This window comes from Furipterus horrens, unplaced genomic scaffold, assembly GCF_987537825.1.
Source record: "Furipterus horrens unplaced genomic scaffold, mFurHor1.1.pri manual_scaffold_8, whole genome shotgun sequence".
Lineage (NCBI taxonomy): Eukaryota > Metazoa > Chordata > Mammalia > Chiroptera > Furipteridae > Furipterus > Furipterus horrens.
In genome coordinates this window covers 100,271,763-100,545,776 of record NW_028327178.1, presented here as the reverse complement: position 1 = coordinate 100,545,776, position 274,014 = coordinate 100,271,763, and the positions used below count along the sequence as shown (strand labels likewise).

Genomic DNA, 274,014 nt, shown 5'->3' with positions numbered 1-274,014 from the left:
TTACACGCCCGGAGCCCCTAACCACCCATCACAGCACCCCTCGCCCCTCTGACTCCTCTCCTCCCTCAGTCCCTCCCCACCCCCACTCCCGCACTCACCCACGGTACTCGATGTACTTGTAGATGAGGCCCGCAATGAGCATGGCCACCAGGGCATAGTACCAGGAGCAGATGAACATGAGAGCCAGGCAAAGGCTCATGCCCAGGAAGGAGAGTGTCCTAGACAGCGGGAGGGAGAGCCCACCTCTGAGCCCTGGGTGGCGGTGGGGGGCTGTCACTGGTGCCAGGGCTCAGATAGCAAGACTTAGACAGATCGGGGCCTGGGAATGCCCAGGAGACTCTGAGCAGGTCCAGGGGAACTCACACCATCACCCCCATGAACACATGGGGACATGGGACCTTCTGAATGAATGGGGAGCCCCATGCCCCACCCAGCTCCTGAGTCATCACCCCTCCTCATCCCAGAGCCTTAGACTCTGCCAGACCATCTTGCCAGATGGGCTCTGAGGCAGGGTTCTCTGGGGGAGAATTGGAGACAGGGACTCCCAGGAAGAGTGTGGCCCCCAGGGACAGGCCACTGGCAAGGCAGCAGCATGGAGACAGGAGTCAGGCAGCCTGGGCTCTAGTCCAGGTAGACGGTAGTCTTGCTGAGAGGCCTTGGGCCTGTCCTTTCCCCCAGTTAAGCCTCTGTTTCCTTTTGGTAGAACAGGCAGGGTCACTCCTGCCCTGACTGTGTCATGGGCCTGTTCTGAGCATGAAGAGCCTTAAAATAAAATGATCAGAAGAACCCAGCCTTCACGTAACGAGCATGTTCGGGGCACCAGGTCTGGTAACGCTCACAAGGGAACTGTGAGGTGAGAACAGTGGTCCCCCCACTTCACAGCTAAGGAAGCTGAGGTTTCCTCATCCCAACAGCAAGCTGGGGAGCATTATACACAGAGAGGGATGATGGCTGAGACCACTTATATTATTATTTGTGTTACATTATTACTTGTGATTATAAGGAAACCCTGTCTAAGACCTTGCTCATGCTAGTTGGGCTGCAGAAGCAGGAACTCGGGATCCTTGAACCTGGAGGGGATGGGCTAGGGGGCGGTGCGCTTTGGGGTGGCGATGAGGGAAGGGTTGGTGCAGTGCAGAGCGGGAACGGGGCACCCACCAGTGGTAATAGCGAAAGCGTGGCCTCCAGTTGGGCGTCCTCAGCAGTGTCTGTACCGCACAGGCCAGGTTCACAAACATGTAACACATCAGGAAGAACCTGAACACAGAGGACCCAGGAGAGACAAAGATGCAAGGAGAAGCAGAAACAGAACGAAGCATAAGGGAGGAAATAGAGAAGGGGGAAAAGAAATTGGGGAGGTGGTTGAATCATGCTCTGGAGCTTAGGAAGGGGTTCAAAGGCCAAATCCCCTTACAACACAGCCTGACACACATGGGGAGAAAGCTGTTTATAATAAAGAACGGGTGTCTATGACAGCGGGGAACCCCCTGGGGTTGTTCAAGTGTCTGGGTGGGCTGCCCAGGGTCACAGCAGCAGGATCCAGGTAGAGGGACCCAGAGCTGGTGGGGAAGACAAGCGGCCAGCACGCACATAGAGAGGATGGGGGCGACCTCATCGAGGGACGCAATGAGGATGCCAATCTCGCAGATGCAGGCGGTCAGGAGCAAGGCCCAGGTCGGCTCTCCGTTGGCTTTGCCGTGGCCAAAGACCTGAGGACGAGCAACCGTCATGGGAGCCTGAGACCTTAAGGACTTCCTGTGTCTCCTCCAGTCTTGGGGTCCAGTGCAGTAGAGGCAGGGACCCCCTAACTAATGAGGAGGTAGGGAGAGGACGCTGCATGTCTCATCTTTTAGCAGTGCCCAAGGGGATACCATGCTTTTGCTGTATCTCACCCACACTGACATTGGTACGCAAGTGCAATGAAGTTCAAATGCTCCCTTAAGGGAAAAAATAGGGACAGATGGGAGAGGAACTACAGGAGGCCAGCAAGCAGCCATGACTGTGTGCCATAAATCCTTATTTCTTTTTAGCATCATGGAGAGAGCTGCCCCTTTCTTGCCCTTTGGCTGCCTCCTTGAGTCCCTGTCTGATCACTAGGCCAAAGGAGGGCCATTTATTTTTCCCCTAAGAGCAGACAACTCCATCCAAAAAGATGGCTTTGACCGTGGGCCAAATCCCAAATAAGGCACAACCATTCTTCTTAGTAGTACAGAGCAGAAGGGCCCCAGAAGGCAGGTCAGGGCTTGCTGTGGCCCTGGCTCACCATGTAGCCTCTTTGGGCAGGGGTCTGGCTGGGTGGTATAGGGGGCAAACTGTTCTCCCCACACTTGTCCCCCACTGACCTGCAGAAAGGGCACTATGCCATCCCGGGAGATGGCCTGCAGCAGGCGGGGCGCCCCTGTGAGGCTCTGCAGCCCAGCCCCACAGGTGGAGAAGAAGGATCCAATGACAATAACCCAGGGAGATGGCCAGGCCAGTGTGCCCACCACCAGGTTGCCATTCACAGCTTCGCCAAACCTGAAATGAAGCAGCAAAGAGACACAAGATGCTGGGGAAAAATGCCCCCTGGATTTCCAGGGCAGGTCCCCCACACCACCTTCAGGACCAACTGCGTGCCCACCACAGAGCCAGGTCTGTAGGGATGAAGAGAGAGACAAAGCCCCTAATGTCCTGGGCACTTCCTGGCTGTGTGACCCTGGGCAAGTCATTTAACCTGTCCTCACCTCACTTTCCTCACCTGTGAGACAAGAATCATTAGAAACCCATCTCATACAACAGGTGAGAGGATAAAAAGAAATAACACGTGTAAAATGATTAGCACGGTACCTGGAAAATGGCAGTGACGGGAGTTCTACTAAATGGTCAGGTGTGTAACCTTATGTTGCCCTGGGCAACTCTCTTAACCTGTTAGAGCCTCAGTGTCTCCATCGGAAAAATTGGAGTTCTGGCCTCATTTCGTGATGGTACGTGATGTGAGGGTCAAAGAAAAGCATTTTCTAACAATGACGCTGACTTAAAATGAAAGATGCCACCTCAGGAGGTAGAGGGAGCCCTGTCCCTGAGCGAGCAAGCAGAAGCAAGCTCAGAGGGGCCGCTGCTGAAGGACTTCAAGGATAGATGATGGGTTATACTGGATGACCTGCTGAGTCCCTTGCAATCCCGTGGGAGGTCTCTGATTGAACAAAATGAGGTAAGTGGAGATGAAGTTGCCCTAAAAGCTAATTGGTGTAATATATGCAAATTGTCCATTTGGCCGGGTCACTCCTCTGCTTAAAACCCTTCAGAACTTCTCCCATTTTTTCATATAATAAAGCTCCAATTTCCTGGTACCAAAAACCAGGACTGGCTCCAGCCTAGGTCTCCAGCCTCAGGCCCCACCCCCATTCCCCACCTTACAGACACCAGGATGGGAACGAAGAAACCAGCTTCTGGGATAAGACCTCCTACCTTCCCCTCCTGGTGTGTAGGCACACGCCCTGCAGAAGGGAGCGCTCCAGAAGCCCTGACTGCTTATAACGACAGGCACCCACGTATGCACACACACACGCACACACATGCAGATGGCTCTCCTCCACCTTTACTCATGCAGTTCCCACTGCCTGGAATGCCTCTCCCCCTCCTAGCCACCTAAGTTACCTCTACTCAACATTTAAAGTGGGAAGGATAAATGAGAAAACGTGTATAAGGCATTTCTGGCATCACCCCCTCCTCCCCACCCTCTGAGGGCTGGATCGAAGCCTCCACAGCCCATGTGCCTTGTTTCCTCACCGCCCCCTACCGCTCTGCATCCCAAGGCTGTTGAAAAGGGGTGATTACCATCCCCAAAGAACTCCCTCAGGGCAAAAATCATGAGTTATTTATCTTTGTTCTTTCCAGAACCCTGGACAGTGACCAACATCCAGGAAACACTAAATGATTTCATAGATTTTAAAGAAAAAGAAAAGTGTCATTATCCTAAAGGAAATGAGACATCATTCAAGCTTCCTGATCTGGAGTGACATGAAAGAGGTGAAATATAAGAAGCTGAGTTGACAAGCATTGCCCCTTGACCTCCCTCCCACAGGGCCCCTTGCACAGGTTCAGCACCCCTGTTGGGGCTATTTCCCAGAGTTTGGCCCCCTGTGCCCACCCCGCCCCCAGAACAGGATCGGCCCTGATTCCCTCACTTACTTGTCCCGCAGGACGACCCCCTCAATGCAGGCTCCAAACAGAACCACAGAGCTGATGTCTGCAGCAGAAGGTGAAGGAGAGTTCCCAAAGTGTGTCCCCCTTCATGACCACCCCTCCTGAGCCAGCAGGTGAGGCGGCAGCAGCCCACTCTCTAGCCTTCCCCATCCATGGTGGTCCCAACCTAGCAGTGCAGGATACAGACAGCGGAGGTGGTGGCAATGGCCAGGATGGTGCCTGTTGGAATGGACTTCTGGGCATCCCGCAGGTCCCCGGAGCGATTGGAACCAGCCATGATCCCTGTGAACAGAGCAGCTAGGACAGGAGCCACAGGAGACCAGACAGACTGGGAAGAGAAGACCCCAGCCTCGGAGTCAGGAAGCCTGGGATCTGATTTGGGCCTAGAGATTTGTGTGAGAACTTGGGCAATAAACTTGGTTTTTCCTGGCCTTAATTCCCTCATCTGTCCAATGGGCACTGAATTGGTGGCTTCTGCCTCTGTGATGGGCTTTTTGGACTAAGAAATTCCTCCATGTTATCAATGAGTGCCTGCTACCCATCCACTCCCAGGCACAGTCCCCCCTCTCTGAGCTCCCCTTCACCTGTGACTGAGGGGAAGTAGATGCCAACCAGCAGAGTGAAGTAGGAGGTCATATCACTGAAGACATAGGGGTGGTCTATGTCAATAGGGAGGCCATCAGCTAGATCCACTGAGGACATCCCGCGCCTCTCCACAATCACCCCCTTGGTCAGATAGGAGCTCCAGAGGTTCTCTGTGGGGTAGACAGAACAAGATACTCAGGAAACACCAGAAGTCAGAGTGCCACAGTCCTGGGGCCAGATGGGGTGGGCAAAAAGGATGAGCAAGGTCAACCACCTCTCACTCCCTGTGGGCCTTGGCTCTGTTTTCTCTCTCCTAACATTTCCTAAGCTCCTGCTTTGGGCCAGATTTTGTCCTTGCTCTCAGCTAGCCCAGTCTACTGGGGCAAAAAGACACACTTATATCTCAGACTGATTCAGTATCCCAAACTGACTCACACCCACCCACCCCAAACCACCTCCTTTCCTGGATCCCTTAGCTCGGTAAATGGCACTAGCATCAACTCAGACACCTTATCACTGCCCTCAACTGCTCTCTCTCCCCATCTCCATTTCAAATCCATCTCCAACTGCTGTCCATTATTCCTCCTAAATATTGCTCAAATATATCCCTTCTCTCCTTTTAAAGGTCCCTCCACTTTGGCACTATTGATATTTGGGTCCAGATAATTTTTGGTTGTGGAGGGCTATCCTATAACATTGTAGGATGTTTAGCAACATTCTGGGTTCTATGTCCTAGATGCCAGTAACAAGCCTCCAGTTGTGACATCCAGAACTGTCTTCAGACATTGCCACATGTCTCCTAAGTGGGCAGAACAGCCTTAGTGGAGGACCACTGCTCCATTTCACTGACATCATTCCATCACTCTAGGTCAGAAAATCATCATCTCTTGCCTGGACCTAGTGTAGCCTCCTCCTGGACTCCCTTCCTCTGTCATCTCCCCATTTCAGCCCATCCACATTAGCAGCCACAGAAAACCTTCAGAAATGACAAGCTGGTCATGTCCCTCACTTACTCAAGACCTTTTGGTGGCTTTTCAGAGCCCTCAGGACACAGTCCAAACTCTTCAACATGGCTTCAAAGACCCACCACAGTCTGGCTCATGCTGGCCTCTCCAATATCACTTCTCGCCCTCCTTCTTTTCCACTTTATGCCCCAGTCATTCCAAATTACTCGTGGTTGGAAGGACACAATATGCTCTTCTGTGTCTGCATGCTTTTAGGCAAGCTGTTCTTCTGCCTGTGATTCCTTTATTCCCTTAGTATCACTGAAAATCTCTTATTTGTCCTTCAAAAGCTTTCTCAGATGAGTCCAGGAAACCTTGTTTCACCACCTTATATACATGACCGCTCCCTCTCCTGGGAAGTGTCTCTGTTCACTGAATGCACATCTATGCGTATTTGCTAATACATCTGTGTCTGCTGTTAGACTCTTGAGGCCAAGGCCTATGACTGCTTTATGTTGCATTCCTGGGTTTTAGCACAGTGCTAGGCACTTAGTAGGTGCTTGTTAAACTGATGGCTTTCTTTTATATTAGATGATGAGATACTCAAAGGCTCCATTTCATCCCTACCCCTCCATGACCCCAAGAACAGAACATGGCCCAGAGTAGGAGATCAATTAAAACTGATTGAATTTAACTGAATCCCAAATAGAGTCCCTTAATCCTAACTGTTTAACCCACAATCCCTGCAGTGTTCCCTGGACACCAGCCCTCTTCCCTCCCCCAGACCTTTGATGAGGCCACTGGCAGCGCCAGGGATGCCCTGGATCTCCGTGACATTGTTTCGGGTGAAGTACTCATCACAGGTGGCATTGAGAAAGCGAGAGGAACAGAAAAGGCCCCAGAGCTGTGTGGTCACCGTCTCATTTCCTTCCCAAGCCAGCTTGGCACAGACATCAAAGCCGTGGCGAGACAGAGTGCGGTTTCCCAGGAGGCAGATCCTAGGGAGAGAAACAAGGGAGGAAGATGGGGAGAGACATCACCTTGCTCTGACTTCACAGTAGAACCAGCAGGCGAGCTCTAAAAAACACGGACGCCAGGGCCTCATCTCCAAAGATTCTTATTTAATTGGGATGGAGCCCAGAATGGAAGGTTGTTTTCTTTCTTTTCTTTTCTTTTTTCCAAAGCACCCCACCCCACCCCGCCGCCAAAGTGATTCCAATATGCCACCTTGGCGAACCACCGCTTCATCGCAATGCTAGGTTTCAGCACCACGGTCAGCGGTCTGTGTGCCGCCCTTCTGGGCCGTGAGTGGGATGTAGGGGGATCGTCTGTCCTAGGGAGAGAGGCAGGACCAGCAGAGATCTGAGCTCCTAGACCTTCTCTTCTGTGTGCTTCCCTGTGATCAAAAAGGTGTTTAACACTAAGTGGCTGTCCTGTTCCAGGAGGTTGTCCCCACCCACCAAATGTTTCTCCAACACAGTGTTTATCCTTCCAGAAATCATGCCACTTGGTTCTTCCTCAGTTCATCCCCACCAGCAAGAATTTGACTCTCACAAGGAAAACTGTGACCCCCTCCAGAAACATCATCCCATCCTGAATAGACTGCCCCAAAACTAGAAGAGATTTTTGTCTCCCCAGGGAGGTTGCTCTGACTCTACAACCACTCGGATTCCAAGAGCTAGGAATGAGTTCTCGGATACTAGTGTGCAGACCCTGAAACTGGGCCAGGGAACAGGAGGACAATGCCTTGGGCTCAGAGCAGCAGCACTTACGGGAAGTTGGGTGGGTCAAAGGCAGATTTGATGACCCCAGCATAGATGGCCAGGATGGAGAGGATGACACAACCCAGGAAGACAAGGGCAAATTTGTTGACATACTTGACGCCCACAAATACCACAGTGGCCATGCAGGTGAGCACACAGGTGCCATACACACGCATATTGTTCAACATGGCGGTTGCTTCCCCGCTGGCATCTTCTGCCTTAAAAATGGCCATAGCTGGGAAGAGGTAAGCCTGTGGGGAAGGGACAAGGAGGTTGGGCAAGTAACCCACTAAGAACCAACTGAGAATCACCCCAAGAAAATAACCTGAACTGCAGGCAGGGCTTTGGAGAAGCAAATTTACAGTAGTACAAGACTAAAAATGATGTCCAATGCTAGAGGAATGGTTAAGAAAATCAAGGGCTAGCATGCAAGGACTATTACACAGTCATTAAATATGATATTGCAGATATGTTGTGAGCAATTTTAACTTCTATTATTTTTGTTAGCACATATAATTCTTAATGATTATTTATTGTTTTTATTATTTCTAATAGAAACAGAAATAAATTAAATAATCATCATTAGAAAATCGGGTGAATAAATTATGATATTCCTATATAGACAATGGAGCTCTTCAGAAGGATAAATAGATTTATATGAACTGACTTGAAAAGCTATCCATGTTATATTAGGTAAAAACAATCAAGTTTTTAAAATGTGTTTATGATCTCAGTTTTGTAAATATTTATCTGTACTTATATGTAAACATATACACGTATATGCATAATGATGTTTCTGTGTGTAAATACATCAAAATATTAACAGTGGTTTTTCCTGAATGGTGAAAATGTGGAGAATCTTTGTGGTTTTTTTGCACATCTGTATTTTCTATATAATTTCTCTACTAAATATTAGTACATATACATTTTTACAGAAGTTATTTTCATTTGGAAATTATATTTCCAAAGAGAATTTTGAGTTATTTAAGGAAGTCTGTACAATTATATTTTACAAAAACAAAATACAATATCACAGAAAAAACTAGAAGGAAATACACCCAAATGTTAATGATTTTCTTTGAGCAACTGTTATTTCCTTTTTTACATTCTTTGATGTGTTTCCAATTTTATGCAAGGGGCAGAATTGCTTTTATAATAATTTTTAAATTATTTAGCTTTGTAAAAGTCATAAAGGCCTATTATTATTCTCTCATAATGTGGCTCCATGGGTCTTTTATTCCCCATCCATTGTATTCCTCTATTCTGCCCCCAAACCAGAAGCTGCAACATCTTTTTGTCATATTTCTCCAGGGCAGTGTGGTAGAGTGGACAAGCACTGGCTTTGGGCTCAGAAAGACACAGGTTCACAGCCCTTCCACACACTCATTTCCCTTTCTTAAATCCTCTGAGCCTTGCTTTCTTCATCTGTAAAATGGGGGTGTTTTCTAACTCATGGGAGAGTTGGGGATCAAATAAAATGATACATTGCAGGCCCTACAGCCTGGATAAAGTAGAGACTTGGGAAATGTCAGCCCCACTTGCTATTTAACAAGGAACCCTCTTCAGCTCCCATTTCCTCCTGGAGGGGCAGGAAGAATGGAGACGGAAGTCAGCAGCCACCTCCTTCAAACAGCGCCCAGCGACCTGATGTCTCCTTGTCACTACTTCTGACAGATCTCTTTACTTGGCTCCCTCGTAGCCTTCTTGCCTTTGGCAATCCACTAACCGTCAGCCATCTACAATGGACATTCACAGAGAACGTACATAGTCCCTGGCACACGGTCAGCAGCCACAAGATGGTTGCTATCATGTGACATGGCTATGATTAGTTCTGCCATGCTTTTACTCTCATCAACCCACCGCTGCCCCTTGGTAGCTGAGTGACCTTGAACAAGTCATTTCACCTCTCTGAGCTTCTCATTTGTAAAATGGGCATAATAATACTTAAACTTCATGAGGATTCAGGATAATGACTGTGAAGCACTTGGAACTCTGCTGAGAGCACAGTGGGTGCGTGATCAACGGCAGCTGTTCATGTTACATAATTATTGCATCTTGTCTCGCCAACTAGACTGTGAACTCTAAAGACAGAACCACGTCTGACTCCCCTTTGGCCTCGCTGACTGGCCTATAGGAGGTGTCCAGGGAGCACCGGTTAACTGACTGACAGCCTGGGGCCCCACACCTCCACCTCGGCCCCTCTCACCAGCAGGATTTCGATGGTGCCCAGGATGTACATGGCCCCAGCAAAGGTAGTGCCCAGGTAGAAGCAGAGGCCCACGGCACCCCCAAACTCTGGGCCCAGAGACCTGGAGATCATGTAGTAGGAGCCGCCAGCTGCAGAAAGAACCTAGTATCAGTGAGTGGTTCGAGGGGCACTGAGCTGCTGTTGGGGGTCAGAGGGGCTCAGGGATAGAGGCAAGAAGGGGATTGCTCAGGGCTTCATGCACCTCCCAGGCTGCAGCCTTTGTGCTGGTGGGAGGACCACCTAGCCACTCTGAGTGGATTTTGCAGCACTAATTACCATGTTTCTAATCACCCCTCTGAAGAGGTCATGGTTCAGAAAACGGGATGATGGGGAGAGCCTGCATTGCCCTGTCCAGCACCATCAGCTGCCTCCTTCATCTCCCCTTTAATATAACTGTCCCCACCTACCCCAGAAACATCATAGCCCAGTTTCCAGTTCTGCTATACAGCCTCTTGTGGGTCCTGTTGGCTCCCAAAGCCCAGGACACTATCCCTCCTTCCAATGACCCTCTCCCAACCATTCAGGCCCCTTCCCCTCCAAGAAGCCCCTGTCACATACCAGGTACAACACCGTTGGTTGCTATTGCACTCATGGAGATGGCCGTGAGCATCGTCTGTGAGGACAGAAGTCATCAGAGTGGTTGCTGGAGTGGGGGCCACAGTGGCCTGGGTGGGGGCCAAGCCTTATGGCCCATAAACACCCGCCAAACCCACAAGTCCTCTTCCACTGAGCTTCTCCCTGGTCCTGTTCCAACTTCTACTGCTGCCAAGTCCTTCTTGTCAAGAAAAGCTCTTATTCACCATTCAACGGACCTAGCACAAGCTACAGCATCAGAGAGCTCTGGAAATCCCAGCCTGGCCTCTGACCAGCTGTCTGACCTGAGACAAGTCACTTTGCTCTCTAAGCCTCAGTTTCTTCATCTGAAGAATAGGATAGCAGTTTCAGCACTGGCTACCTCACACGCAGAGGTGGCTCAGGGTCATGTGTCAAGAAACGGAATTGTGATGACAAGTAGGGGTCCAGTGAATTCTTGATGTTTTAGAGAGGAGAGGAAGAATTCTGTTGCAAAGCAGTTTGTGACACATAATCCCATTTTTTGTGAGTCTGGACCTACTAAAATGTTAACTGTTGTGGGATTATGGGTGAATTTTATTTCTTTCTGTACACCTATCTTTTTCATCAATGAATCTGCATTACTTGTGTAATTACACACACACACACACACACGTAGAACCTGGTTACTAGCCATCAGGGACCAGCCTGTGAGAGACCAGCCTGTGAGAGGCAGGAAGGACCAGTCAGACCTCATTTACTCTCAAAGATCATACGCAGTGGTTCCTATAAAAAGCTCAGGTCTCATTGCTTCCCCGCCCTCACCCACCCCCAGGTCTCTGCTCAGCCCAGCTGTCAGAGGGTGGGAGAGGGGAGGTTGTCACTCACACAGGAGCAGCAGATGAACACCATACAGAAGGACTCCATGATGCCTGCAATGCCCACTACCCAAGTGAGTCGCAGGAAGAGGATGACACCAAAGATGTTCTGCAGGCACGGTAGGTACACGCCCATGAAGGTGCCCATGCGTGGGGCCTGCTAGGGAGGCCAGTGTCAGTTTCTGCAGCCCCTGATCACTACCAAACCCCCAGGCCCACTCCTTCTCACCCATTCCTTCATCTCCCACTTTCTTATTCTCTGCATCCCCGTCCCTTCATCCCTCTTCCCTCTGATTCTTATCTCCTGCCCCTCCTCGCATCTTCCAGCCTTATACCTCCATCACCCTCCTTCACAGCAACCCCTCCCTCCCTCCCTTCCACCTCTATCCCTTATCTCCCATCCCTTCTGCTCCCTCTGCCCCCAGCTCCTATCCCTCTGCCTCCATCGCCCATCCCTTCATCTGAACCTACTTTCTCTCCCCAGTCCTTCCTCCCCTCCAACCAGCTTTCCTCCCTTACCCCTTCTTCCCCAAGGCCCTCACCTGCACCGGCTTCTTTCTTCCACCCTCATTGTTTTCTGCCTCCTCGTGCTCCCTACTTCCCTGGGGCAGGTTGGTGTAGTTGGCCAGGCCGCTGAGCAGGGAGGACACCATGGGGCTGGTGTCCATCTCCTCCTGTGGAGGGAGGGTGGCAGTGTTAGAATGCTGGGACCGAGGGGAAGGGGGGGGGGTGAGCTAGATGGTAGGAGGAAGACAGATGTGGGGACAAGGAAGGCAAACAATTGAGGTTGGGATGAGATGAGGAAGGAGGATGGATGGACAAGAGAGCAGGGAAAGAGAACGGTAGGATGGGAAGAGAGGGTGGCAGGGGTGAAGGGAAGGAGTGGGAATGGGGGAGGCTCAAGAAAGAGTGTGGACCTGACCAAGAGATGGGAGGAGGGAGCACACTGTTCCCTGGAGAGGCAGGGAGGGCCTGATGCTTGGGAAGGTGAACTGTGGACGGGGGCCAGAACCCCTGGCAACCCACCTCAAACAAGGCCATGTTCTTGCCATCATACTCCTTCCCCTTCTCTGTGTCAGTGCTATTGATGAAGGGACTGCTCTCCTTGGGGTTGCCGTCACCTGAAAAGGCAGAGGGGTCAGGGTCCTGGCACCAAGTGGTTGTCATCCATCTGCCCGGGCCAGGGCAGCTGGGTGGCCACTTAACTCTCTGACCCTCAGTCGGAACATCGAAAACATGGAGCTCATACTACGTCCCTTGCAGAGTTTTTGTTAACAGCATGGATATAGAGCCCAGTGCACTCCTTGGCATGTACCGGGTACTTAATAAACATGTGAGTGCTTCCTTATTCTTGGGGGGTCCTACCTCATTCATCAGGGAAGCCTAGGCGCTCCAGGATCCCCACTTTGACCATAATTGGGCCCATCCTGGTGTTTTGGAATGGAAGGATGCTCTTTCCTGGGGTGGAGGAGGGGGAGCAGAGAACACTACAGCCTGAGGTCTCAAGGGTACTCCACCTCTTAGAAATGTGACCCCCTTTGCCACCTCCTATGCCCCTCATTCGTCTTCAATCAACAGGTATTTGCTGGATGTCTGCCCTGTGCCAATGTGAGCCCAGGGATGGAGGGAGAGGGAACAGCAGAATGAGACACCATTCCTGCCCTCAGGGAACCCAAGGGCAAGGTAGATGAACCAGTAACCAGGAATTTCCAACCCAGAGTCGTAAGTTCTGTGATAGAAGATGAATAAGGGACCATAGGAACACAGGAGAGGCATTCATCCCAGCCCAGGAGGTCAGGGAAGGCTTCCCAGAGGAAGTGACGTGTCAGCTGAGAACTGAAGGATGAGTAAGAGCTAGACTGGGAGGGAGGCCGGAGGGTGTTCCAGGCAGAGAAGAGTAGAACAGTACGTTCGGTGGCCCAGAGGTGAGAATGAACAGAGTGGGCTAGAGGAGCTGAAAGAAGTTTGATCTGCCTGGAGTATGAGGAAGGAGCATAGGGGTGGGTGGACCTGAGGATGGGGAGTGGCATATGGAAAAATGAGCCTGGTACAGTGAATGTGGGCCGGGTCCTTACACAGTTAGGAGGCCATGTTAAAGATTTTGGACCTCATCCAGAGGACAATGGGAAGACATTGAAGAGTTTCAGGCAAAGAAGTGCCATGAACAGACTTGTGTTTCAGAATAATCACTCTGGCGTTTAGATAAAGAACACAGATGCTAGTTAGGGAGCTACAGTAATCCAGGCAAGAGCTCATGGCCCAGGCCTGAGCAATGCAGGACAATGGACGGACTCAAGAATTATTGGCACATATCTCTATGCCAGATGTTTGGGGATGGAGAGAAGAAGAATCTAGAATAATGCCTGGGATTTCTACATGGATAAGTGGGTGGGTCATGGTGCTATTTAATAAATGAAAAAGGGGGAGATTGGGGGTGGAGAAGATGCTGAATTTGATTGAGAATGAGACACTGTAGGACACTCAACTGGGTAAGTCTAGAAGCCACTTGGGTAGATGGATCAGTCTGAGACCCAGGAGAGAGGTGGACAGGAGACAGAGATGGGGGTAACCCTTTTTATAAACATGTGTAGGAAGGGTGTGAAACCGTGTGCCTGGATGAGGTCACCCCAGGAGACCTCAAGGAGAAAATGTTTTCAAGAGATTTAAGGAACCTCCAAAGACACATTCCCTTAGCTCCAGCCATCCCTCTTCCTCAGTGCCAGGGCTGAATCCCAGTAGTAGATATTTCTCTGGACGCTGCAGAAACTCCCCAGTGACCAAAGTCCAAGTGAAGCTGAGGTCCTCCATATTCTGAATTACCTGTCCCATCATCTCCTGAAATCTGTCTCCCTCTCTCTCTCTCTCTCTCTCTTTCCAAATCCCCTCCTACCTTCCCTACCTCCTGGAAACTTTCCTTAGTCTCCCAGCCACAGTCCATCTCCAGAGGATGACGTGTTATAAGGCCAATCTCATACTGACTCAAAATTGTAAAAGGGAGAGGACATGATGCCTTACCTGCTCAAAGGAAACCCACCACCCACTGTCTCCTGCCACCACCTCCACCTCATCCATCAAGCCAAGTACCCCTGGTCCCCAAAGAGGGGGCCACCACCTGCTCTTTCTTCTCTTGCATATTTGTGTTCCTGGGGATGGCAGACCCATCCTCCCAGTGGAAGCCTGATGCTCAGGGAAAAGGCTTTGGAAATAAATTTCCCCAGACTCCATTCCTGACCCCGGGATCTCAGAAGAGCTGTCTGGGGCCAGAGAACAGGAGAAATAAAAGTGAGATGGGTTTCTCCTCCTTTTAAAATGCTGACAAGATGCCTCATGTTCTCACCTCACTAAGATAAGAACTAGTGGGGCTGAGGAGGGATGAGATGCAAACAAACTTTTAGTGGTTAAAAAAAATAAAAATAAAACGCTGGAGTCAAATTTTAGGTTTCAGTCCTAGCTTCACTGGCTGTGTCGACCGATTGGCCAAGTCACTTAAACTCCAAACCTCAGTTTTCTCCTTTGCAAAAGGATAATAATCGTGCTTAACTGGGAGGACTGTTGGGAGGAAGTGAAATATTGCCTATGGTGCATTCCTGGCACATAGTGGAGGTATTGCTGCAGCAATTACAATCACGATTATCATTAGTATACGTGCTGCCCCACCCAGCCTGAGCTCCCCATTCCACACCTTCCGCAGCCGAAAGATTCAGGGGCCTTGTCTCCGGTGGGACTGGGTCCCTCTCCCCGCAGCGCCTCCTCCCTGGGCCAGGACAACCAGACATGAGAGCCCCTCCTCTCAACCCTTCACGCTCCCTCCCAAACCCCTCTTCCTTTGTGGGGTTCCGGGGCGCGTACAGGACAGAAAGGGGGACATCCTGGCTGGAGACTCCGCAACTAGGTAGCCTCGTACTGGTTTCCAAGGCGACCACGCGGGTCGAGAGCGCAGCGCAGGGCGGGCCACGCGCCCGCAACCGCTTATGTAACGCTTCGCGCAGCGCGGAGCTAGACTCCAGGCAGGGTCGTGGCCAGGAGCTGAGGACAGAGGAGGGGGCGGCTTGGTAGGCTAGTTCTGGGTCCTGCATTTCCACTAGCTGACTGGACGGGACTCCAGTCTACCGAGCTCCTCTGCCAAGGCTGATTTTGTCCTCTCTCTGGAACGCCCGGCGCACTGGTTGGGGGAGATAAGGGGGGGGGGGGGGGGAGCGAGCATCAGGAGTTCTCAAAAGGGCAGGACTGCGAAGGGGGAACTCGCCCTGATTCCCCAGAGCCAACAGTCAGGACAGTGGGGGAGCGCCGAGTGGCGCGCGCAAGAGAGGCAGGGCCAGACTGAGGCTGAGCCCTCTCCGCCCCCGCCCCCGCCCCCTGGGAGCTCTCAGCCCGAATCGGCTTTCAATTAAGCTGCCGCGGCCAGAGCTCCCAGGGAGGAAACAGGCGAGCGGCGCTGGCTAAAGAGCCTCCTCCCAGGGGACCTGGGCCCAGGCCTGGGGGAATCCCCAAGCCAGATTAGGGTAGTGGGGGAGGGCGTCAGACCCCAAAGAGAAAGGAGACCTGGAGGCCAGAGATAACATTCTTGGGTTCTTCTTTAGTTCAGAGAAGGGCCCCATTACTCTGGCCATGCCCATCTCCGAGGTCAACACTCAGGTTCCCCACACCCACAGCCCCAAGAACTTAGAATCAGAGATGAAAGAGGCTCTAGTCTGATCGTCCCTCTTCCCTCAAGCTCAGCAGGTCCTTAAAGCCCCCAACCACCATCTCCAGTTGCTGCAGGGAGGCCTTCTCTCTCTGGGACCCAAAACTCCTGGCCCAGGTTCGGACCACTCTCGTTCCAGGTCCTGGACACTATATATAGAGAGAAGGTCTCCAGATGGGCCCATGACATCCAGTCTAGAAACTGATGGGGAGGGTGTAGAACTGAAAGGACTTCCTAGTTCGACTTCTGCTCCGCACACATAGGCGCCTCTTTTCTAGGCCTCCTGAGACCCCATGGAAACCCCAAGGCCAAGTGAGGTATCAGCGCCTTATCAGGTTGAGCCCCAGTCCTCAAAGTAGAGACATCTGAAGGGGGCCTCAGATGGAAATGACACCCCCCCCCCTTCGTTCCCTGGGAACCGCGTTAGGATGCCTGGTATTGTCGCAGACTCCACTTAACCAAACCCCTCCCCCCACAGCCTAAGCCTGCTGGAGAGGGGGGCGGCTTCTGGACGAGGCAACCCCAGTGTCACTGGATAGGCTGATGAGCCGGCCAGTCAGCAGTGAAGACCTCTGTATACCACTCCGACCCAGGGAGGAAGAGTGGTTCTCAGACGAAGGACCCGGAACCCTAGTGTCCACAGCCTTCCCAAACGGCCACTGGGCTCCGACTGCGATTGAGGATACGGAGGACTTCAAGTCAAGACTGCCAGTCCCTGGAAGACCCGCTCTTTCGGCCCCTGGGCCCTTTCGGCTCTCCCCTGGAGAGGTCTGCAAGAGTCTCGGCCCAGAGGGTCAAGCAATGCCCAAGGGAGCGTTTGAAGGCGCTGAGCGCAGACAGCCGGAGCGGGAGGCGCGCTAGTGCGCTAGGGATGCAACGCCGGGGAGGGTGGGAGGGGGGTGGGGGCGGCTGGCAGCAGTGATGGATGGCTGAGACCACTTGGGGGCGGCGGGGGGCCTGGGAGCCCGAGCGGGTGGCTGGCCCCTAAGACCTCAGAGCAGGGAAACCGCGGAGGAAGGCGGGGGAGAGCCGGAGCAACGAAAGGACTTGCTCCAAGCCCATCGGCTCCTAGCGAGTCTCCGCACCCACCGCAGCGCGTCCGCAGTGCCCGCGCCGCGGCGCCGGGAATTCAGTAGCTGGAACCCCATTCCTGAGGCCTTACTGAGGAAGCCAGCAGAACTGACTAGAAAGACTCCCCCCCTGCCCCGCCCTGGAAATCTCACTGCCACCCCAGGGTACTGAGAGGAAGGGGAAAGAGGGAAGAAAGGAGGTTGATTTTGCTTCCCGTCCTGAATAGGAACCCACGGAGACGCGCGCGAGAGAGGCAGATTCCGCAAAGTAGAGCTGAAAATCTCCGGGGGAGGCATGCTTCATTCTGAGGTCGGACCTCAAGCAGCTTTGGGGGAGGGGGCCCGGATTGCACCAAGTGTCCTCTTACGGATATACCGCAGCCCGGACAGGGCCGTCCTATGGCTCCAAACCCCTCGTAGGTACCGTCCCCCCACCTTTCAGCTGGAAGTCTCAGAGCGAGGGACTGCAGCAGACTGCGCCCCCCACCCCCCAATCCACCAATCAACACTCTGCGCCAGGACACTGGGGTCCCTTATCGGGGAAAGGAGCCCTCCTTCCGCCCGTCGAGCTCCACGTCAGCCCATTCTAGCTCTTCCATACCCTTCCCACCTCCTCCCCCGCTCGGTTAACCCACTCTGCTCCCCGGGCAGTGGGCAATGGCAACCTCTCAGCCCCCAGCCCTGCCCCAGGCGCGGCGCATTCCAGAACCTCGGACAGCGCCTGGCGCATTCCAATGGAGCAAGGCTCCAGGCCGCCGCGGCGCCCACCGCCCCGGTCTTTCCCAGCCTCTTCTCTGAAGGAGGCGGCCCCTGCTCTGCCTCTAACCCCAGAGCTGCCTCCTCTCCCCGCCACCCCCTCCCTCACCGCCCCCGGACCTCTGCTTACCGGGGTTGGCTCCCCCATCGCCGTCCTCGCAGTCAGTCAGGTTGTTTAGCATGGTGGCAGCGCCGCGCCGGGCCGGGGATGGCCGCGCCGCCTCGCCCGCGCCCCTCTGCCCGCCTTCTCTCGCTCGCTGGCTCTCTCTCGCCCTCCGCTCCACAGAGGAAGAAGCTGCAGTGCCCGCCTGCCCGGCGCACACACACTCGCACACGGACACACGCTCACACCCGCGCGCGCCCCCTCTCAGCGGCGGCGCTGCTCACCTCATCCCGTATGCAGGAGGCGTGAGCCACTGGCGGGGTTTGGGAGGGGGGAGCGCGGAGGGAGGAAGCAGAGAGGACGAGGGGCGGGCAGAGCTCGCCTGGCGGCCCCCTCGCACTAAAACTGAGGGCTTGCACGAGTGGGATAGAGAGGGTGCTGTAGAAGACAGGGGCCTTGCCTCCTTTGAGCAGACAGAGCTCCGCCCGCCCCCCACTCTCTGGGGCAGGCGGGGCCGGCACGTGGGCAGGTGCCATCCCGCGCCCTAAAAATAACGGCAGGGAACTAGGTCGCGGCCGCGGGGAGTCAGCCCCGCAGCGGCTGCATGGCTGGGGGGTCTGGGTGACCCCCTAGGGGGAAGAGGAGAGGGCGAGGGTGGGGCACCATGGAATATGGGTCCCTAGAGAGCCTGTCTGCAAAGCAGGGGAGGCCAGCTCTGAAGAGGGAAGGAGAACCAGACCCTCTCCCATATCGCTGTTCAAGAGGTTGGAGCTGGGAGTATGGAGAGGCCAGAGCCCTTAACTGAAGCACTGTGCTGCCCCCACGGCGGGAGCGGGTGGGGGGGATGTGGGGGGGGGGGCGCTTTAGCGTCACTGGGCCGAACTGTCTGGCTCATCCAGTCTTAAAACTAGAGGAGTGGAGCCTGAGGAGTTGCAATAAACCCTCTTGTTGTGCTTATATTGACAAGAATCCTAGCATCTCACTCCGAGGACAGGTCCTTGAAGTCCATAGACAGGGACCCTCTGTCTGTGGAATGAGCCTGGGAAGGAGACATGAAGAGGAGAGAAAGCAGCAATGAGGTTCCAGGGAGTGCTGACTCCCTACCAGAGACAGTGAAGGCTCTAGAGAAGATAGACCAGTTAGAGGCAAGCCAGGGACAGAGTGGGGGAGGGGGCAATGAGGCCGCCTGTCAGTTTGGGACCAGATTTTCTCCTGGGGCAGGAGTGTCTAATCTCCTAATCCAGGATTGCTTTCTGAGGATTCCAGAGCTGACATGCTGTCTGTGTTCTTCTCCCTCCCCTGACACATGCCCTCCAGAAGTCTGACTGCTCTGTACCCCTAGATCTAGGCTGGAGCCCATGGTGAAGACATCTCAGAAAGGAGCATCACAGGTTTGGACCCTCTGAGTCTCTGGAAGATCAGAACATCAAAGGGTGAGAACAGATTAAGGGGGAATGATTTTCCGACTCACCCTAGCTAGCCACCAACACTAGCCCTCTAAGCTCCAGAAGAGCTCCAGGGCTGGAAGGGGAGGGACGGCATCAAGCATCTTATCTCATGCACAGCTTTCGTTTTACAGATGAGGAAGTTAAGGCCTGAGAGGAGAAATAAATGACCTCGTGTGGACACAATGCCAGTGAATGGCAGGACTTGGTCTAGGATCCCGGTCGCTTTATTCCAGTTTAGGGCTGTGCTCCTCAACAAAACCTCTTTTTAAAGTGGTCCTGCCTCCAATAGAAAGGACTGCTGATCCTTGACTACTAAAAAAGGAACAGGGACTGGGTCTAAAATGAGCTTTCTCCCTTTTCTCGCGCGTAGGTTTCAGAGTTACCAGAATGGAGGGGCCTCTTCGCTTGCAAGTAAATGTGGGCCCAGAAAACCTTCAGGAGTCCTAAGAAGTCATCCATCTGACTAGAGACCCTGTTCTAAAAATGTGAGTTTTCAGTACCATGGAAAGGGCCCGCTGCTCAGATTCCTCTGTACACATTTGTCAGTCAGTGGCTTCAGACTGAGTCAACCACAGTCTTTGGCAACTGACTGAAAGGAGCCTCTGAGAAATCCACAAACAACGTATCATTGCCAGTGGGTTCTGTGAATGCTGAACAGACTAGAGAACAAAGAGCTAGCTATTCAGACAGGTGTGAAAATTGGTCTTGGTTTTCCCAGAGGGGAATTTTTTTTTTTTTTTAATGAAATAAGTTTGGACTGGTGACAGGGGTTAACAGGGGAGAAGGTGGGTAGACCAGTGTCCAAGAACTTCTAAGCACTTTGTTACCCACACCACCCCCAGCAGCTGCATGTGGTTTTTCACTGTTCTGTAGAGATAGGTAACATAGTAAGGCAGGTGACATCGTAAAACAGGTAGTATGCTTGCCCAGGATATGTTGGGAAATAAATGCTGAGTCTTGTTTTTCAGCAATTCCAAGTCTAGGGTGCTCTCCTTGGGGTATTCCCCTTCATGGCCCAGAGTCTTGGCCACACAAGGACTGAGCCCGTCCATGGGGGAAACGCAGATTCCACAGGAGTGAAGGTAGGAGGGACTCCTCTTCCCCTGGCTGTCCCATCAGTCCACCTGCACCAGAGCTCCTAACTCTTGAGGCAGCTGGCATTCAGGAAACAATGCTGCCATCCTGTCCTCTGCCCCCAAAACTCTGCAGATCCCCAGGCAGGACTGAGGTCCTCTATCAGGAATTCAGTATCTCTATCTTTAAAATGAAAGGGTGAAATTGCATAATCTATGGGACTTCTTCCTCTTAGTGCTCTCTCTATTTACTTCAGACTAATGCCATGGAGCCCATCTTAAGGAGCCCAGGCGAAGTCAGGTCACAGTACCAAGGCCAGACCCCAGCCCTGCGACTCACACTACCCACCTTTCAAAGAGACTAGTCCCTATTCAGGCCTCAGGCCAATGCTCTGCAGTGAGGCTTTGAGAAAACACACTGCAGGAGTCTCGGACACTGCCAGCTTGGCCTTGGTCAGTAAAGTCATCAGCAAGGTGTCCCTCATCTCTGAGCGCCAGAAGCATGGCTGCCAGCTTAGCACCCCATCCCCACCCAAAGCCCTGGGAAGATCTAGGGAGAGGGGAGCCCTCTCATGAAAGCAACACAGGAGGCAGGGTTGAGCAGGGTCCTATTTCTGAACTCTACCGAGTCTCTAAAATTGATCCCCCTCTCCCCCATTATGCTTCTCAAAGAGAAAAAATAGTTCAGAGAAGCTGCCTCCTAAGTACCAGGATTTGGGAACTGGAAGAGATTTTTATAAATTATTTTTATCACTCCCCATTTGTGGAAAAGTTGGTCTAGAAATGGAAAGGCGCAACTTTCCTTCATGGGGTGAACTTGTGGCAGACTGGCAACTAGAGTCCAGCTCCCTGACCCCTAGCCCGGGGCTCCATTCACTGAACCAGAATGAGGAGCTGTTTGGAAGAAGCAAGAGCCACCTGACTGGGTCCTCCTTCCATAGGAGGCAGGCAATGTTCTCCTAGTGACTCAGTCCCTATCCATCCTTATCTCCATATCATTACCCCACCACTTCACCCACCCACCCCCAGCTCTGACCTCATGGAGCCAAGTCCTTGAACACCTTCCTTCACTCTTCTCTCCCCCCCTCCACCGCATGCCCCGTCCTCCAGACCCAAAATCCTCACAGTGAATTGATGAGCGAGTCCAGCACACAGCACACCCCACACACAGGGCTCACGTAAGAGCACGTCAACCACCATCGTCTCCGTGGCAACCAGCGGCTTAATTAACAGGCTGCAGCCCTGTCACCATGACAATGGCACCCCAACAGCCCCCTATTCCCCTACAGATTCAGCCCAACTTCCTTCTTTCTCAATCTGGACCCCCTTCTCACGGCACCCACCCCTCACCCTCACCCCACCTGGAGAGCTGAGGCCCGCAGATTGCTCTGGTTCATTGAGAAGAGGGGAGGGGAGTTAAGGATGATAGAGAGAGAGAGAGAGAGAGAGAGAGAGAGAGAGAGACCTGTCACCATGGCAACTGCAGCCCCGTTCATAACCAGTTTGTTGCCATGGAGATTCCCAGGGCTCACCTTGGACTGAGGTACTGGGCAGCGAAGTTCTGAGCCCCAGCTTGAGGAGGGGATGACTGGAAAACTCCTTGGAGGGGTTGGAGATCTCTAGATCAGATATTTACACCAATAACCCAGTGTCATTCTTCCCAATTTACAGACAGACAGACTTAAACTTGAGGTTTGGGTACGGGGTGGCAGAGAACTTCACTCTTCTAGGTCATCAGAGAATCTTAGCCTGTTTATAGCTAGGAAGACCCTCATGTAGTTTCTTAGTCAACTCCTTTATACTATAGATGAGGCAATTGAGGCCTAGAGAGGGGAAGCCATGTGCCCAAGGCCACACACAGAGCCTGAGCCAGAGCACAGGTGGGCTGTATTGTGATCTTGCTCCATTCCCTCCAGCATAAGTTGGCTCCCTCTCACTCCATGAGGACACATCCCAACTCCTGTTAGTCTTAACCTAGGCCTAGGGCTCTTTCTAGTACCCAGCCTCCCTCCATGAGAAGCTAAGGCACAGCAGAGGGTGGTTTAAAGGAACAGGGGAGCAGCTCAGAGTTGTAACAACCAGTCAGGTCTACTCCTATCCAACCAAGTTACCATCAGTCTCCCCATGGTACAGATGAGGCAACTGAGGCATGGGGGCTGCAGTGCAGGCTTAGTGGTAGTTTCAAGGCTCAGCCTCTGACTTGCCTCTTTCACCCCTGTAAGTTGTGTTCCCACCTATAGCTGATCCCTTGGTAACAGGAAGCACCCCCAGGGACAAACTCCACTCCCTTGGTCCAGAATGAAAGGCAATGCTCATTTACAAGTGACTTGCAAAACCTCTCCGAAGCCTTCCCTCACCTTCCACATGCTGCCACCTCTCCCTGTGGGCCAGAGGGCTGATACAAGAACAGGTGTGGGAAAGATACATCAGGTGTTTGGTTCCCCGGGGAGCCCTTGTCCATTTTCCCATGCGGTAACCTCTCTAGGTGGAGGTACCAGAGGCTGTTTCAGGGCTATAAGAGGTTGAAAGTCACCCAAATGATTCTCCAGATAGAACTTCCAATAAACTCAGCACAAAGGTACCCACCCCACAGATAGACACAGAAATACACACATCAACATGCCCATCAACACACTGGCATACAGTGACACACATAAGCACTGACTCATTGACCACCCCAGAGGTCACCAGAGCTATCATGGGATGCCCCTCCCTCAAGAAACACAAAGACATACACACACTGCCTCTGCCACAGACATGCAGCTTTCCAAATGCATATACAGTTTGCCCTGACACCTGCACACCCAGAACTGAAAGCTGAGATGAGAGGGATGAGCGTCTTATTCTCAGACTACAGGGTGAGGAATGGGAGCAGAGAAGGCGGGGTAGGAGAAGCAGGAGCCTACACCCACTCCCCTCTAGTCTGATGAGCATTGAGACCCTGCTAAGTGCCAGGATGTAGGCTTGGAACTTGGAACACAGAGATAAAAGAATATGATCCCTGCTCAACCATTAAAAAGAATGAAATCTTGCCACTTGCGACAACATGGATGGACCTAGTGAAATAAGTCAGAGAAAGATAAATACCGTATGATTTCACTTATATGTAAAATCTAAAGAAATAAAACAAGCAAAGTAAGACAGAAGCAGACTCATAAATACAGAGAACAAACTAATGGTTACCAGAGGAGAAGAGGGTGGGAGATTGCTGAACAAAGTGAATAAGATTAAGAGGTTCAAACTTCCAGTTACAAAATAAATAAGTAGCAGGGATACATTGCACAGCAAAGGGAATATAGTCAATAATATTATCATAACTTTGGATGGTGACAGGTGGTTACTAGATTTATCATGGAGATCACTTTGTAAGGTACATTATGTTGTACACCTGAAATTAACATAATATTGTATGTCAAGTATAAATAAAAGTAAATAAGTAAATACATTTTTAGAAAAGGGCATGGTCCCTGCTCTTGAGACGCAGGAAACACACAAGTAAGTAACTTTCATCCACTGCACATGGTGCAGTGGGTGGGCAGAAGAGGAATGACTGCCCCTGTGTGGGAGCAAGGGAAAGTAAAAAAGTTTTCCAGAAGAGGTTAAATGAGCTGTAACTTACAGAGTGAATAGGAGCTCCCCTGGCTATGTCATGTATACCAGGAGACCAGGAGGAAAATGTTTGAATGACAGTTTGGCCTTTATCCAAAGCAATGGAGAGTTTGTATGAAGTGCAGTTAGGATAGGATTGGAGTCAGGCAGACCAGTGAGGAGGCTGCGGTGGTGGCCGTGTGATAGTTGATGGAGTCTGGACCAGAGTAATGTTGACAGGAAGAGAGATGTGGCCAGATTCAGGAGTTTTAGAGGTGGAGTGGTCAAGACATGAGCACCCCCTCACTAGAGAGAAAAAGCTCCTGAAGTCCTGACTTTTAAATCAGGAGGGTTAAGGACATTTATGAAAACGAGAAAGAGGGCAGACAGAATATGGAAAAATGAAGAGTGGAAGGAGCCCAGGAAATTCCAATTGCCACATCAGGAAGCAGTTGGTTCACGGGCTGGAGCCCTGTGAAAATCTAGGTTTCAGTTTGGTCATCTGTGCAATGAGAGAATTCATCCAAGAAACCCCTGAAGGGCTCCTCTAGGGTTTGGGGTGCTCAGTTTTGCTGGTCAGGGTGAGCTCACCTGCAGCTCAGCAGCGACCCCTGGCGGCCCGAGGAGGCTCTTCTTCCTCCCGGAGCTTCGCCAAGTTCCTTCCAGACCTGATGAGCCCAGAGCCAGGGAGAGGACCCCTCCCTGACAAGGGAGATCTATATATCTAGGATGTGTTCGGGATGTGTGTGTGTATCCAGAATGTATATTCTTCACCGAAGGCTAGAAGGATCCTGCTCTTCCTCTCTCTTCTGTACTCTACCTGTAACTTCCATTACAAGACCACTGCACTGGGCCCTCGAAGAATCCCCCAATCCCTCCTTGAACTGGCTCCACCCAACCCTTCTGGCAGTGGAGCAGAGGGAGCTAAGTGGGTCCCTGAGGGTCGAGACTGCAGTCCCCACGGATCCTCTCTGGATCTAGATTCCTGGGGTCTAAACCAACTTCTCTTTCTTCTGTCTCCTTTCTATCCGGCGCTGCCCACGATGCCTCCAGGGAGGCCTAAGATTGGAGATCAGCCAGGCATCAACAACCGATGGACCCAGCACCTGCCTCAAAGACCCGGACTCATTTTTTTCTCCCGCCCCCAACCTCACACCCACCCTGACCCTACCCTTACCTTCTTGGCCCAACCCCTTTCTCTCTAGTCCGGCCCTTGTGGGCCCCCAAACCTAGCTAGTCCTACTTTCTCCCATTGGCTCCTGTACACAACGCCCTCCGTGTTCCCTGGTCCCACCTTATCCTCTCTGGTCCCACCTCCTACCCGAAATGACCCTGCCCCTTGAGTGCCCTGCCGCCCGCCCATACCCACCCCAACCTTGACACTATCCTCTCCATCACAAGGTCCTCTGCTTTGCCTCTGGCCCCAATCTCTTCCTGTGGCCCCGCCCACCTCGACTCTAGCCCTGCTGTTCACAATTTCGCATCCCTCTTCTCTCCTGCCTCCCCTCTCTGGCCTACAACTGGAACCCCAGCCCCTTCCAACAGAAGACCCGCCCACTGTGGCCCCTCCCCTCCTCTTGCTCCGCCCCACTCCTGCAGGCCCCGCCCCCTGCGGCCTCTACCTTTGGCGTCTTCAGCTGAGAGGTGACGGATATCAGCGGCAGAATGTCTGTGGGACTGTCGGTCAGGGGTCCCGGCGGGTCTCGAGGCGGGCAGCGAGGTGACCGTGAACCTGCGGCTCATGGTGCGGAAAGGAGCCGGGCGGCCGAGATGAGGCCGGGATCGCACAAGTGGCCGCAGCCTGGCTCTAGGAGACAGAAAGAGTAGATTCCCCCCCACCCCCCTCTCGCCGCCCCCCGCCGGACGCAGCGCCGCACAGGGTCCTAGTGCCCGCTTACTGACAATGTTCGGACATTTTTGGTTGTCACAACGGGAGAGTGAGTGGTACTGGCATCTAGTGGTACAGGCAACTTGCATCATCTAGGCTTGTACCACGGCTGCCTGACCATGAGCCACAGGTTTACCCTCAGCTCCCTGCACTCCCCCACCCCCACCCCTCGGCCCATTGAGGCCTGTGGTACCAAGAGGAAGACTGACCCTGAAAGGGTCTGACATCTCTCCGTAGATCCTGCTACCTCCTAGGCGTGGACACCAACGTTTTACAGTCCCCCCTCAAAGAACCAACTGGCCTGAAAAAGTGTGGACGTTGAGAAACTCTGTTCCTACAGTGGTGATAACTAATGGAGAAGTATATTTGGAAGGTGGAGCCCAAGAGTTCAGGTGGACCTGCTAGGTTGAGATGCCTACTAGTCACGTAAGGATCATGCACAGTCAGCTGTTGAACATAAGAGTCTGGAGTTTGGAGGAGAGGCTAAGCCTGGAGATAAAACCTTGGGGATTCTACTTAAAGCTTGTGCGGCTAGACAAGATCACAGGCAATGACTGTACACAGAGGAAAAGTCAAGGATTGCGTGCAAGGGCACACTATCACTTAGAGGGTGGAAAGAGGAAGAGCCAGTCATGAGGCAAGTAGAGAAACGGGAATAAGAGGTGTCCCAGAGACGAAGTGAAGAAAAATTTCAGGAAGAAGGGCATGATGAACTGTGTCACAGGACCTGAGAGATGGTCTAAGGTGAGCACAGAGGAGTACCCACTGTGCTTCTTGTAGCATCTGACCACAGGAAGACCATAGGTGACTTTGAAGAGAGTGATTTCAGTGGTGTCATGGGGTGGGAGCCAGGCTGGAAGTGGTTGACAGAATTGGGAATTAAGGACTTGGAGACAGTGAGGAGAAACCCATACATTAAGGAAATTCTGCTATGGATGTGGATGGAGAATTGAGAAATGGAACAGTATCTAGAGAGTCAGGGATCCAGAGGAATTTTAAACAAGGCATAATAAGGAATATTTGTATGCGAATGCAAGTGGGTCATTCCTGAGCAAGAAATGGATGAATTAGGAGAGAGGAGATCCGCCCAGAGGATGCTTGGGAGGAAGCTCTCTGAAGCCCTCCGTAAACTCCCCCTTTCTCAAGCTCATTACCTCCACTCACCTGCCCCACCCTTCATTCAAGTCCCTCTGTCATCCTTTGAGGTCAAGTGCATACTCCTCAGCCTAGCATTCAGACCTTCTCTCATCTGGTTCAGACCACCATCCCTAACACAATCATTCCAGAATCTTCTCTGCTCCCTTCCCATCCACCTAAAACCACACACTAGAGTTCTGAGTCATCTGACTGCTTTTTCTCTTCTCCCAGCATTTTCACGAAGAGCACACATTCAAATCCCACTGCCACCATTCACCGGCTGAGACTTCAGGTGCACTGTGCCTACGTTTCCTCGTTTGTAAAACAGCGGGGGAGTGGTGACAATATTAACAGTACCTATAAGGTAAGGGTAGTGCCTGTCCCATAGGGTTGACTTAAGGATTTGCTGTGTTAACACACAGAAAGCATATGGAACAGTGCCTGGCATATAGTCAGTGCTATAATAGGGGTAGCTACTATTGTTATCAAAAGGAAGAGGATCCACCCACCTAACATGCAGCAGAGCCAAATACTGAGTGCCCAGTTTTGCAGTGAAAAAATTAAAGCTATTCATTGGCTGGGTGCCAAGCCAGGAGAACAGCAAGCTAGCGCTCAGAATCCAGACTCTTTAATGGCTTTAGATCAAAGGTTTTTAAAGGCAAAGATTGAGGGTTAGGGGTTATGAGTCGAGGAGGAAGCTGATTGGCTAGTTCTCATGCAAGCCTCAGCAGTTTTTCTTATTCTAATTAATTTAGTTTTGGACGTCATCTTTTCTGGTGTCTTCGTCACTGTGGTCAGGTGATATAACCAGGTTGTAGAACCAAGATTCTGCAAAACATCTCCTAACGGTGCATCAGTGGTGTTATCTTTAAAGCAAAAGGCAGAAACTAAGTGTCTTGTGACCTCTGTTATTGTTTAAGCTGCCAGTGTTTGTTTTGTGCTTGACTAGCTACATTCATCTGTTATCTCAAGCAAAGTGTCCTTTTAAACATTTTTCCTGGAACATGCTTTCCAGTCAGGCCCCTAGGACATAATTAACATATTTTCCATGTCTTTGACTATAAGCTACATGACAACAAAAGCGATGGAAACATTTAGTTAAAGCCTGTGCCTGTATCTCTAGACCCTACGACCTAATACCTAAACATGTTTGCTGTTAACTATCAGGTGCACTATCATCGTGCACATAGTCCATATTTTATTTTCCCACTGTCTTACCCCTGAGCACTTAGGTTGTTTCCAGTTTCTCACTGTACAAACAATGGCACAGTCAACATCCTTCTATGTGTTGTTCTGTACACGTGTGTGAGGGTTAGAGAGTAAGCACCTTTAGGTTCTTGGTACATAACTCTCCTAGAAGACAGTCCTACTTCTGCAAGAAGAAACCCTTGCTCATGCTCCCAAATTCAGCACAAGTTCAGCTGTCATCCTGACTGGAAAATCTTCCCTGACTGCAAGCACAACACACAGAATCACACACACACACACACACACACACACATCTTTAGGATAAAGGGTCACATACTGAATACTCTCCAACTGTGATCCCATCCCCACCAGTCACAGAATCAGTCTTGTAACTGAGTTAGACTCTCTGGGGGCACAGCCTGGAGTCTGCATCTTAAGCAAGTTCTAAGGGTACTTCTGTGCACCCTAAAGTCTGAGGACCACTGACAGAGGTCCTTGAGGACAGAAATATAGTTCAATTCATCCCTCTCTATCCCCAGTGCCCAGCACAGCGCCTGGCTCCATGTAGGTGCTCAATAAATGTTTGATGAATAACTGGCCACTGCCTCATCTATGAAACAGGAATAATCACATTATACTTTCCCAATAGGAAGAATCGCATATGTTAATATTTATGAAGTACCTAGAAACTGCCCGGCACATAGTAAGCACTCTATTTGTTAAATACATACATACATACATATGTGCATACAAATATAAATAAATCTCAAGGTTAGAGAATCCAAGTTTATTGAACACATTCCAACAAAAAAGGAAGGTGGGATGAGAGGGCCCAGCCCACCCCCACTCATCCTTTGTCCTTCAGAACAGACCCACCAGTTTGTATCCGGCAAACTGGCCCCTTCTCCATCAGCATAGTCCCCATGGGGACCCACACTGTACTGCTGAAGCAGGATGGGGAGCTTAGGTCTCAGGGCACTGCAGGATATCGAAGGTCACATAGCCCACTTCGTCCACCTGGTTCACCTCACTCTGGGAACTCACACGCCAATAGAAGCGGTCCTGGCAGAAGTAAGCTTTCTCTGCAGGGGAGAGGCAGGTATAAGTGGGGTGATTCCAAACCTCCCACATATACATACAGAACACAGGAGCCCTTTCTAGATCTTTCCAAGGTTTTTATATGACACTTTCATTTCCCCCAGAGATGCTAGAGGGCACAGACACCAATGCGCAAAGTGTGGCACAGAGCCTGGCACACAGTAGGTGCTCTTGACAATTCATTCAACATTTATTCATTCAACAAACCCATTCATTCATGTATTCATTCAACAAATCTTTATCATGCCAAGCACTGTTAGAAACCCTGGGGATACAGGGGGAAAAAATTGCAGGCATGATCTCAGTTCTTTTGGTGCTTTCACTCTAGTGGGGTCAGACAGATGATTAACAAGCAAACATGTAAATAAATGAATGAGATTGGTTTTGACAGTGAAGAGGAAACAAAAGCAAGGGAATAGATAATGAGGGTCAGAGAAGGCCTCTTTGAAAAGGTGACTTTAGTACTGAGACCTGAAGGATGAGAGGGAGGCAGCCAGGCAACAATCTGGGGGGGAAAAGCCTTCCAGGCAGAGAGAACAACTGGCACACAAGCCCCAAGCGAGGACCGACCTTGATGTGTTGAAAGAGCAGCCAGAAGGCCAGTGTGGGTGGAGCAAGCAGAGGGAGTAATGGGGGCAGGAGGAAGGGTCAGCTCCTGGGAGTTTCTTTGACCTTGGAATATGTCTGGAGTCACCCCCAAGACTATTGCCTTCCACTCCTAACCCCTCCCTACTCCCAGAGAATACATTAACAATATGGGACGACCAGGATGGCCTGGACTAGGGTGTTTGCAAAGGAGATAGTGAAAGTAAATATCTCGGCAGTAGAATCAACAGAACTTGTCAACTGATTGGATGTGAGCAGTGAAAAAGAGAAAGTAAGTATGACTCCAGCTATCTCGATTTTCCAGGTGAGGGAGCAGGCTCCGTGAGTAGCAGTGACTTGCCCAAAGACACACAGCGACGAATCGCCTTATTTATCACTATATCCCCAGTGGCAGCACAGTGCCTGGCAAATATTGTGTAATAAAGCAATGAGCCTTCCTGCAAACTATGTGTCCTGTATTGTAAGGGGAAAGAGCTTTCAGCTGGGAAGGCAGAGTATCTGGATCCTAATTCTGGTTGTTCCCCTGTGTCCCCTGGGTGATCTGGGAAAGGTCCCTGCCTCTGTAACTGTGCTGCGATATTGGCCTCAATCACCGGGGGCTTTTTCTTTCTCGCTCGGAATTTGACCAATCTCTAAGGCAGGGGAGCCTAGCATGGGAAGAGGCGTCTCGGAGAAAAACCCTGCCGTAAGCCCCGTCTGCGGCCATCACCTTGGAACTGGAAGATGTCGTGCGTGTTTAAGGGCACCCCGGGGAACATCTGGTCCACAGGGGTGGCGCTCTTGGGATCCACGGTCTGCGTCTTCACGTCGAACCTGCAGGAAGGCGGCGAGGAGACAGGTGCTGAGCCGGCGGGCAGGAGCATGGCGCTGGGGCTCCCCCTGCCGACGGTCCCCGTGGCTCTCACCTCCAGAACGTCTCTCTGCTGAACAGCAGCACCTTACCCGCGCCGTGCGGGAGAGCCCCAGTGACTTGGGTCACCTCTCGGCCCAAGCCCAGCTTGTCCAGGCGCCTCGGGCCTAGCACCGACGCGCCTGTGTAGACCCACACTTGGCGCCCTGCAGGGGAGAAGGTTCACATCGGCCTGGGGGCAGGGAGAAGGTACACATTCTCCAGGGCTGTCAAAAGGGAAAATCCAGCAAGCTCTTTCGGAACCTGGTGTGCCCGCAGCCTCTGTTCGCGGGAACAGAGACGCTCGGTACGATTGTGCAAGGGTTGGATGACTAAGGGAGCTGAAATTCAGCCCCCGCTAAACTTGCTGAACTCGCTAAATTGCACCGGCCAGGAGGGGGCGCATTTTTTAAAATCCGCACCTTAAAGTTTTCTGGACTATCCTCGGTCTCTCGGTCCTCCTGGATTGATGTGGTGAGGAGGGGAAGGGGAAAAGGAGGGAACTAACCAGAGAAAAAGAAAATCTTCTTGGTGAGCGGCTCCTCAAAGGCAGAATCCAGCTTGGAGGGTAGCGCAGGCCACGTGTTCCTGATAAGGAAGGGGCCCTGCACCTGGCGTCGCTGAGCCTTAGGGAATCGCCAGTACTTCCTGGGAATGTGAAAAGGAACAGCAGCGCACTGAACCCTGAACCAAAGGCCAGTGGGGGGGGGGGGGACAGGGTGGTCCTCCCTCCAAACCCCCTCCTCGCCACACACCCCTGCCCCTCACCCATCCTTGAATAAATGCAGATAATTCCCGATCTCTGCAATGGCATCGAAGATGTTCACATTGCAGACATTATCTGCTGGATCCAAAGATGCTGTAGGGGCTGCAGAAGGGCCAGCAGTGGGGGGACCCGTGGGGACCGCAGTGGGGGCATCTGTGGGGCCAGCTGAAGGGGGGCCAGTGGGGCCAGCGGTGGGGGTCTCTGAGGGGCGGGCAGTGGGAGGACCAGTGGTGCAGACCGTAGGGGGAGCGGTGGGCTGGGTTTCAGGCGTAGTGGTTGGAGGCTGTGGTTCAGGTTTAGGGCCAGAACCTAAAAAGAAACACTGGATGAGACACCCCTATTCCTGCATACCTCTGTGCCTGTGGACTATCTACTCCCCAAAGCCTATCAGATGTCCCCCCTGGCACTCACTGTCCTCACTTTAGGTGCTGGAGCTTGCTTTTCCCTGCCCCCAACCCAAAGCACAGGGCGGCCTCATCATTTCCTACACTCACCTTTCATTCACACCATAGTTATCTGATCCCTGGGTCAGGCCCCAGCCCTATAAACATAAGACAGGCAGGGACACCCCCACCCACCCCCCATCCTGCAGATGGGAGAGAAGTAGTTTTTGAACATTCAAACTGAGTGCCAAACATAGTGCTAAAAGCTTTATGAACTCACATTTAGCTTGTGTTATCGTCAAAAAAAAAAAAAAACCTGTGAAGTAGATTTCTTAAAATCCCCGTTTTTTAAAATGAAGAAATAATACTAACGATGAGTGATAGTAACAGTAAAAATATCAAACACTTGTATGGTGCTTACTATATGCCAGGCATTATTCTAACTCATTTAAACCTCTTAATAACCCTGTGAAGCAGGTGCTATTATTAGCCCCACTTTACAGATGAGGAAATTGCCAGCAAACTAATGTATCCCAGGCCACCTGGCCAGGAAGTGGCTGAACTGGCTTTTGAACCCACATCTGTCTCATTCGGAGTCTGGGCTATTGACCACCATCTCTGAGCACTGACCCTGCAGCAGTTACACCCACTAGACCCAGGCTCCTTCACAGGGAGATGCTGAGGTCCCAATGCCTCCCACCCCATTCTACACCCTTCCTTCTCCTCCTTCTGTCCATGCCATGAAACCTTACCATACAGACTCTGGATGCCCTTCACGTCGTCCTCATGCAGCGGGGGCTTCTCAGTGTAGCTGTACATGGGGTACATGAGCGCCTCTGGCACAGTTGAGTGATCTAAGCCCAGGGCGTGGCCAAACTCATGAGCAGCCACAAGGAACAGGCTGTATCCTGGAGGAAGGACAGAGCTGGAGACTGAGCCCTGGATCGTGCTCCCATCCCTGGCTGTCCACAAGCCACCAGCACCACCACCCACCCACTGCCCACAGCCCCAGAGCCTTGGAAGCCTGCCCACCTTGGTCTGGGCAGAAACCCCACTTCTTGTCTCTGTCGAAGTTCGAGGTGGTGGCGCACCAGAGGCGCCCATCCCTGCGGCCCTCCCTGGTACAGGTCGAGTACTCCTTGTCCAGGAAGGTGAAGGGGAACACGCACAGCTCCCCCGCCGAGTTGCCGCCGGTCACTGTGGAGTCGACTGAAGAGACCAAGGGCCTCCAGTGAGCCAAGTGGGAGGGTCCCATTAGGAGCCAGGGGTGGGCCAAAGGAGGAGCTAGAACATCTGGGTACCACTTTTAAAGCCTAGGGGGCGATGCAGGGTATGGCTGAGCCCAGGTTAGGCCGGGGGACTGGGAGAGGCAGCAGGCTAGGCTAAAAGGCTGAGTCCTGTGAATGAGGCAGCGGCTGTTGGAAGTCAGAGGGAGGGGCTGCGGTGAGAGTGGGCAGAGTCTGGTGGGCCCTGAGGACCAACAACAAGTGAAGAGACAAACTGATGGGTGGAGGAGAAACGTTTTAAAGATCAATGCTGAATGCGGCAGGTGGGGCAGAGGTACCTCGGGTTGGGCAGAAGCCATAAAGCTTGTCCTGGTCGTAGTTGGCTGTGGTGGCGCACCAGCGGTAGCCGTCGGAGCGGCCGTCGGTGGTGCAGGCGGAGTAGGAGTGGCCGTCGAAGGTGAACGGAAACACGCAGGGCTTGCCGTCCGAATTGCCGTGCTCCGTATAGAGTCCTGGGGAGGCCCACGCATTAGCCCAAGTTTATTGACCCACAGGTCACCCCTGTACTGCACCCCTCCCCTCATTTCACAGGTGGGGAAACTGGGCCCAGAGAACAAGAGAGTGACTTGTAGCTCGCACAGCACTAGTGAAAGGGCTGGGATTAAAACCCAGAGTTCTGGACCTCGAGTTGTAGTCCCCGCCCTTCTCCCCCCCCATCCCACCACCCCCGCCATCCCCTTCAAAATCCCGAACTCACTCTCGCTGGGGCAGAAGCCGAACCGACGGTCAGTGTCAAAGTCCGCGGTGGTGCTGCACCAGAGCAAGTCGTCGGTGCGGCCGTCTGTGGTGCAGGCGGTGTAGGATTGGCCATCGAAGGTGAAGGGGAAGTGGCAGGGCGCTCCATCCCCGTTCCCAAAGTAGGTCGGAACCACTGCAGGAGGAGGGGGACCAGGGTCAGAGAGGATGGTGATGGGTGTGAGAAGAAAGGGAAATGGGGTTCGAGGTGGCTCAGGATCTCACCAACGCCCTTGCCCAGAGACCACAACTCTTCATCGTCGAAGTGGGCGTCTCCCTGAATGCCCTGGCCGGGAGGAAAGGCGTGTGCCAGGAGCCCGTCTTTCCCATCGAAGGGATACCCGTCTCCGTGCTCTGAACAGGCAGATGGGAAGAAGAGAGTTAGCTGGGTACGGGTGTGCAGACTGTCGGCTAGCCAAGGACCCTGGACTGAGTGGGGGGCTGAAATCCCGCCTTGTGTCCCGCGCTGTGCCGGGTCGCGCAGGACGCGGTGGCCAGGGCCGGGAGCACAGGCACAAGAAATCTGGGTCCAGTACCCCCTCTGCTCTCTCCATGGTGCTCCCTCTCCTGTCCCCGCCCAGACCCTCTTGGCTTTTCCCTTCTCGCTTTCTCACCCTTTACACCAAACTGGATGACGATGTCGGCTTCCAGGCCGTACACGCGAGTGAAGGTGAGCGGTGTCACCGCGCTCCAGACCGCGAAGGCGCGCGCAAAGGCGTCGTCGATCACGTCGCGCGGCAGGTCTTCTGAGTAGTTCTGGATCCTGCAGGAGAAAGGCAGGACAGAGTCCAGCCAGAAGTAAGAGGCCGGAGCCGGGGCGGCAGCAACAGCCCGTGTTTCAGCGACTTGGGCTCCAGGCTTTCATCCACAAAGCACTGTCAGACGGACTTTTCCTTCGCCAGCTCACAATGGCCCTGGCAGGAGGACTCAGATTGCGAGGCCCATTTTCCCAGAGGGGAAACGGAGGCTCAGAGGTGGAGCCGCTTGCCCCAGGCTGCACGTTTAGCGGGTCTGAGACAGGAGGTGTTCATCTGCCGCCTGAGAGTGCGGAGACCAGCCTCCGCAGCCCACCCCTCCCGCCCCCGCGGGACGCCACCGCGCACCAGTACGTGATGTTTTGGTGTTTCCACTTGAGGTCGCCCTCAAAGGTCCGGAATCTGCCTATGTCTGGGACTCCACAGCGTGGGGCACGGATAGCCTCCAGGGTGGCGGCGTCCAGCTCCCCAGTCTGCGGCAGAGCCAGGCGCCTCTGCAAACGTCGCAGCGCCCCGCTCAAGGACGGCTCTCTGTCGCTTATCTCAGCAATGTGGATGTAGCCATAGTGGGACAGATACGCCTGTGGATAGAGGGGCAGAGACATCCCAAAGCGCTCACTCCCTTTCTCTTCCCTGCTGGGCGGGAGCTCCGTTCCCCTAGGAGCTCAGGGACTCTCAACAAGGCATTGTACCCTCGACATCACTGCTTGTGCGCACCCAAGCATCTGCCCTCCCTGTAGACATGCTTAGTGCCTCCCAGCCCTGGATGCTCCCGGCCACGCTGACCTCAAGGCCCCCTGGGGTTTATCCCTGTTCACTGCCAGCCCATACCTACTCTAGAACCCAACGCTCCCCCAACACCACTTCCCACTGCCCACCTAGGAAACGCGCATTAACCCATTCTTGGCCATCAATACCCAGAGCCTCCACAGGACACCGCTCTTTCCCAGTGCCTGATCCTAAACACCTCTGCTCTCTAGGCATGCCCATTACCCCGTGTGGCCCAAAGTATCCCCTGAGATCACTTGCCCTCCCTAGGATCCCCACTCTAGACTGAGGTGTTTGTTTACCTCTGCCAGCTGTCTGTCAGTGAGATTGGTTTGCAGTTCTCCTGGGAAGACCACAGTGATGGGCTGGTGTGGTCTGGGGGCAGCAGAGCAGCAGCCCAGCACCAGGAGCGCCAGGACCAGGGACAGCCAGGGGCTCATGGTGAGGGTAGCAGTGTCTGGCTGCAGCTGCCCTCGTGGGGGCTTTAAGGAGGAGCAGTTAACTGAATCAGTGACCCCGCCCCTCCCAGACAGACCAAGCAGCGGCTGACTCAGGGGATGGTGTGTGTGTGTGTGTGTGTGTGTGTTGGCTGCCCCAGCGTGAGAAGGCAAAGAAAGGGCTTACACCACCTCCTCTCTCCCTGTGGCCTGCAGTCCCCATTGCTGAATCAGGCAGGACCCCAGACCTACGGAGACCCACAGGAAACCACAGGCCCATAGGGGAAGGTTCGGTTTTGCAAACTGCACAGCGTGTGGGAACTTTATGAAAGAGAGGGAGGGAGCCACGCTAGAAGACTCCCTGCACCCTCCACCTGAAGGCCCCAAGTGGGCAGCCTAAGGGGAAGAGGATGGAAGATTCTCTGAGGTCTTTTTCTGAACCTAGTGATCCCCTTCCTGGTCAGACCCCACCTTGGGCCCCTTCCCACACACTCAGGCTCGCTCTGCCCACGTTTCTCCTCCCTGGATGCCTGCCTTGACTCAGCTTCCTCTCCCTGCTCCACCTGGCTCAAAATGAGTGGACTCTGCTAGATAGGAATTGGGGAATTCCACTAGAGCAACCCCCAATCCTCAGGGGCTGACTCCTTCAGGGTAGTAGTGGGGGGAGTTTATTTGTGGCATCTGCAAGCCAGTAGACATGGCTTTACTCTTCCTTTAGTACCTGGGACAAAGGTCCTCACCACTCTGAATTTCTTTCCTCAGCTGTATAAAGGGGCTCTTTGTCCCTAAATTGGTGTGAGGATAAAATGCGATCATAAGATACTTAATACAGTGTATGCTTCAAGTCCTCACAGAACAGGCTATGATTGCTTTTAATTATGTGGGCCAAAATCATGATTCCAACTTGGAATCAGGAGACTGGGGTCTTGGGCTTGAAACTGCTGTGTGATCTAGAGTAAATGCCTTCCCCTCTCTGGGCTTTGGATTCTTCAACTGTAAAATGATGGTGGAGGGATGGGAGACAAGGGGAGGATAATCTCCAGGAGCCCTTTCAGTTCTCCCATCTTGCTTCATCCCCACCAGCTCCAGCTCCAATTATCCCTACTTGTGCCCAGAAACCTGCAGCCTCCCTCCCTTTCTTCTTCCCAGCCAGCCACTGTGGGGCAGGATCCACCTTTGCCCTCTTGGAGGCATTATTTGAGAAGGACAACAATAAAAATTCAACAAGCTTTGTTTAAAGGTCTTTCTCTGTGCCAGACATTTTATATGCTTATCTAATAAATGAATCTGTGAGGTGGAGACAATTAGCTTTTCTTAAAGGAAATTGGAAACTTTAGAGTTCACTAATTAATGAGTCACACAGTCCTGGTTTTCAGTCCCAGCTCTGCCATTCCCCAGCTATGTGACCTTGGGCAAGTTGCTTCACCTCTGAGCCATAATAATAATGCACTTGTTGGAGATTTACTGTGGGGTACTGTGATAAGTTCTCTAAAAGCATCTCATCCCAGCTTCACCACCATCTGGGAGGCAGATTTAATAAGTACCCCTCCCACTTCCAGGGGAGGAAACTGAGACTCAGAGCAGTTAAGGAACTTGCCTTAATCACCCAGTGATTTAATCACAAAACCAGGATTCAAGCCCAGGGCTCCCTAGTTCTGAAGCTTTTCGTGTTTATGGCCTTTTACAGGGAACTGAGATAACTAAGAGTTATCGCCAAAGGGAGCAGGGGGATGGGATATGGGAGGGGAGACTTAAAACCTGGACCCTTCTCCCCTGCACCCACTGAAGACCAGAGAGGAGGCTTAGGCCTTTATGAATCAAAGGTTGGGACAAGGGACCCAGGGAGACTATATTCCATACTTGAGAGTGTGGGTCAGAGCAATATGACTTTAGAGATGGAAACAAAGGGATCCTTTAATCCAGAGGGTCTTCATCTGCAAGCATACATGGGCTTTAGAAGAATTCATGAACCATCCCCAACTTTCCATCAATTGCACAAAATATGGCAGATCTATGAATATATGTCACATTTCTCAAATTTAGCACTATTAATGTTTGGGCCGGGTAATTCTTTGTTGTGGAGGCCATCCTGTTTGCTTCGGGATGTGCAGTACAATCTCCAGCCTCCACCCACCAGATGCCAGTAGCACCTCCCCCCTGCCAGTTGTGACAACCAGAAATGTTGCCAAACATTGCCAAATGTTCCCTGGTTGAGTGGGAGAGGCAAAGTCACCCCCACTGATGTCTGTTGATTTTTCTATGTAAAGGGTCCAAGACTTTCATCATTTACTCAAATGACTGATGATGACCCTCACACCTTTAAAGACCACTTACTCAACAAATATTGGCTGAGTTTTTACAGGCCAGGTATTGTGTTAAGAATTGAGAAAACACTAGTGGCCAAGATAGCTGTTGTCCTGAGCCCATGGAGCTTAAAGAGTCCAGGAGGGGAGAAATCAAATGAGTAATTCATTACCAGAGAGACAAACATCGCAAAAGACAGTTTTACTTACCTACTCCAATTGCCCCCGTCATGCAGAGGAGGAACCTGAGGCAGATGCAGAGTGGCAAATTTGCCTCTCCTAGGTCACAAAGCAAGCCAAGGGACTGGGGTGGGGGTGGAGGGCAATAAGGAATGGTAGCTACGAGTCTGCACTCTAGAGACAAGCTGCTTAAGTTCAAAATCTCAGCTCTGACATGGACCTGCTGTGTGATCTGAGGAGTCAACATAACTGGTCAGTGTCAGTTTCCCCATCTGTAAGGGTAGTAATAGTGCTTACTTACCTCGTTGGGTTATAAGGGTCAAGTGAGTTAACAGATATAAAGTGTCTGACACATGGTAATAAGTGCTTGGGGCTACTCTAATTATAAATAATTGCCTCTGGGCCAGCTGGCTGTTTTCACCAATTTGAGAGCAGCGAAAGAACATCCCACCAGGAACTTCAAAACTTGACTTCTGGAGTCAATCCAAGCGAGAAGCCTCCTTTTCTCACTCCCTCGCAACTTCTTCCTTCACCACCACCCCCAGCTCCTCAACCCCCATCAAGGGGAACTTGGGGAGAGCCTGGCTTTCAACAGAGCAATGTCAGGAAGTGGTTCTGGTTACCACATCCCCTTCCCCACTTCCCCAGCCCCTCCTTCCAATACCACAACACAGCTTAGCCAAGGCCCTGGGAGAGGAGGCAGGAAGCAGGATACACCCCCAGGTGGGCACCCTCTAAGCCTGACCAGGGTCATAGCTTGAACTCTAAAGGCCCTCACCCAGGTGGAAGCCCCTTCCAGATGGGGAGGGGTCTGATTCTGGAGCCCTGAGTCACCAGCTGGATGACACAGCCCTGCAGGCTGCTATTAGTAACTCCAGGCCCCCACACCGGGGTCAGCCTCACGAGATGAGGAATCTCTCCCCCTGTGTAGGATGGGGGAACTCCAAGCCTGTTTCTCCCAAACTTGCCAGAGGGGAGGGGCAGCCAGGCCTGAGAGGCCCTGGCAGGATGTTGAGAAGACACTTGTGTCTAGGATGAAGCAGAAAGGTGTGTATATTGCAAGGTATTTCCCCAGGGGAGAGCATCACTCATGTACCCATCCCCACCCACAAACACACCTGCCATCCCTAGCCCCAGGGTGGTGCCAACTCCCAGGCTGACTCTTAGAGGCCCTAATAATATTGTCATACCTCCCACTTATCTGTACCGAGGTCCTTCAACAGGAAGCCAGAGTATAGACTTTGGAATCAGACCTCACCTCCTGGGTTCAAATTCCAGCTCCTATTCCTTCTGACTGTGTGACCTTTGGCAAGTCACTTCGTCTCTCTGTGCCTCCATTTCCTCATCTGTAAAATGAGGAGGGAACAGTCCTCACTCAAAGGGTTGGGGCGGGATTAAATGAGATTATATGCTGCAAAGTTTTTAATGCATAGTAAGTATGCAGAAAAAAAGTTGGCTATGATGATTCTGTTACTCTAGTGCTCTCACCTTTAAAAATCAGGACTCATGCCCTGGCTGGTGTGGCTCAGTGGATTGAGCGCCAGCCTGTGAACTGAAGTGTCGCGGGTTCAATTCCCAGTCAGGGCACATGCCTGGGTTGTGGGCCAGGTCCCCAGCTGGGGGCGTGCGAGAGGCAACCACACATTGATGTTTCTCTCCCTCTCTCTAAAAATAAATAAATAAAATCTTTTTTAAAAAAATCAGGACTTGTGATCTTAGTTAACTTTACAAATTCAGATTCATAAACCCGTTTTATGGGTGAGGAACCTGTGAGGCTTAAGCAGTTGCCCAAGTCCACACAGCTAGCAAGGGACAGACCTGGGACTTAACCCAGACCTGATACCAGCACCCTGTTCTTCCTACCACATTCTGCATGTGCATCCAGCAACCTCAGTCTGTGATCATTCTAATAGTCAATGCATGGGGGTGGGGGGTATTTGACATCCAGCAATGTCATGTACCTTATCACGTCTAATTTGCACCTAATGGCCGACCTTCTTAATGTTTTCGAATCTGAGCTTTTAGAACTCCTTGGCATTCATGGGAGGCAGAGATTGTAAACCATTTTCAAGGTGATGGACCCAAGGCCCAGAGAAGGGCTTCAGTTTACTGTCACACAGTTGGTGAGTGACAGAGCTGCCACCCAGGCCTTCTGACTCTGAATCCCGTGCTAATATCAGGTCATTGGATCTGGCAAGAAGGAAGTCAATGGGGGAAGCAGCCTGGGGGGGGGGGGGTTGCCTGGAAGTCAGGTTAAAGGGGGAGCCAGGATAAAAGAGAGAAAATTAAAGATTAGGGTGGCTGGAAGGGGCAGAGAACAGTCAAGGGCAGTTTCCTTTAAGGTGAGAAGTTCTTGTCCACAAGAAGGGATGGTGCTTGGAGGGAGACATATGCCAGTTGAGGGGAAGGGGAATGAGCCTGGGACTAGTTCCTTTGGCATCAGGTTGCCCACTGGCAGGTAAGGCTATGCGTGGGGTCCCAGCAAAGCAGATGCAGCCCCAAAACACACATTTAAAAGATCATTTAGTCGGCTAAAAAAATTTTTCTGTTTATTTTTCTTAGAGAAGTTTTAGATTCACAGCAGAATTAAGAGGAAAGTACAGATTTCCCATATGGCCCCTACCCCCCACACATGCTCAGACTACCCCATTATCAGCATCCCTCACCAGAGTGGTATATTTGTTACACTTGATTAAACTTCAATGACATATCATACTCACCCATAGTCCGTAGTTTAGGGCTCACCCTCGGTGTTGTACATGCTGTGGGTTTGGACAAATGCATAATGACGTGTAACCATCATTATGTGATCATACAGAATAATTTCACTGTCCTGAAAATCCTCTATGCTCCTCCTATTCATCCCTTGCCACCACAAAGATTGTTTCTGATATTTGGGAAAAAATCAAAGTAGCCAGCATGGGAAAAATCAGATTCCTTCTGGACTTCCTTTTATGGTCATTGCAGGGTTTAGTGCTGTTTTACTTTAGATGACATATGGGGAAGGGGACCATATTCTCAGTGGTCACAGCCCCTGGAAGTCAGAATCTGGTCCTGTTCACAATGGGGAGAGCTGAGGGAGGCCCTAATCCTTAGAAATCACAGGTTAACTATTTAGTGGTCATTCAGTCTGTGCTGGTGGGAGCAGCAGGGAGATATCCACACTGCACACATGGCAACTGATGACTTCTTTGCCCCTTTTACAAACCTGGGTTGTACCCCTGTTCTTGGCCAGCATGTTTTCTCAGGCATCTACTAGTTCTGGTGGTTCTTGAAATGTAGTTCCGGGGCCAGGTCCTCGCCTGCCCTCACCCCAGAACTATTGACTCCGCACCTCTGGATGGGGCCCAGCCATCTTTGTTTTTGTTTTAAGATTTATTTAATTTTAGAGAGAGGGGAAGGGAGGGAGAAAAAGAGGGAGAGAAACATTCATGTGTGGTTGCCTCTCGCACACCCCAAAATGGGGATGTGTCCCTCAAACCAGGTGTGGGCCCTGATTGGGAATCGAACCGGTGACCCTTTGGTTTGCAGGCCGGCGCTCAATCCATTGAGTCACACCAGCCAGGGCCAGCCATCTTTTTTTTTTACCAAGCCTGCCAAGTGATTCTGGTGCATGCTCAAGTTTGAGACCTCAGCTTTAGTCAAGCTTCATCCCAACCCTAAGGCGGGGGGGGGGGGGGGGGGAGATGCCTCTGATGCCATTTCCAGATGAAGAAACTGAGGCTCAAAGAGATTAAGCCACTTGCCCAAGGTCACACAACTAATATCAAAATCTAGGCCTTTCTGACTGGAAAGCTGTGTCCCTCACCACTTTACAGCCAGGGCTGACCATCAAATATTTAACGACCAGGATTTCAGAGACCCTGACCAATCAGAACTGAGTCAGTCCAAAGAGCTAGGGGTGGTGGAGTGTAGGGGGAGGGGGATCATTAATCCCTCCTGTCCTGGATCTGCAACCCTAAGGGCCTGGGCGCAGAAGCTAGGGCTCTGGGGCACTAAGAAGGTTTAAAGCAACACCTGTTACCAAAGGGTAGGGAAACATTTCGGTATTTGACAACCAGCGCTTCTGTACTAGTGCACACAAGCTGAACATCAGCCCTGACAACAGTCCCCTCCCTAGAAAGAAAGGCACCTGAAACTCACACCATGGGGTGGAGGGCCTGGAGCTAAATACAGCCTCAAAGAGAACACAGGCATAACGAATGTCTATGAGGATACTGAGGATTTTCTTTTGAATAGTGATGCCTGGGTTTCACCCCCTCCCCCAGAGATTCTGACTCCACTGGTCTGGGGTACAGCCTGGGGCTTTTTCTAAAGCTCCCGTGATTCCTCTGCAGCCTGATTGAAAACACTGCCCTTCAGGGCCCCTGAAACCTGTAAGAGACTCCAGATTAAGAACTGGTTTGCATCAGTATTTCCCAAGGCTGAGGACTTTAAAATATATATATATATATATACATACAGATTCTCAAGAGATTCTGATTCAGTGATCAGTGGGGCCCAGAATTGGATGTTAGCAAGCTCCCCTGGGGTAGAAATCAGTGACAGAGACAGCCTCTGAGGTCCGAGGGGCACTGCGATTCTACCCCCTCCCCCCAACTCACCCCAAAATAGTTGAAGCAATTGAGAACATTTTGCCAGGAAATCTCCAGAACCAATTTCCGCAGCTCTTCCTTCCCCTGTGCTGCAGAGAGACATTGCTTCAAAGAACATGGTCTGAAACACAGCGCAAGACACCCTCCCGAGAGAGCCGTTTTCAAGGCGAAATGCTGCAGCGCCCCTGGCCTGCTCTGATTGCCTTTTCTTCCCATTAATCCTGGGACACCCTCATTTAGGTGCGATCTGCATAGATTTGCATATTGAGTTCCAGCGCCCGCTCCTGCCGCCTCTCCACCCCTGTGGCATGTTAGGCAACAATAAAACTAATGTATTCACAAAGCCTGCTGAGATGTGTTGAAACCTCACGCAGCGCGGAGTCTGATCTACCTGAAGCCAGGCGCTGGGATTAAAGGAAAGATGGCCCAGGCCCGGCGGAAGCTTCGGGAAGGCTGCGGAGGGGACGCATTCGAAGCCTCCAGAGCTCTGGAACCAGCAGTGTTAGCCCTGTTCCTGATGAGAGGCAATTTGGGGATTCTCCAGTGGGAAAAGCTGGGGAGCACCAGTAGACAGGGTGAGGGAGCCCTGCTTTCAGGGGACAGGTGAGATTCCTTCCCAGCCTGACAAGGGGCCTGGCTTGGAGACCACTTAGAAGGCTCTCCCAGGTTCAGCCTTGGGCTCCATGAAGCGCCTACCAGGTGACAGCTGGTGCAGTGGAAGGGGCTGGGTGCTGGAATCCAACAGACCTGGTTTGAACCGTATGACCTCGGTTTAATGCCTTTTTCCCCCTCGGTCTCCTTATTGTTACAATGGGAATAATCAGTTCCTTCATTACCTGGTGATGGGAGCCATGTCTTTGTTTGGTTTCCCAGTAATGGAATATCTTTCCTAGGCCCCTTCCCAGGCTGGGAAGGAATCCACTAACGGGTGCAAGTGGGAGGTGGCCCTGGGAGTCCAGCAGCCTCGAGAGTGTACACAGGTGTCCCTGCTGCATGGTTCTGGCCATGCTCACAGCTGACCAGCTTCCTTGCCTGAAGCTCACTTTCCTAGTCTGACATCAAGGCCTCCCATCTCTATTGGGAGCCTCCAGGAACCTAGTCAATGTCTTTCTTTTTGCTTAAGTTAGCCCAAACCAGTTCTGACTGCTTGCCACCATGGGCCACAACTGACACAAGGACCATTCTGTTCCTTTGCCTCAACTGCCTAAGGGTCTGACTTTGACGCAAGCCTCCTGAAGGTCCTAGGGCACTTCCCAGGCAACCTGGTCCAAATCTGCTCCTCTCCAGCCCTGCTCTTCCCTCTAAGCGCCCCCTCCAGCTTCCCTTCAAGGCACTCTCTCCTCCCTGGTCTTTCTAACTTCCAAACCGTATGTATTAATCCTAGAGTGTGTCCTCTCCCCTCCATGTCATCCAAACAGTTGACAACCTGGTTCATCTCCTTAAATCCATCCTCTCTGTATTAGTCTGCTAGGGCTGCCGTAACAAAGTACCACACACTGGGGAGGGGGATGGGAGGCTTAAACAGCAGAGCTTTATTCCCTCACATTTCTGGAGGCTGGACATTTAAGATCAATGTGTCAATCAGGTTGGTTTCTCGGGAGGCCCATGTCCCTGGTGTGTAGATGGCCATCTTCTCCCCTTGTCTTTACGTGGTCGTCCCTCTGTGCATGTCTGTGTCCTCATTTCTTCTTATAAAGACACCAGTCCTACTGGATTAAGATCTGCTCCAATGACCTTGTTTTAATGTACTCACCTCTCCAAAGACCCTATCTCCAAACACAGTCACATTCTGAGCTTTGGGAGCGCTTAGGACTTCAACATATGAATGGGGGGAGGGGCACAATTCAGTCCATAACCCCATTATTCCTCTGCAGTCCCACCCCTCACTGCGCGAGCTCCAGCCCTGCCACTTCTTGCCTGGTAGTAAATAGTGCAGCCCTCCAGGACCCGGCTCCTGGCCCCAGATGCATCTCCTTGGCCAGCAACCCCTGACTGCGCTCAGAGAGCCTCCATAGCTCCCTAGTGTCTCCAGAGTGAAGACCGAACTCCTTAGCCTGGCATCCAGGGCCCTTCAGAGCCTGGTTCCCACCTGCTTTCACCGTCACCATTGCAATGAGGGCAAGGAAAAACTGTGGTGTTGCCTAGCACCTTACTCTTCAAAGTGTGATTCATGTCACAGTGTGTGATTCAGGGACCTGTAGCATCTGCACCACCTGGGAGCTTGTTAGAAATGCAGACTCTCCGGTGGGCTGGGCCCCAGACCCCCTGAATCAGGATATGTATTACCTACACAGACCCCAGGCAATCCATATGGGCCCTGCAGTTTGAAAGTTTATCCACAGGAGCGGGACCTGTGGTCACCTTGTTGGCTCAGAAACTTGACTTTGTCCCGACAGAACCATTCAACTCACAGGACTGCAGGATGCAGCGCAGATGACAATTCTGAACTAACAACTGAACTTGACTTCCCAAGGTATTAAGAATGCCTCACTGACAGGTGTAAACAAATGAAAAGGTCGCTGGAGACCACACTCTGGAGAGAAAGGCCACTTTTCTCCTCTCTCGGTTCCCTTCAGCAAACAGGTGCGGAGGCTCCGCTGAGCGTCAGGCTGGCTGCTCCGTGTGGGGCATCCAGAAGGGAAGGAGGCGTGGGCTTCGACCTGTAAAAGCTCACAAAGCAGGAAGGGGGACAGACCACAGAGACATGCGTTCATCAACTGTTGTCTGGGCTAAGCCGTCCTCCCACTCTGTTCCTTCATTCCTCCAGCCTCTCACGTCTGGGAACATGCCCTGCTCTGGCCTCCGACCTTTTGTGCTCTCGGTTCCCCCTGCCTCAACACCCCCCCAACCCACGCTGCCCCTCTCCGCCCTCCCCCTGGCTATATCATAGTCAGATTTCAGATTTCAGCTGAGGCGCCATTTCTTCCAGACAAATGCTGCTGACCACCCCAACCTGAGAAAGAGGCTCTTCCGTGCTCCCATGGCCCCCCTGGACCAACCACTTCCCTCATTGTGGCCTTTTTCCTAATCAGAGTGGACTTCCTGCCTCGTCATATATCTCTCCCTGCAGACTGAGGTCGGGCTGAGAGCACGATCCTTATCTGCTGTGTTCACTGCGTTTGTAGGTATTTCTTAACCATAGAAAAATAATAGTAATACTAGTCGGCCTCTTTTTTTTAAGCTCATAATATATGCCAGGCACTGACGTAAGTATTTATATGTATTAACTCATTTAATCCTCACAACTACCCAGTGAGGTGGGCGCTATCTTTCCCATTTCACAGATGAAGAAAGAGAGGCACAGAGATGTTAAGTAACTTGCCCAAAGTAACACAGCTATTATTAAGGGGCAGTATAGGGATTCAAACCCAGGCAGTCCGGCTCCAGAGTCTGCATACTGGAAGAGGGGGTGATGAACTCTATAGGGGAGAGGTAAGAGGTCAGGGGAGGCTTTAGCAGGAACAACGCCTGAACCAGGTTCTGAAGAGTGAAGAGGAGTTTGCCACTTGGACAAGGAGCAGGGCTTTGCAGGCTTGACAACCCCCAATCCCCACCTTTCAGGCAAAAGCATTTTCCTGAAGGGCAAATTGGGAAATGACAGCACTGGCCGATGAGGCTTAGAAAGGGTAAATGCCTTAGACACATCCAGTTTCAACCTGAGTCACCCATGCGTGGGGCGAAGCAGGTTCCACACTCCCTGGAGCTCTGCTCCTTCTGTCCCTGCATGGGTGAGAAGGACACTCCCCTGTCTTCCCCTCTGCCCCAGGATTTGAGGCTAAACCGCACCCGTTCCTTGCAGGGATTTGCCCTCCACCTGGGAAGGAAAGTCCCAGCAAGCATGTCTTTAGGCAGGTGCAGGCCCAGAGCAGACCTGTAACCTCTGAGGACAGGGGGAATTTCCCCAAAACTCTACTCGGTCTGTCTTCAGCCTGGCTCAGGAACTTTTAAAGCTCCAGAACCCTTTTAAGACAGTGAATCTCAAGGGAACCCCAGTATGTAAGTACAGGAGGAGAGGAGGTGCTGTGCAGATCTCCACTGACCCTGTCCCTGGGCCGGCCCTGGGCCCTGATCTAGCACCGCCACCTCTTTTTACTGTTGGGATAACTGAGGCCTGGAGAAGGAAAGAGACTTGCCAGGGGCTAGGTGGGAACTCGGGTCTCCTTGAGTCCATCAGCTCTCTTCTTGCTAAATAGCACTCTCTCTCTCCTGTCCTCTCTGTCCTGGCCCCTCAAAGTTGACCTGGAAGACTCTACTTGGAACCTTCATGCACACCATTCATTCATTCATTCATTCATTCAGCAAAACTTTACTAAGCTCCTTCTAGGCACTGGGCTGGGCGCCTGACCTCAGGGGGTGACAAACTGATGTGTAGAACAAGCACATTCACAGACTTTTACAATCCACTCTGATGAAGCCACAGCGGAGACTGTTCATCACCTTATTCTCGGGGTAGGTGCTCAAAATATACGTATGAATCCGTGACATGGGGCCAGTGGGCTGCCAGGGTGGGACAGCCACATTAGACTTCAGAGCTCCTCCCTCTACCTCTCTGTCCTCCCGTCACTCAGCACCTCCTCAGTGACAACGGGCTGAGGACAAGAGATCTCAGACCCAGGCTCTGCCTCAGCTACCAGCTTGGTGCACTGGTTGGTCTAGGCTGGAGCCTTCTGACCTGTGTGCTTGTTTCCACTGAAATTAATTAAAATTAGGTAACAATTGAGATTCAGTTCCCCAGTCTCATTAGCCACATTTCAAGTGCTCAAAGGCCACATGTGGCAACATACTGAACAGCGCAAGTTCTAGAGCATTGGCGTCGTCCCAGAAAGTTCTTCTGAGCCATGAGGCTAGTCCACAGCAGCAACTCCCAGGTTTTGAATTCCAATGACCAGCACATGTTCAAAAGTATTTGAGAATTGCCACAAGATTGCCATGTCTTCATTTTGACAGAGAAGTTCTAAAGCAGGAATCATGACTTAAAACAAACAAACAAACAAAAAAAAAACCATGAACGCTAAAAGTAATATGAACGTTTGTATTGGGTCCTGGGTTTAAAAAAAACCCACATTAAGGGATATCTGTGGAGCAATTAGAGAAATTTGAATGTTGGTGATGTGTTGGGGTAATAGTGCTGTGGTAATGGAGAAGACCGCCCTTGTTCTTTGGAAATGAGGGGTGGAGGATTTAGGGGTGAAATGTGAGGATGTCTGCAGCTAGCTAAAGAATAGTATATAAGTAAATATAAATATATAGAGATAGATCTATATATGGAGGGAACAAATGTGTCCATATAGTGAAAGTAGGTGAATCTTGTACTATTCCTGCAACTTTTCTGAAAGTTTGAGAATTTTTCAAAATAAAAGTTGGAGGAAAAATTAGAAGTCAAGACAAGGGGCTCTTGTGGGGCTGTGCTGGATGTTGGTTACATGATGTTGCAGTGGGTTGAATTGTACCTCTCCTGCCCAGAAGGGATATACCCGCCAGGAATCTGTGACTGTGACCTTATTTAGCAAAAGGGTCTTTGCAGCTATAATTAAGTTAGGGTCCTGAGATGAGATGAGATCATTCTGGATCGGGTGGGGCCTACATCCAATGACTGGTGTCCTTACAAGAGAAGGCATGGGAAGACTTGAAACCTGGAGACACAGAGAAGAAGGCTGTGTGAAGATGGGGGCAGAGGTATTAGGGTGATGCAGCCACAAGCCAAGGAATGCCTGGGGCCCCCAGCAGTTGGAAGTCAAGGAAAGATTCTCCCCTAGAGCCTTCAGGGGGTGCGTGGACCTGCTGACACCTTGATTTTGGACTTCTCTCCTCCAAAACAATGAAGAGAATAAATTTATGTTGTTTTAGGCCACTAGGGTTGTGATCTTTGTTATGACAGCCCTAGGGTCTTCCTGGGTATTCACTTAGTGGCAATTCATCAAGTTATACACTTATGATTTGCGTGCATTACTCTATGTTATATGCCTTTAAAAATGTACTTAAAAATAAATGAACCAGAACAATTATCTACTATCAGCATTAATTTTAAAAATGTAAAAGGAAAGGCCTAGCAAGGACATAATGTCAAAACAAAAAATAAGCCCTTGAAATGAAATTTCACTTTATGATACCCTTTTCCTTCCTTTGGTAAGAATCCGCAAACATATCCCATCCTAACTCAGCACCAGCTGCAGATCAGCTGCATCAGAATCACCTGGGGAATCTTCAAAAATACAGAATCCCAGACAGAGAGGTCACCGGGACAAGATAGGGAGTCCAGAAATAGACCCGAATACCTGTGGGAATTTAGTATATGCTAAAGGTGGCATTTCAGATTTGTGGGGGAAGGCAGATTATTCAGTATGGTTCAAGTGGCTAGCCATTTGGGAAAAAATAAAGCTGCATCTCTACCTCATTTTATTCACCAAAATAAATTCCAGATGGATGAAACTTTTAATTAAGGAGGAGGAAAGCCACCCTAAGAGAACGTAAGGTGTTTTCTTCCTGTAATCCTGAGGTAGGAATTGCCTTTAACAAACATTTACCAAGTATTTGTTCTCCGACTTTGCACTTGGTGCTGGCGATGGGGACAAGCAGAGGTACTTACCTTCCAGAACTCAGACTAGTGAGGGTGGCCTCAAGCGGCAGCTCCCATGTTTTAAGATTTCATTAACCACTAAGAATAATTTAAAATTTTGTGCTTTTTAATAATCTCACAGTGGGGAAAGCACATCTACACACACGATACAAAATTGCAAAGCAGTTATGAGAAAAGATTAATACATTTTACTATACAAAAATAAGTGGCCAAAAACATTCTTTTTTAATGGCCCTGATGGGAAGGGTGGGGATGAAGATAGACGGCTCAATGAGCTTAAGGTTTCCTTTTGGGGTAATAAGTATGTTTTGGAACTAGTTGGAGCTGGTGGTTATACAACATTATGAATGTACTAAATACTAGTGAATTGTGGCCTTAAAAAGAAAAACTTTACAGTGATCACTTTTATGTTATATGAAATTCACTGCAATAAAAAAATAAATAGGAATACAAAATTTTTAAAGGATTTTATTTATTAACTTTTAGAGAGAGGGGAAGGGAGGGAGAAAGAGAGGGAGAGAAAGAGCAACATGCAAGATACATAGATTGGTTGCCTCTCATGTGCCCACAATTGGGGACCTGACCCACAATCCAGGCATGTGCCTTGACCAGGAATTGAACCAGCAACCTTTCAGTTCTCAGGCCAGCACTCAATACACTGTGCTATACCAGCCAGGGCAGGAATACAAAATTTAATGGCAATTAAAAAAAAAAACCTAGGACTTCTGGCCAAGATGGAGGCCTAGATAGACACGCTGCATCTCCCTCCACAACTAAGAAGGAATACAACTACCTCAAAACTAGAGACAACCAGAAGTTCCAGAAAATTGAGCTGCATAGAAGTCCAACAAAGATATAAAGAAAAAATACTTATTCAGACAGGTATGAGGGGCAGAGCCAGGGCAGAGAGGATGCGGTGGCAGTGGCAGGCCAGTGAAAAGCGCAGTCAAACATTTAAAAAAGTCAAGAGGGACACCTGAGGAGTGCTCCCAGCATCAGACCAGATCCTGCAGCTCATGGTTCCAGTGCTGGGGAAAATAAAGCCTCATTGCTTCTGACTGTGCAGACCAGTGGAGGTTGGGGCAGAGGAAGAAACTGCCAGTCTCTCAGCAGAGTCCTCTTGTTTAAAGGGTCCCCATGGTCCCAGAACGTCCACAGACCCACCCACTCTGGGAACGATGGCCAGGGCAACAACTAGAGAGGCACCAGTCCCATATGGAAGTGGGAGAAGTGCCTGGAAAAGGGGTGAGTGCTGAGCAAGCGGCATTGTTCCCTCTCAGACCCCTCACCCAAACAACACCACAACATGGTGAAACAGGTCGCCCTGTACTGACGAATACCTAAGGCTCTGCCCCTTAAAATGTAACAGGTGTGCAGCTTTACCTAAGACACAGAGGCAAACAAACACAGGAGCCTTTCAAGATGAGGAGACAGAGAAGTATGGCCCAAAAGAGGGGACGGGTCAAGGTTCCAATGGGAGAACTAAGTGACGAGGAGATGGCCAACCTAACAGATGCAGAGTTCAAAACACTGGTGATGAAGATGCTCACAGGCTTGACAGATATGCGCAAGTAGGACAAACGCATAAGGGAAGAAGTGAAGGCTATGCTAAATGAAACGAAGGAAAATTCACACAAAACCAATGGTGAAAGGAATGAAACAGGGGTTCAAATCAATGATTTGGAACATAAGGAAGAAATAAAGAGTCAACCAGTACAGAATGAGGAAACAAGAATTGAAAAAAAATGAGTAGAGGCTTAGGAACCTCTTGGACAACTTTAAACGTGCCAACATCCAAACCTTAGGGGTGCCAGAAGGAGAAGAGGAAAAGCAAGAAATTGAAAACTTATGTGAGAAAATAATGAAGGAAAACTCCCCATATTTGGTGAAGGAAATAGACATGCAGTACAAGTCCAGGAAGCACAGAGAGTCCCAAACAAGCTAGATCCAAAAAGGACCACACCAAGACACATCATAATTAAAATGCCAAAGGTTAAAAAGAGAGAATCTTAAAAGTAGCAAGGGAAAAGCAGAGAGCTAGCTACAAAGGGGTGCCTATAAGATTATCAGCTGATTTCTCAAAAGAAACTTTGCAGGCAAGAAGGGATTGACAAGAAGTAGTCAATGCGGTGAAAAGCAAGGACCTACAATCAAGATTACTCTATCCAGCAAAGCTATCATTTAGAATAGAAGGGCAGATAAAGTGCTTCCCAGACAAGGTAAAGCTAAAAGAGTTCATCATCACCAAGCCATTATTATATAAAATGTTAAAGGAACTTATTTAAGAAAAAGAAGATCAACACTATGAGCATTAAAATGACAACGAACTCACAACTATAAAAAACTGAATCAAAAAGTAAAAACAAAAACAAACTAAGCAAACAACCAGAACAGGAACAGAATCATAGGTATGGGGACCATTTGGAGGGTTATCAGCTGGGAAGGGGAAGGGGGAGAAATGGGGAAATAGTGCAGGGACTAAGAAGCATAATTTGTTGGTACAAAATAGACAGGGGGAAGTCAAGAATAATATAGGAAATGATAAAGCCAAAGAACTTATATGCATGACCCATGGACATGAACTAAGGGAGGTGGGATTGCTGGAGGGAAGCGGGGTATTGGGAAGAGGGGAGCAAAGGGAAAAGAAATTTGGAAAACTGTAACAACATAATAAAATAAACTTACAAGGAAAAAAACCTAAATGCCTCACTGGGAAACAGAAGACAAATTTATTTCCCTAATATACAAAGAGTTCTGACAAACCAATAAGACAAAGATAAGGAATCTGGTGTTGGTAAAGACATGGAGCAACAGACAACCTCATATATCATTGGTAAGAATGTAAATTGTTATGCACTTTTGGAATGTAGATTGGATATAATTTAAATAGGCATAACTTTTGACCCAGAAATTTCACTGCTGAGACTCTTCTCTTACAAATATATTTACACAAGTGTTTACTGTACTATTCTGGCAACTCAAGCAAGCATATAAGTTCAAAGGGGTTTTTTGCCCCACTATTTATAATAGTAAACAAACAACGTAAATGCTCATCAGTGGGGAACCGGTTAAATATGGTACATCCTCTGGGTAGTGGATCCTACCCAGTCATTAAAAAGAACAAGATACATCTATACGTACTTATGGAAAGCTATTCAAGACAAGAATTATGAAGGATTTTTTGGGGGGGGAGGGTATGTCCACAACACTTAGTATTATATATCCAGTGTGTACAGGCCCTTAAAACATTTCTGGACGGTAATAAGAAGCCGATAACAATGGTTACTTCTAGAAGGTCGCACTGAGATTGATGGACAGGGAGAGAGATATTTTGCCTAAACTTTATACCTTTTCGTATTTCTTGAATCTTTTTTAAACTATGAACATATATTACTTTTTTAAATACTACTTTTTCAGGTTAATTTTTAAATTATGAAATAGCTTAGGCATAGGAAAAGTGTAGATAATAATGAAACAAACTCAGGTTCCAACGCCCATATTAAATGTTAACATGACAGATACAGTTTGAAGACCCCTGTGGACCTTTCTGTGACCTCACTCCCCTTCCCCTCCCTAGAGGTAACACCATTCTGAATTTGCTATTATCAGACATGCATTTTTGTTTGTTGGTTGGTTGTTGTTGCTGCAGAGGTCAGGATGCTAGTGTGGTCAGAATGTAGTGAGGGCTCTCTTTCTGGCCTACGAACACCCTCCTTCTTGCTGTGCTTTCACATGACAGAGAGCCAGATGTGCATGTTTTTATTCCCATGCATTAAAAAAATCTTTCATAGCCCTGACTGGTGTAGTGCAGTTGGTTGAGCATTGTTCAGTGAGGGGAAGGACCTCCTGCTTGACAACTCAGGGCACATGCCTGGGTTGTTGGCTTGGTCCCCAGTTGGGCCCATAAGAGAAGCAGCGCATCGATATTTCTGTCACATCAATGTGTCTCTCCCTCCCTTTCTCCCTCCCTTCTCCTCTATCCAAAAATAAATGAATAATATCATTTAAAAAATTGTTTATATCTTCTATATCAATAAACCACATATTGTTTTTGCATGTTTTATTCTTTATGCAAATCGTGTTCATCTATACAGTATACTTCTTAGACCCAGGTAAGTAGGGTCTTGGACCCTGAGTTTTAGAGGGGTCTCCTGGCCTTTCTCTGTCGGTGGCCCTCTCCATGGAGCGAAGAATCCAAGGAAAATGCACCCATGGTGTCTGTGAGCCTCTTGAAGACCACGGTCAGGGTACCCGGGCCCCAGGACTCCAGGCCCAAACAGCCTCCCGCGCTATGTAGTGCCTAAGCAGGGCTCTTTCCTGAGTCATTCCTCCCGAAGGTCAGCCATCTACCTAAGTGTGCACTGCTAGGCCAAGGAATGGCCAAAAGGTGACTTTGGGGAGGGACTAAGTGGAGCTGAACCTTCGCTGGAGTGCCCACACGAAAGGGGGATGAGGGCGCGATGCAGACGAGGGGTAATGCTCGGTGTGTATTCTTGCCTTGGACTCTCCTCCCCCCTCCCCCATCCCATTAAACTCTGCCTTTTAGCAACTTGCTTTTCCCCTCAACATTACATTTTTGAGCATTATCTATGTTAATATATGTAGCTCCAGTTTACTGATCTTCACTGGCACACAGCATGCCTTCAACGTTTTAAAAGCGTCAGCCCCGGGCCCCTCATCCGGAAGACTGATGTGGGAGGAGGAACCAGATGGGCCGAGGCATCTGCGTCTTTTAGAAGCTCTACGCGATGCAGCTCGGCAGCTCGGTTTGAGAACCACGGGGAGATAAACGCCTCTTGGAGTGCCACTGGCTTTGCACAGGCTAACATTGTCACCATGTGCTGCCCTTCCTGGTGTCCCCAAGGTCTGCCTGAACGGGATTTGCCCAGGCCACCAGCCCAGCAGCCTGGTTCAGGTCTGGGAGAGCTGGCGGAGGCAACGGGCGCCCCCTGCTGGACGCAAACGCGAGCTGAGCGGATCAGTCCGTCCTCCACGGGCCTCTGGCCACTCCCACCCAGCCTTTCCACTATACCCTCCCCCAGCTTTCAGTAGCTCATTTAAGGCCCACTCCACTTAGACGCAAATAATTGTCATCTATTCTACTTTCAAAAAGCGTTCTCACGTAACAGACTTTCTATGGAGCCTTTATTAGGGATAAAAGGCTGCGTGGTTGAGAAACCACATGGCTCAAATCCGGGTTGATTCTCTTGTTCATTGTATGACCTCAGACAAGTCATGGGACTGCTGAATAACTCAGTTCCTCATGAATAAAATGGGACCCTAATGTCACCTACCTCACAGGACTGCTTTAAGGATTAGAGTTTAAAGTGGTGCCTGGCATGGAACTAGGACTAGTTACTATTAGATGCCAGCCCCGGGGCTAATGATTTCTCACAGTGATGGAGAGCTTGTGCCAGGTGCTGTTCTCAGTGTGCCTATATTCACCCCCATTTTACAGAGGAGGAAACTGAAGCACAGAGAGATCAAGCTACTTGCCCGAAGGCTCACAGCTTGTCAGTCATAGTGTGTAATTTGAACTCAGGCCAGTTGTACTCCACAGCCCATACTTGTGATCACTACATCCTCGTGGCAATTTGGGGGCATGTACCATGCCCATTATATAGCTGGGGACACTGAGGCTCAGAGAGGTGAAGTGACTTGCCTCAGAGCACATAACTAATTAGTATTGGAGCCCCAGCCCGTTCTTGCTCCAGTTCTGTCTCTGTGCATTATCTTATGTAATTCCATGACAACCAAGCAAGCAGACGTGGTAAACCTGTGTGACAAGTTGGGACACTGAATTGAGATGATTAATGACTTGCTCAAGGTCACAGAGCCAGTTAGTAGGGAGCTTTTTCTGTTGGGGGCAGGGCCCAAGGACATTCTGTTTGGGGCCTGGCACCTCAGCGGCGCCCGGCTGCAGCCCCTGGCTATCTCTTGTCTTTATGATCACAGCTCCTGCACCCAGGCATCCCAGTTTAGCACCACTTGCTTCTGGGCCGGCCTCAGCACAGCTGTCAAAGTTGAGCTCTCAAGCTGTCACTCAGCTGAAGTTTGGCCTCAGCACTGGTTCCTGGAGCTTCCTCAATGGCATGCGACTCAGATTCCATTCCCCTGCCCTCCGGGAAACAGCTGGTACCCTGGAAGGAGCAGGAGGTTGGAGCCAGACAATCCAGGGTTCAGGTCCAGCTGGGCAAGTGTCTTCACCTCCTTGAATTCTCATTTCATCACCTCTAATATGGGGATAATGATCTGTGCTTTGCAGGCTCCTGTGAGGATAAGACGCAATCGAGTGTATACAGCATCTCGTACATAGTAGATGCTGAGTAAATGTTAGGTCCCTTTGCTAGTTCTGTGCTACAGCCCCTCGTCACCTGCTGTGCATGCCCCCTCTTCACAGGCCCAGAAGTCCCCACCTTTCCTTCCCAGATGGCTCCTTGAGCTGTAGGAGAGGTCTCTGAGCCAGGGTTGGGCGGTGTAGAACACACACCTCCGTGGTGCCTGGGGCACAGGGGAAGGGCATATAGCCCTGGGTTCACAGGCAGAATAGCAGTACCATATATTACTCAGTCATTGTTCAAAGGCCCAACCGAGATTAACTGAGCACCTACTATGGGCCAGTAACTGTTCTTGGTAACAGAGCTACAGCGTTAAATAAGATCCCTGTTTCACATACAGCAGGTCCTTGAATAATGTCATTTTATTCAACTTCATTTCGTTATAATGTTGATGAGATGCATAGGAACTTAATTTAACTGTCGTTCCTATCAATTAAGCTATTATAAATCGGCTTCATTATACCTCATTTCGAGGATGGGGGGGTGGCTTCAGCAGCTACAGTCTCCTCTGTGGTGGCAGTTCCTGCTAGTAAGGCACATTGCGGCCCCAGGTCCTCTCTGGGTGGCCCCAGTTCCTGGTCTAGGTAATGCCATCTCCTCCCTTTATAGTTTCTGTCCCAGGGTATGTTGTGGCTTCCTGAGTTACTAATCTCAGGTTTTCCTCAACTTGCCCCGGTTGTCCTTTCTGCCCATCAAACAACTTTGTAACTAATTTTCCATATTAGATTCCCTCTTTACAGAATCATCTAGCATAGGTTTTGTTTTCCCGGTATTCTGTGTCTGCTTCCTTGTCTATAAAATGAGAGTTCATTCATTCAACAAATAAGTGTCTAGTAGCTTCCTTGTGACCACAAAGCTGTGTTAAGTGTTAGGAACATAGGAAACGAGACAGATTAAAAGACATGAAAATCCAGGTGCTGCTTATTCCTCATGCCTCTGTAATGATCAGATGAGGTGTTTGCATAAATGTTGGACTATGGAGTATTTTCTGACTCCAACTGTTCTGGTCCTAGGGCCTTTCCCCAGCACCTCCTAGCCCCTCCAATACTGAAAGAGAGATTTAGGACAAATAAAAGGAAGCCTTAATTTACACCATGGGGAGTCAACGTAAGGGGCTCGTTATTCCAAATAGTGGTACAGTTTTAAGCTATAAATAGGTTTTCAAAAACAGGTTTAGCTAACCCCATAGATGGCAGTGGCAGGGAGAGGGAAGGTAGAGATGAGTCCCAGAGCACCCACCTGCTGACTGCCTACCTTCAGCTCTGCTGCCCTCCCTGGGGCATCTAACGCAATGGAAGGAACACTGGACTGGGAGTCAGGAAACCAGGGTTTGACTCCCAGGTCTGCTGACCATCAGATGCATGACCTTGGACAAGTCGTTTCATTGCTCTTGAGCCTCTGTTTCCTCATTCGTAATATGGGAATCTTGAGAGTACTAGGAGGATTTCTGGTTGTTATGATTAGTTTAGAAATGCATGTAGAGCACTTAATGCAGCTCCTGATACTTGGTAAGAGCACGATAAACATTCACTAGTATGTTTATTATCTGCTACAGGACATCTGGCTGGAATCGCACCCCTCTGCATTAGCTAGCCTAGGAAACTTGCTGTGGGATCTTGAGCCAGCCACCTTTTCTCTCTGGGCTTCAGTTTCCTCATCTGCAAAATGGAAAAATAGTCACCACCCTGCCTGATTCAGGAAGGTTAAAGTATCATCTAAGAACCAGGTATTACTATATGAGCAATAGCACTGTAACCTAAGTGTGGAGTATGGAGCCAATTGCTTGGTTTTCAATCCCAGCTCCACCCCTTTACTTACATTCCTTTACTGACCTGTGCCTGTTTCTTCATACAGAAAATGGAGATAATAATGGCAAGTACCCCATAAGGTGTTTGTGAAGATTAATTAATGTAGATAAAGTGCTTAAAACAGTGACTAGCACAGAGTATTTTAAGTATTACAATTACTAAGCATACTTCACATGGTAACTCAACTGTTTGGGACTTTGGAATCAGACAGACTTGCCTTCATATTCCAGCTCTACCCTCTTGCTGTGTAACCTTAGATAAGTCACTTTGCCTCTCTGAGCCTCAGCTTTCTCCTCTCGACAATGGAAGGTGACAACAACCCCTGCTTCCTTTAGATACCAGGATGCAGCAAAGCACACGTACACTGCCTGGCATGCATTAGGTGCTCGTTGATGGTGTTTTCCCTCCTCTTTCCCTCTTGGCCCCTCTCCTCAGCATTTTCCTCAAAGGTATACTTTAATGTCCTTCTGACTGAGAGACCCTTCACTGCTTCTAGAAGTTTCCCCATCAGTGCTGAGGCCAAAACTACAAACTGTGTGTTCTGATGGGAAGAACTCTGAATTAACAGTCAGAAAACCAGTGTTGGCTTGTCTTTGCGATGAAAGGATTCTGATATGTTGTTTCCAGGGAGCCATGACCTTGGGCCAAGAGCTTTCCTTCTCAGGACCTTGGGCTCTTCTGTTCCATGATGAAGCCGTACTTTCTGTATAACATTTTGCAATCTTGTGATTTGGTGGCAAAGGCCAAGGTTAGGGTCTGGCTGTAGTTGGCCTGGGAATAGGAATGGGTACTGTGGGACTACTACTGAGTACCATGACATCCTCGAGGGAGGATGCATCCTTCCGGCATGGGGTGAGGGGTGGAGGGGGGCTCTGTAGAAACGAGGAATCAGGCTGACGTTAGAAAACTACTGGTCAAGTGCAAAACCAACCTGTCGTTATGCCATTGTTGACCCAGCTTTCCAGGGGCTGCTTGGGGGGGCCCTAGTCCTGCCAGACTGGGAAAGGAGGAGATAAGGGGGACTACCCAACCCAGAAACCTCATGCTCTATCCCACCAAAACCTGCTCCTAGGAAAGACCAGGGAACCCCTTCATGCTCAGGTACAGACAAATTATAACAGCTCAAAGCACCTTTTGTCTTTTTAAATAGGCTTTCTTTAAAGGAATTTTTTAAGATTCTCCCCTCACCCCCCCAAAATTTGTATTTTTCAACTGAGCAAAATAAGTTATGCAACAGAGACTTAGGGATAAACCAGGGCACCAGGCTCCTCCGCAAAATGTTAAAGTCTTAAAGAGAGGGTAGTGCCAAAGATGACATCTGCAGCATCAAGAGGAGGGGCATACCTTTCTGAAGGGCTGCAGACCTTTAAATACATCTACACCATCTACACTGAGCGGAGGGCTGTGGAGGATGTCCTGACTTCCAGCTCTATTAATGTAACAAATACAGTAGGCCCTCCCTTAGCTGTGGAGGGTAGTTTCAAGACTCTCCCCTCCCCCCACCAGCGGATGCCTGAAACCTTGGACAGCCAAACCCTATATATACTATGTTTTACCTATACATGCATACCTATGATAAAGGTGATTTAGTTTACAAATTAGGCACAGCAAGAGATTAACAATAATAACAAAATGGCAACAATTATATAAAAACATATTGTAATAAGTTATGTGAACATGGTCTCTCTCTCTCTCTCTTTCTCATAACTTACCTAATAATTGAGAGGGCACTGACTAAAAGGTGGGTATCATATACACAAGGAATGATCCCCATCCTGGGCGAGGAGCTGAACAGCACAAGATTCCATTACATTACTCAGAACAGCATGCAGCCCTGACTGGTGTGGCTCAGTGGATTGAGCGCTGGCCTGCGAGCCAAAGGGTCGCTGGTTCAATTCCCAGTCAGGGCACACACCTGGATTGTGGGCCAGGTCCCCAGTTGGGGGCACGCAAGAGGCAACCACACATTGTTTCTCTCCCTCCCTTCCCCTCTCTCTAAAAATAAATAAAACCTTAAAAAAAAAAAAAAAAAAGAACAGCATGCAATTTAAAACTTGTGAGCTTTTTATTTCTGGAATTTTCCACTTAATATTTTCAGACCACAGTTGTCCCTGGGTAACTGAAACTGCAGAAAGCAAGAAACTGGGATAAAGGGAGACTACTGTATGTATGCAAATCTCAGCCAAGCATTACATCCTCTCCATTTTCCCAACTCCAGACATCGGGACTTGCCTTCGGAGTCCCTTCACTGGATGTCACCTTGGACCAGCCACATCCCATCTCCGGACCTCAGCTTCCCCACCCATACAAGGATATAAGCTTCCCATCTGCCAAGGGACATCAAACCTAGTCGAGGATTCAATTAGTAGTTCGGTAATCGCATTATATGCCCTGGCTGGTTTAGCTCAGTGGATTGAGCGTCGGCCTGCGAGCTAAGTGTCGCTGGTTCGATCTTCCAGTCAGGGTACATCAGAGAAGGAAAACTCTGACTCCAAAAAACCTCCGCTGCCTTGCGGCATACCTCTTCAGGGGAAAGGCTAAGGGAGTAAACCCCGACAGAAAATCCGGAGCCGGAGTCCCTAAGGCGGTTCGACGTTGTAGTCAACACCGGCAACTCCTGCGGCGCACCTGAACTCAAGCTGTATTGACTCCGTCTTTCCCTTGGATCCTTCAGCTGCGAAGAGAGGGGGGGTCTGCTGCATGGGCAACAGCAGACCCTCCATATTACCCTGCCCAGGCTCTGTAGCTTCAGCGTCATCGCAAGATGTCGATTCAACACGGGAGGAGACAGATACTACCATGTCACTCCCGAGTCGGACTGCACAGCCATTCTCGGCGGTGCAGATAGACTCTTAAGAAGCTACACCATCGTCTCTCGAGATGGACGGCTGCCGACGACGACGAATCGCATTAAGCAATTGGTTAAGAGCCGGTAGAAATAACTGGTAACACTTATTTCTCCACCTCCAAGTCAAAACCTCCCGGTAGCGGCAAGAGTTTTGAGCTCTTCCGGGAAGGGCGTGGTCACTGGGAGCCACACCCCCAAACCAGGGCAGTCTTCGCCGAGCCCAACCCTGTAGCCCAAGGTTGGGACCCTCCGGTGGACGCATCACTCCCTATATAACCCTCCGCCAGACAGAAAGCAGTTCCCGACACATCGCGGACTCCGTCACCCATACTAGGCGGCATATGAAATCCTAACTTCTCTCCAGACTCAGCTATGGTTCTGAGGCCTCGCAGTCATCTTCCGGCACACTGGAAACCTGTCTTTCACCATGTCGTCTTAGAAAGTAGTTCCGGCCTACGATAGGCTGATGGGTCCCTCCGCAGCAAGGAAAAGAAGATGGCGACCTCGTCGATGCCGGAGTCGGAGAAGAACGCGGCCACGAAAGCGTCAGGTGAGCGTCAGGTAGAGTCAGATCATCCCAATGCACCCTGCTGTGAAGTGGGTCCACACTGCGGGGGGTACCCGGAGGCAAGGTCCCGGCCGGCGGGGCTGTCCGAACAGGGCCCCGGGGTCCCAGGCCCTTTAGTCGCTCTCGCACTTGCCTGAGCGGAAACCTGGCGCCGCCACAAGATGGCGTCGGGCCTGGAGCGCAGGCAGCGCCGGGGACAGCCCCAAGTCACCAGGCCCCGGGACCGTAGCTGTCAGCCCCCTCCGCATGGGAACTCGGGGAAGGGGGAGCGAGCCACTGACCAAGGGTACCCGTGGGCTGTACCACCTACTCTGTGCCCGGGGGAACCCGGAGGCCGAAGGGCTGAACCACTGAGGCCGGATGGGACCCTTAGAATGAACCACACTGCAGGAATCGTGGAGGGGAGCAGGGAAGGGTCATACCGGCCATTGACCACCCTCCCGGGGATGGGGATGGGGATGGGGAAGGGCTCTGGACTGGGAGGCGAGGCGTCTCGGTCCTGTTTTTCCGAAGCTCTCCTCTGTACGCACGAGAAAGCCCCATCCCGTCGAAGACTCAGTCTTTTCGCCTGCGAAATGGGCACAGGGGTGCAGCTGGGTGGGCCGTGGTTGCCGGAGCCCACCTGGATCAGCCCCCGCCACCTCTTCTCTCAGAGTGAAGGCCCCAGCCCCTGCGCCCCCTTGGCAGGCGGTGCCCTGAGCCCATGGAGGAGAACGAGGTGGAGAGCAGTAGTGACGCGGCCCCCGGGCCTGTCCTGTCCGAGGAGCCCTCTGAGAGCGGCTTGGGTGTGGGCACCTCGGAAGCCGTGTCCGCCGACAGCAGTGACGCCGCGGCCGCCCCAGGGCCGGCGGAGGCCGACGACAGCGGAGTGGGGCAAAGCTCGGACCTTGGCAGCAGCTCTCTGGTATGGACCGTGCTGGCCGGCATGGGTGGAGGCAGGGACCACACGCGGCAGGGCCTTGTTGCTCAGGGGAAGCTGCCAGCAAAGCTGGCTTATAACTGATATTTGTTTTTGCTTTTCTGTGAGTCAGGCACCATGCCAAGTCCCTAACATGGATCTTCTCACTTAAGCCTCAAACCTTGTAAGGCACATACCACGCTTTCCCACATCTTACAGAAAGGGAAACTGGGGTACAGAGCCCAGACAGAGCCAGGATTCAAATCTAGGCTGTGGTCTTACCCACTGTCCTCACGATCCGGGATATAGGAGTCCTGGTTCAAGTCTTGCCTCTGCCTCTGAGTCACAGAGTACCTCTTTGAGCCTCAGTCTTCTCGTCTGTAAAATGGAGCAGGAATATCTACATCTGAGGACGCTATGCTGTCAGTTCCCACAGGGCATTTTCTTGGAAATGCTCTGTACTATTGTTATTATCTGCAAGACAGTGATCGTTTTCAAGACATCACATTATAGAGGTGCACAACAGTGGCCCTCACTTTGGGGTTCAGGGTTTCGTTAATTCAGCAGAAATGAGCCTACCATGTGCCCAGCTTATGCTGGATCATGGAGAAACAGCAAGAGGACAAGACAGATGTGGTCCCAGCCCTTATGGGGGGTACAGCTGGACCTGGGAGATGCTGCACTACACAGTACATAGTGTGTGATTGAGGGCACAGGCGACTACAGCACTGAGGAGAGAGAGGCCCTAACTTGGCCTCCAGGGTCAGGCTCACCTTCCGAGAAGAGGTCCTAGCTAAATGGCGGGAGGAAGGTGGGCAGGTTTTAACCATGGTGTAATGCTGGGAAGTGTTTCAGGCAGAGGGAATAGCTTATTCCAAAGGGCAATGGAAATAGCAACCCCTGGCTGTTGTGTAGGGGATGCAGGGCCCTTTTCCTGACCAGAGCCAGGGACCATGAGACGTGTTCTTGGGGAGCTGTGCGATTAGAGGACTTTCTCACTAGTACTCAATGGGGCTGAGGGTGTGCGTGACTGCACTCCCCATGTCCTCGGGCCTAGGAGCCCTATCTAGTGGGTGGCAGCCTGCCTTGCCCTACCCTGGCTCCTGAAGGCCCTCTCTCCCTGTTTCCTGTCCCCCAGGAGGAGGTATCTGAGAGCAGCTCAAGCACGGACCCCCTGCCCCATGGCTACCTCCCTGATTCATCTTCTGTGTCCCATGGGTCCGTGGCACGGGTGACAGGTGGCCCCCCAGCCCTCGTGCACTCCAGCGCACTCCCAGACCCCAACATGCTGGTGTCCGACTGCACAGCTTCTTCCTCAGACCTGGGCACGTCCATCGACAAGATCATTGAGTCCACCATTGGGCCCGACCTCATCCAGAGTAAGTCAGGCAGAGGTGGCAAGGGTCAGCCCAGCCCATGGGGTTTCCCTGCAGAGTCCAGCAGAAGCAGCTATGCACACCCCAGCTGTGCAACTCAGGAAAATAACTCTCCCACTCTGACTGTGTGACATGGGAACAATAACCCCTGCCTCGGAGCACTAAATGGTGTGAGGATTTAACGAGGCAGCACAGTAAAGCTCTTAGCATAGTGCTCGGCAGGGGAGAAGAGCTCAGTAAATACAGAAACAGTAACACCTAACTTCATACTGTGGTCTGTTCTAAACTTTACATCCAGTAGCGCATTAATCCTCCCAGGAACCCCAAAAGGTGGGTGCTGTCATTATCCTCACAGTGCAGATGACAAATCTGAGGCACAGAGGGTGTAAAATAATTGACCTGCTGTTGCTAGCAAGAGTTGGGCCATGAGCTCAGACAGTCTGAGGCCAGAACTCATGGTTTCCCACACTGTATCTCCAATGAACGATGCATGTAAAGGCCACTGTGCCTGGAAAAGCCCTGGGATAGTCTGGAAAGCCAGCCCTCAGAAAGCGGTGCAGAAGCTGGGCCTTACCTTTGGGGAAGTTTGGAGAGGAAGGAGGGCGACTCCCCAGGTTCAGAGGTCACAGGCAGGGCCGCTGGGGTAGCTGTGGCATCTGTGTGACGCTGGGTGATCATGGCACACAAACTGACTTCTCAGTAGCCCTGTCCTGGAGAGGGGCGGCATCAGAGGCTCAGAGGGGCGGTCCAGCTGGTTTGTAATCACACAGGTGAGCTGGAACTAGTGTGGGCATTGACTCTTGTCATTGTCACCTGGGAATCCCCTCCCCACATCTCTATCCAGGCTGCATCACCGTGACCAGTGCTGAAGATGGTGGGGCAGAGACCACACGGTACCTGATCCTGCAAGGACCAGATGATGGTAAGACCCCAGGCCCAAGACCCGGGGAGCCCTGCAGTGAACATGCGAGTAGGAGAGGGAGGCTCTGCCACAGACTCACTGTGTGATCTGGATGGGTTATGTACTGCCCTGGGCCTCAGTTCCCCCACTGTTACTCTGGTAGAGAGTTGGGTTCTAGAGTCCTCGGGCCTTCCTAAGAGGGACAGCTATAGCTCATGGCCAGCCTCCCCCTCCACTTCCCTTCTCTCTGATTCCCTCCCCAACCCCCAGGTGCCCCCATGGCATCACCAATGTCCAGTTCCACCCTGGCCCACAACCTGGTAGCCATCGAGACCCTGGCCGACGGCCCCACATCCACATCCACATGCCTGGAGCCGCCTGAGGAGGCACGGGGTGGGCCCAGCTCCCCAGCACAGCCTCCCCCGGCTTCTGGCACTGAGGAGCCAGACCTACAGAGCCTGGAGGCCATGATGGAGGTGGTGGTAGTGCAGCAGTTCAAGTGCAAGATGTGCCAATACCGGAGCAGCACCAAGGCCACATTGTTGCGCCATATGCGGGAGCGGCACTTCCGCCCTGGTGTGTTGATAGTGGCCTACCTGGCACAGGTGGGGATGGGGTGCCAAGAATCAGACCTGAAAACTTGTCATACCCCCCAGCAGCAGCTGCAGCTGGTAAGAAGGGACGTCCACGGAAGTGGGGCACCTCGACCAAGATCAAGGAGGAAGAGGCACCAGAGGAGGAAGACGACGATGACATCGTAGACGCTGGTGCCATTGACGACCTAGAGGGTAGGCCACCATGGTTCCCAGCCTGCTCCCTCCACCCCCATCAACAAGTACTGAACTCCTTCTGCTCCTTCTGGCCCCATGGAGAGCCAGAAAGGAACTGGCACCAAAGCAGCCCTGGGTGCCTTCAGTATGAGACAGAGGAGGTGGGGTGCCCATGGGATCAGGACCTCTTGTGTGCAGTTGTGCAGTTGTACTGAACAAGAGCACCAACCACATCTAAGGGGGCTGCATTCACATGTGTCCTACAGAAATAGAATGTAGGCAGCATAGGTGCTTTTCTTTGTGTGGCCACATTTTTTTCAAGTAAAAATAGATGGAATTAAGTTTTATTTTATTTACCCAATATAGGTAAACTGTTGTTTCAACATGCAATCGTTATAAAATATTTTAATTATCTTTCTTTTTTTCATACTAATTTCTGGAGTCCATTGAGTATTTTACAATTATTATGTCTCAGTTCAGGCTAGGCACATTTCAAGGGCTCAGTAGCTACATTTAGCTAGTGGCTTCTGCATTGTCATAGACTGTGTCCTGCATAGTCATAGAGTTTGTAGACTTGAATGTTTGTTTTAACTGTTTTCTAACAGGGACTGTAAAGTGTCTTGAGGAAGGGGGGCCTTTTTCTAATCCACATAAAGGTGCTGTATAAGCCAGTGGTAGGTATCAGGAAAGGTGCAGAGAAAGAACTGCAGGAGTCTGGAAAGGGATGCTCACGGTTAGCCAGGGTGACGCATGGCGGAAGAGTGGGCAGGGATGGGGATGTAGGCCTCTTCCCAGGGTAGCAGGGAGAGGATCAGGGCTGAAAGGCTGGATTTAGCACTGATACCTACCTTTTCTCACTGTCCCCACAGAGGACAGCGACTATAATCCGGCTGAGGATGAGCCCCGGAGCCGACAGCTGCGGCCCCAACGCCCAACTCCCAGTACCCTGAGACCCCGAAGGAGACCTGGCCGGCCCCGGAAGCTGCCTTCCCTGGAGACCTTGGACCTCCCTGATGGTGAGGCTTGGTTGTGGGGGTCGGGGGTGGGGGGCTGGCCTCCTTCCCTGCTTGCTTCTGTGGGGGCCTGGGAACTTGAGTGTGTCGTGCAGAGCAGCATGTCTCAAACCACGTGCTAGCCTCCTTGTAAAGGGGAGATCCCACCCAGACAAGGCTTGAAAAACCCTGAGTTAGGAAATGATATATCAGCTTTATGGAAAGGCTCCACGGGAAGTTGTCACAGTGCAGGAAAAGGTTGAGTCTTTATAGCTGAACTAGTGAAATAAGTTTTAAATATTATTGAAATAAGGACAGAGATGAGGCCTAAGACTGTCTACAGAGCACAGACTTGGGGCATTACAGGCTGGGTCAGGAATGACTCATTCATGCCAGCTCTGCCATTCGCTTGCTGTGCATGTGACCTGGACCATGTTACTTTGCCTCTTGAATCCCCTTTTTATGAATGCAGGTGATAGTGCCTGCCTTTTAGGATTGCTTTAAGGCATAAATATATACAGAAAAGCACATGGTAGCTCTCTTTGTGCAAGCAATTTGGAGGGAATTGTTATATTTTTTTAGCCTCCTTTTTAAAATAACTTTTTACTGAGATATATGTATGGAAAAGCCCACCTATCTTAAGTGCACAGCTCAGCGAATTTTCGCAAGGTGAACACGCCTATATCATCTAGCACCGCAATCAAGAAACAGGCTGTTGCCCTGACTGGTGTTGCTCAGTGGGTTGGGCGTCATCCCACAAACAGAAAATGTCACCAATCCAATTCCCGGTCAGGGCACATGCCTGGGTTGCAGGTTTGATCCCCAGTTGGAGCATGTACGAGTGACAACTGATCGACGTTTCTCTCGCATACTGTTGTTTCTCTCACCCTGCCCCTTCTAAAAATAAGTAAAGTCTTTAAAAAAAAAAAAGAAAGAAAGAAACAGGATGTTACCAACACTGTCTGGATCACTTTTAATTTCTAAAATGTTATATTGAAATACTGTCAATGTATTTAAATAGGTAATACTCCTCTCAGCCCTTCAACCACCCAGCCTCCCTAGGGAAACCAGTGTTAAAGTGCTGCTATTGCTCCTCAGACTAGAATGTCCCTGTGAGGTCACTAGAGCAGCAATTATCATTTCCATTTGCCAAGTGGGGAAAAATGAGACGCCGACAGGAAATAACTTTGCCTGAAGACATGCAGCAAGTCATTGACGAAGCTGAACCTAGCACACAGGTCTCCTGACTGAGAGGTCCCCAGCTTTCGGACTGCTGCTCCAGACTGTCACATTTAAGTCATCCTGCGCTCTGGGGGCAGGGGTGGGAGCATATGTCTACTCTAACTATGGGCTGTCTGCGTCTGTGATGTGACGTGATGGGTCCAGCAGTGATTGGACTGTGACCGTGTATGGGGGAGATATTTTGATTAGCTTCTGTCACACCTGTCCACATATGTCCTGGTGTGTTGTGGCTGATTTGTGACCTGGCATGTTTGTGGCAGGTGTGGAAGGAGAGCCTCTAGTGAGTTCCCAGAGTGGACAGAGCTCTCTGGAGCCACAGGACACCGAGGCACCCAGCTCCTCAGGCCCAGGACGCCTGGTGGCCCTGGGCAAGGCCAGTAGGTTCCCCGTGGACCCCAATGTGAGCCAGTCGGATGCAGAGAACACAGCACCCACCTGCCAGGAGGAGCCCGACACCCCACCCCGGCGCCGTGGCCGACCCTCCAGGCGCTTCCTAGGCAAGAAATACCGCAAGTGAGTGGAACAGAGATGAGGGTCAGGGAGGCAGCCGGGCAGCCCCAGCCCAGCCAGACCTCTCCCCAACACCTTCCTGGCAGGTATTATTACAAGTCACCCAAACCGCTTCTGCGGCCCTTCCTGTGCCGCATCTGTGGCTCCCGCTTCCTGTCCCATGAGGACCTGCGCTTCCATGTAAACTCCCATGAGGCCGGAGACCCCCAGCTCTTCAAGTGCCTGCAGTGCAGCTACCGCTCCCGCCGCTGGTCCTCGCTCAAAGTATGAGATGCAGTTAGAAAGGAGAGCACCTGGGAAGGGGGAAAGGGAGGGGCGCGGGAAAAAAGGAGGCTGGTGGCGCTGAGAGGGAATAGCGGTAACGGCCTGCCCCGGCGCCCTCTCCTGCTGCTTTGGGGGCACGTGTCTGGGCTGCCGTGGCAGTTCTGGAGGTCACACACTGCATAGCATTGTGGCATCTTCAGGGGTGCCGTTTGCCTCGTGGACATCATAGACCGGCTTATTCAGCACCATCGCCAGCAGGTGGCAGTAAAGCCGGCCTCTAGCTAATGCAGTGTGTTAGAAAGTTTGCCACCAGCTAGCGGTAATGCGTCTGGAATGGGGCCCAGTACCCAGGCCTTGCGGGCCACTCTCTTTTCATCTTCACACCGCCCAAGGAGGTCCCTCGTAAGTGTCGGTAGGTCCGTTTTACTGACCAAGGAAACTGCAGCTTGGCTGGACCAAAGTGAAGCAGCGAGCCAACCATCATTGGAGGTGCTCCTCAGGGAGAAGTGGCCAGAGCCCCTGCGCTTTCTGCACACAGTGCTTCTTCAGATGGGCCCGTGACCTGGGAGTTGTTCTCTGGAACCCCAAGGGTGGGGGGCAGGGGTGGCTGTCCCATCCTGCAGAGGGGAGGGCGTGGGCTGTGCAGCTCCTCTGCGTGGGTTCAGCTGCGAGTTCACAAGGTCACTGTGGGACCTCAGCAAGTCACTTAACCCTGAGCCTCAGGTCCCTCCTCTGTCAAATGGTCAGCAGGACAGGGCACGGTGCAGAGCAGGCACTGTCATTGGAGCAAGTCCCTAGCCCTCAGGCCCCGGCGCTGGCAACCCTCCCTCGTTCTGCCAACCTGCTCCCACAGCAGCTCCAGGGTGTGGGCACAGGTGAGGTGCGGCCAGAGGGGAGTCCATTGTCCCTTTGCCTCTCTTGCAGGAGCACATGTTCAACCATGTGGGCAGTAAGCCCTACAAGTGTGACGAATGCAACTACACCAGCGTCTACCGGAAAGACGTCATCCGGCACGCGGCCGTGCACAGCAAGGACCGGTCAGTGGGTGTGGGTGGGCTGGGGCCGGGGTGGGGAAGCGGGAGCCCAGGACAGCCACGGTTCTTAGGTGTCACCTGCTCAGGGCCAGGCCCCTTTATATATAGCACATTACAGACCTCAGAAAGGTAAGGCGATTCATCCCAGATCCCGTGGCTCAGAACAGGGCAGTAACAGGCCCTAAAGACCCTCATTCAGTCTCCTCCCTGCTGCAGGCTTTAGTTTCCCATCTGTAAAGTGGGACAGCCACTGCTGAGGGGGTTAAAGGAAATTGTGTGCCTAAAGGGGCTCAGTAAATGATCGAAAGATCTTCCAGACTCCTGTTCCACACTCACCTTTCACGGCACTGAGAGAGCAGACTCAAGACAAGTACATGGGGGCCTCGTGATTGTTCGCTGAATTATGATTGGATCTGCAGCTTCAAGAAGGAGTTAGCTTCACAGGAAGGAGAAGCAGTGAGCAGAGGTTGGATACAGGGATCCACCAGGTGGATCTGTTAATAAAAATTTCAAAAGAAACTAAAGGAGAATTTTATTCAGATATGATTTGCAAATCAGCAAATAGAGTCCTCGGTATGAACTGAAGACTCACTGATAGGGAGTGGCAAGGTTTTAAAAAGGAGAAGGGTTGCTAGGGACACAAGGTTATACACTTAGATTATTGGCTTTCTTTTTTCATATTGCAATATATGAATCTATCAACACGTTGCACTCCTTAGCATCATTTGTTTTCTGATTGGAGGTGGCAATTGGTTTTTTCAATGATGGGCTGACTGAGTGGTCAGCAGGGGGTGCTGTGATACAAGAACAGTGGGAACATATGTTTAGGCATCTGTCAGGGCCCTAGTTCCAGTTTCAGGCTTGTAAAACAAAAGCTTTGTGGTAACTTAGCAACAAATCAAACAGCACAGTGAGACTCTTCATTCTGCAGGCATTTTTTAAGTCGGGAGCAGAGTCGTGCCCTGTAACCAGCCTCAGAGTTCAAACTGCAAAATTCCAGCTGTTGGGCCACAAATTATGATGTAAAAGTTCTTAGAAGTTCTCAGATCTCAAACCGTGTTTGTGGGAAAACCAGCTCTCCAAGGTGCTTGCAGCTTTTCTTAAAGTAAAAAGGAAGGGGAGTTGCGTCCAAGTAAGATCGGAGATACCAGGTTGAACCAGTGGTACAATAGCATTCTTTCCTGTGGGACTTCTCAGAACCTTTAAAATGCAAATGTGTTTAGTGACTGAAAGAATGCACCTATTCCTAAATGTAAGGAAGTGCAGAACTTATTGACAGTACCCTCTTAGCATTTTCCCCAGCAAACTCTAAGAGAAAGGGGCTTGAGAGGGGAGTAGGGGCACTCAGGGCTAAGACTGGGTCTGGGGGTCGCAGGTGGGCTTGGAGAAGTGACGGTCTAACTCCTGTACCTTTCTCCCCCAGGAAGAAGAGACCAGATCCTGTAAGTCTGGGACCCTGGCCTGGGAAGGGAGCCCACTTGAGGGTTGCTTGTGGGGGTGGGGGTAAGAAGTGAGGTCTCTCCATCGGCCCCCTCTCATCCCTTCCCAGACCCCTAAGCTGAGCTCCTTCCCCTGTCCCGTGTGTGGCCGTGTCTACCCCATGCAGAAGAGACTCACACAGCACATGAAGACACACAGCACTGAGAAGCCCCATATGTGTGACAAAGTGAGTGGGCCAAGGACTAGGCAGGGGTAGGGGTAGAGGGCCTCCCTGGCTGACCCGCCAGACAACTCAGCTCACCCCTTACAGTGTGGAAAGTCTTTTAAGAAGCGCTACACCTTCAAGATGCACCTACTCACGCACATCCAGGCTGTCGCGAACCGCAGGTACGTCCCTCGGGGGACTGGTGGGGCTGGAGCAACCCCCACCCCCACCCCACCGCTGAGCTGCCCTTCCTCTGGCCACCCCCAGATTCAAATGCGAGTTCTGTGAGTTTGTCTGTGAGGACAAGAAGGCCCTGCTGAACCACCAGCTGTCTCACGTCAGCGACAAGCCCTTCAAGTGCAGCTTTTGCCCCTACCGCACTTTCCGAGAGGACTTCCTGCTGTCCCACGTGGCCGTCAAGCACACAGGTGAGGCTACCCCTCCGTTCCCTGTCAGCCCTCAGTCAGCCGCAGGAGCAGCTGAACCCCTTCTTTCAGAAAGGGAGCCCCCTCTGTGGGGTCAGTCTCTGACCCCAGCTCCCGTTCCAGCTCAGCGCCCTGCTGTCAGGGTGGCCCTGGGCCAGTCCCTCTCCCCCCACCGTGTGGTGGTCACAGAAGTGAGCTCCAGTCATCCCCTGAGCCCTGTCTGCCGGGCGCGGGGCTGGAGATGGGTCTTAGGGAGGCCCTGCCCTCCACGGATGAGGCAGCAGAAGCAGCGTCCGTCTGTGCTTGCCCCGTGGGAGGTGCACAGCAGCAGCTGGTTTTTCTTCTCCTTGGTACCCAGCCCTCTGGCCGGCACACTTGGGGGAGACTGGAGAGAGGGAGCCAGGGCCCCCCTTCACCAGGTTCCTGGCGGGCGACTCACAGGAGGAGCGTGTGCTCATGCGCCCTTGGTAGGGGCGCTGGCAGGCAGGCCGTGAGCACAGAGGGCAGGCCCGTTTCCTGTCGGCCCGGCCCACCACCGCGGACGGCGCACGTGTCTGCCCAAGCTCGGGAGGAGCCCCAGCAGGGAATGAGTTGGAGGGCTCCTTGGGGTCATGGAAGGCTTCTCTGAGAGGGCAGGTCGGGGCTGGGCAGGTGCAAGCGTCCCCTCCGTGTGTCTACAGGCGCCAAGCCCTTTGCCTGCGAGTACTGCCACTTCAGCACGCGGCACAAGAAGAACCTGCGCCTGCACGTGCGGTGCCGACATGCAAGCAGCTTCGAGGAATGGGGGCAGCGCCACCCTGAGGAGCCCCCCTCCCGCCGTCGCCCCTTCTTCTCTCTGCAGCAGATTGAGGAGCTGAAGCAGCAGCACAGTGCAGCCCCCGGACAGCCCCCCAGCTCCCCAGGACCTCCCGAGGTAAGCTCAGCCATGCAGGCAGCAGGCAGGAGGCACCTGGGGACATGGCCGGGATGACAATGGATGTCACCTCTCCCAACATCCTTACTTGCACCTTGGGCACAACAAAGCGGTCCCTGCCTCTCTGGATTGTGTTAAGGAGCAGCTGAGGTCACAGACAGGCCAGCCCTAAGCTCAGAGTAGGGGTGGCTTTCCAGTGTTAGTAATAGAGCGTGGAAATCTCAGGAACTTAATGTGGTAACAGGTTATTCTTTTCTCATATAAAGGAAGTCCAGAGGTCAGCAGTTCAGGGCTGGTGTGGCAGCTCCATGATCAGGCAGGGACCAAGCTCTGTTTTTTCCCAGCCCTCCTAGGGAAACCACTTCTGCCTTCGTGGTTGCCTCATGGTTCAGTATAGCTGCAGGAGCTCTGGCCTTCCTAGCCACATCCTAGGCAAGAAGCAGGAGGAAGGGATGGGGGAAGAGCAGAAAGGATGTCTGCCATCTGTCTATCCACCTGTCTTCCTTGTGACCTTTACCAGAAGCTCCTGCTCAGCCACATGGCCACACTTTCCCCAACTGCAAGGGGCGGAGGGGTGGGGGGGCAGGTAACAAGCATAGTCCTGTAGCTGCATATGTTGCCGGTCCACTTTTCCACCAAGAGATGTACCATCACCATGTGCGGATGAAACAGCCTCTGGAATGAGTCTTGTGTTCAAGTCCCAGTTCTGCCGCTTACTAGCTGGGAGACTTTAAGTCAGATACTTCAGTTCTCTGAGCCTCAGCCAGTTCCCTGTAGCACTGAGCTGGTAAATACCTTTAAACGTGGTTGTAAAGATGAAACAAGCCACCATATATAAAATGCCCAACACACAGGAGGCACTCAGTAGACAGCACTTGAATCTGAGATGCTCTCTCAGGGTTGGCCATGTCCCCACCCTGCAGGTCCCTTCAGAGACAGCACCTCTCCAGTCGCCCGAGAACCCCCCACTGCTCTGTTCTGACACCCTGGGTGGCGCCACTATCATCTACCAGCAAGGTGAGCTCTGAGGAAGGGTGGGAGCCGGGGCATGGGGTCGGGGCAGGGCTTGTGCTGGAGGATGGGAAGGGCATTGGGTGCCCGTCTCCAAGCCCTTTACTAAGTCTCAGGTCCCCCCCACCCCAGGGGCTGAGGAGTCGACCGCTATGGCCACGCAGACAGCTTTGGATTTGCTGCTGAACATGAGCGCCCAGCGGGAGCTGGGGGGCGCAGCGCTGCAGGTGAGCCACTTGGGGACCCCCGCTGCGCTGGACACCGGGAAGAGAGGAGGGCGATGAAGCAGACATGCCCCTCCCCCATGGGCAGCTCCCAGTTAGTGGGTGAGACAGATCCACTGACAACCACTGGGCACACGCGCAGCAGGCGCTGCACTGGGAGCGCGGTTCTCTATGCTCCTGGCGACTCTGCCATCGTCAGTCTGGATACATTTATAATTTATAGTTTCATGATCATAAATGAGATTGAACTCCTTTTTGTATGTTCATAGATTTATTTTATTTCTTCCCTAACTTACCTGTGTGTCCTGTGTCAATTTTTTAATTGTTAATCTTTTTTATTATCACTATGCAAAAGCTCTTTATTTATAAAGAAAATCCATCTTTTAGCTCTCCTGAGTTGTTAAATCCCACTCGCCCTCCAATTTATTTTCTGATCTCATTTTATGGTTTGTTTTCATGTAGGTTGTAGCATATTTTTCTGTCTTCATTAGAAAAATCTTCCTACCCCAGAATTATAAAAATACTTATTCATATTTTTCCTTCATATATATTTAGAGTCTTATTATTACATTTTAGTCTTTAATCCATTTGAAGCAGACTTTGGAGTAAGAACTGAGGTTATGCTCTTTTTTTTTTTCTTAGTTTGCCACTTGTCTGTCTACCCCAAGATTCCTCCTCACCGTTGGCACTTTGGGCCAGATAACTCTTTGTTATCTGGAATGTTTAGCAGCATCCCTGATCTTTACTCCCTAGATGCCCATTGCACTCCCTCTCCAATTTTGACAAGGAAAAAAATGTCTCCAGACATTGCCCAGTGCCCCTGGGGGGGCAGTGTTGTTCTGCCATGTTCTTGTTAAGTCTGTTTCCAGTAGCTTGGTGGGCTTTGGAAAGGCAAGTTGTGTTTCAGAGAGAACACAGAGGTGGGGTTACACGGATGAATGCTGGCAGCACTGGGTCTTGCCAAAGCCTGGGTGACCTTGGAGGCCCTGAAGTCAAGGAGGGCCTTGAACATCAGGTCTCACAGACCCTGCTCAGAGTGTCCCCAGTTCCATCACAGGTGGCCGTGGTGAAGTCGGAGGATGCGGAAGCACAGTTAACATCCCCTGGTGGGCAGCCCTCCCCAGCGAGTGCTGCTCCACAAGTGGTAACCCTCCACGTGGCAGAGCCAGGGGCCAGTGTGGCAGCCGAGGGCCAGCTGGGGCCCCCTGACCTGCAGCAGATCACCCTGGCACCCGGTCCTTTTGCTGGGGCTGGCTACAGCGTCATCACAGCACCCCCTATGGAAGAGGGGACATCAGCTCCTGGCACACCCTATAGGTAAGGCCTGCCACCTGCAAGGCCGCTTTAGCCAGTTGGAGGCATGCTGGGGGGTCAGAGAAGGATCCTGCCCATTTAAGCCTAGTTGGCAGGAGGTAAAAACCCTAATACACATAAAGCGACTGGACTGTGGGGGAGTTGTATCCTTCTCAGGAGGCCAGAAGCTACTGTCTTCGCCACTTAGCTGTTCCTAAACATTCTGGCAAGACCCACGTTTCCCTCGTTTTACAAATGAGGAAACAGGCCAGTGAGGGTCAGACATACAGTGGGTGAGGGTTTTAGCCCTGCTCTCTTTGGTTCCTGAGGTGTTCTCCAGTCTGACCCCTGGAACAAACGTGGGCTCCTCGCTGGCATCGAAGGGGGGCCTGGTGTCTTCTCAGCTTTCTCCGCACCGAGCAAATTTAGGACAGAACCCCGGGCAGTCTGAGGAGGCCCTGAATTTGAGTACCAGCTGTACGGCTGGGGTGGAGTTGGGACTGCAGGGCCGGTGCCTGGGCGGCTCAGTCTCGGCATCGCGCCCTCTGCTCTTGGGCTGCGGGTTCCTGTCGGCCCTGCCACCTACACTTGGCCAGACTTGGGCTGGACCCCTCAAGTTCCCTGCCATGCCCATCAACGGGGTGGGATCGCCACTCCTGAGCAGGACAGTACTCTGGACACAGCAGCACTGACAGAAGAGACAGGGAGGGTTCAGCTGGCAGAGCGTAGAGCCAGGATTTCACCCAGGGGTCTGCCCGTGGTGCAGTCACCCGTCAGTTGATGGCTTTCTTGGGGAAGGGGACTCCTGTGACTGCTCCCCCCCCCACCCTGTTTCCTCTTAGAGCCTTGATTCACCTCTTCCCCTCTGTGCCCACAGCGAGGAGCCTGCTGGGGAGGCAGCCCAGACTGTGGTGATGAGCAACACCCTGAAAGAAGCTGGCACACACTACATCATGGCAGCTGACGGGACCCAGCTGCATCACATCGAGGTGAGGCTGGGTAGCCCACCCGGCCCCGTTTCACACCCCGTCCCCCTGCTCAGCGTCTCATGCTCCCATCTGTCCTCAGCTGACCGCCGATGGCTCCATCTCCTTCCCAAGTTCCGACGCCCTGGCCTCTGGAGCCAAGTGGCCTCTGCTGCAATGTGGGGGGCCGCCAAGAGACGGCCCTGAGCCGCCGTCTCCAGCCAGAGCCCACCTGGTAGGGAACCCCCAGGGCACTGGCTCCCCACCTCCTGCAACCAGCAAAGCCCTGGGCCTAGGAGTGCCCCCCTCACCGCCATCTGCAGCCACTGCGTTGTCCAAGAAGTTCTCCTGCAAGATCTGCGCCGAGGCCTTCTTTGGCCGCGCAGAGATGGAGAGTCACAAGCGGGCCCATGCCGGGCCGAGTGCCTTCAAGTGCCCTGACTGCCCCTTCAGTGCCCGCCAGTGGCCCGAGGTCCGGGTAAGTGCTGCCCCCTGTGCCTCTGCCAGCACTGGCTTGTGTGACAGACCCTGACAGAGCACCCTCTCAAGCCAGCCCGCTGTCGCCCTCCAGTCAGAGATGACTCAGCAAGGCTCTCAGGTGGCTCATTCTGGGGGCAGGGAGACCAGACAACATGACTGGTGCCCGACAGTGTCCCCAGAATGAAAAAGACATATGGCAGGGCAGAGACAGGGAACAAGTCACGTGGCCCTGGGGTGCAGGGAGGTGTCACAGAGGAGGTGTGGCAGCACGCAGCATGCTTAGAGAAATTCGAGTCATTTAGAATTCAGAATGCGCGGAGTTCAAGGTTCCAGGAAAAGTTCATGGTCCAGTGTAGGGGGCTCCCTCCCTTTACCCAAGGATTTCCAGATTCAATCATACACTGAATTCTCACAGCAGCTCAAAGAGGGAGCTGGGCCCAGGGCCCTAGAATGTCAGGGCTGAGAGAGACCGTCAGAGGTTCCTCCATCCAAACATATATGTTACTTAGGGGTAAACAGTCCAAGAGCAGGGACAGGGTTTTCCAAGCAACGTAATGACAGAGCCTGTGGCTTTTCCTTCTCTTGAACACACAGCACCAAGTCCTGGTCTGGTTTGTACTTTCTACCAGCTCCTCTCAGATCCACTTGAGAAGACGGGCTCCCTGGCAGCTGTCTGGGAGCTGCCTGTCTGGGCCCAGCTGACGCCCCAACCCTGCCCCTTCCGCAGGCCCACATGGTGCAGCACTCCAGCCTGCGGCCGCACCAGTGCAGCCAGTGCAGCTTTGCCTCCAAGAACAAGAAGGACCTGCGGCGGCACGTGCTGACCCACACCAACGAGAAGCCTTTTTCGTGCCACCTCTGTGGGCAGCGGTGAGGCTGGGTGCGGTGGGCTGGGGCTGCTGGGCATACACGGTAGGGCTGCCTCTGAGCCTCTGTCCCTTCCCCACAGCTTCAACCGGAACGGGCACCTCAAGTTCCACATCCAGCGGCTACATAGTCCTGATGGGAGAAAGGCAGGGACCCCTACAGCCCGGGCCCCAGCCCAGCCCCCAACCCAGACCATCATCCTGAACAGTGATGACGAGACCCTGGCCACACTGCACAGTGAGCTGCCCCGGGGACCCAGGGTAGACCAGGGACTTGAACCACTGCCCCGGAGAGCACCCTTGGGCTATGGCGGGGGCCATTTCACATTCTCCTGGAGCCCCCTAGTGAGCATCCTCCCCTCTCTGCCCAGCCGCACTCCAGTCCAGTCACGGGGTCCTGGGCCCAGAGCAGCTACAGCAGGCCCTGGGCCAGGAACACATCATCGTGGCCCAGGACCAGACAATGACCAATCAGGTAAGAGCCTGCGCGGGGGCCCCTGCTGGCAGGTCAAGGGCAGGGTTGGGGCACATGGAGAGTTCAGGCTAGCGCTGGCTTGGCTGTGGCAGGAGGAAGCCACCTACATCCAAGAGATCACCACAGCAGATGGCCAAACGGTGCAGCATCTGGTGACCTCTGACAACCAGGTGAGCTGCTGCTGAACACCTCAGCGTGAGTGCCCCCACCCCAGGCCCCACTCTGGGGACAAGCAATACTTTCCAAACCACCCCTCCCAGGGTATGTGCTTGCAGCTGCCAGTGGTGTCCCCAGTCCGTTCCGCTGTTCTTGCTGAGCCCCTGGTGAGCAGGGCCCCAGCACCTCCCTCCTCTCCACCCTCCTTCAGGTACAGTACATCATCTCTCAGGACGGAGTTCAGCACCTACTCCCCCAGGAATACGTCGTGGTCCCGGAGGGCCATCACATCCAGGTAGGACAGCCTGGGGCGAGGGTGAGGGCGGGGTGGGAGAGGAGGGATGCACAGCCTCCTTCTGAAGTCACCAGGCTGGCTTTCTCCCTCCAGGTACAGGAGGGCCAGATCACACACATCCAGTATGAACAAGGGGCCCCGTTCCTTCAGGAGTCCCAGGTAGAGCCCACAGGGACCCAGATGGAACTGGGGCAGGGGCAGGGCTCTTCCAAGGCACCTCATGGGCTTTTTCCCTCCAGATCCAGTATGTGCCTGTGTCCCCAGGCCAGCAGCTTGTCACACAGGCCCAGCTTGAGGCTGCAGCACACTCGGCTGTCACAGGTATGGTGCTAGCCCCCCCAAGGACCATGGGACCCAGGCCTAGCTTCTGGGGTCTCAGGCTCACCACCCTTTCCCCTCCTCTGGCAGCGGTGGCTGATGCTGCCATGGCCCAAGCCCAGGGCCTGTTTGGCACAGAGGAGACGGTGCCTGAACACATCCAGCAACTGCAACACCAGGGCATCGAGTACGACGTCATCACCCTGACCGATGACTGAGCCCCAGGGGCACAACGCAGACTGTGGATATTGGGGCCAGCCCTGCTGGGGGTGGGGGCACCCACCAGGACTCACATCCTTGCTTCACCTGGGGTCTCTGGATACTGGGCAACCAGCATCCTGTCACTCCAAGGGAGCCAGAGGTGTACTGTGGGGTTGGGGGACAGCCACGGGCACCAGCCAGGACATGCTGGGTGCCCCAGCCTGCGGGCAGGCTTTGGGAGAGTTTATTTTTGTTTGGATGGACCCACTGGCCTCTCAGTCTAAATAAAGGGACCAGAGTCCAGCCCTGGCCAGGTCAATTTGTCCACTTGCTGCTACAACGTGAAACAGGCAAGGACTTGGGAAGCGGAAGAAAGGTGAAGCCTCTTACAGCCACAAGGGGGGAGTGAAGTGGAGGTGGCCTAGCTTGCAGTGCATCTAGCCTTGCCCCTGTAAGTACAGTGGCCTGACATACCACGCAGGAGACCCCAGCCTCCTCCCCTGGCTGGGGAGGAGCATCTGTTCCATGCATAGGGGTGCAGGGCAGCTTGGTGCCTACTTGCAGAGGCTGTGGTAAGGCCTGTGATGGCTCTGAGCTCAATCTCCTCCTGACCCGACTGGAAGACACCTGGCTGCCCACTCACTGTGCTGGTTCCAGTGCCAGCAGGTGTCTGGCTTTCTTCTGGGCACAGGGAGCAGCCCTCTGCTCCCCAGAGGGATTAGCACACGCTCAGCTGTGGGAGTTTGGGGCTTACCAGATAGATGGTGCAGGGCTCTGGACTCCAGACCTGCTAAGCACAGGCTGAGGCCACCAGGGTCCCAGCTGTGGGGACAGCAGGGCGAGAAGTTAAACACTGGAGCCTTGGGATAGGGCGTAAAGGCCCAGGGGTCATGGGGTGAGCCTGGGTGTACAGAAGTGTAGTCCCAGAAGCAGCCCCAGGTTCCTCAGCCTTTTCTGCCCTCAAGATCCTCACTCATTCTTGGGAGAGGATTTTTGTATTTCCTTTTACAAATGAAACAAGGTAGCACAGGTTGGGGGAGGGTGGGAACTATTTACAGGGAACTTGGGAGTCTGAGGTGGGAAGTTGGGGTGGGACAGGGAGGGGGAGCCTTGGCAGAGCCGTAATCTTCCTATGTCATTGGCAGCCCAAGAGCCCCGAGTCCCAGCAGTCCACACCACACCCTGGGGCTCCTCCTCCCCACAGGCTGTGTTAAGTGGGGTGAGGCTCTCGGCTAGGGCCCTGCTCTCGGCCTGAGTCCCGGTCCTTGGCCTCCGAGGAGGATGATGAGGAGGAGCTGGAGCCGTGGCTGCGGCCTGACTGCCGGTAGGCGGTGATCAGCTCCTGCAGCCGCTCGGCTGTCGGCCCCCACTTGGCAAAGCCAGGGTCGTTCTGCAGGAAGAGGACGGCTGTGTTGTGGACGGCCTTGTAGTGCATTTCCTCCCTACAGGCAGAGGCAGTGGCTCAGGGTAGGGCTCGGCTGACCCAGTTAGCCCAGCTCTCCCACCCCTGCCCTCCCTGAGCACCCACTTCTTGCAGATGTGCTGGGACCCACTGCGGTACTCATGCTCAAAGGCGGGCAGGACCAGTTGGTGACGTTTGAAGCGACTCTGCTCCATGCGGGTGAGCGCTGGTGTTGGGGGTTCCCGCCACTCGGGGATGAACACGATAAAGGACAGGGGCTCTGGGGAGCTCTCGAGCAGTTTCTATGGGAGGTGGCAGAGAAGGGATGTCAGGGGCTGCTCTGGGTGGCTGGCAATCTTGCTTGCCACCCCCCACCCCAGCAGCAGCATACCCACCTCAAAGTGAGAGACCATGGCATCCATGAGCTCCTCGCAGAAAGGAGGGTTGGCCTCAAAGGAACCACTCAGCGGGGAGAAGTCCAAGCAGGGCCTGGGGACAGAGGTGAGTGTTCTAAGTTACAGTCCCTCAGCCAAAAACAGGTGTTGCCCCTGCCCTTAAGCAGCCATGTTAAAGAGATGGCCGTGATCAGGCCAGAGGCCAGCATTCACCCTTAATTCACCCTGGGACAACATGTGACCACCTCCATTGAATAGATGAGGACAGAGGCTCAGGTTTGACGACCCAAGCCCACTAAGCTGATCAGTGGAGGAGCTGGAGTTCAAGTCCAGCTCTTACCTGGCTGCCACCGTAGAACAAGCCACTCCCAGGAACCCCCTAGCTGCTGAGCTTTCCCTGTCGCTGGCCTGGCCCTGTCTTCCTACTAGAGATACATCATCTTCTGTCCGTGTTCACTGCCCCCACTATTCCCCCATCCCCATGTTAGTCCATAAGGTCTGTGAGGTCTGTACCACCATTTCTCTTTACTCCCAGTACTCCAAATATGGGCTAATTCACTGAGAAACCCACAGGCTGGATGGGGGTGGGGTGGTGGCAGGCTCCCAGAGGCTCAGGGATATGTGCAAGGTCACACAGCTGGTGGGGTGAAGGCAGAGATTGCGCTGGAGACTGCCCAACTCCAAAGCCCTACAGCTTTAGAAAGCAGCTGGCCAAGGTGGGGATTCCTGCTCTGGATGACAGCTTCCCAGGCCTGGGCAGGAAAGGCCCAGCAGCCCCTGGCTCTCACCCGCGGGAGCCAAAGTAGCCATCTGTGTCGGGGAAGGCAGAGCAGTACTGGCGGAAGTAGCAGTTGAGGGGCGAGGCGAAGCACTCAAAAGTGACACCAAAGAGTCGGTGGAGGGCCTCGAAGATGTGCACTGGCAGCGATCCCTGCAGGCCTGTCCCCTCGTAGAGGCCCACGCCAAACATCATCTGCAGAGTGGCCACAGTCAGCATGTGGGGCTCAGCCTCCCCTTCCAGAGGAGCCCTCCCCTGCTGCCCCAGGCCTGTACCTGGTACCGTCGGAGAAGACACCAGACGCGGGGCAGGAACCTCTCAAAGGCAGAATCATCAATGCAGCTGTAGCGGTAAAGGAGCCACTGTGGGACAGAAAGCAGTGGGCTTCAGCACGGGCCCCTCCCTCCTCACTGGCCTTCAGCTGAGGACTCGGGCTCAATAAAGATCCAGTTCTTGCTTCTCCCACCTCTGAAGACTCACCCCCCCCCCCATCCCCTAGCTCTTACCAGCTTACTGAAGTAGTTGCGGCTGACCTTGACCATCTCTCCTTTATACCGGATGCAAACCACATTATTCTCCATGTGCATCTCCACGCTGGGCATGGGGGGCGCAGACACAGCCAGCCGTACGGGGTAGCAATACACCAGACGGGGCTCCACCTCTGTGGCCTCCACCTCCTCTGTGGACAGGGACAGCAGTGAGGGGCCACCCTGCTCCCACTTGGCCAGTTCTCACCCTAGACAGCCTCAGTGCCCACTGTGTGCCAGGAGCTTCCCACTTTGTCCCAGTAACCAAAGGAGGTACATCCCATCCCATGGAGAAGTGTGTGCAGCTCTGAGAGAGAAGTCAGGGATTAGTCGGGGCAAGAACTGGTGGCCTGTGTCAGTGTGCTCTGTACTGACCCAGGTCCCCAGTGTGCCATGTCTCAGAGCCTGGCAGGCAAGCAGGCTCAGATGTCATGCAGAAGTAAAGCCGCATCACCTTCATAATAGTTACAATATCTCACTTAGGGATCCTTTGGGGCCAAACACTAAGTTACCACTGAATCCTCATGTGATCCTATTGGCCAAATACCAAACTGAGGCTTATAAGAGAATGGCTCTAACCCTGGCTGGTGTGGTTCAGTGGATTGAGTGCTGGCCTGCAAACCAAAGGGTCACCAGTTCGATTCCCACTCAGGGCACACGCCTGGGTTATGAGCCAGGCCCCCAGTTGGGGGCATGCAAGAAGCAACCACAAATTGATATTTCTCTCCCTCTTTCTCCATCCTTTCCCCTTTCTCTGAAAACAAAATATTTTTAAAAGAGATCTAAATGCAGGTCCAACTAACTACTACCCCCTACCTGTCTCTCACCCACCTTCTTGCGTCACTTTCCCCCGTTTCCTGGAGGAGTGCTGAGACCCGTGGCCAAAGGACAGAGCAAGTTGAGTCCCAGACACTGCTGGGAGGAATGGTCCTCCCCAAACCAGCCTGTGGCCTTGAGACGGTCTCACCTGGCCCTTCACTCAGGGCCGAGGATACAGAATTGATGGCATCCCAGTTGGCCCCCTACCTGCGATGTTGTTTTCCTTTAGGATGGCAAGGTGCTTCTCTCGGATCCGTTTGACGTACTCCAGGGAGATGTGGTAGATCTTGCTGCAGATGCCCTCCACGGAGTCCTTGGCTGCAGCCGAGACGTGGGGGCCGCACTGCTTCCGCAGGTGCTCCAGGCGATCCTGGAGGAGACTGGGCTCTAGTGGCTGGCGGGCAGGCGAGGGCTGCTGGCCTGCAGCAGTCCTCGTCTTCTCACAGGCTCTGCTGCTTACTAGCTGTGTCACTTGCACAAATTCCTCTGTCTCTGAATCATAACCAGCTGTTAAGGGTCCTGAAATACTTACCTAACAAGACAGCTGGAATATTAAATGTGATCATTCCTGTTTAGGGCTTAAAAAGCCCTAGCATACAGGAAGTATCCAATAAATGCCAGGGCTACATAGTGCCAGATCCCATGATACCTGGCTGGGGAAACAGACAACCAGGCATTGTCCCCACTGATAAAGCACTTCAGTCTACTAGGGGGAGAGAGATCATTACAATATGGGGTCCTTCCTTGGTTGGTGCAAATTTGAAATTTGAGCTCTTAGTAACTTGCAAGGATAAGGTGGGCATTTGTAATTTTGCTGAATCACACATGTGAAAGTGATGACTGAAAATGAGTCACTCTGGCTAGTGAGCACACACCTACCTTTGTCAATCTCTACGTGTCAAGTACACAGTTACTATCGTGAAGTAGGAAACCTTGTCTCTTGTGAAAAATGGTCCTGAAAAGAAAGCCCATTGCTAGTGCTGGTGGAGAATTACGGAAGTGATGGGTTTGGGCCAGAAAAAAGAATTGTTTTGGACACATTAAAGTAGGGAATTGAATTGAATCTTGTGGTAGCTCTTAAATATATGAACACACACCCCTTCCCCAAGAAAAGACAGTTTGTCAATCTGTTTCCAAAAATCACTCGAGATGTTGACTGTTCATTAAGTTGAAAAGGCAGCTACTCGTGGTGTGTGGCCACGCACAGGATTTCATGAAGAACCTTAATGGTGATGTTCTTTGGGAGAAAGCCAGGAGCCTAGACAAATATCTCTGCTTACATGAGTCTGGGGACTGATGAGTGTCAAAAAAGTCTGCTGTTTTGTACAAGAACAGGCTGCTGTGGGGCCCTGCCCAGCCTGGACAGGCAGAGTGGGCTGCTGGGAGGAAGTGGCTAGAGCCTTCCCACTGACCTTATTCAGGCCCACTCACCATGTAGTCCTCTTTGGAGGCTGAGTGGTCCTTCCGCAGCCAACTGAAGGTGTCCTCCACATTCCACTTGACCACCTTCCTGCTGTCAGGGGAAGCACTCCTGACAGGGGGCACACAGCGGGGGCAGAGGTTAAGTGTCTGCTCCACCCTCTCCTTCTCCCACCCCACTTCCAGGCATCAACCCTTAGACTAATATCGCAGCTTTTGTTCTGCCTTTGGGAGTTTAGCCTCATTTCTGCCACCAAGAGCAATGACAGAGCCCTGTGAGTGAGCCAACGGCCTATGGCCTTCCCGTCCCCATCACCGACCCCTCCTGGAGGCAGGAGAGACAGCCAAACCTGGACTCGATGAGCCGCCTGGCGGCCTCTGCGTATTTAAAAAGCAGGCGCTTGGCTTCCTCCCGAAACTTGATCCGGGATAACCTAGGTTCAAGAGTGGGCAGAGTTAGAGCCCTCCTATACAGAGCCGGAACTAAGTGCCCTGGGTCAGCCTCAGCGGTGGGACTGTACCTGATAGGAATGTCATTCATGATTTCACGGAACATGGATGGCGACACTACTGGTTCACAGTTGCTTGGCAACAGGGGGTCAGAGCCTTTGTCCACGACCTTGCGTTCCAGCATCCAGCGGTTGAAGGATTCCCGAGGGGGATCAATGCCTGCAGAACAGGAGAGCAGATGACAGCCTGGCCTTCGTCAGCAGACTCCGAGCAGCCGGCACACGGGAGGCATCGCGTGGGCACTGGAGGTGCGACCGGAAACAAGGCAGCTCCTGCTGTCAGGAGCTTCCATTCTAGGCAACACTTCCCAAAGTACGTTCTGAGAATGACGAGTTCTATGAAGTATGTTAATAAGTGTTACACAGGGTAAGAAGGGGGGCTTCTACATTTCGGCGAAGACAAGCATGTTTATTTACTAATTAATTGAAGCTGCCGTTTCTTGAGCACTTTCTACCCCACCCGCCCCTGGCAGCAAGCCTGAGAGGTGCAGGTGCTTTTTTGTTCATGCCCTTTTTCAGACACACAAGAAGGCTTCAAACAGTGCCTGGCAAGTAGTAAGCACTCTGAAAGTGTTAATAATTGGTTTGGTTTTGTCACCCTTTATGTGGGCACTGTTGTTGTCCCTATCTTACAGGTGACAAAACCCACGTGCAGAGAGACTTAGTGATGAGCCCAAGGTCACAAAGCCAGTGCTCAGTGGAGCTGGGACTGCAAAAGGCCTGTCCCCTCTGTGGCGCATGCTCACCCGCTGGGCCCAGCTGGCAGACCCTCCCTCACTCCTGCTAAAGGTGGATAAAAACAAAGGAGGCCGAGCCCCCAGGAGACAGTTACCCTCTCGCTGCTGGCACAGCTCGCGGTAGTGCTGCCGCAGCTTCAGGATGAGCTGGGAGCGGAGCAGCTCCACCTCGGGATGTGGGGGCAGCACCTCCGAAGGCCCCCGGTGCTTGATGACAGCGTTGGTCTGGATATCCAGATCCCAGTACACCCTTGGGGCATGGACCGGAGCAATGAGGGAGGCAGAGAAACGGGGACTGGGGGCACCCTGCCCTCCACCACACACTCTCAGTCCCAGGCAGGCTGGCCACCAATGATGGATGCCCCCAAACCAATCGGCAGGGACTCACTCAGTGGGTCGGAGGAGAGCTGCCTGCTGTTTATCTTCAGGGGACGTCCCCCAAATCTTCAGTGTTGGGGTTCCTGGGACGTTAGGGGAGCTGGGCACCGATGGACCTGTGGGCGTCACAGGGATTTCGATCTGGAGCAAAAGAGTCAAAGGCATCAAGTTAGGAGAGTTGGCCAATGGCTCCAGTGCTGTGTGCACTTGGGGAGCTGTGCACTGGGCTCTCCCCAACCCCCCAACCCCGTCACCTCCCCACAACAAACCTGCCAGAGCCCAGCCCTTACAGGGAGCCTGAGAACCTGGGAAACCTCTTGAATGCCTACCAGGGAGCCATACTCACCTTGGGCTTCTTCACACCATTGCCACTTGGCTGCTCTTCCGAGAGCTGCCGCTTCCGTGGCTTGTTCTTCGCTGGGGGGGTTTCCACCAAGCTTGAGTCTTGGGGCAGTGGGGTCGCATTCAGTCCCAAAGGGTCCGACTGGAGGAGGGAGACCAGCAGAGTTACAACCAGGGCCAGCAGCCTAGGAGTGCCAGTACTGCAGAGTCCTGATGCCCCTGCCCCCTGCTCCTACTCCTCAGAGAAGAACAGAGGGGGCTGGGATGCAGAAAGAACACTGGGTCCCACTCCTGATTCTACTGGGTTGGCCAAAAAGTCCATAACATTTTTTCCATAAGAGGGCTCTAGTAGTGCTTAGTTGTCTTGAATGTCAGTCAAAACAATTCTGTTAGATTGTATTGTGATAGCTGCCAAAACAGCATGCATTTAAAAAAAAAAATCAGTGAATTTTTGTGCAGCCATTTTAATACTGAAGATGGAAGAAAATACACATTTTTGGCATATTATGTTTTCTTATTTCAAGAAAGCTAAAACTGCAACTGAAACACAAAAATATATTTGTTAAGTGTATGGAGAAGGTGCTGTGACCAAATGTGTCAAAAGTGGTTTGCAAAGTTTCTTGGTAGTACAGTAGTCCCTCTCTATATTGCAGCTCATTTATCGCGGCCTCACTGTATCATGGGATTTTTTAAAATATTATATTTAATTATTTATCGCGGATTTTTCGCTATATCGCGGGATTTTTGCGGTACTATATACATTTGTTGTTAAAGTTACGTAGGTTTAAGAGTGTAGAATATGTTTAAGAACATAAGTAGTGTTTATAAAAGTGTGGAAAAGGTTAATAAGGGAGTGGGAAAGGTTAATATGGGAGTGGGAACAGTTTATAAGTGTGTGGAAAGGGTTTATAAAGCCTTAAAATATATATAAATACTAAAATAAATGTAAGGTTCCTACTTGGTGGATTTTCACCTATCGCGGGGGGGGTCTAGAACATAATACCTGCGATAAGTGAGGGAATACTGTATTGACATTTTGATCAAATAATTTTTGCACTGGAAAATGTTTAGCAGCACCCCTGACCTCTACCCACTAGAAGCTGGAGATAGCCAATATACTCAAAATATCCAAATCAAAGTTATCGGTGAGAATGAAAAATATTTCTTTCATGAAAAAAACTAAACGAACGGACTTTTTGGTCAACCCAATACTTGCAACTGTGTGACCTTGGGGTTACTTCCCTTCCTAATTCCTTCACCTTTAAAATGGCCCTGATACCTCGCCACTGCAGTGATGATTATACAAGTCAATGAACATGACCAGCTTAACATGACATCTGGTATGAGGTCAGCACTCAATACATGTTAGTTTCTTTTCCTTAAGAACCAGAATGAAAGTAAGGAATGAAGGAAAAACTCAAGAAATGCTTGTTTTTTAAAAAGCAAGTTCCTGTGAATGGGTCACCTTTGGTGACACCAAGAGTATAAATGTGCTGATGGGCAGTAGGGCTCTGCTCTGCTTCTTACTGGCTGTGAGGCCTTGGGCCAGTCATTTCCCCTCTCTGAGCTTCAGTGTCTTCATCTGCAAAATGGGGGTGCCAACTGGCTTGACTGTTGCAAGAAAGTCTGCCCCAAGTGACAGGGATCCAGAAGCCCACGCTCCCACCAGAGAGCCCACATCTCCCCTACCACACTGACATTGGAATTCCTAGAATGTACTTGTCCTCCCCTTACCACCTACCCTTAGCCAACCTTCTTATCTTAATCACTAATTAATTCACAGAAGCTCACAGAGACCCCAACCCCCGGTCAGGATCCCTGATGTACTCTAACCCCATCCTTCACTCAAGTGCCACATTGTAACCCTATTGGCACTGCCCCTCCAGTAGATGGCTGCCCTGAGAGTGCAAGGGCAGGACCATGTCTCTCTTCTTCACCCTGCCTCCAACCACAGTACCCAACATGCAGTACAAGTTCATTATCACACACTTTTAATCATCTGTTTACATGCCAGTTTCCCTGTGAGTCTAGGTTCCTTGAGGGCAGGGACTGTGTCTGTCTTGCTGTTACGGTACCCGCAGAACTAGGCACATAATAGCTGTTCAGTGTACACGTGGGGAAGACCCAGGTGCCTGAGGCTGGCACTTACAATCACATCATGCTGGCCCAGCACAGGCATCTCCCACAGGGACTGATTGGTGAATCTGTTGAAGTAGTAGGGACGGTTCTCCCTCCTGCTCCAGCACTTCTCCCAGCCCGCGTGCACCAGCTCCTCTGCAAACAAGCATGGAACCCAGCTTGGATCAGGGATGTCCCTGGGCACCCTTTGGACCCTGCCACCCTGCCATTGCCCCTTGCCAGTACCTGGGAGGTCCTGCACCAGGCGGATGGGCTTTGGAGAACAGGGCTGGCTCTGATTGGAGGTGCCCGGGGAGTGACTCAGCAAGGACGCTTCCTCCCGGGGGCTGCCGTGATTCTCATTGGCCATCTCAGCACCCACACCGGACCTGCCACAGAGGACCAAAGGGTGTCAGGGCCAGCAGGGCATGGAGGTCAGCTCTACCCTCACCCACCATCTACAACCCAGAGGTCTCCAGTGACCACCTGCAGATGTGGAGAAATCAGTCGCAACCTGTCCTGGAGGGCCAGCACGATACCACTGAAGGTGCCCTGGAATCTAGGTTGCAGTTCTCTCAACTGTAAAATGGGCGCACTCCTGTTGTTCCTCCTGCCTGAAATGCTCTTTCCCCAATTCTCTGCCTGGCTTGCCACTAGGTTCCCACCCTCCAGGAAGCCTTCCTTGACTCTCCCCTCCCCAACCAAGCAAGGTGGTCAGAACCCCTCCTCAGGGCCATGAACATCTACATTATAGCACTCAGAAAGTCTGTGGTCTATCAACTGCGTTTTTCTCCCCATTAGAATGTCAGAACTCCCAGGACTAGGAACTGGGTCCAGTGTAGCGCTCTCCAGAGTGCTTGGCAGGGTACTTGGACCCAACAGGAGCTCTATTTATTCTGTACACATTTACAAAGCACCGGTGACAAACAAGGCAGAACAGGGTCTGCTCTTGAGAAGCTATTCCCACAAGAAGGAATTGTAACTCCTCTTCCCTGCTCCCGTCCAGTAAAATCTCACTGGCGATAGCACAGCTGGGGAGGGACATGGCATCTAACTGGACACCTCATTGCACACTACAGGGCAGGAAGCAACCTGTTGCTAAAAGAACTAGTGGCACTGAGAAGGAATATCTAATTCAGTCCTTCATAATCCCAAGATGAAATTTTATTTCAATACTGGGAAGGGGATCAGCTCCTTCAGATGTGTATTACCTACTATCCCCACCCAAAACACACCCAGCACGAGTCTCAATGGACAAAGTCGTTCCCAACCTGTTAAGCCTCCTAGTTGGCCAACTGCGACCAGACTGGTGATCCTAAAAGTGTTCCCAATATGTCACAATACCCAAAAGAAATCAAACATTTACCCCCCAAAAGGCCACAAAGGCACATTTAAACATCAGTTATTTTTGCCTGCTGAAATTTTATCAACTCATTGTGGTCATATTGATTATCTCATGCTGCTCAGAAGCTCTGATTGGCTGTTGACAACATCAGAGGAATCATTGGGACATTGATTTTATTGTACACCCAGTCGTAAACATTGTTGTTAATTTGGAAAGGAAAAGGTGAATGGTTTCTTCATCAGTACACTTCAGCGGATGAAAATGCAGGGAGCAAGAGGACATACATACAACAAAAAGGGGCCTGACAACAAAAAAGGTTTGGGGCCACTGACCAAGGGGAGAAAAAGCTGCAGCTGCCTCGGTTCTCTGAGGAAGAGGGATTCCTGGTGCCTTAGGGCTGAGCCCACGGGTCTCAAGGCTGAACGAGGTCCCCCTTTTTCTCACCCTCTGGGGTCTGCAATGCTAGCATGAGAGGGTTTTCTTCTCTGGCCGATGGACCCCACAGCACAGGGTCCCACAGAGGAAGGAGGGAGGCCTCCAAAAAGGCTCAGCACAGGCAGGTGGGCTGGTCAGCAGTGGAGTGAGCGGGGGCCCAGGGAACTCCGTGCATCAGCAACTGCAGAGCAAATAGAAGAAAAGAGTCACAGACCTGTGAAATGTTGCAGAGCAGGGACAACAGCAAGGGGGGCAATGACACAGAGCAAACTGGAAGCCTGCAGGACACAATGTGGGAGAGCTGGGGATTCTGGGGATGAAAATGGAACTTCTCAAGGTTTCCAACCAACAGGTTCACCCTCGTGGACTTGCAGCCTGAAGTCACACAGAGCTCCACAGAGAGCTCCATGCTCAGAAGGGCCTTGAGCCTAATTTAATGTTCTGCAGTCACTGTCTTGAAATCTTTAATAAATTTTTAATAAGGTGCCCACATTTTCATTTTACACTCGGGACCCCTGCAAACTGTGTAGCTCATCCTGCCAACCAAAGTATCCCTAAGATAAGGGAAAAGTAAACCACCATACATATCACCAATTGGGGGCAAGTCCCAAGCCACCCACAGTTGGGAGAAAAACACACTTCTTTGAATGAGGTCTTTTTAAAAAAAAAGAAAACTCACACACACACATGCAAATGCATTATGTAACACAGCATGTTCATCTTTATTGAAACTCGTTTTCCCCAAGAAGTACTTTGTGATATTGATGCACCAGGAAAATTCACTAAGCAGAGCAGGCATAGCAGCACAGCTTAATGAGGCCAAAAGGGGACACTGCAGGGTTTCCAAAACCAGCTTTGCTTCAGAACCATCAAGGGGCTTGTTAAAAAAAAAAACCATCAGATTCCTGTCCCTCATTCCCCATCTTGGGAGTCAGAAATGGGGAGGGGTAAGTACACAAGAATTTCTATTTTTCAAATGAACCTCAGGAATGGGATTGAGAGATGCGATGACCAACCTTTCACTTTATACCATTTCAAATCTTTATCAATATTTTAAAGTTAAAATATTTGTTAATTTCCCAGCTGATTTGGATACAACAGGTCGTTGACCAAAGTACCAGCTGGGTTTGCACAGACCTAGGTTCTGACACTTTCCGATTAATAAACTGCACCCAACCTTTACCGCCTATATACGTAGAGTCTAGCGTATTGTATACTCTCGGTAATAGATAACTGCTGATTAAAATGACGTTTTTATTTATCCTGTAGCTCGCTGGCCCCCGGCACACCGAAATTTGACAGCCAGGCAGTTTATGCATAAAAAACTCTTATCTGCGCAACCAAAGGAACCCACCAGAATGCAGACTGTCAGATTCCGGGATTGGAGAATGATGGGGCGGGATCATCACACTAATATACCAATCAGAACCCTCCAGCCCAGTAGGGCGGAGTCAAAGAACTTGCAAAGTGCGCAGGTGCGGGGGACACGCGAAGGCGGGGCGACCCCCAGCGCGCGCTCACCTTCCCCTCTCCCCCACCCCAGCGGGGGCGGACTGTTTGGCGCGCGCGCGCCGGCCCTTCTCCCGGACTCCGCCCCCCGCCCCGCCGCGCGCTCCCGCCCCCGGGCTGAAGCGACTCAGAGTCGGAGCCCGACACAAAGGCAGTGGCGGCGGCAGCAGCGGAGGGGCTCTAGAGGCCGCTCCGCCCGCGCTCTCCGGGCCCACCTCCTTCACCCAGGCTACCGGCCCGGCCGCCCACCCGCAGGCCTAAGATGGCGGCGGCGGCAGAAACTAAGCAAGTGGTGGCCCCGAGTGGAAAGCGTCGAGGAGGCCACCACCGCCCAGCTTCGGACTCCCGGATCCTGGCACGGCTCGCGGCGGGACCATGGCTTCCTGGGGTTCTTACCTGCCCGAAGCGGACTCGAGGGGGTGCGGCTACACGTTCTGCTCGGCCGCCCGTTTTGCCGCCTCCGCCTCGCCCTCCCCAGCGCCGCTCCCGCCATCTTGTGTCCCGGGCCGGGACTCCGCACTACGCATGCGCTGGTACCGCCTCTGAGGGACCTCGCCGCTGCCGGCCGCCATCTTGAGTGTGGCGAACGGGCCGGGTCTTCAGATCCTGTTAGCTTTCGACCCCCTCCCCTTCGTTTCATCTTTCCTGTTCTTCCACGCAGGACTGAGGAGGGGCAGGAAGCTTTGTGGGCCCCGAGGTGTGAACTGAGTAGGGAACGAACTCGCGAACACACCCTGCCTCAGTTTCCCGTGCCTGCACACCTGCTGGGGCCGAGGGACCCGGGTGGGCGGTGCGCAGTCAGGGTCGGATTGAGTGTGCGCGCCAGGGGGCGCGGGGAGGGTTTGTAACCTGCAGGGGATCACTCGGATGCCGACCAGAGGGCGGAGTCCTGATGACGTAGCTGTGAACGGAGCGTAGATCCGGGTCGCAGCCCCGGCGCATCTCTATCGCTTTCAGCTGGTCGCTTGCCCTCTCTGGGACAGTCCAGGGTTTTTCACAGCCATTTCCTGTATTGAGGCTGCATGCAAATCTAATCTTTTACCGTAATGAGGCTGCACAGGTTGCTAGTGCTCTTGATTAGAAGAACAGCTGTGGGAAACATAATAAAGATGGCTTTGTCGCGTCCACCTGGCTAATTTTAAATATAAACATTACACTTGAATCAAGGAACTAGTATAAATGACCCATGGATATGGACAACAGTGTGGGAGTTGACTGGGAGTGGCAGGAGGGGGCAGTGAGGAGCAGCGGGGGGAAATTAGGACAACTAATAGAACAACAATAAATAAAAACATGTACTTTAAGGAAAAAAGAGATGGCTTTGGGCAAAAGTTGGGAAGTTGTAAACTAAATACATCTGAGGGGTTTTCCAACATTGACATCTCTGGACACTAGTTGCAGTGCAAATCCTCTGAAACCTCAAACGAACTACAAAAGTGAGTCCAGCAGACTGGCAGTTGCTAGGTTCTCCGTTCCCGGCTCCGTGCAAGATTCTGTGGTAGCGGCCCGGAGACACTTAACTCCACTTTCCTCTGGCCTCGCAAGTGAGCCCACTTGCCAGGGATAGCTTGAGAGGAAGACAAAATTGCCATCTGTTCTTCCACTTGAGCTTCCCGTGTGGACCAGAGGCTGCAGGTAACCCACCCACATGGAGCTTGGTGGGGCTGGGAGTGTCAAAATTGGAGGCAGTAGTATGAATAGTAAGAACTAGGGTTCTCGATTTTGTTTTTAGAGAGGGGAAGGTAGGGAAAAGGGAGAGAACCGTCAATGTGTGGTTGTCTCTAGTGCGCCCCCAACTGGGGACCTGGCCTGCAATCCAGGCGTGTGCCCTGACTGGGAATCAGTGAGTCACCCTTTGGTTCACAGACCGGCGCTGGATCCACTGAGCCACACCAATCAGGGCTCAATTTTAAGAATAACTAGGTTTCACCCTGGCCAGCTAGCTCAGTTGGTTAGACCGTCATCTCTGTACGCCAAATTTGCATGTTCCATCCACCGTCGGCACATATGAGAAACAACCAATAAATACAGAAGAGGAATAACAAAGTGATGTCTCCCCCCCCCATCCTCCTTTCTTTCTTGAATCAATTTTTAAAAACTAGGTTTCTCATCAGACTGGGTTCAAACCTTCATCTCCTCACTTTTCACGTACAGTTGAAATTAACCTCTCCATCCTTGTTTCCACTACCTTAGAGCAAGCCCCATTATTTTTAAACTTTTTGTTAAGAACAGCATACACACAACTGTGCAAAAAACAGGAATGTGAAACAATGTATCGCAAAGTGAACACCTGAATAAAACACTGAACTCATGGTATTGTCAAGCAGAATTCCCCAGTGGGGTAATCATTCTTGCCACTACTTCTGTGATAATCACTTCCTTGCTTTTTATAGTTTTACCACCTCAGGATACATCCCTAAACACTACAGTTTTGTTTTGCCTCTTTCTTGAACGTGATATAAATGGAATTATAGTCGTGTTTTTCTGTTTTCTTTTGCATAACATTGCACTTACAAGGCCTATCCATGTTGTTGCATGTAGCTCTACTTCATTTCCATTGCTATGTTCTGTTTTCCAACGTGTATCTACCCTGTGGTTGGGAGGTATTTGAGGGCCTCTACCCCACACGTCTTTTCTGAATTACTATAGTAGTCTCCAAACTGGTCTGGTCCTCCCACCTTGCTTCTCTCCGGGTGTATAATGCACCCTGCAGTCACAGGGCTCTCTTTAAGTCTAGTATTGCAAAGCTGATCAAGCCACCCTGGACTGAAAACCCTTGAATGTCTTACCATTAACTGCAGGATAAAGTCCGAAATCCTTAACTTGGTTCACAAGACCCTAATTACAATGAAGGGTACCATGGCAGAGCATTTGCAATGGGCTGTGCCAAGCATTCGACATATATTCATCTTATTCACAGCCTAGAGCTTCAAACTCTCTCCATTCAGTCCCAGCCATCTTGAACTCCCTAAGTGTACCAGGTTGTCTCTTGACCTTGGGCCTTTGCATATGCTATTTACTCTCACTCTTCCCTCTTTGCCTAATTCAGCTTCAAGTCTTAGCTTAAATGTCACCTCTACCAGGCAGCCTTCCCTGAGTTCACCTCCCCCCAGGCTAGGTCAGGTCCCCTCTTCTGTATATCCATGTAGGCCTGTGCTCAGTGTCTATTCACTTCATCCACTAGGCCATGACTGCTTAAGTGCAGGGCCAGCACTGTTCTCCCCGGTGGCCCTATGCTCAGCGCTGTGCCTGACACTCTAAACACTGTATTTGTTGATTGTGGGCAGAGCACCCTGATTGAAGTCTGGGTGACTTTTCCAGGTATTCCCATTTCTATTTCAGACTCTGGTTTCTGTGATGGAAACATGAAGGCAGCGCCCTTTGGGAAGCCAAGAAAAGCACAAGCTGCCCACTGGGGCCAAGTCCCTGCCAGCAGCCCAGTGTCCTCTACTCTGGCGATGAGCAAAGATCCTGGGGCTTTTAAGCTCTCTGTTGACTTTTGTGGACTAAGAAGCCTCTCTGGGCAGCAGGGCTGGCAGGGAGAGATGGTTAGGACAAGCGAGGCTTCTCCAGCAGTAACCTGGCTGGGAGCCTGCTATCTGGACTTCTGAGGATCCAGCCTCAATGCAGGACAAAGCAGAAACGTAAACATACAGGCTGAGATTGCCATGTACCTTAACCTACTTATTCTTTGCCACTATAGGGAGAAGCAGCTGGGAGGGAACTCATTTCAACTGTTGAGGTCCTGACAGTTCAGGAAGGGAGGCTCCAGCAGGACCCTGTTCCAGGCTGTCCCCGCCCAGGCTGAGTCTGAACTACCTACCACCCATAGGCCCTGTTCTGCAGTTTAAATAACACTAAGGCGGTTTCCGAGGCGAGTGGGCTTGGCCCCAGGAAGGCCGTGGAAGGGAGGCTTCACCCCAAACTGTGGTTTCCGCAGGGAGTGGCTCTCTGGCCATTCTGGGGCCACATAAGAGAAGCCATTTAGGCCAGGAATAGATGAGAGGAGTGGAGCGTCTGGTCTTCCCGTCCCTGCTGTCCGTGTCTGATGTGGTGTCACGCTCCCTTTCATTGCCTCCTGCGAACCAGCGAACCAGCGAACCAGCGCTAAATAAGGCAGGCTCGTTGCCCTTAGGGAGCCCGCAGAGGAGTGGGAGAGGCAGCCACATAAATAAGCCGACAGCTGCAGGGAGATAAGGGCTCTTTTGGGGTGTCCAGGGGGTGGGCATGCAAACCAAAAGGCTTCAGAAGAGATGGCCGTGAGCTGAATCTTGCTGGAAGAATAGGACTTTCCAGGTGGGCAAGGAAGGGGAAGGCTACAACCTGCACCCAAGCCTGGAGCTGTGGAAAGGTACCGTGTGCTGGGAGGATGAGGCAGCCTGAGCACCACCAGGGACCGGGCGAGGTGCAGGTGGAACCAGGGCTTTGGAACCCAAATTCAGTTTCTGTTCTGGGTTAGCGCTCAACCTCCCTAGCAGGTGTCTGGGACAGCTCAGAACAGGGGGGTGGGGGCCTCTGGTGGTTCCCTCCATCATCCCACCCATTCCCTCTGTTGCCCGTTTCTCTATTTTGGGCAGAGTTGTCCAAGAGCCAGGATGTTTACACCCATATGAGCTGAGGCAGCAGAATTAAATCCCAAACTTCTCCAAAAAAGAAGCCAGGGCGACAGCTGGCAGCTTCCTGAAATTCTAAAATCAGAGGAAATTTTGACCTAGAGCCATAGCGGGAGTGGGGAAGGGGATACCAACCGAGCCTGGGTCCTGGCTAAGGGGTTCCTAGGACACTTGGCTTCTAACCCAGAGAAGGCAACCCTGGCTAGGAAAAACCTTTTTAACAGCTTTATTGGGGTATAATTTTCATACCACTAGATTCACTGGTTTCAAATAGACAGCTCAGTGATTTTGAGTAAATTTACACAGTTGTGCAACCATCACCACAGTTGATATTTAGAACATTTCCATCACCCCAAAAGAGCTCTTGTGACTTATTTGCAGTCAACCCCCCTCTGCATACCTCTGTCTCAAGTTAACCACTTATCTGCTTTCCATCTTTATAGAGTTGCCTTTTTCGGACCTTTCATATGAATGAAATCATACAAAATGTAGTCTCTATGTCTTGCTTCTTTTATTTTGCATGAAGTATTTGAGATTCACACATGTTGTACATAGTAGGCATCAAGAGTTCATTCTTTTCCATTGTTGGACAGTATTCCATTGTATAGATAGACAGCATTTTGTTTATCTGTTTACCAGCTGATGGACATTTGGGTTGTTTGCATTTTTGAGCTATTATCCATAAAACTGATATGAACATTCCAGTTCAAGTGTCTGTGTGAACATAAATTTTCCTTTTTGTTGGGTGAACGATAGATACATGGCACCTTATAAGGACCTGGGAGTGGAATTGTTGTAAAATAAATATGTTTATAAGGAATTGCCAAATATTTTCCAAAGTTACCACCATTTTAACATTCCTAGCAGTAAAGTATGAGGGTCTTTGCCAACACTTGTTATTGTAGGTCTTTTTTATGACATTATGCCAAGAAACATTTTAAAAATACCTATTGATGTCCAGGCTCCATCCCAAACCAATTAAACCAGAATCTTGGCGTTTGGGGCCCAGGCATAGGTATTTAATACATAAAAGCCAAAACCTTTGTACCTAAAACCTGCTCGTGTGCAGAAGGGTTGAGAACCCGAATTTTAGGTCTGATTTCTGTCCTACTGGGCACTAAGAGGGAGCTCAGGCTGGCCAGCGGCCTCGCCCACACTGGGAAGCATGTGGGCTTGGAGGCTGGGAAACACGATGCCTCCCAAGAGGCATGTACAGTCCCAGGGCAGATGGGCCTGTTGGAAGCGAGTTGGAAAGGGCCTGGGATTGCAGCAAGGAGGCCTGGCTTCTGCACAGCCTACTGAGATCTGGAGGGGGTGGGGTACCTCCCACTCCCACGACTTCAGGACTGTTCAGGCTTCTGAAGAAATTAGGAAAGTATAGCACTCCTGGCTGCAGGCCAGCTGCAGATCAGCTGCCGATAGCCCCAGAGAAATGCAAGGGGATGCGTGGTGCCAGCAGGAGCCACAGGGAGCTTAGAGGCTCAGGGGGATAAGCAGGCCAGGGCCACATAGTCTGGGATAGAATCTCTTCCTTTCAAAGGGTCTGCAGATAATAATAACTACCCAGGTCCCATGGACCAGGCCCTATGCTGGGCACGGGGGACCCAGCCATGACTCCGTGTCAGGCTCCCACCCCCATGAAGCTTGCAGTCTCCTGGAAGAAACAGAGAATGCAGAATTAAACAGAATGATGGGTAATGATGGGGCCTCTCAGTGGGGGTGACATTTGAGTGGAGATCTGAGTGAATGAAGGAAGCGAACTACGCAAAGATCTCTGTGCAAAGATATATCTGGTAGAGGAAAGAGTTCATAGAGAGCTCGAGGCTGAGTGAGTTTGGTGTTTTTCAAATACTGGTAGAAGGCAGAGTAGTAAAGAGGAAAGAGCTAGACTCTTTTGGGGGTCATGGCCAGAGTCCAGATTTTCTTTCATGTGCAATGGGGAGGTGGCAGGTGGAGGGTTTTGAGCAGGGTAGTAAAATGCTATGATGTTTATTTTTATTCTTTTAAAGATTTTATTTATTTTTAGAGAGAGGGGAAGGGAGGGAGAAAGAGAGGGAGAGAAACATCGATGTGACAGATGCATTGATCAGTTGCCTCTCGCACGCCCCCAACTGGGGACCCGGCCTGCAACCCAGGCATGTGTCCTGACTGGGAATCAAACCAGCAACCCCTCGGTTCCCAAGCTGGCACTCAATCTGCTGAGCCGCACCAGCCAGAGCTGACTCCTATGTTTTTCATTGAGTGCCTGGATGAAGGATGGTGCCCTGATCTGAGATGGAGAAGACAAGATGAGCAGAATTTAGTATGGGGGTGGCATGGGGGTTGATAAATCATGGGTCTAGCTGGGTGAAGAGAGAGGGGAAGCTGGAGGGCTCTGAAGTCTTCATGGGTCCTGGCTGAGGGGTGTCGGCAATCCTTGTCAGATCAAAGCCTGTTTATGTCAGTATTTATGTAGTATTAGAGCATCTCGGAAAAAGAAATTCAAGATGCTGGAATGTGTTGGGTGCTTCTTTCAACCTTTAGGAAGTCCCTGCAAAGTACAAGACAAGCTTAGACTAAAGATGGTGGCCCCTCCTTATCATCAAAAGGAAAAGTTACTACCTCTTGTTGCCTCCTCCCTTCTCATTACTTTGAAATTTTAGTACTGGCTTATGAACATCTAGATAGCGCTGCTACAGATCTTCCAGCCCTTCCCCATGCTGAGGGACTGACTCATAAAAACAAGGACACGAGGCTTAGAGGGCCAACAGGAAAGAGGCCCCCTGCCCTGGCTGGCATGGCTCAGTGGATTGAGTGTAGGCCTCAATTCCCCGTCAGGGCACATGCCTGCGTTTCGAATCGGGTCCCTTGTGAAAGGCAACCCACACAATAATGTTTCTCTCCCTCTGTCTCCCTCCCTTCCCCACTGTCTAAAAATAAATAAATAAAATCTTTTTTAAAAGGAAAGAAAGAAAGGGGCCCCATGAGTCAGAGTCTGCTAGCAGGCAGCAAGAGGCTTGGAGATGGGGAAAGCGGGTGGAGCAAGAAGAAAACAAAAGAGAAAGAAATCAGAGAGATGAATGAGCTGCTGGAGGTACAGGTGCCAGGGATGGCTTGGAAAGAACCCCGGAGAAGGGGGCGCAAGGCCCTGCCAGAAGCATTTGAAGTCTGGAGTTTCAGACCTGCAAGGGCCTTTGGGGACCAGGTAGCTGCCCCTTTCAACAGAAAAGGGAACTGGTCTGCAAGGAGGAAACGGGAAAGAAAAAGAGAAACAAAATGACCAAGTCTCCGAAGTTTAGAAGCCACAGAAAGCAATCGACAGCTCTGTGCTGAACTCAGAAAGCCCCAGCCATTTATTTCCCAGCTCTCCGTTTGGTAAATGTCTGGGCGCTCCATCCAGCTGCTTTCTGGAAACAGGTGGTCATTCCCCCTGCTTGGGAGATATAATCAAGGTCTCCTGGTCTGACATCTACCACCCCCCACACTTCTCCCCTCATTCCTACTGGGCCCCCTATCACGTGTTCCCAGGCTCCACCATGCTGACCAACACAGGCCCATGCATTGCAGTGCACGGTCTCAGGCAGAGTGAGGGGTAGCTGGGGTGGGCACTGGGGGTGGGGGAATGGTCAGGAGGGGAAATGGGCTGACGCAGCTTCTCCAAGCCATGCAGAGATCCAAAGAAAACACAGCTGGAGGCGGGGAGAGGGAGTAGGGAGCCAGGCTATGCAGCATGTTGACATCTTGGGCAGAAATCCAACTTGGAATCCTGTGGTCAGTGGAGCCTGTGTTTACTTACTTAGGCCAGTTACTTCCTTTCGCTGTATCTCAGTTTCCCAATCTTCAAAACAAGGGCCCTAATAGCTATCTCAAAGGATTGCAGTGAGGATTAATGGCGTCATTGAAGAAGAAAGACAGTTGAGTGGAGTGGTTAAGAGCGTGGGCTCTGGAGCGAGACTGACTTGATTTAATCGTAATGGCTTAACATGAGTCACATACAAATGTGCAGCTAGTCATGACCTTGAACCTGTGCACACCATATATGTAACAATATTTAAGAAAAGAGTTTGTTTGTATCTCTCAGATCAGCCGTGACCTCCGCAGGGTTAATTAACCTCTCTGGGCCTCAGTTTTTTGGTCTGTAAAATGGGATGATGAGACCTATCTTATAGGATGTTGTGAGGTTTAACTGCATAATACTTGTAAAGTTTTTAAAATATTTTATTTATTACTTATTCTCAGAGAGAGGGGAAGGGAGGGAGAGAGACACCTATAGGTGAGAAACTGATCAGTTGCCTCTCACACATGCCCCTCCCAGGGACTGGCCTGCAACCCAGACATGTGGCACATGCCCTGACTGGGTATCAAACCAGTGACCCTTTGGTTTGTAGGTCAGCACTCAATCCACTGAGCCACACCAGCCAGGGCTAAATACTGTTTTTATGGCTCCTTCCATGATACAATGGCAGAGTATAACAGCTGTGATAGACACTGCAGGGCCTGTAAAACCTAAAAGAGGTGCTATCTGGCCCTTTGCAGAAAGAGCTTGTTGACTTCTGCTCTAGGAAGTGGCAGAAGCAGGACTAGAACCAGGGCTTTCTGATTCCAAAGCACCTAGCCAGTTTGCCATCCTGTTTTTTTGTCTGTGGTTGTTTTTTGTTTTTGTTTTGTTTTTGTTTTTTTGCAATATTTTTGTGTTGGCTGCACAACAGAGAGTTGAAAAGCCTTTCTTTCCAGTCCCTTTGACTGTGGAAAGTCTCCTTTCCCTTTTCAAAGCCAAGAGTAAAAGTGGAAAGGGATTTGGGGATTCTGATCTCTCCATCCCGCAAGCCAAGTTTTGGAAGAAAGAAGAAACCCATGTGAGGGAAAGAGGCAGCCTGAGTAGGGAAGACCCTGGAATCAAGGCCAGCGACTGTCATTGTTTCCTAGCCCAGGCCAGGCCTGTGTTTAGAAGCAACTGGACTGAGCCTGACGAGGTGCAGAAGTTGAAAAAGAATCCCAGTCTGGGGTAGGTATCTCTGCTCCCAGGGACATTTCAGGGCTCCAAATCAGTTCAGTCACTCAGCAATTATTTATTCAGTACCTACTCTGTGCCTAGACACTGGAAATAAGTGGCGAATCAGATCCCAGCTCTCTATGTCCCTATTAACAGGTAACCTAATAAACCAATATTAAGTCTGAATAAGATCTATGAAGAAAATAAACCAAGCTGATGTGATTGAGAGTAACTGCTAGGCAGGCAAGGAAGGCCTCCCTGAAGTGCCATTTAAGCTGAGACCAAAAGGACAAGGAACCAGCTGTGGCTTGATGAGGCGGAGAAGCATTCTCAGCAGTAGGAACAGCAGGTGCAAAGGCCCTGAGCCAAAATGCCAGTGTGGCTGGAGCAGAATGAAAAGGGTGGTAGTAGTGCAAGACAAGACAGACGCAGGCCTTATCACAGGCTGGGAAGTCAGGGCAGGGAAGCAGGAGTTTATTCACATGTGATGGAAAGCTGCTGGTTGGATGATGGCTAATGATGCTGATGATTGTAGCTAACATTTTTTTGAGCTTACTACATGCTAGTTGTTTATTAAGCCCCTTAAATTCAGTAACTCATTTTAATCCTCACAAGCAATCCAGATGAGGAAACAGGGGTCGGAGGAGGTTAAACCACTGGCCCAAGGTTATGTAGCTACATTGAAAGCTCAGTGGGGTTTCCGTGGGGGCAGCAGACTGCAAGGGACAAGACCCTGTAGGGGGTAACAATGACACAAAGACAAGCCTGCATGGCAGTGAATGAGAGGAAAGAACCCTAACATCCACCAGATTTCCTGTTTGTGCCCTGCTCCAGGAAGAGGAAGGGTTACTCAAGTTCAAACGTATGTTCCCGTACTTCCTCCTCTGGATATTGTTAGCACATTTTCTTGCACCCTTTCTGCCTTGTTTGCTTGTGCTTTGTGCCCCTAATCATAACCGCTAGCCTTTATCTGATGCTAATGGTGTGCCGTGTACCGTGCCCAGCACATGCACTGTGGTCACTTAGTTTATTCTTGCAATAAGCTTATTGTTTCCTGTTAGAGTGAGGATATTGAGGCTCAGAGATGCTTAAGTAAGGGATCCAAGAACTGGTACTAAGAATTGACAGCCTAGGATTTGAACCCTGGTCTGTCAGACAGAGGAGTCTAAACACTTAGCTACTGGGCTATAACCACCCACCTCCCACCTTTCCATGAAGACTCAGTTCATGGGTTCCCCCATAGTGGCCACAGCAGACCTCACAGGTAAGAACGCTACATTAGTTTATCTAGATCTAGGGTGACCAGCCATCCTGGTTTGCCTGGGACTGAGGGGTTCCCAGGAAGGAAGACATGCAGTTATCAAAGCCAGGAAAGTCCTGGGTAAATCAGGACAAGTTGGTCATGAGTGCTTGTTGCTGAATACGTATTCAATGGACATTAGTCATTATTGCTTCTGCTTTTCTCTTCCATCAGTTTGACAATAAGAAAGTAGCAAGCACCTATCTGTGCCCTGGCCTAGAAGCTGGGAACTCTGTAGGCGGTAGATCTCATGGGGGTTGTTGGTGGTGGTGGGGTGTGCCATGCAGAGAACCTAGTTCCAAAGGTTTACACAAAAAAAATCCACAGTTCCTGGGGAAATGCCAAACCTCCCTCTAGAGTGATTCCAGTAGCCTGTGTGGACTTGTTTGGACCCCTGTGGGAGAGGTTCCAGGACCCTTTTTCCCCAGGCAATGACACAGAGACAGTTGGGGATTTCATAGTGATGTCTGACAAGGAGAGGCCTTGAGAAGACTGTGGGTGGAAGGGAAGGAAAATATGTGCCTTTGGCATTGACTTTGTGGCTTGCCCTGGTCTGCAATCAAGGCCTATAAGGTAGTTCCTTTCATCACACACATTTTGCTAGATGAGGAAACTGGAACTCAATGACCCCAGTGAAGTGATTGACCCAAGATCACGCAGGAGGAGACTAGTAATTGGAATCTGAACCGAGGTTCCGAGGAAGCAGGGCTTGTTGGGGCCGGGCGGGCGACTCCTGCACTTCCCTCCCTCCAGCACGGCTTGGGTCTGCCACGGTCTTGACAGCGTCCGGGCATGTCACGGGGCTCTGTACAGCCCTCTCCACCACCCAGGCTGCCAGCGTCCCGCCCCATCCCCTCCCAGCTCCTGAGGGAGGAGGGGAGAGTGAGAAGAGGAGGGGGGTGGGTCAGAGAGGCCCGGCTTTATAAACCCCGCTAGAACAGCGCGGCCCGCCAGACTCTGCCGCCCGGATCTCCTGCTCTGCCCGCCACCCCACGTGACCGCGGACGCCCCCTCCCAGCTCCACCGCAGTGAGTTGGGGTGCGTCCCCTCCCACCCCAGCCCTTCGCTTAGCCGCGTGGTCTACTAAACCCAGGGTGAGGAGGTGACCCCATGAGGAAGGGCCCTGAGATGGGGGTCGACAGTCAAAATCCCAATGGCAGGGATTTAGGACCCGGGGAAGCTGGGAAACCCTCTCTCCTCCCCAACTCGGGGCCTGGGAAACTGCAAGCCAGCCCCCAGGAATGCGCGTGCAGCCGTTCCCATGGTAACGTGCAAGCCGCGTCCGCCCTCCGCCAAAGGAAGAGGTTGTTGGGGAGGTCCAAATTCGTCCATCATGCAGCTGTTGCACTAGGGAACCGAAGATGTCCCCTCCCCCTTCCCCGTGCCCCAAATCCTCTGGGAGCCAGAGCGCAAGTCACATTGCTTCCCTCAGGCTCAGTTTCTGCATCTGTCAAATGGAGCCAATATTATTGGTCCAAATTCCTCGAAGAGCTGTCTCGAGGGTAACGATCCAGGCCAGCCCATCTCCTGGTTGGACACCCGAGCAGTGGGTTTCAGCGGCCGGGTGACTCCCACGACCCCACCCTACCCACAGGCTCGGTCGTCATGGCCCTCTTCTGGGCCCTCTTCTTAGCCCTGCTGGCAGGAGCTCACGCCGAGATCCCCGGCTGCAAGATCCGCATCACCTCTAAGGCGCTGGAGCTGGGTAAGGGGAGGGCGCAGGCGGGGGCGGTTGAGGGTGGGGTCACCCCAGCAGTGGGCGCAGGAGTTAAGGGTCTTGCTCCTGCCTCAGTGAAGCAGGAGGGGCTACGCTTTCTGGAGCAAGAGCTGGAAACTATCACTATTCCGGACCTGGGAGGCGGAGAGGGCCGCTTCTACTACAATATCTCTGAGTAAGCTGGGGGCCTCGGGGCGGGGCTTAGAAGATGGGGCGTGGCCAAATCGATGAGGCAGGACTTAAGGAATAGGATGGGGCCCGGAGATGAAGGCCAAATTTGCGAACATAGGTGGGATCAAGCAGATGGGCGTGGCCTAGGAAATGTAGGCGGGACCAAGGGCAGCTGAGTGAAATTGAGGCGTGGCAAACAGCACCAGAGAAGAGGGGTCAAGAAGCTTGCCAAAGGGCGACAGTAAGATCTAGGGCACCCGGGTGTAGCTAATGGGAGAGGTCCGGGGAACAGATAAAGCCTCGTGGTTTAGGACGGTGGGGACAGGGGGATCGGATTTTAGATGATGGAGACAAAATCAAAGGGCTTGGTTAAAAGACCGGGTCTAGCAACCCCAGGGTGTGGAAGGGAAGGGAGTGCAAGCAACAAGACTTCTAAGAGAAGGGGTGAAGCTCACTTTTTTTTCCTATTACAGTTATCCCATTTTTTCCCTCGTTGCTCTCCCCTACCCACCCCCTCCACACGCACAGTCAGTCCCCATGAAGCTCACTTTTAACACCTGAGTCAGGAGAAGCTCATTTCCAAGCCACTCTAGCCCAAGTTGAGCCACCCAAGCCCATGGGTGGGCACTTGAGGAGCAATGGAATAATTCATCCCAACCACCCCAGTTTCCTCAGGAGGGACTGAATTTCCTGTCGTTGGGATCCCCTCTTGGCCTTGAATCTGACCCTGAGGCCTCTTGCAGCGTGAAGGTCACGGAGCTGCAGCTGACATCCTCCAAGCTCCATTTCCAGCCGGAGCAGGAGCTGGTGCTACAAATCAGCAACGCCTCCTTGGGGCTGAGCTTTCGGAGACAGCTTCTCTACTGGTTCTTGTGAGGACCTGGCACCCTCAGGGGAGTGGCAAGTGGGTCGGGAGGGCTGAGGATGATGTGGAGCGGTGGACAATCCCTTAGCCTTCCTGAGTCTCAGTTTCTTCATCTTTACAATGGGGACGGTCATACCCACTTCACAGGGGTTGATAGGATTTGGTAGAATATCTGATAAACTGTGCCAAAGTGAAGCATTCTTAAGCGGTATAATGCTGCCTGTATGTGGGTGGGGAGCAGGCAGTGAAGCTCGGTTAAGCTCCGAGCTTGGGTGAACGCTAATCCCGCCCCCCACTCCCTGCAGCTATGACAGCGGCTACATCAATGCCTCCGCCGAGGGGGTAAACATCCGCACCGCTCTGCAGCTCTCCGGAGATCCCGCTGGCCGGATCAAGGTGTCCAACGTTTCTTGCCAGGCTTCTGTCTCCAGAATGCACGCAGCCTTCGAGGGAACCTTCAAGTGAGCCCTATCCCCAGTCCCGGGGCACCTGCTTAGAGGGTCCAAATCTCAGCGTCACTGTGTCCTGGCTCTGTGACCTCGGGCAAGTCGCTGAAGCTCTGTGCCTCAATTTCCTCATTGATAATATGAGGATGATAACAGACTCCATTCTATAAGATGTTGAGATGCCTATTTGTGTTAATATATGTAAAACTATTTAGAACAGTACCTGGCGTATAAGTGGGTAGCCCCTTAGATAAGAGTAACTGTGAGGATTTAAGCGCACAGTTGGGCATGAACTGGTTTCTCAAAACTTGGTGGCTCTTACTAGTTATAACAAAAATAATAACATAGGCCCAGGTTTGGGACTGAGAAGGAGACTTTGTGCTGGTTCCAGAAGAGGGTTGGTGGGAGGAGATGGTAGATTTGTCATCTGGTGTTGGTACACTGTCAATTTTTTACTTATTCAACAACGCGTATGCCACTCTGGTGAGTGTGGCTTAGTTGGTGGAAAGTCATCCCATACATGAAAAAGTTGAGGGTTCGATTCCCAGTCAGGGCACATACCTAGGTTGTGGGTTCAATCCCCCATCTGGTCACTTACAGAAAGTAATCAATATTTCTCTCTCACATCAATGTTTCTCTCTCTGTCTCTCTCTCTCTGTGTCTCTCCCTTTCCTCTCTCTAAAATAAATTTAAAAATATCCTTGGGTGAAGTTTTTTTTTTTAAGTACATGCCAGTCCCTGAGGTCTCAGAAAGAATCTCAGAGCCTAATTGGAGGGGAAAAAACATTTGTCATCAGGGCCTTGAGAGTGGGACTAAGAAAATACTCTGGGGACTAAGAAAGTAGTCTGGGAAGACTGCCTGAAACAGGAAGCGTCTGAGCCTAGGCAGGGAAATATAGAATGTAGGCATTGAGGGTGGAATTGAGGGTGTGAGTAACTACATGGGAGTGGGGTGCTCAGAGCAGTTTTGAGGAACTGTGGCTAGATTTATTTGGCTCGTGGGCGTTGAGGCAGGAGAGCTCTTGTGACAAAGGCTGGTTGGGGGTTTGGGCCCCAGTCATGGAAAACCTCTATTAAAGAGCTGGTAATTCAGGTCAAAGTTGATGCATCCAACCCCCTGCTGCCATCTCCAATCATTGTGATTTCTTTTGGACCTGGATTTGGGTGGGGCAGGGTCTGGGCTCACCAGTCTGTCCTCTGCTCACAGGAGGGTGTATGACTTTCTCTCCACGTTCATCACCTCAGGGATGCGCTTCCTCCTCAACCAGCAGGTGAGGGCAGTGGCAGGTCTAGGGGACAGTGGGGGTGCCCTCTCTTTCAAAAGCCCTGACTTTGGCGCCCACCTCCCAGATCTGCCCAGTGCTCCACCACGCAGGGATGGTGCTCCTCAACGCCCTTCTGGACACTGTACCTGGTGAGTGGTGCCGGCAGGGTGGGGAGCTCTGGGCCAGGCCCTGGGGCTGGAAGCGGGGTGAGGAGGAGGCTGGGGGCACAGCTGTCAGAGTAAGCTCCTTCCACGCCATGCTGTGGGATGGACCTGGATTCAAATCGGCCTCTGTTGCTTTGCTGTGTGACCCAAGGTGAGTGTTCACTTTTTCTCTGGGCCTTGGCTTCCTCATTTGGCTGGTGAGCCCTCTCCCTGGCATCGCTGTGAGGATTAACTGAGGGCTGGTTGTCAAGGTCCTCGATATGTGCTTGTTCATCACTGGGGCCCTATTTGTGTTCATCACCTGGCACTTACAAGGTGCTTAGTTAACATGAATTCTCTTTTCCTAAGCTGTGACTTCCATCTGCTGTGGGAAATGGCAGGGAAGGAGGAGGCAGGGGAAACCAGAAGGGAAGGGAATCCCTTGTCATCTTGTTTGATGATCTGATGAAACTTTTTACCAGTAATAATAATAATAATTAATAATAGCTTCCATTGTTGAACACATATTGCACATCAGGCACTAAGTGCTTTCCACATAAAACTAATTTGACCCTCGTAACAACCCTACAAGGGAAGTATTATAACGACCACGTTATGGGTGAGATGCTGGGGCCCAGAGAGCTAAGCACCTTGCCCAGCCTCACACAGCATGGAGTGACCTGAGCCCCTCCCCACAGTACGCAGTTCTGTGGACAACCTCGTTGGCATTGACTACTCCCTCCTAAAGGACCCTGTGGTCTCCGCCAGCAAACTGGACATGGACTTCCGGGTGAGCTGCTCTGCTGCTGTGTCTGTCACCAGATTCCCTCCATCTCCCCAGAGTCACTGGTTTTATCTTCCTAAAGCTCTGGCGAGGCCTCTCCATTGCTGGGATTGCTGTTGCTCCCTGCTGCCTACAGAATGAGGCCCACCTCCAGAGTCTAGCATTGGAGCCTTGCTTCCAACGCCTGGTTCCACCCTTCCGACTTCACTCTGTTCCTTCGCAGCTACCCCTCAGATATGCCCCTTGCTTCCCACCTTAGGGCCTTTGCTCACGCACTGCCTTTCCCCATGTCCCTTGAAGGAGTTGGACCTAGAGCTCTGTGCACATAATCTCATGTCATCCTCTCATAACCCTGAGAGTCAGGTACTAACGTTACAGCCATTTTAGGAATGTGGAGACTCGCTCAGAGAGATGATGTCCCTTGCCCAAGGCCGCACAGCACCTGTGCTCCTCCTGGTGGAGTACAGCAGAGTTTCAGAGCACAGACTCCGGAGCTAGAAGGCCTGAAGTTCAGATCCTGGCTCTGCCACTTACTAGCTGTGTGACCTTAAGCAAGTGACTTTACCTTTCTGTGCCTGCTTCCTAATATGTAAGTGGAAATAACACAGTAAGAAAACATACCTCAGAGGGTTGAAGGCACTGGTCTCTGTAAAGGGCACAGAAGAATTACTACGTATATGTAAGCAGCAGCTGTTATCTTTACTGTTCCTAGTTTTCAAGGCCCACTCAAATGCCCTCTCCTCCTCCTTGAACAGCGTCCTGAGCCTCCCTTCCCAGGTCTGATGGCATTGCTTCCTCGCTGCACTCCCGCTGCCCTCCGTCTGATGCTTTTTAACATATGTGCTTATGGGTCTCCCAAGGACAGCAACTGGGTCCAACTCCCCACCACTCCTCAGTCCTCACAGAGCCTCGCACTGGGCCTGGAGACAACCTTGTGCCAGGCCAGTTGGCCTTGGCCCTGATCCTGATCCTCCTACCCCAGGGGGCCTTCTTTCCCCTGGCAGAGGGGAACCGGAGCTTTCCCAACCGGGCAGTGGAGCCCCAGCTGCAAGAGGAGGAACGGATGGTGTACGTGGCCTTCTCTGAGTTTTTCTTCGATTCAGCTTTAGAGAGCTACTTCCGGGCGGGGGCCCTGCAGTTGTCGCTGGTGGGGGACAAGGTATGCCAGGGCCTGTTTGTGGGATGGGCTAGAGGGGGCTTGTGATGGAGCTCCTGATGACACTGCCTCACCCCCATTCCCCTGGCCAGGTGCCCCACGACCTGGACGTGCTGCTGAGGGCCTCCTACTTTGGGAGCATCCTGCTGGTGAGTGTGGACGGGAGGTAAGGACATGGCCAGGGTGGGTGGGCACACCACCTGCAGGGGACCAGTGAGGTATGGAGGTGGAGACCCCAAGTGGCAGCCGTGGAGTAGACAGAAGGTCTGGCCTCTGGCCAAGTCCGTTCACCTAGATGAGCCCGTAGCTAAGTCTGTGAAGAGGGCTTGCTAGTTCCTGTTTTGTCTGTCCTTCGTGAGGCCGTGACAAGGATGGGCTGAGAACCCAGATTCTGCAAGTAAGTGTAGGGGCTTTAATGACTGATATGCTATACCTTTTGCTTATTTTCCCTTGTTTAGTGGGGAGAGAAGCCCTGGCTGGTTTGGCTCAGTGGATTGAGCGTCGGCCTGCGAGCTAAGTGTCACTGGTTCGATCTTCCAGTCAGGGCACATCAGAGAAGGAAAACTCTGACTCCAAAAAACCTCCGCTGCCTTGCGGCATACCTCTTCAGGGGAAAGGCTAAGGGAGTAAACCCCGACAGAAAATCCGGAGCCGGAGTCCCTAAGGCGGTTTGACGTTGTAGTCAACACCGGCAACTCCTGCGGCGCACCTGAAGCCAAGCTGTATTGACTCCGTCTTTCCCTTGGACCCTTCAGCTGCGAAGAGAGGGGGGGTCTGCTGCATGGGCAACAGCAGACCCTCCATATCACCCTGCCCAGGCTCTGTAGCTTCAGCTTCACTGGAGAGGACACTCCAGCGTCATCGCAAGATGTCGATTCAACACGAGAGGAGACAGATACCGTGTCACTCCCGAGTCGGACTGCACAGCCATTCTCGGCGGTGCAGATAGACTCTTAAGAAGCTACACCATCGTCTCTCGAGACGGACGGCTGCCGACGAGTGGGGAGAGGGGCGGGAGTTTAAAATTTAACAAATATTTCAGTGTCCTTGGTTCAGTTTTGTAAATGGTCAAGCTGGGATTTGAACCTGGCAGTCTCCACCACACTGTACAACCTCATAGGGTTGTCTTGAGGATTAAGAGAATTAATACATGTAAAGCAAGTAGAATAGTACCTGGAGCAGAGTAAGTGCTCAATAAACACTAGCTGCTGTTATTATTGCTGTTGTCATCATCGCCAGCATCAAACTTGTGGTCCAGCATTGCTTTTAAGAGCATGGACTGTGTGGCCAGACGGCCTGGGTTTGAACCCCAGTTCTACAACTGAGTAACTGTCTAATTTTGGACAAGTTACTTAACCTCTCTGTGCCTCAATTTCCTCATCTCAGAAAAGGAGAATACCTGCCTTGCCTGGTTATTGTGAGGTGTAAATGAAGTGTTTGGTTAAAAGTAAGTACTCGGTCAGTGTGGGAATCTAACGGTATTCCTACACCGCCTCCAGAAGAAAGAGCACAGCTGTTTAGAGCAAGGAGATATGGCAATGAACTGGGATATGTGATGTAAAAACACTGTCCCCGAGGAGTCTGGATGGGAGATGGATCATGAATCCTGAGAACGGAGGACAGCAGAAAGAGAAGGAAGGAAACATTGCCACTCCTCTTTTGAGCTGCCTGCTCCTCTGGGTGGGCTCACCTGGGAACAGACCTAGGACTTGACCCTCACCCCCTGCTCTGTCCCCAGAGCCCAGCAGTGCTTGACTCCCCGTTGAAGCTGGAGCTGCGGGTCACGGCTCCGCCGCACTGTACCATCAAGCCCTCGGGCACCACTGTCACTGTCACTGCCAGTGTCACCATTGCCCTGGCCCCACCCAACCAGCCAGAGGTCCAGCTGTCCAGCATGATCATGGTGCGGGCACCAGAGTGAGGGCAGTGAGGGCTGGAGAGAAGGGGGCTGGGTACCTGCCCGGTCAGTAACACATCGCCCCTCCGCACGTCCCTGCAGGACGCCCGTCTCAGCGCCAAGATGGCCCTCCGGGGGAAGGCGCTGCGCATCCAGCTGGACCTGCGCAAGTATGCGGATGTCTGAAAATCGCGGGCAAGCTCTTAACCTCTCTGAGGCTCCGTGTCTTCGGGATCATCACACCTGCCTAACAGAACTGGGGAGCTAAAACTCAGCCATACCAATAAGCCACTGGGGTGGAAGTGCTTGACAAATAAGTAGTCAGCGTGAAGGAAAGGAGACCTAGAGGGAGAGATGGCTCTCCAAGGACACACAGGGGAGAGTGGCAGAACCGCCTGGGAAGGTGTATAGGTGTGGCACATCAAGCTGACACTCAGGCTTCTGCTGGCGAGGCTTGGGGGCCCGATGGAGGGAAGCTTCTTGGGCTCATGTCCACCAGGCATTTCTTTCCCTTCCCCAGGTTCCGAATCTACTCGAACCAGTCTGCCTTTGAGTCGCTGGCGGTGAGTTGGGAATGGCAGGGGGGCGGAGGCTGGGGTCAGGGGGAGCAATGAGGCATGCCCACCCCACGCCCTCCTTGGCCCTGACTGCGCTCCTCCTCCCTCCCAGCTGATCCCGCTGCAGGCCCCTCTGAAGACCATGCTGCAGTTTGGGGTGATGCCCCTGATCAATGGTAGGGGTGGGGGTTATGAGGAGGGAGGGGGTAAGGAGGGGGGACCTGGGTAGGCCCAAACTGAGTCAGCTGTCCCCACCCACAGAGCGGACCCGGCGTGGGGTGCAGATCCCACTACCTGAGGGGATGGACTTCGTGCGAGAGGTGGTGACGAACCACGCGGTGAGTGGGGGCGCAACAGAGTAAGAGGGCAGAGCCTTCCTCCTGTGCAGGTTGGGAGTGCAGTCCACCCTTGACACACACCCTCTCCCCCGCTTAATCTTACAGACTCCTCCAGCCCTTTGCACAGGCTCTGCCCTTACCTTGGAACACTTCCCTGATTCCACTTCCAATGCCTATTAATCTTTCAGGTCTTAGCTAAGAGATCACCTCCTCTAGGAAGCCCTCCTTGAGCCCCACAGGCTATATACGTGCAGCCTCTATTTCAGCACCCATCACAGAGGGTTAGAAGTGCTTTGCTGTTCCGTCTGTCCCACTAGACTGTGAACCTCCTCAAGACCAAGGTCTCTCTTTATCCCTAAACTCTGCCCTCAGTAATGGAATGAATGGACTCCCTTCTCTGCCCCGCTGCACAGGGCTTCCTCACCATCGGGGCTGACCTCCATTTTGCCAAGGGGCTGCGAGAGGTGATTGAGAAGAACCGGCCTGCAGACACCACGGTGTCCCAGACATCCCGTGCCCCGCCGCCCTCCACGGCAGCTGTCTAAACCCTCGGCCCCCACCCCTGGCAGCTGCACCCAGGACTCCAGTGCCTCACATCCCCTTCCTCACAGCTTATAGTGTCCTCTCTAACCCCCCGTGCCCCAGAGAAGAGGGAGATTTAAGCTGTACCCAATTTAATTCCATAATCACAGTAAGTCCATCAATTACATCCATCCAGCCTCCCAGTGGGCTGTCCTGAGCTCTGTTGTGTTCCTGGGGTGGCATCAGTGCATTAAGGGCATTCTTCCAGCAGGGAGGGGCCTGGGCCCTCCCCAGAGAGGAATAAAGTGCGAAACCCCCCCACTGCCCTGCAGAGGCATTTTGCATCAAGGAGGACCCCACTTCTAGCAGAGGGGCTGGGGAGGGTGCTGGATCAGGCAGTAGGGGCTGGCCCCATGGTCAGTATGGCTGCTTATTCAGGAAGCGGGAGAACATGGTGAAGGCAGCCCGAGGCATGTCGGTCGGGACCATGTGTCCAGCGCCCTGAGGAGCAAAGCTCTGTGAGATTCCCTCCCTGTACAGCCTCTGCCCCTGGGGGATTCCTTCCTCTGTCCTACTAGATTCTCCTAGCCAATGGCCGTCCTCCTCCCCTGACCGTGCCCCAAACCTTCCATTCTCCCTCCCTATGTCCTCCCCCCGACTGAAAACCTGCCCTTACGGGACCAGATGGTAACCTGGCTTAAAAAGAAATGGGTAGGAAAGGACGGGTGGGTCCCGCCCTGTCTCCTCTCACCCCAGCTAGCCCTCGCCAGGCCCAGGCCTACCTTGATGGTGAGAAAGGTGATGTGGGAGAACTCCTTCACGAAGCCAGCAACCTGCTCCCCACTGTCCGGGTAGTCCACTAGCCAGGGCCGGCGCTGTACCTCCATCTGCCCCCCCAGGAGAGACTTAGCAGCCTGCGGCTGCCCATCATCCCTGTTCAGACACTGAGCCTCAAGACCTCAGGGGCCGGGAGCCCCTCCAGGTTGGCCCTGCCTGCCAGGCATGCTCACCCACCCCTGCACCAGCCTCCCCCGGGGCCATGACCCCTGCCTTACCTTCTGGTTGAGGGAATCCACAAACCACTCATCTCCCATGAAATTGCAAGCCATGTCCACGTCCCCATTGTAGAGCAGGATCCGGTACTTCTGGAGCAGAGCAGGGGAAAGTGGCAGGTGTACGACAAGTCCAGGCCTTGGCCCTCTCCAGGTTCAAGCCCCCCTGCCCCAAGAACTCAAGGGGCCCAGCTAAACAGCATGGACCGGGAAATGCTTTTGTTTTCCGACTGCTTTCCTATGTGCCCAGTGCTCTATGAAATGCTTTACTTATGAGGACAGACATCATTATTAATCCCATGTTACAGGTGGGGGAACCAAATCTTAAGATATGTGAGAAACGTGCTCAGGGCCACACAGACTAGTAAAGAAACTTGCACCCCGGCTATCTGACCCCAGAGCCCATGCTCGAACGACTGGACTACAGACCTAGTCCTAGGTGACCTTGGAAAAGACCCCCTCCCATCCTGGACATCCATTTCCCTATTTGTAACACGATCTGACAAACTCCTCGCCCTAAAGGCTCTCTGGCTAATGCAGACCCCTCAGCCTCCAACAGCAGCGTGGGGTGGGGCCAAAGCCAGGTTCACATCCCAACCCTGACAACTACAGGACCTCAGGCAAGTGACTTCACTTCTTGGAGTTTCAGCTTCCCCTGCTCCCCTGCCTTGCCACACTGTTCCAGGGTCCTGAGGCTGCTGGTGGGCCTGGCTACACTGCCCCTACTCACCTGTGGGGCAAGCAGCTTAAGGTACTGGGAATTCATGCTTTGGTAGAGACGGCGATACTGTATATTCACAAGGAAGCTGCAGAAGCACATGGGCAGGCCCCAGGAAGAACAGGTAGGGGGAGAAAAAGACATCAGATCAGACCTCCTCTCCTATCCCCAAGCACCAGCCTAGGGGACAGATAGCTAGGACTCACTCAGTCCCCTCCTCGGGCACGCTACCTCTCTAGGACTTACCTGGATGGGGGGGCGGGGGGCTGGAATCCAGAGGTCCTTGACCATTTCCATTTAGAAATGCACAGGGACACTTTGGTTGTTTCAGTGACTGGGATGCAACTGGTGTTTAGAGCACAGTGGGGCGTAGGCGTGCGAAGCACAGCGTGTAACACTAAGGCACGGGCACCGACCAATCCAAAAGGGACCTGAATGAGCCTGCTGTGCCAGGTCGTCACCTTTTATGTGTGGGGTCAAAGGAGAGCTGAGCCACTGGAGATGATATTGGAGTGGGGGTGGGCACTTGGGAGTGTGTCTATTTATTAAATGCCATGGAAGTAATTAGTATTTTCAACAACCATGTGGCCATTTAAGAATGAATTGGCTGACTATCAATCAACTTAGGGGTTAAACATCCTGCAAAAAACTCAGCATGGCCCGAGTGCCTCCGTGAGATCCCTGGGGACCTTTCTGATGCCCATGAGCACCCAGAGCCTGGCACCGCCCCCACCCCCGGCCATGAGCAGCCACAGGAACTCACTTGCACAAGTTCCAGGAGGGCAGCTGCTCAGGGATGTGGAGGGCCTTCCGCACAAAAGGGTTGTTGAGGTAGGTGGAGGGGGCTGTGGTGTTGGTACAGGGGGGGTCCATGTGCACCCTGTCCCCGGAACGCAGCAGTGCCTGAGGGGCACAGACACAGTTAGGTCTTTGCTTCTCTGCCCCGCCCCTCCCCACCCCGGGAGGAAGTCCAGGCCCTTGCGCACCTGATGCCACATCCGCTTGACTGGCAGGCGAGTGAAGATGTTGCCCAAATCGTTGATCACGACTGTATCCTTGTCATACCTGCAAGCGAAGTGGGGGTGGGGGTGGGAATGGGTGCTTGAGCCTCCAGATGGGGCTGGGGTTGGTCCAATGGGCACCCAGCAGCACCTACCTTAAATGGCCAGGCACCCCGCCAGCACATGGGGCGTAGAGATTGTAGATGTTGAGGCCAGAGCTACCCACGATGCGGTTCACTTCCAGGAGCTGCAATGACACACCGAGCCACCATGCCTCCCCATGACATTACCAACTTGTCCCAAAATGTAGTGCTTTCCTACCTCCCCTTGTCATTACCCTCCCACTACTTTTTTCACAGGTAGGGAAACAGGTTCAGTGGAAGGACTCTACCAGACCTGGGTCCAAATCCTAGTGCTTCCACTTCCCAGCCCTGTGACTTCAACATTCTTGACCTCCTCTGGGAAATGTGGATAATATGCTCTCCCTTGAAGGAGAAACTGGAAGATCAAATAACCTGCACTGACACCATTTAGCAGTCCTGACATGGGGCAGATGTTCGATAAGAAAACGTCTGTCCCCTCCCTGGGGTTACAGGATTTGCCCAGAAAGTCACAGGAAATGGTGGGGGGATAGCATCCATTTCCATATGTCCCAGAGAACAGCCAATTACTGAAGGGTGCAGGGCAGGACAACAATGGAGGATGGGGGACATGGAGTCCCCAAGGAGATGTGGTTCTGTTCCCGGGACTGGAGGTATCAGGGGTGACACACAGTGGGGGCAGAACCTTACACTGGTTACGCATTCTTGGTCTTTGTTGTCGTAGAAGTTACACTTGTTTCCTGAGCAGCAGTGGGTCTGGAGAGAAGACCAGAGTCTGGAGAAGATGAGAGTGAAAGTGCTTAGAGACCCACGGCGGGCAAAGGAGAGAATCCCACCTTCTCCCTCCAACCTCCCATCGTGAACTGACCCCAGGGAACAAGGAAACATATCACAGAGTGTGGTATGTAGGCTCCCAAGCTAGCTGCCCTGGGCCATAATGCCAGGTCTCCTTGGTCCCTTTAAATTCTAATCTCAGTCTTTGGCCTTTTAGCACCAAACCCTTCTAAGCAACCCCAGCCCCCACCATGTGCTGATAAACCAGGGTAGGACCTGGGATATTATGTGCCTAAAGGACAGACCTGAGATCTTGTGACCTGTTCCACCCTGAAGATTGCCTGGCGGCCCCGCGCCCATACCTGTTCCCCAGAAGGCCATGGTAGTAGGCGAAATAGACGAGAGAGTTGTCATTCTGCTCATAGGAGGAGAGCCCATTGCCCACGGCCAGTCCCTGTGAAACAGCCAGGGTGTGCAGCTCAGCAGGAGGGTCAGGAGGAGCCGCCACCCTTGAACTACACCCAGGGTGGTTTGTGGGGGTGTGTGGGTGGGGGAGACAACACAACAGAGAGAAGAGAGCTGGTGGCTTGACAGGTGAGTTTCCTGTCATGGGAGGCACATGAGCAGAGAGAGGCCAGTTGGTGGCAAGGGTGTTATGAAGGAGTCCGGGTTGGATGGGGAGTTCACCTGCAGGACCTCGCTAACCAGGAAGCTAGGGCCCAAGGTGCCCCCCTTGCCCCCTGCAGCTGTCCCGCACCTGGAGGTTCATGCTTGGGTCCTGCATGACCAACACAGCCAGGGTGGGGATGTAGATGCCAGCATAGCTCTCTCCTGTCAGGAAAAGCTCGTTGTCCTTGTACTCCGGGAAGAGGCGGAAGAAATCTTGAAGGGCCTCAAAATTACTCTCGGCGACCTGGGGAGGGCAGGGTGGGGGGGATCCAGAGACTTTGGTATTTGAGCCAGAAAGAATCTCCAGATAATGACACCAATGCACTGTTTGTGCAAGAGGAAGTGGCTTGACAGTGATAAGACCACAGCGCACCACATGTAACAGTAAAAAATGGATTCCAAATCCATGGTCTTTCTCTCCCCGTATCATGCCACCTTTAGAGAATCAGGCAGGCTGGGGCACACGGGCAGGTGCAGGACTTACCTCAGTGTCATTGGTCGCGTAAGACTTGTCATTGGAGTAGGAGAAGCCCACCCCGGCTGGGGACTCGAGGTACAACACATTGGCAATCTAGAGGGGAAGGGGACAGCAGCTGCAGAGGGCTCCACCCACCCAAGTGCCCGACATCCCCACCGGACCCACAGCAACGCCCATACCAGGTTCCAAGAATAGGGGTTGTACTCCAGGGTGACACCATCTGGCTGGATCTGAGGAGGAAAGACATGGCCGATTAAGTCCCAAGAGCCAACTGGGTGGAGGGAAAGGGCCAGCGTGCGGAGTCAGTGATGCAGGTACAGAAACTAAGGCTCAGAAAAAAGACAAAAAAGTCCTGCGCCCCCCCCCCCTTCCCCGGCCTTTTCCTTTGAGAGGTGCCCCTTCCCCCTCCTTTTCCGGGGTCACGGAGGAGAGGGCTGCTTTCCACTCACCAGGAAGGGGCCGTGCTCGGTGAGGAAGCCATCGAGGGAGCTGCAGCCCGGCCCTCCGTTGAGCCAAAGCACCACAGGGCTGCTCTTGGGATCCTTCTGGGACTCCACAAACCTGGGAGGGGTGTCAGGCCCGGGTGGGTGCGGGCGGAGGGGCCTCTTCCAGCCCGCCCTGCTCCCCAGCTCCCTCAGGGGTCTTCAGGACTCCCCCACCCCCCCGCACACCTCCACCCTGCACTCCTGTCCCCTGATGGGTATCAGGGTGCGCCAGCCCCGCCCTGGGAGGGAGAGCCGCGGACCAGTAGTGCAGGTGCTTGGAGCCGGAGCCTCTGAGGTAGCCGGAGTACTGGCGGAAAGAGGGCTGCTTGGCCAGCCCGGGCAGGCACTGGACCTCGTCCTGATCGGGGGCTGCCTCGCCTCGGGGCGGCGACAGCAGCAGCAGCAGCAGCAGCAGGAAGCACGGAGGCGACCGCGCAGCTCGGACCATCTGCAGAGGAAGCGGGCGCCGGCTGTTTACTGGCTCCCTGGCTGCGCACAGCCGTCCCCGGGGAGGAGCTGGCGGCGCTCCGGCAAGGAAATCCCTAGTCTGGGGCCCGGCTCGCACCGTCGAGGCTCCGCCGCCTGCCCCGCCCGGGATCCCTTCCAGGTTCGGACGTCCTCTCACCTCCGCTGCCCCGCGTCCCGGCGCTCCCGGAGAAGCCTGGCGACTGCAAGTCATGTGTCCGCCGAGTCACGTGTGCTTCTGCATCACGTGACAGACGGCCTCCGCCTCTCTCCTGTCTGCCAACCCGGGGCTGGAGGTGGGGTGGAGAGGGGCGGAGAGGGGCGGGCCACGCCGGGTCAGGGCCCACGGCCTCGCAGGTCACATCCCGGGCGCCCGCGGTCAGATGACTCCGGTGTGGACGGCCAGGATCCCCCATCCTCCAGGGGATCTTCTTTTGGGCGGGATGGCTGAGCCAGCGGCGCTAGGACACCCCGCACAGAGCCGCGGGGAAGGGAGTAGGTGGGAAATGCCTTACATGGTGCCCCCGCGGTCATCTTCTCAGCCAGCCGCCCAAAATAGCCTCAGGCACCCGCGGGCCGGCTCCTGGCGGGGAAATGGCTGCCGTCCCCGACCCCGTGAAATTGGGCACGTCCTGGGGACCCACGCACCCCGAGTCCCCTCCCACCCGCTTCCACCGGGTGCACGGTGCCAACATCCGCGTGGACCCCTCTGGGACGCGAGCCACACGCGTGGAGAGCTTCGCCCACGGCGTGTGCTTCAGTCACGAGCCACTGGCCCCGGGCCAGGTATTCCTGGTCGAGATCGAGGAGAAAGAGCTGGGGTGGTGTGGCCACCTGCGCCTTGGCCTGACTGCGCTAGACCCCGCCAGCTTGGCCCCGGTGCCCGAGTTCTCGCTGCCTGACTTGGTCAGCCTTGGCCACACCTGGGTCTTTGCCATCACGCGCCATCACAACCGCGTGCCCCGGGAGGGCCGCCCGGAGGCAGAGGCAACGGCCCCCAGCCGCCCCCCAGCCCTCCTGGTGGAACCGTATCTGTGCATTGAGCAGTTTCGCATTCCCCGCGACCGCTTGGTGGGCCGCAGTCGGCCCGGGCTCTACAGCCACCTCTTGGACCAGCTCTATGAGCTGAACGTGCTGCCTCCGACCGCGCGCCGTAGCCGCCTGGGCGTTCTCTTCTGCCCACGCCCGGATGGCACGGCTGACATGCACATCATCATCAACGGCGAGGACATGGGTCCCAGCGCCCGGGGGCTGCCAGCCGCCCAGCCCCTCTATGCAGTGGTGGACGTGTTTGCCTCCACCAAGAGCGTGCGCCTGGTCCAGCTTGAGTATGGCTGTAGGTATCCCACCCCCTGGGTATCAACCCCTCCTGGCCCAGTGTGGGGACCCAAACTTGCTAGGCTTCCAAATCAGCTAGCAAGGCCTTGGTCTGTCTAGCATTTAGAAGTTAGAGGATCTCACCTCAAATTCTGCCTCTGCTTGTGATCTTGGGTTAAGTCGCTCCCTGGCTCCGGTCCTCAGTTACCCATCTTGGCTGTAATTGATTAGGATGCCCTCCCAATTCCCTTCTAGCTTTGACAGTATTTTCTGTATTAACCTCGGCAGGGTTTCTAAGCTGATTTTAGATTCTGGGTTTCTTTGAGAATTGTGTGCTCTTCTATTAAACGCTCCTAGATTTGGGCATACCAGTTTAAAGTCATCACAGACCCCAGACTGAGAGCTTCTTTACTCTGAGTCTGGTTCATTACAGGCCTGGTAGACCCTTTATTTGGACCTCTGATCACATTTTATGTGTTCAACAAACTGGAACCCACTTTGTGCCGGGCCTGTGCTGGAGGCTGGAGTTGCACAGCTAAATAAGACACTCGCCACCCTGCCCTCAGCAGCTGCTAAGTGCAGGGGGAGGGAGGGTGCTGAGTGTTATAATAGAAATGGGGCCACAGCATTGTGAAAGCATTGTGAAAGAGGTGTTTTTTTCAACCACACGTACAGCCCCATGAGTCACAGGGGCCTAGAGAGCAGAAAGGAATTGCTCAAGTTAACGACAAAGCGGGAAGCAAGATCTAGATCTTCTGGGACTCAGCCTTAGACCCACCCTGCAGTTCAGTTCGCCTTTGTCTGTCTTCTCTCTGCAGTGCCATCCTTGCAGACCCTGTGCCGCCTAGTGATCCAGAGGAGCGTGGTGCACCGGTTGGCCATTGATGGGCTCCACCTGCCCAAAGGACTTAAGGATTTCTGCAAGTATGAGTGAAGACCTGCAGCCACCTTGGATGAGAGTCCTGGAGCACGTCCTGGCCCCAGAGCTATGGCTGACCTGAAGCCTGCCGTACTGCTGTCAGCCAGGATCAGAAATAAACACAGCAGATGCTCACCCTGATCATTAGAGGGTCTCCTTGCCCCTGAAGCCTATGAGGAGCACTTCTTTTAGAATCACTGTGGGTTAGCAGGTCAGAGCAAGAGAGATCATTATAGACATCATCTAGACCCGTGGTTCCTAGCCTGGGTACTTATCAGAGTCATAGACTCCATCTCCATAGACCCTTACTAGATTTGTTCGAAGTTTAGGCCTAGGCATTGTTTTTTGTAAAAGCTCCCCTGGAAGGTCTAATGTACAGCCAGGGTTGAGAAGCCTTTCCCTAGAACAGAGGTCTCAACTTTGGCACATATTATAACCACTTGAGGAACTTTGAAAAATACTGGTAACTGGGTCTGACCCTGGAGTTCTGATTTAATTGGTCTGGGATGAGGTTGGGCGTAAGGATTTCTAAAAGTTCCCAAGGGAGAGACTAACGTGAAACCCGGTGTGAGAACCAGTGCCCTAGACCAACTATTTCATTTTGTAGATCGAAAACTGAAGCCCAGAGATGGGAATATAGTTGTCCAAATCACACAGCAAATGAATGGATGCAGAGTATTCCTTTTTTCACACTACAGGCACAAAGCACTAGACTCCATTATTTGTATCTGATCATTTGCTCCCATACAAATGGTCTCATTTAATCCTCACAACTTCTGGTGAGGTAGTGGGCATTCATTACCCTCACTTTTCAAATCAGGGTATCAAGGAACAAAACTGTCTAGGTGAGTCCCCCCAGGGAAAGGCAAGGACCTAGAATGCCCAGATCCTGGTCCAATGCTCTTTTAACTCCACCCATTGTCTTGTAGAGGTTCTAGAATGAATAGGTCAATGCTGTGGGGTGGGTTCCAGGTGTAGGGGGGAGGGATTATGAGGTGACATTCTAAAAGGGTGGAGAGGGTAGGAGAGAAGGCAGATAACTATCCCCAAACAGGGGCTTTGGGGCAGCCATGTCCTATTTCATATCTCCACAAACTCATCTGGGTCTTCTGCCTTTTGGCCAAGGTGAGAGGGGCTCCTGGAACTGGAGTGGGTTCCACGACTTTCTCTAAGAACTTGCTTCCTGGTTCTGGGGAGGTGGAGGTTCTTCTGGGCATTGGGGAGCTGGCCCTCAAATCAGTTCCTTTCAAAGAAAAGCCATTCCCAGAGTGTTTGCCAATAGCTACCCACTTGCTCTCACTCATTCAGCAAACAGTTCTTCACTTAGGGCTGAGGACTGGGGGTGTGCATATGAGTAGAACCTAGTTCCCAGCCACTAGACAACCCTCTTTCGTAATTGCTCCTGTTCCCAGTGCTCTGTTCCTGTGCCCTGCCCCTCAGGGCCTCCTCCTCAAAGAGACCAAGAATAACATGCCATCTCATTCCTGTTTCTGCAGGTGAGACTGCTACTCCAGGCTCATCTCTTGGCCCCTATAGCCCTGTAGAGCCGGTGGTGGTGGCCACTGGTGGACGAGGCCCACTGAACCAGAAAGCTGAGCAGGCAGTACCTGCTGCCCAGGCCTGGGGCCCGGCCCTGGCAGTGCCAGAAACAAGGGGCTGTCTTGGGGGGCCTAGCTGGGAGACACTACAGCAGGAGTATGGCCGATACTGCCACAAGTTCCCCCACATGAAGCAGCCAGAGAGCTTAGGCCGGGCGGATGGCTGCTCCAGAAGCAGAGCTCCCCACCTGGGTGGCTCCAGGCCTGGGTCCCTGCTACTGAGTGGGCTGCCACCAGGGGCTGTGCCAATGCCCGCTGAGGCAGGGGGGAAGGAGGCCAACTCCCAACAGGACATCTGCATCCTTACTCTGGCCATGATGATCGCTGGCATCCCCACTGTGCCCGTCCCAGGCCTGTGGGAAGAGGACCTGATCCGGGCAGCTCGAGCTTTCATCATGGCCCATCCGGAGCCAGAGGGGGCGCAGTGGGGGCAGGCACATGCCCATGTAGCCTCCGGGCAGATGCCCCCAGTGAGATCCAGGAGGAGCCAGCCTCCTGGCTCCTGCTTGCAGCTTATGAAATAGCATCAGACACATAGGGTGGTTTCTGTGTACGTTTTTTGGGCAGATGGTTGGGAGTGCCCACGGCAGGGACAGGGACAGGGTGGTTGAGCCACTGACGAATACCAGTCTTTCATCAGAACCGAGACCCCAGGAAGTTTCTCCAGATAACACTAAGCTAGGAGACGGGTCTTGTCAGAAGAACTATTTAATACAATGATAATTAGGTAGGGACGCTGCTTGGAGAGTGGAGGCTCCTTTTGTGGTTTTGGAACTCGATCAGAATGTCTTGTCCAAAGACCTAGGCAATGTGAATTTCCTCTTGCCTTTCATTTCCCAGCCTTGTGAGGGCAGGGGATGGGACCACAGGCAAAGAAGGAAAATGAACACTTATTTGAGCACCCACTGGGCATCAAGCCCCATTATATATGCCCACTCCTTTAATATTACCAGTGCTGTGAGGATCTCCATTTTTTCTAGAAGAACAAATTAGGGCTTAGAAGGGTGACCTGTCCCAAGTCCCACAGCTAGTAGAAGGCAGGTAAGGAACCAGGATTTGCATGTAGTGCTGAACTCCAAAGTATTCTTTCCATATTTCCTAAAGTGCCTTCCACAAGATAAAAAAGCAGACCAGTGTAAAGTAGGCAACATTCAACTTTAATGACGTCCAGACGGGGTAGGGAAGGTGGGGGTAGTAAAAAGGCTGAAAACCTGTCTGAAACACCTCCTCTGAGGGGCCCCTCCCTCTGTGGGTCAGGTGAGCTATCTCATGACTGGGGAAACTGTTATCCCAGACCTTAAGCTCATCCACTCTATATCTCTTATCTCAGACCAGAGGTCACCTGTTTTTGTAAGGCCCTTGTACTAAGAATGGTTTATACCTTTTAAAAAGACTAAAACAACAACAACAACAATATGCAACATACTGTATATGGCCAGCAAAACCTAAAATATTTACTGTTGGGTCCTTTACAGGAAGGGTTTGCTGACTCCTGTCTTAGGGAATTAGACATATTGTAGGTAGCAGGCTGTGGTAGACTAGAAGACCCTGTCCTCTCCTGGAGGAAGGGTCCATGGAAGTATAATTGTGTGTGTGTGTGTGTGTGTGTGTGTGTCTGTGTATGTGTGTACCTGTGTCTGAGCATCTCTCGGAACTGAGGGTAATCACAGTTGCACCTGCTCATAAGGGCCGATCCAGCTGTCAGCCAGTTCCCGAAGGGTGCTGTACCGCCGTTCAAACTCCTCCTGGCTGCAGTGTTGCAAGAGCTGACCCACCTCCTCAGTGAGGAGAGCCACAGCCAAGTGCTTATCCAGGGTCTCACTCCACCTACTGCCCAGGATGTTACCTAGCTTGGCAGCACAGCCTGCCGTCCACTGAGGCGGCAGCATGTTGGGCTGGAGCACCTGATGGCGGGCACTGAGCATGGCTAGGATGTGGCGGCAGGGCAGGTGGAAGGCCTGGTTAAAGTAGCAGCTGCAGCTGGCAGGGGGCTGGGGCTGCACCTGATGCGTGTCTTCCAGGATCTGTATGTTCACCTTTTCAGAGCCAGAGCCAATGAGGTGCACGGATTTCTGGACCACGGCAAGCTCACCCAGGCAGAGCTGGGCTGCTGGCCCCGTGCAGATGGTATTGAGAGAGTGCTGGATGCAGGCTTCTACCAACTGCTCCACTTTGGGGGCTTGGGGGCTGATGTCTGAGGTGGCACGATTGTTCTGGGGACTCAGGCCCAGGCTAAAGCTTGCCTTGTCTCCAGAGTTCTGCTGCATGTATCGGAGCAGGGAGGCCATGCCTTGTTCCACAGATGGGGTGGTGCCAAAGAACTGGCTGAGGATGCGCGTGGTCACCTCCAGGCCCTGGAAGTAGCGGCTGCTCTCAGCTCGGCTTCTCCAACGGTGCACCAGCCAGATGCGGTCATTGAGCAGCCAGTATGAGTGGAGCTTGGGCAGCTGGTCCGGAGGGATGTAGTTGATCAGCAGTGCGTACAGCTTCCTCAGGTTGCTAGCGGTGGCTGAGCACATCGTGCTCTGCAGAGAGGTCAGGAGCACCTGCTCCACTGGCTGCTCGAGGGAAAGCTGATAGAACTTGCCCTGGAGGAACTTACAGATGTGGAAGGCTGATGGCAGGACCTCAGCTGCAGGGAACTCCATTGCTAGGGTGGGCATAGGGAGGAAGCAGGGATCCACGAGGATAGTACAGACTCTCTCCCAGGCTGGGTTAAACTTCTTGAACACTTGGAACATCTGGGCCAGGCCTTCAGCATCCTCCTTGGCAGGAATAGCAAAGTAGACTGCCCGGGCAAGATGGCCCTCCAGCTGCACCCGAGGGCCATCCACAAGGAAGGTATATAACACCTTGCCCGTTGGGTTACAGGTCCTGTGGATGAATAAGATCTCAGGGAAATGGGCAAAGACGCCCTGCATAAAGCAGCTCTGATAGTTAAGGGTATCTAACTTGGCAGTCTTGTTAATCTGGTATAGCAGCACAGGTGGGCTTGGGTCCTCAATAAGGAACTCATTCAGCATTGTCAGGGCCATGGGGGAGATGTGAGATGTCTAGATGCCAAAGTCAAAATATTTCTCGGCCAGGCTGCTATACAGAAGGCTCTGTCTTGCTCCAACTAAGTTGAGGCTTGAGGTTGGACTGTATTTTCCAGATCTTGTTCCAAAGAGGGGCCTATGGAGAGGAACAGAGGTTTAAGGAAACAGTAGGGGCTTGGCTCTTCAATTATTCACCCAGACAGTATTTATTGAACACTTACTATGTATCAGCACTCTTCTCGGCGAGATATACAATAAACATGTAAACAAATAAGGACATATCAAATAATAAAGGTTACAAAGACCACAAGACTAGGTAACAGTCTTGGGTAAACTGGGGAGGAGGGGAACTTTAGCTAAGGTGGCCAGGGAAGTCCCCTCTGGGGGAAGAGTGGATGACATTGGAGCTGAGACCTAACTGATGAACCAGCCGTGGAATGATGTGGTTCCAGAAATCCACGTAAAGTTCTAGTCGAATGTTTCCTTCATTTGACCCCAAAGCAGGTTATTACCCCCATTGTACAGATGGAAAACTGAGGGTCAGAGAAGTTAAGTGACTTGCCCAACGTTATTCCGTAACTAGCTTGACGCCGAGTCTTTGGCCCGGGATCTTGAATGCTTTCCAAAGTACCCGAGGTCCGAAAACCAGGGACAGAGAAAGGAAGGGGCCTCTGCCCTCTCACCTCTAGCCCGGGCAGGAGGATGCTGATGTCAGACGATTCTGTACGGAGTCCGGCCGGAGCCAGAATAGAAGTCAACCTCCCACCCCCTTGGGAGCTGTGTCAGGGCTGACAGTAGTCGCCAGTTGCCTTACCTCTCCACCCTTTCCGAAATCACTCACCCACAGGCTGGCTCTGTCGCCATTTCATTCTATTTCACCCAGTCTCTGGGTCTGACTGATCTCTAGGCTCACCAACCGGGGAGCCGGTTTCCTGTGACTCAGACCAATGGCCCGAAGAGCGTACGTTAGGTTTTTCGGGCTTGGACCAATCGTAGCCCGGCGATTTGTGGGCGGTGCTGTGACCAGGGTTACAGGGGGCTCGGCTGGCAGTAACCAATGAGAGCCTGAGGATAATTGGCTCCTGGCTAGTCTGAACCCTGAGCCGGGAACTCTGGAACCTCCCATCTGCCGAAGCTACTGGAAGAGCGTGTTACTATGGAAACTCCCCCAGCTGCTGAAAATGAAAAGGAAAATAAACAGCAATGTTTCATGAATTTTTTCTTTTCTAGTCAAATTCCAAAGGCCCAGGAGGGGCAGGAACGCGCACAGATGTAGTTGTACTAGATCTTCTGCCTTGGAGAAGCTGAGGCCCAGATTTCAAATTCTGTCTTTGGGTCCAGGGTTGGGAGCCCAACTCTTGGATCTGAGAAAACCCAGATTTTAGGAGAGCTTGGTTTTGCTCCGCCAACCCCTCCCAGTGTTTTGGGGAGAGAGAGATCCAGAATGGCGCTGTGACTTGTTAAGGTCATGGTGAACCAGTGCAAGAACTAAGACGGCCATCTTTTGACCTCAATTCCCCTGAAGCTGGTTGGCTACCATGCGGTTGATTATAAACTAGCAACAAGAAAAGTCAGTGCTGATGCTTATAAATGTGGCAAAAATGTTGTTTATATAAAACTAGAGGGGAAACTGGGACTAGTAACAGGCAAACACTAATTTTTGCAGACCAGGAAATTAGAGACTTTCCCACAGTCCCCGTGTTACAGGAGAAACCTGGTCCTTGCTGATGCAGTAAAGAATTACAGATCAGCAAGTCTATTAGCGTGCAAGCAGGGTTTATCAGTGATATGTTCCCATGGAAGCAAATGGGCCTTGCCAAGGTGGGAATGAAAGGCATAGGTTCAGGGCAGCAAAAAGCAAGGGTGGCCCAAAGGCTGGATGGTAAGCTCCCAGGTCCTTTGTTCTGAGGACTTATACAGTTGGCGGAATGGGGGGTGAGAGTTACACATTGACAGGTAAAGGTGATGCCAGCTTTCCCATGGAGACTTGACTATCCAAACTTAGGTATGTGTGGGGGTCTGTTAGCCCCAATCTTTAGCTTGTTCCAGACCCTATTTGCTCATCTTGTTGTAAAACTGGTATGTGACAGGAGGCAGCTAAAGTTGGGGCAGTTACTCAAAGTTATTATGGGCTCTTTTCTGTAAGCATTAGGGACTCCCTCATAAAGCAGATAGCGACCAGAGGCAGGCAATTAGCCAAAGTTGTTTTATGGGCTTTTTCTTTGGGCACTGCAGACCCCCTCCTCTTCCAGGCCTTGGAATGAATACACAGTTTCAAGGCTTTCTTCCCCAGATAGTGGAAATGATACATAAGAGTTTCAAGGACTTCCCTCCTCCTGTTCCAACACAGTGTTCCTTGTGATGTTGCAACACCTGCAATGTTTTCAGACAAGGTTCAGGACTGCTGAGTTAGTGGGTGAGACATGTCTCCCTCCTCCTCCCTGCCTTGGTTTACTATCCATCCTACTTAAGTGCTAAAACGTGTTTCCTGGCAACCAGGATGCTAGTCGCTGGCCAGCAACAGCAGCGCAGTCTGGGTTCTTCCTAGGCTAGCTCCTGCCTCACCTGCAAGCTGCAGGCAGTTGATTCTAGGATTCAGGTTTCTTCCTTTCCTGTCTATTTGGCCTCATCCTGCTAACATGAGGCTGCCTGAAATCAATGTTGAAGGTTTGGTTGGTAGGCAGAGGATGACGTGGTGGATTAAGTCTTTGGGGTACCAAGTTGTTTTGCTTCACAACCCCTTTTAGATCCCTTTCCTATTCAAGCAACACACATATCCCTTGCTTATTTGATTTTATTGAAAAAAAACACAACAACTTTAATATGAATAAAAATAGATACAAATAACAGATTCTTTGTAAAGAGCAGCAACAGTCAAGGACCACCCTCCTTCCCTTTGTCCCTGAAAACAGGCCCTTTTACCGGGTCCATTTTGTCTCACCCTATTCTGGGCCATGGGTTCATCTCTGTAAAGTGACTAAGATCTGATCTCAGGGATTAGGGGAGAAAGAGGGATGATCTTTCAACATGGAGACAACTTTGGCCTTGAACAAGGAATGAGGCTCTGAGGAATGCCAAAGGTAGGGCAAAAAAGGGGTGATTCACAGGACTGTCACACAATGGGGTCCCTCTTCTATTTTAACAATCTTCCTAGCCCTATCTAAGAAGACACTGGCTAAAACGCTGACCCCTAGTGTGTCCTGCCCACATCAGCTCTCAGACTTCCAAGGAGAGGGGTTTGTGACCCAACGCATCAGATCAAGTGTCTCAGTCATGAATTGTGGCTCCAGCGAGAGGGAGTCCCTCCCCTTCCTCCTCCTTTCCCCAGAGAAAAGGGAGGCGGCCCACATCCTTGAAGTCCCCTGGCTGCTGAGTGGGTTCAGGTGGCTGGTAAGCGTCAGCCCAGATGTCCACGATCTTGCGGAGGGTGGAAAAGCGCTCCTCCAACTCTGGCCCCTCACTCTGCATTAGCAGATTTGCTAGCTCCCTACTTAGGTCCTGAATCATATCCTTCCGTCCTTGCTTCCCAGGCTGGCCTGTGTTTGGGATCACAACAGGGTCCCGGACCTCCCCACGAGGCCCAAGGAGGTGCTGGTACCTCTTTTGCCACCGGCGGCAAACCATGGTTTCACATACAGGCTTCTGGCTGGTGTGCAGCAGGGCCAAAATGTGCCGGCACGGCAGGTGGTACTGCTGTTGAAAGGAACAGCTGCAGCTACAGCCATCTTTGCTAACCTGGTGGGAGTCCTCTAACAGCTGAATGTCCACTGAGGAGCCACCCATATCGACCAGGTGGGTGGAGTTCTGTACCACCTGCCATTCATTGCAGCACAGCTTATAGGCCAGTTCGAAACCCCTCTGGTGCAAGGTGTCAAGCATGTTACTGTGGGACGGCTGCACCTGTGGCTGCTGCTGCAGCTGCGCCTGCTGTGGGTATGGCTTCGATTCCTCCACAGGGATCCTGGTGAGGCTCCCTCCACAGATCCCAAAAGGCTTCTTGGGTTTGGGTGGCATGCCTGCTGGCCGCACTCTCTTTAACTTGGAGGGAGCTGTGGGCAAGTTTTTCACGCTTTTGGTATTAAAGAAGTCTATGTAATCCACAAAGCGGAGGACGCAGTCCAACAGGGACTGTTGTTCCCGAAAGAGGCTTGACACCTTGCTGGTGACAATGTCTAGGCTGTCCATGTAGGTGTTACACGCGTGCAGGCCCTTCCTGACGTGCATGTACCACAGCAGTTCACAGGAGAACCAGTGGGTCTGCAGGAAGTTGAAGAGCTCCTCGTCTAGTAGGGCCCGGGACATCTGACAGAGATTCTGCAGGCTGGCATCAGAGGTGACAAACACAGCCTCCCGCAGGGCCTCCTTCATGAGATTCTTAAAGGACGAATTTGCTGAACTACGATGCAGCTTCTTCTCCAGGAGGCGGGTTGTGTGGTAGATGGAAAGGAGAATGCGGGCCGTGGGGAGGGTCTCCTGCAGGACGGCTCGGTGAGGGAAGGACGGGTCCACAAAGACCACCTTGATCTTGGGCCAGTCTGAGTTGAACTCTGTGAAGTTACTCAGCATCTTGGCCACAGACGTGGCTGTCTCGGCCTTGAGCACAGCAAAGTGTACTACCCGACCCTCTCGCTCCTTGTTCTCCACCAAGAAAGCGTAGAGGATGTGGCCCTGGGCATTCTCCACCCGATGCAGCAGCAGACTTTCTGGGAAGCGCATGAACAGGCCGCTCATCTTGCTGCTCTGGAAACTCAGCCGGTCCAGGTCTTGGCTGTTGCCTACACTGAGGGAGGCCATGGAACCCTCATCCACCTTAAGAAAGTTCTTCATCACTTTTGCTATCTTGGCCAGGTCAGAAGGAGTGATACCTTCCTGCTCTGGCTTTGAGGTTGCCTGGACCTTATCTGAGCAAAATGATGGTTCAACCAGTGGCTTCTCAGCCTTGTTAAGGTCCTTCTTGAACGGGGGCTGCTCAGGCTCAGGTTTCTGCAAGCATGTTGTCTTTTGAGATTTGCCAGCGGTGTCTCCTCTGGGATCTGCAGCTTTGGGGTCGACATGTATATGCTGGGTGTTGAGTTCACTGATAAATAATCTATCCAGCTTCTCATTGTACCGCAGGAGCAAGTATGCTGGGCACAGGTCCGCCCCTGGTGTTCTCTTCCTGCTTGACTGGGTCCGAATACAGACAAATTTCACGTGCACGTACCTGGGGAAGGCAGAGTTGGCAGTGAGAAGGTTGCTGACCACCCCTTTACTTTCATAAGACAGGCCCTGTTGGGACTTACTGTGGCTGATACATCTTCTAGAGACCACAACGCAGCATAGGACCTAGGGAAGACGTACATTCACTCTCCAGTTCCAAAGTATGCAGCCCTTTCTTCCAGACTCTCACTGAGCCTCCTCCATCTTCATCTACAGCAGTTCTAAGCCCCAACTCCTTTCATTCACTCTCTGTTGTTGCCCACCTGCAGCTGCCAGCAGTTCAAGCCGAGGCAAGATACAAGGGAAAGTAGAAGAGGCAACAGCAGAATACCCAGCTGGTCACTTACTGTTTAAAATGTCCCCTTCTGATGATTGCGGGGTGGGGGTTAGGGGAGTAGGCAGAGGTGGATAAATGGTGATGAAAAATAAAATTAAACTAAAAAAACAGTAAAATGCCCCCTACACCTCTGCCTTTTGGGAGCCATTGTCTCTTCCAGACAACAGAAATAAAAGTGGCTCTCAGGGTGTCCTCTCTAGGACAGAAGATCTCTGATCATCTTTCATGTAAAGAAAAACGTCCATATTCTAAGAGATTCTGAGAACTCTTGGGCTAGATAATCTTTATAGAGTCCCTGCTGGCTTTGCTGTTCTAAGAGGAAAGTGATGATTCAAAGGAGAAGGATAATTAAATTGATTATCTGCTCTTTCTCTCTAGCTATCACCATTCAACCCATGCCCAAGGCTCCCATCAGGTCCCACTTTCTCCAAGGAGCCTTGAGCCCTCAAGCCACAGGAATTGCTCCTTTCTCTGTATTCATAGCGTTTATTTAAGATGAAAGGTTTAGCAGATTCTCTGGATAACAGTACAGCTAGTGATTACACAGTGTAAACGCTGGAGGCTAACCGCTGGGTCTGAATCTTGGCTCCGCCACTCAGAAGCTGTCTGAGCCCTGACTCTTGTGGTTGAGCGACTAGAGTGCCGGCCTGAGAACTGAAAGGTCACTGGTTTGCCTCGTACATCGATGTCTCTCCCTTTCTTTCTCCTTCCCTTGCCCTCTCTCTAAAAATAAATAAGTACATTTTTCAAATTTGTTTTATTGTTTAAAAGATATTATTTATTCATTTTTAGAGAGAGGGCAAGGGAAGGAGAAAGAGAGGGAGAGAAACATCACTTGGTTGCCTCTGGCACACTCCCAGCTAGGGACCCGGTCCACAAGCCAGGCATGCGCCCTGACTGGGAATTGAACCTGTTCTCAGGCCAGTGCTATATGCACTGAGCCATACCAGTCAGGGCTGGTTACCTTTTTTTTCAAGAATTATTCTTTTGTTGTTGAGTTATTTTTATAACGATGGAGATTCTAGAACACCTTGAAGTTGGAATACAAATACTATTCTCTTGGGTCTGGGAGAATTGACGCGGTCTAGGCAACCCTTCACATGGTGAGAAGCAAGCCCTCTGCAGTCCCACCCATTAGGCTTTTGGTGGCTTTGATACCTCCCCAAATTTATCATGTTGCTGCTTGTTAAAACCCAGCTTTTAACTGAGTATTTGTGCCTGATGGTTTAAGAAATGTTTATGTGGTATCACCCTGTCAAGTTTTATTTTATCTTTTTAGCCCTCTGTGGATGTGAGTTTGAAACATCACAATACTGTAATTCTACCTGATAGAATGATCTAGAATGAGGATTACATTTTTTAATGGGAGAACTTTCCATTTTAATGTTTCTGAAGTTTTTAATATGACCTTGGCACTGGGAAAGGGAAGAAAAGAAAAAAATGTTTACTAAAAAGCAGTGTCTACTCTTCTCCTTCATGACTGTGCATTCATGGTTGAACGAGAAGGAGAGAGACTCTGGGGTCTTCTGTTGTCACACTAAGTGTGGAGAGGGATGCTTGAGAGCACTGGAATTGAAGCCAGAGCCAGTCTGCAGTTGAAAGCTGAGGATGTAACTGATTAGTGATTTATCACACTGGAATTGATTATAAGACGGAGATGCTGGGCTCTGGCTGGTGTGGATCAGTGGATTGAGTGCCAGCCTGTGAACAAAAGAGTCACAGGTTCGGTTCCCATTCAGGGCACATGCCTGGGTTGTGGGCCAGGTCCCCAGTAGGGGCACGTGAGAGGCAACCACACATTGATGTTTCTCTCCCTCTCTTCCTCCCTCCCTTTCTCTTTCAATCAATCAATCAATCAATCAATCAATAAAAAAATATTTAAAACCCCACAAAAACCAGATGAAGATGTGGGCTAGGGTAAGCACCCGAAGAAGAGAACGCAGCAGCCTAACATAGTGTTCACCTAGGCCTCTGGATCTGAAGCTGACCTTTCTCCCACCTTACCCCACACACCTAAAATTGTCTGTTCTCATTGCATCAAAGCGCAAAGAAGGGGAAAAAAAAAAAAAAAAAGGAACACTTTACCAATCTATGTCACTCAGGTACAATTTTGTGGTGATATTTTTGCCTCTTTTCTTTGTACTGCTCCTAAAAGTCCTTTCTCAGCATATTATTCTGCAGTTGCCTCTGTCCTCCTTGGGGCAGCTCAGTTCAGGATGCTATATCTCTACTGCTGTTATGTGAATAAGGGGATGTAAGTGATCATCACAGTAAGGGCTCTTTGTAAAAAACTAAAACAAAAAAAAAAAACCCTAAAAAAGAAAAAAAACACTTTAATTTTAAAAAAGGATGGTGTATACATTTTATAGTCTGGCTATCAGTTTGATATCTTGCTGTCAAATATGTTTATCAATCTGTATTTATCCATCCCATCAATAAATGTTAATTATAAAACAAAAAATAAAGCATTAAATAGGCCTAATATGCAGCTCAGTGCCTGGTTCAGCCTCTTATTTATTTTAAACAAAAGTCAGCTACTGTTATCACAGCTCGTACGCCCCGTGACGCTCACTTGGGTGTTGATGCAGTACATTCCAATTGGAAGGGGCTGCCTTCAAGTGACAAAGCTCAGCGTCTTCCAAGCACCTAACACAATGCTCGATACTCCTTCATCAAAGACCTGCTGGATAAATGACACATGGGCCATTGGTGGGTAGAAAGGGTCCCGCCCCTGCCTCCTCAGGGAGTGTCCCCACCCAAAGACCAGTGAGGGGGGCAGGGAGTCTCAGCCCCTGGCATGACATGACGCTGCCCGGGCATCTCACCCACCTCTTTCCAAACGCCCTAATCCAGCTGGTCCTGTTTGCTCACCCAGTGGGGCAAGCTTAGAAAAACAGGATATGCCAGGACTGCAACAACAGGGCGGAGGGTCCAGGGCTGAAAATGCACCTGGCTGTGTGCAGTGTTGGGCCAGCTGGGGACCCCGAAGGGGCTGGAGGAGCCCTGGAGTGGGGCACAACCAATGAGGGATGACTGTGGTGTGGCCCTGCGGTGTCTCCAGCCTCGTTTTCCACCCACTCATCATCTTGTTTTCTTGTAGGCAAACCGTCGCCAGCTTCCCACGTTCCTTAGGCTGGGTCTCACCTCTCTGCTTTTGCTCCTGGTTGTTTCTGCCCAGAGTGCTCTTCACCCGTCTTCATCTCAGAGCTTACTCATCCTTCAGGACTACGTGCGACCATCACCTTCTCTAGGAAGGCCTCCCTAAGGCTTTAAGTTGGGCCCTACCCCTCTGCTGGTTCAACATCCTGGCATGGCTCTAGCTCATCAATTAACTGACTTTATGTGCTCTTAGCGCGTATTTGTTAAGCTAGTCCGAAGAAGAGATATTGATGAGTGCCAACCATAAAACGCCCTCTACCTTTCTTGGTTCCATTAATGACTGCACCTCCCAGGGAAGAAACCTTGGCATTCTTTTTAATTCCTCCTTCTCCACATATATATATATCCAATATGTTAACAAGTTTTTTTTTCCTACCATTATGACTTGTATTAAGGATTATTAAATGCCAGGCTACATGTATGTCTCTAACATGTATAATGTTGTACTATGAAAGGGGTTCTATTATACAAATTTTACAGATGGGGAAATGAGAATCTGGGATTTAATCCTCCAGCTAAAATGAAAGGATATGGGATTTGAACAAAGCCTGCTTGGCTACAGTCCGCGTAACCGTTCTATTGCCTGTTTTCTTTGAAAAGATTTCTTCTTTTTCTGAATTCTCCTTTTACCCTCTTCAATTTGACCCTGAACACATTTGCTGTTCAGGTTCAATAACTTCCGTAAAGATCTTTAAACACACTGTCCTTGTCAGCGTCATGCTTTCCAAACTCAGTGGGGACGAGGCTGAAGCCTCTGTTCCTTCCTTCCTGCGTCCTTTAAGCTTTTTTATCGAGATATAACTTACCTACTTTCAAGTACACATTCTTTTGTGAGAATTCTTTCAGTGCTGTAGTTATTTTAATCTGTATTTATTTCTATTTCCTAGGTTAAAGCAGACTCCCTTCAAGACAGGGATAGGGTTTTAAACAGTCAGTCACCCCTTGATATCTGCAGGGGATTGCTTCCAGGAACCCTGAGAATACTAAAATCTGCACGTGCTCAAGTCCCTTATACTAAATGGCATAGTATTTGCATATCACCTATGCGCCTCCTCCCGTTGACTTTAAATCACCTCTAGGTTATTTATAATACCTAACACAATGTAAATGCTATGCAAACAGTTGTTATAGTGTGCTGTTTAGGGAATGACAAGAAAAAGCCTGTATGTGTTCAGTATAGACACAACCATCAACCATAATAGGCCTAACTACATAGTACATATTAGCAACAATATCTTCTCCCCCACCCCAGATATTTCCTATCTGTGGTTGGTTGAATCCTGCAGATATGGAGGGTGGCCTGTAATTTAAAAAAACCTCCCTTAGTTCTTATATCTAAGAGTGCTCAACCAGGATCTGGAGGAAGGGAGTGAGCCAGTCTTGCTGACTCTTTCTAATCTACTCTGTAAGGTGTTTCTATTCTCCTACTTGCCTGTGCCCTCAGCGTACTCCCAGTGCCTGGCATGGCACCAGGCACAGACTAGGTACTGTAAACGCACATACTAAATGACATTAATGAGTGTGTGTGACACAGAAAGTTCTTCCTATAACACTGGGAGAGTTTCGTCACATCACTTGGCTTCTAGTGTTAGTACATATTACTCTAACTCTAACTTTGGACAAGTCCTTTTTTTTAAAAAATAAAGGGAGGGGGAAAGAGAGGGAGAGAAACATCAATGTGTGGTTATCTCTCACACACCCCCTACTGGGGACCAGGCCCACAACCCAGGCATGTGCCCTGACTGGGAATTGAAATGGCAACCTTTTGGTTCACAGGCCGGCACTCAATCCACTGAGCCACACCAGCCAGGGCTGGACAAGTCCTTTGATTAATGTGAACCATTTATGAAGTCCCACTGTGTACCAAACACTGCTGACTGCTCAGAAGGCTACAGGCACCAATCATACAGTCTCTACTTTCAGTCTAGTGAACACAAAAATTATTAAATAGATGCCCAGTAAAGTCAAGATTAAGTGAGTGACTAAACAGAGGTACAAGCATTCACCCTGATTATGGGGATTGAAACAGATTAACTAAAGCTTTGGATTCATTTCACATGAGATTTGTACCCTTGTTGTGTGTAAACTGCACCTGGAACAGTGAATAAAATTTTTTATAATCAGAGTAAAGTCATTTTAGATAATGTAACTTGAGTTAGGAACAAGACTGAGTCAGAATATGTGATCTGAATTCCAACTTTACCCTTTAGTTGTGTAAACTTGAAGTCACTTCACTTCCTCTAAGCTTCCAAATCCTATTCTACAAATATGAAAAAAACAAGAGTATTGGTCTATGAATAAATCAGTACCTGATCCAAGAACAATCAGAACCACTAAAAGTGAGTTCATTTTAAAGGCTTTGACAGCATCTGTTGGTTGCTGCTCAAGGTCCCTGAGCCTCCTTCTCCCTTCCTAACAGAAGACCCTTTCTCCCCATGGAGCTAAGTGCTCCAGGCCTAGCCTAAAGCAATTAAGGTCATCTCATTAGGATGGGCATGGAGAACGGCCCAATTCTGGACAAAGAACCATGATAGAAAATCTGCAGGAAACCAGGGAAGGGTTTTTCTTCCGGATGTGACTCCTGCCTTTGTGCCATGTGGGAAGCCATCCTGAGGGCAAAGCTGAGACCTGAGGATGGCAGAGTGGAAAGAAGCAAAAAGCCTGGGCCACTGAAACAATCCTGTCCAAAAGGACCACCTCTGGGCTTCTAAGAAATAAGGCATTTTGCCCTGGCTGGTGTGGCTCAGTGGACTGAGTGCCGGCCTGTGAACCAAAATGTTGCCAGTTCGATTCCCAGTCAGGACACATGCCTGGGTTGTGGGCCAGGTCCCTAGTTGGGGGCGTGTGAGAGGCAACTGATCAATGTATCTCTCATACATCAATGTTTCTCTCCCTTTGTTTTTCCCTCTCTTCCTCTCTCTCTAAAAAATAAAATTAAAAAAGAAAAATAGAAAAGAGAAATAAAGCATTTTGAGTCAAGGGTTTTGTTAATTGAAACCAAAAACATCTCCATAGTATATAGTAGGAAAAAAGACTTGAATGGTAATTTATCTTTAAAAATAAAACTAAAATTATAAAGTTAATATACTTAACAAAACTTAAGTGATAATGGCAGCTATATGCCAAATTCTCAGAATAATCAAAGAATAACTTAAAGTGTCAACTTTGTTTTTTCCTGGTATATTTTCCCCTTCTGTCTCACTTTTGCAATATGCAAAGGTTGGTTTTACCAAAATATTCCTGGGTTTTATCACGTTTCCCTAAAGTCTATTTAAATTTTTTGCTCTGTAAATCCTTTGCTTTTCAAGTTCCTATCATATCATCATTCTTGCTTGATTTCCCTTCTCCATTTGTTAACTAATTTAAGGCTGAGGGTGATGTAAGGACTTTACTAAGTCCTACAGCTCTTGGGAGAGGTGTAATTTCAGTGTGCAATCAGTTTTATTTGCATTGTATTATCCTGATGGTTACCACATCTATTCATCAGCCAGAAACTACCCAAGACATTGATGGGACTGGCAGGGATAAGCAGGAAGAAACGATTAAGTGGTGACTCATTTCATAAGCAGCCAGTGTATTAGTAAGATTTTTGTGCCATGATTTTTGCTTTCCTACACAGCCTTGTGACAATGGATGCGTGGAAAAGGAAAACGCAGATAACAGGGCTTACTTAGTTCAAAGCGTGTGATGAGAATTAAGGAAAACAATGCCTGTAAAGTTCTCAGCAGAGCGGAATGCATTCCAAGTGTTCAAAAAATATAGCTAATGAGCTGCCACTGTGTCTGCCCTCCTGCAGTGGGTGGTGTATGGAACTGCTCCAGCTTCCTGGTCAAGAAGGACAAGCAGATGTACAGCACCAAACCCCAAAATCTGAAGGCCCGCACTCCTTTTGCTACAACCGGCCGATTCGCCGCAAGATGGTGGTCGTGGAGCCTGTGGCTAACCGCAAAGGCGTAGTGGCGTCCATGTGCGAAAGCGAGCCACCTCCTACGGGCAGACCACCATCTACAAGAACGCCTGTGCCCCCCTGAGCAGCACCCGGCATACTGTCTGCAAGAATAAGGACCACCGGGATCTGTGCAGCGCCGCCATCCGCAGGGCAAGTACCATTCTGTGTGACAGTGAAGAGGACGCAGGCCACCGCACCAAGAGCTCAGGAGCACCCCCCTCCCCCCAAAGCAATAAAGGTATCAGCCAACTTTCCTCAATAAAAAAAATTTTAAAGGAAACTATTAAACCGAGCAGCAATGGAGAGACATCAGAATACTTCATGGACTGTTTGAAGAACATCAATCCCCAAAAAGGCAAAAACAAAAAACCGCACAACAGCCATATATAAAAATACGGGGTGGGAAACTGTGTATAAAATTATAGAATCTCCCCTTTGACTGAGACTTTTGGTCATTCAGCGTAACTCGCACAGCACATTTCTTAGACTCTTAAGTACCTAACACTTTCTATCACGACAACTTCAGCAAATATTTACTGAACACTATGTCCCAGTTACTACCTGCATTTTCATTCTTTCTTTTTAATTGAATTCATTGAGGTGACACTGGTTACATGCATTTTCTTATTTAATCTTCACCATATCCTCCTTATTTTAGAGGGAAAATCTGTCTTTCAGACTCCAGAGCTCTTGCTTGTTTTCTTTTTTTCTTTTTATCCTCACCTGAGGACATGTTTTTCATTGCTTTTTTTCTTTTTCTTTTAGAGAGAGAGAGAGGAAGGGAGAAAGAGAAACATCAGTGCTAGAGAAAGCATGGACCGGCTGCCTCCTGTATGTGCCTGGACAAGGGCTCGAACCCACAACCTACGTATGTGCCCTGACTGCGAATCTAACCAACAACCTTTCGGTTATGGGAGGGCACGCCAACCAAGTGAACCACACCGGTTAGGACAGGGAGCTCCCACTTTTAACTATTAGGCTAGTTTTTCCTGAAATCCCAGGAATCACAGACCACTTTCCACATCTGCCATATTCACCCATATAAAATTTGCACTATTATTTTCAAATGGTTTGCTTTTAAATCGGCTCACTTTATTTAATAAGGATCTTTGTTCAGATAGTAACATGAACACTTACTATTAAAATAATCTCACCTATCCACCAGTAGTATGCATACTTGGTCGCAAGAAACATTGCACTCTACTAAATGAGCCCCTAAAAACATTTCCCCCACCGGCCTTGCAGTCCCGTAAGAGAAGCGCTCATCCTACACATTCATATGCCAGTCAGAAAGCCCAACACCCCGTGATCTGCAAGAATATTCTTTATAACATCCCAACAAACAGTCTCTGCTAAAGGCCTGGGCTGCCCCTGAATTCACTTCCTCATAAACTAGCTCAGTCCACTACTGTCCTCAAGGCTAGAGACCACAGTTGACCCATCTTTGTGCTCCTGCTCAATACATGGGGGTAAACAAACTTCTCTTAGTAGAAGTTTGTTGAATGAATGAATAAACAAGTGGAATTAAAGAGCTGGTACTACCCACTGATTAAGTAGGGCAGCAAAGAGCTCTGACAAGAAACAGGTTGGGTCTGACCTTCAGTTCGACCACCGAAGTGCTTTCTTACACTTTCTTGAAATCCTACCCTACTCCCCGTTCCAACACGCACCCTCTTTTCTGCCCATTCCCACTTTTCTTGGCTGTAACTGTATCAAATTCAGATTTCCGTGGCTCACACCAGGTGATTTTGAAGGTGAGGGCACTTTTGCTATAGGTTCTCTTATTATTTTCCTCTTCCAAGTCTTGAAAACTTAACCCCTGTTCCTGGCCTCCCCTTTACTATATCTATCATCACTCCCGCCTTTTGCCCATGCAAACGGAACGCAGAAACTCTGAGCCTTAATGTAAAGCAGAGAGGTAGAAACTATTAGTCCTCTTAACATTTAACTTCTCTTGGGCCTGTTTCCCTACAGCATAATATTATTCCAACAGCAGTTAATATTTATGGAATGTTTTCTATGTACTAGGCACTGCGGTAAGTACTTCACATGTATTTATTCATAGTGGGAATAACAAAACGTACCTCTGATAAGGTTATTCTGAGGACTAAGTCATATAATGAAGGTGAATGTGCAAAATGTTAGGGATGACGGTTTTCTCTAATCGAGGGCCTACCCTGGTATCAAGTGTCAATCAGCAACCCGGCTCCACCCACCAGATTAATGTTCCCGGTCATTCCCGATCATTCCCCATCCGGCACTCCAGACTTTTCCTTTGGAGCGCTTGCTATTATTTTAAGGAAAGAATTATTTCTGTGATCAAAGTTTAACATTTGTTTCTCTGACTAGAGGTGATAAATCTTTTTCAACACTATCTCCAGACACTAGCATAGAGTAAGTTTTCAGTTAAGAATTGTTAAAATCAGTGCATTAAACTGCCCATACTATGGAATAAATGACATGGAATAATCTCCAAAATACATTGATAAATAAGAAACGCAAGTATGCAGCTGCTTGTGTTAAAGAAAAAAAAAGATGCATATGCATGTACAAGATACACCTGTTCAGGCTCAGTGAATCTCAGGAAGGTAACAGTGGTTGCCTTTGGATAACACAGTGGCAGGGACACTGACTTTTAGTGTCTTTGGAACGGTTTGAAAAACATTTTTTTTCAAGTAGCTTTATAGTTGTTCATATGGAAAATAATACAATAATTAATAGATAATAATACAAGAATAAACTGTTTCACATACTCACAACCGTAAACCTACTTTTGCCCCATCTTGTATTAACCACTTAAAAATAAAATCATTTTTTAAATTGCTCAACCTTCGAAAACAAAAATGAATGAAACTAATCCCAATCCTCCAATCTGTTATCTGGGTCCCTCCATTTTCTTTCCCACTGCTCCTGCATAAATCTTCCTTCACTGCCTTAAGGACATGATGGCAACATTTGCTCGAACTTAGACCATTTCTCCCTCTAGGATGTTACTCCTCCTCTGGTAGGCAGAATGGTCCCCCAAAATGTCCACTTCCTAAACTCTAGGGCCTGTGAATATGATACGTTACATGGCAAAGGGGAATTAAGATTGCAGATGGAATTAAGGTTGTTAACTAGAAGACTTTTTTAAAAGGGAAATTATCCTAGAAGTATGGGCGGGCCCAAGATAATCACAGGTCCCAAAAGTAGAAGAGGGCAGCCAGAGAGGGGGACGGGATGACAAAAACAAGGGGAGAGGGGTGCCATGCGAGGATTGAACCAGCCATTGCCGGCTCTGAAGGTGGAAGAGGAAAGGGATCGTGAGCCAAGGAGGTGGGCAGCCTCTAGAAGCTGGAAGACAAGGAAACGGATTCTCCTTTAGGTTCTCCAGAAAAAAAATATAGCCCTGCTGACATCGAGATTTTAGCCCAGTAAGACTTGTGTCTGACTTCTAACCTACAGAACTATTATGATAATTTGTGTTTAAAGCACTACATTTGTGGCAATTTGTTAGAGGACCAAATAGAAAACTGGTTTCCTCTCTTGTGAGTCCCTACAACAGCCATTTCGCTGAATCATGTTTAGCACTTGATGACTCAGTCATTCAACAATGACTCAAAGTCAGCTACTGGCCACATCCTGTGCTAGACCCTGGGGATGGTCTGCCTGAAGGGTGTTTACATGCCAATGTGAGGTGTTTGGACTGGATCCTTTGTGATAATCAGTGAGAACACAAACAAATGGTAAACTCCAGTCCCTCACTGGAAGAGCGCAGTGAATCTGTGGAAACCTCTGAAAACTGTAGTACTCCGAAACAAAAATTTGCTGTAAAAGGAGTAAAGGTGCTACGAGCATCTAACCTAATCTCTGATGAATTAAAGCCTTGCTGGAAAATGTGCTGAACTATGAAGGAAAAGTCGCAATTAGCTAAAACAGTTTCCCATGAGAGGTCCAAAATGATATCAGCTTGCACAAGAATATTTATTTTAACAGTTATGTATAACTGTATCTCATTTGGGAGGCCACTATACTGTTACTTCTTACATCTTATTGCTTAGATTGGGCCTAAAACAGGTTTATTTGAATATTAAAACTGAATTTAAAGAAAAATGTGAAGTTATACTATAGGATATACAGTACTGAAATGATAGCGTACAGAATTAAACATTAGGGGAAAAGTGATGGGCAAGGTTACTCTAACCAATGGGCATGATAAGTGTTAAGAATCAAGAAGCCATAGACTTGGGACAGGGACTGAGTATGGAGCAGACTGAATATGGATGGACACAGACGCAAGATGGAGAGGTCAGAGTGTTAAATGGTCTGGTGAGCCAGGGTAAAGGTCTTAGACTTCATCCTGAGGGCAATGGGAGTCCACTGCACTTATCTCGCCTAGACTGTGAGCATCTCGAGAGCAGGACATTATTCTCACTGCTTAGAAAGATGCTACTGGCATAAGATCAAGTGCAAACACCCCACAATGGTACCCAAAGACTTTTCAGGTGCCCTGGGTGGTGTGGCTCAGTGGATTGAGTGCTGACCTGCAAACCAAAGGGTCACTGGTTCAATTCCCAGTCAGGGCACATGTCTGGGTTGAGGGCCAGGTCCCCAGCTGGGGGCGCGCGAGAGGCAATCACACATTGATGTTTCTCTCCTTCTTTTCCTTCCCTTCCCCTCTCTCTAAAAATAAATAAATAAAATATTTTTAAAAAATAGACATTTCAGGGAGACTGCAACCGACTTCATCTCCTGCCAAGCATGGCATCGCACACTATTTCTTAAATATGCCACCTTCTTTCACATACCCGTACCCTGCTTCTGATCAAACTCCTCCATGCTACTCGATAATTAACCACTGAACACCTATCTAGCCCTTTGCACTCATTCACGGCCCAGTAGAAACCATTATCTCCGGCACGAAACCTTTCTCTTCTTCCTAGGAGTTTGTCACGTCCTCTGCACGTCTCTTTTAAAGCATCTGTCACATACTACTCAGTTTACCGCAGTCCAACTCCATCCCATCTTAAGCTTTTTGAGGTAGGTTGGTTCCTTATTCATCTTTATGTTATCTGTACCCAGCATGGCACTGGACTTCACAGCAGGGGAAAGAACATAGCGTGTCTTCCTAGATGGGGGCTTTGGCCAAACATCTCAACCCAGGTCTCAGATAGACTTTGACCCTCAGAGCTGGCCCACAGTGTGTTCAAACTCGAATTGATTTACAACTTGTAAAAAGTGGACAAATTCACACATAGCCTGGATTTCTGACTTGTCTTGCCCCACATTTTGGCAACACTGGGTCTTTATTTTCACAGGGCAGCCATCAGCTGGAGTTCAATTCCATAAGGCCTGCTCTCCATGTCACTCCATTCACACTTCAGCTGTCCTTTGCACACAGACCTGGTGTTGGTTGTTAATCTCACCACACACTTTTTCTTTTTTAAAAAAATTTATTTGTTTGCTTACTTATTTTATTTTTAGAGAGAGGGTAAAGGAGAAAGAGAGGGAGAGAAACATCGCTGTGTGGTTGCCTCTCACTTGCGCCCCCAACTGGGGACCTGACGTGCAACCTAGTCATGTGCCCTGACTGGGAATCGAACCAGCAACACTTGGCTCGCAGGCCGACGCTCAATCCACTGAGCCACAGCAGCCTGGGCTCACCACTCTTTTTCTTATGGTAAAATTAAAAGTAAATCTTTTTATACCGGATTGTTTCACCTGGACCCTGAAATGCATCTGCCAAATCGGAGAAATAACATTTAATTGCAATTGTCAATACAGCCCGGTGGGGTGAAGCATGCACAGACTAGAGAACGCTGCTGAAGACACAGACAATGTTTGAAAGATGGTTGTTAATCTCAGGAGCTCAAGAACTATTTAAAAACGACTGAATGAATGAATGAACGAACGAACTGAAAAAAACCAACAGTTTACCACATTACCGCTTTGTAAAGAGACTGATGAAGGGAATGATCACCAAGGCATTTTGATCTATTTGTGAAGGCCACTTTGTGTCTGGTATACTGCATGCGCTCAGGAAATGGATCAGATTGCACCTAGTGTTAACCCCAGAAAAGCTGTGACTGAAGGAGTGTGAACGAGTGAAGGTGGTGAAGTGGGAGGTCAAAAATGATGCCTGTGGAGGAGGTTTGGCTCTCTGCTCACCAGGCACCCAGCAGGTGCTAAATGAGTGCCTGTTGAATGCTTACAGAAGCGAGGGCCCAAATGCACGCCCTCCTCCTTCCAGCCTCCCTGCAGGGGGCTGCCCGGCCTCCTCCCCACCCCCCTGCCCCGTCCCCACCCCGCCCTTACAGGATGTCCTCACGGATAGAGGTGCCATGGTTGAGGTTGTGGAAGCGGACGGAGACGCGGTCCCTGAGAATGAAGGAGCACCTGTTCTCCTTTTTGTAGACGCTGAAGCACTTTTTGAAGTCCTCGTAGGTCTTGAAGCAGCTGCCCAGCTCCATGGCTGCCCCCTCAGGCCACGCCAGGGGCTGGCCCTAAGATCAAAATACCAGGGTCAGAGGTCACACTATGAGGGTCTACAGGCTGGCGTGGACCCCGAACGCATTCAAAGTCGGCCCCAATTGCGTGGCCTGCTATGGAGCTCCTGAAGAGCCCAAGCCTGAGCCGGCTAAATGGGTTGGGGGCGTCTTTGCTCTCTGACAGAGGGGAAATGACGCTCAGCTCTTATTAACGCCCTTGGGCTACGCCCCTCATGGTAATATACAATCACACACAGAATTCTCAGACTGACACTCATTTTAACCAATAGCTAGAGAAAGATAGCCACACCCCCTAAGATTGACAGGATCATTGGCCAATCATAATTTGCATCTCTTATTCTCATGACTCGCAGACTTCCGTTTACTAGAGCAAGTTGCGGGAAGCTGCGAATTCAGTATCGGTCTCCGCCAGTTCGACTCAGCGCAGTGTCTCGGGCCGGCAGCAAGTGATAGACATGTCCACCCCGCAGGCCCCAGAGGACGGGCAGGGCGGTGGCGATCCCCCCGGGGACCTCCGCAGCGTCCTGGTCACCAGCGTGCTCAACCTCGAGCCGCTGGACGAAGATCTCTTCAGGTAGCCGGCCGCATCTGGCCCGCACCCCCTGTTAGGGTAGAGGCTCCTGATCTCGACTGCCGCCACCCTGTAGCCTCCTGCTGATAGTCCTCTGGAAGAGGATGGGCTCTGCGGCGATCGGGAGAGAACTTGTGCCTGACAGGGCTGTCCTCGCTGCCCAGGCTTGCTCCCTCTCCACTCCGGTTTTGCGCAGCCCCACCCCTAGGGGGCTCTGGCAGTCTGGGCAAATAAAGTGGTGACCTGAGATATCCTTCCTAGCAGCTTCCCCTGTCCCCGGGAGCCAGGCTAAAAAGGGCTGCGATTAGTCCAAGGGCACAGAGCTAATCAGGTTTAAAACTGACCCCCAGCTCCTTGCATATTCACTATCCTTTTCCTCTTACATACCCGATCCTCACCACTTGTTGAGGTGTGGTAGCTCCTTTCTCATTCTGAAGCCTGAGCCATTTTGTTTACCCAAGCCATTTGAAGTCTTGACTGCAGGGGAGGATATAACAGTTTTGGCCTCCAAGGCTCCTACTGGCTTATTGGGAAGCCATTTTGAGTGTTAATTTCTCTTCCTCTCTTCAAGGAACCACAAATAACTTACTGGAGGGCTGTTTACAATGCATTATGTAATATTGCTAAACTTGGGTGTGGCCTTGGAAAGCTAAAGACCCTAACCCTTCAGCCTCCACAAGGTTCATGCACTGGGCAATCCCTTCACACCTCTGGGGCCTTAGTTTTCTCATCTGCACACTGAAGGGGTTAAACTGGAAGCCTGAGGGCCCTCTAGTTCTTGGGTTGTCAGGTTGAGGGATGTAAGCACCAAGCCTTAATGCAGTCCATTTCAGTTCTTGGGATTCAGCTTAGTCCGCTCAAGACCTTGAGAGGCTTCTGCCTTACCCTGGTATGGGCAGTGGAAGAAGTATTAGACTCAGGGTCAAAAGACCCAGATACTGCTAAGTATTAGCAATTGTGTGACCTTGCTAAAGTCACTTTCCCTCTTTGATCCCTGTTCTCTTGGTATAAAATATTGGAGTTGGTTTCTTATCCTAAACCAAAGACCACACAAGGGTTAGGCAATCCTGAAGGCCTTGAAGATGTGTGCTGTATGCAGAATGATGTAAGAATATTTGTCTGGGGAAAGGGTCCAGGGCTTTTACCAGGTTCTCAAAAGGATCCCAAACTCCAATGAAGAGATTAGCACTAATCATGGTAGGATTTGGCCCAGCCTTGAAGTCTCCTGCTTTCCCTTTCTTCCCACAGAGGAAGGCATTACTGGGTACCCACAACCAATCGACTGTTTGGGGGTCAGATCGTGGGCCAGGCCTTGGTGGCTGCAGCCAAGTCTGTGAGTGAAGACGTCCATGTGCACTCCCTGCATTGCTATTTTGTAAGGGCAGGTAAGCCATCCCCTCTTTGCCCCCAGCCCAACCCCGGTGGCCCAGCAGCCACTTCTTCCTGATCTTGGGGGCCTCACTTAGGATGGAGAGGAGGTTGGGGAAGAGGCAGTGGGGGGTAAGCAGAGAGAGAGAGTTAGTTGATCCCCACCCACAGGAGCCTGGAGAGGAACAAGGCCTGGGTGGGGCCAAGAAGAGCTTTACACCTCACACCTGCTTGCTATCTGGCCCCAAGTGACACAAGACTGTGGCTTAACCACTCCCTGTGGGTGTTTTGCTCTTCATTCTTTACATCTCTCCTGGTGCCAAATACTGTGCTGGAATTCTGAGTGGTGCTGTAACCTCTGCTAGAAGTTTGGAGGTATGCAGCTAGGTTTGGGGGAAGAGAGCACCAGCCGGGGAATCAAGACAGTGCGTCTAGTTTCTAGTTTCAGTCTGAATTCGCCATGTCACCTTGAGCGAGGTCACCCCTCTCTCTGAGGCTTGGTTCATTCATCCCACCTGAAAAATGGAGGAGGGCGGGAACATGGATGTTTTATTTTTTTCATTTAAAAAAGATTTTATTTATTTATTTTTAGAGTGAGGGGATGAGAGAGAGAAAGAGAGGGAGAGAAACATCAATGTGTGAGAGACATCAATCAGTTGCCTCTCCCATGCCCCCAACTGGGGACCTGGCCCGAAACCCTGCTGTTAGGTTTAGGTTCGAAAGAGTGGGAGGAGAAATGACAGGAGAACAGGCCGTGAGTTTAAAAGTTTATCTGGCCAGGTGTGAGAGGCAGGCTGAGACCAGAATGCAATAAGGCGTCAGCCCTTTGGTCAGCCCTGAACAATAGTAAGGCAGGGGTATTTTAAAAAGGAGCAGGGAGTTAATCAGGGAGTGGGGAGTTGATTAGGGTGGAGGAGGGTTGGAGGGGCCCCCTGCAGATGGCTCTGATGGGGAAGTGGGAGTTGATTCTCAACAGAAAAGTTGCTAAATTCCTGTCTGCAGATAAGGATACCTTTGAAGGACAAAGGCAGTCCACCAGCCCCAGCAGATTTATCAGAGGTTAGGCAGTTCCTGACACCAGTAGTTACTGTGGGGACTTGCTAAAACCAGACCTGGATTCCCAGAACCCAGGCCTTATGCCTAAGACTTATGCATGTGCCCTGACTGGGAATCGAACCAGTGACCTTTCAGTTTGCAGGCCGGCCCTCAATCCACTGAGCCATACCAGCCAGAGAAACCAAGGGTGTTTTAGTGAGGTGATCTCTACAGCTGCTTACAGCTTAAAGGAGCAATAGAGTAATCTTTGAAAACCCATGCTCTCTTCTGAGAAATAAAAATCTCACTGGCTTTCCCTCCCTTCCCCTATTCCTAAGGCAGATGCCCCCAGTTTTGAGAGACACTGTCTTCTTCATAGTCCCATCAGCTGAGAAGACTGTATGGAACTTAACAGTATGTGATTCATATTAAGAAAACAATAATGGGGTTTTCCCCTTCATTTTACAAATATAAAATAGTTATAATAGTAAAGACAATATATATACTTTTTCATAGCACATCCCCATGCCCCTCACTCCCCATTCTTTCATTGCTGGATCCTCCTTGACAGCCGTTGCTATAAAGTATTTGAATACTGACCCTGCACTCTTACCTTTAGGCCAGGTGAGAATAAAAGTGTCCTCTATTTCTTCATTTTGGCTGTAAACTCCAAAAGTGCTGGTCTCTTGGTATTGTAATCCTTCTAGCATAGTGAGATTGTTTTGTTTTGTTTTGTTTTGTTTTGAGGGGGTAGGGGCATTGCCTGATTGGTTTCTTCATCTTGTTTCTGAAAGAATTCTGAATCTTTGCAGCCAAAGTATCTAGTGCAGGACCCAGCATGTTGCTGGTTTTCCATAAGTGATAACATTATTTTTTGGTAATGAACTTATGGGAATGATTAAAATTTGCATAATACAGAACACAGCCAGGTATGTTATCCTATTTAGTCCTCATAAGTGAACACAAGGGGAGGGGGTTCCTGCTGCCATTCTGCTTATAGGGAGACTGGGACCCGGGAGAGGGTAGCGCTTAGGGTGGCAGAGCCAGGATTTGCATCTGAATGTGTGTGACCCTCAGCTCCGCACTCTTCCCTCCTTTTGTGCTTTTCTCTTTCATTCTTGGGAGATAATTCCAAACCATGGGGGAGCTGCCAGAGTGCCCATCCCAGGTTCTAGGGGAAGGATCCTCGTCCTTGGAAATTCTCCATCCAGAGGCAGCATGGAATGAGCCATACTCATGCTACTGTTTCAAAATAATCATCAATTAGTTATGTCCCGACCTGCTTCTTGAAAGACTTCCAGACAGCTTAAAGTAATTGGTTACTGTTATAGGACTATTACAGTAAAAGTCAAGGGACGGAAGTCTAGTGGTAGCAGGGGATTTGGGAAATAATTATGTCAAAAAACTAGGCTAAGGCATATTGTTGCAGTTTTATACAAAAGTTCTGAGCTCCCTGGCACCAAGGCAAAAAGGGAAACTCTTACTAGTGTTAACTTAAAAATAGAAAGGCCTTTCAAAGTAAGAGGCAACAAGCATTTCTTGGACATCAAAAGAAGAGCTATTCCAGAAACACTGATTCAGGCAGAAACCCAAATAGTGCTCTGATTAGGAGACAAAGGCAAGGGGTATTTATGAGAAAGGGAAGGAGAATAATTACATCAATAGAAGGAAGGGATTTCTGTTGGTGGAGATAACATAGTGATGCTAATTGTAAACAGTGTTCTTAATTTCCAGTCCAGTAGTCACTAGTCTGGTAGTCATCATTATGCTTTCTCATTATCTTTGCAAACAGTTATTGGAGTACAAGATTGCTTTAGGCCCAGTTCAAAGGTTATTTTGCTCTGTTTTTTCCTTTTTCTTTTTAAAAATTGATTTAAGGGGGAGAAAGAGAGAGAGACACAGACAGACAGACAGAAACAGAAACATCGATTTGTCATTCCACTTATTCATGCATTCATTGGTTGCTTCTTATATGTGCCCTGACCAGAGATCAAACCCACAACCTTGGCATATGGGAACGATGCTTTCACCAGCTGAGCCACCTGGCCAGCGATATTGTCGTTTTAACATTCCAGAGGTTGGGGGCATAAAAAGTGCAAGGCAGTTCCTCTGGGATGGCAGCTCCAGCTCCATTTTTAAATTTTCTCCAATATATATATTTTTTACACCAGTTTGTAATTTGACTGTCTACTGGGTACATTAAATGCTATAACCAATGATGAGGTTCTGATGAGAGAGAGAAAGAGAGACAGAGACAGAGACAGAGAGAGAGAGACAGAGAGAGAAACAGAGAGAAACAGAAACATCAATCAGTTACCTCCCATACTCACCCTGACTGGGGATTGAACCTGCAACCTTCTGTTGTACAGGTCGACACTCCAACCAACTGAGCCACCTGGCCAAGGTTCCAATAATATTTTTAATTTAAAGATGTTGGGGAGGGTTGTTGTTCATTGGCCTTTTATCATATCAATTCTTTTTCTAAAAGCATAGGCTAGAATGTTAGTTTAGTTTTAGTTTTTTTTAAAGCATTTCTCTAGAGAAGCAGAAGGCTGTATTACGGAAGCTATTTGACTTGGTATAGGGTGGGGGTTTGGAGAACCTAGAGGAGTCAGCAAACATTCTAAAAAGGGCCAGATAGTAAATATTTTAGGTTATGCTGGCAAAAGCAAAAGACAGACATAGCCCTGGCTGAGTGGCTCAGTTGATCGAGTGTCACCAGTTGCTGGTTCAATTCCTGATCAGGGTACGTACCTAGGTTGTGAGTTCGATCCCCAGTTGGGGCATGTCTAAAGGCAACTGGCCGATCAATGTTTCTCTCTCATATCAATTCTCTCTCTCGCTCTCTTTCTCTCCCTCCGTCTCGCTCTCTTTCTCTCTTCCTCTCTTTGTCTCCAAAAATCAATAAACATATCCTCAGGTGAGGATTTTTTTTAAAAAGACAGGCATAAATAAATAGGCTTCGCTGTTTTCCAAAAAAAAATGTTATTTGTAGCCTCGCTTTCTTCATCCATAAAATGGGAATAAGACTACTCTGCATAGTCTTTGTGAGACCAACATGAGAAAAGATGTCTTAGTAACTAACATTGCCTGGCACCCTACCTTCAAAATACTACTCCATAGCTGTTAGCTCCCCACCTTCAATATACTACTCCAGAGCCTACCTTGTTCCAGTAAAAATTTCTAAGAATAGGTCTGGAACTCATTCACACTCAAGGTAAAGCACTAGTAACTAAAAGTACTGCATTCATTAGCCCAAGGATTAGATGAAAGCTAATTTATTTTTTTCAAGTTCATTGGTAGGGGGGGAAGGCTTCCTTTCCTGCCCCTGAAGTCAGACCGCACACTTAGCTGTCTCTAGCATCTGGACTCTTGGGAAGTCCCTCTCAAAAGCCTTTGATCTTGAGGCATCTCCGTTTTGATAAAAGTATCCCTTTGGCAATGCCAGGTATCAGACCGACCAGCCAGCTAAAGGGCTCCACAGTGATGTTTATTGCTATTGAATGAACCCGACGTGCCTGACTAGCTCCCTGTTTGGCTTGGGGTGGAGGAAGCGACACTTCTCTAAACCTGGCTTCTTTCAAGACGTCTTATTTTCTGGTTGTCAGGGTTGACCAAGGTCAGAGTTCTCCAAGGTCGGCTTAACTCAGAGAGATACAGTGAAGGACTTCAGGGACATCAGGGAGACTCTCCCTAAACACCCCTCCCCCCATTCATTCGTTGTTCAAGGCTGATTTTCCTCAGCCTGCAGCCAATGCCTTCCATCCTTCACTGGGAGAAGGACGGAGTGACTGCCATTTGCATCAAGAAGGAAGTGACTGACAGCAGACTTTTCCTGAGAGAGGATGAATATTCAAACCGACAGTGGCCAGAGCTTATATAAAAAGAAAACAACTGGTATCAATAAGCACAGAAAGCCAACCTATGGTCTCTCTGTCAGGTTTGTAAGAAGCCAGACCACCATCTCTAGCAACCGGTCTGGGAAGCCAAACCACAGCCCCTGTAACAATCAGCCCCAAAGAGCCAGGACTTGATTGATAACTGACAGCTTCCCTAATTTTTGCCCATGCTGACTTCAGACCAATTGTGGCAAACCAAACATGCACCCCTAACCAATTACACAGGAGCCCCCACTTCTTGTTAGCCTGCCTGCAGCTTCCCCATGCCAGCAGCCTCCAGCTGGGGGACATCTGAGACCTTTTCTCATGAGAAAGTTTTCTCACTTTTCTGCCTGCCTTTGCATGCCAAATGTAAGCGAGGGTGGCTCACCGCCTTGCTGTACTAAACTCTCAATGAATAGCCTTTGCTTGTTCTTGAAAGGAAGGAAGGAAGGAAAGAAAGAGAGAGATAGAAAAAAAGAAAGGAGGGTGGGAGGGAGAGAGAGAGAAAGAGAGAGAAGGAGGGAGGAAGGAAGGAAAGAAGGAAGGGAGGGAGGGAAGGAAAACAAATGGCAGGACAGATTTGCTGACCCCTGTTCTAGAACAATGATACTGGACTCATGCATGACAATATCTCAGTCACAGATGGAACAAGACAAAAGCTGGGGGTGTTTATTGCATTTAACAAACACTTACACAGCGCTTACTGTGTGCCACATATTCTAATCACTTTACAATTATGAACTAATTCTCATTAAAATCCTGAGAGGTATGAACAGTATGATAATCCTCATTTTATTTTGGGTAAACTGCTCAGTGAGGTTAAGTGACTTACCCAAGGTCACACAGCTAATGAGGTGGGATTTGAATGCAAGGAATCTGGCTGGCAATGTCCCTTCTGTTCTTTGCTATTGAGAGAGATGAGTTTCACCTGCACTGGGAGCAACCCCATGACAGAGTCTAGTGTTCTGTCTACCCCCAGCACCTGGGCCTTAGCAGGCCTCAGTCAGTAGCTGCCAAGCAGAAAAGGAATGGAGAACGAGTAGCAGAAGTCCAGCAATTGTGATGACGACAGGGTCTGTGGGGCTCACTCAGGCTCACTGTGTCCTTTGTGCCCCCTGCAGGGGACCCGAAGGTGCCCGTCTTGTACCAGGTAGAGCGGACACGAACAGGGGCGAGCTTCTCGGTGCGCTCGGTAAAGGCCGTGCAGCACGGCAGACCCATCTTCATCTGCCAGGCCTCCTTCCAGCAGGCCCAGCCCAGCCCCCTACAGCATCAGTTCTCCATGCCCACTGTGCCCCCACCGGAAGAGCTGCTTGACTACGAGACCCTCATTGACCAGTATTTAAGGTGAGAGACCTGGAGCCTTCAGGATAGTGTTCAGACTGCAATTGCCACCTGTTTGCAGGCCGTGGAATCCTTTAGTGCGTCTCGAATGTTTAAAAACATAGACTAGGAAGGAAGATACTGGAGTGTATTGTATGTAGTAAGGGTAAGAATCCTTTTGTGAAAGTTGAACTTTGGTTATGTGTGCTTGTATAAGTGTATTGGGTCATGACATAAAATGCAGAGCTTATGAACTGTACTGTACAGTTCAGGTACAGTACAGTTTCACTGATTGTTCAGATATTGAAACACTTCCATAACTACTTGTAAAGATTCCCCTCCCTAGTCCCTGTGTGACACCCCCCCCCCCTTCAAGGTCACATGATCCAGCAGCCTAGGAGCTAATGCTTGGTCAGGTGAGGGTTCATTACTGCTGCGGAGAATTGTGGCCATGCTGCCTTTGCCTTAGTGCATGTTGAATATTTTAAATATCACCTGGTAAAAATGGATTTCTTACTCGGGTCACAGTTGATAAAGTTGGAAAAATGCTGGGGCAAGGGAAAGAGCTCTGGGCTCTGCCACAGGACAGGCACATGGATTCCGGCCAGGGCTGTGCTCTGTTAGTGGTGCCCATCTGCTCTGTGACTTTGCCCAACTCCCCAGCTTCTCGGAGCCCTGCTGGTTCATTTAAAAGATGTTTGTTTCTGCCCTGCCTACTTCACAGCTGTATCAGAGGAACGGTGCCTCTGTCTCGTGCTGCGTGCTGGGGCGGCAGCAGGCTGTGATGGGGCAGATGTGGGTTTGAACCTGGGAAAGGTCTGGGTTCAAATCTAGACTCTGTCCCTGCTCGCTGCATGAGTTTGTGCAAACTGCGTTTCGACTGTGAGCCTGTGCCCGCAGTTATAAAATGGTGCTAAATCGTAATTCCTGCTTTGTAGTAAGGCTGCAGTGAGGATTAAATAGGAGAAAATAAGGCACTTAGTGAGTGCTCAGTAAATTGTAGTGAGACCACTGTTGGCTGAGAGGGATAAGCTTGGAGCCTAGTTTGTGGTCGGAGCTCGAAAATGTTTGCTGAAGTCAAAGGACTTTTTTCTTAAATCTAGATCTGTGCTATTCAATAAGAAAGCCACGCATGATTTTATTTAACATTAGATAGAATTAATAGTTCTGTTCCTCGGTCACACTAACCACATTTCAAGTACTCATAGCCACAAATGGCTGGTGGCTACCGCAGTGGACGGTGCAGATACAGAACATTCCATCACTGCAGAAGGCCCTATGGACAGTGCCCGAGAGGACAGGGATGAAAATGGAAATACCGACGCGCACTAGGGGTGGCTGCTACTGCGACGAAGGGGCTTCCCTGGATATGGGCTCCTCTCCCTGGGGACAGTGTGTTGCCAATTGCTTAGGGTTAGGTAACTCAGTCCAAGTTGGGCAGCCTAGTTCCTGAGTGTCTGGAAGAGTGAAGTGATTAAGGGTGTGAACCATGAGCCAGGCTGCGTGGGTGGAACCCTGACTTCTTTACTTCCTGAGCAGGCTCCTAAGGACTCTGCTGATTTCATACATCACTGGGGGGCGACACTGCACCTGTCTCATAGTGTTGTGGTGAGGAATGAGTGACTGCGGGGGAAAGGCCTGGAACGGCACACATGGGAGGTGACCCTCAGGACTATGATGTGTGGGCTTTCTGTGCATTGTCTTGTTTTCTCCACAATGTTTACTACGAGGTAGGTTACTATCATTGCCCACAGTTTGCAGATGTGAGAATAGGCTCGGAGAGAGCACTCACTTGCACAAGGCCACGTGGCTCATAGGAAGCAAAGAAGGGCTTCAAAAACCTGCCACTCCTGCCTGCCAGAGCAGAGGGGAATTTTTAGGCTAAGTCCAGACTCCCTATGGAGGAATGAGGGGGATAAGTGGTTCAGGAGACAGGCTCCTCCCCCTTTTGGGTCTTCCTCAGTCCTTCTCCCCTTTACTTTCAGGGACCCTAACCTCCAAGAGAAGTACCGAGTTGGCCTGAACCGAATTCTTGCCCAGGATGTGCCCATTGAGATCAAGCCGGTAAACCCACCCACCCTAAGCCAGCTGCAGAACACAGAGTCTAAACAGATGTTCTGGGTGCGAGCCCGGGGTTATATTGGTAAGAGGACCCCCTGGACTGCAAGAAAGCACTCCCCAGAGGCCCAAACCTGCATCTCATTTGCCCTGTGTGGCCTTGGGCATGCTACTTCCCCTCTCTGGGCCCATCTCCTCATCTGTGTGATGGGGAAGTTGGCTTAGCTTCTCACCAGGGCCCTGTCAGGCTTTTGCCTGGGGAGAATAGGAGGCACCTGTAACCCTAATGTAGGCCCTTTCTGGGGCAGGCAAGGCACCTTGCTGAGATTCTTCTCTAGGTCCGCTGCTACCTGTGTGGAGACTTGGGGACTGAAGACTCCATCCCCACCTCCCTATCCCTCATTGCACATACACCTTGGGCCAGGTGCCCTTGTGCAGCAAACAGTTTGCATGTCTGTGCACAGGAGCCCAGCGCTGATGGGGCTGGGACCTATTGCAGGAGAGGGCGACATCAAGATGCACTGCTGCGTGGCTGCCTACATCTCGGACTATGCCTTCCTGGGCACAGCATTGCTGCCCCACCAGCGGCAGCATAAGGTGCACTTCATGGCCTCCTTGGACCACTCCATGTGGTTCCACACTGCCTTCCGAGCTGACCACTGGATGCTCTATCAGTGCGAGAGCCCCTGGGCTGGTGAGTGTGGGGCCACATGGGACAAGGACACTGGCATTGGGGTGGCAGGGAGCCTGCTCTCCTATGGGGTACAGCACTGGTCACTTCCTCTCCTGTCCCCCTAGGTTTTGGCATCCTTTCTTCAAAATGACAGGATGAGGCTGGAGGACAGGATACCTGCTCAGCTCTTAGTTTCTGTAACGTGCTGGGACTGTTACTTACTTTATCTCAGAGACCAAGTTCTAGTCCCAGAACCAAACAGATTCTCCGTATGATCTTGGGCAAGACCCATCTCCTCTCCGAGCCTCCGTTTCCCCATTTAAATAGAGTTGTATTAGAGCAGTGGTATCCAAACCTGGTGGCCCGTCAGACCACCACTTGGGGGAGCTTTTTCAAAATAGATTCTCAGATTCTGAGATTCTGACTAGCAGGTCTTGGAAGAGATCCAGGAAACTGTATTTTTAAGAAGCTCTCTAAGTGATTCTGCCGATTAACCTGGTTGGGCCTGGGGGCACTCAACAGTTTCTGAGGACCTCTCTGCTTGGACACTCCTCATCAGACATGGAGAAGCCCAGACTCGTTCATCAGTGCGTAGTGTGAGCCCTGGGTTCCTTCCCAAGGATGTACTTTCAAATGAAGAAAAGCCTCGCTTTGTAAAACAGAGACAAAACTTAAGGGACTCTTTATACTCGGGGAAGGGGGCTGTCACAATACAGGATCAAAAACCTTGAAGTTTGGGTACTTGGGTTGGGGTTTGGCCTTATTCTGAAAGCCAAGTTCCTGAGCCCCTAAACCTCTGGCTCATCTGGAAAAGGGGACAAGCCCTGCTTTACTTGCCCACTGTGAGGACTAAGTGAGCTGTACTATGTTGAAGGGGAGCCCACAGCTCCCTTCATAAACACCAAACTCAGTCCCAAGGCTGGCAAGAGAGAGAAAATCTGCAGGGGCGGGGTGTGGGGGGGTGTGAGGTGGCCAGACCTCATGGCTCAAGGTCCTCTCCCCTCAGCCCCCTTGTATCCTTGGGGGTGGCGGTGTTTTTCATATAATATCAGCCTGGAGGGACTGGTTTGATTTATTACCAAGGGAACTGATGGATTTCCTAACACAAGTGGCCAGAGGTGGGTGGATCTGCTTAGCCAAGCTACTGAGACTGTTCTCAGAACTCCCCGCTCTGTGATCTTTCTGAAGAAGCCAGAGGATATGTGACAGTGCTTTTAAACTGTCAAGTTGGGTTCCCATGGGAGGTGTTACTCCCAATGACTGACCACACTAGGCTCATAAAAGGGCACTTGGAGCTTGGGGGTGACCACAACATTTCGTGTACCCTTGTATGGGGCAGCCCAACCTGGACTGCACCCTTTTCAAGAAGCCTGATTGGCTGTGCTGAAGGAGAGAGAAGGCTGTTCTTACCCTTCTCCTCGCCCGCAGGTGGCTCCCGGGCGCTGGTCCATGGGCAGCTGTGGCGTCGGGATGGGGTCCTGGCTGTATCCTGTGCCCAGGAGGGCGTGATCCGAGTGAAGCCCAGGGTCTCAGAGAGCAAGCTGTAGCCAGATGTACCAGCTGGGCCTGGGGCTTCAAGGATCTCCCTTCTCTTCCCACATACCCCTACTCCTGAGGCAGGAGTTACAGTCAAGGGGTGGGCCTCTGTCCTTCACGTCCAATAAAGAGACTGATACCACTGGAGCTGCTGGCCTTTAATTCTCCTGGGCCGGAACTGCAGCCCTCCCTCCAGCCATCAACGCCAGGACTCCAGAGGAAGAGTCCCTGGCCCTTCGGCCAGGCTGCTTCACTGGCTTGGAGACTCAAGGAAAAGGGAACCCTGACCCTGACCATCACCTGGGGCACAGCCTTGAGCTGTTCATAAGCTGGAGAGGGGGCATCAGACTTCCTCTGTTCACCACCCCAGGCATCCTCAGCCAAAGCTTCTCTAGAGCCTAACTCAAGAGAAGAATCATGTGTCCTTGGTCCGCTACAGATTCTCTGTGGTACTTCCAGGGGTTCCCAGCACCCCTGCAGCCTCCCAGCTGCTGCTCAGGTCATTATCCTCCACCCCTGCCATCCTGGGGCAGTGCCTTTCCCCAGGGTGGCCTTAAGTCTAGGCAAGGTTAGTCCAGTACCTCTTTGATGAGCAATTCTTTGAGACTGGGGGGTGGCGTGGGGGTCAGGCCCGCCTCTTGCAGGGCCTGGAGCTTTGCCTCTGATTGGCGTTTGTCCAGGCCCAGGCGCCAGGAGAGCCGGACATGGGCCTCCAGAAATGGTGCCAATAAAGGGTGGGGGCTCTTGTCCCCCAGCAGCCTAAGGGCGCTCTCACAGCATGCCCGGGCCTCCCCAGGGTCCTCGAGTTCCTGGTGGCACACAGCCAGCCCAGCCAGGGTCAGCAGAGGGCGATCCAGGCCGGAAGGGGTGTCCAGCTGGGCCTGCAGCTGCCAGGCATTGGCCCAGAGCGCCAGAGCCTCACGATAGAGGCCAGTGCAGGTGAGGCTCTGCGCCCGCCGCAGCTCGGGCAACACGAAGAAGTCCTGCAGGTCTGGAGCGTGGCGCAGCTCGGGGACTGCCTGCAGGTGGCTCAAAAACTGCTCGAAGGCCCGGCTGCGGCGGGCAATGGTCTCTGCGGTGAAATTTCGGCGCAGGCGCTTACGGGGGAAGGAGATGGCAGCCATGGGGCCCCGGAACTGCCGCTGCAGGTTTCGGTGCAACCGCTCAAAGTCTGAGTAGCGGCGAGAGATCTGGGCGGGCGGGCGATCTTGTGGCCCCGGCCCTGTCACGGCGATGGTGTAGAGCTGCAGGGAGGGCGGGGGTCAGGGCAGATGCAAGCTGTCCATGGGCCCCTTCCCTCCCCACACCCACATTTCCCTTCACCCCTAAGACGGCCCAGGAAAGTGGGAGCCGCTGGGGTTAGCAGCTAGGGAGCCCAGTCCGTCTTACCTGAGGCTCGTCTGAAATGACACAGGCCCAGGCAGCAGGGGAGAGAAAGACAGAGAGGAGCTTCAGTGCCTGGAGCTGCTGCCCTTTTGCCCCTTCCAGAGAGCACTCCCTTCTCACTAGGGCAGTTAGCTCGTCAGACAGCCCCTCCAGAAAACCAGGGGTGAGCAGGAACCCGGGCTGATCTCTCCATCTCTCGATCTCTCGGGCCTCTGAGCCAACCTGCAGGAGCTTTGTTCTACTTGAGCACAGAGCTCCCATATCCCTAGCCAGGTTATTCCGGTCCAGGTCTGGATGACAGATCTTCAGACACCTCAGGAGTGATCACTGTGACAAGTACACTCGCCTTGGACTCCAGTTCTAAGCCCAGCTCAGCTACTCCCTCCCTGTGACATCAGGCAAGGCAGTCTCCCTTCTCTAGTGAATGAAGCGTTGGCCCAGGTCAGTGTTTGCTCAGGTGTGGGATGTGTACAAATGTTGGCCCTGAGGTTTTTAAGAGGTACGTGCTGGAGTACATACCACTGAATCAGAGGAAGGAGGTAATTCCCCTCTCCCCCAATTCTCTTTGAATCTTTCTGACCACAAATTTGAGGAGTTCTGGTTTTAAAAAAGCATTTTGACACTTCTCAGCTCCATTTTTAGAAATGAGCCAGAAAATGAATCTCGGGTCAGGGCCTTCAGTAACAGCATCTGGGCAGGGTTTAACGACACTTCCTATTTTACTGCTTTTATTTTTGTGGAAATCTTCTCTTTATGGCCAGTGAGGCTTTCCACATACAGTAGTCCTATAAAGGTGTCTTTTACACTTACTTAAGGAAAAAAAAGGTATATTTAAAGAAAAATGTTAAACAGAGAATGGTACAAGTAGCATTCAAATGGGACAAGAATTGCGAAGGTGATTACTGATGACCAATGTTTGGGGAAACACCATGAAACTTCCCCCAGGTCTGAACCCAAATACAGCTTCATCTACAAGAATGCTGAGCCAGCAGGTTTAAAAGGGGGATTAGTGAGCATTAGCTGTCAAAGGCATGCTAACACCAAATCTAGGTGTTTCTCCTGTATTTGTTCCGTGAAACTGCCACTGGTATAGCCTTCTGTGGCCATTAGGTTTGCCTACTCTGTCCTTTTCTTGAAGATTCACAATGTACTTTAAGGATTATGCCCTGGCTGGTGTGGCTTAGTGGACTGAGCACCAGCCTATGAACCAAAGGGTCACCGGTTTGATTCTCAAGTCAGGGCATGTGCCTGGGCTGCGGACCAGGTCCCCAGCTGCGGGGGGTGGTGGTGGTGGTACAAGCAGCAAACACACCTTGATGTTTCTCTCCCTTCCCCTCTCTCTAAAAATAAATAAATAAAATCTTTTGAAAAAATTGTAAGGATTAAAAAGTCAAACAGTAAAGAAACTTAATGTTACTCTTCAGCTCTGCATTCCCAAAACATACTAACTGCAAAATCTTTTTTTCTTTGCCCTGGCTGATGTGGCTTAGTGGATTGAGCACTGGCCTGCAAACCGAAGGGTCGCTGGTTTGATTCCCAGTCAGGGCACATGCCTGGGTTGTGGGCCAGGTCCCGAGTAGGGGGCATGCGAGAGGCAACCACATATCAATGTTTCTTTCCCTCTCTTTCTCCCTTTCCCTCTCTCTAAAAATAAATAAATAAAATCTTTTAAAAATATATATTTTTTTCTTTTAAAGGAACAGTTACTAACATTCCAGGAAACCTATTTTCTGTAGAATACACTTCAGGAAGAAATGCTCTGTAATGACCCCTTATGTTCACCTGGCTTTCATTTTTAATTTTTTGGCACCAAACCATTTTATATCCATGATCTCATCTGATCCATGTAACGTCCTGCCAAGATAGGTAATAATGACAGTAGCTCTGTTAACTGAGCACCTACCCTGGGCCTGGTACTGTGCCAAGCACTTTACATCTATTGTTTCATTTAACCACAGCAGCACCACAAGGAAGATGTCCTTATTCTGACAGCTGAGGAAGCAGGCTCAAAGGTTTCCAAGATGCCCCCTAAGTCACACAGCTGGGATTCAAACCCAGGCCGACCTAATTCTAAAGCCTGTGCTCTAACCCCCTAGGAGAAGTTCAGTTGGGATTTAGGGTCCCCACTGGACAAAGGAGTTGACTTGTTTCTCCAGACACCAGCCAGGGCATATGTGGCTATCCTGCTCTACCTCGTCATTCTCCTCCCAGAGCCGCCCCACACTTCCTTGGTTCCCAGCTGCTCCTTGATAACTGATCCTTGGGGTCCCCTTCTTGTGCATGATGCCTGGCCAGGGCTTTTGCTGCTTAAGACTTGATTATCAGTCAATCCCTGCTCAAATGGAAGCAGTCACCCCATGGGTGTGGCCCTTATTTACCAACAGCAGCAGAGAGGGGTGGAGAGGCCCAGATGTGGGACAGGGCTCCAGGTCCCTGTCCTGCTGAGTCAGAAATGGAGGAGGGTGGTGCAGAGGAGGGAGGTGACAGGCAGGGAGCTGCTGCTGCCAGGGCTGGCCTGGTCAGACTGGGTTTCAGGCCTGGCCTGGAGTAGGACCTGGCAGACTTCATTTTCCATGTCACTTTCTCCTTTCCACAGAGAAGAAAACAGGGACTCCAGGCCCTCCCCCACATTGCTCTTCACCTAACCCCACCAGCCCCCTAAATGAAGCCCTTAAGACAAGCTTATTCTGTATAGGATGGTTGCTTGATAGTTGATTCACCTGGGTTGTAAGGAGGCCACAATATGCCCTAGATGTCAGACATTTTCAATCCAACGCTAACAAATAATAATAGAGCTACTTTTTATTTTATACATTTTCTGAAGCACTTCACAATGCCAGGTACAATGCTAAGGGCTTTCTGATGCACTGTCTCATTTAATTCCTGTGACAATTGTCTGCATTAACCCCATTGCTCTGATGAGGATCAGGGTCATCAAGGTTATACTACTTACCCAAGGTCAAACAACTGGGATTGGCAACAAACTTTCATCCAAAACTTTTTTTTTTTTTTTTTTTTTAACCACTAACCAATGCAACTCGGGTCTCAAACGTGATTGAGATAATATTCTTTCCTGTGTACCTTGCATCTTGCTACCTTATGCAAAACCCTGGGGGGCAAGGCGAGTGAGCAGGAGCACACACATCAGTTCCCTTATTTTCGAAACCAGAATAGGAGGCAGGTCCGTAATCCTTTCTTCACTCAGTCGCAGAGCAGCTGTCATTTGCCTGAGGACTTCCTCAAGTTATATCCCCTTTCTAGCCTCAGTTTTCCTATCTGTAAAAGGGGGGCTGCTGTTTATAACTACACAGCCAGCTCTCACCCACCCCCAAGAACGTTGGAATCTTTCCCACTTTCTCTTGGCTAGATTTGTGGACTCAGTCCAGGGGTTCCTGGACCCACACTCACCACGTACTTGGAGGGGGGTTCCTTGACCACGTTGGCGCTGGTCACCTCGAAGAGCAGCCGCTGGGGTACCAGGGTGTTCCGGGACTTCTTCCAGAAACCCTGCAGCTGCCTTGTGAGGAGCTGACCGCCGCGCTGCCCGTCAGGTGAGGGGTTCCGTTCTGCATGAGTAAACGACCAGTCGCATCAAGAGGCCGGGGCTAGGGTCGACATCAACCCCGTGCCATGACCTCACTCCTTCCAACACGTGACACGGCTATATCCCCATTTGTCATAAATGGAAATTGAGGGCCAGATGCTAAACATCGTGCTTGACACACAATAGGCGCTAAGTAACTATCCCAGCCCCCATAACACCCCTCGCATTTACCTTTTGTATCCCAGACTGTGCATTTAATGTCCCCAACAACCCTAAGGAGGGGGTGATTTCCCGACTTGACACAAGGGAAAACTTGGCTCAGGGAGGTGTTGTGGCTCTTTAAGTCCAGCAGCCAAGAGGTGGCTGGGACACTTAAATAAGTGTCGAAATTTCGGAGTTTAGACGGGATCAACTCAGAAGCCCCGAGGTGGAGGCCTAATCGAGCCCCGGGATCCCCGCCTGTGTCGCCGCACTCGCCTGTGTCTTCTCCCGACGCCCCGTCCCCAGGGGTCAGCAGGTCGGGGCCGGCCGCCTCGTCGTCCTCGTCGTCCTCGTCGTCGTCGTCCTCGGCGCTGGTGAAGCTAAGGGTGCCGCTGAGGCGGGAGGACAGGCCCTCGGCGTCGTCGTCCTCTAGCTCCGAGCTCTCGGGGAACTGCTCGGCCTCGGGGCCGGCCGCCGCCTCCCCGGGGCCGTCGCCGGCCAGGGCGTGTCGCAGCCGGTGCAGAAGCCTCGAGGCCATGGCACCCTGAGGGGAGCACCAGACAGAGGGTCCTGGGCCTGGGCGGGAGTTAGACCCCGGCCCCCCGCGGAGGGGCGGGGCCCAGGCCGGGGTGGGAGGGGCTCTGCGGAGGGCCCGCCTCTGCCCGTTGGGGTCCCCCGAGCCCCAGTACTCGGCTCGCGTTGTCCTCCCCTCACCCGCGCCTTGTGGGGCCGCGCACTTCTCCAGACGCACCCGGGTGTCTCCCCACGTCTCTTTTGCCCCCCGGTGCGTCTCTACCTCCTGCGCCCCGTGGTGCACTCCGGGGCGCGTTGCTCCCCGCCGGTCCGGATGCCGCCTCCGGCGGCTCACTGAAGCCGGCGGAGCTCCACGGGGCTCCGCCGGCCTCCGCCGGGCCCAGCTGCTACGCACTCGGCCCGGCCGCTTCCCGGCGCTGCCCCGCCCCCGGCCCCGCCCGCTCCCCGGAGCCGCCCGGGAATCCCGGGCCCGTCGCTCCAGGAGCCTTGGAATCCTGGGTAGGCCCGAGCGAGCCCCAGGCCTCCTGCGGGATCGTGCCCCGAACCGCGGGGCTGACACGCTTCTTGAATCCTCCCATCCCTCTCGGAGACCCAGGCCGGTCCCGATCAAGCCCCCAGTTTCCACCTCTTTAACTTCCCAAAGTCATTATTGGACAGTGGGAAGCCCATCTCTCTGGTGAAAAAACTGAGGCCAAGACAAGACACGAGGTCTGGGTTGGCATCTGACCTTGCTGAGCCTAGGTTTTCTTTTATATAAAACAAATATTTAATACTAGTACTAATTTTGCAGCTCTTGTAAGGACAAGAGCAGGCACAGAGCAGGAGCTGAGAAAATGATTAGTCACATGATTGTCCTTTCTACAGTGTTTACAGGCTTTTACAGCCTCATGTGAGCCACACATACAGGAAGTAAGCAAACGGGGAAACTGAGACCCAGAGACTGAGCTGGTTGCCCAAAGTCACACAGCTTGCCAAGACGTCTGAGTGTGGCGCCTCCTAGTCGAGGTCTCGTGAGTTCCCTGTCCTGTTCTTTTCCCCTGAAGCAGGCAGGGTGATCTCAGCAACTCTTCAGGAGGGCTCTTTTGTCTTTTACCCAGAGGGCAGCAGCAGGCCAAGAATAATTTATTGCTTCCTGTTAAGAGGCCCAGATATCAGTCCCTAACAAGACATATTCCTAGTTACACAATTAAACAATAAACAAATAAAATCAGAAACTGGTCCCTACCCTTTTTGAATGGCACAGGCGAGAGGGGTCGGGGGAAATAGATTTGAATGAAAATAACACTCCCGCCCTCCCTGTGTACAGAAGGGGCAGGGCTGTCATTTTTTGAGGTTCCGTTGGGTCAGATGTCCTGTTTTAGGCACTTTACACGAGGTCATATCTCACCCCATAACATCCTGGGGAGGAGGCTCTTATTGTACAAAATGTTCCATTTTCAAAATGAAGAAACTGAAGCAAATTTACTTCCCCAAAGTCCACAGCTAGGAAATAGGGGACCTGGGAGTTAAGGCCAAGTTTGTGTAATTTCAAAACTCTAAGTAGTCTTCATTCAGCTTACCAGCAGAGGGGACAAAAAAGCACACTTCATTCATTCATTCATTCAATTGACACTCACTCATTCACTAAACATTGGCTGAATATTAATGTGTACTTTGGCATATGCCTCATAAGTCTGGATACAAAGCAGGTGTTCATAAAACCATGGGTTGTCAGCGTGGGAGGGTCACTCAGATATCTGGACTCACACTTTCATTTTCCAGGTGGGTAGTCTGAGTCTTGGGGGGATGGGGGTGGAGAGGGTGCTTACCCTGGGTCATACAAACAGGTCCAGAACAAAAAGATCTTCTGATGTCTTGTATTCCCCACCACTCTGAGACTCTGTATGGATATCTTCCTACAGCCTCTGAGAAGATGATCATCAAGTCCCTTCTTGAATAGTTTCAATAACAGGAAGCTCATTACCTCCTGTGGTGGTTGTTCCTATTATAGTTCAACTGTGATTTTTAGGAACTTCCTCCCTATATTGAACCAGAGGCCATACAGTTTGGTTATTCTTGCAAAGAACACAATGTTTACTGAACCCTTACTAAGTGACAAGTGCTGGGTGCCGGGGAATGCAATGGTGAACAGGAAACCGTCTCTGGTCTGTGGAACTCAGAGCAGGTCATGATTATGTGGCATGCTCAGTGCTATGATTGAGGAAACTACTGGAGACCACCCTGGACGCCCCTGGCCTGGGTGTAGGTGGGGCAGGAAGTGATGGTAAAACTGAGAAAGATGATAGGGAAGCAGGCAGATGAAGAAAGGGAAGATGGGAATTCCTGGCAGAAAAAATACAAGCATGTGTAAAGGCCTGGAGACTATAAAGGATGATGTTTGGAGCTGTATTTTGTTCTGACCAGAGCAGAACAAGCATGCAAGGTGGGGAGGGAAGGGGAGTGAGCTTGGAGAGGTAGGTAGGACCTGCTGGGTTACACTGAGTTCGGACCTTACCTGTTTCCCTGGATAAATGAAAGAGCAAATTAATGAACAAATGACTGTTGAGAGTTCCACACTCTGTTCCAAAGGGATCAACTGGTTCCAATGGTTGTGTCCAAAGTGGAATCCCCTAGGTGTAGTCTCCCCTTGGCCTCCTTCCTGGCTGGGGGAGGCCTTATTTAGCCCGGCGTGGCTCCACTGAGCTTTCCTTGGGAATGTCTATAAATAGTGGAAGAGGGCAGCCCAGTTGCCACTGTCCATCTGCCTTCCTTGGTGTCCAGTCCCTTTCCACTGGCCCCAGGCTCTGCACTCGGTTGCCTCGGTGCTCTTTCTGCTTGACCGTGAGCACTGCCTAACCCCCAACACCCAGCCTGGACCCTGTGGATTCTCCGGCAGGGCTCCCTTTGGACTTGTTCTACCTACTCCTCCATCCTGGTCCCCCACCTACCCCCCAAATCCTTTCCCTGGAGAAGGTAAACTTGAGAGAAGAATCTGCTTTCAATGTTGATTTCTCCTCCAAGCGCGCACCCTATTTCCTGGACCCCTGCATACATTTCTCCTTCTGGATGGCTCCCCCAAGGACTGTCTCTCCCAACTTCCCCTCAGTCTGGATGGATAAGAATCACCAACATGACTATAGACCTTTAAGATTTACAAAGCTCCCCAATAAAGAAGGCATAATAACAGTTGCCACATCACAGGATGAGCCCTGGAGGAAATCATGTGGTTAAAATGCTTAGCACAGTATGTGAGACATTGTAAAGGTTTAGTAACGGTGGCTGTCACTTTCCCTCCTCCTGTCCACTGCCCCTGTCCATGGTTCAAAGACAGGACATTCCACTTGTCAAGCACCAACCCTATGTAACTGGCACAAGCTAGGTGATTTAGGCTTGGGGTCCCATATGCCACAGTCTCTGTGAAGGACGATCCCCATCTCATGGAAAAGGAAACTGAAACTCAGAGCGGCATGGCCACCTGTCCGAGGTTACATGTGGATTTTCGGTTTCAGACTTCAAGACCATGCTCTCCTCATTCCACCATGCACCCTTACTTTTCTCTATTTGGATTGTCCTTACCCATCTTGGAACTAGTGTGCTTCTTAAGGGGAGGTCACTAAGGCGGTGGAGCAGGGCGGGTTCTCCTCACAAGAATCTAGGACGTCAAGGCCTGCCACCTGCTCTGAGTCTTCAACTACTCTGCAAGGGCCCTTGGCTAAATTAGGTAATGGGCAAGGACGCTGGGAAGAAGGGGGGCTTGCTGACCCCAGGATCTGATTGGCCAGGGCATCCAGTGCTGGGGAATGGGGAGGCTGGGGGAGAGAGTGCCCCTACAAATCTTAGAGGCTGCAGCAGGCCAGAACATCTTCGGGTGGTGGAGTGCAGAGGAGGTGGCCTGCAGCAGAGGAATCCCTGTGACTAGCAACAATGGTAAGGACAAGAAGGGACTTCATCCCTTTGCTCGCTGGAGCACTTCAGGGCCTCTTTCAGGCCAGATGGGGGTGCTCTGTGGGGCAGTAACTTGGACATTTGAAGATGGAACGTGATGGTTCCTGAAATCCAGGAAGAAGCCTGGGAAGAAAGCCTTGGACTTCTCTTGGAAGGGCAGGGCGGGTAGGTTCCAGGTGTTGATCCTGAAGGTGCGCCGATCCCCTGCAGACCTTCTGAGACTTCCAGCAATGTTGGGCACAGAACTGTGATCAGGGTCTCAGCTTGTGTCTACCTTAGCTTGGTAGAGATGGGGACCCTGAGGGCCAGAAGGAGTCACCCAGCAAACCAGCTGGAAGCCTGGCCAAACCCTCCCATGGCCAGTGAGAGAAGAAAGGCCCCTCTGGAAGATGGGAGGCCTGTAGCACCTCAAGCCAGCCCAGGTGCAGGACCCCAAGAGCTCCAAAGGTGATAAGAAGGGGCAGGCGATGCCAAACCAGTGTCAGAGAGACCCCAGCCTCCCAGGCAGGGCTTCTGATTCGGAACCATCATATCATCTTCCTCTGAGATCCCCCTCCCCGCTGCACTTCAAGGAGTAACTAAACCCTAGAGGCCAGCTGTTGTTGCCCTTGCCAGACTAAAATTAGCCTGCCCTCCTGGCATGGGCAAGGAGGAGAGAAGGAGGGTGGGGGACAAGGAGGAGGATCAGCAGCCAACAAGCTAAAGAACTCCTTGGACACCTCAGCCCTTCGTCACCACCAGCTGCAGCCCAAAGCCCCCTACCCAGATGCCTTGGCTTAGATGCAGTCAGAACCCCCACAGAAATCTTATTTTCACTCCCATAAGCCCCCCATCATGTGCTGCCTGGCACGAGTGGCACTTACTCCAGCGACGCATCATCTCTGCAAGTTCCTGGAGGGGAGGGATGATGTGTCTGACTCTGCTGGCTGGTCCCATCGCCTAGTTGATGGCCTGACACTTAGTAGGTGCTCCATAGCTTGGTGTCGCACTATTTATTTAAGAACACTTTTATCGAGCATCTAGAAGTACTAGGCACTGTTAGGAGCTAGGTAGGGAGAGTGGGAAAATCACGCTGGAATGGTGTCCACTTTACAAATTCCTTTCACAGCCCTGATTTCATTTTATCTCTGCAAAGCTACCGAGAAGAGGGGACGGGGAGGCATTAAGTGATTTGCCTAAGGTTACTGGGGGGTTCCTGATTTGACCTCTGATTGACAAGTGAGGAGGCCAAGAACTCCTCAAAAGTCGATGGTGCCGCTGCCTGCGGGGTAAGGCAGTGAGTGAGGAGGCCTTGGGCATAATCTGCTTCCTCCCTAGCTCTCCAAACCTGGTGTTGGGGGCTGTGGGAGCCGGCAGAAGGCGGGGCTCGCTCCGAGTTGTTCTCCTGGAGGACCAAAGGGGACTTACTTGCAGAGGTGGGGGTCGAGGACAGCAAGGTTAAGGCAAGACTGCCCCTGGGCTGCCCCTGCTACCCTCTGACTCGGTGTCTTCTGCAGACGGACCAGCAGGCAGAGGCCCGGTCCTACCTCAGCGAGGAGATGATCGCTGGTGAGTGGGAGCTGGTGGGCTGGCTGGCTGTTCGGTGGCGTGTGCGAGGGATGTTTGGTGCCCGGGTAGTGTGGGAGGGTAATCGATGTGAGGCTGACCGTCCAGCTAGGCTCACCTAAGCTCTCTGCTGTCCTTCCCCTGGAAGAGTTCAAAGCCGCCTTTGACATGTTTGACGCTGATGGCGGCGGGGACATCAGCGTCAAGGAGTTGGGCACGGTGATGAGGATGCTGGGCCAAACACCCACCAAAGAGGAGCTGGATGCCATCATCGAGGAGGTAGACGAAGACGGTGAGCCGGCAACCCTCTGTCCCAGGCAGGGCCCCGAGGTGGTGGGGAGAGGCCAGCACCCAGGCACCAGGGACTCAGCCTCACTCACCGCCTGTACCCCGCAGGCAGCGGCACCATCGACTTCGAGGAGTTCTTGGTCATGATGGTGCGCCAGATGAAAGAGGACGCGAAGGGGAAGAGCGAGGAGGAGCTGGCCGAGTGTTTCCGCATCTTTGACAGGTGCATTGGGCGCCTGGGAGCCGGGGCAGGGCCGAACAGTCCGAGCCTGCCCAGCAGGGCACAGAGGCCCTCGGGGTGAGGGTCCAGGAGGGGGCGTCAAGCGTGGCGAGCCTCTGCCCGCCCTGAGCCCTGCTGTCCCTCCGCCCCGAAGGAACGCAGACGGCTACATTGATTCGGAGGAGCTGGCTGAGATCTTCAAGGCCTCTGGGGAGCACGTGACAGAGGAGGAGATCGAATCCCTGATGAAAGACGGCGACAAGAACAACGATGGCCGCATTGACTTCGACGGTGAGAGCCGCGGGAGCGTGGGGACGCGCGGGGCGGGGCGCCAGGACAGCGGGCTCCCATGCGGGTGCCTAGCCTTGGGGCGGGGCTGGGCGTAGCCTGACCGAGTTCCTCCCGCGAGCGAGCAGAGAGCCCCGATGTTTTGTGCAATTCATCACTTAATGCTAAGGCACCCCTTCCATGTGGCCGGATCCCCAGCCGGGCCTCACTCGTCCCCGGGCACTGCACCCCTGGCGCAGGGCGCCGCGTCCTGAGGGGACCCCTGACCTCTGGCTCCTTTGTGTCCCGCAGAGTTTCTGAAGATGATGGAGGGTGTGCAGTAAGAAGTCCGCCTGAGCCTCCCCCGAGACCGCGCGGCCCGCGGGCGTGGGGCTCTGCCCCGCCCCGTGTCATTCCCCGCCCGGCAGGGTAGCGCGACCCCTTCTGGGATCCCCTTCTAGAAGGAATAAAAGCAAACGTTGCAAAGCGCTTGGCCTGAGTGAGGGGAGGATCGAGGACCGGGTGTCAGAGGAGCTGGGCCGCCTTCTTGGCTGGAGCCCCACGAGCGACCTCCGGCTCCGAGAGGCGACTCCAGCTGCGGGATGCGGAAGGTCGCAGGAGCCGAGGGCAGGGCAGCGCTGGACTCGCTCGGCAAGTTTGCGCCCGGGCTCTCGCAGCCGGCGCTGGGCGTGGGCGGCTGGGCGGACCGGCCGCGGTGGCGCTGGGCCCTGCAGAAGGGAGGCCGCGGGGCTTTAGATCTGAGTCGGCGGCCCGCGGAGGGGGCGAGGGATCCGGAGCAGAGGGAAGGCGCCGCAGGAGGCTGGACCTCGGGGAAGGAGGTGAAGCTTTTTCCCCCCACTGTCGCTCCTTTCTAGAGACTTGGGCTCAGGCTACCGGGTTGAGGATGGGGTAGCGGGTGTGCCTCTGTCCCAGGTAGCACTATTCCCCCTTAACCTCTTCCACTTCCTCTGTTCTGAGCGGCTTATAGGTTTCCTGCTGGCGATGGCAGGGGAGGGTGGGGGCCTTCAGCCCGGAAAGAGGTCCTGACCTCACCCTCTCCGCCCTGGATGCCTGCCTCGTCTGGTCTCCCTGACCTCTGTTCCCTCAGATGCCATCAGCATGATCTAGCTAAAATGAAATTTGGCCTGGCCACTCCCCTGTTGAAGTCTTTCAAGGCTCCCCATTGCTTCTAGAATCAAATCCACATTCCTTCCCCTCCCCTCTTGCGCTGCATCCACACTGGGCAATTTATCATTCCTCTATGAACAGTGGGAATGCACTTTTCAAGCCTTTGGGCCTTTGCACATGCTGCTCTCCCTCCTTGGAATGCCTTTCCTCCTCTAATAAGCCTGGCAAATTCTTCAACTTGGATACCATCTCCAAGATACCAAGATCCAGTTCAGATACCATTGGCTCCTTCCTTGAAACCTGCCCTCACTTGGCCTGGCTGCAGGCTGGCTTCCACAGTTCTTTGTACACAACCCGGTTACAGCAGACTGGGTCAAAGCTGATTAAGTGCAGTGGTAGTTTAGCTTACTCAGGCTACCTGAGCTTGGATCCTCACTCCCCGTGACACATTAAACCACTCTGTGCTTCTGTTTCCTAATCTGTAAAATGGGGATAATGGTGGTACTTACCTCACAGGGTTGTGAGAAGTTAATACGTGCCAAGTGCTTAAAACAGAACCTGGCACATAGTTTCAGCGTTTAATAAATGCTATTATAAATATCATTATTATCATTCTGAAACCCTGCACTCCACTGTTATTCATTGCTACAGCCCCAGGTCTCCAACTCCTTTGTGTTCTCACCTCCCAGTCACGTTTCCCAGTTTTTATTTCCCTTCAGGAGCAGCACTGGGGGTTAGGAATCAGGCATTGTCAAATCTAGCCACACAACCCCAGAGGCACATGATCTCATGATCTCTATTTTATAGGTGAGGAGACTAAGGCCTAGAGAGGTGAAGTACACAGGCACATGGCTAATAGCCTGGATGATGTCACTGAGGTGGAAGCAGGAACAAGGCCCTTACCTGTTGACAGTTCTACCTGGATGTCCTGCCCTAAACTGATAAGATCCCCTACCCCTCCCTCTTGTTCTCCCGTGTTCCCTGTCTCGGGGTTGGTACCCTGAAGGATGGGGCCCACTTCCCACCTCTAGTTTCCTTGCTGTGCTCTGCTACGTTCTTCTATCGCCTTATTATTTCCTTCCTCCACTCCATGCCCACGCAGCGTTGTAACTCAGGCCACTGCCCGTGCGTACCAGGCTATTGATAACAGTAGTTAACCTCCTCCCCGCCATTTACTCTCCAGACAGCAGCCAGAGGGACCTTTCTAAAACCAAATCTGACCAGGTCACCGCCCTGTTCAAGGCTTCATTAACTGCCAGTTGCCCTCAAGATAAAGCCCAAGCATTTTAACATGGCCTTACAAGCCCCTGGTGACCTGACATCCATGTTATCACTGGTCTTTATTCCTCCCCTTCTGCCCATCCCCCTGAACTTCTTGCTTTCCAAGGAGTGTGCTTCTTTATTCCAGCCTCATGGTCCAATCCTTCTTCAGAAAGCCTTTTCCTTGACCCTCCTACTCATTAGGGGCCCCACCTCTTAGCTTTCATAGCAACATGCGAGTCTAGCACCCCACGTTTATTGAGTGCTTCGATGTGCCAGGCACTGTACTAAGGTCCTTCACCTCCTATTTTACAAAGAGGTTAAGTCTAAATGTTCAAGTGTATACAAGAAACATGGGGGTGGAGCAGGGATCTTAACGCAGTACTTCTGCCTACCTGGTCTGAGCCCTTAACTACCCCTCTGTATGGCACTTTTCTACCCTGTTGATATGCCTGTCTCCCCTTTGAACTCCAGCCTCTTTGAGCACAGGACCGTGTCCTTTCCCCTGCTTTATCCCCAAGCATAGGGCCTTTACCTGTAGGCACTCAATGACTGTATTGTGTGAATAGGAATAATAATTACCATACCTTTTTAAAAAAGATCACAGATAGGATTTTTTATTTGTCACCATTAAAAGTCTCAATTCTAAACAGCTTCTTGGATGGGCCTTGTATCCATCAGCTTGTTTCACCACGGAGCTCCATGAGTTTTACCACTTGAAACTTGGGCTTCTTCAGCATTTTGACTTTTCTAATAGAGACATCATGGAGCAGATAAATATATTGGCAAGCCCCTTCTGTGTCTTTTCCAATGCCATCTGGAATGAACTTATTGATCATTTCTTTCAAGTCATTTGTCTGCACCTCCTGGGTCATGATTTCCATCATCTTTTTCTGGATTTGGCGGACCTGCTGATGCTGAGCAAAAAAGGCTTCCTAACCTGATTGTTGCTTTTTTTTTTTTTTTTTTTTTAAGTAAAACCCACACAGGCCCTGGCTGGTGTGGCTCAGTGGATTGAGCGTAGGCCTGTGAACCAAAGGGTTGCAGGTTTGATCCCCAATCAGGGCACATGCCTGGATTGTGGGCCAGGCCCCCACTTGGGGGCGCAAGAGGTAACTACATATTGATGTTTCTCTCCCTCTTTCTCCCTCCCTTCTTCTCTAAAAATAAATAAATAAAATCTTTAAAAAAAACACAAAACAACCCACACAGAATAGATGAAGGAAATAGCCATCGATCATTGGTAGACTTGACATCTACATGAGCTTCAATCTTGGTCTGCCCCTGCCCCCCCTTTTTTTTTTGACCGTGGAGCACATTTTGTCACAGGTAAGAGCCATGCCATGGAAATTAGGCACTTTTTGCCCTGAACATCCTCTGTAATTAGCTTGACTTTTCTTAATGCAACTTCATCATTCTTTAGATCTGCTAGGTTCACTTCAAAAACAAACCATCAGATGCGCTTTTGTTTCCTTGAGTTTCCATGACTAGCATTTTCCCAATATTTCTTACATCAAACATAGCTGGGGTTTTTACATCACACCAACCTTTCTTAGGAAAATAGTCACTTTCTTCTGGGCTCCCTTTTTGCTGCCTTTCGTGAGGCACTTATTCTTGCTGACGCCACGGTGCTGCTCATAGAGCCGAAAGAGCATCATACCGCCTAATACATGTACTAGGCTCCTTGTTGCACGTACCAGAAACCTAAATGAAACTGAATTACACCAAAAGGGATTTATTTGTTGGCTCATGTAACTGGGACGCCAAGGCATGAACTGGAGGCTTGAGTCCCAACGTCACCTCTCTCCATCTCTCAGCTATTTGTCTCTGCTCGGCTTCCTTCTGCCTGCAGCTGTCTCCTCCAGCAGCTCAGGCTGACTCCCTCCTCTCTCAGCAACCCCATTAGTATAATAATTTCTTTCTCCCAGTGATTAATTCCAGGGCACACTGATTGGTTCTCAACTACAGGGTACAGTTGGGTCCCCTGTGACTGACACAAGGTTGGTGATGTGACCGACCATCTGGGGGACCAAACACCATGATCAAGAACCAGATGGGGACGCTCCCCATCTTGGCCAGCGTTTATTAAGAACAACCTTAGTGCCAGGGTCTGAGCTCTGCTCTTCTCAGACATCCTCTAACCCAGTGATTTGTAAGTTCGAGAGCATTAGAATAGCCGAGAGATGGTTGGGGCCAGAAATTTTCATTTTTAACCAATTCCAGATGGCCACTGTGCTGTGGGAAGGACACCTGGAAAACACTACTCTATACCTTGAACTAGCCCACAGCAATGACAGCACCTGGGAACTGATGGGAAATGAAGAATCTCAGGCCCTACCCCAGACCAACTAAATAAACATTTGCATTTGAACGAGAATTTAGGTGGATTTATAAGCACTTTAGATTGGGAAGCACAGCTCCAAGCTCCAAAGAGAGCTACGTGCACAATTTTAAAGATAAGGAAACTGAACGAGGACACCCAGGTGCTACCAGATCTGACAACCCTAGTTCTCACGTGATTGCTTGGTGGCGTACAGGACAGGAGAGGGATGGGTGAGAAGCTCCTGACTTCTACCCTCTACTGAAGGCCTGCACAACCAGCTGCAGGGAGAGAAGACTCCACGGTGGGAGGAGAGGCTGAGACCTGGGTGGTAGTGGAGTGCACCTGGGTGCTGTTTGTCCAGCTCGGAGACCTTCCTGCAGGACCTGGGCCGGGCCCATCACCTCAGCCTGCTCTTCCCTCCGCTGGGCCCCAGCTGGTCAGCACAGGGGTTTCTTCCCAGGAGCCATAAGGCCAGGGCCTGTCGCAGGATGGCCCGAGGGGCTGTGGGCCTGGGCCACTGGGTGCAGCAGCTGGAGGTGAATTGTGCCCCCTTGGAGCATGGGGGCATCTGTGGGAGACAGGGGGCAAGGTGCGAGTTGAGTGCTCTGTCTGGAGGGAAGGGGCTTTCCCTGGCTGTCTCTCTCTAGTCCTGGGCCTGCTGCAGGGTGACCTAAGCTTTCTCCTTTTTCAGGGCCAGAGCACCTACTGTCGGACTGTGGTCTGGTTTAGTCTCATCTGCACCACAGTTGGGGCGGCTCCAATAGTCACTAACATTCCTGGAGCATGCACAACTCCAACAGACATTTTATGACACCCATTTTATAGAAGTGAAAGAGATGCAGAGTCATAAGATAACTAAGAGCACAAGGGAACAAATCCTTGTCACCCCACTGCTTGACCCTATGGCCTGGACATTATGAAGGACAAGTGTTTCTCCCTGGAGAGAGGAGCCCGGATCCTAGGACCCTGGCCCCGCCCTGCCAGAGTACTTCCAACTCCAGGGTAACTACAAGGCAACAACTTGTAAACACACACACACACACACACACACACCCCAATATATAGTTATTTAATATGTTCATCACAGGGGTTCAACCAGAGACTTAACTTAAAAAACAGATACAAAACAAACATGACACCACAACTGTAGATACAGAGTCATATACAGAAATCAAGGCAAGACAGCACAAGGAGAGAGGCCGGGCAGCCCGGGTCAGGGTTCTTGGCTGGAGGCCTGCTTTGCGTAGGTTTCCTGCACGCACTTCTTAAAAGCTGGGGAGAACAGGAAGGTCTTGGTGAGCGATGGGGACAGGAGTTAAGGTGGGCAAGAAGGCAGCAGGGATGCAAAGGTGGGTAGAGTTTGGGGGGAGTTCCCAGAACAACAGATTCTCCCTCTGCTGCCCACCGTCAGGTCTCCAGGATGGGCTCTGCTTCCTGTGAGGCTGGGGAGGGGACTAGGGGGCCTTAGTGAGCCAGTCTTGCACAAAGTTTTGCCTTCTACTTAAAAAGCCCCTTCTCCCACTTTAATGTGGAAAGGGTTTTCTGATTTTACATCAAACAGGCAAACCAGAAACACCAAGGCAGAGGTAGGAGTGGCTTCCTTCCCCTGTAGGATACAGTCCTGAGTCACTGGGATCCTTTTGTTTGGTGGAGCCCTTTGAAGGTTGGGGAGGGATCACCTGGTGTGGGAGGAGGAAGGACTCACCAATGGGGTCTTTCCAGAGCTCGGCCGCATGTGTGTTCAAGGGGCTATCGATGTTGGGTTCTGTGGGCAAATAGAGAACAAGAACGGTCAAGGGGGTAGAAGAGTCTGCCCAGGGGAATCCTGACAGGTTCCTGGTTGCAGGGGAGGTTGGGGGGGAGGGGCTAGTCTCAGAAGTCACCTCCTAGCAGGCTCTGGATGGAGAGCAGGATGGTCCTGACGTCATACAGGGCAGACCACTTGTCCTTCAGGATGTCCAGGCAGATGTTACCCTGGGTGTCCACATTGGGGTGGTAGCAGGGCGTGAGGAACTTCACCGTGGGTGCGTTGTACGGGTAGCCACTGGGGAACTCAAGGGACAGCTTGTATCTCAGGTCTTCGTATACCTGGCACGGGAGAAACAGGGGCGGGCAGTAAGCCTGCCACCCTGACCCTCACATCCCAGCCCCACATCAGGGGCTCGCTAGGACCTGTGAGTTTTTCTGGGACTTTCTCTCATATCTGGTGGGGACTTCAGGGATCCTGTGTCTTAAGGGTTGTGAAGTGGTACCCTGAGGGTTACCACAGCTGTGCTTTTCTTTTTAGTTGCTAACATGTAAAAATGAGATCTTGGGCACAGATTTGGAGTTCTGATTTCTCATAAACCCAGATGTGCAGTAATGGAAAGCTGCCGTCCTGAGACTTGTGCCCTCTCATTGGCCCAATTCTCCCTCATCCTCATTCCTTTCCTTGCCATCTGGCCCCCTGAGGAATCTAAGCTGGACAGACCTGCTTTAAACACACCCTTTTCAAATACCGAAGGGGAGACCAATGCCACAGCCTCAGAGCCCAGGGGAGTGTCCTGTCCACCTGAAGGCTGGAAGCAGAGCTGGCACTTGAATTATTTCGCCTCCCCCCTCTCCCCAGACTGAGCAAAATCTCCCTCGCCCACTCCAGTCCTACACTCACTGTGCCAGCTGCTCCATGGATGGTTCCTATCCACTTGAAAAGGTTGTCGGATTCAGGGAAGGCAGAAATTCCTTTGTCGCCAGACATCTGGGGAGGAAACACAACACTTGCCGGGCTGCTGAGAGCATTCCTGGGAACAAGGACTGAACCCTTACCCCTTAATCCCACCACATTCTGATCCAAAATAAAGCAATCAGACCAAATCGACAGGCTTTTTCTGAGGACGTAGTTAGACTCCTGGGGCTGAACATGCCCTTCTGGGGAGGAGGCTTGCGATCATAAAGGTTCAGGGCCAGGCTAAAGAGGGAGGGATTACACAGGGATTATGTGGGCTGCTGGGAATTCAATTCAACGTGCTACGGAGTGCCACTTTTATACAAAGCCCAGAGACTATTCACAGACTAGGGAGATATACAATATGGGCATTGATGGATGTGAATGGGATATTCAGGATTAATGTAGAAAAGATCACCTAGGATGGCAGCATCACAAGGGCCAACAGGACTAGACATACTAAGAGTGGAGAGTTGGGCATGGCTAAAGCTTACAGCAGGGAAATAGGGCCACGGGAAGGCCTTGTATGGCTTCTGCGAACTGTATTTTAAAGATAACTTCATTGTGGGGAAATGGGATTAGGAGTAGAGACTGCTGGAAGAAAGGCGTAGGTGGGGTATATGAACTTCCTCCCAGAAGACGGCAAACTGGACTCATTTTTTCACCCCTGCGTCCTAGCGAAGTGCCTGGTGTGGGAAAGGAGGCTACTGATGAGGGAGTGCAAAGCGGGAGGATGGACCCAGTGGCTGGGTCTCTGGGCAGGTAGTCACTCACCATGAGCGTCATCAGCTCCTGCTGTAACCTGCAAGAAGAACATTCGGAGTCACCTGGGAGTCTGGATGGGCCAGGACTTCAGATGTTCCCGTCTCCTCCGACACCAGCCTCTCTGAAGGAGCTGTCATGGAGGCTTACCTCTACCTTGAGGTGAGACTGAGCTTGGGGGCGCGCTCCCATTTCACAGGAGTGTTCCAAGGAGTCCTCACTCTCCCGGCTTCCAGGTTCATACAGCATGGTTCTAGTATGTTCCTAATCCCCCACTGCTCCTCTGGAGTCTTTCCCCGTGGGAAACCTCAAAATCTCCCTCCCTCGCTGCCCCCCACATCTTGGCTCACCTGCGGAGGATCCTGGCAGCATCCCCACAGCTTCCGGCCTCCTTCAGGAGGGTCTCGAAAAGCAGCCTGAGCTTCTAGAGTGCTCCCCCACCTCCCATATCTCAGCTGTTCCAGGGGGCGAGGGGGCCCCGGAAGTCTTCACTCTCGGCCTCACTGCCCAGTACATGCAGTGCTAGACCCCGCCTTACCTCCGCACCACTCACCTCTTGCCCACGGGTCCCCGGGCTGCGCCCCCGCTGGGCTCGGCTCCTTTACGAGCGGCGGCGAAGCCGGCGGCGGCGGCTGGGTTGCGGTTCTGGGAAGCCATCCGGCAGCGCTTGCGAGGACACAGGAATTCGGAGAACACGACTGTAACTGCGGAGCTGCGGGCCCGTCCACCTGTATTTGAATCGCAACCCTTAGGAAGGGCTGACCAATCAGTGGCTCGCTTGGGTTTGATCCAGCCAATGGGGTGTGCCAGAGGGCTGTCGAGGCGCAACTGCTAGACTCACGCATTAGTGCACCACTACCGAGCGGCGGGAATCCTGCTTCTGAGAGGCAATTGGCTGGAGAGGCTGCCATTAAAACGAGTCTGTACTGGATTGGTGGCCTTTGGAAAACGACGACCATTAAAGGGCTAAGAAAAAGTCCACGTGGGATGAGCCTACGGCAGCAGCACCCGGCACGCCCAGCCAGGAACCTACGCCCAGGGAAAGGGAGGGTCTCTAATCTTGCCCGGGGCGCCGGTTCCCTAAAACCGGCAAAGCCTGCCTCTCCCCGTTATAATGTCCACGGCCCATCGCGAGGGCAAACATTTGAGGCTAATGGCAGTCTAGCAGTAGACTCCCTATTAGAAAACACGTTCATGTGGTGGCTAAATAATTTAGTGTTTTAACCTATAAAATGGGGGTAATAAAAGCCACTGTATTTTCCTTCTGGTCTATCATCAACCCACCCTGGTGCCACCCACTACATCCTGCTACTTCCATACCTTAGTTGGGTGAAGAAATAAGTAGACATGCCCTGACCAGTGTGGCTGGGTTGATTGCGTGTCTACAGGCAAAGCTAAAGGTCACCCGTTGGATTCCTGTCATGCGTCTGGGTTGCTGGCTTCTCCAGGTGCAGGCCATCAGGGCTTGTTTGAAGCAACTGATGGATGTGTTTCTCTCACATTCGTGTTTCTCTCCCTCTTTCCCCTCAGTTGCTATCTCTCTAAAAATACATAAATAAAACCTTAAAGAAAAAACAAAAAGAAATAGGACAGGGAAGTGTGCAACGTGTTCCCAGCTTCCTCTCATAAATCAAGATATATGGATTGGGGCTGCAGGCCCTTCCTGGGTCTAACGTGGGATGGGAGGGAGTACCTGGTCCTTTTTTCTTCTACCTGTTTCTTCTAGAGCCTTTGATGTTTTGTCAGCCCCCACAAGACAGAACACACAGCAGGCTCATCATGTTTATTACAAACTGTTTAATTGCTTCATATCCTAATAACTTTACAAATATAGAACTATATGCCAGTCTGAGGGTGCTCTGTAGTGAATCACTACAAATTAGCCCAGACACAGCTTAATGCTGCCATCATCCGTTCAGGAGCAGTCTCAGCAGTGGCCTCAACATTGGGGTGATGGGGTCTTGGGGGAAGGATGCCAAGTGTAGCCATGGCACTTGGCTTCAGGTCTGTGCAGGTGCTTCACCAGCACGATGCTCATTCTCCGTCCGCTGGGTCTCCATGTACTTTCGCATCTTCTCAACTATCCAGGAGGGAAGGACAAAGGATTTCAGCTCCTCTAACTTCAGGTCCAGGCATCCTCTGGCACAGACATAGAGGAGAAAAGTTGAAGACAGGATGTAAGCCCAGGCTCATCTGGGGGCTACTGTAAGGCAGGGGAAAGGGTAAGGGGACAGATCTACTGGACTTACCTGTAATCATCACTGGCAGCAAGATCCTGGATGTCCTCCTCAATGAGGAGGTAGGCCTGGGGTGGGAGCAGAGGAGAGCGATCATCAGCTCTGGTTCATTTCTGTCTAACTCAGTAACACTATTAAACAGTTGCTTAATATCAGGGCTGTAAGGCAGGGGGCACAGTTTATAATTTAGTAAGGGAGAGTAAATAGGGAGACTGTCTGGGGAACAGTTCCTTGTGACAATCTTTCATTTAAAAAGAAACTTTATGGCTGAGGGAATGGACACTGGTGACTATAACTTCCTCCTCTTTTTGAAAAGGACCCTGAGCCCTGGCTGGTGTGGCTCAGTAGACTGAGCACTGGTTCGATTCCCGGTCAGGGCACAGACGTGGGTTGGAGGCCAGGTCCTCAAGTGGGGGTGTGTGAGAGCCAACCAATCAATGTTTCTCTCCCTCCCTGCCCCTCTTTCTGAAAATAATAATAATAATAATAATAAAAAAATATATATCTATATTTTAAAAAAGGACCCTGAGGTGCTTAATAACAAAATGCCATGAGAGATAGCAAAATACACTGGAGGAAGCTATGTTAACTTCAGGAACCAAGATTATTTGGTTTTGAACTTCGTGGCAGAAGGAAAAATGGTCTAGTAACTGGGCTGTATTGCCCTGGGGCCTGTAAAACTGCTTTGGCACAACGCCAGGGCTGCAGTGGGAGCAAGCCTGGGAGCACGCCGTCTTGTGAGCTACTGTACAGAGGATGTTGTTCATCACATGAGATGGAAAGTCTTCTGTGGGAGACATTCCTTTCTAGTCTTAGGGTCAGGAATAATTTATTGGGTGTCCCTTGAGTAATTGACTGTCTTCATCTTAAGGGCACTGTGAACTTTGTAACAGACCAGGTGTTCTTGAGAGGGGCTTAGAGCTGAATTTGTAAAAACTCAGAAGAGTCAACAATTACCTACCCCCCTGCAAAAAACCCACAAAAAACTAGCCTAGTTCATGGCTTAATTTTAGATCCTGTCTTTCCTTTCCCTTATTTCTTATTTATGTTATGTTGCCTTTTATGTATCAAAGGTAGGCTCCCTGAAATCTCTTTTGAAACACGGTGTAGGTACAAATAGAGTAGTAAAATAAAAGACAGCTTTCAATACCAGAAAGGAGACGGCATACTGGTTTATAAGAACATCAGATTTTTGGTGTATCGGGATAATGTCTAACCAACTGAGCTAGCCTGCCAGGGCCCAAGGCCATTAGATTCTAATAGGAGCATCCCCAGCAGTGGGACTGAGTCCTGGGGCGGCAGGGGAGGGGGGTGGGGGACTGCATGTGATGCATGTGATGTACAAAGCCCCATCATGGTTTTAGAGCTCATGTGAGGATGATTTTCCTAAGGTTGTGGCTTGACGTGAGCTGAAAACTCTTGAGGCGATTCCGGGAGGGACTGCCAGGTGTAGTGAACAAGTTTCACCCCTATTGCAAGGGGTGCTGCCTGGAGCACTGTGTTGAGAAAAGATTTTTTAATGATGTCTGGTGGCAGAGTGTTGTGACTGATGAGTGAAATCTGTCAATGGGCACAGGGATAAGTAATATCAAGTGTGTCTTGAACCTGCCATTATACACAGCTAATACAATCTGAATATGAAGGACGAGGTGGGGAGGTGGGGAGGGCGTGCTATGTGGGAGACCTCAGCGAAGGGAACCCGGGGATCACAGCCTGCTAACAGCATGAAGGGAGGGGCCATCTCTGCCCTTACAAGCCTCCCTTTCTACATGCATCAGGCTTTGAGAGTGTCTTGGATTGGGAGGAAAGCTGCCCCTCACAGGCAGAACCCTGGTCCCCCGCTGGGTGGGTCTTTGGCAGTGGTGCGAGGGAACAGTGCTTACCATCTTCCCCCCAGTTGCCCGCATGTGATGTTGCTCCGCCAGCCAGTGCTTGTCCTCGGGATCAGCTGCATACTGTGAGGGATGAAGTCACAGAGAAGGCATGAGCCTGGAGGGGCTTGTCTCTTCCAGTCCCAGAACACACTCCTGGCCCTCGAGCCGTTCTTATCAACAAGACCTTGTCCTGGCTGGGTGGATGGAGCGGGCGGGCTCACAGACCCCCTTAGAGCAAGTGCAGTTGAGCCCAGGAGGCCAGGGTGGGACCTAATTTCCAGAGATTTAGTTGATCTCTAGTCCCCAATCCTTTCCTTTGTCAAAACACAGCATCTCCAGCAACAGGTCTGACTGTTGACTATTATTATAGAGCTCTATGCCTCTTTGAAGTAACGATTTGAGGAAGCTTACGACACATGTGACCTTTACGACCAGATTTACTAAAACAAAAAGCAGGTCACTTCACGCTCAGGGGGAGGGAGGATAACATCACAGTTAAGAACATGGTTTTGGAATTAGACGAAAATGTTTAAAGTCTGGCTCCTGCCACTTATCAGATGGCACAGGCCTAGGCAATAACTTCCTTGAGACTCAGTTTCTTCAACCGTAAAAGAAACATTATTAATACTTTAGGGTTGTTAAGAATAAATAAAACGGTGCATAAAAGGTGCTAAATAGAGTATCTGACACATAGTGAATGCTCAATAGAGGTAGGTTTTTGTTTTTTAAAAAATATTCTCACCAGAGAATGTGTTTATTGATTTTAGAGACAGAGGAAGTTGGGGGGTGGGGGGGGGAGAGAGACAGAGACAGAGAGAGAGAGAGAGAGAGAGAGAGAGAGAGAGAGAGAGAGAACATCAACGTGACAGAGAAACATCGATCTGTTGCCTGCCTTATGCGCCCTGACCAGGGATCGAACACGTAACCTTTTGTCGTATGGGATGACGCTCCAACCAACCGAGCCACCTGGCCAGGGCAATAAAGGTAGGTTTTATAAAATAGGCAGAACATATGAAATAGAGACCAAGCTGGGAAATAGGTATGGTTATGAACTTTGAGTTTAAATAATCATTTCACTTCCCATGTAATAAAAATGTCAGTCAAAAACGTAAAAGTGTGTACTTTCTGACCCAGCAATCCCATTTCCAGGGATTTGCCCTTCAGAATCACCCACACGCGTATGAGGATGTTTGGTGCAGTGTTGTTAGTGAGAGCAAAACTGTCGGAAAAAACAAATACCCATTAACAGGGAATAATGAAGTAAATTATGGAATATTTATTCTGTGAATTCTATACAGCTGTTAAAAATAAAATGAGGGAGACTTAATTTAATAACATGGACAAATCTTTAAGATATTTTCCATTAGATCTACAGTGGCTAGCACTTTTTCTGTAAAGGGCGAGTTAGTAGATATTTTAGGCTTTGCCAGCCACATATGAGAGGTAGATCTCTGTCACGTATTATTCTTCATTATTTAAAAAAATCACCCTTTAAACTGTAAGACCCCTTTGCTCTTGTTGGTTAGTGTCGTCCGGATATGCCAAGGTTGTGGGTTCGATCCCCAGTCAGGGCACATATAAGAATCAGCCAGTGAATACATAAATAAGTGGAACTACAACCTATGTTTCTCTCCCTTCCTCTCTCTCCCCCTTCCTCTTTCTCTCTTAAAAAAAAAATTAAAAATCAATAAATGAAAATTTTAAAGAAGTACCTTTAAAAATATAAAAATGTTGGACTTGGCTCATAGACAACAGTTTGCCATGCATAAAACGTAAGCTCTACAAGGGCAAAGAGTTTGGTGTGTCTGTTTGGTTCATCGCTGTATCTCTAGCACTTTGTGAATGCTTAGCACTCAATAAGTATTTTTTTGATGAATGCATTTTTGGGTGAAAAAAAAAAATCAGAGAACAGTATGTATACTATGAGTTCAATACCATAAAATACCACTAAAGGACAAGGAAGAACACACACACACACACACAAGAGGAAGGGGAATGAAAGATGCTACCATGTTGCTGGTGGGACAGCTAGGGGAGGGCGGTCTCTTCACAGACAACTGAACAAGGTAGTGGTTAAGAGCTCAGGCTTTGCTGGGGACAGACCCAGATTCGAATCCTGACTCAGTAATACTAGCTGAGTAACTCTGAGCAAGTCACTTAGCCTTTCTCAACCATACCTATCTTAAAGGACAGTTCCGTGAAGCACTGTAAGTGTAGCACCTAAAACCATGTTTGGTACATAATAAACATACAAGGCAAGTAGCTAGAGGTGTTGAGTAAATTACAAAAGGTCAAGGTCAAGGGTACCTAGAACCCAGATGCCTTGACCCCCAGATTGGTGTCTGTCCCAAGCCTCTTCGTGCCACCTAGAGTTCCCAGTGTCATGCTCTCCCAGGCCATGGCCTGCCTAAGCCTTGGCACTCACCTACCTTAAAGAGGTGTGGGTGCTTGATGTAGATCCTCCCTCTGGTGCCCCCCATCCCCAAGGCTCTGAAAAGTAACAGACAAGTGGTAAGGATGCCAGCAGCTGGAGTCCTAGGGGTAGGCCCCTCCCTCATCGCCAAAGCTCATGGACTTACTTGTTGGCTCGAGATCCTAACACAAAGGTGGTGGACTCGTTCAGCCGAGCCGGGTCCCACTACGTAAAAGCAGAAAGGCAGGTGAGGGTGAGGCTCATCTGCTGGGAAGAAGGACATATTCCTCCCCCACCCCTCTGCCAACACTACCCGTCTGTTATTCCAAACGGTTGATTCAAGAATGGAGTACGCCCAATATGCTAGGCTCTGTGCTAGGCAGCGGGGACAGAGATGAGTAAGACAGTCTCTGCTCTCCAGGGGCACAGGCTGACGTGTACAGATGACACCAGCACGAGAGGAGAAATGATACAGGTGAGCGCGGGGTGGGAGGGGTGCCGAAGGGGAGGGTGACAAGAAGGCTCAGAGAGGTGATGCCCAAGTTGGCTCTGGGAGGGTGAGCACAAGTTAGGGTAGATGGGAGGCAAAAGGGGCGGCAGGAGAGCCGGTGTGGCACGCTGGAGAGACGGCAAGCAATTCTGTGTTGCTCAGAGAGAGGGGGCACGAATGAGGGAGCGGAATCAATGAGGCCGGGGAGAGAAGCAGAGCGGGGCGGGAAGCCCCGGCACACAGGCCCCGGGGAGTCACTGAGCGCCTCTGGGCCGGGGGAGCCAGGTTTGCCTTACAGACAGCAGCCCACTCTCCTGCAATGTGGCTAAGGGGTCTGAAGCGGCAGACTGCAGGCGGAGCGGCGCGTGCAGTCTAGGTGGCTGTAATGGAGCAGCTTTGAAAGGAAGTGAGGGCTGAGCCAGGAGAGCAGTTTTGAGATGAAGAGGAGGGAACAGCCATTGTGATATAATTAGGAGGTGGAAGCACCCAGGACTTGACTGGACGCCGGGAGAGGGAGGAAAGGAAGAGGCAAAGATGGCTGAAGCAGAGAATATAGAAGGCGGTCTGAGGAGAGATTCTGGTTTCTACTTAGGATGCGCTGAGTTTGAAACGCTATGGAAATCCCAGGCAGGGAGGTCTAGCAGACAGCAGGACATTCGAGTTTTAACGTGGAGGGAGGTGTGGGACAGACAAAGACGCACGGCAACTTCGCACACGCCGGTTCCTGAAACCAGATTGAATGATTTAGGTCGTCCAGAGAGAGACCCGAAGGAGAATGGGGCCAAGGAGAGAATTCTGGGGAACACCACTTATACGGGTCACGGCTGACGAAGGACTCACAGAAGAGAGGAAGGATGTTTGCAGAGACACAGAAAGACCCGAAAGGCCCAGGAGAACGTAGGACCACCCGGTCTGTGGGAGCAGAGTTTTCGAAGACAAGTGTGGCCGCCCTGTGAAAGTGGAGGGCCGGGACGACGAGAGGGGGACCCTCGACACCAGACACAGGGTCAGCCGGGGCAGCGCAGCTTTCCCCTGCTGTGCTGGGCTCCCACCTATGACTTTACTTCCGGGTCTCCGCTGCTAAAAGAGTCTGCGAACAACTGCTCTGGAGGCAACACAGGCAAATGGTGAAGAACAGACTCTGGTGTCAGGTGACCTTGTGTTTAAGGTGACTCTGAGCAAGTCCTTAAGCTTTAGGGTATACACAAGTGTATTAAGTATTTAACTAAATAAAATAATTTCTGCCCATGGGGAATTGGCAGGAAAGGAAGCTCCTCAGTCACAGAAAAGTAACAGAATCTATTTCATAAATGAGATAATCCATGTGAAATGCAGGGCAGTGCCTGGCACATACTAAGCACTGCCTAAGTATTAGTGACCCTTAGCTTTTTCAGGGAGAGGGCTTCAGCAGACGCAAGCCTTCTCTTTGTTTTACCCGTAACTCCAGCCCCTACTTGGGCTCCTCTGGGAGGCAGCACTAGGGGTAGGGGAAGTGTCAAGAAGGCTCTGGAATGGCATGCACATATCCTTCATCACCCCCAGCCTCCTTCCCTCCTGCTGGGCCCCGGAGCCCTGATGGAGTCTTCCTGGGATAGAGGTCACTGCCACGCTCACATGATCATACCTTGGGGCCTTCCCGGCGAATTGGTTCACAGGATTTTGGTTTCCACCTGATTGGAAGAAAAGAAGGAAGGTGAGTTCTCCAAGGTCAGGTCCAGGACTGGCAGGAGGTCTGCTGGAGGTGGTGGGAGCTCCCCGCACACTCTCGCTTTAGCCCTGGGTATACTTCTTCCCGGTGACCCATGCGAGGAGGTACGAAGGGAGAGAAGCGCTAGACTAGAAGCCATCCCAGGATATCAAGCCAGAGAGCCTGAGTTCAGCTCTCATCTACCAAAAGGAGGTGACAGCAGCACCTGCTGTTGCGTTAGGGAGGAGTGACCTTGCTCAGGCAGGACACAAGTCTCAGGTATGACGGTTACTACTGCTCCAGCTCCTCCGCCAGCGGCTCCAAGTTACTCCCATCACTTTTAACCAGACCGGTGGGGCTCTATCTGCTTTATATAGTGGGCTTCCGTGTGAAGTTTGGTTTGAAAATGATTCTGTTGCATTAAAAGTCTTTGAAAATGACTATCCTAGAGGAAATGGAGGAGTTTTGCCCCTTATTAGCTGTATGGCCTGGGGCAAATAATCTCTGAGTCTGTTTCCTTATCTGCAAAACTAATCATAGCTTCATTAGAGGGTGGTTGTAAGGATTAAAGGGTACACACATAAGGTGCTTAGACCAGTTGTTATGGTACATTGTAAACATTTGATATATACTAGCAGTAAAGAAAAGTCTGGTGTTTAATCAAGGTCGGCTGAACTGTTCTGGGGCAAAAGCAGGCTAAAGAACCTCCTCCTCACTGCTTTCTTTTCCTACCTCTCATACCTGGGTAGCCCTCCTCCCTGGTGACATAAACAAACGGGTCTGATTTCCATAGAAACAGAACTCTGGTCTCTTACTCCACGCCCATTCCCTCCCTGCTCCTCCCCTCAGCTCTATCGGTCCCTACTCACACCACGCCAGTGGCTGCCCGGTCATTGGCCAGGATGTGTCCAGGAGGCCGTCCCTTCCTCTGCCACAGAGAACAGCTGTCAGAGGCCTGACCCTGTGGAAGCCCAACCCCACCCCACTGGCAGGTCCAGGGTCACTGGCAGAGATGTTTTTCCCAAAGAGAACAAATGGTGCTTGAGAGCGAACAGCAAGAGAGAGTATTTCCAGGGTTCCTTCCCCTCATGCTAGAAAGGCCCCGGAGTACACGGAGGAAGCCCACCACCTTCTCGGGAGCTGCGAGGCCTTTTCCCAGCCAGGAAACACGGAGGCAGTTTACCTTTTTGGGAACGGGACTTGCGCGATGGGTGCCCTCCTCTTCTGCCTGGCGACCACGCTGCAGAAAAAGGAGAGGGAGTCAGGGGAAGGCCAGTGCCTGGGGGCTGCAGAGGACTGGGCCCCTGGGTCACACCCTCCAGCCCTCCCCTGAGTCAGGCCTCAGAAACCCTCCCAACATGATGCTATTTGGACCTGGTGCTACGAATGGGTGGTACATAGAACACGCCCCTCCCAGGACCCACAGAATTCACCTGCCTCCAGGTGAGTCCATCTCCCCCTCCAAAACCCCAGGACAATGACCTGACCTTTATTCCTGGAAGCTCATGGGTCAATCTGGGTACTACTTTTTCTCCATCTGGGAATAGTAGTTTAGCCTGAAGGGAAAAGACCGAGTTCACAGTCATTATTTTGGAGGGAAGCCTCTCTGCCTTCATTTTTATTCACTCTCCAAACTGGGTCCCAACTGTGGCATGGTCAGTACAAAGGCTCTCCAAGGTATGCACATAAGTAGATGTCTTTAAAAAAAAAAAAAAAAAAACTCAAGTAATTAATGATCACTGTTTAAAAATTAGAACATTTAAATAAAAAAAATATCAAACCTGACATCTCAGTATCCACATTTCAATGTCAGTTCGTCCTCACGGTTTCCCATGTAAATATATACTACAGGTGTCTTCCAACTAAAGGCACCGACACACTACCCATTCCTCAGTAAGCTGCTGCCTTCACTAAGTGTGGTGCGCCTACTGGGTAATGGTGGGGGACGCGGCAGGAAGTAACACGCACCGTCCTTACTTTCGCGCAGCTTATATTCTGTGGGCGATCTGAGTAATAAGCAAATAAGCAAACACATAACCAAGGCGATTTCAGATCACGAGAAATGCTCTGAAGAAAAAAACTGTAGGCAGATGTGACAGAGACTCGCCACGAGGGAGGGCCCCTCGAAGCATGTGGGCAGGCAAGGTCTCGCTGAGCAGCAGCCTCTGAGCTGAGAAGGGGAGGACAGGGCACCACGTCACCTGCCGCCTCTGCGCAGCTGCCTCCTTCTGGAAATACTTTTCTCCGGGCCCCTGTGGCCGCCCTTCCCCGGTGTTTCTCCCATTTCTCCAGCCATTCTTCCTTAGCCTTCTTTGCTGGCTCATCCTCTTCGAGCTGGTTCTTTTCACTGCGTCCTTTCATTAGATATTCCGTCCACTTTCATCCATGCTCACAGCTTCAATTAACATCTCTACGCTGGTGACTGTAATTTTTCATTTTCGGCTGCAGCCTCCCCTTTGTGCTCCAGATTGATACAGAGTCTGCCTGTGCTACATGTGGCTGTCCCAAATATGCTGAGTCCAAAAGTGAGCTCATGATCGTCTCCTCCAAAAGTTGTCCCTTTTCAGTGCAGCGTGCACGCGTCTCAATGTACATGCCTGTATTTGGTTATTTCACACGTGTCTGCCTAAGTGGGATGTAAGTTCTGTGAGAGCAGGAACTCCGCTTGTTTGTTTGCCCTTTGTTAATTCATTCATTCACTCACTCAGTCATTCAACAAACACTTAGGCTACTCACATTAACATCATATTCTAGGGCTAAGAATATAGCAGTGAAACAAGATCAGGCCTCAAGTCTTATAAAACTCAAGATTTTAGCACAGGTAGGGGTGGGAGGGAGGCAGAGAATAAACAAATGAACTGTTAACAATTTCAAATTGAAACAGTGGAAATAAACAAGTGAGGTGAGAGAGGAGCTGGAGGTCGGGAAGGACATGAGATGAAGGCCACTTTAGATGAAGTGGCCAGAGACGGCCTCTCCGATGCGGTGAAGCGAAGCTAAATCTGACAAGAAGGAGGAGCCGGCTACATAACAAGGGTGGAGCATTCCAGCAGCGAGAACAGCAAGTGCAAAGGCCCTGAGCTGGTATGCTTGGGAAGCAGGGCACGGCCAGAATATAATCAACGGGGCAGGCGGGATGAGATGAGGATAAAGAGGCAGGACTCCGTCCACATCGGGCTCTGTGGACCATGGCGAGGTGTGAGGGTTTTATTCTGCCTGCAAAGTGAAGTCACTGAAGTGTCTCAAAGAGCAGAGTGAGACAATTGGATTCATGTTTAAAAAGATGGCTTTGGGCACTGTGAGAAGGGATGGGAGGAAGGCAGGAGTGGAAGTAGCTCAGGGTTGAGACAAATATTCAGGAATCAGCAGCAGTTAAATTTTTAGGCATTAAAAGCCCAGGACTGGATGAAATCACCTAGAGTCACAGAAGAAAAGGGGCCTGCGACTGACTTCGGAGGGAACCAACACTCAGAGGCCAGGCAGTCAGAGGTCAGGCAGAGAAGATGCATGGTCCCAGGGAGCTGAGGGGGTGGGGCTGATGAGGCTGGAGCCAAGAGAGGAGCATTCTAAGAAACATGACATGATCCAGTGTGACCACGTCACCAAGATGCTGAGTAAACGCTCCCTGACAGGATGGAGTCCTGCTCTTCCCAAGCTGAGGTCCAGGCCCTGAGCTCGCTCTTTTCTGAGTCTGTGTCTGAGCAGCTAGCCAGCCAATCTTCTCATGATAATCACCCTTATAGAGCTGAACTCAAACCGGCCCTTGGGGCTTTGATTATGAAGAAATTTCCATCTCTGATAGCTAATGGTTTCAGAGCCAAGCAGAGTCTGGGTGACGCTGACAATTCCTATTAATAACAGCAGCTGACACATGCAAACAGGTTCACTACTCTCTTGGGGACACCACCGCTTATAGACCTGATGTCATGCCTTCTGACCACACCCTGAGAGGGAGGCAGAAAGGGCGATCGTCCTCATGATACCAAAAGGGGCTGTGACTACTTGAAGGACCACGTCACAAGTACTTGCAGAGGTGAGAGGGACCTTAGCTATTCTCACTCTTGCTGTTCTAAGCCACAATTTTTTTTATCTATAAATTAGGGATTAGAATACGTCTTCTGCACAGAGTTTCTTCTGAGATGTAAGTGAACAAACAATGTGAAAACCTGTATCACAGCACCTGGCATACAGTAGTTACTTCCCTCCCCTCTGTCAGCAACCCCTCCAAGCCCGATGTGGGCGTAAGTGGCTTCTCCGGCACCCCCCACTGATGACGGGACCACATTTCTCAGCGGAGCCCCGAGGGCTGACGCCTGTGCCTCCATCTCTTGCCCTGTTTGGCCTCACCTGCTCCAGGCAGCTCCGACAGGCCTCCTGGATCAGCTGCTCCGCATCTACCTCCTCTCCCACGTTCTCTCGCACATTCAGTGCTGCCTTCTGGAAGAACTAGGGAGACGTACAAAGAGGGAAAGTCAGAAGTCCTGCTAATTTGTACACACGCGAAGGAAACTGGATATCAAAGAGACGCTTTTAGCACCTCCCGCCACCTGGGAGCCTGGGGAGGCTGCTGGAACAGGGCTTTAAAATGACAACTGTGGGCCAAGGCCATTTCTGCTGGCTGTACCCGGGGGTCTCTAGAACCAGAGGGTACACACAGCTCTTCTTAAAACTGAAGGTGTTGATGCTTGAGACGAAACTGAATTGTCTGGGCAAGAGAGGTGCTTATGTGTACAAAGCAAAGAGCAACACAGTGCCTCCTGGTGGCAAAGCGAACAAAACCCGAGTCACCTGGGGAAGGGAGCTCGGGCTCACGGGACGGTGGCTGGCTAGCTGGCTCGGCTCAACTCCCGAGCAACCTTCCTGCTGCTACTGTTGGACACAGAATCTGTATAATGTTGTGTCCCTCAGGGATATAAACTTACTGAGAAGTAAAAGTGGATTTGTTCCCTTGTTTTTTGTTAAATGGCTTACACATAAAAATAAACAGTAGAGAAGCTTTTATTATACCCTCATACAGAAGGTAAAAGTAATTGTGAGAGTGGCGAGATCACAGATTCAGACTCATATCCCAGGCTCATTTCCCCTCCTCTATCCTTGTTTAAAGAGGAACATAATCATGGAGGTGCCCAAAGGATGGTCACTATAACATTAACGTGTAAACAGCACAAAATCAAATAACCTAAATTCAGGTACAATTTAAATAAATTACGGCATAGCCATACCATGCATATGCAAATATTAAAGATCATAGTGAGGATGTACAGGAAAAATATTTTTGACATGAAAGGTATTCATGATATACTGCCAAGTGAAGGAAGCAAGTTATAAAATAGTTTGGTATCATATGAGCCTATTTATGTAAAATAGCAGAAAGCAAATATAAAAGCAAACACAGAGACAAAAGAACTGTAAGAATATATATTAAAGCAACAGCGGTGATATCATGGACGACTGCTTTCTTTTCTTTCTTATCTGTTTTTTCTTAACGTGTATAATGTACATGTATTACCTCTGTGGAAGAAAAAAGGAACAGCAGTGCCCAAGGTGAACAGGGCAGGACAGGCCAGAGAAGAAAAGGCTGTAGGAAGTCCTGATTGAATCTGACTTTGCCCAATCTCAAAGGAACAGCTGTGGGGTGGGAGGGGTGAGACCTGGCCAGGGCCCCAGGATACCAGCCATCCGACTGGCTGGGGAAAGGAAGGCAGAAGGTTCCTCCACTGGGTAAGAGGGGAGCCTGAGCCTGAAAACACCAAGGCCACGGTGATGTGAGGCCCCAACCCAAGGCACTGAGAGCGCATTTGTAACGAGAGCCCAGTCCCGTCTCCAGAACAAACGGTTAGTTCTCTCTGGCACACAGAAAAGCGGGAGCCCCCAACCAGTGCTCCTGCTGTGGGGCAGCTCTGGGAACATACTGTCATTTTGCATTTAGCAAGCTCCCATGCCTTTGCTGTTAACAATCAGCCAAGGGCAAGAGCGTGAAAGCACTGACTCAGAGACCTCAGGAGTTTGGGAGGAAAATTCTTCAAGAATTTTGAAGAGTATGACTTCAAAACAAAAACTAAATTAAAACTATTGGCTAAATGAAAGCTTTTTATCATAATCTGGACACTTTACAACCGGCCTGTGGGCTAGGCAGTGCAATGAATATAAAGGGGTGTGTGTGTAAGCTACCTGTGGACCTGAGAATGAATTCCAGTGATAATCAGGCATTCTCTCTCTCTCCTTTCTTTCTTTCCTTTCCTTTTTTATTTTTTGCATCAGGCATTCTCAAACACTTCCGGCAGAAATGCAAATGGAACAACCTTTTTGGAGAGAAATTTTCTCAAGAGAAAGGTGTGTTTTCCCTTTTACTCACCAATTCCATCTCTAGGAATTTATCCCCCAGAAATACTCTCACAGGTGAACCAAAGATGTTCAAAATGGTCAACGCAGCACTATTTATAATAGAAAAATGGGCAATAACCCCAAATGTCCTAGGAACCAGCTAATTAAATTATGGTACAACCCTACAACAGACCACTCTGAAACTATTACAAAAGAATTAGTGTGCGCTACTATGTACTGACCTAGAAACATGACCAAAATATACTGTTAAATAAAAAAAAAATCGAGCTGCAAAATAGCGTGTGTAAACTGATCCTATGTATTTTTTAACATGCATGTGTGTGCGTGTATACACATACACACCAATATGGGAGACTATATAGTCACTGCTAGATAATGACTTTAGATTTTTACTTAAAAAAATAACTGTATTATTTTTTCCCAATATTTCCTTTCTTAAAAAGATTTTTTTAAATTCATTTATTTTTAGAGAGTGGAAGAGAGAGGGAGAGAAATATCGATATGTGAGGGAAACATTGATTGGTTGGCTCTTGCATGTGTGCCAACCAGGAAGTGACCCACAGGCATGTGCCTTGATCGGAAATTGAACTGGTGAATTTTTCTTTTGCAGGATGATGCCCAAACAAATGAGCCACACTGGTCAGGGCTCCCAATACTTACTCATAAAAATATTTCAAATATACAGAGAAGTCAAAATAATTACTCAATGAATATCTAACGTGCACTAGCTGGAGTCTGTAATGGACATTTTGTTAGATTTGCTATCACATATGCATTTACCCATCCCTTTATCCATCTATCAATCTACTTTATCAGCTCTATTATTAGAACATTTAAAAAAAAGGGGGTGTTTATTCAGTAATCACAGCAATAAATCAATCAAGATTAATTATGTCTTAGATAAGGTCAGTTATATCTAGATTCTTTAAGATATTAAACATCTTTAGTATCCTAAACATCTTTGAGGAAATGAGTAGTGTCCTGGACAGATGGCTCAGCTGGTTAGAGCTCTGTTCTGCTGCTCCAAGGTTGCAGGTTCAATTCCCGGTCAGGGCACATACAAGAATTAACCAATGAATGTATTCTCTCTCTGTCTCCATACCCCCTTCCTCTCTCTCTGTAAAATTAAAAATAAAAAAAGTAAATGAGTAGCTGAAATTTGGAAACACTGTCAAACAGTGATCCAATGAAGGCAGGTCAAGCAGAAGTGTGAACTTATTTAAGCAGTGATGTAATCAACTCATTTGTATCTTGCCGGAAAACAAGTGAGATGAAGAGGTATCTTAACAGGCTTTAAAGAAGGGAGCCTAGAGCCACACATTTTACTTATCCAGCATTTGTTTATGGAGAAGGTTCCTGAATCATGGTGTCCATTACTGGGACAAGCAACAAGAAAAGGGCTGTGGAGGCAGGCATCCTAGATTAAATCCTGCTTCACTTTTCCCTACTGGCTTGACTTCCTTATTTCTGTGTGTGTAAAGGTGTGGAGGTATGAGAATATGTAGTGCATTCTGGGATGTACAAAAATTAGGGATAGTAATGACAAGGTATAAAGTGAGGAATGGCTGGGGTCTGAGCCTTATTGTGCCATGATAAGGAATTTGAATTTTACCCAGAAGACAATGGAAAGTCACTGAGGGATTTTATTTTTTATTTTAATTTTTTTTAAAGATTTTATTTTTAGAAAGAGGGTAGGAAGGGAGAGAGAGAAACATCAATTTGTGAGAGTCACATCGACCGGTTGCCTCTTGCATGCCCCCAACTGGAGACCTGGCCCACAACCCAGGCATGTGCACTGACTGGGAGTTGAACAGTGACCTTTTGGTTCACAGGCTGACGCTCAGTCCACTGAGCCACAGCAGACAGGACTCACTGAGGGATTCTAAACAGGGGAATGACACCACTGGATTTACATTTTAGGGATCACTGGTAGCTGTTATGGATGGTGGGTTGAGAGAGGGAAACAACAGAGGCAGTTTGGGATTATAGTAAGAGCCTGGGTGAAAAATCACAAAGGCCTGAACCAAATCAGAGGCGAGGAAGAAGGGCATCCTTGACAGACCATGCAGTGGAAAGTACAGGACTCCACGGCTGGGTATGGAAGAGAAAGAGAAAGAGGCAGAGTCCCTGGTTTCTAAGTGAACGCTGCTGCCATTCAAACTCAACACATCCAAAACTGAGCTCCTGATTTCCCCTGTCGTTCCCCTCTTCCTCATGTCAAGTCAATGGCAACCCAATTTTACAGCTGCCCAGGGCAAATAATCTGGGAGTGGTTTACTTCTCTTTTTCTTTCACCCTGCACATCTGAATCACCGGCAAATCTTGTGGATACTTTAAAAATAACATACGCAATCTTCCCCTCTCTCTAAAACTAAATAAATCTAAATAAGTAAACAAATAAAATAACATACAGAATCTTGACTCTTTTCCGACATCTTCACTGCTAACACCCAAGCCACTAACATCTCAAGCCTCCTGACTGGTTCTCCTGCAGTCCATTCTCTATACAACAGAGTAACTCTTTACAACTGTTCAGATCATATGCTCAAAACTCTCCAAAAGCCTTTATTTTACTCATAATGAATCCAAAGTCCTTACCATGGCTTCAAAGGCTCTGCCTGAGCTGGGCCCCTGTTATATCTCCGATCCCCTCTCTTATTACTCTCCTCTGGCTCAGTCTACTCCAGCCACACTGCGCACCTTGTTGCTTTGAGGGTGCCAGGCACAGTCCTGCTTCAGGGCCTCTGGCCTGGTTCCCTCAGCGGGGACGGCTTCTCCCCCAGGTATCTGCATGGCTCGTTCTTTCCTCACTTTATTTCCATCTCTGCTTAAATGTCCTTTTATCAGAGGGCTTTCCCAGCCATAAACTATGAATTAGCACCCCTGTTCCCCACTCTCTTCCCCTTCTCTCTGGCATTCTTTAACAAAGTACAAATTTGCTAAAAGAGGACAAGGACACTGTCCATTCTGTTCCCTGCTACATCCCCAGGGCCCAGAATAGTGCCTGCCATTATGGTAGGTACTCAGTAAATGAGTAAACACAAGAGGAGGAGGTTTAGGAAAAAAAACAAAGAGCTCAGTTCTGAATATGCTGGGTTTGAAGCATCCATGAGGTATTCAAGGAGAACCATGTAGAAGTTTCCTTATAGTCTTAGAAAGTAATTTTAAATAATAATAATGGTGATATTATTAAACAAGTAATAAAAACACTTGCTATGTTCCAAGCACAGTTCTGAGCATATTACACTTAAGTAATTTTATTCTCATAACAGCTTGACAAAAGAGGTATTCAAATTACCCTCAAAGAGGGAAAAAAGTTCTCAGGGGTTCAGGACTGGAAAACTTTAGGTATCTGTGTGTTCTAGAGGAAGCCAGGGAGATGATGATGCAGGAAAGGACTGCTCACGAGTCCTTCTCCCTGTTAATGTACCTGTGGGTCGCTCTCACCTTCATGTACTTGTTGAACACAGTCTGGATCTCCTCATTGATGCTTGGCTGCAGTACAGCTCGCAGGAGATCCATGGAGATGGCAGGATCTGTGAAACTGCACGCAGGAGGGAGACAGTCAGGGGATGGGTCCCTAACACACCCTTTCTTAGTCTGCCCAGCCAATTACTGACATAGGATCCTTTAATGACCATAACAGATAGCTTTTACTGAAAACTAGCTACATGCCCAGGTTCTCTGTAAAAGACATAGAGGCATGCCTTTATCTCATTCAGACTTAGAATCTAAGTTTTCAGTGTTCAAAACGCATGAATGGAATGACCGGGTGGTCTGAAGCCACCATATTACAGGACATTTGTCACATATTTCCAACCTATAGATTCTCAGAAGGGCTAAGGATTATGTGAACTGTTAAATCTTTGCATACCTCTTTGACATCCCTGCCCATTTCTCTATTTACTTAACCAAGGTGTTAAGGATGACTGTTATAACTGTTGTTTTCCACTAAACCAGAAGTATGACATTATTTGATATTTGTTTTATATTTGTAACCTGAATTTTACCACCTCAGTGTAATGTTCACATGCTGATTCCTATGTTAAAATATTTTGTTAGGAATTGGTCATGCTGAGCAACATTTTAATATGGAAAGCTCCATCAGCCGTCTGAATTTTGACATGTTTCAGAGAGGTCAGTATATCAAATATTATGTATACATTGTTTCTCTTGAATTTTTTAACTTCACAAGAATTTCTTGACTGGAATCTACTGCATTCATATAATCTAAAGTGAGCCTATGATACAGTAAGTAAATTTTGTTTTGTTTCTTGGTACTTATTACATTTCTCCGAGCTGTATGTTGATGGCCAGGTTCTCGTCTTGACTAAGGAAAGTAATCAACTAGTGTACGGTTAAAAAAACGTGTTAAGTACTGTATCATACTTATACAGAAAAGTCTATACACTTTAGCAAATAGTGTTAGTGAACATCCATTTACTCACTATCCAGGTCAAGAAATATAATCAACACTCCAAAGGCTCATCTTGGGCTCTCTGCTTTCCCTTTTATTATTTATTTAATAGTAATAACAAAAGTAATAATAACGATTATTCGTCATTACCCTATTACTACAGGGTTATATCATCCAGCGGATACTATTTTTTAACCTCTGTGCTACCCCGACTCTTTAGAACCCTCAAACATGGAGCTAGTGAGGGTTAGGGATCTTAGGTATTCTTCAATCTACCTGTCCCCTTGATCTTGGACATGAGTTCAGAGGAGGAAGTGACTTGATCAAAGTCACACAGTCATGGAATCTGAGTTACCGCTCTCCCAGTCCAGTGCTCTTTCTACCGCCTGATGCCTCTTCTCAGCTTTCTAAAACTAGGACCCCAAAAGCCGCCTTCCAAGTCAGTGCCGGGGAGGTAAGTCCCACCGAGAGTCAGTCTTACCTCGTTGTCATCTGTGAGCGGCGGCCCCTTCGCTGCACCTGCCGGTGCTTTATCATTATGTTCCAAGGGCTCTGTGGGGACCAAGGAAGCAGATGTCACTGAAGTTTGTGACACTGGGGTGAAGGTGGCGGGTGGTACAATGACGTTGACCCTAGACAGTCCCGCTTCTCAGGTGTTTTCACCACCTCTCTCACCGTGGCGTGGGGGTTGGGGGTGGGGACAGTGATTGGAAGGTCCTCCCAGGGAGGAGAAACTCAGAGTTTCCTGCCTCAGTAGTCCCGACCTCACCTTTTCAGGAACAGCTGGAGGGAGGGAATCAGTGTTTACTGAGGGCTTACTCTGTGGCAGAGGATATGCTGGGCACTTATGTCCCACCCCCACAACAACCTTATGAGACAGATGCTAATCATCTCCGTCTTATAGAAGAGGAAACTGGAGTTCAGGGGTTTGACAGGCTGGCCCACGCCACCTAGCGAGGAGGGTGGCACAGAATTTGAATCCAGGCCGTCGGACTGCGAAAACCACCCCCCAGCAGCACCAGCCACAGCGTTCTCTAGTCCGCGGGCTAGGGTCCCGGGAACCCGAAGCCCTGCCGGCCCGAGCCCAGGCCCTGCCTCCCTGGGGGCACTCTTACCGTGAGAACCAGCTGCCCAGCTGCACCCGAGTCTCCCATCTCCGGGACACCCCGCTCTGCCCCGCCGGGCCCCCGCGGCTGCTCGGCGTCGCCAGTAGTCCCCATAGCGCCCTCGACCCTCACAACTCTCGACCGACTCTGCCAATGGGCCGGAAAGTGGCCTTGTGACGTCATTGGAACGCGCAGCCTCCTGCCCGAAAGCGCGACGCCGCGAGCTGCCGTGTTACTATGGGAACCAACTGCCGCGTCTGGCAGGATCTGAGACGCTTAGAGTCCTCTGCACGTGTGTATTGGGGGGAGGTGGGGGGCGGAGCTCCCGGGGGGACGTGGGGGGCGGGGCTCCAGGGGTGGGAGGGGGCGGGGCTCCAGGGGTGGGGTGGGGTGGGGTGGGGGCGGGGCTCCCCCCGCGAGGGGCGGTGTCTCGGGTGTAGACTGGGGGTGTTCAGTTAAGAGCTGTGTTCAGTTAAGAGCTGTGCTCTGCCTGGAGAAGTGCGGGGCAGAGGAAGGGAAGCAGGTTTCCAGGGGCTGGGGTTGGGGAGCCTAGGGGAGCGTTTCATACATCGGCGCCTGCAGTTGTGTTTGAAAACTGCAGATTTTAATATGGCCGGTACTCAGCCCCCTTGACTGGAGTGGCCTAATGCGAGGACCCGGAAAACCAACAACAGGAGGCCCATGGCATCCCTAACACTCACCCACCAGGTCTTTCCAGCCCTCGACCCCAGGGGCTGTCTCTTGGGCTTGAAGGCATCAGAAATGAAGGTTGGGACTTGGACCATGGATTCTCCCAGCCCTAGGGAGCTGGGCTTCTCTCCCCAGACTGGTGATTCTGGGATGGGATTTAAGAACTTTGGAATTGGACTGCCTATCTTTGTTTTACCACTTACTAGCTGTGTGACCCACGTTTCTTTCTGTGTCTTAGTTTTCCCATCTGTAATGGGTATAATAGTAATAAACTCAGAAGGTTGCAGTGAAGATTGAGTTAATTCATGTAAAGCATTTAGAACTAGGGTACAGCCCTGGCTGGTGTGGCTCAGTGAATTGAGCGCTGACCTGCAGACTGAAAAGTCAACCGATTGGATTCCTGGTCAGAGGCATGCAAGAGGTGACAGATCTGGCACAGGAAAATCCTCAAACAATGCTATGTGTCGTTACAATTAATATTATTAAATCCCAGCAGCCGCCACTTACTAGCTTTATGACCTTCGGCAATTTTTCTTGGAGCCCCTCTGAACCACTTTTCTTACCTCTGCAAGGTTATTTTGAGCATTAAGATAAATAATGTATATAAAGCACATAATAGGTCATCGACAAATATTAATTATCTCTATGCCCCAATATCAACCATAAAACAATAAGGCAATTTCTTGGCACTAGACTCTTTAGTGCTGTTAAGGCAGTTTTTACCTTGAGCCTTGAATGTTCCTTCCCCTTTAACCTCATTGGGCTGAGCGATGCCAGTGGACACTATTAGGTATCATGGCTGACCAAAGTCATAAGCAGATAGAGAAATAAAAATAAAAATAAATAGAGTAAGAGATAAATAAAAGGAGTATATATGGTCTAGACTACTTGAATTATAGCAACTATTCTTTGGGGTTCTGTCAACTAGGCTTCAGGCAGTTCAAGAATGGTCTGTGAAGGCCAGAGGGACCAAGATGTAGGTTTTGGTGCATTTGTATTAAATATGAACAGACTCAAACATAGCTTTTCTGTAGCTTTTTGATAGTTTCTAAGTATGTGTTCTGTTCTCTGTTTTCTAGGTTGCTAGGATGAATAGAAGCCACAGTGCATTTTATTAGCTTTGGTTTTGTTTTGTTTTTTAATTAAGTCATGTCTCTGGTCCTTCCCTCTGTCATTTCAGCTATAGCTGTGTCCTTCCAAGGCCCTTGAGGGCTCTCTTTGATCTTGATCCAGTGGCCATCCCTCCATTTTCCCAGGTTTGTCATTACTGTCCAGTAGTGTTGTGTACTGTGCATTACAGAGTTTGATCACCACCATCACATGTGCCCTTTGGTAGTGCCAGGAATTTTCCCACACACCAGCAACCAATCATTATTTTTCTTGTCCGGAGAAGCCATTGCTGGGGATTATTGTGAAAGGGGAGACTTTGGGGCTGGGTTTAGGCCACTCTCCTAGTCCTCCCTTTCTCCCAGTTGATACTCTGGGCAAAGTATACACCTCTGGCCAGACCTGAGCTCTCGTCTCAACTCTCAACATCATCATCATCATGTTGAGCTGCCTCTTCCTCCTGAAGGCACTTCTTGCTCTTGGGTCCCTGACATCCTGGGTGACTGCAGGAGAGCATGGTGAGCTATCATTTGGGACCCCTGGCTAACAGTAACAGAAAGTGCCTAGAGAAGGCAGCCCCAGCCTCCCGCCTAGAGTGAGGGGCCTCATTTGTGAAGGTGTTCACCTCTGTAGGATGGGGCTGAATGCATAGGTTCTTGGGACATGCAGGGTGGGTTTTCCTGGCTTTCTTTACCCTCTCTGGGCAAGAAGATACAACTTCTATTCTGGCTTTCCCCTAGAGTTTCTTAAATGAGAACAGAATCACCCCAACGTTTCTCTCTGTCTTTATTGGCACAACGGTTGGTCCTTTAGTAGTGGGGTGTATGTGTGTGTGTGTGTTTTACTGGTTGTGTGGGTGGAGGGGAACATGGTTGCAAGTATAATTTATATGGGAGTGTTTGGAGAGGCTAAAAGTTCTTGAAATGCATTTGGCTCCCATTCCCTATTTCTCAAGGCCTGGCCAGTTAGCCCAACCTCATGTGATGCCTTTTGCAGTGAGAGAAGGAGAGTGCCCTCCTGACAAGAGCCCGTGCAGAGACCTGTGCCGGGGCGACCAGGCGTGTCCGGCTGGGCAGAAGTGCTGCCGCACGGGCTGCGGTCGGGTCTGCCACGGAGGCGTTCCTCAGGGTACGTCGGTACGAGGGGTGAGATCCAAGTGTGCTTCCTGACCTTGCTTGCCTCTGGGCTAGAAACACCCAGAGAGAGCATCCTGCCTCCTAGATGGGCTCTTGAAATCTAGCTTGCGTAGAGCACCTCTTCTTTCTCCTTTCGGGGTTTCTCCTCCTTTACCCACTCACCGTGCCCTGTCCTTTGTCTCCTATCAGGAAAGAACATGGGATTGATTATCTCTGCCTTTTACTTTGAACTCAGGGTGCTTGTGAAGGCTGGAGGGCAAAGTTGTGAAGGGGAGCCTGTTTAAGGTCTTGGTGAAAGGAGTAAACCCTAGAGCCAGGCAGACCTTCTTAAGCCTCAAATAAACCTTAGATGGCTTTTTTTTTTTTTTTTAAGATTTAATATAGGGGGGAGCATTTAAAATAAAAAGATTTAATGTATTTATTTTTAGAGATAGAGGATGGAGGGGAGAAAGAAGGAGAGAAAGTTCGATGTGCAAGAGATACATCAATCAGTTGCCTCCCGCATGTTCCCAACAGAGGACCTGGCCCGCAACCCAGGCCTGTGCCCTGACTGGGAATTGAACCAATGCCCTTTCGGTTCATAGGCCAGCATCTAGTCCACTGAGCCACACCAGCCAGGGCTTAAGTGGCTCTTTTTAAGTCTTAAGTTTCTAAGGCTCAATTTCCTCCTCTCTAAAATGGGAATAATTGTTTGTACGCTATAGACTCGCTGTGAGGATCAGATGAAAGGTTTCTGGCACAGGGTAAACGCAGTAAATGTGACAGGAAACGTGAGCTGTTCTCCTTGTTGTCACCGTCTCTGCTTTAGCACCGGGGTAGAAAGTCGATTTTCTGGTCTGCTGTGCTTGTGGGTGTCCCCGGGCACCCTTATCTGATTTTTTTTGTGGCTGTCTCCCTTTCTGCTACAGGGAGGAAAGGAGATTGTCCCAGGGTTGTTCGGAAACAATCCTGTGTTAAAAGGTGTGTCACTGATGAGACATGTCCAGGTATGAAGAAATGCTGCAGGTTTGGCTGCAACAAGAGCTGTGTTGTCCCGACCTCTAAACAGAAGCTGGGTAAGAAACTCTGCCCTGTACCCCATGCTCTGCTGGGCCTCCTTGTTCCTCTCTCAGATATGCTCATGCCATCTTGTTGGTTTTACTTTACTCGGAAAAACGATAAAGCACCTCCTATATTCTGAGACCTTTTCCAAGAAAAGATCTACGGAGGGTACCTGAAACAGGAGGCTTTGTGGGATGTGTCCTGGACAGGCAGAGGAGGCCGCTAGAAGGGAAATCTTGGCATATCTGTATTTGGGGGCAGATTTGAAAACTGTTGGGCAATTTCCAATTCCCATTGTCAGTGGCAGTATTCTCTATGAAAATATTAGCTCGAGAAGCTGCAAAGAGGTAGCAAAAAGGATCTCGCTGCCTATGCAAGGCAGCACGCATTTCCCCATTCACTTACTTCTGAGGTTCTGTATCCTCTCTATCCACACATGGAGTGGCCATCTCCTGTTGGAAATGGGTCTTATTATTATTTTTTATCCTCATCTGAGGAGACACTTACTGATTTTAGAGAGAGGGGGAGGGAAGGAGAAGAGAAACATGGATGTGAGAGAGAAACATCAATCAATTGCCTCCTGTACGTGCCCCAACTGGGGACAGAACCTGCAACCTAGGTAGATGCTCTGACTGGGAATCAAACCCACAACCAAGTGAGCCACACTGGCCAGGGCAGGATGGGTTCTATTTTATTCTGATTCTGGTAGAGAGGTGTTTGAAAGAGACTTCTTCTTCCCTTACAGGCTCCCCATGACCTAATTCTCTATTTACATATGATTTCTTTAACAAATACTTACTGAGTGTCTACTATGTGCCAGATCCAGTGAAGCAAAGTAGCTTCCATCCCTGTCTCCTCGAAGCTCATAGAGTAGTGGGGGAGAAAGAGGCTTACCAGATAAACATGCAAATAAATATTAATTTTAAACTGTGACAAGGACAGAAGGAAAATTAAGGGATGTTGGGAGAATAACAGGGCACTCATTTTATTTTATTTTCTCAGAGAAACATTTTATTTACTAGATTCCCAGTCTGTTATAAAACAAGGCACTCCCTTTTGATTGTGGGTGGTCAAGGAAGGCCTGTCTGAGGTAGTAACATTTAACCTGCAACGTGGAGCTGGAATTAGCCAGGTCGAGGCTGTGCAGAACATCCAGGGCGAGGGAAGCAAGTGCAGACGTCTTTAAGCTGAGAAGAAAGTTGCCACAGCTGAGAAACTGAAGGAAAGCTGGTAGGGTTCGAGTAGAGACAGGGAGGGAGAGAAGGATTCCAGGGGAGGAAGGGGCGCAGTTCCACTACAGGATGGAGAACAGTGACACAGTTGAGAGGATTTGGAGGCAGGAATGAGAGAACTGCCTGCTGTTTTCCTTGGCTCCTCCCCATTCCCTTGAGAGGTTGCTGATGTGTTTCCCATAGCGACCCCTTCTCCTTTCCCTTCACCTCAGTGTTGTCACGGCCACTTTTGCTGGCTTGTGCTTCCAAATATCTTCTATTATCATGTTGTCTATTCCTCACTCTCCCCAAATACTGAGGCTGCTTTTATTGGAGACGTGTTAGATGTACAAATTAACTTAGGGAGAACTGACGTCTTTTTTTTTTTTTTTTAAAGATTTTTATTTATTTATTTTAGAGAGAAAGGAAGAGAGGGAAGAAGAGAGAGAGAGAAACATCAATGTATGGTTGCCTCTCATGCGCCCCCAACTGGGGACCTGACCCGCAACCCAGGCATGTGCCCTGACTGGGAATTGAACCGGTGACTCTTTGATTTGCAGGCTGGTGCTCAATCCACTGAGCCACACCAGCCAGGGCAAGAATTGACATTTTTATAATGTTAAGCCATTACGTCTTCCCATTTTTCCCGAGTGTACTTGGAGCATTTCAAGGTGTTTTCTAGTTCTAAAGTATTTATTGATAAGTTAATGCCTGGGTTATTCTATTATCTTCTTTTCTGTCTCAGATGGGATCTTGCCTTATGTCTTCCATTATGCTTTCTAAAGAACTGGAACTGTTCGCTCATCTGAGTACACATGGCAGCATATTACAATGAAAAAGTGTAGGTTTTTGTTGTCAGAGATCTGGGCTCAAGCCTGAGGCTCACCAGTTCCTGGCCAGTGAGTCCCTGGCCAAGTCTATTCTGCTTCTCTGAGCCTCAGTTCCCTTTGCTGTAAAATGGAAATAATAAACCTTGAAGGTGGCTGTAATGATTCAAAGTATGTTTGGCTCTTGCTATACTTTAGCTCTCTTCCTCTTGCCTCTTAAGGTGGGCTTTGTCAGGGGTACAATTTCTAACCGGCTCCTTTTATCAAGAACCAGGATCATTTTCTCCTCCCTTGCTCATGTCTTCTCTGAGACTCCGAAACTCCACAACACGTGACAACCTCTTTCCTTCCAGCCAGACCTCCTCAGGTAGCAGGCCCCTTCCTGGTGCCCATTAGAGTTGTCTGCCTGCTTAGGCAGCTCTCTTGGGCAGCCTGCCCATAAGAGAGAATAGAGGGTTGTACTCCTTGCCAGGACTCTTGAGGCTCAGCTCTGGAACCAGAGCCTGGGAATCTGTCCCAGGCGGGTCACTCACTGCCGGCTTGCAGGGCCTGGTACAATCTGCCCAGTGTTCGAAGCTGATGGTGGCTGCATTGTGAGGCCCGAGGAGGTGGCTGGCACCCTGGCAAGGCGTCTTTGTGAGCTGCTCTGGGCCCTGGCCAGCCCACATGGGGCTTCCGCTTCGCTTAGAGATGGGCAGGCTAGAATAGGGGTCTCCCAAAGCCTGTTGGCTGAAGGGGCGTTTCTAATCTGGTGGGAGGCGATATTGACTGCTGTGTTGGTAGTGAGCTACTTTTCTACAGTTCCGGTCCTAGAGCAGGGCTGGGCACTCACTCAGCGGGGCTGGTTGCTACACCCAAGTCCACAGCGAGCTCTCCTTTCTGGCCTATGAACAACTCCTGCTTTCCCCAAGCTCTGGAAGTGCTGGAGGTTTAGCCCAGCCTGTGCTGCTCTGTTTGGTAGGATGGCGGGACAGTCAGGCTGCCTACGGCATAGGGCAGATGCTGGGACCAGCCGCAGGAGGCAGTTCTGGTCTGGTGCCTCTGCTTGCTTGCTTGCTGTGTGGCCTTGGGCAAATCTTTCCATCTCACTGAACCTCACTTTTGTCATCTGCGAAATGGAGGTAAGGACGTTTGCCTCAAAGAGTGGTAATGCAATGTCTTAGTCTGTTTGGGCCGCTATAATAGAATACAGTATTCCCTCACTTATCACGGATATTACGTTCTAGACCCGCCCCCCGCGAAGTAGGAACCTTACATTTATTCTACACTCTTAAACCTACGTAACTTTAACAACATACGTATACAGTACTGCAAAATCCCGCAATATAGCGAAAAATCTGCAATAAATAATTAAAAATAATATTTTTAAAAATAGTGCGTTACAGTGAGGCCTTGATAAGTGAACCGTGATATAGGTGCCCTGGCCTGGGTGGCTTATGAACAACCGAAATTTACAGTTCTGGGAGCTGAGAAGTCCAAGGTTCAGGTGCAGGGCCCGCTTCCTGGGTCATAGGCGGCCATCTCTTTACTGTAGCCTCACATGGCGGGGAGCAGTAGGGCACTAATATTTATGAGGGCTCCACTGTCATGACTTGATCACCCCCAAAGGCCCCATTTCCGAATACCCTCATACTGGGGATTAGATTTCAATGTATGAATTTTGGGGAGACACAAACATTCAGTCTATATCATGCAGTTTAGAAGAAATGCATTTTATTTATTTATTTATTTATTTTCCTTAAAAAAAACAATTGTTGTTCTATTACAGTTGTTCCATCTTTCCCCCATTGCTCTCCCCTGACAATGGCATAGAATATTTGAAATGGGAGCTGTTCAGGAAAATTCTAGGATGCAGGGTGATTATACCCTGATTGTTTAGCTACACGTGTTCTCTCTGGAGGGGCCAACACTCGTTTTTTCCATCATGGGAGACTTCCTGCAGCCAGCCCCGTGTGATTGTCCCTGGGAGGCGCTGAGCCAGACCTGCTTTGGTTTGCTACAAAGCTTTTCATTGCCTGTCATTTTTTTTCCATTTACAACCCTTGAAATAAACACTGAGATGAATGAGTCATGGCAAGCTGGTTTGGTTTGGATGTGACTTCTCTGGGTGTGCCTGCTCCCGAGGACCGGGCCCGAGGCCTGCATGCCTTACGGATGGTGTAGTAGAAAGAACGCTTCACAGTAAACGGAGAGGCTGGGTCCTGTCCTGCTTTGCCTCTGACTCACTCCAGTTCTGGGAAAGTCCCTGCTCTTCTCTGGGTTTCACTCTCTTTATCGGGGCAGTGATGCGGCACATCAGGAATGTGTGTCCGTATGTGGCAGAAAATTAACCAAATAGGGGTTTGTTTTTCTTGCGTGACAAGAAGTCCTGAAGTAGGTGCCAGGGCTGGGGTGGCAGCTCCATGATGCCAGCAAGGACGAGACTCTTTCTCTCTTTCTCTCTTTCTCTTCACAGCCCTTATCTTTCTCCTCATACTAGTTGCCTTCTAGGTGAAAGAAGGCTGCTGTCCCTCCCTGTGCTGCGTCTGTCTTTGCACTGGAAGAAGATAGAAGTGAGGGGCAGTTTGAAAGGTGTGTAGTCCTGCCCTGGCTGGTGTGGCTCAGTGGATTGAGTGCCGGCCTGTGAACCAAAGGGTCGCCAGTTCGATTCCCAGTCAGGTCACATGCCTGGGTTGTGGGCCAGGTTCCCAGTTGGGGGCGTGCAAGAGGCAACCACATATTGACGTTTCTCTCCCTCTCTTTCTCCCTCCCTTCCCCTCTCTCTGAAAATAAATAAATAAAATCTTAAAAAAAAAAAAAAAAGCAAGAAAGATGTGTAGTCCTTATATCAGGATTGTAAAAGTTTCCCAGCTACATCTTAATTTCTGGTCGCCCCTCATTAGAGGGTAATATGGAGAAGCAAATCATTTTAGTGGGCTGGGCTCACTGCCTCTCAGAACAAACCTGGGGTTCTGTGAACCAGCGTCTCAGTGATCTATTGCTGTGTGCAAACCACCCCCAAATTCAGTGTGGGTTAGCAAGGCAGTTCTTATACCCACGTGGCGTAGCTGAGGTCACACGGCCGCACGGGGCCGGGGGCTCCGTGGGACACTCAGCCGTGGCTGGGAGGTCCGGGAGGCCTCTCTTCTTCCGGGTTCTCTCTCAGGGGGCATCTCACCATTCTGTAGTCTCTCAGCCCGAGCTGCCGCACAGCACGGCGGCCGTGGCCAAGAGGGAGTGTGCTCAGAGGGCGAGCCTGCTATGCAAGTGCTTAGGAAGCCTCTGCTTGCGTGGGTCATGCCTGCGGACGTCCTGTTGGTCAAAGCAGGTCTCATGGTCAAGCCCAGAGACAATCTAGGTGGGGGCTATAGCAGGGCATGAGTCCCAGGAGGTGGGGTTCACTGGGGGCCACCAGTGTAGATTTCTACCACAGTCAGAAAGTGGGTTAGACCTCGGTAGTTTGTCAGACTGCAAGTCTTGAAATGAATTTAGTAGTTTAGGGCCTGCGTTAAGACAAGAAGAAATAGGTGATAAAGCATCAGCGTTGTATATACCCGAATGCACCCTGATATGTGCATTTACTGTATGAACATATATATGGGACACAATGAAAACTGTATTTTGTACTTGAGTGACAGTAGAAATAGCCGGAAGCGCTGGGCCGGATCACCTCTGGGTCCCAGCGCGCTGATTCTATGGCAGAGTCTGGCGGAGAATGTCCTGCTGATCCCCTTCCATGCAAGGAGCTGTGTGATGGGGACGACTCCTGTCCCCTGGGGCATAAATGCTGTAGCACGGGCTGTGGCCACATCTGTCGTGGAGACATTAAGGGAGGTATGTACGTTTGGCTCTTTGGGGAGGAAACCCTTGAGTTCCAGAATCAGTTTGGGAGGGAGTTGTCTGTGGCCTTATCTTTCCCTTCCTCGGGGAAACCAGAGTTCTTATCCTTCCTGTCCTCCTGCCCCCCTCAACCCAAAGCCACCCCTCCTTGTAGGGCCAGGGGCCCTCGTTGGCATTAAATAGTGAGGGGAAGCATGGGGGAGCAGGAACAGTCCCTAGGCCGGAAGATGGGCAACATGGCTTCTGGTCTTGGTTTGGCTGCTGATCGTCTCTGTGACCCTGGGTAAGCAAACCTCTCTTTTTGAGCCAGTTTCTTCATCTGTAAAATGAGAGTTGCCCAAGATCATGATTTTCTGACCTAATTCTTAGCACAAAGCTTCCCTGTCTCCAACACGAAATCTTAATTGGAAGCAACATATATATGATACAACAGATAAAAGCAATCCTGATCTGATTTCTTTGTTTCTTCAATTTTTTAAAAACAAATATATATTTTTGAGTGCTCCTTGGGGGCCAGGCATGGTGGAACTCCATTTCAGAGTCACTGACCCAGATGTTGTCTTTAGACAGTGCTTACATTCGGAGGCAATGGTCAAGGTCCTTATATAGCAGATAGCCTGACAGAGAAGGTAGACGAATGAGTGAATTATAATGAAGTCTGATGAAAGGAGCACAAAGAAGCACAAACTTTGTCTCCCTGGGGAAGTGACACTATGAAGCCCAAGCGCAGGGGAGAGGGTTGGGGTCTGGGATCCTCCCTCCTTCTGCACTCTACCCCGCCCCACTCCCATGCCCACAGAGGTGCCAATGCCCCAGGTACCTCTAGGGGGCCCCCTGTGGGACACTATCTGAAAATTGTTGGTCCAGGTGCCTCTCTTGGGGCCCCACAAATTCTTAGATCTGCCAGCTTCAAGGTTTCCCTGCCAGAGCTTTGGTTCAGGGATGGATTCGCCGGGAGCCCCCAGTCCGAGTTCCAGATGGGAACTCAGAGTCAGTGGAGCTGACCATGCTGTCTCTTGAGCTGTGCCTGTTTTCCCGCAGGGCGCAGCGGGGAGTGTCCGAGGATTTTGGTGGGCCTGTGCATCGTTGACTGCATGGTGGATGACAACTGTCCAGCCGGGCAAAAGTGCTGCAAGTTGGGCTGTGGCCGCTTCTGTGTCCCACAAGTTCTGCTGCCCCAACTGGCCATGAACCCCAACGGGACAATTGGGGCTGATTCTGAGTTAGGTGAGTCCAGCCCGGCATCTTCAGAAACAAAGGTCTTAACTGCTCTATGTGAGGCACTGGCCGAGGTGCTGGGTAGCGACTTCGGAAGGCCCAAGCTCCGGCCCTGCAGAGTCTGGTTGGAGAGAAAGATCGTATGTTCCAGGTCATAGATCACAGAACCCTTGGGTAGACAGTATGGGCTTATAGGCTTTCAGAGTGGCTGGGGCCCCTTGGGAGGGTCTTTCTGCTAGAAGTAGGATTTGACTTGGGCCCTAAAGGCGAGGCAGAATATGACAAAGGGAGGACAGCGTAGAGAACATGCTGGACAGGCAGTCTGGTGATTGTTAGCCAAGGCACTGAGGGTGGAGTGTATGTGACGTGTTTGGGGAGCTGGGGTTGGGGTGGGGTGAGAGTGGGTGAGGGGACAGGCAGGCTGTTGCTATAACAGGAGATACAAAGTTGGCATCCGAATGAAAGTCTTCAATGCCGGTTTGCACTGGATTGTCTAGGAAGCAGGGAGCCAATGAAGGCTTCTGAGAGCAATAAATGCCAAGCTTCTCTAGGGCCGAGGGAAGCTCACTGGGGAGCTGGAGCCAGGAGGGCACAGTTGTGACTTGATGTTTCTTCTTCTTGCAGAGACCCGGGTGCCCTAGCAGTCCCGATTTATCCTGAGCTTCTTTGGCGACTCCAAGGGGCTTGTCCTGGAAGCCAGGAAAGGATGATGTCCTGGGGCCCGTGATGCTCCCAGGGGCTCTCATTGCCCTCTTGCTCTGCTTCTGTCCCTGCTGCTGCCCTGAGCACAGGAACAGCCCTGGGGTTGGGCAGTGGGTGCGTGGTGCTTCTTGTCCCCAATAAAGGCTGGTGCTGACCCTCTTGTCTGGACTGTTGGAGGACTAAGATGGAGAAAGCGAGCCAGGGGGTCTGAGCGTGGCTGTGGGATTATGAGGCTGATCCATTCTTCCTGGAAACACTGAAAATGGGTGCCAGTTGGGTGTGGCTAGGGGAGAGATGGGTGGAGGATAAAACTTGGGGTGACTTGCTATGGATGTCATTGTCAAACCTCAGTAGTAGGACAGCCAGGCCTCTCTTGGGGTCTGCTAACATTTCTTTTATGTGGGTTGGGGATGGAACTGGGCTGAGTGGCTAGTTTGTTATAGTCACTTGGATGTTCCCTCCTTGGACCCTCCTTCCTTGGGGGCCAGCCCTTGGCTCCAAGACAGGCAGTCTGTCTCCTCTAGGTAGCTTTGCTGAAGGGAGGGGATGTTTTAGGTTCTTGGAACCAAGAGAACTTTTAAAAATTACATTTTTATGTATACAAAATAGATCATATTCTGCATCTTGGAGATCTTTTATGTTATCACATACATTCTTTTAATAGAATTTCATGTGAATAGCTAATTTAACTAGTCATCTCTTGTTGGCCATTAATATCCTCGTACCTGTAAATCTTGACTGACTTTTGCAGGTAAATCTGGGTAAATTCTTAGTAGAAGAATTCTAGTTTTTAAAATATAGCCTGGTAAAAGAAACAGGCCCTCAATAAATATTCATTGAATGAAAGAATGAATGTAATTCTCAAGTCTATCCACTAGGAATTTGTTGGGCTGTAAGTAATAGAAAACCCGGCGCACGGTGGCTTAGCTAATCAAGACGTTTAATTTGCTCACATTGGAGTCTGGTGAGGTTGGTTCAGCAGCTCAACCACAGCACTAACGACCAGACTCATTCCTTCCTTTTCCGCCACCATCAGTGTGTTGGCTTTTGTCCTTGTGCCAGTCTCCTCGTGGGGGGTGGTGTGTGTGGGGGGATGATTGCTGCAGCTCTAGATGTCACAGCAGGAAGAAGGTGTGTATAGAGGACAGTGGCAAAAAGACTCCCGTAAATAGCCATAGACCTTGAAAAGTTATTTCAGATGGTGCTCTTCTTTTAATGACAGAGGACATTTTCCCCAGAAGCCTCCCCAGACTTCCCCTCTTCTTTTTTATTAAATGCTTTTTCTTCATCTATTGATATAACCATGTGATTTTAAAAGTAATCTATTTACTTATTTGTTTATTTATTTATTTATTTGTAGAGAGAGGGAGAGAAACATCGCTGTGTGGTTGCCTCTCACTTGCGCCCCCAACTGGGGACCTGACGTGCAACCCAGGCATGTGCCCTGACTGGGAATCAAACCAGCAACACTTGGCTCGCAGGCCGATGTTCAATCCACTGAGCCACAGCAGCCAGGGCCCAGACTCCCCTTCTTATCTCACTGGCTGGCAATGGGAAAAGGTGACTCCCTTGGATTAATCAATCATGCTTCATCCCTGAGGCTGAGGGAGGGGCCCACCTAGGTATAAAAATTAAGGTTGTACGCATTAGCAAGGAGGAGAGAATGCTTTGGGGACAGGTAGGTGACAAACTAACTGTGTGTGCCATACTGGGGCAAAGGACGTGAGCAATGAACATTTGGACAGAAATTGCTAAGTGGGCAGGGCTGTTATAACAAGGAGGGAAAAAGAAGGCATTGGCGCTCACGTCGGATACTGCAAAATTACTTTAAGGGAAAGGCGAGGTACAGCTAAAAAAATTTCCTATCACTGATGGTTTTATTTTTATTTGTTGCTCCCTTTCTGACTCTGTTCTCACACTTGAGTGTGAAATCCTGGTTTCTACTAGGCTGAGAACATGCACCTCTCTGAGTAGAGCAGACATATGTCAGTGTCGCCTGATCTGAAAAGGAGGGGCTGGCCTGCGTCTCTCTGTGGCCACCCTAGGGACGCCCGCCTGTGGCTCCAGGCTCAGGTTGCAGGGGACTGTCCCTGGGATGGGCTGCTGAACTTTTTGTCAGATTCCCCCTGCCATTGTTTTGCTTATAATTTTATTGTTTATTAAAAAAAAAAAAAGAAACTAATACATGTATGTAGTTAAATCGGTAAAGGAGACCTTTCAATGAAAACCAAACCTGGGAATCTCAAAATACTAGAGGATGATTTTCTGCTGGGGTGGGGAGTGGGACTAGAGGGGAAGGTGTGAACCCCAGACAGCTTAGGTGGGGCACTGGGAGAAGGGTCCTTTCTAGACCTTTCCTTCTCATCTGGGGCCGCATGTTGAAGCTGCAGACCTACCTATATGTAGCAATGACCAGGTTTGGGGGGAGTAGGGGAGGGGGAGAGAGAGAGAGAGAGAGAGCGCGCTGAAGGACTGAATTCGAATTTGGGATTTTGTTAGAGGAAGAGGTCAAGGGTTGACAGCGGTGAGGGTGTTCAGTGTTCAGTGAGGGCTCAGTGCCTATTTGGGCCCTGGCCGGTGTGGCTCAGTTAGCTGGAGCATCCTCCCGAAGCCGAAAGGTTGAGGGCTTGATCCTCAGCCACACATGTTGGATGTCCTCTCCCGTCCCAGTGCACAGCATCCCGGTCTACGCACATAAGGGAGGCAACCACTTGATGCTCCTCTCTTGCATTGATGTCTCTCTCTCCCTTTCTCTCTCTCTCTTCCTCTCCCAATAAAAACAATGACAAATGTCCTCTGGTGAGGATTAAAAAAGACCTATCTGACGTGCTGGGGGGCTCTGATGCCGCCCCCTCAGACCGTGGGCTCAGCGGTGTTTTGGATACCAGTGTGGGAGCAGCAATGGGCTAGTTTTGAGCGGAGAGTCTTTGCTGGGCGCCTTTATTCTCAGAGCCACCAGAGGGCAGCAGAAGCCTAAGTCACAGACCATTTCCAGGCAAGAGAAACAAAACCCCCCCCCAATATTCTAGAAGCCTAGTTACACACTGATAATTGAGTTCCTCTCAGCTTTTCCAAGCCCTGTTGAGAAAACATTACATAGCTGGGTCTATACTTGCAGATGTCTACCGAATTGCACTTAATAAATTAGGACCTAACATTATGCCCTCCCGTTGCATAGGATGTGCAATGCTTCCGTGGTTTTGGTAACATTTTTCTTGGGGACATTAACCATCATGTTGTATCAATGCATCATGTACAAAAGCACAGAGCAAATTCTTTGTGAAGTTCAAGGCCCAGGGAAAAGGTTTCTCTCTCATAATGCGCTCTATGAGAATGGGCAGGGAAATCACTTATTGGGCAGCCCCGATGTTGCCAGGCCCTGTGACAGGTGCTTTCTGGAGCTGACATTTTATTTTCTCCTTGGCTACCAGGAAGCCAAGAGATTCGTTTTTGGAGTGAGGCCTGGGTTTGAATCTAGACTCTTCTGCTGCATATTAGCTCTGTGCAAATGGAATGAGGGTAACATCATCACCTTACCCACCTCAGAGGATTGTGGGGAAGAGTGAATATATAAAGAAAGCACTTAGCACAGAACCTGACATAAAATGCACACTCAACAAATGCTCGCTATGGTTATTCAGCTTTTCTGACAAAATTAATTGCCTCCTGCCACCCACTTTTATTGCTTGTCTCTGCTCTTTTTTGCTGTTGATTTAATAATTTTCAGTTTCATGTAGTCTGTTTTACAGTATTAAATTCCTCAAACCCTGTTTGGAAGAAGGTGGGGTATACATAAATGAGAGGTCAGTACCAGCAGAATTCCTGGGCAGAAAGAAACATCGAGAGCAGCACTTTTTAATAGAAATATGGGAGTCACATTTGTAATTTCAAAATTTCTAGTAGTTATATTAAAAAAGTAGAAAGTATGGTGCTTTCTCAAAAAGTTGAACATGGAATTACCACATGACACAGCCATTCTACTCTCAGGTATATACCTCAAGAAATTGAAAACAGGTGTTCAAACAAAAAGAAATGTATACAAATGTTCATAGAATCACTATTTGCAATAGTCAAAAAATGGAAGCAGACTTCCGGTCAAGATGGAGGCATAGGTAAACATGCTTCACCTCCTTGTGCAACCATAGAAAGAATCACAACCAGATCTCAAAAGCAAGTAACAACCAGAACCATTAGAATATCGAGCTATATGGAAGTCTGACAACCAAGGGTTTAAAGAAGCCATATTCATCCACATGGGTAGGAGGGGTGGAGCCATGGAGATGGGACAAAGGCAGTGTGGCTCGGACAAGGGGCAGCGATGAAATGGACAGAGTTGCACATTTATATGTGGCGGATAAAAATTGGGAGAGATACCCTGGGGGCGAGCCATCCCAGCCCCAGACTAGACTACACAGTCCCGTTTCAACACCGGGAAGATAAACCCCCAATACCTCTGGCTGTAAAAGCCAGTGGGGGTTGGGGTGCAGAAGAAAATGCTGGATTTTTGCTGCTTAAAGGGCTTGCATGCTCTTAGAATGTATGCAAACCTCAGGGCAGCAACTGGAAGGGTGCCAATCACATCCAGGAAGTGGGTGAAGTGACTGGAAATGGGGTGAGTGCCAGGCAAATTGCCAGAAGCCAGGCAGCGGTATTGTCCCCTCTCTGAGCCCCCCACTCCAAAAGAGCCACAAAGTGGTGAAGCAAGTGGCTCCACCTTGGCAATTACCTGAGACTCCACCCCACACAATTTACAGGTGCCTTTGCTACATAGGCCACACTGCTAAGCAGCTCTACTTCATACACAGGAACAAACACAGGGAGGCGGCCAAATTGAGGAGACAAAGAAATATGGCCCAAATGAAAGAAAAGAACAAAACCCCAGAAAAAAACTAAATGAAACATAGATAACCAACCTATCAGATGCAGAGTTCAAAACACTGGTGATCAGAATGCTTGACCATTATCTGACATATGCAGGTTGGATTTGGGACTGTCCCCAGTGGAAAAGCTGTGTGAAATGGATCTCTCCATGTGTGGTCCTTTTTCTTTCAAGTTCCTTAAAACAGTTGTTTTTTTAAAACATTTTTGTCAAGATGTGATCATCGTAATCTGTAGAATAGTTTGATATAAGCTTTTCTGCCATTAACAGAACCTGAATTCCTGAATGGTCTCTTAAAAACATTTCTCTTCTTTTTGAAACCCTCCATTCTTATCCATCATAGCTGGAATAAATTCAAACTTCTTTCCCTGACATGTAGTCCTACATGACCTGGATCCTGTGAACCTTTCTATACTCACCATGCCCCCAGCTCTATGGGACACATTCAATTCTTTGACCATGTTATGCTCTATTGTGCCTCAAGGTTTGTACATATTGTTTCCGATGATGGGAATACTGGTCCCCCTGTGCTTCAGATGTCAGCTCAAATATTACTTCATCTGGAAAGTATTTATGAATCTATGGATAGACTATGTTCCCCTTGTCCACCTGCTAATGACACCTCATGTCTTTCTTGTAGAGCATGTATCATAGTTTGTCATCAGGTGCTTGAGTGGTTATTATATTGTCTGACTCCTCTCCAGATTGTCAATTCCATGAGGGCAGAGTATGGATCTCTTTGCTCATTACCTTACCCCATGCCTTATCCTATGGTATCTGGCTGATAGTACGTGCTTAATGAATATGTTGAATGAATGAAGAAGTAAGAAAGATTGTATCATGCATGAAAAATGTTCCCAACTGAGTGTCAAGGTACTAAGGCATAAATGAAGCTATGAGATACTATGAGACATATGTCCAGTCCTCTTACATTTCAGACCTTCAGTTCCAGGATGCATAGTGGATCAGAGCTGGATTAGATGACCTTTTAGGTCACTTTCCCGTCCCCAAACCCAGGTACTCACAGAAAGATAAGGGAAATTGAGACAAAAGCACAGTGTGGGAACTGTAACAATATGGGACAAGTCATGGGAGACTTGGATAGTGGGTGGAATTAAGATTTTTAACCACAAACACTGTGTGTCCTGCCTGGGTCAAGGGCCTGGAAAATATATACGTGGTGCTTGCGGATCATTATTCTGGCAACAGCAGATAGAATTAAAGAGGTTTGGAAGTAGGTCATGGGGGAATCTGATAAGGAGAGCTGGCAGGGATGGGACTGGTGCCAGGCTGCTGACTATGAACATGACAAGGGGAGAGTGATCTATCAGACCCAGTGAAGGTCAGACTTAGGGAGGGTTGGAGGTGCTCTCCTAACCTGTTTTTTCCCCCTACAGGAAATGGAAGGGGAGGGCTGGATGGGAAAGAGATCAGAGTCGTTGTGATGATTTTGAGATTTCCCCTTCTCTCCCCCTTCTCTCAGGCTCTTCTCTGCACCCAGATGTGAGGGCAAATGCAGAGTATCTCCTGAATGACAGACAGACTAGTGCCACCTTCCAACATTTGCTGCACCAAATCCTTTCTTTTTGGGACTCTTGGAACCAGAAACTAAACCATGCATAAACTACGTCTAATTTTTCTGTCATAGATAATGAAAAAATTTCCCTTTCAGAGTCTATATAGTGATCAGATATGACTTGGGGAAGAGACCAGAGTCAGGACCGTGATATTTTCATTCTGTCTTTGGGGTGTATCCTACGACCTTGTTCAATCTTTTTATCTTTGTCCTCTTCTATCTGTGACTGTCACCTCAAAATATCTCACTGGAATGTAATGGGAAACCCATTTGGGTTTCCTGTTGGTTTATGCCTTGTGTTACTTCTTTTATGTAGAAGTTTTTTGCAGGAGGGTATGTAGCTCTGTGGGAAAGCCTGCAAATATTGTATGGCTCTGTGCCTTTTTACTGATATTTTTGGGCACTTCCTTAAATCTTCCTTCAGCACCACAGACAACACACACAGACCTTTTTCTTAGAGGAAAATTTAGGACTGACTGAGAAGGAAACTTGGGCAAGCAACCTGAGGCTAACTGGACTTTGGGTAGTTATTGTCTCTGAATCTTCATCTCCAGAAAGTACATTACTTATAGTAATTCTTTGGAATACTAGAATATAGTTCTGAAACACTTTTCAAGGTTGAGGCTTCTTATATAACCCTGTGTTTCATAATAGCCAGAGGGAGGAAAATCTTCAGAATCCATAAGTGGGCAGCAGGTAGGTTATATCTATGTTGTCAGGGCTAGAACAGTTTTATCTGGATTCAGAATGGTCGGTGATACTGGACTTTGACTCAATACCCAGAAGATACCTTTTTGTTTCCTTTTTCCTTATTTAAGTATGTATGTATATATGTATTTGCACAGTAGTAATTCCTGGGTGAGGGGCTAGGATGATACCTTTAACCTATGCTTTCTCCCAGTTCCTAGGATTTTTCCAAGGCTATGCCTGCAGTCCAGCAGCAGGGGCCGCCATTGTGGGGACTGAGCTAGAATGGTTGCATATGATGTGAGCAGCCTAGGCCAGGAAGAGATCAGTCAGGGCAAAGGGACTAGCCCTCGATACTCTGGCTGTAGAGGTTCAGCTTGGTTCAAGACTTGTAGCTCCCGGACATCTATATTACTGGCACCTGGGGCACTGGAGACATTTTTCTAGAATAGGAGCATTGTTGGGGGTTGAATGCTCATTGATTTGGGGCCGATGAAATAATTTAATGATAGTTATTTTAGTGCCACTTACGTGGAAATTCAATGGGGTTAGAAACAAAATACAGAAACAAATTATATTCCACCAGGTCATGCCAAGGACATATCAACATTGGTTGCCTTTATACAGACTGACTCATTACACGGGTAAGTTGGTGCCTTCAGAGAGGGCCATTGTAGTTTATGTTGGAAAAATCTAGGATGGGAGAGATGAATGAATTTAGACCAGGGCTGGCACACAGGGATTTTTCAGTTAAAATTTTATATATGTAATCAGCATGAAAGGCACATCTGGGCAAAGAAATTAACAAAAATATTAAATTTAAAAAAAAAAAAAACACCTTCCAGAAATAGGTTAATTTATTTACTCGGAACAATTTCAACATAATTTTTCCTAAAGAATATTTCGTCTTCCTTGTTTCTTCCTTCTGTCATATTAAGCATTTGGTCTTCCGTCACCCCTGTCCCTGTGAAGAAATAAATGAATTTAGTGATTGCTATGCTCATTGGTAGACTCAGAGGGTCCTTTACATCTCAGCAGAACCACCTAGCTGTTTTTAATACTAATGTCCCTCCTGATCCATATGTCTATTCACAAGATATTAGTGAGCAAATGCAGTGCTCATCTCTGAGGGTATACAAATCCATAAAGTGGCATCTCTGCTCTTGAGCGGAAGGCTGTGGTTTCACCATTCACTACACACACTGAACCAAGAGCCCTGTCTTCCCCTGCGGCCCGAGACACTCACAGCTTGACTTTTAACTGTGCAACCAGAAGGCGTTGGACAAGATCTCAAAGACCTGAGGCCATGATGGTGGTAGGGAAGTGCTGAGTGGGTGTGGATCCACGTCCTTTTGTGAGTGAACTTGGAAAGTCGTTAGCCTCTCTGGGTTTCAGTCTTCACAATTTCAAAAGTGTTATTGGACTAAATGACCTGAGACATTGAAATATGTGCCTATAAGTGACTGTCCCCAACTCAGGTATAATTTCTGGCCCCCTTGCTCAATTACTTCTGGACTTTCACTTGCTTATTCCTGAACAACCCATGGTTCCTAATACTTGGTGTCATTGGGGGTGGGGCGAGGAGCTGAGACTTACTTTTCAGGGAGACAATAATATTCACAGATATATTTTTGCTTGAAGTTGTTTCTGTTGCCTAAACAGCCAGAGAAGATGAAGGGCTCACACAAAAATGTCAAGGTGTTGTAGTAGAATCTAGTCAGAGTTAACTTACAGGCGCCGTACAGTGGGGGATAGTTGCAGATTTCTGTACATGAGAATTCCACAGTCAGGTTTTCTTTTCCACTGCCAAGTTGGCATTCTTTGCCTCATGGATTCAGACTTCTAACACTCATCAACCCCCCATAAATCTACCTGATACTTCATCAGTGGGATGGTTCCTTGAGCATAAGTTTCACTGTTTACGTAATAATGGGGCAGCGATTCTAGACGATTGCCGGGGTCAGTGACTCAGATAAGCAGTTGGAGGACAACAGATAGGAAAGCAAGAAAGACCAAAGGCTTCTTTTGTCCATCACAGCACTCCTTCTTCATATTAAATATATCCCACTTCCTGCCCTGGCCTGGTGGCTCCTTTGGTTGGAACATCGTCCCATACGCCAAAAGGTTGCAGGTTCAATTCCCCATCAAGACATGTACCTTGGTTTTGGGTTTTGTCCCTGGCTGGGGTGCATTCAGGAGGCAACTGATTGATGTTTCTCTCTCACATTGATGCCTCTCTCTCTCTCTTTCATCAATAAACATCCTCAGGTGAGGATTAAAAAAAAAAATATATATATATATATATGTAAAATCTCATTTCCTGACTCTTTGCATGCTTTTCCATGTCACTGGAAGTAAATCTCATCTGCTCACTCTCCCAAGGACATGGGTCAGAGACCCTACCTTCACTTCCACAGAATGTGGGCAAGCACACAAGCTAAAACGGACTTTGACCCTCCATACCTACCTATCCCTGGAGGATAAGCTTAAAATGCCTTGTCTGGCGAAAGAGCATTCTTTCCTCCACCAGAGCCCGTGTCTTCTTCCATCCAGCCCCCTTTTTTGGCTACTGAGTCAGACTTACCTGGCCTTACTGAGACCATGAAGATAGGTGGTTAGAGCAGGAGCAATGATGACCAGAGTGGAGACAAAGGAAGAGTTAATGTCAGTCTTCTTGAAGTCCAATTACGGCCCTTATCCTTCACTCGGAATCTGCCTCATTTACCCTAAGTCCTTCATATATGTCCATTATAATTGAATCTAGCAAATTAATTTTAAAAAGTAGAATGTGAGTGTTCTAAGCATGTGAATGATGGGTGTAATACAACGGTCCTATGTATATGCGTGAAATAGAATTTACACTCATCTAATACACACACACACACACACACACACACGTCAGTAAAGAAATTTTCTGAACACTCCTGACATCAATGCAATTTTCATAGCCCCACTCCTCTTACATTGAAATCTCTTGGGAAATACTTAAGTCATTCTACTCTCTGTCTTTCTGCTTTTCGAATCCATAATAAATGGAACTCCATGGAAGTCTTAGAATCAGATATTCTAGAACCATACGGGTTGAGATAAAAGCAGAACTTGATTCCTTCATGTTGGCAGCAATGTCAATTAGGCTGCTTAGACCTCCTTTGCTTCTACACCACCACCCTGGGTCCTCCTTCCGATTGTGTCTTACCTCCAAGATGTCCACTTTCACACAATTGTTTTCTGAGGTTTGCAGGGAAGAGGATACCCGAGAGTGTATGGAGGGGCATGGAAAAGATGAGGAGCAACCTAAAAAAGTGGGTCAATTCTGGCTTCATGGTGTTGCAGATAGCAGATGAGAAAGTCCTAGACTGAGCTGAAATTCTACCACGGGGGCGGTGCTCCTTCTCTTGGGAGGAGTTGAATCCATATCTCTGATTTCATACCCCCAGGGCCCAAACCTGAGCAGAATTTCATCCAGAATCAACCAAGGGAGCAGGATACAATGTGCTTGGGTGCCTAGCCACATAGCTTGCAAGGTCACAGTTGCATCTCTTCCGAATTGCATCTCTCTTCGTGGTTACTCATGGCTCAGAACATCAACATGTCTCTAATAAATGGTTGTAAATAACTTATTATCAGTGATTTAAACTGCTAACTTTACCATATTCTTAATTATACTTGGATCTATTTCTGAATTTATTATTTGAATTATCTGAATGTTTCTATTTCTGATGTTTATTCCTCATTGTTGGGCCAGGTGGAAAGGAGTCTAGAGGTGCCTCGCTCCAGGGTTCTAACAGAGTTAACATTTTTGTCTTGCAAACCAATCCAGCTCTCAACAAGAAGAATGGCTGTTAGCAGAGCTGATAGGGAGAGGACCTAGGTTATGATGAGTTGACTAAGTATCTCCCAGAATGCTGGACACCTTGATGTTTTACACGAAATGTCTCTCTGTTGTCATATGGAAATATGGCAGTGACTGTTCTGCACCTTCTGTCTCTGGGAGAGGAAGTGAGATGTTCTGCTTCAGTGGAAGGCACAGAGCGTAAAACTTTAAATGAAAGTGATGTGAGACACGAAACAAAAAGGATCATTAACTTTCCTTTCTTTCTTTCTTTATTTTGCTATCACATTTTCTGCTCTGTCTGGTAGAAAACTAATAATTGAAGGCTCTTGAGAAATGATTGAGGCACCCATGTGCCCAGTAGCAGAGCATTAAGAGAAGAAGGGGTCTGTACTGAACCTGGCAGTTTCATTGTAGGTATATTTCACTCCCAGTTGTGGCTCTTTTGACTGTGTTATCACAGACTCCTTAACGCACACTTATGGCCTCAATGGGAATTCTATTGGCAAAGCAGAAAAAGAAAGGTTATATTCCTATCTGAAATGAGTGAGTCTGGCCATAGGGTGGGTATGCTCAATGCTTTGTGGGAGGGACTTTGATACCCCAGAACAAGTATCATACGTCATCCTAATTGGTTAACTCTCATGGAAGTTAGAAAACACGACAACCTGAAAGATGGGAAGCTTAAAACTTACCCGATGTCCCACCATGAGCTCATATCTCTTCTGTCTAGAATGTTCATTTGTGTTACCCAATGAATAAAGAGACCAGTGAAACAGAGGTTCTGGTCAAAGATGAGGAACATGAAATATATTTGGAGGATGCTATTAAAACTCACTATAGCTTTATATTGTGCAGCACGAATATCTTACCTATTGTTCCTTGCTTGTGTTGTAGAATTAAACAAAATCCCCTCTTTCCAATTTTACCTACTGCTTTATATAAGATAGTTTCCTTGATGTAGAAGCGTGCCATTTTATACACTGGTAACAGAAGTGACTAGTGGGATTCAGTTAGTGCTGAAAGAGAAGGGACTTTTATCTGTGAGACCCTAGCCCTGAAGCTAGTTGAGGTAGTCAATGGGACTTTTAATTGTCTCCTTTTGGCTTGTGGGCAAATGCTTTTGGCTGTGTTAATCAACAGCCTTCAAGAGGTGGAAGAGTCAAGGGGTGAAATGTAGTGAATATTTTTGGTTTTGTGGGCTCAGTGTTATATTCTCCATCTGGTAATAGCATCCCCCCCCGCCAAACCTCTCTCTCTCTCTCTCTCTCTCTTTGCAGAACTCTCCCTCCATGTACTGCACTCCCAGTTATGGTATTCTTTTTGTCCTCTAAGTGTAGGCAGGAACAACTCTTGAGTGTGAGGATTGGGAGTGGTGTGTATGTGAGTAAGCATCAGGGAATCCAGGTCCTCAGTGTTCAGGGATCTCGATTTATGTCAGGCAAATATTAATTTTATCTTCTTATTGGTGCCAGAATATTTTTTTTTGCTAAGGAAATAAATTTTTATATTGTATTTGGCCATTATAAATGAAAAAGAATAAAAATGTTCCATAGACTATCTCAATACTGTGACATAATATGACTCCACATTTCCATATGATTAATAATATAAATTCTATGTGGCAACAAGTCTAAGTAACATCAATATGGATACAGGTGGAACATTAGCTTTGAAAAAAGTTAAACTTATATTTTAAAACCACTGATAACCTCTAAATATTTTTGTATATTTATAATTATGATTCTGTTCCCCATTGATAATGTGATTACTATATAATTACTTAGTTTCTCTGTTGTGCTAGGTCATGCATTGTTAGAGGGAGCCAAATGAGTCATGATTTCTTTTTTTAAGTCTTTCATAATGAAATTGTATAAAGGACTTGAAACCTGATTTAACAGTCAGTGGATAGAGGCTAAGTGTCTCTTGTTGGCTGGAGGATATTCTCTACCACGTTAAAAAAGGTCACGGCCAGAGATTGGAGTAAAAGGAAACTGAAGGTTCTGGTTCCACGTTTCCAACAGGGTCAACATCTTTGCTTCTGATCACCAGCTCCATTGTCCCTGTTAGGACAGGCCTGAGTGGCGGCGGGGTTGAACAGGAGAGGCCTCAGGCTATGATAGAGGAACAAATATGTTCCAGGTGCTGGGTGCTTTGTATTCTTCCCTTGAGTGGTCAGAAGAAAGGCTGCTGGATAACACTATTATTTAAATATTGGGTTCCTTAAGTTCCTGATTGGTCATGTGCGAATGTTCCGAACTGAAGGTTTTCAGGGAAAGAACAAGGAATGTGAAAATGTTATGGGGTGGAAACCAGTGAGGGTCATTAATTTCCTGCTTTGGTGAATGAAAGCCTAGGACAGAAAGATGCTTGAGAAAAACTTGGAACACCTAGTGAACCCTTTAACAGTCCATCAAGATAAGGAAGGAGTCTACATTAGACCACGTATGAGATGGCCCCAAAGGCACAAGTGAATTTTATGAGCAGGCAAATGACACTCTCAGCCCACGAAATAAATTCTTGTTGTGTTCTGTTGCCATAGATTTATGATTAGCATGAGTATTGACCAAGTGATAGGTTGCTTAAGCAAGAAGATGATGACATTTACAAAGTGGCATATCTGGTTCATTTGATTATTAGGAATATCTTCTGTATTGAGAATCTCTTAATGAACAGTTACATGGAACACAAATAGTCTCATGTTATGGATCCATTTATTCAGCACATTTTTACTGTTATTCAACAATTACATGTTATAATGAAAGTTCTGTTCACGTTTCCTTCTTCTAAAACCAGTTCTCACCAATCTTCTAATCTTACTTATTCTACTACCCTCGCAGAAACAAGGACAGATACTTCCTCAAGTTCTGCTCACCAGGGAGCTATAAATGTTGACGAAGTTCATCTCCTATTGGCCCTAACACACATCACAGAAGCACTGTGCAAACCAGATAGTTTTCACCTTTAGTCATCTGGTCTTCGGGAATTTCTGATTATTTCATTTTAATGGTTCTACAGTTATTTCTCAGGAAAGACAAAAGTCAGGAAAATAGCAAACAGATGGGAGTTCAAGGAACTATTACCAAGATCATAAAATTTGTCTGAATTTTCTTATGTCTGTCTTCAGATGGTGTCTCAAGAGCCCGCAGCAGCACCGTCTCGCTTTAAATGGTACCTGTTTAAGCAAAACACACAAAAAAAACGCATAACAGATCTGTCTTAGAAGTTTTGGAAAGTCTCCCTGGATTAATTTGTCATTTTTATCTCTTTCAACGCCCCTTCTGTTCTATTGATTAATTTCTCATTCTTTCCTTTTCTCAAAACTTAGTCATTGCCTACTATGTGCCAGGCACTGCAAAGATTCACAAGGAGTGTTAAATTAATAAAACAAAATTTCTGCTTCTGAGTTACTACTGCCAAGGCCACCCTCTGTCCCACTCTCCTGGGAATCAGCCATACTGTAGCCCTCTTGGCCTCCATGGTCCTTCTTAGTGTTTGTACGACTGGGAAGTGGGCAAATGTATGCTGGGCGCTAGCTTAGTTGTGTAAAACACCATGTTGCTATGGGGCGTTCCTGTGTCTGGAAGTACAATGATAGGGGTTGGGTGACCTTATGCATGTAAGATGGTCAAGTCCTGGGTGACCATCAGATCTGCTTAGAAACCTTCTTATGCCATTTAGTCATGTGACCTTGGGCCAGTTAGCTACCTCCACTGGGCTTGGTTTTCTCATCTACCACATGAAAATAATAAAACACATCTACCTTAGGATGATTTTAATTTTAATTTGTACCAATATATGTAAATTGCTTAGTGAAGTATCTGGCACACAGTAATTGTCCAGTAAATGGTGGCTATTATTTTCTCTCTGGTCTTTTGATTTCCTAACTGCGAAATGACAAACAATCCTGAGATCCACCCCAACTGTTACAGATAATTCTCCCTCTTCCTGCTCCCAAACCAGGGTTTATCTTGGGGTCCCAGAGCCTCTCCTTTTCCTCTCCCCAACGACCAAGGATGAGGTTGGATTCCTTACGGTATTCTGTATTCTTCTTCACAGGCTACTTGACATTCTATTTGAAGCTTGTAGTTGTTAAGGTTGCCATCACAGCCAGTGAAGATGAAACTTTGACATTTTTTGGAGGTTTTGTTGTAGAAATATCTAAAGTGGATTTCATAGCAGCTGCCAGTAGCCTGTTCCAGTTTGCAGGGATCTGCACAAGAGGTTCCCATTGAGTTAAGGGAATTTGTTAGGACTTAGCAAGAGATCTTGTTTTCAGGGGCCCTTAAAAATTCCTCACATTAGTCTGGAAATAGTCCCGTATTCGGTCACTGAAGGACATCTTGTTTTCTCTTGGAATTAGGACTACTAGGCAAGGTTACCCTTGGGCGTGTAAATCAATTGCAACTCCAGGTTCCGTCAGGGACTCGGAGAAACAGTGAGCAATGAAAAGGAGTTCTGTCAGAAGCATGTGCAAAGTTACAAGGTCCCCGTTTTGCTTTATTTGTTTTTATGAAAGCACAGCCTCCTGCTTCTTTGTGCCTTCATCTTTCCTCTTATAAAAAATCAAAAAATGTTTATTGATTTTAGAGGGGGGGAGAGAGAGAGAGAGAGAGAGAGAGAGAGAGAGAGAGAGAGAGAAACATTTGATGTGAGAGAGAAACATCGATTGGTTGCCTCCCGTAAGTGCCCCGGCTGGGGATCAGACCTGCAACATAGTTACATGCCATGACCGGGGATTGAACCCACAACCTTTTGGTGTGTGGGACCACACTCCAACCAAATGAGCCACCTGGCCAGGGCTTTTGCTCCTCTTGACTGCTCACATAGGACATACAATTCAGAATGTTCTCTCCCCAGTTTTCATACACTCGCTATACTATCTGCACCCCAAATTTCAGATAACGGTGCCTGCTTCTGCCCTCAAAGTAGGATACACATCAAGGTGAATAACCTGGAAGGTGATACGCTTGCTTTCACGCCCTGTCGTCCTTCCCTCTGTTGCCTTCTCAGAGGCAAGCGTTCTGTTTTTATTGATATGAGTCACGCAGCGAGTGGCCAAAATAGCAACAATAGGGTTGCATTGGCCACTCCAAGATTGTTGTTTATCCTACTTGAGTAGCTAGTCTGATATTTACTTGCTGATAAAAGTAGCTATTTGGGTACAATTACACACATAATCTGATTGCACACAACACCCTCAGAAGCAGGCATTTTTCTGATCTACATTTTACACATGGGAAGCTGAGACTAAAGGATGGTAAATGATTGAGTGACTCAGCCAAGGGCACACACTTGTTAAGTGGCAGGGTCAGGATTTAGGGTTTCTGACTCACAGTGTAGACTGTGCCACCTCTTGTGTTCTGGAAGCACTGAGTCTGTTCACATTATCTGTGGAAGAAAGCTTCATCGTCTTTCACCTGCACATTGTCTGCTGCTCTAAAAAGGGACGACGCGACCAACTGTTCCCTACATGCCCAGAGCCCAGATATTGAAAATGCCTCAATATGGTTCTGTTTCAATCCTCCTTTTCTCTCATTTCAATATATACTCTAGATTGGTCTGGGATCTTTGAAATGTATCGTGAAACCTCTAATTCAAAATACGTCTAGTGTTTGAAAGGCTACAAAAGAGACCCCCCCATTGGAAAGGACTTATTTCTATTCTATTTTGTTTTTTCCCCCATCAGACAGCTACAAAACCCTGAGAGTAAATGATGTCCTGAGTCAAAGGACTAAGAGGCTATGGGTATTAACACAAAAGGAGGAACTCCCTGAACCAACACTTTCCCCCCGACACTTTCTCCCTCATTCATAATTGGTCTTTGAATTTATATTCTGCTTCAAGTTCATACCTTTGAGATCTCCACATATCCTTTTGGTAAGTTGAGAAACACCACCCATTAGTGGGGTAGTTTGCGAGAAGAAGATGAGGAGACCTAGAAGAAATCTCAGCTCAGGAGGCTTCATGGTGCAGCAAGCAGCAGGTAGGAGAGTCTTGGTATCAGCTGATGTTATGGTTTGTGCTTGACACTTGAGAGAGCTGAGCCCATTTACCCCAAGGGCCAGGACTGGGCATCACTAGATGTTGAGTTGAACAGTGAATGCCTGGGCATCCAGCCATGAAACTGAAGGTCCCAGGCTGATTAGATGCCTGATAGTGAGTCCCATGTTCATGTAGAAACCATAGAAACCAAAGGGGTTGAGCTTCTGTGTATGTTTAACCATGGAGAGTAGACCCATCAGAGCAAAAAAAGAATGAAAAAGGAATTGCTTCCTTTCCTCTCTTTAACCTTCTACAACAAGGAAAAGACTGATTCTGGTGCAACGGGAAGAAAGTAATAAACATAATAATAGGAATGATAGTAACCAGCCCTGATAGTGCTTTCTGCTAGGCACCATTTTAAGCAACATACACACTAAATCACTGAATTATCACTTGCACCTCATGGGTTAAACACAATTATTATCATTTACAGATGAAGAAACAGAGGCTGAGGTTAAGTTATATGTACAAGGTCACACATCTATTATGTAGTGGAAACAAGATTTGAACTCACTGCATTATATTACTTAGGAACATAGGACACCGTGGTTCTGTTTTCTTGTAAGATTTTTAAAGTTTGACTTTTACATGGATTCCCTTGAACCATCTGAAGTTGATGATTTTGGGTAAAGCATGGAATAATCAGGACAATTTTGTCCTTAGTTCAGGAGGGAACACCTACATGACAAGTAGAGACTGATGTGATATAGGACCTATTTCTGACTCTACTGAGTAGGCAGTTTTCTGGAAGGCTGGAAGGTGGTCCAGGGGAGTAACTAGGTACTTTGTGTTTGATCAGAGCTTAATAAACTGACAACAACCGATGACGGGAATAGACAAGCCAATGGCAAAGACAAATGCATCCAAATCAGGAAACATCTACCTGGGAGGGGACCACTATGAAGTGAATGCTATCAGAACATCATGGAATCCCAACTGCTGCCCCAGCTACTACTTCTGATATGTCATCTTTCTTTCAGCAAAATATTTCTGGTGGGTTTTGGAAGCTGGAATATGAAAGAAGGCACATGACATTCTAGAACAGTATTTTGTTGTGAGCACATCCTACAGATGGGGTTCTGCCTGTTAGAATATGGACACTATGTGACCAAAGGTCTGAGAACAAGGGACATGTACTACATGCTTCTGTGTCACATGCAGTGCCAGGCCTGTGCAACTGGTTAGGACAAAACAAGACCCTAGATACTGTGCTGGGATTCTGCCAGCGCCCCTTTCTTTCCAAGTGGCCTTGAATCTGCCTTTCCTTTCTCTGGCTCTCAGTGCTTCTCATTTTAAAACACAGGAATTCGACCAGACGATGGTACATAATCCTTCTGCTTTGAAGATTGTGGGAGGAAGGAGTGTGAATTGTGTCTGTGCCCAACCATGAGCTTGAGGGCGAAAAAAGAAAATAAATCTGGTGTGGTGGGAAGTAAAGGCAGTAAGAGAATAAAAGACAGTGAGCAACTGGGTGGAGAGAAGTATCTCAGCTGCTTGGCGCTATCGTGCTGGAGATGTGGGTCCAGACGTGGTTGAAAAGCTTGATACCAGTTTGCTGGTTTCATGGGGAGACATGAGGGTACACATTTCATGTGAGGTGGAACCATGAATTCCCTGCAGTCAAGGAGTCTGGAGCCAGCCTCTGGGGTTTATGTTCCTGTGGCCCTGATTTTCTTCCCAGACCCTGGTATATATGTCTCTGTTCCTTAACAAATCCCAGGACCCAAGTGTCATGAAGTTGGCTGACCCAAAGTTAACATTTATAAGTCTTAGTTGTTGGTATCTTTTTTTTTTTTTTGAGTCTTTTAGAGAAAGAGACCTTTGGGGGGTTCCAGTTACGTCCCTTACCAAAATGATACCTTCAGACTTTCCCCCCTTAGTCCAGTGTGCTGAGAACTGGGTATTTCTCTGAACATCCCTCCAGATTTGACTTTGAGCTTGGCATTCTCACTGCTAGCCATCCACAAAGGAGGACACAGTGGTTATAACTACAGCTTTTTAACCAGAGGCATGTGAGGGCATCTGTTCATTCTCAAAGTAGGGATCTCACAATATACAGGAGTTCAGAGGCTAAGAAGGGTCCATGGCCCCAGCTCTCTGCTGTTAGGTTTTAAGAACCGTGGATGAAGAAAGCAAAAGGTAAGAATTTGGTGTGGGAAGGGACTTACATGAATAAGTGGCTCAGAAACGAGGATTTTCTTTGACTTCCAAATGAATGGGGCATCTAGTGCCAGTTGTTTGCAAAACTTTGGAAGAATCATGATGAAATTCCAAGTCTCTCTTCATATTTCTTCCTGTTAAGGCTGTTTGTGTTACTGTGTTGTTGTCCTTGTCACTTCTGGGATTTCCAAACACAGGATCACAATCTCATATTTTCAATTTACTGTTCACCCCACCATCTCATCCCTTGTGCCCATCATATATTACATGCCTATGCTGAATGAGGGAATTCTAAGCAGACACCCCTGGACGCATTCCATTGCCTATCATAAGTATATTATTTTCACACCACAGATCTACCATAACTTACATAACTAGTCTCCTATTGTTGAATATTAAAGTTGATTCAACTATTTTACATTCATAAGTAATACTGATGAACATCTTTGTCTACATCATATTTCATCAGTGGTATATCTTTTAGTAATGATCTTCACTTGGTGTGATGCCTATGGGCCCTCCCGTCCAACACCCACCTAATCCCCCAAAACAGGGGCCCATTTTTGTATCAAGTGGAAAGTTCATATTGTTGGGTGCCTATGAAATAGGAGATCTCCATTTCCCCAGTTCCTTCACTGCCTGTGCCTGCCTCAGGCTTCTTTCATATTATAATCATGTTGTACCCAGAGTAAAAAGTTAGAATACATGCTTTAACAATTGATACAGAGGACCCAAGATGGTGGCAGAGTAGGTGGAAGCTACATTCACCTCCTCCCAAAACCAAATTGGAATTACAACTAAAATATAGAGCAATCAACCTGAATAACTAACTGAAGACTAGCTGAAGAGAATTCTCATAGCCAAGAAGAAGTCACAGCAAGACTGGTAGAAAGGGCAGGGCTATGAAAAAGGCTGGCCCCAACCCTATGGGCAGTGTTTGAGATTCCAGAGGGATATGTCAGTTGCAAAGGTTCTCCCCGAGGAGAATGGTCGCAATCCTAAACCGGACTCCCCAGCCCAGAGCACCAGAGCAGGGAAAAGGCGTCCACATAACACCTCGCTATGCAAGTCAGTGGGGATTCTGTCCACCAAGGAGAGACAGGAGTCTGTTAGAGATACAGGCACCCTCTTAAAAGGCTAATGCACAAAATCTCATTTGCAGCCACTCACCCTGGGCTCCAGCAGTGGGAGGGCAGAGCAGACTAGAGTTGCAGGAGGAGAGATTAGGCTTTGTGGCTCTCGGGAGAGAGCTGAAGGGACAGCCAATCTTAATGCGAGAGGCCTGGCTCACTAGGTGAACTTGAACCACATGGTTGAACCAGCTCATGGTGGTCAAGAAGCTACAGAGTTTTCTGAACAATGTTTCCAGGTCTGGGCCAGGGGTCATCAGGGATCAGCCAGATTAGAAAAGTATCACAGAAGAGAGGAACAGGACATAGAATTGTGATACATTTATCTTGGGAAAGGTTCATTTGGAGGGGATGTGATTGGGGCAAAGTAGAATTGTGGACTAGGTCACCACAAATTTCCAAGTTGACAACATTTTCATGGAGTTTACAGAAGGAAGCAACATCTACATTTGCTGGAGATTTAGTAGAGGAAGTAAGATCATTGTTCAGTTAGCTGATCCATCGTCACATGGTTTAATCACATGATCTTTCGGGATGGAGTATTTTCCATAACTATGCTTTGTTCCATCTTAGAAGATATTTCAAAGATCAGAGACATGGCACTTGTCTTCTTTGGGAGCTAATTTACATGGAACCTAGAGAGATTTAAAAAAAAAGAGTTTAAGGTGAAACATACACTTAGATTTCTTTGTAAAACAAGAATTTTGGATAAAGAAAGGATTAAGGGGACACAAATACTGTACAGTACCGCAAAATCACGCGATCTAGTGGAAAATCCACGATAAATAATTAAATATAATATTTTTAAAAATCCTGCGATACAGTGAGGCCACGATAAGTGAACCACGATATAAAGAGGGACTACTGTAATAATAGTAACGTTCTCAGACTCTTGCCAGGCCCTGGCGTGTGGACTTTGCCTGTATCACCTCATTTTACCTGATGACACACCTGAGGGTATTATTTGACTTCATTTACAGATGAAGAGAATAGGAGTTGGAGACACGCACGTCCCCAGGCAAGAAAAGGCAGAGCTGGACCGAGTCCCAGAGCAGCCAGGACCCTTAGCCCTGACTCTGTCCCAGTACCCCTTGTGAACAGATACTTCCAAGCATCTCTTTTGTTTGTGTTTTCAGCCTAAGTTTGCAAGAGCAAGTGTAAATTAGTCTTTAAGAAAAAAGCAATGTATAAAAGGAGGCTGAATTCAGCAGGCAAAAGTGAAGCAGGCAGCCTCCTTGGCATCCCATTTGAAAAGTCAGAACTGCAGGCTCAGTACGTGCAAGGCGTGGTGTTTGGTTCTAGCGTTCTCTGGCAAAGTCGGACAGAGCTCCTGCTTTTAGGAGACATATGCTAGGTAGGAAAAATACTAAGTCAAACAGTCACAGTGCAGTGCAGGGACAAAGAGAATGACCCATCCCATCTGGGGTGAACTGGTGAAGCCTCCATGCAGATTCTAATTTAATCTGAAACTTGAAGCTCATCAGAAAAGTGGGAGAAAGAGCAGAGAGGGGGAGCCTGCCTAGGGTCTTGAAGAGATGAAATTTAGTGAGGCAGGTTGTTCTCGCCGTTATTTCTTTCTTTCTTTCTTTCTTTCTTTCTTTCTTTCTTTCTTTCTTTCTTTCTTTCTTTCTTTCTTTCTTCCTTCCTTCCTTCCTTCCTTCCTTCCTTCCTTCCTTTCTTTCTTCCTTCCTTCCTTCCTTCCTTCCTTCCTTCTTTCCTTCCTTCCTTCCTTCCTTCCTTCCTTCCTTCCTTCCTTCCTTTTTTCCTTCCCTCCTTCCTTCCTTCCTTCCTTCCTTCCTTTCTTTCTTTCTTTCTTTCTTTCTTTCTTTCTTTCTTTCTTTCTTTCTTTCTTTCTTTCTTTCTTTCTTTCTTTCTTTCTTTCTATTTTCTTTCTTGAAGCAGGTTTCTAAGTGTGAAAGAAAATGAGGAGTTAGGAGGCCTGAGGTGGAAGCAGGAGAGAAAGTGCATCCATGGAAGAATTCAGCAGAAATGAACCGAGCCACCCAAGGTGGCAGCCCCTTGGGAAGAAGGCATTTCAAGCACTGGGTTTATATTGCAGCTCCGTCATCGACCAGTTGGCTAATGCTGAGCATGTTGCCTGAACGCTATGACCCTCCGTTTCCTGGTCTTGTAAGCTGGGTAGTATGGTTGCCGTGAGGACCGAATGAGATGAAGCGTGACACGGCTAAAATGTTCACAATAAACAGAAGTTGACAACACCCACCAGGGCTCAGGTTGCATGGAAGACTGTGACAAGGTCGGCTCAGGCTGTCTGTCCGCTATCCGTACCAGGTCACCACAGGAAGCTCGGCACTGCGCTTCCTGGGGTCAACACCAACGTTTTTCTCAGGCCCTCACTGGCACTGCCATCTCCTTCTCACGTGACCTTCCCAGAGACACCAGGGTCTCCAGAGAGGTCATGGTCAGTTAGGGGAACCATTCTGCAGAGGACAGTCTGCAGGATCAGGGAGAGCAAACGCTCTGACACGGGGACCTAACAGATGTGGCAGTTAATGCGATGCATCGAAGGGCACAGTCCTGGCTGATCCCACAGGGGATCACCGGGTGGGGGTGATGGTCCCATAGAAGACACACTCAAGTTTATGGCGCTTATTTCCTGCCCATCGAAGGTGCAGTCCTGCCTCCTTGGGCAACATGTTGAGATGAGGTCACATACCCACAGCCGGGCAACCCTGAAACTGCAATAAAAATACCTGCATAGTGGCACCAGCCACCTTCGGCTCACCTTTCACCTGGATAGAACCCCTGGGCTCTACGACGAGATCAGTATCGTTATGCGGCGTGGGCCCTGGATTACGTGACAATGCCGGTGGCCAGCGTGAGGCCTGAGCGGTTAATGACGTGCAAGGTGCAGAGGAAATTAGCACGACCGACTCACCAGGGCCTGAGCAAGGGGAAGGTGCTCAGACGCTGACACTCCGCCATTGGCCTCCACTCGCTGCCCTTTATTGAACTCCTTCCTACGGTGCTAACAAAAGGGCAGTTTAAGCGAAAATACCACTGTTCTAACTTGGAAACTCTGGTGACTTCAGAAGAGTTATTAGAAGACCCTAGGCTCTTCATTCCCCCCGCCCCCACCCCCAAACAGTCTGAAATAAAATCCATGAAGTTATGAATAGTAGCTCGGTAGCTTTTTTGGTGGTGGAGTTACAGAGGGCTCTGATGTCCTTGAAACATCAGTAAAATAATAAAGATGATCCTTCACCTCTTTTTAAGAGGAAAAACCTGGAACCCAGAAGGACTGAGCTGCTGGCAGCTTCCGACCATTGTAGAATCTTTGCAGTGACCAGCTCCTTCCATTTCACATGGCCTCGTGTATTCTCACAAAACCCAAGGCGTGATGTCCTCTTCATCGTTGACGTGAGGAAGCTGATGGTCTCAGAGATGGAGCGTGAGGTGATCAAGGCCACACAGAGTGTGAAGAGCTCAGCTTGACTTCCTGCTCAGGGCACTGTCAACCCGGAGGCTGGCAGAGCCTGTTCCCTGGCACAGATTCAGACCTGTGTGCCCTGTGTCCCCCTTGGGCCATTATTCTGCCTGCCCTATGTTGCATAACTCGCCCTGGACCATATCGTACCCAGGGAGTGAGACCACAGCCCCAGGAGGGGACTTACAGAAGAGGGACACAATCTGGATGACAAAGGCTATTCTGACCTTATGGGACTATAAAGTCAGAATATAAGCTCAGCCTCTAGAGAGGCTGGAGGAGGAAAACTGAAAAAATTCACACCGAGATTTCCAGGCCAAATCCCGCTACTTACAAAATGTCCTTGGACACATGCTTCGTTTGCCATTTATCTTCTATTTCCAGTAACTTTTTTTGAGTCTGCAGAAGAAAAATAGTTACAAGTGTTATCGGATGAAATTTTATCCTTAGAAATATAATTTTTTATTTTCCATTACTTCCATCTATTTTTTTTTTAGATTTTATTTATTTATTTTTAGAGAGAGGAGAAGGGAAGGAGAAAGAGAGGGAGGGAAACATCAATGTGTGGTTGCCTCTCACACACCCCAACCTGGGACCTGGTCCGCAACCCAGGCATGTGCCCTGACTGGGAATCCCATTGGTGACCCTTTGGTTTGCAGGCTGGGGCTCAATCCACTGAGTCACACCAGCCAGGGCCCATTGCTTCCATCTTTAAAACTAGACCATGAAGCTAAGTTCTTCTGCTATGAGAAAAGCAGAGCCTCAAAGAACCCAGTGACAATGGAGGGTCATACCCAGGCTCTTGTCTCCAGTGTGGAGCTTTGAAAGATGTGGGATTTATTTGCAAGGGTCAGTCTCTTGAGAGAGAACTGATTGCCTAATTGCTAAAATTTATTGAGTAATTATTATGTAGAGCTTGCATGGATTAATTGTTTTAATCTCATTATTATTGTTCTAATTAAAGACGAGGAAGTTGATGCCCAGGGAGAAGTCAAGTAACTTGTCTGAGGTCACACAGCTAAGTGGTAGAGCCAGAATTTGAGTCCAGGTACCTGGCTCTGGGTCTGCACTTCATCGCTCTGTACCTGGGCTCACATGTAGGGTATTGTTCTCTGGGCAAGGAACGTAGCAGAGAACAAGACATTTTAGAAGCTCACTGGTTGAGTCTCCTGCCTTGTGGGTCTTTTGAGACCTCATTTGGGACTTTACAATCTTGCAAGATTGGAATAAAGAGTCCCCACTCTATGCATGAGAAAAAGAAAGGCAAACATGGGGAGCTGTCTTACGCAAGATCATAGCAATGCAGTTGCAAGACAGGATTAGAAACTAGATGTCTCAGCAGCACTCCAATGCCCTTTCTCTGCTCTGGGAGGGCTCTCTGTTCAGCAGACTTGGGTTACTTCCCCGGGCGATTAACCAAAGCTTCCTTTGGGCTGGAGGATCTCCGGAGCCCAGGAACACTAGCGGCCAATGGATGGTGTTTGGTGAGAGAGGGCGAGCGAAAACACAACAGTTTTGCTTTTGGATTTTGGTAATGCCTGTAGCCCCAGATATAGTGTCCCAGGCCCCAGGACAAAGCGGGATTCTGGGTCATGGCAGGGTCGATGGATGGAGTGCTTTGTGAAGGTGTTCAGAGAGGCAGATTCAGAGATTCACAGAGGTGGTGATGAGGACAGAAGGATTCTGTAGTTCAGGAGTAGAGGAAGGCTCACAGTCATGACATTTACGGAAATTATTCCTGGTAAAGAGAAGGAGAAAAGGATCCATTGTCATGGATGTTGAGAGCCTCTCCCGTGGAGCTCCTGCCAGCAGCTCCAGGGGAGGGACTGGGCATGAGAAGCCCCTTACCTTTTAGGGGTCACCTTTCTGTTTAATGTACAGACTGTCCCACAGAAGGCAGAACAGCACTGGAATTCTCTTGGACACTCTTCTTGCAATGTACAGAATATAGTACAGTTTTCAGGGGCCGCTCTGCAGGGTGGAGGTTCCAAAATATACTCTGGAACACAGAACAGGAAAAAGAAGGGCCTAAACAACAGCCTGGAGTACCAGTCAGAACTCCAAAAGCCCAAGGAACTGCCAGGAAACCGGCCACCCTGGTCTCCCTCGTGTGGTCACAAGGAAGCGAAATAAGATTTTGACCTTTGCTGCTGCCTTCCACAGAGTTCTGAGCAGGGAAAACCAGGGGCTTGGATATTTGATCGAAGATGCAGTTCATCAGAACCCTGCACCCGTTGGCTATTCACTAGATGCGAAGTCTCCATAGACCTGTTGGGTCCAGTCCAAGGAAATGAATGCCGTGCGTGTGAGCAAGAAAGGAGTATGTAGGGAACCGTGGACATGAACGTTGGTGTGGGGATTGACTGTGAGAATAGAGGGTGGGCTGAGTGGAGGGGGGGAAGAGAGAAAAATTGGGACCACTGTAATAGCATAAACAATACAATATTTAAAAGAAAAAAAAGAAGGTGCATTTGCACTGATTCATTATGTAATCTCAAGTGAGTTGTAAAGCCTTTCATACCAATATAGTTTATCTTAGGGTCAACGTGCCACGTGCTTTTCATGCTTAGGAAGAATGAGTGGAAGGGAAGATTTGGGGAAAGGATGAAGGCCACACAGCACACTAAAGGTCCAGGCATCAGAGTGCTAGAACCCAAATCACAAATGAATTCTGGGGGTGACTTCTTTCATGGGGAGAAGGGTGGGTATTTCAGAGAGGGGTCAGCTTCTGGGGTCAAAGATCAGCTTCTCCTTCTTCCCAGATCTCCACTGATCAGGGGGCCAGAGCACCAGGACACCCCACTTTCTACTGTTGGAGAAGAATATGCATTTTCATGCTGACATCCCATTTCCCCCCACCCCATAGTACTCAGGTCAAAGCCAAGACCACTTCCACCAGAAGATTCTGCCTCAGACCTTTGACTCACATCTTCTCTCTGCTCCAGAATTCTAAGGCATTAAGGATGGGCCCCATTAGTCACTTCATCAAGCCCAACCAGGCCTTAAATTTTGTACTTCGTGACTTGCCCTTTCTCTGGGGCAAATGTCATAGGTGGGGCATTCTCTAAGTCCCTGTTGCAATTAGAAGGGAGTCTGTAGGATATCAAAACTGACCTCAAAATAATAAATGAGTAAAGTTGGGGCAATAATTATAGCAGCAAATGGCACCAGAGATGAGGTAAAAGAAACCCAGGCCTGAGCTGTTGACAAATTGGCAGAGACTGGCACCCAGACTCACTCTGGGCCTCCCAGTCATCCTATAGCCCACTGGGACAAGTGCAAGAAATTGGAACTAGTTCCCACTTTGGAGAGTTTGGGGTTCAATGGAACAGCATGGGGAAGGAGTCCATGAACGAGGGGTCTCAGAAAGGTTGACCTTCTTAAGTTTTGATTACTCTCTTTTGGGTAAATTGTCTTAACCTCACTGACAGCACTTACCAGTCTTTCAGAAAGCCTCTTTGTGTCTCTACTCAGATTTTAGTCCGTGATGCTCCAATTAACTCTATCCTAGATATCCCCATTCTCCTGCAGCTTGCTTAGCCTCCTTCACTCTTACAGACCCGCATGCCTTCTCTGAGACCCCCCAAACAGGACTTTGCCTACCCTGACACATGAGATACCACACATATCTCTGCTCTCAACCCCCAGTATTCTGAATTGTTCTTCCCCCAGAAGTGTGCAGGCATGATATATAACAGTTCATTTCCCATTTGGTATTGGTCAAGGTCAACATTCCTGTGGCCAGCGTTCTTGTTAGGTTGAGCTGGGCAACGGTGGCTGCTGAGATGGCTTGCCCCTTCCCAGTGATGCTAATCACTGGTAATTGTGCAGGTACTTCTGAATGTTTGAAATGTGAAATAAAATGCAAGATTTTCCTTTTTTCCAACACATCTGCCAAGCCCAGGAGTATGTAGGATCCAGCTTGAGTTCCACCAACTTAATTTTCCTTACTGCTTTAATGCTGGGAAAGTTGGCCCAAGCATCCATGCAGGAACCAGGGCAGCAAAAATAAGCATGGTAACGAGGCTGATAACATTTACATTAGTTAATACTTACCGAGCATTTACCATGGTCCAGTGAGAGTGCCCTATGACTTCGTGCATTATCTCAGTTTCTCCTCCCAACTATCCCAATATCATTATATCCATTACAAAGATAACATCTGAGGCCCAGAGCCACTTTGCCCAAGATCACTCAATAAGCAACAGAGCAGGGATTCAAACCTAGATGTTATTGATAACAAAATCCGGACTCTTGAACATAATGCTGTATTTTTTCATGAGACATGCCCATGAATCAACCCTCAGATCCTCCCATCTCTACAGATGCTTCTTTCCTGCCCTCGGCCCGGACCCAGCACCTACTCAGAAAATGTCGTTTGGGACTCCCAGGCACCAGCTGTGGTGCCAGATGAATCAACAGCAGGAGCTGGAGAAGCAGCACAGGCTCCATGCTGCTGGCGGGAGCAGAGGTAAGTCCTGGCTGAGGACTGCTGGGTATGAGCAGGCACAGTTTAGGGGAGAAGCGAGAGAAGGAGGGAAAAGTGAGGGCGCTGGGACAGGCTTTTCAAGGTGTGTTGCAACCGGGGAGGGCTTGGCAGAAATCCAAGCCCCTCCCAAACACACCTACTCCAGGGCCAGGTAACGTTTTCAAATCTACACCCTTTTCGTTCCCCTAGGTTTGATCTTGCTATGTCTCTCATCCATCGAGGTCTTGTTAATGTTCTTTCATGAAATTTTTATGTTTCCCCTGTCTTTGTTATATTTATTCCTAGAGGCTTGAATTTTCAAATGAAATCATAAATAGTATTGTAATTCTTCAGTTATTTCTTTTCCTTTGCTGCTAGTGTAGAGAAATGACTTTTCATCATTTTCAATCTCATATTAGTTTCAGGTGTACAACCAGTGATTGGACATTTATATAACTTATGAAGTGATCACCCTGATAAATCTAGTACCAACTGGGAACCATACATAGTTATTGCAATATTATTGACTATATTTCCTATTCTGTACTTTACATCCCCATGACTGTTCTGTAGGTACCAATTTTTACTCCTTGATCCCTTCCCTTCACCTTTTATACCTTCACCTGCTCCCTATCTGGCAACTGTCAAAATGTTCTCTGTATCTATGACCTGGTTCTCTTAATATATTGAATTACATTTCAGATTTTCTAACATGAAACCATTCTTGCATTTCTGCAGTAATCCAATGTGGTCATTGTGTATTAATGTTTTTATATCATTTGGCTCAGTTTTCTACTTTTAAGGGATTTTACATTTTACATCCATGTTCACAAGGAAACTGGGCCTGTAACTTTCCTCATACCCAGTTTCTTTTGAGAAATCAGCTGATAGTTTTACTGGGACCCCTTTGTACGTAATTCTCTTCCTCTCTTTTGCTGCTTTTAAGATTCTCTCTTTATCCTTAATTGTTGACATTTTGATTATAATGTCTTGGTATGGTTCTCCCTGGGTCCAGTGTTTTGGAACTCTCTGTGCTTCCTGGACCTGTAAGTCTATTTCCTTCCCCAAGTTTGGGAAGTTCTGCTTCATTATTTTTTCACATAATTTTTCAATTTCTAGTTCTTTTTCACCTTCTGGCAACCCTATGATTCGGATGTTGACCCGCTTATGGCTGTCTCATAGGTTTCTGAGCCTCTCCTCATTTTCTTCACTTCTCGTTTCCTCTTTCTGCACTGGTTGACTGTTCGTTCCTTCCCTATGTTCCGATTTGTTGATTTGATCCCTCATTTTCTTGCCCTCACCACTAGTTTCGTATGTGTTTTCATCCATTTCAGCAGGACTAGCCTTCATTCCTTCCCCGTCTTGTTTAAGATCTGCTATTAAGTCTGTAAGCATTTTTATAACCAAAACTCTGAACTGTGCCTCAGAAAGATTTCCTATCTGCTGCTTCGTTAGATTAGATATTTGCTGTCTTTTCAGCTGCTTCACTGGGATCTCTATCATGATCTGTGCCATCCTGACAGTTTTGTGTTTCCCTTTGCTTCCTGGGAAGGGCTGTCTCACCTTCTACGCTATAGGGGGCGGAGCCCCATGCACTCCTCACTTCCAGGTGATCCTTCTCACCACGCCGTGGCGTTTTGTGTGGGAGCGGGGGTCCAAGATAGATTCCTGCTGTTCACGCTCCTCTGAGAGACAGGGAGCCTCCTCCTCCATCCCCACGCCCTCTGGCCCTCACAGTCCGAGGCAATGGGGTCTGCCTTCCCTGGCTTTGGAATCGCGAGCTGACGGGTTTGGTCTGCAGCCAGGGGTGCTCCCCTGGTGCTTCTTGCCTCCCCTTAAGTACAGGTGTCTGTGCTTACTGCCATTCCACCACGTTTGCCGCACCTGCTGCCGCCAGCACAGCTTGGCCTCTCCTACCCGTCTGAACGAGCACCACTTCTTTATAACTTCATATGCTGGACTTCCATGTAGCTTTATTTTCTGGAACTTCTGGTTATTTCTGGTTTTGCGGTAGTTGCATTCCTTTAGTTGTGGAGGGAGATGAAGCATGTCTAGGCCTCCATCTTGGTCAGAAGTTGTCTCCTCATCCTGACAGGCTCCTGTGTTTGTTTGCCTCTGTGTCTTAGGTAGTGCTTTTGCACCTGTTACATTGTAAGGAGTGGAGCCTTAGGTATTCGTCAGTACAGGGCAACCTGTTTCACCACGTTGTGGTGCTGTATGTGGGGAGGGGTCTGAGAGGGAACAATGCCACTTGCTCTGCACTTGCCCCTTTTCCAGGCACTCCTCCCACTTCTGAATGGGACTGGCGCCTCTCTAGCTGTTGCTCTGACTGTCGTTCCCACAGTGGGTGGGTCTGCACATGTTCTAGGACAGTGGGGGCCCTTTAAACAAGGGGACTCTGCTGAGGGGCCAGCAGTTTTTTCCTCTACCCCAACCCCCACTGGTTTGCACAGTCAGAAGCAATGAGCTTTATTTTCCCCGGTGCTGGGACCATGAACTTTGTGGTCTGGTCTGGTGCTGGGATCATTCCCAGGTGTCCCTCCCTATTTTCTAAAGCATGTGACTGCGCTTTCCACCAGCCTGTCACTGCTGCTGCTGCCACCACCACACCACATCCTCTCTTCCCCTGCTCCGCCCCTCCTACCTATATGGATGAGTATTTCTTCTTTATATCTTTGTTTGCTGGACTTCCATGCAGCTTGATTTTCTGGAACTTCTGGTTGTCTCTAGTTTTGAGGTAGTTGTATTCCTTCTTAGTTGTGAAGGGAGACACAGCGTGTCTGTCTAGGCCTCCATCTTGGCTGGAAGTCTGGTTTTGATTTTCATTTGCATAATAACTAATAAAATTGAGAATGTTTTCATGTACTGGCTGACCATTTTTTTCTATATCTTCTTGGAGAAATGTCTATTTAAGCTCTTTGCAACTTTGTAACTGGGTTGTTTGTGTTTTTCTTAATGCACAGAACCTAATATTGCAGGGATAGGATGCACAAATTCCTGGGGGTGATGTAGCGTGTGGCTACTCAGAGTTCCTTGGTTCTGGCCTCAGGTATCCTGTCTGTTGGAGACGTTGCAGTATATAATGGCTTTTGGTTCAAAGTATTATATTTCTCAACCAGAAGATACATGCTCCATCTTCGCAGGGGTCATCTCCAAACTGGCCATTTATATGCTTCTTCAGTAGCCCAATCCACATCTATGTCTGGTTGACAGATTCTGGGTGATGTATTATAGGCTAGTATCATGGGATCTTGCGATTATGGACATCTTATAACACCTCTTCTGGTATAAAATTTGTCAGTTGGCATGAAGCTAAAGTTCACGGAATCCTTTATCAGTACATCAGATACTCTATCAGCCACCACATAGTAGTCTTGGCTGAGGCACTGCAGACAAAAAGAAATCATACTCCCAGAATATGTATCTATCCCACTCAGGGTGAGTCACTTCCTTTCCAGGGAGTAATGGGTCTGTTGTAAAAGTAATGGGTTGGTGCAAAAGTATTGTCTGGCTTTTTTAAAAGAAAGTTTTAGATAGTATTTATTAAATTTGTGCCTCTTCTTATAATTTTTTGATGTCACAGTGACTAATTTATACCTTATTTTTTCAGATTATGGAAGTATTGTTCATAATCATCTGCAATATTTGCACCCATGTTCATCCCATCTAAAGACCACATTAGAAATGTTTTACTCTGTGAGTTTCATAAAGGTGCCCATGCAAGGACAGCAGCAAAGTCTATTCAGAGCGCTTATGGGGACGATACAGTGACTGAAAGAAGTGGCAGGAGGTGGTTTTCCCATTTCTGAAGTGGGGATTTCAGTTTGAAAAACAAGCCAAAAGGTCATCCAAAAAAACTTGATTCCGAAGTGTTGGAAGCTGTTGTCACAGAAAACCCCACTGTTACATTGCAGAACAATTTAAAGGAGCCCTTACAACCATGTTGTGCCAACTGAAAAGGATCAGAAGGGTTTCAGTAGTTGGAAAATGGGACCCACACGAACTGTCTCCAGAGAATCTGCAACAGCGTGTTGCTTGTTGTGAATCATTGCTTTCGCGACACCTTCAGGCATCATTTTTAGGTAGGCCTGTTACAGGTGCTGAGAAGTGGATCCTTTACCATAATGTTAAATGCCGCCAATCGTGGATCAGTCAAGGAAGAAAAAGAATTCAACAACCAAGAGGAGGACTTCATCCAAAGAAGATCTTATTGAGTCTGTGGTGGGACGTGGAAGGAATTGTCCATTACGAACTGTTAGACAACAATCAAACAATTACTGCTAATCTTTACTATGAACAACTTTGTCATTCGAAAGCATCTTTGAATGAAAAGTCAACAGAAAGGGTGTCATCTTCCGTCATGATAATGCTCATCCTCACACAGCTCGACTCATCAAATATTTCTTGAAAGAGCTTGGTTGGGAAATATCGTTCCATCCTCCACATTCTCCTGACCTTGCTCCTTCTGATTATCACTTGTTTTAGGGACTACAGAACCATTTTGATGGTCTTAGGTTGAAGTCAAGAGAAAAGGTTGAAAATGAGTTGGATTCATATTTTGCTTCAAAACCTAAAGAGTTTTACAAGCATGGCATTTATAAGCTAGTTGACAGATGGAATGAGGTTCTAGAGAGCAAAGGAGGTTATGTCAATGAACAAATACTTTCATAATTATGGACTTTTTCATTTTTAAAATAGACCTCGAAGTCGGCATTATAGTTGCACCAACCTTATACTAAACTTGCATCAAGTGGCTGATTCTCTTCCTGAGAACTGGCGCTGTATCAAGGGCCCAATCTTGATCTGTGCAGCGGCTAGGTTTTACATTCAGCAAAGCCTTGCTTGGTCTGTGCTGCTGCTATATTTTATATCAGCTTTCATGCCTGTGAGCTCATATTTATGCATAGACTGTGTCTTTGTCATCTTGGCCACTCTACCCATTGGTCCATCATAAAAGAACTGACATGGCAAAATACAGAGTCTGGCCTACATTAACTGGCTAAGACATCTGGTATACCCAGGTGTATCCTGTCTCTGAGTTCTAAGATTCTTACTGTGTGTCCCCATTCTTTCCATGTCTTCTTGTAGTGTCTCTCTTTCTAATAAATTGGTTATTAATTAGTTATATAATATATATTTTGCTATATTATGATTAATATATAAATAACTCTGGAAAATAAGTGTGTAATATATATATTTAGCTTTATTAAGATATATTGATATAGCTCAATTATACCTTAATAAAGCTGGAAAAGTACACATGTGTTATATAATATATATGATATATATTAAATTTTCCATCTTTATTAAGAGGTAATTGACATATAACATTGTGTAAGTTTAAGGTATGTTACATGTTACTTTGAAAAACATATATATTGCAGAATGATTACCAACATAGTGTTATCTAACACCTCTATCACATCAAATCATCATCATCATTATCATCATTATTATTATTTTGTGGTGAGAACATTTGAAATCTACTCTCTTAGCAACTTCCTGTCTCGGGTAAGCATCACTCAATACTCTGTTTCCATTATATCCCATCTTCTTTATCCATTCATCCAATGATGAACTCACTGTGGTTCCATATCTTTTTACATATTTAATGGTTTTCTTTCATTTTTTCCTGTAAATTTTTTTTTTAGTTGGAATATAGACAATACTATATCTTTCAAGATAAGAATTCTGTTTGCAAAAGGACAGAGTTGCATGACAGGAAGGGCAGTCTCTGCAGAAGCCCAGGTCCCATGCAGAGCAGGCCACGGGAAGGGGCAGGCACCAGGGAGGAAACCAGGACTCCTTGTCCTGCTCTGGCCTGGCCAGTGGAGGCAGGGAGGAGCCCAGGACATCCTCTCTTTTCTTCTCTCCTCACACCAGCCCTCCACGAAAGTCAGTGGCAGACTTCAAGCTCACTGCCCTGGCTGAGTCATGGCAACCCAGGCTCTGCTGCCCACCCTGCTTCTGTGTGTGCTGCTGCTGCAGGTCCACGGAGGGCCCCGTAGTTGGAACAGGAAGCAGAGTAGGTGATGGGCTGAGGGCAGGCACGGGGAGGGGGAACGAGGGGCTGTGTGCAGCTGAGGAGGACCTGGGAATTGGAACCTTTCAGCACGTCCTGCTCTGACCACAGCACTGGGAAGACTCTGGGTCCTCCCAAACCATGGCCCTTCAGCTTCAGCCCCTTTACCGGGCCCTGGGACTAATAATGGGGGTGGAGGACAGCCTACACCCTTCTGTTCTCCATTCCCCAAATCCAGAGACATGGCGCACACACTAGTGAAAGGTGCACAGAGCTGAGAATCAGACAGGAAAGCAAAACAACAATTCTTTGATTTATGCGCATCCGTGACAGCTCAACATCCCGAGACGTTTCTGGGAAAGCAAATTTATTTTAGCATGTCTCAGACTTCACCGAGTCCTTACAGTCCAAGTGTAGATTGTATGGGGGTGACTTCACCAGGACCATCACTAATATGAGCGACAGGGCACTGGCTGCAGGAGTAAGAGGGTCCAGAAGCCCAGACATTGAGCTCTACTGGTGGAGAATGGAGGTAATGGGTTGAAGATACAACCAATCACCAGGATTGGTGAGGGGTGGAAAGTGAGGTCCCTGAAAAGCCAAGAGTGTGATGAGTAGGACCCGGGTCCTGGGGTCATGAGGAGACTTTCAGCTTGGGAGCAGTCCTCTGCGTGGCCTGTTTCCGTTGACCCTTCCCCTGCTCCTTTTACGTATCAAGTCCTGTGAGAAGCGGCCCAGCATAGATCTTTGCCACAACCACTGTTCATATTTCCTAAAGTGCCCCAAACCAGATACCACATGCTGCTCGACCTTCTGCGGGAACGTCTGCATGAGCCTCCTGTGAGTGAGAGACGGGGCTCTGCTGTGGAGCCTGCTCCCCTAACTCTCTATTTACGACTGTGCCTGTGACCCAAACCCAAGGACCCAAATCCAGGGCACAGGGTGTCAACCTCCCCACTGTCGGGACGGCTTGTTCCTGTCAAATAAAGCAGAACAAATGCCCGGGGACTTGCCTATTTTCCTTCCAGGGCTGTGATCACTGAGAACCAGTGCAGAGCCCAGCGTGCCCCCGCCTCTCGGGTCCAGGGCCCTGATCTCTCCCCGTGTCTTGCTCCGCTGCTGTCTCTCCCTTCGGCCCACGCACCCCTGCCAGGGCCCCAGAGGCCCAGCCCCCTGTCGCTCTGCTCACTGAGCCAGCGCTCCTGTGCACCAGCCCCCAGCGCTAAAGAGAACGTCCTCACCCTGGAGGCAGAAAGGCCAAGTGAACCATGACGTAGGTGGAGGCTGGACCCTGGGGCATAGAGTAGGAGGCCCCCAAGGAGGCCCCTTTTTTCTTTTTTTTCCCCTGTTAATTCTCACCTGAGGACATGTTTCTAATGATTTTAGAGAGATAGGGAGGGGAGGGGAAGAGAAACATCAATGTGAGAAACATTGCCTCTTGTATGCGCCCAAACCGGGGATCTAACCCACAGCCTGGGTATGTGCCCTGACGGGGAATTGAACCCCCAACCTACTGGTGTACAGGAAGATGCTCCAACCAACCAAGCCACCTGGCCAGGGCAAGGAGGCCTCTTCTTAAACTTGACCCACACCTGTCCCTTTCTCCCTTTCTCCTTGTAAAGTTCAGACAACTGTCTCTATACGGAAGAAAATGAATCCCAGGAAGTTAAGTGACGTGCCCAGGGCCAGAGGGAGTGAGAGGCCTCTCTGGGTGCTGCAGGAGGGTGTCTCCTCTGACCTCGCTGCTTGCTCGTTGCTTCTCCACCGCAGTGAGACCAGAGGCACGGAAGTGAGAGCCTGTGACAACCCCAGCTGCCCACCCCCAGTCCAGCCTCCACTAGGATGGCCACTCTTACTCCGGGGCCTGGGACACGGTGCCAGGACCTCGGACTCCGGTGCCTTCCCTTGACAGAGTGGTCCCTACCTTTCCCAAATGCTCCTCCTTATGGCCTCACTCTCTCTCTCTCTTTTTAATCCAGAGGAAAGTCACAGGGCAGGGGGGACAGGTGGGCCCATTGTGACGCTGCTAAGGCTTAATCGGCACAAGGTGGCTCTGAGCCTTGTCTTGGTTCTCATGGTGAGCCAGTGAGAAATAGTCACTGGGGCCCAGGCTCCACATCTGTGTTGTCACAGTGCCTCTGAAATGGCGCTGGGGCTAGACCCAGGGGCTGAGTCACGTGTGGCCCCTCAGACATGGAGTGAGGTGTGGAGAATGCAGGCAGGCAGGCCGGTGTGCGGTGTGACACTCCAGCCCAGTGCTTCCTGGGCATCAGTGAGCGAGACATCAGAGGAGGACATCTGCCTCCATCAGCCCAGAGCCCTCAGCCACGTCAGAAGCGTCACAGCGCTCCCGATACGGAGCATCTTCTCCACCTGTACCCAGAGCTGCCCTTGGACCCAGGGACCCGGGAAAGAGGTCATGACCAACCACCAGCACAGACATCGTCGGAGGTAGGTAGGTGGTGAGGGACGCCCTACAGAAGCTCGTACCGGGTTCTTCCTCAGGTAACCTCACTCTCCAAGCATCTTCCCAGTGCTTGGCCGTGCCTCCAACACCCCAGGAGAAACTGTTAAGAGAAGCAAGGCTACCTGCAAGGGCCCACATAGGGAATGAGCTCCCACGCCCAAGTCCAGTGCTCCCTGCCATGTGGGTGCATGTGGCTGCCAGGCTGACCTATTCCTTGCCCTGGCGTGAGCACTGGACCATCAATTATACAGGAAACAGTTGTTCCTCTTCCTTGTGATAACTGGTGCCCTGACCTGTGTTCCAGAGGGTTCTCTGGACTCTCCACCCTGCCCCACGGAACTCAGACATCACACCTAGAATGCTATGGCTTGAAGGAGTGCTTGCCTGGACATCACTGCCTGTTCTGTCTCTTTGGGACAACTGTGTGCCTCCATGTTCAGTAGAGGAGTGGGGATGCCTGGAAGACATTGAATCTCACGGAAGCAGAAGAAGAAGCAAATGCACGTTCTATTGTGACCTGGGTCCCCAAAATGTCAAGTCCCAGCGGAGTTCTCTGATGAAAGCTGGACTGTTTGCCACCAAACACACAGCCTCATGGCTGCCTCTGCTTTTGCATTATTTGTTCTCTTTTCATGCTCTAGAGCTGCTCCTAGCAAAATTTTTTCTTTCAAATTATTATTATTATTTTGTTGCTGTTGAGTTTTAGGAGTTTTCTGTATATTCTGTATATTAATTCCTTACAAGAAAATATTTTCTCTCATTTTGTGGGTTGTTTTTTTACTCTACTGATAAGTGTCTTTTGCTGCCCAAAATTTTAAAACTTTCATGGACTCCAGTTTGCTTATATTTTCTTTTTTTACCTGTGCCTTTGATGCTATATCCAAGAAATTATTGTCGTATTCAATGTTACAAAGGTTTTGTCTATGTTTCCCCTAAGAGTTTTGTAGTTTTTGTCTTACATTTATGCCTTTGACCCATTTGGATTTAATTTTTGCATATGGTGTTAGGTAAGGGTCCAACTTCATTCTTTTGCATATGGATATTCAGTTTTCCCAGCACCATGTATTGAAAAGATGGTCCTTTCCCCATTTAACAGTCTTGGCACCTTGTCAAAAATAATTTGACCACATATACCAAGGTTTATTTCTGGGCTCTCCTGTTCCATTGGTCTGTATGCCAGTATCACACTGTTTTGATAATTAGAGCTTAGTATTAAGTTTGAAATCAAGAACTGTGAGCCTTTTTAGCTTTCTTCTTCATTTTCAAGATTATTTGGCTGTTTGGAGTCCCTGAAGATACCTACCATATGAATTTTAGGATGGGATTTTCTATTGCCGCAAAAATACCATTGGGATTTTAATAGGGATTGCATAGAATCTATAGATCACTTTGAGTAGTGTTGATATTTTAACAATATTATCTCAGCTAATCTATAAACATGGGATGTACTTTTATTTACTTCTGTTTTCTTCAATTTTTTTCAGCAACGTTTTGTAATTTTCATTGTACAAGTTTTTCACCTCCTTGGTTAAATTAATTCCTAAATATTTTGCTCTTTTTGATGTTACTGGAAATAAAATTGTTTTTGTAATTTCCTTTTCAGGTTGTTCATTGTTAGTGTATATAAATGCAATTGATTTTTTTTTTTTTTGATCTTGTGTCCTGCTACTTCGCTGAATTCATTTATTAGTTCTAGTAGATTTTGTGTGTGTGTGTGTGTGTGTGTAATCTTTAGTATTTTCTATCTATAAGGTCATATAATCTGTGTACTGAGACCGATTTACCTCTTCTTTTCCAATTTGGATATTTTAAAATTTCTTTTTCTTCCCTAATTGGTCTGGCTAGAACTTCTAGTACTACATTGAATAGAAGTGGTGAAAGTGTCACCTTTCTCTTCTCCCTATTCTATAGAAAAAGTTTCCAGTCTCTCACCGTTAATTATGATGTTTGCTGTGGCTTTTTCATTTTTGACTCTTAATATGTTGAGATAGTGTCCTTTTACCCCTAGTTGCTTAATAACGTGTTGTTTAATTTCTATAAATTTGTGAATGTTACATTTTTACTTCCATTATTGATTTCTAACTTCATCTCACTGTGGTTGGATAACATCTGTCTTTTAAAATGTATCGAGACAATTTGTGGTCTAACAAATGGTCTCTCCTGAAATGTCCCATGTGCACTTGAGAAGAACATGTGTTCTGTTGTTATATGACTATTAAATCTAGTTGTTTCATTGTGTTATTTAAGTCCTCTGTTTCCTTACTTCTGTCTAGTTGTTCTATCTATTATTGGGAATGGGGGTATTGAAGCCTCCAATAATTATTGTAGAACTTTCTATTTCTCACTTTAATTTTTGTCAGTTTTTGCTTCACGTGTTTTGATGATTGTCATTAGGTAGATAAATGTTTATAATTATTATATCTTCTTGCCACATTGAGCCTTTATTAAAATAGAGTGTCCTTCTTTGTCTCTGTAAACTTTTTTTTGATTTAAGGTTTATTTTGTCTGATATGAGTATAGCCACCATTGCTCTCTTTTGGTTACTATTTGCATGAATACCTTTTTCCACCCTTTTGCTTTCAATGTATTTGTGTCTTTGTATTTAAATTGAGTTCCTTATAGACAGCATCTGATAGGATCATGTGTTTTATCTATTCTGTCAATCTCTTTTGATTGGAGAACTTAATCTATTTACACTTAAAGTAATTAATGATAAGGAGGGACTTACCTCTGTCATTTCATCACTTGTTTTCTATATGCCTTATCTCTTTTGTCGTATGACTTTTAGCTTTTTTACTAGATGGCACAAAAGTGTTAGTACAGGATGACAAAGTTTACATTAATTTTAAATTTAGCCGTCATTTTCATAGATTTACAAGATTTATGCATTAAGCATGGGCTGCTCTTTTAATAGTACAAAAGCAGTAAATGATATTCTGGAAAGAAACCATTTTTTCTACAGAGAGAAGTAAATGGGATGAAGTGATGAGGGGCCCTGTGAAGATGTCAAGGCCAAGGACATGTTGTAAAGTGGGAAGAGGCAAAGAAACAGAGCCAGAGAAGGAAATGTTTGGGCAATCCATCGGGCTATTCTTCTTTCTTGGTTTCTATCCTTGCCATTCTAGCCAAGCAACTCTGGCAATACTCCAGGCCTCACTGGGACTTACCCAGAGCTATCCACAGTCAGCTTGGTCCTTGGGGTTCCCATTCCCATTATGCTTCTCCACTAGTATTCTAAGGGCACCTGGAGAGCATGATCTTGGTGATGGGAAATGGGTCCAAGGAGTATCATTGCTCCCACTCCCAAGGGGAGCTGCAGGAGTCACCATCTGGCATACATCGCTCTGGACTCATATCCTTCACATCCTGTAGCTGGCACTTGCTGGCTCTGTGGTCTTGAGCAAGTTACTTAACTTTTCTGTGCCTCAGTTGCAGCATCTGTAAAATGGGAATAATCATAGTACTAAACTCACAGGGTCAGTGAGAGTTATTAGTTAATACATGTTAAATATCTGACACATAGTGAATTTGGTTTAAACTGAGTAGCTCTTGATACTTCATTAGGTGTGTCATTTGTTTATTTAACAGACCTTACACAGCACTGCCTTTATGCCAGACATTGGCTCTAAGTGCTTGACAAGTAATTACTCACAGCAACCCTAGGAGGAAAGGACTATTATTATCCCCACTTGGCAAATGAGAAAATTGAGGCACAGGGAAGACAGTCATTTGACCAGAGTAAGTTGGAGCTAGGATTTGAACCCAGGGTAAGTTTGTGTTTTCAATCTCCGTGCTATGGGGCCTTTTCAAAACTCTCTTGGAAGAGCTCTCTCTTTTCATCAGCACAAAAGCCACGAGACATTGATGATGAGGTAGTGTAACACTGATGCCAGCAGCGGAGAAATTATCATAGAGATGGATGGGACTTTACAAAAGTCATCACTCCAATATTAGAGAAGAAAGATTTACAGATCCTCCCCAACCTCCACAATCAGCCAGGCTTCCAGGAAATGTGCATGCCGGGGGAGGGGAAGCTCCTGCAATTGCACAGGGCTCTGTGTCTAACTATATTACCTGCAGCAAAAAGAAAAAAAAGAAAGGACTCCTTGAATAGGAATCCAGTGACAATCCGTACACATCCAACTGATGGCCCCCATGATTACATTCTGAGTCTTTGAAACCTGTTCTGCTTGTTGTCCGCCCCTGTGCAGGAGCTCCGTGGTTCCCAGGGGCCAGGAAGAGGAACCGGCAGTGAAACCAGCACTTCTGACCCGACCATCTTCAGAGGTAGGTGGGTATCAGAGTCCTGGGGCTGTAAGTGTGAGCCTACACACTCTTTCATTAGCGGCTTGCTTGGATGAGGTCCCTGTTCAAATCAGGTGCTCAAATCATGCCAATACTACGTCTCTACAGAAGTAACGATTGTCCTTGTTCAAATGCAGACACTAAGACAGAAAGATGACATGGATGGACACCATGTCCCTTCATATGTGACACTCTGAGAAGGACAGTATGTATTGCCTACATAGTATTTCCACTGACAATACGTAACCTGAGTCTAATCATGAAGAAATTTCAGACAAACCCCAAATAAGGAATGTTGAATTAAAAGAAAGGATTGGCTTTTTGTATTGGGAGCATTCAAAAATTCCAGTGTCATAACAGACAAAGGACATTATTGGCTGAATTTATAAAATGGAATACTGATGGTAGATTAATGTATAAAAGTATATTTTATTAATGTTAAATTTAATGAAGTTGACAGTTGAATTATGATCATGTAAGAGAATGTCCCTTTTGTTAATCCTCACAGAAGTATTATTTCTAAATAAGGGCCAAGATAAATGACACTCTCAAATGGTTTAGAATATATATGGTTTAGAATATGTGTGTGTTGTGTGTGTATGTTTGTGTGTGTATGGGAAGATATTTAGGGGTAAATTCTTAAACTAGGTGAATGCGAGCAAATGGTATTCAGATGCTCTTTGTACTATTCTTACTCTTGTAACTTCAAAATTATTTCCAAATAGTAGTTTTTAAAAAGTTAAAGGCAATCCATCTAAAGGTCATTGTGCCTCAGATTTTAGGTTCCTATTTTGTTTTTTCACACATGCCAAGAGGAGAATAAGTTTGGCCCTTTTAAAGAGTTTTGCACCTTTTAAAATGTCTGTAGGTATGGTGCCTGCTTTTGACCATTGGGGGATTTCAGCCAATGCACATAGGCTATCTTCTGCTTGGTTGAAGACATCAAAGCAAAAATAAAGATTTTGGAAGAAAATCGGTCACTTCCAGGGAAAAAAGACAATTACTCCATTGTGACGGTATTATTTGCAGTACTCAGACTTCTCTGTCGTTGCTTCTTTTCTTGCTTTCTGCTCGCCTTAGTAAAGTGAAGCACCAGGTTAGGGGTGAGAGACAGGGCTGGGGAAAGGAATTTTTCTGAATAATACTTCACCTCCTCTTTCAAAAAGCCACCTCTCACCACCAGTGAGCTGCCTAAAACAATAGCCACCAATTATTTCACGTATTGTCCCAGGTCCTAAACCCTCTCTTATTTTTTCTACTGTGCAGTGATTTTCATCTATTATTGTGCACTTCATTTATGTATCTTGTATGCTGGATGTCCCTGTTACTAGAATCGTCGTCGGCAGCCGTCCATCTCGAGAGACGATGGTGTAGCTTCTTAAGAGTCTATCTGCACCGCCGAGAATGGCTGTGCAGTCCGACTCGGGAGTGACATGGTATCTGTCTCCTCCCATGTTGAATCGACATCTTGCGATGACGCTGAAGCTACAGAGCCTGGGCAGGGTAATATGGAGGGTCTGCTGTTGCCCATGCAGCAGACCCCCCCTCTCTTCGCACCCCACCTCTCTTCGCAGCTGAAGGGTCCAAGGGAAAGACGGAGTCGATACAGCTTGGCTTCAGGTGCGCTGCAGGAGTTGCCGGTGTTGACTACAACGTCAAACCGCCTTAGGGACTCCGGCTCCGGATTTTCTGTCGGGGTTTACTCCCTTAGCCTTTCCCCTGAAGAGGTATGCCGCAAGGCAGCGGAGGTTTTTTGGAGTCAGAGTTTTCCTTCTCTGATGTACCCTGACTGGAAGATCAAACCAGCGACACTTAGCTCGCAGGCCGACGCTCAATCCACTGAGCTAAACCAGCCAGGGCAAGTTACTAGAATATAGCTTTATGAATGCAGGGCTTTTGCTGGCTTTGTTCATTACTGTATTCTCAGTGCATAGAATAGTGTCTGGCTTATAGTAGTCACTTAATAGAAGTATTTGTGGGACAAATAAATTTAGGACAGATGAATAAAGAATGGAATCTCACCCACTCATCAGCCTTAATTCTAAATAGATTAAACAGTAAAAAAAAAAAAAAAAAAAAAAAAAAAAAGACCACAGTGAAGTCAAGGAAATTAAATAACTTTTATTACTCTGGAGAAGAAAAGAGTCTGAGCTTAATAGTAGTTAATAGCCAACATCTATTTGGCATGTTCTGTGTGCCAAGTCATATACTTGGCACTTCATATATTCAGCATTTGCAATGTGGATACTAATATCATCTTCATATTACAGAGGTGGGAAACTGAGGCTTGAGGAGTTAGGTGTTCGGCCAATCACATAACTTACATTAAGCTAAATATGTTGAGGGTCTCTCTGACCCTAGTACTCACATTTTGTTTTTTGTCCTATACTATAGTGACAATTTTAAGTGTGGTAGCAAGGTGGGGGGGGGATTTTCCTCTTAGGTAAGATGTATATCCTGTTGGTAGAATAAACCAATTTTAATGGAGAGAAAACAGGCAACAACTATCTAGGGTTTGCAATAAGCAATATCCTTTATTCAGGACTTTCGGATCGGCAAATCTGAGGTCTGAAGCTAATAATGCATTTAACCAAATTTTAGTTGCAAGGAAGTTCCCAATGATGTTTATTTTTGTCCCTGGGGAAGAGAAATTATAAATTTTCAGGTGTCTTATGATTAATGGGGAAATATTAATGATACATGTAACTAATACGTTAGGGAAATATTCATGAGACACTTGTTCTTTGTTGCATTTAAATTTGTTCAGAAGAGCTACTTCTTTCCCTGCTGCTGTGTGAGAGCTTGGGTATAGAACTTCACTTTCTAGACACTGCCTAAATTTAGAACACATAAAAAAGTCCAAGCCCATGCAAGAGTCAAAACACTAAGCCTGAATTAATGCAACTGATGAAGAAAGTGGTCAGTTTCCTCTTTCCCTCCTCTCCTCCTGCAGTTGGTGGAGTGCCATTTTGGAGGTGGAGGAGGGAGAAGAGGCAAATTAGTCTAGACAGTTCTTTTTGGCAGGTAGCATGTTCCTTTGTGTTTGTGCTTTCTGGGCTTAGAATGGACTCTGTCGTGGGTGGCTTTCTGGGTTCTTTGAATCCCTCCAACCCCACCTGAGGGAAGTTTCTCAGCTGTGGTTCTCTTGATATGGCTGAACCCAGCTCCTTTCTGGCTGGTCTACTGTGGCTCCTTTCCCAGACCTTAGGGACACGGCCACTCACTTTCTACTTCCTTCTGCTGAGGTTGCATGACCCGAGGCAGCCAGCCTGGAACAATCTGGCACAGACCTGCCTGGCTCTTTCTTGCATTCTTTGGCCTGTCAAATTAGTACAAGCTGTAGACTCTTTCTTGTAGCCGTAGGTCACTTTGGCCAGCTTCTTAGGCTTTTGTGTTCTCGGGTGTGACTCAAACACCTGTCTCCTGTGTCTCCACAGACCCTTGGGGCACATGCGAAGTTCAGTGGGAGGTACCCTTAAAGCCTTTCTAGCGACTTGGAACTAAGAAAGAACAACATTCTTTAAAGAAAATCTACTCACCGACCTCCTGCAGAAAAGACGTCAAATTTCTGACCATTTTCCACCTTTAAAACAAGGAAGGTTTTAAGAATCCCTTTTCCACTTTATTGGCCATGTTTCTCCCTCTCTTTTTACTAAAAAGTCCTACAAGTTGATATGTCTCACAGGTCTTGGCCAAAACTTTTGTTTTAATATCATTTTAATTTTAAATTCAAGTCAAGATGTGTAACAGCAAGCCTGATAGGATTTCAGGTTTATAAAAACAATTCATTTTTATATACATGTACATATAAAAGACGGAATAACATGCATCAATAGAAGGGATTAATGGAAATATCTTATGCTTTTTTTGTACTCTTTTAGTGTTTTAAGGATTTTGTATGCTGAATTTGAATGATCTTTCCCTCAAGGGAAGGCAATTCATTTTTAAATATTTTTTTCTGCATGAGGAAGGCCCATTTTATCAGTGTTTGGCTGCAATGTGTACCTGTTGTTGGATGGGTAGAAGGTAAGGAGGAATAATTAGAAGATAAAGTATAAAAATATTCTATAAGCACTTCCTCTTGCTTTACAACTATTTATATGTCTTGATCTCTAGCAGCAACTGGGAAGGAAAGAAATCCTGACAGTACATATTCAGACACGTGGCCAGCATCATGAAGCTCTGGATGCCTCTACTCACGACATTCCTGTGTATGGTGCTACTGTCTGTGCTGGGAGAACTAAAGGAAAAACCAGGTACAGGTAATGAGGCTGGGTTGGAAACAAAGGGTAGGGGGGTGTTGTGCTTGTTTCTGGGCAAGTGAAGGGGTACTATTGTGTCTGGCACGTCTGATTCAGGTCCCGCATTTCCTGGGTCACATGTTGGAGAATCACAATCTTCTTATGCGCAGAGATCTAAGAAATTCCCAACTTGAGGTCCTTTAATGCTTCCTCTTTCAACCTTGAACGTGGCATGAGTATCTGTCCACTTTCGTACACACTCCATAGGTTCTAAGGATATACTATTTCCCCGTGTCAGGCTGTCTTTGGGGCGGAGGGCGCACCGAGACAGAGCTGCTGTATCTTCCCATACTTCCAGAAGTTCTGTGTCCTAGCTGGGTGTGCTTTGATGAGTACCAAACGGGTATTTCTTAATACAGACCCTTTGTTTTAGTGGTAGGGTCTCTCAAAATGTGAAAAGATAGAACAGAGACATGACACGAGTCCTTAGTGGGGCAAAGTTGGAGGCCATATGATTTTTTTAAAAAAGGGAATCAATGGAGGGGGCCAAGAAAACTGAATGAGAGAGGAGATTTTGAAGAGAGGCGAGTTATTAAAGGCATGGACAGCAAAGAGGAGAAGAAAAGGGAGGGAACCTGCTCCTTGCTTTCCCTGGTCTGGCTTCCCACACTATGATATGAGCATGGTACCGAGGCTAGAGGATCTCTCAGGCCCTGATCTGCTGTTAGATAATAATGTAGACTTTATAGGAGGGCACATGAAGGCTGAAAGTACACTGAGTCCTATCTCTAGGATGATCAAAGAGGGCCCAGAGATCGGCAACGCAGGTAAGACCTGTGGGAGCAGAGAAGGGAAAAATATCAGTGAAGGTGCCACAAGGAGGCTCAGGAAGGGGTTTTCTTATAAGGCAGATAAATACCGTGCTGGGGACTTGGGCTTGGATTGTTGGGGGGGTTGTTAAGCCTCGGAAGGGCTTCTCTCCCCATGCTTCTTAACCTCTTACAGTGTCACCTCAATTTCAGCGGATAAAATGACCATTGAGGAGTGCTGGGGAAATCCAAACATCATTGACTGTGAAAAGAAGTGTTCTAGATCCTTGAAATGTGAAAACACGAATTACACGTGCTGTTGGACCTATTGCGGAAACATCTGTTGGAAAGATGGAGTGAGTTGGGAGATGTGTGCTTGGCTATGTGTCCTCGCTGATCCTCGCCCTCTTCTCAGGTGCTGTTATTCTAAACAGAGGACTGCTGTGCTCCAAATCCTAGGCACAAAAATAGCAGAAGACAATATACCCTAAACCTGCAAAGCAATTCACTGGCAAATAAACTAAGACGTCAGGTTGGGGCACATTGCTTCTTTCATTATATATGTTACTCAACAGCTTACCCTTTTCTAATTTTCATCCAGATTTCTAACCACTGACTCCATGAGCCCTTTTGGCTCAACCAGGTCCCACATTTTGACCTTTCTGTGCTCAGTCAACTGATACCACACTTCTTACCCACTCAGAAATGGACAATTTCTATTGTTACATAAAGTCTGCCTGTCCCATGGTCTGGCGGGGTGGGTAGTGTTAAGCTTGGGAATGAATGCTTGTTTCTCAGAGTTCCCTAGCCTCTTAACATCTAACCTTTCTTTCTTGCAGAAAACCTATGAGAGATAGCTAAACCCGCAGTGTCTTACTTGGGACACCAGTGAGTTCTCCCCAAGGGCTGGGAAGGAGGCAATCCTTGGCAAATAAACTCATTTACCAACAATGGCCTTCGTCTCTTTCTACTCCATTCCACTATCCTCGATTGCCTTATTATAATCCCCCAAACGATTCTTATCCTACAGTGTACATTGGCTTCCAACACTTCCCCAACTGATTACCTTAGAGCTGATAGGCTAATCTCATGGGCTTCACAGAATGTCACTTATCTTTCACATGACATTTTAAGGTAGATAATTGGCAAGTGTCCCTTTCATTCAGTTTTTCAGAGAGCAGGTCTCTGGTAAATTGGTTTCTCACAGGGTATGGGAAAACAGTTCTAAAATGACTTTATGTATATATAAGATTGAACAAGTAAGGGAATGACTGGTAGATGATAGGAGCCAGGTTTCTAACTGTCTGAGAAAAGAAGTTACAAATAAGCAAAAGGAGAATGTTAGAATGAACTCTGGGGTACTCAGAGACATCAATATAAACTTGAGTTTAGATTAATCCACAGACAGATAGACAGACAAAGAAATAATTATAGACATGTGTATACATGGATTAGTTATACATACCTATATTTCCTAGCTAGGCCTGCTGAAAGAGCTTAGAAGCAGAGGTATCGCAGTTGCAATTAGCACACCAAGAGCCCAGATCTTGATTTCTAAACACCATTTTCCAATTAATGAACCAAGCTTCTTAGAAAAAATGGCTGATTCTAGAACTGAGCCTCAAAAACACAAGGTGAGACTGGGGTATCTTTTAGCATCAGAAAGTAAGGAAATGCTCCAAATTTAAATTATTGGGAAAATGGAAATCAACCCAAAAGACCTTCCAGTGACCAAAGCTGAGAATAATTTGAGCATAAAACTGTTACTGCTTGTCTCTTAAAATAAAATGTTACAAAGTTAATGGAAAGCTAGCAGGCAATTTGAACGTAAAACTACTATTAAAGACAAGGAAAAATGAAATTGAAACATTTCTGTGAGAAAATTTTCCCAAAAGGGTAACGCAACAGTGCAACTTTAATTAAGATATCTGTAAACAAATATTTTGACATATGAAAAATATCTTGTATCACATATTTTAAAACTTAGCACCTAAGTAGACAAAAAACAAAACAAAACAAAACAAGACAAACAAAAAAACCCCAGGCCCTGGCCAGCGTGGCTTAGTTGGTTGAGAGTCGTCCCCTAACCAAAAGGCCACTGGTTCGATTCCCGGTCAGGGCACATGTCCAGGGTGCAGGTTTGATCCCCGGCCAGGGTGTGTGTAGGAAGCAGCCAATCAGTGTTTCTCTATCACATTGATGTTTCTCCCTCACTGCTGAATGAGAATAAAATAAGCCTTAAAAAACAAACAAAAAAAATACCAAGAACATATGAAATAAGGGGTTAACAGAACATAAAAAAATTGAAGAAAGGGATAAAAGTCATCTCATAAATAAAGATTGTGACAAGATACTCAAGAAAATAGATTCAACTAAACTATAAGTGGTATTGAGAAAAAGAATGAAAACCAGGAGACCAAAAACAAAATGTAAAAAAAAAAAAAAAAGAAGGATTAATTAAAAAGATGGGCAAAGAAAATCTAAATATATAATAATTGGAGTTGTTCAAAAAGAAAAATAACTAATGTTAAAAATGATAATTTAAGTAAATTTTCTGTAAATAAGAGAAAACCTGAATCAACATAAAAAGGACCATCATACGCCCAGCAACAATGACCCAAAACAGCCTTGGAAATCAGATGTTTGGGGCCTTCTAACTTAGATTCTTACTTCTACCTTCTCACAGCCTTTCACTAATGATTTTCAGGGAGTGAGCTCTTCCCACATAAGACACTGGACACTACATTACCTGATGCATATACTCCTAGAGAATGTAATTTTAATACTAGAATTTTAAACTTAGGAATAACTTCCTTTGGATAGAACCTTCCTTGAATTCTGTGTGCCATGCCAATTCCAATTTTATTTGGGCCGAAGTGCGTTTCTTGGTGGTAGATATTGCACTCAGCACCTAAACCTGACCTTTGCATTCCAGATCACTTCCGGTGGCGTCTTAATTAGGCCTCCTGAGTTTGTTATGCCCCAGACAAAGTATGGGGTGGGATGCACTTTGCTGGTGAAGGCATTAGTATGGACCCACCAGTGAGCATTGGGGGCATCCAAAGGATGAAAACAAGCCAGGAGTTGATCAACATCATGATGTATGAGATGGGAGATACTTCTAGAATACTCCCATGTGAATTGACATAAGGAGGGAGCAGATCTGGAGCATGAGAAGGGAACAAATAATGCAAAACCTGTGGCAACCATTAGACTGTTTTGCAGGCTGTGATTTAATATCATGGAGACCCAGATCATGGAAGAATGTGCTTTCGCTTCTTCTTCTGCTTCCGTGAGATTCAAAGTCTTCCAGGCATTCTGGCTCCTCTGCTGAACATGGAGGCACACAGTTGTCCCAAAGAGACAGAACAGGCAGTGATGTCCAGGCAAGCACTCCTTCAAGCCATAGCATTCTTGATGTGGTGTCTGAGTTCCGTGGGGCAGGGTGGAGTGTCCAGAGAACTCTCTGGAACACAGATCAGGGCACCAGTTATCACAAGGAAGAGGAACAACTGTTTCCTATATAATTGATGGTCCAGTGCTCACGCCAGGGCAAGGAATAGGTCAACCTGGCAGCCACATGCGCCCACATGGCAGGGAACACTGGACTTGGGCGTGGGAGCTCATTCCCTATGTGGGCCCTTGCAGGTAGCCTTGCTTCTCTTAACAGTTTCTCCTGGGGTGTTGGAGGCACGGCCAAGCGCTGGGAAGATGCTTGGAGAGTGAGGTTACCTGAGGAAGAACCCGGTACGAGCTTCTGTAGGGCGTCCCTCACCACCTACCTACCTCCGACGATGTCTGTGCTGGTGGTTGGTCATGACCTCTTTCCCGGGTCCCCGGGTCCAAGGGCAGCTCTGGGTACAGGTGGAGAAGATGCTCCGTATCAGGAGCGCTGTGATGCTTCTGACGTGGCTGAGGGCTCTGGGCTGATGGAGGCAGATGTCCTCCTCTGATGTCTCGCTCACTGATGCCCAGGAAGCACTGGGCTGGAGTGTCACACCGCACACCGGCCTGCCTACGTTCTCCACACCTCACTCCATGTCTGAGGGGCCACACTTGACTCAGCCCCTGGGTCTAGCCCCAGCGCCATTTCAAAGGCGCTGTGACAACACAGATGTGGAGCCTGGGCCGCAGTGATTAATTCTCACTGACTCACCATGAGACCCAAGACAAGGCTCAGAGCCACCTTGTGCCGATTAAGCCTTAGCAGTGTCACAATGGGCCCACCTGTCCCCCCTGCCCTGTGACTTTCCTCTGGATTAAAAAGAGAGAGAGAGAGTGAGGCCATAAGGAGGAGCATTTGGGAAAGGTAGGGACCACTCTGTCAAGGGAAGGCACTGGAGTCCGAGGTCCTGGCACCATGTCCCAGGCCCCGGAGTCAGAGTGGCCATCCTAGTGGAGGCTGGACTGGGGGTGGGCGGCTGGGGTTGTCACAGGCTCTCACTTCCGTGCCTCTGGTCTCACTGCGGTGGAGAAGCAACGAGCAAGCAGCGAGGTCAGAGGAGACACCCTCCTGCAGCACCCAGAGAGGCCTCTCACTCCCTCTGGCCCTGGGCACGTCACTTAACTTCCTGGGATTCATTTTCTTCCGTATAGAGACAGTTGTCTGAACTTTACAAGGAGAAAGGGAGAAAGGGACAGGTGTGGGTCAAGTTTAAGAAGAGGCCTCCTTGCCCTGGCCAGGTGGCTTGGTTGGTTGGAGCATCTTCCTGTACACCAGTAGGTTGGGGGTTCAATTCCCCGTCAGGGCACATACCCAGGCTGTGGGTTAGATCCCCGGTTTGGGCGCATACAAGAGGCAACCGATAGATGTTTCTCACATTGATGTTTCTCTTCCCCTCCTCTCCCTATCTCTCTAAAATCATTAGAAACATGTCCTCAGGTGAGAATTAACAGGGGAAAAAAGAAAGAAGGGGCCTCCTTGGGGGCCTCCTACTCTATGCCCCAGGGTCCAGCCTCCACCTACGTCATGGTTCACTTGGCCTTTCTGCCTCCAGGGTGAGGACGTTCTCTTTAGCGCTGGGGGCTGGCGCACAGGAGCGCTGGCTCAGTGAGCAGAGCGACAGGGGGCTGGGCCTCTGGGGCCCTGGCAGGGGTGCGTGGGCCGAAGGGAGAGACAGCAGCGGAGCAAGACACGGGGAGAGATCAGGGCCCTGGACCCGAGAGGCGGGGGCACGCTGGGCTCTGCACTGGTTCTCAGTGATCACAGTCCTGGAAGGAAAATAGGCAAGTCCCCGGGCATTTGTTCTGTTTTATTTGACAGGAACAAGCCGTCCGGACAGTGGGGAGAGCGGCGCTGCTGCTGACAGCCCCGTGCCTGGGATCTGAGGCCCTTGTTCTTCGGCACAGACTTCAGTGGTGGGCGGGGGTGCAGCGTGCACAGCCCAGTCCCCTCTCCCACTCAGAGGACGCTCATGCAAATGCTTCCACAGAAGCTAAAGCAGCATACGTTATTTGCTTGACATTCTCTGTGGTGTTTACAGGGGCGTCTGCACAGATGTATCTCGATTCTCTTCTCGCAGTCCTTGATTTCTGTGGACAGCTGTGTGTCTGCAACAGAGCAGGAGCAGGGTCATGGGACCAGGCCACACAGTGTACCCCTCTGAGACCCCAGAACCGAGGTCCCACTTCTGACACTCTGGATTTTTCAGGGAAGTTACTTTCCACCCCTCACCAATCCTGGTGATTGGTTGTGTCTTCAATGCATGACCCTCATTCTCCACCAGTAGAGCTCAATGTCCGGGCTTCCTGGACCCTCTTACTCCTGCAGCCAGGGCCTTGTCGCTCATATTAGTGATGGCCCTGGTGAAGTCACCCCGATACAATCTGCACTTGGACTGTGAGGACTCGGTGAAGTCTGAGACATCTGTAAACCTTCCCCCGTTTTCCAGAATTCGCAGGGTCCAGAGAAGATGAACTTGCCTGTCCGCCCTCTCTGTCTGTCTGTAGTATCCCTGCCCCTTTCCACAAAATAACAGTTTTAATCTTTCCCTTCTACTGTCATCATCCTGGTCATCAATGATAACTTTAATCTGACCTTTTACACCCCAGAATTTACTCCCAGAAACATCTCGGGATGTTGAGCTGTCACGGATGCGCATAAATCAAAGAATTGTTGTTTTGCTTTCCTGTCTGATTCTCAGCTCTGTGCACCTTTCACTAGTGTGTGCGCCATGTCTCTGGATTTGGGGAATGGAGAACAGAAGGGTGTAGGCTGCCCTCCACCCCCATCACTAGTCCCAGGGCCCGGTAAAGGGGCTGAAGCTGAAGGGCCATGGTTTGGGAGGACCCAGAGTCTTCCCAGTGCTGTGGTCAGAGCAGGACGTGCTGAAAGATTCCAATTCCCAGGTCCTCCTCAGCTGCACACAGCCCCTCGTTCCCCCTCCCCGTGCCTGCCCCCAGCCCATCACCTACTCTGCTTCCTGTTCCAACTACGGGGCCCTCCGTGGACCTGCAGCAGCAGCACACACAGAAGCAGGGTGGGCAGCAGAGCCTGGGTTGCCATGACTCAGCCAGGGCAGTGAGCTTGAAGTCTGCCACTGACTTTCGTGGAGGGCTGGTGTGAGGAGAGAAGAAAAGAGAGGATGTCCTGGGCTCCTCCCTGCCTCCACTGGCCAGGCCAGAGCAGGACAAGGAGTCCTGGTTTCCTCCCTGGTGCCTGCCCCTTCCCGTGGCCTGCTCTGCATGGGACCTGGGCTTCTGCAGAGACTGCCCTTCCTGTCGCGTAACTAACCCTGTCTTTCTGCAGACAGAACTTTTTCCCTGAAAGCTGTAATCTATTTCTATTCTCTAATTACAAACTAATTTACACTGTAATCTATCTCACTGTATAGAATTAACCTGTAAAGTTGACCCTTGAACTACGTGGATTTGAACCTCATGGGTCCACTTACACTTGGATTTTTTGCAGTGAATACTGTTGGCCCTTGGGTATCTTCGGATTTCTTATCTGCAGCTTTAGGTAACCTAGGATCAAAAACATGTGTGTTTTTTTGGTTTTTGTTTGTTTGCCTTTCATTTCTAAACTCACGATAAAACAACAACACTGTTTTCCATCTGCCATTGGTTGAATCCATGGATGCTAAGGGCCAGCTATAGGTAAGATTTGGGAGAGGCCAAAGTTATGAGTGGATTTTTGAGTGCACGGGGGTCGTTGCTCCTAACCCTTACATTGTTCAAGGGTCAACAGCATAATCTTAGTTTCTTTGCATATTTAATATAAACAATTCTTTGTTTTCTCACATTTTGAGTCACCCACCTTTTGTTACCCATCTTGTCCCACCCTCACTTAATCATGAAAATATTTCACAAAACGTGGTTTCCTATAATTGTACAGCTTTTGTTTAAACTAAATATCTATTGCCAAGCATTTGTGCTGTACCAGATTACTGATAATCTAGATAACATTATGTTGAGAATTTTTATTCATAAATCCTCAATTTTAAAAAAAAGTATTAAATTTATTGGGATAACATTAGTTAATAGTTACATAAGTTTCAAGGGTATCATTCTGTAATACAGCTGTATATTGCACTGCAGGCTCACTACTCTGAGTCTCGTCTCCTTTTGTCACCGTACACTTGAACCCCCTTTATTCTCTTCATACCCTTCCCACCCGCTTTTCCCTTTGATAACCATCATACTGTTGTCTTGGTCTATGAGCTTGTTTGTTGGTTTTGTTTGTTTGCTTATTGCTTCCTGTTTTCTATCTCACATACGGATGAAATCATATGGTTCTTGTCCTTTTCCATATAATACTCTCTAGATTCACTATGGTTTTGCAAATTTCATCCTTTCTATGGCTAAGTAGTATTCCGTCATGTATATGTATTACATCTTCTTTAGCCTATTGTTCACTTTGGGAGAGGCTAAAGTTATATATCTTTCCTGTAACTTTGTTATAAGGTTGTTTCTATGTCTTGGCTATGGTGAATAATGCTGCAATGAACATAGCAGTACATATATATTTATATATAATGTTTTTGAAAATTTTGGGGTAGATACCCAAAAGAGAGATTGCTGGGTCATATGGTAGCTCTATTCTTAATTTTTGGAGGCCTCTCTGTAGTGCTTGTACCAGTTTACCTTCTCAGTAGCAGTGTATGAGGATTCCTTTTTCCCCACCTCCTCTTCAACACTTGTTATTTCTTGTCGTATTTGATAATGGCCATTCTAACAGGTATAAGGTAGTATCTCATTGTGGCGATTTTGATTTGAAGTTGAACATCTTTTCATATATTCATTGGCCATTTGTATGTCTTCTTGGGAAAAGTGTCTGTTGAGGTCCTCTGCCCATTTTCTAATTATTTTGTAGTTGTTGTTGAGTTATGTGAGTTCTTTATATATTTTGGATATTAGCCTTTTATTGGAGGTATTATTTGCAAACACCTTCTCCCATTTAGTCTGTTGCATTAGACTAATGTAAGAGAAGTGGAATTTGTGGATGAAAGAATAAATAGGTATTTTAGGTATAGATAAATACATATACATACTCTCCTGTGCTCAATATAATGCCCTTCTTTGATATTTGGTGAACCAAATCTATTCCTTCTAAAGTCCTTCCTATTTGGACTCTTTTTATTCACATAAAAGTCACATGGCATTTGGTGAGAGATGAGGTTATGCTTTAATTAGCAAAGGAGAATCAATACAGAAGAGGGTTAGACCTTCAATAGCCCACATGACAAGTCAAAGGAAAATAGATGTACAGACTATCTTCCACTTCTAATCTACGGAGAGATTCAAATGCATTAGATAAAGACTAGTCTGGGAGCTGTTGGGAGTGGCCAGAGCTGCAACCCAGGTACATAATGTGCCTCCTCGCTTAGGGGGAGATACTGATCACATCAAAGAATCCCCAGTACTTCTGGATGGGTGAGTATTGAAGGAAACAGTCTGTGATCTGACAAGCATGTAGTTACTGGGCAGAACGTAAAGATCTGCCACTACCAAAATCATCCAGTTCTAAGCCTTTGACCTTTTCTAGTCTGCCCCCCCCCCCCCCCGTGCCAGGACACAACCTCCCTTCCCCCTCCCCAATTGAGAAGAGTCAAGATAAAAGAGCTGTCAGTCCGTTAACTGCAGACACTCAACTCAGACACCTTCAGAGGTAGGTGAGGGTAAGGTCTTGAGGCATAAACTTTTATTTGGGGCTTGCTTGGATGAGTTCCCTGCTCAGGTGATGTCAACATCATTCTGTGAGGTAGAGATCGTCGTCTCTGTTGTTCAAATAAGAACTGGAGATAGAGGTGATATGACCCGTCAGAGGTCCCAAAGGTAGAAGGGGCAGAGAAGAAACAAGAGATCAGCATTTCTTTTCTTTTCTTTTTTTTTAATGCAAAGCTGGGGTCAGGTGGTCCACTGCCCTCGGATGGAGAGACAATGACACCGGCCTGAGTCCACCAAGTTTATTTATAATGTTCGAGATCAGCATTTCTGACTCAAAATTCAGTATGTTCTCTCCTTTAATATTATCTGGAAAGCCCAGGGATTCTGAGTTTTGTGGGAGCAGTAGTTTTGTGTCTTTGTGATACCTAGGGACCTTTTCATTGTTCTATACTCTATCTCAGGACGGCCAAAGAATCCACCCAGAATTCTACGTGAGTAGTACCCAGCCTGGGTGTGACGATGTTTCCCTTCTCTGGGTTCCCTTAGCACACCTGAGTTATGCAAAGAAGGGGACAGGGCAACCCCAGATCCTGAACACCCTTTAAGGGCAAGTAGGGAACTAAAAAACTGGACTAAACATGAGACCTTTTAAATGAACAGATCTGAAAGCTCTGAACAACTCAGGTCTAGAATGATATCATCGAATACCAATAAACAGCTTTATAGAACCTATTATTTGGGGGTTATTGTGTTCCTGTCACCGTGTGCCAGCCTTCCTCCTTTGCGCAAAAGGCAGATGCCAGGAATCCTAATCCATGCCCAACTTCACCCAGTTACCTCATACTTCATATCCTCACCTGTAAGTGGTTAACCATCTTCTTTGCACCTCTGTTTTGCTTTGAGCTGGTGCCATCAGGGGATCAGAAGAACACTATGAGCCATGCTTGAGGCTTTCCTGTGCAATGCTCCCTGGCTTTCCTGTGCAAAAAATGCAAGTATTATAATTGATAGGGTTTTTGAAAGCCTACCATTCTCAAAGATCGTTCTCCTCTGGCCTGGAGCATCACCGGTTAAGTTGTATCCTTTGATATAAGTATTACTGAATGATATATAAATCCTCAACACCTTAACTTGGCACTTTTCCTTCATCAAGCCATACCAAGACAAGCTGGCAGGGATGTAGGTTCTGAATGGAGTAAGTTGCAGAGCAGACGTAAGTGTCTCAGAGTGGAAGTCCCCAAACAACTTATCTTTTCCATTTTAAAGGCTTCACTCCTTCTTTTTCTGTCTTTCCATTGTCTCTCAAGCCACCTAAATCCAATTTGCCTCAAAGTCAGTAAGTCAATGATTCACATGCCTAAAACTTGCATTTACATAATCTATGTAGATATAAGTTTTTAAAAATTTGACTCTGGAGAGAGGAGAAGGGAGGAAGAGCACTATCCATGTGAGAGATAACATCAGCTGGTAGCCTCCCACATGCACCCTGATCGAGACCAAACTCGCAACTCAGGCACGTGCCCTGAGTGGGAATTGAACTAGTGACCCTTAGGTTTGTGAGACGATGCCCAGCCCACTGAGCCACACTGGCCAGGGCTGTAGATGAAAGTTTTAAGAGTCCCTTGACCAATTGTTGGCCATCATCTTTTTCAAGACCTGCTGAGTAGTCCATTTCATCACTCACTTTGGAATCACTCTGGCACTCTTTGTTTTAGGGTCTTGACTAAACTGTATCATTCAGTTACATATATTTTTAAATAAAAAATTAGGACACTCAATGTACCCTATTATTCCAATTTCATAAAAATAATGACTGCAACATTAAGGGATACACATATACTAGTTATCTCTGGGGCAGGGGAATTCCTGATGCGTATCCATTTTCTCTTTGTATTTTTTGTTTTACAAATTATACAGTCTGAATCTTTATTACTTTTTAATTGGAAAACCAGTAATGCGCTTTTTAAATAAATAGTTTTGCAAAGGAAGCGGTACCCAGTGTGAGATGGGGAAGAAGCCTGGGGAAGCCAATGGCTAGATTGATATGTTGTTAGGTGCCAGAGGGTGAGAAGGAAAAGTAGGAGAGAGAATAACACAATATTCATGAGCACTTCCTCTCTCTTTTCTAGCCTATTGCCCTTAATTCCTCTTCTGCCTCTAGCAGCATTTGGAGAAGACTTGTCTTGTGCCAGAACTTAACCCAAACACGTGTAGAGACAACCATGAAGCCGTGGGTTCTCCTATTCGTCATATACGTCTGTGGGGTGGTGATGCTTCTGCCTGTGCTGGGCGGTATCAGGAACCAACTTTTCTGTAGGTGTGTGGCGAGGGAGGAGGATGTTCTGAGTAGGCCTGGGATGTCTGGCATAACTAATTCAGCGCCCAATTTCCAGGATCACCCTTCAAAGGATCAAACCCTCTTTAAAGCAGAGACATCCAAGTAAGATTAGGTCGAATGTTCCCTGTCTGGTGTCCCTTCAAAGTTCTCTCTCCCAGATCATAAAGCAATATTGGGTATATGGAAAGGCAATGTAGCTTTCGTCTGCATTTCATAAGCTCATGGGAAGTAGTATTTTCTGATGTCAGACTGCTGTGGGGAGAAGAAACATCAGCACAGAGCTTCCCTCTGAGCCTGTATTTTCAGAATCTCTGTGCCTGATCTGAGTGAGCCTTTGATGAATACCCAAAGGGTAATATTTTAACACATTCATTTAGCTTGAAGGGAAAAACAGACAAGACAAATAGAGGTACTTAGCAAGTCAAAGTTTGTGGTCCTCTGATAAGAACAGTGGGAATAATGAAGGGACTGAGAGGGAAGGTTGTGGGCAGTGAAAGATGCGAAATTTGGGGAGAGGCTGAATGGTTAAGTGGTATCACCAGGATAGACCTAGAGGGTATTGTGTTCAGTGAAATAAATCAGACATAGAAAGACAAATGCCATATGATTTCGCTTGTATGTGGAGTCTAAAAAATAAGTAAATAAACAAGCAGACCAGAAACAGACTCATAGATACAGAGAACATTTCAATGGTTGCCAGATGGGAGGGGTGTTGAGGGACTGGGTGAAAAAGGTAAAAAAGATTAAGAAGTAGAAACTGGTAGTTACAGAACAGCCATGGGGATGTAAAGGACAGCATAGGAAATATAGTCAATAATATTGTCATAACTATGCACGGGGCCAGGTGGGTACTAGATTTACTAGGGTGATCACTTCATAAGGTATATAAATGCCTAATCTTTGGGGTTGTATACTTGAAACTAATATAATATTGTATGTCACTTGTAAGTGAAAAATAAAATTATTAAAAAATAAAATAAAGTAAACAAGAGAGAACAGGAAAGGGAAAAAGTAGGTTCCTAGTCTCCCCCAGCTCAGTTTTCCAGTCTGCCTATGGGATGTGGAAATTAAAGACAGGCTATGGCAGGTCCTGAAGTCTAAGGTTATATGAGAATAGATTCAGTGAGTTGATATCATACATAGTGAGGGTGTCCTAGGTCCTGTCTTTAGGGAGCTTGGCGAGGGCTCGAAGGCCTGACATACCATGGGGTCATGTGGTCAGTTGGTAGTCACATCGTACCAGGATGGTCTCCTATGAAAAGACACTGGCTAGCCTTCAGGGAAAGGATTTTCTTGAAAGGCAGAGAAATATTTCATGGCTCGGAGCTCAGGTTCCAGAGCTCAGGGATTGTTAAGCTGGAGAAGGGTTTCTTCTCCACGTTGTGAGCGGATAGGCCCTGCTACCTCCTACCATCTCAGTTCCAGCCGAAGTCAAAGAAATCGAGCAGTGCTGGGTGCAGCCTCCGTCTGAGTATTGCGAGAAAAGGTGCACGAAGCTACAAACGTGTGTGAGGCCGAACCATACGTGCTGCTGGACCTTCTGTGGCAACATCTGCTTGGACGATGAGTGAGTCGGGGGTGGGGGGTGGGGCAGGCCGGGCCTGGGGAGGCGTCCTCACTGCTGTTCGGAAGGTGTGACCTGGAACAGAGGTCTGCAGTCACCCAGCTCCTGGTCACAGAGACAGGCAGCATAAGGCAGCGCCTTCCGATCTCCACACCTGGTCTGCCACTCGCTGCAAAGTAAACCCAAAAACCAACATGGGGGCCGCTACTTCTTTTTTCACTCTCATTCAGTTCCCCCAGAACATCATCCGTCTGCTTGTTTGTCCTTCCTTTGTTCAAGGCCCCAGTTATTACTGCCTTAGTCTGTCCTCTCCATTGGCCCCTTGTCTCGGCCAGGCCTAAGGAGACCTGGTCTGCACTTATATGCTCAATTGACAAACCCCTTGGGTGAACTTGCTTAAAATTGGGTAACTCCTGATATTACAAAAACAATACTTGTTCCCATGAACTGAGACCAAGGGTGTTATTAAGTTTGGACATGAATGTTCCCCAGGGTTCCCTGACTGTTTACCACTTAATTTTCTCTTCCAGAGAACCCTTTAAATCAATGCTATATCCTCATTTCAAGCCTCCTTACAACTAGTGTGGACAGGAGGATGATTACATAGTCTAAGAGTGCTGCCCGGCTCCCTGTTGCAATTCCCACGGGCTCCAGCTGAGGACCTCTCTGTTCTATGCTCAACCTCTACCCTGAGAAGGCTCAACTCTTTGCCAAATAAACTGATGCACCAACCTGAGGGCTCTGCATCTTTTTGTACTCCCTCCCTGTGACTCCAGTTAGCCCTAGGTATTAGTCAAGTCAGTTCATGGCTGTAGCAAAAATATAGAGATTTATAAAAATCTCATGGAGTTAACGCAGTCAAAAGTTTATTCTCATTCACAATACATGAAACAAATGAAAATGGGAACACAACATACCAAAACCTATGGGTTCTGCAAAAGTAGTTCTAAGAAGAAGGACCTTTATAGCAATTAACACCTAAATTAACGAAAAGAGAGCCCTGGCTGGTGTGGCTCAGTGGGTTGAGCACTGGTCTGAGAACTGAAAGGTCACAGGTTTGATTCCTGGTCAGGGCACATACCTAGGGTGCAGGCCAGGTCCCCAGTTGGGGGCATGCAAGAGTCAATCTATCTCCCTTTCTTTCTCCCTCTCCTCCCCTCTCTCTAAAAATAAATAAATAAATAAACAAACAAACAAATAAATAAATAAAATCTTTAAAAAAAGAAAAAAAGAAATCTCAAATAAACAGCCTAACTTTTAATACCTTAAGAAACTAGGAAAGAAGAACCAATGAAGCCCAAAGTTAGCAAAAGAAAGGCTATAAAGACCAGAGCAGAAATAAATGAAATAGAGACCAGAAAAACAATAGAAAGGGTTAACAAAACGAAGCTGTTTTAGTGATTATGTTCTTCCTTCATAAAATTTCCATTTTATTCTTTGTATCTTCTATTCCTTTGCTGACATTTTCTACTTTTCCTTCAGTTTCAAGGGTGTTCATTAGTGCTTGCTGCAGAATTTTTATAATAGCTACTTTAAAGTCTTTGTCAGATAATTCCATCATTTATTTTATCTTGAAATTGGGGTCTGTTGATAGTCTTGTTCTGTATGAGGTCATATATTCCTTCTCCTTCATTTGCTACCTAATTTTGATTGTATACCTGGATATTCTGAATATTAGGTTATGAGATTCAAAGTCTCAATGGAGAAGGTTGATATTTTGTTTTCAAAAGTAATTGAAATGGTTGGGCTCAGGCTGAAAAGTTCACCCTGTCTTCTCTGGGTTGTGGTTCCAAGGTCAGTTCAGTTTGCAAATCATCTTCAGTTCTTTTAGTATCTTCCCTGCATATGCGCCCCCTGTGGCTAGGCGGAGGCCTCAGTGGTGGCGTGTCTGTGAGCTCATTTCTCAAAGTACTATGTCAAATAGGATCACCTCCACGCATGCACAGCTTGAAGGTGAACTCAAGAGTAAATAAACAGCTTTACCGGTTCGCTTTCCTGAGTTCCTCCCTCTGTGATGTCCCCGGTTCCTTCTGTTTCCCCAAGGCTCCAAAGAGCTGGGGGCTTTGGTGACCCTTCTCTGTTAGACATTTTTACAACTACATCCACATCCAGGGCCAAGTGGTGGGAGAACAAAGAGAGGAGAAAAACAAATGGGGCAGTGAGTGTCCACCCACTCTCTTAGAATTCCAGCTGCACCCACCAGAGGAAGACGTCCCCTCTCTCAGAGTTTTGGCTTCTTCCAACCCCCATACCAGCTGCTGCCATCATTACCAGAGAATTTCTTCAGGGCCATGGTACGAGAGAACAGAGAAGAGAAAGAGAAAAAACAAACAAACACAAAAAAACAGAAAACCAGGGGATTTCTTCATCTCTTCTCAGCAACCCAAACTTCCTTTCCATGCCTGAAACCAAAATGATAAGGTTTTTTTCTGAAACTCTCTTTATCTGCCCCCTACTGCTCATTTCCAGGTTAGCCAGGGGATACCAGATGGGAAAAATCCCAGTAAACTCATCACCAGTCATGCGGTGCTTGAATTCTAGTCTTCTTTCCCAGTCTGCTTGCTATTACTTACTTTCGTTTTTCTCATGGGAAAGAGAAGGAATCCGAAGGAGGATACAGTTTTATCCCTGGAAGTGGGCTTGCCTTCCCTTCCAGGAGGCCTTCAGAGCGGAAGTTTGTGTGACTCTAATTCAGAGCTGAGCTGGCAGTTTATTGGTGCTGCTGTGGGTACCTTGAGTGCACCCCGGACCTACAATTCCATCTTCAGAACACAGTCACCTGTGTTTAGGGTGGGCCTGGGTTTACCAGATGTCTTTGCCCAGATGACTGCTCCCCGCTCAGCTTTGTGTTCTCTGAGAATGACTGCTTCCGCCAGCTACTTTGTTATTAAGTGTTCCTAGTCTGCCCGGTTAGCAGAGTGGTGGGGGTTGGGGTCCATTCTTTGTTCTGATTAAGTCTCCTTTTCAGGGACATTGTCTTCCTAGAGATCTTGCCCTTCCCCACACCCCCAGGACAAAGTTCTGAATCCCCGAGAGTATTTCTGCTCCTCCCCCCAGCAGCAACGAGATTTCTCTTGTACCCTTAGGGCAACTGTGTTGCTCCTCTCTCCCAAGATTAAAGCTTTGTCGGTAGGGAAGAAAGAAGAGCTTTCAGGTGGGAATTTCTTACCCCTTCCCTGGTGGCTGCTGCCTACTTGCTCCTCCCCAGTTGGGCACCATGAGTGAGACTTTTTTCAGATCTCTAAATATCTTTTCTCTAAGCGCCCAGTGGGTTTCCCGGAGAAAAAGTCTACAAAAGGGTAGGGACTCCATCTGTGCTGGCAGCCCCGGACGTCATTTTTCTGCCTGTGCACCCTCAGTCTCCAGCAATTTGCCAACCACCCTCGCTGAACTCTTCTTACTGGTGCCCGGCTGCATTTTCCGTAGGTCTTCGGGCTCACGCTTCCGTCTCCCTGCAGGTGCCTGGCTGTCCCCAGATCCTGGACGGTTTGGCTGCCCCGTGATCTCAGCACTCCGGGGAGCTCAAGAAGAGTTGTCCAGCTTTTTGTCCAGGTAAGTTTGGGAGGTTTGTTCAGCTCTCTACATCTCCGAGCAGAAACCAACATCCCCTTTTCTTTTTTTCATTATTATTTTTAATTGTGGTAAAATGCACATAACGTAAAGTTAACCATCCTAGCTATTCTTAAGGACACAGTTGGGTGGCATTAAGTACATTCATATTGTGTTACCATGCCCCCATCCGTCTCCAGAAGTTTCTCATCTAGCAAAACTGACACTCTGTACCCATTAACCAGCGATTCCCCATTCCCCGTTCTATTTTCTGTCTCCATAAATTTGACTACTCTAGGGACCTCATATACGTGGAATATTATAAAAACCAGATACCATAGATTACTTTTTGTGACTGGTTTATTTTACTTAGCATAGTATCCTCAAGGATCATCCATCCTATACACACTGTATAGAATTTCCTTCCTTTTAAAGGCTGAATAATGTTTTATTGTATATATGTTCCACGTTTTACTTATCCACTCAATAGAGTGGCGAACAAGACCTCTTCGAGAATTCATACCTACAAGCCGGGTTCCTTACGTGGCAGCAGAGCAGGAATTAGCACACGTGTGGAGTCTGAGAAACCTGAAGCCAGGAACTTAATCCAAAATTGTCTGAGTCGTTAAGAGTGATGTGTAAAACAAACTGATTTTGAAAATCCTTCCTTAAATACAGTATTTCCAGAAATTCCACAGATAAAGTGCCATTAAGGATAAGCTTCTGTTAAATATAAGAGCTCACGAGAAAAAAAATTCTCATACACTTTAAGAAAACAAGAAAAGTTGAAGAAAAGTCAAGAGAAACAGCTGAGATCTGCAAAGACTTCAGGTATTGGAATTATTGCATACAGAATACAAAACAGAAATGCTTAGGAAATAAAAGGAAAGGAAAAGAATTAAGAGATGGCAGTAACAGCATGACTAAGGTTAAAGAGAACATAAAAATGACCAGAATGTTGAAAAAGTGCCAAATAGAACACCTAGAAATGAAATATGTAACTGAAGTAAAAAACAAACAAACGGAAAGAAATCATTTGACTAAGAGTAGCAACAGAAGCCTAAAAAAATAGAAATATATTTTCAAAGTGTTGGCAGAAAATAATTGTTAATCTAGTTCTGAATACCCAGGGAAATGTTTTTAAAGAATTAAACAATTTTTTCCAGCTTTAATGAGGCATGATTGATAAATAAAAATTATATATATTTAAGATGTACATAATAGTGTTTTAATATAGGCATTTATTGTGAAATGATTACCATAATCAAGGTAATTAACATATCCATCACCTTACCTAGTCACTTCTTTTTTGGTGGTGAGAACACTTAAGATTTACTCTCAGAAAATTTCAAGTACATGATACAGTTTTACTAACTATAGTCACCATGCTGTACATTAGATCCCCAGAAATTATTTATCTTATACCTGAGAGCTTGTACCCTTTGACCAGCATGCCCCATTTCTCCCAGCCCCGAGTCTCTGGTAACCACCATTCTATTCTCAGCTTCAACTTTTTAAGATTACACCTATATGTGAGTTTATGCAGAATTTATCTTTCTGTATCTGGCTGTTTCACTTAGCATAATAGCCTCCAGGTTCATCCATGTTGTCACAAATGATTGGATTTTTTTAAAGGATGAATCATATTTATATATGTCACATTTTCTTTATCCATTCATTCATTGATGGGCACTTAGGTTTTTCCATATAGTGGCTATTGTGAATAATGCTGTAATGAAATATCTGTAAGGAGTGCAGATATCTCTTTAAGATACTGACTTCATTTCTTTTTGATATGTACCCAGAAGTGGGATTGCCAGATCAAATGGTAGTTCTATTTTTAATTTTTTGAGGAACTTCTGGACTGTTTCTCGTAATGGCTGTAACTAATTTATATTCCCACTAATAGCGTACAAGAGTTCCCATTTCTCCACGTCCTTACCAACACTTGTTATTTTTTGTCTTTTTGATAAAAGCTATAATAACCGGTTTGAGTTGATAGATACCTCATTGTGGTTTTGATTTACATTTCTCTGTAATTAGTGTTATTGAGCACCTTTTAATGTACCTGTTGGCCGTTTGTATGTCTTCTTTTGCAAAATGTCTGTTCAAGTGATTTGCCTATTTATTAATTGGTTATTTATTTTCTTGGTATGGAGTTGTTTGAGTTTATTATATGTTTTGGATATTAATACCCTATTAGATATGTGGTTTATAAATATTTTATTCCATTCTGTAGGTTGTTTGTTTACCCTGTTGATTGTTTCCTGTGCTGCACAGAAGCTTTATAGTTTGCAATTACATTTGTCTATTTTTGCTTTTGTTGCCTGTGCTTTTGGGGTCATATCCAAAAAAAAAATCATTGCCCAGACCAATGCCAAGAAGCATTTTCCCCTGTGTTTTCTTCTAGTAGTTTTACAGCTTCAGGTATTACATTTAAGGCTTTAGTGGATTTTGAGTTGATTTTTGCATATGCTGTGAGATAAGAACCTAATTTTATTCATCTGAACACAGATCTCTAGTTTTCTTAGTGCCATTTACTGAGGTGATTAAACATTCCACCTTGTGTGGTACCCTTGTTTTGTTCCCAACCTTAGAGGAGACATGTTCAGTATGATATTAACTATGTGTTGTTTTAGCTGTGGGCTTGTCATATATGACCTTTATTGTTGAGAATTTTATCATGAAAAGATTATGAATTCTGTACATGCTTTTTCTTCATCTATTGAGATGGCCATATGATTTTTATCCTTTACTCTGTTAACGTGGTCTGTCACATTGATTGCTTTGTAGGCGTTGAGCCATCTTCACATCCTAGGGATACATTCTACTTGGTCATGTCGTGCGATCCTTTGAATGTGTTGTTGAATTCAGTTTTAATCAGATAATTTAAAATGACCTGTCTTTAAGTCCACTGATATTCTTTTCTGCTTGACCAAGTCTGTTTTTTAACCCCTCTCGTGAATTTTTCAGTTCATTTATTGTATTCTTCATCTACAATACTTTCGATTGGTTCCTTTTTATCACTCCTGTTTCATTGTTGAT

General features: G+C 49.0%; 22 protein-coding genes and 1 long non-coding RNA gene across 38 annotated transcripts in view; 11 read left to right on the top strand and 12 right to left on the bottom strand.

Annotated features, from left to right (window-relative positions):
• The window catches only part of SLC12A5 (solute carrier family 12 member 5), a 35,087-nt gene extending 9,467 nt beyond the window's left edge, over positions 1-25,620 (bottom strand). The window contains exons 1-15 of one of the 3 annotated variants that reach the window (XM_090286498.1): positions 25,500-25,620; positions 12,182-12,276; positions 11,698-11,829; positions 11,166-11,312; positions 10,284-10,338; positions 9,684-9,814; positions 7,487-7,728; positions 6,501-6,712; positions 4,770-4,940; positions 4,369-4,467; positions 4,171-4,228; positions 2,343-2,517; positions 1,591-1,709; positions 1,159-1,257; positions 99-218 (exon numbers count right to left, since the gene is read on the bottom strand). In XM_090286498.1, coding sequence (XP_090142624.1) covers positions 99-218; positions 1,159-1,257; positions 1,591-1,709; positions 2,343-2,517; positions 4,171-4,228; positions 4,369-4,467; positions 4,770-4,940; positions 6,501-6,712; positions 7,487-7,728; positions 9,684-9,814; positions 10,284-10,338; positions 11,166-11,312; positions 11,698-11,829; positions 12,182-12,276; positions 25,500-25,620 — 1,976 coding nt within the window. Of the gene's footprint in view, positions 1-98; positions 219-1,158; positions 1,258-1,590; positions 1,710-2,342; positions 2,518-4,170; positions 4,229-4,368; positions 4,468-4,769; positions 4,941-6,500; positions 6,713-7,486; positions 7,729-9,683; positions 9,815-10,283; positions 10,339-11,165; positions 11,316-11,697; positions 11,830-12,181; positions 12,277-17,795; positions 17,973-25,499 lie in introns of those variants that run through there. The other 2 variants (XM_090286499.1, XM_090286500.1) reach the window with 2 other exon arrangements.
• A 3,236-nt stretch (positions 25,621-28,856) lies between these two features.
• Positions 28,857-35,890, bottom strand: MMP9 (matrix metallopeptidase 9). Its single transcript, XM_090286497.1, has 13 exons — positions 35,679-35,890; positions 34,957-35,189; positions 34,468-34,616; positions 34,079-34,207; positions 33,816-33,989; positions 33,397-33,570; positions 32,865-33,041; positions 32,585-32,740; positions 31,452-31,758; positions 31,192-31,331; positions 30,700-30,850; positions 30,504-30,607; positions 28,857-29,172 (listed from the first exon to the last, which is right to left on the bottom strand). The coding sequence occupies exons 1-13, from the start codon at positions 35,814-35,816 to the stop codon at positions 29,054-29,056; spliced, it is 2,151 nt and encodes a 716-aa protein (XP_090142623.1). The 5' UTR covers positions 35,817-35,890; the 3' UTR covers positions 28,857-29,053.
• Positions 35,891-60,715: 24,825 nt separating this feature from the next.
• ZNF335 (zinc finger protein 335) lies at positions 60,716-78,597 on the top strand. The gene is made up of 28 exons (XM_090286496.1): positions 60,716-61,012; positions 61,684-61,934; positions 63,067-63,307; positions 64,149-64,226; positions 64,476-64,781; positions 64,862-64,993; positions 65,845-65,991; positions 67,470-67,722; positions 67,806-67,983; positions 68,908-69,020; positions 70,441-70,459; positions 70,567-70,683; positions 70,768-70,844; positions 70,930-71,090; positions 71,768-72,000; positions 72,924-73,017; positions 73,144-73,238; positions 74,293-74,552; positions 75,406-75,517; positions 75,597-75,971; positions 76,701-76,843; positions 76,923-77,077; positions 77,211-77,314; positions 77,407-77,484; positions 77,682-77,765; positions 77,859-77,924; positions 78,005-78,086; positions 78,174-78,597. The coding sequence occupies exons 2-28, from the start codon at positions 61,734-61,736 to the stop codon at positions 78,299-78,301; spliced, it is 4,032 nt and encodes a 1,343-aa protein (XP_090142622.1). The 5' UTR covers positions 60,716-61,012; positions 61,684-61,733; the 3' UTR covers positions 78,302-78,597.
• Positions 78,598-79,260: 663 nt separating this feature from the next.
• PCIF1 (phosphorylated CTD interacting factor 1) lies at positions 79,261-91,858 on the bottom strand. Of its 2 annotated transcripts, none has more exons than XM_090286494.1 (17): positions 91,394-91,853; positions 89,498-89,669; positions 87,955-88,097; positions 87,740-87,864; positions 85,595-85,732; positions 85,259-85,389; positions 84,966-85,120; positions 84,146-84,293; positions 83,975-84,058; positions 83,637-83,736; positions 82,413-82,575; positions 81,366-81,538; positions 81,135-81,221; positions 80,870-81,054; positions 80,082-80,175; positions 79,813-79,988; positions 79,261-79,726 (listed from the first exon to the last, which is right to left on the bottom strand). In XM_090286494.1, exons 3-17 carry the CDS (start codon positions 88,076-88,078, stop codon positions 79,495-79,497), a joined length of 2,115 nt encoding a protein of 704 aa, XP_090142620.1. In that variant the 5' UTR covers positions 88,079-88,097; positions 89,498-89,669; positions 91,394-91,853; the 3' UTR covers positions 79,261-79,494. The 2 variants fall into 2 exon arrangements, with proteins under 2 accessions (XP_090142620.1, XP_090142621.1); XM_090286495.1 differs by having other exon boundaries at positions 79,542-79,674; positions 91,394-91,858.
• LOC150003652 (uncharacterized) lies at positions 79,357-81,319 on the top strand. The gene is made up of 3 exons (XR_016512791.1): positions 79,357-79,905; positions 80,067-80,187; positions 80,824-81,319. It is a non-coding gene; the product is annotated as an uncharacterized LOC150003652 (long non-coding RNA).
• A 3,384-nt stretch (positions 91,859-95,242) lies between the features above and the next one.
• Positions 95,243-111,960, top strand: PLTP (phospholipid transfer protein). 3 transcript variants are annotated; one of them, XM_090286492.1, is made up of 16 exons: positions 95,243-95,293; positions 103,477-103,587; positions 103,675-103,774; positions 104,514-104,642; positions 104,941-105,096; positions 106,289-106,352; positions 106,432-106,495; positions 107,188-107,279; positions 108,256-108,432; positions 108,522-108,578; positions 110,168-110,332; positions 110,429-110,496; positions 110,847-110,889; positions 110,996-111,059; positions 111,145-111,221; positions 111,635-111,960. In XM_090286492.1, the coding sequence occupies exons 2-16, from the start codon at positions 103,488-103,490 to the stop codon at positions 111,764-111,766; spliced, it is 1,488 nt and encodes a 495-aa protein (XP_090142618.1). In that variant the 5' UTR covers positions 95,243-95,293; positions 103,477-103,487; the 3' UTR covers positions 111,767-111,960. The 3 variants fall into 3 exon arrangements, with proteins under 3 accessions (XP_090142618.1, XP_090142616.1, XP_090142617.1); XM_090286490.1 differs by lacking the exon at positions 95,243-95,293 and adding an exon at positions 102,842-102,920; XM_090286491.1 differs by lacking the exon at positions 95,243-95,293 and adding an exon at positions 102,852-102,910.
• On the bottom strand, positions 111,879-117,731 carry CTSA (cathepsin A). Of its 3 annotated transcripts, none has more exons than XM_090286487.1 (15): positions 117,647-117,731; positions 117,282-117,469; positions 116,986-117,097; positions 116,716-116,766; positions 116,543-116,629; positions 116,147-116,302; positions 115,752-115,843; positions 115,306-115,390; positions 114,670-114,761; positions 114,500-114,578; positions 114,277-114,416; positions 113,526-113,601; positions 112,799-112,888; positions 112,526-112,663; positions 111,879-112,244 (listed from the first exon to the last, which is right to left on the bottom strand). In XM_090286487.1, the coding sequence occupies exons 1-15, from the start codon at positions 117,698-117,700 to the stop codon at positions 112,161-112,163; spliced, it is 1,524 nt and encodes a 507-aa protein (XP_090142613.1). In that variant the 5' UTR covers positions 117,701-117,731; the 3' UTR covers positions 111,879-112,160. The 3 variants fall into 3 exon arrangements, with proteins under 3 accessions (XP_090142613.1, XP_090142614.1, XP_090142615.1); XM_090286488.1 differs by having other exon boundaries at positions 112,526-112,630; XM_090286489.1 differs by having other exon boundaries at positions 117,587-117,648.
• A 260-nt stretch (positions 117,732-117,991) lies between these two features.
• NEURL2 (neuralized E3 ubiquitin protein ligase 2) lies at positions 117,992-119,857 on the top strand. The gene is made up of 2 exons (XM_090285305.1): positions 117,992-118,822; positions 119,622-119,857. The coding sequence occupies exons 1-2, from the start codon at positions 118,081-118,083 to the stop codon at positions 119,735-119,737; spliced, it is 858 nt and encodes a 285-aa protein (XP_090141431.1). The 5' UTR covers positions 117,992-118,080; the 3' UTR covers positions 119,738-119,857.
• A 935-nt stretch (positions 119,858-120,792) lies between these two features.
• Positions 120,793-121,844, top strand: SPATA25 (spermatogenesis associated 25). The gene is made up of 2 exons (XM_090285049.1): positions 120,793-120,847; positions 121,219-121,844. Exons 1-2 carry the CDS (start codon positions 120,793-120,795, stop codon positions 121,842-121,844), a joined length of 681 nt encoding a protein of 226 aa, XP_090141175.1.
• Positions 121,845-122,456: 612 nt separating this feature from the next.
• ZSWIM1 (zinc finger SWIM-type containing 1) lies at positions 122,457-125,286 on the bottom strand. 3 transcript variants are annotated; one of them, XM_090285303.1, is made up of 2 exons: positions 125,173-125,286; positions 122,457-124,494 (listed from the first exon to the last, which is right to left on the bottom strand). In XM_090285303.1, exon 2 carries the CDS (start codon positions 124,353-124,355, stop codon positions 122,985-122,987), a length of 1,371 nt encoding a protein of 456 aa, XP_090141429.1. In that variant the 5' UTR covers positions 124,356-124,494; positions 125,173-125,286; the 3' UTR covers positions 122,457-122,984. The 3 variants fall into 3 exon arrangements, with proteins under 3 accessions (XP_090141429.1, XP_090141428.1, XP_090141430.1); XM_090285302.1 differs by having other exon boundaries at positions 125,200-125,286; XM_090285304.1 differs by lacking the exon at positions 125,173-125,286 and adding an exon at positions 125,042-125,166.
• Positions 125,287-127,174: 1,888 nt separating this feature from the next.
• ZSWIM3 (zinc finger SWIM-type containing 3) lies at positions 127,175-143,638 on the bottom strand. Its single transcript, XM_090285301.1, has 2 exons — positions 143,297-143,638; positions 127,175-129,561 (listed from the first exon to the last, which is right to left on the bottom strand). Exons 1-2 carry the CDS (start codon positions 143,449-143,451, stop codon positions 127,626-127,628), a joined length of 2,091 nt encoding a protein of 696 aa, XP_090141427.1. The 5' UTR covers positions 143,452-143,638; the 3' UTR covers positions 127,175-127,625.
• A 208-nt stretch (positions 143,639-143,846) lies between these two features.
• ACOT8 (acyl-CoA thioesterase 8) lies at positions 143,847-156,082 on the top strand. 2 transcript variants are annotated; one of them, XM_090286484.1, is made up of 6 exons: positions 143,847-144,064; positions 145,310-145,446; positions 151,467-151,692; positions 153,654-153,732; positions 154,226-154,420; positions 155,828-156,082. In XM_090286484.1, the coding sequence occupies exons 1-6, from the start codon at positions 143,946-143,948 to the stop codon at positions 155,906-155,908; spliced, it is 837 nt and encodes a 278-aa protein (XP_090142610.1). In that variant the 5' UTR covers positions 143,847-143,945; the 3' UTR covers positions 155,909-156,082. The 2 variants fall into 2 exon arrangements, with proteins under 2 accessions (XP_090142610.1, XP_090142609.1); XM_090286483.1 differs by having other exon boundaries at positions 153,654-153,811.
• SNX21 (sorting nexin family member 21) lies at positions 156,079-162,011 on the bottom strand. 2 transcript variants are annotated; one of them, XM_090286485.1, is made up of 4 exons: positions 161,863-162,011; positions 161,343-161,610; positions 160,730-160,887; positions 156,079-157,179 (listed from the first exon to the last, which is right to left on the bottom strand). In XM_090286485.1, the coding sequence occupies exons 2-4, from the start codon at positions 161,602-161,604 to the stop codon at positions 156,505-156,507; spliced, it is 1,095 nt and encodes a 364-aa protein (XP_090142611.1). In that variant the 5' UTR covers positions 161,605-161,610; positions 161,863-162,011; the 3' UTR covers positions 156,079-156,504. The 2 variants fall into 2 exon arrangements, with proteins under 2 accessions (XP_090142611.1, XP_090142612.1); XM_090286486.1 differs by having other exon boundaries at positions 157,092-157,179; positions 160,737-160,887.
• Positions 162,012-165,400: 3,389 nt separating this feature from the next.
• Positions 165,401-168,333, top strand: TNNC2 (troponin C2, fast skeletal type). Its single transcript, XM_090286482.1, has 6 exons — positions 165,401-165,506; positions 167,021-167,072; positions 167,218-167,361; positions 167,466-167,580; positions 167,732-167,868; positions 168,157-168,333. The coding sequence occupies exons 1-6, from the start codon at positions 165,504-165,506 to the stop codon at positions 168,186-168,188; spliced, it is 483 nt and encodes a 160-aa protein (XP_090142608.1). The 5' UTR covers positions 165,401-165,503; the 3' UTR covers positions 168,189-168,333.
• Positions 168,334-171,176: 2,843 nt separating this feature from the next.
• UBE2C (ubiquitin conjugating enzyme E2 C) lies at positions 171,177-176,779 on the bottom strand. 2 transcript variants are annotated; one of them, XM_090286479.1, is made up of 6 exons: positions 176,575-176,779; positions 176,034-176,061; positions 175,206-175,292; positions 174,439-174,643; positions 174,261-174,320; positions 171,177-173,123 (listed from the first exon to the last, which is right to left on the bottom strand). In XM_090286479.1, exons 1-6 carry the CDS (start codon positions 176,676-176,678, stop codon positions 172,993-172,995), a joined length of 615 nt encoding a protein of 204 aa, XP_090142605.1. In that variant the 5' UTR covers positions 176,679-176,779; the 3' UTR covers positions 171,177-172,992. The 2 variants fall into 2 exon arrangements, with proteins under 2 accessions (XP_090142605.1, XP_090142607.1); XM_090286481.1 differs by lacking the exon at positions 171,177-173,123 and adding an exon at positions 173,610-173,827 and having other exon boundaries at positions 176,575-176,776.
• A 1,024-nt stretch (positions 176,780-177,803) lies between these two features.
• Positions 177,804-196,843, bottom strand: DNTTIP1 (deoxynucleotidyltransferase terminal interacting protein 1). Its single transcript, XM_090286475.1, has 13 exons — positions 196,600-196,843; positions 195,966-196,036; positions 194,515-194,611; positions 189,070-189,168; positions 186,210-186,278; positions 185,906-185,962; positions 185,592-185,650; positions 184,660-184,705; positions 182,712-182,770; positions 182,562-182,622; positions 180,142-180,213; positions 178,271-178,326; positions 177,804-178,160 (listed from the first exon to the last, which is right to left on the bottom strand). The coding sequence occupies exons 1-13, from the start codon at positions 196,771-196,773 to the stop codon at positions 178,022-178,024; spliced, it is 1,059 nt and encodes a 352-aa protein (XP_090142601.1). The 5' UTR covers positions 196,774-196,843; the 3' UTR covers positions 177,804-178,021.
• Positions 196,844-198,736: 1,893 nt separating this feature from the next.
• WFDC3 (WAP four-disulfide core domain 3) lies at positions 198,737-208,495 on the top strand. Of its 3 annotated transcripts, XM_090286476.1 has the most exons (6): positions 198,737-198,905; positions 199,384-199,515; positions 200,432-200,578; positions 206,284-206,415; positions 207,463-207,648; positions 208,264-208,495. In XM_090286476.1, exons 1-6 carry the CDS (start codon positions 198,827-198,829, stop codon positions 208,278-208,280), a joined length of 693 nt encoding a protein of 230 aa, XP_090142602.1. In that variant the 5' UTR covers positions 198,737-198,826; the 3' UTR covers positions 208,281-208,495. The 3 variants fall into 3 exon arrangements, with proteins under 3 accessions (XP_090142602.1, XP_090142603.1, XP_090142604.1); XM_090286477.1 differs by lacking the exon at positions 199,384-199,515 and having other exon boundaries at positions 198,753-198,905; XM_090286478.1 differs by lacking the exon at positions 200,432-200,578 and having other exon boundaries at positions 198,753-198,905.
• A 13,532-nt stretch (positions 208,496-222,027) lies between these two features.
• SPINT4 (serine peptidase inhibitor, Kunitz type 4) lies at positions 222,028-225,310 on the bottom strand. The gene is made up of 3 exons (XM_090285300.1): positions 225,170-225,310; positions 223,351-223,528; positions 222,028-222,490 (listed from the first exon to the last, which is right to left on the bottom strand). Exons 1-3 carry the CDS (start codon positions 225,282-225,284, stop codon positions 222,451-222,453), a joined length of 333 nt encoding a protein of 110 aa, XP_090141426.1. The 5' UTR covers positions 225,285-225,310; the 3' UTR covers positions 222,028-222,450.
• A 3,646-nt stretch (positions 225,311-228,956) lies between these two features.
• Positions 228,957-236,621, bottom strand: WFDC13 (WAP four-disulfide core domain 13). The gene is made up of 4 exons (XM_090285296.1): positions 236,463-236,621; positions 233,947-234,097; positions 232,433-232,497; positions 228,957-229,285 (listed from the first exon to the last, which is right to left on the bottom strand). Exons 1-3 carry the CDS (start codon positions 236,548-236,550, stop codon positions 232,473-232,475), a joined length of 264 nt encoding a protein of 87 aa, XP_090141422.1. The 5' UTR covers positions 236,551-236,621; the 3' UTR covers positions 228,957-229,285; positions 232,433-232,472.
• A 5,679-nt stretch (positions 236,622-242,300) lies between these two features.
• Positions 242,301-243,582, top strand: WFDC10B (WAP four-disulfide core domain 10B). Its single transcript, XM_090285297.1, has 2 exons — positions 242,301-242,589; positions 243,297-243,582. Exons 1-2 carry the CDS (start codon positions 242,501-242,503, stop codon positions 243,430-243,432), a joined length of 225 nt encoding a protein of 74 aa, XP_090141423.1. The 5' UTR covers positions 242,301-242,500; the 3' UTR covers positions 243,433-243,582.
• A 9,946-nt stretch (positions 243,583-253,528) lies between these two features.
• WFDC11 (WAP four-disulfide core domain 11) lies at positions 253,529-255,351 on the top strand. 2 transcript variants are annotated; one of them, XM_090286474.1, is made up of 3 exons: positions 253,529-253,622; positions 254,624-254,766; positions 255,250-255,351. In XM_090286474.1, exons 1-3 carry the CDS (start codon positions 253,535-253,537, stop codon positions 255,265-255,267), a joined length of 249 nt encoding a protein of 82 aa, XP_090142600.1. In that variant the 5' UTR covers positions 253,529-253,534; the 3' UTR covers positions 255,268-255,351. The 2 variants fall into 2 exon arrangements, 1 of the variants encoding a protein (XP_090142600.1); XR_016512790.1 differs by lacking the exon at positions 255,250-255,351 and having other exon boundaries at positions 253,550-253,616.
• Positions 255,352-259,811: 4,460 nt separating this feature from the next.
• WFDC10A (WAP four-disulfide core domain 10A) lies at positions 259,812-261,098 on the bottom strand. Its single transcript, XM_090285295.1, has 3 exons — positions 260,846-261,098; positions 260,338-260,353; positions 259,812-259,974 (listed from the first exon to the last, which is right to left on the bottom strand). Exons 1-3 carry the CDS (start codon positions 260,913-260,915, stop codon positions 259,812-259,814), a joined length of 249 nt encoding a protein of 82 aa, XP_090141421.1. The 5' UTR covers positions 260,916-261,098.
• A 4,642-nt stretch (positions 261,099-265,740) lies between these two features.
• Positions 265,741-268,002, top strand: WFDC9 (WAP four-disulfide core domain 9). Its single transcript, XM_090285982.1, has 3 exons — positions 265,741-265,831; positions 267,276-267,423; positions 267,951-268,002. Exons 1-3 carry the CDS (start codon positions 265,741-265,743, stop codon positions 268,000-268,002), a joined length of 291 nt encoding a protein of 96 aa, XP_090142108.1.
• Positions 268,003-274,014: the final 6,012 nt, after the last annotated feature.

Excerpts from the sequence above, each read along its gene's own strand:
- UBE2C (XM_090286479.1), bottom strand. The coding sequence starts at position 176,678 with ATGGCTTCCCAGAACCGCAACCCAGCCGCCGCCGCCGGCTTCGCCGCC. Across the intron at positions 176,062-176,574 it reads CGGGGACCCGTGGGCAAGAG|GTTACAGCAGGAGCTGATGA; the intron begins GTGAGTGGTGCG and ends TTCTTCTTGCAG. Across the intron at positions 175,293-176,033 it reads AGGAGCTGATGACGCTCATG|ATGTCTGGCGACAAAGGAAT; the intron begins GTGAGTGACTAC and ends TTTCCTCCCCAG.
- WFDC10B (XM_090285297.1), top strand. The coding sequence starts at position 242,501 with ATGGCAACCCAGGCTCTGCTGCCCACCCTGCTTCTGTGTGTGCTGCTG. Across the intron at positions 242,590-243,296 it reads CGTAGTTGGAACAGGAAGCA|ACGTATCAAGTCCTGTGAGA; the intron begins GAGTAGGTGATG and ends CCTGCTCCTTTT.
- PCIF1 (XM_090286494.1), bottom strand. The coding sequence starts at position 88,078 with ATGGCCAATGAGAATCACGGCAGCCCCCGGGAGGAAGCGTCCTTGCTG. Across the intron at positions 85,733-87,739 it reads TGGGCCAGCATGATGTGATT|TCGGACCCTTTGGGACTGAA; the intron begins GTAAGTGCCAGC and ends TCCCTCCTCCAG. Across the intron at positions 84,294-84,965 it reads GCTGTGCCAGCAGCGAGAGG|GCATTGATCCCCCTCGGGAA; the intron begins GTAACTGTCTCC and ends CCTGTTCTGCAG.
- PLTP (XM_090286492.1), top strand. The coding sequence starts at position 103,488 with ATGGCCCTCTTCTGGGCCCTCTTCTTAGCCCTGCTGGCAGGAGCTCAC. Across the intron at positions 105,097-106,288 it reads GCCTTCGAGGGAACCTTCAA|GAGGGTGTATGACTTTCTCT; the intron begins GTGAGCCCTATC and ends CTCTGCTCACAG. Across the intron at positions 110,333-110,428 it reads AGCTGTCCAGCATGATCATG|GACGCCCGTCTCAGCGCCAA; the intron begins GTGCGGGCACCA and ends ACGTCCCTGCAG.
- ZSWIM1 (XM_090285303.1), bottom strand. The coding sequence starts at position 124,355 with ATGGCCCTGACAATGCTGAATGAGTTCCTTATTGAGGACCCAAGCCCA.
- MMP9 (XM_090286497.1), bottom strand. The coding sequence starts at position 35,816 with ATGAGCCCCTGGCTGTCCCTGGTCCTGGCGCTCCTGGTGCTGGGCTGC. Across the intron at positions 34,617-34,956 it reads CACCAAAACATCACGTACTG|GATCCAGAACTACTCAGAAG; the intron begins GTGCGCGGTGGC and ends TTTCTCCTGCAG. Across the intron at positions 33,571-33,815 it reads CGGCTTCTGCCCCAGCGAGA|GACTCTATACGGAGCACGGC; the intron begins GTGAGTTCGGGA and ends GGGCCTCCCCAG.
- WFDC9 (XM_090285982.1), top strand. The coding sequence starts at position 265,741 with ATGAAGCCGTGGGTTCTCCTATTCGTCATATACGTCTGTGGGGTGGTG. Across the intron at positions 265,832-267,275 it reads TATCAGGAACCAACTTTTCT|TTCCAGCCGAAGTCAAAGAA; the intron begins GTAGGTGTGTGG and ends CTACCATCTCAG. Across the intron at positions 267,424-267,950 it reads AACATCTGCTTGGACGATGA|AGAACCCTTTAAATCAATGC; the intron begins GTGAGTCGGGGG and ends TTTCTCTTCCAG.
- WFDC10A (XM_090285295.1), bottom strand. The coding sequence starts at position 260,915 with ATGGCAACCCAGGCTCTGCTGCCCACCCTGCTTCTGTGTGTGCTGCTG.
- SPATA25 (XM_090285049.1), top strand. The coding sequence starts at position 120,793 with ATGTCCTATTTCATATCTCCACAAACTCATCTGGGTCTTCTGCCTTTT. Across the intron at positions 120,848-121,218 it reads TCTTCTGCCTTTTGGCCAAG|GTGAGACTGCTACTCCAGGC; the intron begins GTGAGAGGGGCT and ends CTGTTTCTGCAG.
- NEURL2 (XM_090285305.1), top strand. The coding sequence starts at position 118,081 with ATGGCTGCCGTCCCCGACCCCGTGAAATTGGGCACGTCCTGGGGACCC. Across the intron at positions 118,823-119,621 it reads GGTCCAGCTTGAGTATGGCT|TGCCATCCTTGCAGACCCTG; the intron begins GTAGGTATCCCA and ends TTCTCTCTGCAG.
- SNX21 (XM_090286485.1), bottom strand. The coding sequence starts at position 161,604 with ATGGCCTCGAGGCTTCTGCACCGGCTGCGACACGCCCTGGCCGGCGAC. Across the intron at positions 160,888-161,342 it reads GGCGTCGGGAGAAGACACAG|AACGGAACCCCTCACCTGAC; the intron begins GCGAGTGCGGCG and ends TTACTCATGCAG. Across the intron at positions 157,180-160,729 it reads AACCCCCCTCCAAGTACGTG|CTCTACACCATCGCCGTGAC; the intron begins GTGAGTGTGGGT and ends CCCTCCCTGCAG.
- ZSWIM3 (XM_090285301.1), bottom strand. The coding sequence starts at position 143,451 with ATGGAGCTGGGCAGCTGCTTCAAGACCTACGAGGACTTCAAAAAGTGC. Across the intron at positions 129,562-143,296 it reads TCTATCCGTGAGGACATCCT|GTACGTGCACGTGAAATTTG; the intron begins GTAAGGGCGGGG and ends TGCCTTCCCCAG.
- DNTTIP1 (XM_090286475.1), bottom strand. The coding sequence starts at position 196,773 with ATGACGTCACAAGGCCACTTTCCGGCCCATTGGCAGAGTCGGTCGAGA. Across the intron at positions 189,169-194,514 it reads TGTTCAACAAGTACATGAAG|TTCTTCCAGAAGGCAGCACT; the intron begins GTGAGAGCGACC and ends ACGTCTCCCTAG. Across the intron at positions 185,963-186,209 it reads ATGAGCTTCCAGGAATAAAG|CGTGGTCGCCAGGCAGAAGA; the intron begins GTCAGGTCATTG and ends CTTTTTCTGCAG.
- ACOT8 (XM_090286483.1), top strand. The coding sequence starts at position 143,946 with ATGTCCACCCCGCAGGCCCCAGAGGACGGGCAGGGCGGTGGCGATCCC. Across the intron at positions 145,447-151,466 it reads TTGCTATTTTGTAAGGGCAG|GGGACCCGAAGGTGCCCGTC; the intron begins GTAAGCCATCCC and ends TGCCCCCTGCAG. Across the intron at positions 151,693-153,653 it reads CTCATTGACCAGTATTTAAG|GGACCCTAACCTCCAAGAGA; the intron begins GTGAGAGACCTG and ends CTTTACTTTCAG.
- TNNC2 (XM_090286482.1), top strand. Across the intron at positions 167,362-167,465 it reads CGAGGAGGTAGACGAAGACG|GCAGCGGCACCATCGACTTC; the intron begins GTGAGCCGGCAA and ends TGTACCCCGCAG. Across the intron at positions 167,581-167,731 it reads TGTTTCCGCATCTTTGACAG|GAACGCAGACGGCTACATTG; the intron begins GTGCATTGGGCG and ends TCCGCCCCGAAG.
- WFDC13 (XM_090285296.1), bottom strand. The coding sequence starts at position 236,550 with ATGGAGCCTGTGCTGCTTCTCCAGCTCCTGCTGTTGATTCATCTGGCA. Across the intron at positions 234,098-236,462 it reads TCCCAAACGACATTTTCTGA|AGTATATTTTGGAACCTCCA; the intron begins GTAGGTGCTGGG and ends TCTGTGTTCCAG. Across the intron at positions 232,498-233,946 it reads AGAAAGGTGACCCCTAAAAG|ACTCAAAAAAAGTTACTGGA; the intron begins GTAAGGGGCTTC and ends TTTCTTCTGCAG.
- WFDC11 (XM_090286474.1), top strand. The coding sequence starts at position 253,535 with ATGAAGCTCTGGATGCCTCTACTCACGACATTCCTGTGTATGGTGCTA. Across the intron at positions 253,623-254,623 it reads AAAGGAAAAACCAGGTACAG|CGGATAAAATGACCATTGAG; the intron begins GTAATGAGGCTG and ends CCTCAATTTCAG.
- SPINT4 (XM_090285300.1), bottom strand. The coding sequence starts at position 225,284 with ATGAAGCCTCCTGAGCTGAGATTTCTTCTAGGTCTCCTCATCTTCTTC. Across the intron at positions 223,529-225,169 it reads GATATGTGGAGATCTCAAAG|ATCCCTGCAAACTGGAACAG; the intron begins GTATGAACTTGA and ends CCTCTTGTGCAG. Across the intron at positions 222,491-223,350 it reads GAAGAAGAATACAGAATACC|GTACCATTTAAAGCGAGACG; the intron begins GTAAGGAATCCA and ends TTGCTTAAACAG.
- CTSA (XM_090286487.1), bottom strand. The coding sequence starts at position 117,700 with ATGACTTGCAGTCGCCAGGCTTCTCCGGGAGCGCCGGGACGCGGGGCA. Across the intron at positions 116,767-116,985 it reads CCGAGCACGGCCCCTTCCTG|ATCCAGCCAGATGGTGTCAC; the intron begins GTGAGTGGAAAG and ends TTTCCTCCTCAG. Across the intron at positions 114,762-115,305 it reads ACCAAGAATGCGTAACCAGT|CTCCTGGAAGTGAACCGCAT; the intron begins GTAAGGTTCTGC and ends GTGTCATTGCAG.
- ZNF335 (XM_090286496.1), top strand. The coding sequence starts at position 61,734 with ATGGAGGAGAACGAGGTGGAGAGCAGTAGTGACGCGGCCCCCGGGCCT. Across the intron at positions 75,972-76,700 it reads GCCAGTGGCCCGAGGTCCGG|GCCCACATGGTGCAGCACTC; the intron begins GTAAGTGCTGCC and ends CCCCTTCCGCAG. Across the intron at positions 77,315-77,406 it reads ACCAGACAATGACCAATCAG|GAGGAAGCCACCTACATCCA; the intron begins GTAAGAGCCTGC and ends TGGCTGTGGCAG.
- WFDC3 (XM_090286476.1), top strand. The coding sequence starts at position 198,827 with ATGTTGAGCTGCCTCTTCCTCCTGAAGGCACTTCTTGCTCTTGGGTCC. Across the intron at positions 198,906-199,383 it reads GGTGACTGCAGGAGAGCATG|TGAGAGAAGGAGAGTGCCCT; the intron begins GTGAGCTATCAT and ends TGCCTTTTGCAG. Across the intron at positions 206,416-207,462 it reads TCGTGGAGACATTAAGGGAG|GGCGCAGCGGGGAGTGTCCG; the intron begins GTATGTACGTTT and ends GTTTTCCCGCAG.